Below are 239,233 nucleotides of genomic sequence, written 5' to 3' on the forward strand. Positions count from 1 at the left end.
TCACGCTGAGGCAAAGCAGAAAAAAACACACATATGGAGAGAGGCATAAAATTGTGTGATGTCACACACACAAACCTTAGGGCAAGACTAAAACAGGAGCAATGACAGAATCCGCATTCCAGAGAATGGAGGCATGATGCAAATAAAATACAAAGAAAAATCTTATAAAGGTACTAAAAGGGCCCTTGGAAAAGGATAACTCCTTTCCATCGTAAGAAAAAAAAACAGAAACAAATTTTAAACTTGTCATTTTAATAAAAAACCAATCTTCTGTATAATCAAATGAATATGAGAACTTATAAGTATCTTCCCCCCTCCAAGTAGTCGGCCCCATTGGCATTTTGCCTTTTACCCTTATTTCCCTACATCCACTTTTTTCCTCAGTTTGCTACAAACGACCAATTGGCACCATCGGCAGGGGAGAAACGTCTCATTTATGCTTCAGAAAAATCAAATCCGGTTAAAATGAAATTCAGTAAACTCTGTGATTCTTTCATCATGGCATTCTCGGACATTGTATTTCCGGCTAGTAGGGTGGACAGAAACGATGGTGTCAAGACCCATCAACGTCAGCCCTCGCTCACCCTCTGTAGGGATTTCATCTGGGGAAGAGGCAGAAAAGTAGGCAGATTCGCAAACGAGTCATTAGAGGCAACCAAAAAAGGGACTTAATTGGGTGCCTATGCCAACAGAAGACAGCCCAATAAGAACGAGTGCTTCTGCAGTTTAAAACCGGGGAAGGGCGAGAGCGTTCCAGCAACCCGGAGTCGGTATGAAGCCCAGCTAGGTTAAGGGAGGTGTGGCCAGGTAAAAGCAAAACCACAGTTTTAAAAACCTGCGGTAGGTGAGAGCTCTGTAGATTCAAGGCAGGTTAAGAAAAAAATAAATAAATATGCTCCCCTAAGACTTTCTTGCCACTAATGCTCTAATAAAGGCAGATAACTGAACCATGAGAGCCTATTTAAAGCACTCGTTTGTGAACTGCTGGCCTAGATGAACAGTTTACCATCCACCTGCTCAACAAGAGACACAATTTTTCAACAATAAATTCGATTTTATGTATTTGGCCAGTTATCTTCAGGAGATTTTCACCATTTGCAAAGGAACACACTAATTTATGGATTCTAAATGAGACAGAGTCAATAAGCTGGCACCTGAATTCGATTCCTAATTCTACCACAGGCTTTCTAAAGGATGTCCTTGTGTGAGCCACTTCAAACCATGACTCAGTTTCCTGATCTGCAAAACATGGATAACAAGAGCTCTGAAATACGGTAATGCTCTATCTCCATGAAAACTCAAATAAATTGACGAGCATCAGTACAGTCCCGAGAGCACCCTAAAGCCGACTCATAAATTCCAGGTAGCGTATTTACAACCTGACTACAAGCAATGCTGACCAGCATTTAAATACTTGAGGACAGCGGCTGCTCTTCTTTTAATCCCAGAAAATGGAAAGAATTGGTTAGGAAAGAGACAGAAAAGCGAGTGAACACTTTTATACTTCCCATAAGTTTTCAAAAACTTGATTAAGTTTGCTTATTAAAATGTAGCTGAGCTGATCGATACTTCTGAGTGTTTACGGTGTGTACAGCACTGAAGTAAGCACTTGGGAGAGTACGAGATGTGATCGCTGCCCTCAAAGCGTTTACAATAAAGTGGGGAAGGCTGACACCAAGATAAATTAAAGACAGGAGGGAGTACACAAAATGCTTGTAGCTAAGTGCTAAGATGGACTTGGGAGATTAGAAATCAATTGGAGAAGGCCTCCTGGAGATGGGATTTTAGAACAGCTTTGAAGATGGAGTTCTGGTCTGTCAGATATGTAGGGAGAGGGAGTTTGGGGGGTGGGCAATCAATCAATCGTATTTATTGAGCACTTACTGTGTGCAGAGCACTGAGTGTGAGGTCAGCCGGGGGAAGGGTGAGAATGAGGCCCAGTGAAGGGGCTTGAGAGGAACGAAGAGGGCAAGCCAGAGGGAAGTGGGAGAAGAGAGTGGATAAATCAGAGGGAGGGTGTGCCTTAAAGCCAATGACCAGGGGTTTCTGCTTGATGCGGAGAGACTTGGGACAATCACTAGCAGCTTTTGGAAAGAATGCAGAATGACATTTTAGGAGGATAAAAAAATGATCCAGGTAGCAGAGCGAAGTATAGACAGGGAAGGAAATACCCTGGAGATGAGTGTGAGGAGGTTGACTCAGTGACAAGCCGGGATACGACGAGTGCCGGGACCAGCGTGGCAGCCACTCGGATGGGGTGAAGAGGGGTGGATCCGGGATGTGTTTTGAAGGAAAAAAACGACCACAGACTGAATGTCTCATCGGTTCTCCCGGTTTTCCTTCGTAAGTATTTGCTAGGAACCTGGAATCAAAGTCCACTGCCCAATTATTACAATTTGCCTTACCTACTTTCTTTTTCCTCCATAAACCAAGTTACGATGAATGCACTGTTCAGGGAAACTTTAGCCCTCACTCACTAGCATCTTCTTCCCTTCCTCTTCCCCCTTTCACATTTACTGTACATCATATGCTCTGTACACCCTTCTGCCTTAATTCTATGTCTGGACCCAGGGGATCCACTATTCCATACGCTTTCTGAAATAAAGTTTACAAGACCATAAAAAAAGAAGTCTGCTAAAGTTGGCTGGCCTTGTCTCTCCTCATTTAGTCACGGTAAACAGCAGAGCTGGTCAACTTCATCGAAAGGTTAATATTCCTAATGAGTAAGGCACAGGGGCATGTCCTAAAGGAAATGCCCCTAAGAGAAAGGCTAACTTTCCTCGAAGGAAAACCAGAGTACAGGATTACAAAACACATCTAAAGTTACAAATGATTTTGTCTGCTATTTCAATAGTTTAAAGCAGAAGGATGATGCTTAATATACTGCATTTGAGAAAGGACTGCTACATAGCCTGGGAGCCTCGTGTGGGGCAGGGACTGTGTCAGCCCTGATTATCTTCTATCACCCTAGCGCTCAGTACAGTGCTTGAGAGGCACAGCAAGCACAAACACCGCCATTAATATTATTATTATTGTTACCCATAGTGTTTTCAAACAACAGAAGGGCGGGACAACAGCAACCCTCCCACGTGAAAAATCACCCGCTTTAAACCTGTGACATTTCACCACGTACAATAAAAGCTTCCATTCATTCCCTTAGATACTCGGAAAAGTTGGGGCGGCCCAAATACATTCAACTTCTGTAAAATAAAGGTAACTCAAATAGAGCTCTTGTAGATAAATCTACTATCCCCTAGGAGGAAAAAATGGTATTTTCAAGAAGAGAGTGTGGTACTACAACTTAAACCGGCCACTGCCAACTAAAACAACTTTCTCCCATCACTTCATTTGCCAACTGTACAATGTTTTACCTCTTCGCGGTTGAACTTTTAGTCTGCTACTGAATAAACCCGATAAATATTATCTCTGCCCCCGGCAATGAAGAAGAACACTAGAAGAAACACGATTTGGGGCAGGGGGGAAAAAGAAAGTCTTTTGTAATGACCTCACGGCGCTGTCACCCTGAAATTAATTCCCTCTAATCTGGAAAAGTATTCTCACAGTCAGCCTCATTTAGATGGCCTATAATTGACACTTTTGCTCATCTAGATATGGTTTTGCCAACCCGAGCGAGTTTAATACAAATTGCTTTCGCAGCAGTCTCCAAGGGAATGAAGGCCGCTTGGGATGCTTAAAGGACTACCATTTTGGGGGTTTCTTTTTTTTTTTTTTTTTTTTTTTTTTTTAATTTTAAGTTTTCTATAGCCGCTCGTGCCAAGACGCATGGTGTTCTCGGCTTCCCGAGGGCAGTGTGGGTGGCCCAGGACGTGGTTTTGTGCGGTTGGGGGGCTCTCGGCTCGTACTCGGGATCCCGCCACCGCCAAAATAATAATGATAATAATAATAATAACAACATTTGTTAAGTTCTTACTGTGTGCAAAGCACTGTTCTAAGCGCTGGGGGGCTACAAGGTGATCTCTATTTATTTATTTTACTTGTACATATCTATTCTATTTATTTTATTTTGTTAATCTGTTTGGTTTTGTTCTCTGTCTCCCCCTTCTCGACTGTGAGCCCACTGGTGGGTAGGGACCGTCTCTAGATGTTGCCAACTTGTACTTCCCAATTTGTACGGTGCTCTGCACACAGTAAGCGCTCAATAAATACGATTGATTGATTGATTGATAGAAGGGGGAGACAGACAACAAAACAAAGCATATAAACCAAATAAAATAAATAGAATATGTACAAGTAAAATGGAGTAATAAATATGTACAAACATATATACGGGTGCTGTGGGGAGCGGAAGGAGGTATGGTGGGGAGGAGGGGGAGAGGAAGGAGGGGAAGGCCTCATTCATTCAATCGTATTTATTGAGCGCTTACTGTGTGCAGAGCACTGTACTAAGAGCTTGGGAAGTACAAGTTGGCAACATCTAGAGATGGCCCCTACCCAACAGCGGGATCACAGTCTAGAAGGGGGAGACGGACAACATATAAAACAAAACATATAAACCAAATAAACCAAATAGAATACGTACAAGTAAAATAGAGTAATAAATCTGTACAAACACATATACATATATACAGGTGCTGTGGGGAGGGGAAGGAGGTACGGTGGGGGGGATGGGGAGGAGGCTTAGTCTGGAAAGGCCTCCTGGGACCATCTCTATATGCTGCCAACTTGTACTTCCAAAGCACTTAGTACAGTGATGATGATGATGATGGCATTTGTTAAGTGCTTACTATGCGCAAAGCACCATTTTAAGCGTGGGGTGGGGGTACTAGGTGATCAGGTTGTCCCACGTGGGGCTCACAGTCTTCATCCCCATTTTCCAGATGAGGGAACTGAGATCCAGAGAAGTTAAGTGACTTGCCCAAGGTCAGCCAGCAGACACGTGGTGGAGACGGGATTCGAACCCATGACCTCTGACTCCAAAGCCCGGGCTCTTTCCACTGAGCCACGCTGCTTCTCTGCTTTATTCATTCATTCAATCGTATTTACTGAGCGCTTACTGTGTGCAGAGCACTGTACTAAGCGCTTGGGAAGGACAAGTCTGTGAGCCCACTGTTGGGTAGGGGCCGTCTCTATATGCTGCCGACTTGTACTTCCCAAGCGCTTAGTACAGTGCTCTGCATGCAGTAAGCGCTCAATAAATACGATTGATTGATTGACAAGTCGGCAACATCTAGAGCCAGTCCCTACCCAACAGCGGGCTCACAGTCTAGGAGGGGGAGCCAGACTCCGAAACAAAACATATTAACAAAATAAAATAAATGTGTACAAATAAATAGAGCAGTAAATCCGTACAAACATACCTACAGGTGGTGTGGGGAGGGGAAGGAGGTAGGGCGGGGGGGAGAGGAAGGAGGGGGCTCAGTGTGGGAAGTAATTTGCACTTCCCAAGCGCTTAGTACAGTGCTCTGCACATAGTAAGCGCTCAATAAATACGATTGATGAAGGCCTCCTGGAGGAGGTGAGCTCTCAATCGGCTCTGCTTCAGTGCTCAGTAAGTGCTCAATAAATACGATTGAAGGTAGGTATATATGTTTGTACATATTTATTACTCTATTATTTTACTTGCACATATCTATCCTATTTATTTGATTTTGTTAGTATGTTTGGTTTTGTTGTCTGTCTCCCCCTTTTAGACTGTGAGCCCACTGTTGGGTGGGGACTGTCTCCATAGGTTGCCAACTTGTCCTTCCCAAGCGCTTAGCACAGTGCTCTGCACACAGTAAGCGCTCAATAAATACGATTGAAAGTATGCATATGTTTGTACACATTTATTACTCTATTATTTTACTTGCACATATCTATCCTATTTATTTGATTTTATTAGTATGTTTGGTTTTGTTCTCTGTCTCCCCCTTTTAGACTGTGAGCCCCCTGTTGGGTGGGGACTGTCTCTAGAGGTTGCCAACTTGTCCTTCCCAAGCGCTTAGCACAGTGCTCTGCACACAGTAAGCGCTCAATAAATACGATTGAAAGTATGTATATGTTTGTACATATTTATTACTCCATTATTTTACTTGCACATATCTATTCTATTTATTTTATTTTGTTAGTATGTTTGGGTTTGTTCTCTGTCACCCCCTTTTAGACTGTGAGCCCACTGTTGGGTCGGGACTGTCTCCATAGCTTGCCAACTTGTCCTTCCCAAGCGCTTAGCGCAGTGCTCTGCACACAGTAAGCTCTCAATAAATACGATTGAAAGTATGTATATGTTTGTACATATTTATTACTCTATTATTTTACTTGCACATATCTATTCTATTTATTTTATTTTGTTAGTATGTTTGGGTTTGTTCTCTGTCACACCCTTTTAGACTGTGAGCCCCCTGTTGGGTAGGGACTGTCTCTAGAGGTTGCCAACTTGTCCTTCCCAAGCGCTTAGCACAGCGCTCTGCACACAGTAAGTGCTCAATAAATACGATTGAAAGTATGTATATGTTTGTACATATTTATTACTCTATTATTTTACTTGCACATTATTCTATTTATTTTGTTAGTATGTTTGGGTTTGTTGTCTGTCACCCCCTTTTAGACTGTGAGCCCCCTGTTGGGTAGGGACTGTCTCTAGAGGTTGCCAACTTGTCCTTCCCAAGCGCTTAGCACAGTGCTCTGCACACAGTAAGCGCTCAATAAATACGATTGAAAGCATGTATATGTTTGTACATATTTATTACTCTATTATTTTACTTGCACATATCTATTCTATTTATTTTATTTTGTTAGTATGTTTGGGTTTGTTCTCTGTCACACCCTTTTAGACTGTGAGCCCCCTGTTGGGTAGGGACTGTCTCTAGAGGTTGCCAACTTGTCCTTCCCAAGCGCTTAGCACAGTGCTCTGCACACAGTAAGTGCTCAATAAATACGATTGAAAGTATGTATATGTTTGTACATATTTATTACTCTATTATTTTACTTGCACATATCTATTCTATTTATTTTGTTAGTATGCTTGGTTTTGTTCTCTGTCTCCCCCTTTTACACTGTGAGCCCCCTGTTGGGTAGGGACCGTCTCTATAGGTTGCCAACTTGTCCTTCCCAAGCGCTTAGCCCAGTGCTCTGCACACAGTAAGTGCTCAATAAATACGATTGAAAGTATGTATATGCTTGTACATATTTATTACTCTATTATTTTACTTGCACATATCTATTCTATTTATTTTGTTAGTATGCTTGGTTTTGTTCTCTGTCTCCCCCTTTTAGACTGTGAGCCCACTGTTGGGTGGGGACTGTCTCCATAGGTTGCCAACTTGTCCTTCCCAAGCGCTTAGCACAGTGCTCTGCACACAGTAAGCGCTCAATAAATACGATTGAAAGTATGTATATGTTTGTACATATTTATTACTCTATTCTATTTATTTTATTTTGTTAGTATGTTTGGGTTTGTTGTCTGTCTCCCCCTTTTAGACTGTGAGCCCCCCGTTGGGTGGGGACCGTCTCTATAGGTTGCCAACTTGTCCTTCCCAAGCGCTTAGCACAGTGCTCTGCACACAGTAAGCGCTCAATAAATACGATTGAAAGTATGTATATGTTTGTACATATTTATTACTCTATTCTATTTATTTTGTTAGTATGTTTGGGTTTGTTGTCTGTCACCCCCTTTTAGACTGTGAGCCCCCTGTTGGGTAGGGACTGTCTCCATAGCTTGCCAACTTGTCCTTCCCAAGCGCTTAGCACAGTGCTCTGCACACAGTAAGCGCTCAACAAATACGATTGAAAGTATGTATATGTTTGTACATATTTATTACTCTATTCTATTTATTTTGTTAGTATGTTTGGGTTTGTTGTCTGTCACCCCCTTTTAGACTGTGAGCCCCCTGTTGGGTAGGGACTGTCTCCATAGCTTGCCAACTTGTCCTTCCCAAGCACTTAGCACAGTGCTCTGCACACAGTAAGCGCTCAATAAATACGATTGAAAGTATGTATATGTTTGTACATATTTATTACTCTATTCTATTTCTTTTATTTTGTTAGTATGTTTGGGTTTGTTGTCCGTCTCCCCCTTTTAGACTGTGAGCCCCCTGTTGGGTGGGGACTGTCTCTAGAGGTTGCCAACTTGTCCTTCCCAAGAGCTTAGCACAGTGCTCTGCACAGTCAGCGCTCAATAAATACGACTGATTGATTGATTGATTGATTCGCAGTTCGTCCGTGCCTCGATGGCGGGGGCCCGGACGGAGGGAGGGAGGGAAGGAGGGAGGGAAGGAGCGGGCCCGGGCCCGGAGAACCGCCTCCGGCGGGAAGATGGCGGCTCCGGTGACAGGAACCACGGGCGGCGGCGGCGGGGGAGCCGCCTCCTTCCCCTCCCCACAGCACCTGGACATATAGATTTCTACAAATTTCTACAGATTTATTACTCTATTTTACTTATACATAGTTATTCTATTGATTTGATTTGGTTTATAGGATTTATCGTCCGCCCCCCCCCCCCCCCAACTTCTAGGCCGTGAGCCCGCCTTTGGGGGGAGGGCCCGTCTCTAGATGCGGCCGCCTCGGACTTCCCAAGCGCTTAGTACAGTGCTCAGCACGCAGGAATCAATCAATCAATCAATCGCGTTTATTGAGCGCCTACTGTGTGCAGAGCACTGGACTAGGCGCTTGAGAAGTCCAAGTTGGCACCATAGAGAGACGGTCCCGACCCAACAGTGGGCTCACAGTCTAGAAGGGGGAGACGGACAACAAAACCGAACACACTAACAAAATAAAATAAATAGAATAGATATGGACAAGTAAAATAGAGTAATAAATATGTACAGACATATATACATATCAACAGGTGCTGGGGGGAAGGGGAGGAGGTAAGATGGGGGGGATGGAGAGGGGGACGAGGGGGAGAGTTGTAGTGGCAACATTGTATATGTTGCCAATTTGTCCTTCCCAAGCGCTGAGTCCAGTGCTCTGCACACAGTAAGCGCTCAATAAATACGATTGATGATGATGATGAGAGGAAGGAAGGGGCTCAGTCTGAGAAGGCCTCGTAGGCGCTCAATAAATATGAATGAATGAATGAATGAGTCCCCGCCCCGGGCTCGGGGCCGCTCCCCCCCTCCCCCAGGGAGCACAGGGACGAGGGGACAAGCGCTTAACACAGTGCTCTGCACACTGCAGGCGCTCAATAAAGACGACTGAATGAATGAATGAGTCCCCGCGCCGGGCTCGGGGCCGCCTCCCTCCCCGGCGGGCACCGGCACGAGGGAACAAGCGCTTAATACAGAGCCCTGCACGCAGTAGGCGCTCCATAATAATAATGATGGCATTTGTTAAGCGCTTACTATGTGCAAAGCACTGTTCTAAGCGCTGGGGGGGGGATACAAGGTGATCAGGTTGCCCCGCGTGGGGCTCACACTCATCATCCCCGTTTTCCAGATGAGGGAACTGAGGATCCGATAAGTTTAAGTGGCTTGCCCAAGGTCACCCGGCAGACACGCGTGGCGGAGGCGGGATTCGAACCCATGACCTCTGACTCCCAAGCCCGGGCTCTTTCCACTGAGCCACGCTGCTCCTCTAAACACGGACCAGCAAATAAACACGAATGAATGGATGAATGAATGAATGAATGAATGGAGTGAATGAGCTTCTCCCCGGGCTGGGGGCGGGCACCGGGACGAGGGGAGAAGCGTTTAATCAATCAATCAATCAATCACTGTACTAAGCGCTTGGGAAGTACAAGTTGGCAACATAGGGAGACAGTCCCTACCCAACAGTGGGCTCCCCGTCTAATACAGAGCTCTGCACCCAGCAGGCGCTCAATAAACACGGCTGAAGAATGAATGAATGAAGAATGAATGAATGAGGCTCGGGGCCGCCCCACCCCCACCCCGGGGACACCGGGACGAGGGGACAAGCGCTTAATACAGAGCTCAGCACCCAGTAGGCGCTCAACAAGCACGACTGAATAAATGAATATATGTTACATTGTATATTACCTGTATATATGTTTGTACATATTTATTACTCTATTTATTTTACTTGTACCTATCTATTCTATTTATTTTGTTAGTATGTTTGTTCTCTGTCTCCCCCTTTTAGACTGTGAGCCCACTGTTGGGTAGGGACTGTGTCTATGTGTTGCCAACTTGGACTTCCCAAGCGCTTAGTACAGTGCTCTGCGCATAGTAAGCGCTCAATAAATACGATTGATTGGCTGAGTGAATGAATGAGCCCCCGCCTCGGGCTCGGGGCCGCCACTCCCCCCCCCCCAACCGGGACGAGGGAACAAGCGCTTAATACAGAGCTCAGCACCCAGTAGGCGCTCAATAAACACGACTGAATGAATGAATGAATGAATGAATGAGTCCCCGCCTCGGGCACGGGGCCGCCCACGGCCACCGGAACGAGGGGACAGGCGCTTAATACAGAGCTCAGCACCCAGTAGGCGCTCAATAAACACGACTGAATGAATGAATGAGTCCCCGCCCCCCTCCAGCCTGGACGAGGGGACAAACGCTTAATACAGAGCTCAGCACCCAGTAGGTGCTCAATAAACACGACTGAATGAATGAATGAGTCCCCGCCTCGGGCTCGGGGCCGCCCCCCCCCCCCACACACACACACCGGGACGAGGGGACAGGCGCTTAATACAGAGCTCAGCACCCAGCAGGCGCTCAATAAACACGACCGAATGAATGAATGAATGAATGAATGAGTCCCCGCCTCGGGCTCGGGGCCGCCCCCCCCCGACCGGGACGAGGGAACAGGCGCTTAATACAGAGCTCAGCACCCAGTAGGCGCCCAATAAACACGACTGAAAGAATGAATGAATGAATGAATGAATGAATGAGTGAGTGAGTGAGTGAGTCCCCGCCTCGGGCACGGGGCCGCCCCCCCACCCCCACCGGGACGAGGGAACAGGCGCTTAATACAGAGCTCAGCACCCAGCAGGCGCTCAATAAACACGACCGAATGAATGAATGAATGAGTCCCCGCCTCAGGCTGGGGGCCGGCCCCCCCCCCACACACACCGGGACGCGGGAACAGGCGCTTAATACAGAGCTCAGCACCCAGTAGGCGCTCAATAAACACGACTGAATAAATGAATGAGTCCCCGCCTCGGGCTCGGGGCCGCCCCCCCCCCACCGGGACGAGGGGACAGGCGCTTAATACGGAGCTCAGCACCCAGTAGGTGCTCAATAAACACGACTGAATGAATGTCCCCGCCTCAGGCTCGAGGCCGCCCCCCCCCCCCACACACACACCCCCCCCCCACCGGGACGAGGAAACAGGCGCTTAATACGGAGCTCAGCACCCAGCAGGCGCTCAATAAACACGACTGAATGAATGAACGAATGAGTCCCCGCCTCAGGCTGGGGGCCGCCCCCCCCCCCCCCACACCCCCACCGGGACGAGGGAACAGGCGCTTAATACGGAGCTCAGCACCCAGCAGGCACTCAATAAACACGACTGAATGAATGAATAAATGAGTCCCCACCCCCCTCCAACCGGGACGAGGGGACAAACGCTTAATACAGAGCTCGGCACCCAGTAGGCGCTCAATAAACACGACTGAATAAATGAATGAGTCCCCGCCTCGGGCACGGGGCCGCCCACCCCCACCGGGACGAGGGAACAGGCGCTTAATACGGAGCTCAGCACCCAGTAGGTGCTCAATAAACACGAATGAATGAATGAATGAGTCCCCGCCTCAGGCTCGGGCCCCCCCCCCCCACGCACACACACACACACACACCGGGACGAGGGAACAGGCGCCTAATACAGAGCTCAGCACCCAGCAGGCGCCCAACAAGCACGACTGAATGAATGAGTCGCCGCCTCAAGCTCGGGCCCACCCCCCCCCCCCCCCCACCGGGGAGAAGGGACAGGCGCTTAATACAGAGCTCAGCACCCAGTAGGCGCTCAATAAACAAGACCGAATGAACGAACGAGCCCCCGCCTCGAACTGGGGGCCGCTCCCTCCCACCGGGACGAGGGGACAAGCGCCTAATACGGAGCTCGGCACCCAGCAGCCGCTCAACAAACACGACTGAATGAATGAATGAATGAATGAATGAATGAGTGTGCAGAGCTCGGCACCCAGCAGGCGCTCAACAAACACGACTGAATGAATGAATGAATGAAGGAGCGCCCGGCTCGGGCTGGGGGCCGCCCCCCCCGCCCCCACCGGGACGAGGGGACGAGCGGTTAATCCGGAGGTCTTCCCCTCGGCAGGCGCGCAATAAACACGATTGAGTGAATGAATAAGAAGGCAGCCGGGGGGGACGGGCACCGTGTGTGTGTGTGTGTGTGTGTGTGTGTGTGTGTGTGTGTGTGAGGGTCCGGGCCTCGGCACTCACCTGTCACGGCCGCCGCTGGGGCCTCCTCCTCCTCCTCCGGCCACACGCACGGACGGACGGACACACACACGCGCACACACACGGGCGGGCGGGCCGGGGGTGGGGGGGGGGAAGGAGGGGGGTCCGGCGCGGGCCCGAGACGACGGCGACGTGGGATGGCTGCCCCTTCCAGGCCCCGGCGGTCTCAGCCCCGACACTCCGCCTCCCCAACGCTCCTTCCCGTTCGCATGAGACCCCCGCGGCCCCCCGCTTCCGCTCCCCGCCGGAAGTCCCGCCCCGGACGGGCCCGCCCATTGGCGGGGCCCGGGGCCCGTCGCCCCGCGCCCCGCCCCCCTCCCCCGGCTGCGCGCGCACCCACCGGCCGGCCCAGGACATCGGAGGGGGTCGGCGCCCCGCCGCCGGACCTGTTGACGTCGTGGGCCCGGCTGCTGCCCCGCCCTCCCCGGCCTGACTGGACTGGGAGCGCGCATGCGCGCGTCTCGGGGGGGGGCGCCTCCCACTCCCCGGCTTGACTAAAGCGGGAGCGCGCATGCGCGCGTCTCCAGGGGTCGCCCTCCCACTGCCCGGCTTGACTAAAGTGGGAGCGCGCATGCGCGCATCTCCAGGGGTCGCCCTCCCGCGGCCCGGCTTGACTAAAGTGTGAGCGCGCATGCGCGTGTCTCGAGGGGGCGCCCCCCCCCCCCGGCTTGACTAAAGCGGGAACGCATGCGCGCGTCTAGAGGGGGCACCCCCCACCCCCACTCCCCGGCTTGACCAAAGTGGGAGCGCGCATGTGCGTGTCTCGAGGGGACGCCTCCCAACTCCCCGGCTTGACGAAAGTGGGGGCGCCCCGCCTCCCACTCCGCGGCTTGACTGAAGTGGGAGCGCGCATGCGCGCGTCTCGAGGGGGCGCCCCCCTCCCCGGCTTGACTATAGTGCGATCGCGCATGCGCGTGTCTCGAGGGGGCGCCCCCTCACTCCCCGGCTTGACTGAAGTGGGAGCGCGACCCCCACTCCCCGGCTTGACTGAAGTGGGAGCGCGCATGCGCGCGTCTCGGGGGGGGCGCCCCCACTCGCCGGCTTGACCAAAGTGGGAGCGCGCATGCGTGCGTTTCGAGGGGGCACCCCCACCACTCCCCGGCTTGACTGAAGTGGAGCGCGCATGCGCGCATCTCGAGGGGGCACCCCACCACTCTCCGGCTTGACTGAAGTGGAGCGCGCATGCGCGCATCTCGAGGCAGCGCCCCCTCCCACTCCCCGGCTTTACTGAAGTAGGAGCGTGCATGCGCGCGTCTCGAGGGGGTGCCCTCACTCGCCGGCTTGACCAAAGTGGGAGCGCGCATGCGTGCGTTTCGAGGGGGCACCCCCACCACTCCCCGGCTTGACTCAAGTGGAGCGCGCATGCGCGCATCTCGAGGGGGCACCCCCACCACTCCCCGGCTTGACTCAAGTGGAGAGCGCATGCGCGCATCTCGAGGGAGCGCCGCCCCCCTCCCCGGCTTGACTATAGGGCGATCGCGCATGCGCGTGTCTCGAGGGGGCGCCCCCTCACTCCCCGGCTTGACTGAAGTGGGAGCGCGACCCCCACTCCCCGGCTTGACTGAAGTGGGAGCGCGCATGCGCGCGTCTCGGGGGGGGGCGCCCCCACTCGCCGGCTTGACCAAAGTGGGAGCGCGCATGCGTGCGTTTCGAGGGGGCACCCCCACCACTCCCCGGCTTGACTGAAGTGGAGCGCGCATGCGCGCATCTCGAGGGGGCACCCCACCACTCTCCGGCTTGACTGAAGTGGAGCGCGCATGCGCGCATCTCGAGGCAGCGCCCCCTCCCACTCCCCGGCTTTACTGAAGTAGGAGCGTGCATGCGCGCGTCTCGAGGGGGTGCCCTCACTCGCCGGCTTGACCAAAGTGGGAGCGCGCATGCGTGCGTTTCGAGGGGGCACCCCCACCACTCCCCGGCTTGACTCAAGTGGAGCGCGCATGCGCGCATCTCGAGGGGGCACCCCCACCACTCCCCGGCTTGACTCAAGTGGAGAGCGCATGCGCGCATCTCGAGGGAGCGCCCCCCCACTCCCCGGCTTGACTGAAGTAGGAGCGCGCATGCGCGCGTCGCGGTGGGGGTGCCCTCACTCGCCGGCTTGACTAAAGTGGAAGCGCGCAGGCGTGCGTTTCGAGGGGGCACCCCCACCACTCCCCGGCTTGACTGAAGTGGAGCGCGCATGCGCGCATCTCGAGGGAGCGCCCCCACCACTCCCCGGCTTGACTGAAGTGGAGAGCGCATGCGCGCATCTCGAGGGAGCGCCCCCCCCCCCTCCCCGGCTTGACTGAAGTAGGAGCGCGCATGCGCGCGTCGCGGTGGGGGTGCCCTCACTCGCCGGCTTGACTAAAGTGGAAGCGCGCAGGCGCGCGTTTCGAGGGGGCACCCCCTCACTCCCCGGCTTGACTGAAGTGGGAGCGCGCATGCGCACGTCTCGAGGGGGCGCGCCCCCCTCCTCGGTTTGACTGACGTGAGAGCGCGCATGCGCGCGGCCTTGGGCCGCCCTCCTCGAAGCCGCCGTCGAGGCGCCTCTGGTCGTCTCACCCTGGGGTTTCTCCATCCCCCAGTTAGTTTATCGATCAACCAACCAATCAATCGCTATTGATTGAACGACTTGGAAGAGCCCAGTGTTGTCCTCAGGGTTGGGCGGTGGTGTTCCCCCGGGGGGACGAGCCGGCCGGGGGCCACCCGGCTCCTCAGGGCCTCGCTCCTCGTCAGGGATGAGCCCTCCCTCATCCGTGGGGGCATTTTTTATAATAACAATAATAATAACATTTGTTAATAATAATAATAATGATGGCATTTGTTAATGATGGCATTTTTAGACTGTGAGCCCACTGTTGGGTAGGGACTGCCTCTATGTGTTGCCAATTTGTACTTCCCAAGCGCTTAGTACAGTGCTCTGCACATAGTAAGCGCTCAATAAATACGATTGATGATGATTTGTTCAGCGCTACTATGTGCACTTAATTTATTTTACTTGTACATATCTATTCTATTTATTTTACTTGTACATATCTATTCTATTTATTTTATTTTGTTAGCATATTTGGTTTTGTTCTCTGTCTCCCCCTTTTAGACTGTGAGCCCACTGTTGGGTAGGGACCGTCTCTACATGTTGCCAATTTGTACTTCCCAAGCGCTTAGGACAGTGCTCTGCACATAGTAAGCGCTCAATAAATACGATTGATGATGAATAAGTGCTCAATAAGTGCGATTGATTGATTTTGTTAATATGTTTGGTTTTGTTCTCTGTCTCCCCCTTCTAGACTGTGAGCCCACTGTTGGGTAGGGACCGTCTCTATATGTTGCCAACTTGTACGTCCCAAGCGCTTAGTACAGTGCCCTGCACACAGTAAGCGCTCAATAAATGTGATTGATTGCACAGCACTGTTATAAGCGCTGGGGGGATACAAGGTGATCAAGTTGTCCCACGTGGGGCTCACAGTCTTAATCCCCATTTTACAGATGAGGGAACTGAGGCTCAGAGAAGTGAAGTGACTTGCCCAAGGTCACACAGCAGACATGTGGCCGAGCCGGGACTCGAACCCATGACCTATTTATTTATTTTACTTGTACATATCTATTCTATTTTATTTTGTTAGTATATTTGGTTTTGTTCTCTGTCTCCCCCTTCTAGACTGTGATCCCACTGTTTGGTAGGGACTGTCTCTATACGTTGCCAACTTGTACTTCCCAAGCGCTTAATACAGTGCTCTGCACACAGTAAGCGCTCAATAAATACGATTGATGATGATGATGATGATGACCTCTGACTTCAAAGCCCGTGCTCTTTCCACTGAGCCACGCTGCTTCTCGGCCACGTGCCACGGATTGGGGTAGATGAGGAATAATCAAATTGTGAGCCCGCTGTTGGGTAGGGACTGTCTCTATATGTTGCCAACTTGTACTTCCCAAGCACTTAGTGCAGTGCTCTGCCCACAATAAGCGCTCAATAAATACGACTGATTGATTTCCAAGCGCTTAGTACAGTGCTCAGCACACAGTAAGCACTCAATAAATACGACTGAATGAATGAATGAGCACAGTAAGCACTCCTCAATAAATATGATTATATGAAGTAAATTGGAAACAGTCCCTGTCGTATATGGAACTCACGGTCTCAGCAGGAAGAATAAAAATAACCCCCATTCTGCAGATGTGGAAACTGAGGCGCGGGGAAGTGAATGGCTTTATCAAAGTCACACAGCAGGCCTGTGGAGAAACCAGGATTAGAACTCAAGTCTGATTTCCGTGCTCTTTGCACCAGGCTAAGCCGCTTCCCTCGACTTTGCCCTCCAATCAATCAATCAATCAATCAATTGTATTTATTGAGCGCTTACTGTGTGCAGAGCACTGTACTAAGTGCTTGGGAAGTAGTGAAGTGGCAGAACAATCAATCAATCAATCGTATTTATTGAGCGCTTACTGTGTGCAGGGCACTGTACTAAGCGCTTGGGAAGTAGAAGTTGGCAACATATAGAGACAGTCCCTACCCAACAGTGGGCTCACAGTCTAGAAGGGGGAGACAGAGAACAAAACAAAACGTATTAACAAAATAAAATAAATAGAATAGATATGTACAAGTAAAATAAATAAATAAATAGAGTAATAAATACGTACAAACATATATACATATATACAGGTGCTGTGGGGAAGGGAAGGAGGTAAGGCGAGGGGGAGGAGGGGGAGATCCTTACAATCAATCAATCATATTTATTGAGCGCTTACTATGTGCAGAGCAAGGGGCGGCCAAGCAAGGTCTCTCCGATATATTTTCAGTTGTGGCAAGATTCCCAGGATCAGGTTTTCGGAGGTGCGCTCCGGTGGGGGTGCAGGGGGGGAAGCCATTTACGGATGAAGTTTTTCATTTTTCATTCACGACCTAAGCCATCGCCGGTTTTGTTGGTTCTACAAATGGTCTGGCTTAATGCCAGGGCCAAGTGGTTCCTTTGTAGCAGACCAATAAGGTGTCTGCCAGACAGTCCTCAAAGTGAGACTACAATCAGTGGTGTTTATCGAACACTATGAGCAGAGCACTGTACCAAGCCCTTGGGAGAGTACGATAAAACAGAATTAGCAGCCGTGTTCCCTATCCGTAATAAAGCTTAACTACGCTGGTCAAAATCCTGTCATCAGCCAATGCTGACCTTCGTTCCATTCAATCAATCAATCAATCGTATTTATTGAGCGCTTACTGTGTGCAGAGCACTGTACTAAGCGCTTGGGAAGTACAAGTTGGCAACATATAGAGACGGTCCCTACCCAACAGTGGGCCCACAGTCTAAAAGAGAGAAGCAGCGTGGCTCAGTGGAAAGAGCCCGGGCTTCGGAGTCAGAGGTCAGGGGTTCGAATCCCGGCTCCGCCACTTGTCCGCTGTGTGACTTTGGGCAAGTCACTTCACTTCTCTGGGCCTCAGTTCCCTCATCTGTAAAATGGGGATGAAGATTGTGAGCCCACGTGGGACAACCTGATCATCTTGTATTCCCCCCAGCGCTTAGAACAGTGCTGTGCACATAGTAAGCGCTTGATAAATGACATTATTATTAAAAGGGAGAGACAGAGAACAAAACATATTAACAAAATAAAATGAATAGATATGTACAAGTAAAATAAATAAATAAATAGAGTAATAAATATGTACGAACATATACACATATAAACAGGTACATTCATTCATCCTTTGCTCCTTTGCTAGCAGACATTGCCCCGTATTAAAAATTCTTCTCAAAAACTTACTCTAAAATGGTACCGGCCCCACCCACATTTGGCAAAATGGCTCCTTCACTACTGGCCTTACCAGCTTCCTCATCCCTAAATGATAAAAATTCAGACATTTGGCTTTAGCAAATATATAGAAATGTCTGCCATAGAGATTTCAATCACCATGACACCAAAGGAAATACGAGACAGAATGTGTTTGATTTTATTTACACCTGTTCCCACCCCAGTTTCTTTGAGGCATGTTTACTTTCATAACTGGTCCCAGTTTTACCGTTTTGGAGAGACTAAAATCCAATAAAATCCAAAACAATGTTAGTGTTCCCTTTCCAAAAAAAATCCCTGTTTTTACCTCTATTTTTAAACATAAGTATCCTGATTTACAGTTTTCAAACACTGGCAGGAGAGAAGGCCACATTCTTTGATCTGTCATTTATGGATCCAGCATTCTTCCATCTGTCATTTATGGATCCAGCATTCTTCCAAGTTTTGTGTGCCAGTTGCAGGTCCACAGTCTCCTAGCAAAAAACATCTGTATTTTAGTAAAATATATCGTCAGAGATATTCATTCATTCCTTCAATCGTATTTACTGAGCGCTTACTGTGTGCAGAGATATCGAAGGTGCTAATACTGCTAGGTAGCAGCAGTAGAGGCTTGACATTTTTTCCAAAACTGAATTGCGTATTTCTAGAGTTAAATAAAAGCTTTAAGCTCTTACTCATCGAGCCATTCCAGCAATTCTTAAATTCTTTAGTGTTAAGGGCATGGCTCCTATTTGGGCTCTGGCCTTTCCCTAGCTCTCCAAATCCTTGTGTTTGATGGTTGTGCTGCCTGTAAGAGGGAGAGGAGGTGAAAATTATAGGGACACTAATCGCCCCTTTGATTCCTAAGGAAAGATAGGGGAACCTATTAGCCGCTCTTTGATTCTTAGAGAACGACAGTTAGTGTTCTGGAGGCTAGGGATAACATCTCCATCCTCCGGCAAGCAATCAATCAAGGGTATTTGTTGAGCACTTCCTCTGTAGAATACTGTACTATCAATCAATCAATCAATCAATTGTATTTATTGAGCGCTTACTATGTGCAGAGCACTGTACTAAGCGCTTGGGAAGTACAAATTGGCATCACATAGAGACAGTCCCTACCCAACAGTGGGCTCACAGTCTAAAAGGGGGAGACAGAGAACAGAACCAAACATACCAACAAAATAAAATAAAATAAAATAAAATAAAATAAAATAAAATAAAATAAAATAAGCACTTGGGAGAGGTCACTGCCCCAAAGCCGGCAGGCCGTGCTCCCTTCCCAGCAATAATTTAGGTTATTTCTTGTTGCTACTCAATCAACTTCTTGAAGAGGCTTCGGTTGGGAGCGGCCTGCGATCAATTCTTACACAGACACCCACTTGAGTTGGGGGATGACGGTAGAACCTTCATTATAAAAGTGAAGCCATTAACTTCGATACCTCATCTTTTGGGCCAGAGTCGGTAGCTGAGACCAATCAGCTCCACCTCTTTTTTTTTTTTAATGCCATTTATTAAGCGCTTACTATGTGCAAAGCACTGTACTAAGCACTGGGGAGATTACAAGGAGATCAGGTTGTCCCACGGGGGGCTCACAGTCTTAATCCCCATTTTACAGAAGAGGGAACTGAGGCCCAGAGAAGTGAAGTGACTTGCCCAAAGTCACACAGCTGACAATTGGCAGAGGCGGGATTCAAACCCATGACCCCTGACTCCAAAGCCTGGGCTCTTTCCACTGAGCCACGCTGCTTCTCTTTGACGATGATGATGATAAAAGTGTGTGTTAAGTTCTTACTATGTACAAAGCACTGTACTAAGCAATGGGATAGCAACAATCTGAGCAGATTGGACAAAACCCCTGCCCCCTTAAAGTCTAAGAGGGAGGGAGAACGGGTATCTTATCCCCATTTTACAGATGAGGTAACTGAGGCACAGAGAAGTTAAATCATCATCATCATCATCAATCGTATTTATTGAGCGCTTACTGTGTGCAGAGCACTGTGCTAAGCGCTTGGGAAGTACAAGTTGGCAACATATAGAGACGGTCCCTACCCAACAGTGGGCTCACAGTCTAAAAATGGTTGCCCAAAGTCACACAGGAGCAATCAGTCAATCAATCAATCGTATTTATTGAGCACTTACTATGTGCAGAGCACTGTACTAAGCGCTTGGGAAGTACAAATTGGCAAGTGATGGGACCAGGATTAAAATCCAGGGCCTCTAACCCCCAGGCCCACCCTCTCCCCCGTAGGCCGGGGGCTGGCAGGAAATAGAACTGCCAAGATGTCAGCTCCACTGCCTGTTTGGTTCCCCACTTACCTACAATAATTATCATTTGACCCCATTTGGCAGGCCACAGGCAAGGACTTCGGTGGCAACCTGGATCTGAGCAGCGTGGCTCAGTGGAAAGAGCCCGGGCTTCGGAGCCAGAGGTCATGGGTTCGAATGCCGGCTCCGCCACATGTCTGCTGTGTGACCTTGGGCAAGTCACTTCACTTCTCTGAGCCTCAGTTCCCTCATCTGTAAAAAGGGGATTAAGACTGTGAGCCCCATGTGGGACACCCTGATCACCTTGTATCCCCCCCAGCGCTTAGAACGGTGCTTTGCACATAGTAAGCCCCATGTGGGACACCCTGATCACCTTGTATCCCCCCCAGCGCTTAGAACGGTGCTTTGCACATAGTAAGCGCTTAACAAATGCCATTGTTTTATTATTATTATTATTATTATTATTATTATTATTATTATTATTATTATTATTATTATTATTATCCCGCCGGGCTCCGGGGTCAAAGGCTGGACGAACCCCTCTCAGAGTCAGTGAGGATCCTGGGCACAAATGGGTGGGGGAGCTTGCCTTAGCCCCTCAGGGGCTTTTGCTGGCCAGGGGATTTTTGGGCCTCCACCTCCAGTGCGGGCCAGATGCTTCCCTCGCATGATTTAGCGCTGAAGCCCAAATTGGGATTTCTGTGAGTACTGCTCAGTTCTGGGGGTGATCTGTTCCCCCGTTGGAAGCCAGGGTAGGATGAGGGGGATTCTGTCCCCTGGAAGCCACAAGCTCTCAAAGCCCCACCCCAGATTTTGCCCCCATATTCAACATGAAAATTCATCATCCTCATCATCAATCGTATTTATTGAGCGCTTACTGTGCGCAGAGCACTGTACTAAGCGCTTGGGAAGCACAAGTTGGCAACATATAGAGACAGTCCCTACCCAACAGTGGGCTCACAGTCTAAAAGATTGGGCACTAAAAATTGGGCACCTACAAATTCTTGCTATTACAATATAATAACGATGGCATTTGTTAAGCGCTTACTATGTGCAAAGCACCGTTCTAAGCGCTGGGGGGATGCAAGGTAATAATAATAATGGCATTTATTAAGCGCTTACTATGTGCAAAGCACTGTTCTAAGCGCTGGGGAGGCTACAAGATTATCAGGTTGTCCCTCATGGGGCTCACAGTCTCAATCCCCATTTTACAGATGAGGTAACTGAGGCACAGAGAAGTGAAGTGACTTGCCCCAAGTCACACAGCTGACAAGTGGCGGAGCCGGGATTTGAACCCATGACCTCTGACTCCAAAGCCCGGGCTCTTTCCTACTGAGCCACGCTGCTTCTCTAAGGTGATCAGGTGCAAGGTGCAAGGTGATCAGGTTGTCCCACGTGGGGCTCACAGTCTTAATCCCCGTTTTACAGATGAGGGAACTGAGGCTCAGAGAAGTTGTGACTTGCCCAAGGTCACACAGCAGACATGTGGCGGAGCCGGGATTCGAACCCATGACCTCTGGCTCCAAAGCCCGGGCTCTTTCCACTGAGCCACGCTGCTTCTCTAATATACTTACGTAAATTGAGATCGCCTCTGCTGAAGCTCATCTGTATCAAAGCAATGATGGACCTGGCGGTAGGAGAAAGAACAGTTTGTACTTTGAGTTATATTTTCAAATTTTACTGCACTTCTGACTTTCCCCAAAGCTAAATTCTTCTAGGTTCGTTCCCTGCTGAGCATGCAGCCTGATGTTCATGGCATAAATTTATAAGTGCCCTAATCAGAGGCCCTGGACAGGAAGCTATCAGCTGTTATTGTGTTCATTTCTTAGAAGGGAGATTTAAAAAAAAACAAAACCAAGGAACTATGCAAAGTGCTTCTAATTCTCAACAGTTTCTGAAAGACTCATCCATTTTGAATTTTTATCCTTGCCCCAGTTCATCTAGGGCCCTGGCTCAAATTTCAAACACTGCTATGGTCATTCCTGCTTTTCTATTAATGACGGATTGAAAATGTTAATCAAGCCAAATAAACTGAGGCAGAAGATGTATGTCTAGTTACAGTATTATGACAAGGAGTTTCACAACACTGGTTTAAGTTCCCACTTCACTCACTGGCAGATTCGCAATGGGGTTTCCAGAGACTGAGGAAAAATAACGTCATCCTTCCCACGTGCGCATGACTTAGTAATTCACCTATCTATTATTATGATCATCATTATGGTATTATTTGTTAAACATTTACTATGTTTCCAGAACTGGTCTAAGCTCTGGGGTTGATAGAAGTTGATCAGGTGGCCACAATCCCATCCCACAAGGGGCTCACGGTCCAAGTAGGAGAGGGAATAAGTATGGGATCCCCATTTTACAGATGAGGAAATAGAAAATTGAAGAAAAGATAAACACAAGGAGAGAGGGATGGCTTAATGCGCTTCTTGCCTTCCAGCTGTCTTGACCCTGAATCCATCAATCAATCAATCAGTGGTATTTATTGAGCATTTACTATGTACACAACACTGTACCAAGCACTTGGGAGAGTACAATCTCAAACTACGTGAAGCTTAAATAAAGACAAATACATGTTTGAAAACTTGAACCATGTCAAACTTCAGAGTTTAGGTTCAAGTTCAACAGGTGTTAATAACATTATTTGCCACTTAGTGTGACAATACTTAACTAATAGTGGGTACTTTTTTTTACAGGGAAAAACAAAAAGGTGTAGGGAAAGTAGGGCTTAAACTTGAACCATGTCAAACTTCAGAGTTTAGGTTCAAGTTCAACAGGAAATCCATTTGTGTTAATAAAATTATTTGCCACTTAGTGTGACAATACTTAACCAATAGTGGGTACTTTTATTTATGGGGAAAAACAAAAAGGTGTAGGGAAAGTAGGGCTTAAACTTGAACCATGTCAAACTTCAGAGTTTAGGTTCAAGTTCAACAGGAAATCCATTTGTGTTAATAAAATTATTTGCCACTTAGTGTGACAATACTTAACCAATAGTGGGTACTTTTTTTTACAGGGAAAAACAAAAAGGTGTAGGGAAAGTAGGGCTTAAACTTGAACCGTGTCAAACTTCAGAGTTTAGGTTCAACAGGAAATCCATTTGTGTTAATAAAATTATTTGCCACTTAGTGTGACAATACTTAACCAATAGTGGGTACTTTTTTTTACAGGGAAAAACAAAAAGGTGTAGGGAAAGTAGGGCTTATTCGTTTAAGTCCATACAGTTGAAATGATTTTTTAACGGTTTCAGGGGAAATACAGAAAAGATTAGTCACTTGGATACATTGTTTTTTTCACTCAGTGTCAAGAATTTAGACACTTTTAGACTGTGAGCCCACTGTTGGGTAGGGACTGTCTCTATATGTTGCCAATTTGTACTTCCCAAGCACTTAGTACAGTGCTCTGCACATAGTAAGTGCTCAATAAATACGATTGATGATGATGATGAAGAATTTGAATTATTGGAAGGAGCAAATACGACCTGACTAATAACCCTGGCAATGCCATGAGAAATTAATTAATTCTGTAGAATACTTTTGACTTCATTTAAAAATAATAATTTCACTCAATCACAATCCCTATATAGCATCCTTTGGCCTTCAGATTTTCTTGTTGCTTACAAAGACCACTTTATTAGTATATCCTTAGAGATCCTGGGTTTTTGGCTTTATTTAATTTCATTTTTTTTTTCCTGAGAATTTACTGGGGCTTATTCTACACCAAAAATGGATGAAAATCGGTGGGGAAAAAATGTGACTGCTTGGGATAAATATCCAAATTTGAAAAGTCAGTCTGGGACGGCAAAAAAATGCCCAAACCTTTGCTCACTCTGAAGCTACTGACGGGACAGAAGACTTTAAAGTCTCTTTTCTGACCAACGGGTAGAAGAGGTCAGGGATGGAGGCTGGGATTGATTTGGGCAAATCGTTTAACCTCTCGATGCCTCAGTGTCGTCATCTGTAAAATAGGGACAGGATACATGCTTTTCCTCTTAGTGTATATATGTATACATGTTTGTACATATTTATTTTACTTGTACATATCTATTCTATTTATTTTATTTTGTTAGTATGTTTGGTTTTGTTCTCTGTCTCCCCCTTTTAGACTGTGAGCCCACTGTTGGGTAGGGACTGTCTCTATATGTTGCCAATTTGTACTTCCCAAGCACTTAGTACAGTGCTCTGCACATAGTAAGTGCTCAATAAATACGATTGATGATGATGATGATGTACATATTTATTACTCTATTTATTTATTTTACTTGTACATATCTATTCTATTTTATTTTAATATGTTTGGTTTTGTTCTCTGTCTCCCCCTTCTAGACTGTGAGCCCACTGTTGTGTAGGGACTGTCTCTATATATTGCCAACTTGTACTTCCCAAGCGCTTAGTACAGTGCTCTGCACACAGTAAGCGCTCAATAAATACGATTGATTGATTGATTGATTGACTACAAGTCAGAGGACCTCTTATAAACCTCATCCTATGGCAGTCACTGCACCCGAGTAACTCTGCTTCACCTCTTAGTTACTTCAAAATGCATTTATCGGAAACGGATCTTGTCCTGAACATTTCTTAAATCAGAATTTTTTGCTGAATTAACTTGACCACCTACTACCTTCAGTTCATAACGCTTTTTGTAATGCCTGTGAGTTTACCAATCATTATTGGCACCACTTATAAAAAGTGAAATGCTAAATTATTCATACAAATACCTTGCACATTTTGTGGCTGTGCATTTTAAAATCAAGTATTTCTCTTAGTTACTCAATTCCGAGTACAAAATGGCAGTAACTAAAGAGACTGTATTTCCCGGGGCTTAAAGTAGGGTGTGCATAGGAGAAGCATCGCGGCCTAGTGGAAATAGCAGGGGCCTGACAGAAGACCTGGGTTCTAATCCTGCCTTCCACATACTACTACTGATAATAACAGTGGATTTTGTTAAGGGCTTGCTGTGTGTCAAGCACTGGGGTAGTTACAAGATTACCAGGTCCAATACGGGGCTCGCAAGTCCAAGTAGGAGGGAGAACAGGCATTGAATTCCCATTTTGCAGATGAGGGAACTGAGGCACAGAGAAGGTAAGTGACTTGTCCAAGGTCACAGAGCAGGCAAGTATCAGACCCTGGATTAGAACCCAGGTCCTCTGATTCCCAGGCCCACGCTCTTTCCACTAGATCACACTTTTTCTCTTGCCTGCTGTGTGACCTTGGACAAGTCCCTTACCTTCACTTCCCTTCTTTGTGCCTCAGTTTCCTCATATATATTCCCCCCATCCCCCCCGCCTTACCTCCTTCCCCTCCCCACAGCACCTGTATATATGTATATGTTTGTACGTATTTATTACTCTATTTTATTTGTACATATTTATCCTATTTATTTTATATTGTTAATATGTTTTGTTTGGTTGTCTGTCTCCCCATTCTAGACTGTGAGCCCACTGTTGGGTAGGGACCGTCTCTATATTTGCCGACTTGTACTTCCCAAGCACTTAGTACAGTGCTCTGCACACAGTAAGCGCTCAATAAATACGACTGAATACATATATTTAATATTCCATTAATCTTATGCCTAATCACATTTGGGTAAATACTGTGACCACAAAAAGTGACTTGTTGCTTGAATTGAAGAACAGGATAGTTAGGAAATGGATAGCTGGTCAACTGATAAAGCAGGGAAACTTTATTTCCCAGTACATAAAATTAGATTAACCTCCCCAGAGTACTTTACAACTTGAGCTTTAATAACTGGTGTCTTCCAAATCCAAATTGCATGAATCTGCTTAGTGGAAGTATCGCATTGCATCCAGTTGTCATCCGATATCATACAGTGATAACACCCAACCCCACCCTCAATTATTTTAGCTGAGGACTTACTCGGATTTCTTTTTCAATAACTATAATTCCTAATTTTGTCTTAAATATCTCAGAGTGGTGTGAAGTATTGTTTGCCAAATAGACTATTCTAGAGTCTTCTCATTTTATGTAATGCTAATAATAATAATAATGGCATTTGTTAAGCGCTTACTATGTGCTGTTCTAAGCGCTGGGGGTTACAAGGTGATCAAGTTGTCCCACGTGGGGCTCACAGTCTTAATCCCCATTTTACAGATGAGGAAGCTGAGGCTCAGAGAAGTTAAGTGACTCGCCCAACGTCACACAGCAGACATGTGGCGGAGCCGGGATTCGAACCCATGACCTCTGACTCCAAAGCCAGGGCTCTTTCCACTGAGCCACGCTGCTTCTCTAAATATGTATACTTAGATAAATATCAATATTCCTCACCTTTAAGAAATTATATTGGAATTGATTAGCAAGGAGGAGTTCCTTGGATAGGCTGGGGGAATCCTGAAAAGACTCCAGAGCCCAACAGAAGCCTTGGGGGCATCCCAAGCTTTGCCCAAGGTCACCGAAGCAGGAGCCCTCCTCAGTCAATCGGAGAAGCAGCATGGCCTAGTCAGAAGGACCTGGGTTCTAATCCCGACTCCACCACTTGTCTGCTGTGTGACCTCAGGCAAGTCACTCCACTTCTCTGGGCCTTAGTTACCTCATCTGTAAAATGGGGATTAAGACTATGAGCCTCCTGTGGGACATGATCTTGTATCTACCCCATGGCTTAAAACAGTGTTTGACACATAGTAAGCGCCTAACAAATACCATTATTACAATTTACTTGTACATATTTACTATTCTATTCATTTTATTTTGTTAATGTGTTTTGTTTTGTTGTCCGTCTCCCCCTTCTAGACTGTGAGCCCGCTGTTGGGTCGGGACCGTCTCTAGATGTTGCCAACTTGTACTTCCCAAGCGCTTAGTACAGTGCTCTGCACACAGGAAGCGCTCAATAAATACGATTGATTGATTGATTATAATAATGGTAATTATTATTATTTACTGAACATTTACTATGTGCAAAGCACTGTACTAAGGGGGCTTGGGAGACTGTAAGCTCTTTGTGGGCGGGGAGCGCATCTACTCTCCCGAGCACTTAGTACGGTGCTTTGTACACAGTAAGCGCTCAATAAATGCGGTTGGTTGATTGAGAGAACGACACAACGGAGCTGGTGGACCTGTTCCCTGTCCACAAGGAGGTTATAGTTTAAAAAAGGAGTTTACAAGTCTAGAGGAGGAGCTTGCAGTCTAGAGGAGATTGAGCCCTTCATCATCATCATCATCAATCGTATTTATTGAGCGCTTACTGTGTGCAGAGCACTGTACCAAGTGCTTGGGAAGTACAAATTGGCAACATATAGAGACAGTCCCTACCCAACAGTGGGCTCACAGTCTAAAAGGGGGAGACAGAGAACAAAACCAAACATACTAACAAAATAAAATAAATAGAATAGATATGGACAAGTAAAATAAATAGAGTAATAAATATGTACAAACATATATACATATATACAGGTGCTGTGGGGAAGGGAAGGAGGTAAGATGGGGGGGATGGAGAGGGGGACGAGGGGGAGAGGAAGGAAGGGGCTCAGTCTGGGAAGGCCTCCTGGAGGAGGTGAGCTCTCAGCAGGGCCTTGAAGGGAGGAAGAGAGCTAGCTTGGTGGATGGGCAGTGGGAGGGCATTCCAGGCCCGGGGAATGACGTGGGCCGGGGGTCGATGGCGGGATGGGCGAGAACGAGGCCTAACGGTGAGGAGATTAGCGGCGGAGGAGCGGAGCGTGCGGGCTGGGCTGGAGAAGGAGAGAAGGGAGGTGAGGTAGGAGGGGGCGAGGGGATGGGCAGCCTGGAAGCCCAGGGTGAGGAGTTTCTGCTTGAATCAAGCCCAGGACTCTTGTTGTTACCCCAGGGCTCCTACCCCTTCTGGTGTGGTCCTGACTTTCCTAAAAACTTTCCCGGAGTTCACGGGGTGGATCCTTCCGAGACAGAAGTTTGAAACTTTAACATAATTTGATTTTGGTAGACATTTGAAGTTGGATGGGATTTCCTTAGATCAACGCATCCAAGCTTGGCACTAGGGGATTGAGAATGCATAAGCAATTCAACACAGATGGTTGTCTAGCCTACTTTAAAAATACCCTTCAACCTCTCTTGCTAAGTTGTTCTAGTCTAAATCACTTTGACAATCAAGAAATTCTTCCATCGGTCTAATGAATTTCTTTCGCTCTATTTTCAGCCTGTTTTTCCCCCAGTTTGGTCCTCTGTATTGATAAAGAACAGCTGTTCCATATCCTCCTTTAAATACACCTTCGTTTATCTGGAGCAATTAAATCTTCCCTTAACTTTCTTCTTCAAGCTAAAAAAACCCCACTTTCTTTAACCTTTCCTTAAGACCAGTAATGCAACTTTTTAATTAGATCTGTTTGTTTGTTCTCTGGACTCTAGGATTAGTTTAAGCAGATATTCCTTGCTGACCTCTCTAGGTGTAGGCTTTAGATTGAAACCAACAATCTTAACTAATTTATTTTTTTAAACCCTTAATTACTTTAGTATTGTGGAATATTAAACCAGGAATAAGATTCCGTACAGAACTGCTTTTATAAGCTGAGCTTCTGAAGAAGTCTAACTTGTGTGGGTGTCCCCTTTCCTGTATATATGTATATATGTTTGTACATATTTATTACTCTATTTATTTATTTTGCTTGTACATATCTATTCTATTTATTTTATTTTGTTAGTATGTTTGGTTTTGTTCTCTGTCTCCCCCTTTTAGACTGTGAGCCCACTGTTGGATAGGGACTGTCTCTATATGTTGCCAACTTGTACTTCCCAAGCGCTTAGTCCAGTGCTCTGCACACAGTAAGCGCTCAATAAATACGATTGATTGATTGATTGATTGATTGATTGATTACAGCTTACAGCTATCCAGATTCACAGTGGACAGGAAGTAAGTACCCACATTTTCTTGACTTAAGCTCAGTACCAATGTCTTTCCAACTCATGTAAATAAAGAAAGAGAATGTTTTGTTCGGCTTCAATCAAGCACAGAGAAAAATACAATGCACTTCCATTCACCAACACAAATAGCAAATGTCCTATGACTTGTCTGTTTAACGGGTAACCAACAAGAGAGCCACATAATTATAATTGCAGGGTATCAGAACACTGCTGAAACTGCAGTGCTGTTACACAGTATAAACAATAGACCCTTAGAACAAAAGGGTCTCCAACCTGTTGGAAATGATGCTTCGAAGTTCCGTTTCCTTTTACAAAAGGCCGACGTTATTCTGCAGAACCCTTCTCCCGCTCCTATTTGCACACCGTGTTTTTCGTTGTTTTGATAATTGAATTGTTGTGCCCTTGCATTTATACTTTTCATGGCAGCAGTAGAGAGATCCTTGGGAACAAAAGCAAAGCAAGACTTCCAGATAAGCCTGGTGAAATATTACTCTGCTGGAGTTCCATTACCACCAAAGTATCTCCAAGGCCCCAGAACCCGAGACCCAACCTCCTAGCTGTGAGAGGCAGGTCAACGTGTGGACAACCTGACCTAGTGAGTCCAGCCCTCACCCTCTTCGATTCCCCAAAAAAGTCTCTCCCCAAAGCTAAGGGTGATCGGCAGAGGCGGATCTTCTCTTCCTTTTTAAACGTTGAGGAAAAGTGTAAGGACTGTCATCCTTGAACTCTCAAAACGTCGACGAGGTCACGTCTCCAAGAGGCCTTCCCCAATTATGCCCTTTTTTTCCCCCAGCTCCCTCCCCATTTATTTTACTTGTACATATCTATTCTATTTATTTTATTTTGTTAGTATGTTTGGTTTTGTTCTCTGTCTCCCCCTTTTAGACTGTGAGCCCAATGTTGGGTAGGGGCTGTCTCTATATGTTGCCAATTTGTACTTCCCAAGCGCTTAGTACAGTGCTCTGCACATAGTAAGCACTCAATAAATACGATTGATGATGATGATGATGATCTCAGTGAACGTAGCTGCCGACGCCGTTGTATTCTGCACATGGTAGCGCTCCATAAATACCACCGATGACGATAGAGAAGGTCCTGTTCGGCATTGAGTTCCCTTGACTATTTAATCTGCTCAGTCTGGCTTGGTTTGAATGTACTTACTGTGGTTTTCTCATTTGTTTTTTGGAATATAATTTTTCTTTGTGTATACTGGCTGCCTCACTGTAGACTGCATGCTCCTTGTGGTCTTTTAGTCCTTTTAGACTGTGAGCCCACTCTTTTAGACTGTGAGCCCACTGTTGGGTAGGGACTGTCTCTATATGTTGCCAACTTGTACTTCCCAAGCGCTTAGTACAGTGCTCTGCACAAAGTAAGCGCTCAATAAATACGATTGATTGATTGATTGTGGTCAGAGACTATGTCTTTTATTTATAACTTCAATTAAATTCCCTTTGCCTAAGACAGTACGATGCACAAAGCAGTTCACTTAAGGAATAATAATTATGGTATTTGTTAAGCGCTTACTATGTGCTGAGCACTACTGCAGAGAAGGTGGAAGGGAGAATTGGGTCAATAGGGATGATTAAGTATCAGATACTCCCAGAATTGTGCTAATGAAGGCCCAGAAAGCAGGTGAACATGGAAAAGCATAGTTGCAACTTTGTTTTAAACCACAGCACCGCTGCCTGATGCCCGAAGAGTCAGAATCTGGTTTTCTCTCGTCATACCAGGGTGGAGAGTGAGGAATTTGCAGGCCTCAGGACCCCTTTTCCTGGGGGTCCTCAGCATTCATCAATTTTTTTGGTTGCTTTTGGTGGAAACAGCCTGGCGTAGTGGATAGAGCATGGGCTGGAGAGTCAGAAAGACCTGGATTTAAATCCTGGCTCCACCACTTGTTTGCAGGGTGGCCTCGGGCAAGTCATTTAGGGGTTGTCTCTCTTTATTGCTGAATTGTACTTTCCAATAATAATAATAATAATGGCATTTATTAAGCGCTTACTAAGTGCAAAGCACTGTTCTAAGCGCTGGGAGATACAAGGTAATCAGGTTGTCCCATGGGGGGCTCACAGGCTTCATCTCCATTTTACAGATGAGGGAACTGAGGCCCGGAGAAGTGAAGTGACTTGCCCAAAGTCACACAGCTGACAAGTAGCGGAGCCGGGTTTTGAACCCATGACCTCTGACTCCAAAGCCCAGGCTCTTTCCACTGAGCCGCGCTGCTTCCAAGCGCTTGGTACGGTGCTCTGCACACAATAAGAGCTCAATAAATAGGATTGAACGAATGAATGAATTTAACTTTTCTCTGTCTCGGTTATCTAAAAATGGGGATTAAGACTGTGAGCCCCTTGTGGGACATGGACTGCGTCCAACCTGATTAGTTTGTATCTACCCCAGAGTTTAGTACAGGGCTTGACACATAATAAGCACTTAACAAACACCATTAAAAAAAACAAAAACAAAAAGATGCAGACGGGAAGGAACTCAGAAGGATTATTCTTTTTTTTTTTTTAAGCCACAGGCTACGGGCCAGAGTGAAAAAGAGGAAGCGCAGGCTAAATCTGGTGCTGAGCAGTCACCAATACCTGGATCAGCCTTTCTCCCTCACCATAATTTTATTCAAGCTGAATTTTGTTTGCCAATGGCTATCTGAAGTTGGGTTCCTGGCTCACCCACCCAACAGCTCTTTCCCTTTAGGCACAAATACCCTCATTATTATATTATCAGCTCTTTTGAGGGAATGGTATTTGTTAAATGCTTGCTGTTTCCAGGCACCGTACTAAGCGCGTGGCACATGGTCAGCACTTAACAAATACCATCATCGTCATTTACATGCACTGTTTATCCCTTCAATCTTTGCCTGTACTGCCTTCACCCTCAGTGAATTTTCACTCTTTAAACTTTTAAAAAGTGGCTAAAATTATTGCCTTGGTGCTGTTCTGAGACCGTACTACGCACATGGCACATGGTCAGCACTTAACAAATACCATCATCATCATTTACATGCAGTGTTTATCCCTTCAATCTTTGCCTGTACTGCCTTCACCCTCAGTGAATTTTCACTCTTTAAACTTTTAAAAAGTGGCTAAAATTATCGCCTTGGTGCTGTTCTGAGACCGTACTATGCGCATGGCACGTGGTCAGCACTTAACAAATACCGTCATCATCATTTACATGCACTGTCTTCCTCCCAGTTTATCCCTTCAAGCTTTGCCTGTACTGCCTTCACCCTCAGTGAATTTTCACTCTTTAAACTTTTAAAAAGTGGCTAAAATTATCGCCTTGGTGCTGTTCTGAGACCGTACTACGCGCATGGCACGTGGTCAGCACTTAACAAATACCGTCATCATCATTTACATGCACTGTCTTCCTCCCAGTTTATCCCTTCAAGCTTTGCCTGTACTGCCTTCACCCTCAGTGAATTTTCACTCTTTAAACTTTTAAAAAGTGGCTAAAATTATTGCCTTGGTGCCGTTCTGAGACCGTACTACGCGCATGGCACATGGTCAGCACTTAACAAATACCATCATCATCATTTACATGCACTGTCTTCCTCCCAGTTTATCCCTTCAATCTTTGCCTGTACCGCCTTCACCCTCAGTGAATTTTCACTCTTTAAACTTTTAAAAAGTGGCTAAAATTATCGCCTTGGTGCCGTTCTGAGACCGTACTACACGCATGGCACATGGTCAGCACTTAGCAAATACCATCATCATAATTTCCATGCACTGTCTTCCTACCAGTTTATCCCTTCAGTCTTTGCCTGTACTGCCTTCACCCTCAGTGAATTTTCACTCTTTAAACTTTTAAAAAGTGGCTAAAATTATTGCCTTGGTGCTGTTCTGAGGAAAGATTTTGGATAAAGGTAAAAATAAATACGGTGACTGAAATACATTTGGATCGCTCTAAAAAATAAGGAAATGAAAAAATGTTTAACATTCAACTTTAAGAGCCAACTTCCTAAAAACAGGAGGGTTGCTATGTACTGATTGCTTTTGCAGGCATTTCTCTAGACAGGCAACTGGCTGAGCAGTGGAGAAAGGAAAACGAAAATTAAATTTGGAATTGTGGAGAGGATTCTTGCCTGTCACCAAACCTCTTTCTGGACCTGAGGTCGAATTTAAGGATGGAGATATATTAGCTAGGTGGTTCTGCTACTCTTTCCAGATTTGGGAAATTTCAAGAATGTTTTCCTGAGGAACGTTTCTCTGAAACTGGGCACTGGGACCAAAACAATTCCCTGTTTGATGAGCCTGCCAGAGGCTTCCCCCCTGCAGCACCTAAACCCATCTGGTCTCCAGCCGGGCTTTATCTACTCATCATCATCATCATCAACTGTATTTATTGAGCGCTTACTATGTGCAGAGCACTGTCCTAATCGCTTGGGAAGTACAAGTTGGCAACATATAGAGACAGTCCCTACCCAACAGTGGGCTCACAGTCTAAAAGGGGGAGACAGAGAACAAAACCAAACATACTAACAAAATAAAATAAATAGAATAGATATGTACAAGTAAAATAAATAAATAAATAGAGTAATAAATATGTACAAACACATATACATATATACAGGTGCTGTGGGGAAGGGAAGGAGGTAAGAAGGGGGGATGGAGAGGGGGACGAGGGGGAGAGGAAGGAAGGGGCTCAGTCTGGGAAGGCCTCCTGGAGGAGGTGAGCTCCCTTTTCTCCCCACCACCCAACTATCAAAGAGTGCTTCTGCTGGCAGCCTCAGCTCTCTTCCCTTTCCACTCTGCCGCTCCCACTGTTTCCACTCAAGCAGCCAGTAAGAGAAGGGAAAACACAGAGCGGGGAGCCTTCCCTTCTTCTGGAAGGGTAAGCTTTCCAGCCAACGTCCCGTTTCCGCCGCTCTGGGCCCCGGTTTCCCAAGGCAATTTCAGAGGCTTGGGAGCGATGCACTTTCAAGCCAAAGCATTTCTAAAATTCCAACCTCAGCCTCGCCTCCGCACGCTGAAGTCATTGGATTAATGTAAACACTCCAAGGTGGTTGATTTTTGCTAACAAGGGGCACTGAGGGGAGTGCCCCGCTGTGCCTGCCTTTAGACTTGGTTGAAATCAGCTAGCCGTCATTGGGGAATCCAATGCCACGCTGTCGCTGACTTATTCAAGGCCTGTTTGATTATGTCCCGGGGTTTAACTGTCACCCGGCATTGATACTAATCGAAAAGAGTAACAGTGGACCGGCAGGTGGAGAGGAGAAAGAGGAGGAGGAGGTGGAGGAAAAGGAGACAATGGGAAAAATGGTTATGGATAGGGGCAGCGTGGCTCAGTGGAAAGAGCCCGGGCTTTGGAGTCAGAGGTCATGGGTTCAAATCCCGCCTCCGCCAATTGTCAGCTGTGTGACGGCGCACGTCACTTAACTTCTCTGAGCCTCAGTTACCTCATCTGTAAAACGGGGATTAAGACTGTGAGGCCCCGCGAGGGACAACCTGATCATCTTGTAACCTCCCCAGCGCTTAGAACGGTGCTTTGCACATAGTAAGTGCTTAATAAATGCCATTATTATAGGGGGAAGCGGGACCCTCTCGCCTCTACCACCCCAGCACAGTCCAATATTTCCCCCTTTTTCTTTCTCTTCCTTTTCTCATCTCTTCCCTTTCCTGCCTCCCATTTCCCCTCTCCTGTGCCCTTTCCCCTTTTCCTCTTTCCCACCCTCCCTTCTCCCTTTTCCATTTTTCCTCTCTCTTCTCTCCTTATCTCTTCATTGGCCTTTTTAAACCTCCACGCCTATCTTGTTTGAACACTTAAAATCTTCTCACTTTAGGGAGAGGAGAATGGGTAATCCTCGCAACCCAAATTTTGCTCACCTAAGAACTAGATGAGGACCAAATTCCTCTTATCGATGGCTTATCGATCAGTATGCTTCAAGCTTCCTATGAAGAGATTTCATTTGTCAACACTTCTCAGTTGCTTATTTTGGGTTTCCATTCATTCAAATGAGGTGAAAAATGAAAATCTCTTATTGCACTATTAGCAAACTTCCAAATTTTAGAAGAATAAAATAATTTGGAACATACACAGTGCTGTTGGTGATCCATCACCCTGCAGTAGCCTTTTCACTAGTCTGAAAAGGAAACCCAACTCATTTTCACTCTCAGTTTATGCAATAGTGACCGTTTCTTTTACTTTCTCAGTGAAATTTTCTAGTTTGGTTTTTCTATGAGAGTTTAAGTGAAATAGAAATCGTCACTGAATAAACAAAGATCAAATTCATAAAAAGTTAATTTTGAAACTAAAATCATCATTTTATTTAGTATTAGTAGTACTGAGCGGTGTGGTCTAATGGAAAGAGCCAGGAGGTCAGAAGAACTGGGTTCTAATCCCGGCTCTGCCATGTATGTGACCTTGGGCAACTCACTTCATTTCTCTGTGCCTCAGTTACCTCATCTGTAAAATGGGGATTAAATCTACTCCTTCCTATTTAGATGGTAAATTTCACGCAGGACAGGGACTGTGTCTAGCCTGATTAACTTGTATCTACCCCAGTGCTTAGTACAGTTCTTGGCACATAGTAAGCTCTTAAGTACCATAATTGTTATTATTATTATTATTATTAATAGTAGTAGTTGTAATAGCAGTGGTATTTATTGAATGTGCACCTGATGCAGTAGTCTTAACATAAGAGGTTCTTGGGAAGTAATAAATCAATCAGTTGTATTTTTTGAGTGCTTACTATGCGCAGAGCACCAAACTAAGTGCTTGGGAGAGTACAATATAACAGAGTAGGTAGACACATTCCCTGCCCACAGTGAGCTTACAGTCTAGAGAGAGATATAGATATGAATATAAATAAATAAATTATGGATATGTACTTCAGTGTTGTGGGACTGAGGGAGGGGTGAATCAAGGAAGCAGATCCAAGTGCAAGGCCGATTCAGAAGGGAGTGGGAAAAGAGGAAATGAGGGCTTAGTCAGGGAAGGCCTCTTAGAGGGGATGGGCCTTTAATAAGATTTTGAAGGTGGGGAGAGTGATTGTCTGTTGGATAAGAAAAGGGGAGCGTGTTCCAGGCCAGAGGCAGGATGTGGGTGAGAGGTAGGTGGCAAGATTGGTGAGACTGAGGTACATTGAGTAGGATGGCATTATAGGAGTGAAGTGTGCCGGCTGAGTTGTAGTAGGAGAGCAGCGAGGTGAGGTAGGAGGGGGCAAGGTGATTGAGGGCTTTAAAGCCGATAGTAAGGAGTTTCTGTTTGATGCAGAGGTAGGTGGACAACGACTGGAGGTTCTTGAGGACTGGGGAAACACAGAGTGAACATTTTTATAGGAAAATGATCCGAGCAGCAGAGTGAGGTATGGACTAGAGTGGGGAGAGACTGGAGGCAAGGACCGTCAGCAAGGAGGCTGACACAGTAATCAAGATGTGCTATGATAAGTGCTCATTGGGGGGGGGGGGGGGTTAGAGGGTTTTTTTTGGTTACAACCTTTTCCTTGATGGTGGCCGACTGTGCTTAGGATGCAAGGCAGCAGGTCCACGGAGGGGGCCTCCTTAGGCTTGTGGCCTGGTCGGCCCAAGAACCCTCATGAGCCTGACAGCTGACGCTCAGGATCTTGGCAGTTCTGGCCCGGCATCTCACTGCAGGCCTGCTTAGCTTGGAAGAAACGACCTGGGGATTCCGAGGGCGGCAGCGGCAACGTGGGAGATTCCAGACTGGAAGTGGAAGAACACCACTTCCCGGGAGTGAGGCCTTCCCAGACTGAGCACCCTCCTTCCTCTCCCCCTCCTCCCCCTCCCCACCCCCTCCGCCTTACCTCCTTCCCCTCCCCACAGCACCTGTATATATGTGTATATCAATCAATCAATCAATCAATCGTATTTATTGAGTGCTTACCGTGTGCAGAGCACTGTACTAAGCGCTTGGGAAGTACAAGTTGGTAACATATAGAGACAGTCCCTACCCAACAGTGGGCTCACAGTCTAGAAGGGGGAGACAGAGAACAAAACCAAACATATTAACAAAATGAAATAAATAGAATAGATATGTACAAGTAAAATAAATAAATAAATAAATAGAGTAATAAATATGTACAAACATATATACAGGTGCTGTGGGGAAGGGAAGGTTTGTGCGTATTTATTACTCTATTTATTTTATTTGTACATATTCTATTTATTTTATTTTTTGTTTTGTTCTCTGTCTCCCCCTTCTAGACTGTGAGCCCACTGTTGGGTAGGGACCGTCTCTATATGTTCAACTTGTACTTCCCAAGCGCTTAGTCCAGTGCTCTGCACACAGTAAGCGCTCAATAAACACGATTGAATGAATGAATGAATGAACACCAGGAGTACTCTGATACTGACCCGAGTGCCACAGCACTCACGCACATATCCTTTTACTCACCCATTTCCCCTACCTCGAATTTTTTTTTTAATGTCCGTCTCCCCCTGTATAGTGTAAGCTCCTTGTGGGCAGAGATCATCCACAAACCATACAAACTGTATTATATGGAACTCTACCAAGCGCTAAATTCAGTGGTTTGCACACAGTAAGAGTACAGCGCGCTGCACGTCTTAAGCGCTCAATAAATACGACTGACTGAATAGGAGCTCAATAAATATCATTGATTGACTGATTGATTGAATTCTGGCCTCCGCGTCTCAGGGCTACAGTCTGCTTCAGAAATCAGTGGCCCCCGGGAAGTGCTGGAGGTGTTTCAGGCTAAATCAGGAGAGAATCAGTAGCCCTCTTACCTATTCCTCTCCACTATCGAAATTCAAGAAGAAACCCAACACGGAATCTCCAGCCCTGAGCCATTTTCATTCCCACCCCTGAAGCCGTTACCATTATTTCAGGCTTTCTGTGACAGGTACTGAAGGCTTCCTTTCCTATTCTTTTAATAAAATTGCAGCCCAGACAGTAAACGGGAGGATCTTCACCCAGTCCCCTCGTGCAGGTGCTTTTATACTCCATCATCATCAATCGTATTTATTGAGTGCTTACTGTGTGCAGAGCACTGTACTAAGCACTTGGGAAGTACAAGTTGGCAACATATACAGTCCCTACCCAATAGTGGGCTCACAGTCTAAAAGGGGGAGACAGAGAACAAAACCAAACATACTAACAAAACAAAATAAATAGAATAGATATGTACAAGTAAAATAAATAAATAAATAAATAAATAAATAGAGTAATAAATATGTATAAACATATATACATATATACAGGTGCTGTGGGGAAGGGAAGGAGGTAAGATGGTGTGGCCTGAAGCAGGGTTACTTAGCATATTTTATTTTATTTTATTTTGTTAGTATGTTTGGTTCTTTTTCTCTGTCTCCCCCTTTTAGACTGTGAGCCCAATGTTGGGTAGGGACTGTCTCTATATGTTGCCAATTTGTACTTCCCAAGTGCTTAGTACAGTGCTCTGCACATAGTAAGCGCTCAATAAATATGATTGATTGATTGATTGATTGATAGAGCCAGGGCCTGGGTTCTAATTCTGCCTCCATCACTTGTCTGCTGGGTGACCTTAGGCAAGTCGCTTCACTTCTCTGGGCCTCAGTTAAGCAGACTGAGAGCCCTCTGTGGGCAGGGATTGTCTCTCTTTATTGCTGTTTTGTACTTTCCAAGCACTTAGTACAGTGCTCGGCATACAGTAAGCGTTCAAGCAGAAGCAGCGTGGCTCAGTGGAAAGAGCCCGGGCTTTGGAGTCAGAGGTCATGGGTTCAAATCCCGGCTCCTCCAATTGTCAGCTGTGTGACCTTAGGCAAGTCACTTAACTTCTCTGGGCCTCGGTTACCTCAACTGTAAAATGGGGATTAATGCTGTGAGCCCCTGTGGGACAACCTGATCACCGTGTAACCTCCCCAGCACTTAGAACAGTGCTTTGAACATAGTAAGCGCTTAAAAATGCCATCATTAATAAATACGATTGAATGAATGAATCGATGTAAAATGGGGATTAAGAGCATGAGCCCCATGTGGGACGGGGACCGTGTCTAACCCAATTAAAGTGTTTCTACCCCAGTGCTTAGAACAGTGCTTGGCACATAGTAAGCGCTTAGCAAGTACCATGATTACTATTATTAAAAAAACCTGCATAGGCAGCAGGCCTACCTTGTTCTTGGCCACAACAAGGCCATCAGCACTGAAATCCAAAAACCCCAGGCAGTCAGTCGCATTTATTGAGTGCTTACTGTGCTCAGAGCACTGTACTATAAGTTTATATACAATAAACAATATAACAGATATAGTCCCTGCCCGCAGTGAGCTACTGTAGATGATTCTTTCAAACCCCAGTTCCGGTCACCACCAACGAACGATTCCAAAGGATTTTTCAAACTCAATATATACATAAATGCTACAGGACACTAACCAAGAGCATCTCCTTTAGTTTTTTAGACTGTGAGCCCACTGTTGGGTAGGGACTGTCTCTAGATGTTGCCAACTTGTACTTCCCAAGCGCTTAGTCCAGTGCTCTGCACACAGTAAGCGCTCAATAAATACGATTGATGATGATCTCCTGCTCTCATACCATAGAACCTATCACTGTGCCTTTCAAGTCCACTTGCAACGATTCATTTCACATGGAAATAAACTCATTAATTCGGGAGGTGGGCACATTCTAATCCACGTGAAAAATAACACACGCCATACCAAGAGCTTATAAAATCTCATCGCAATCACTCTCAGAATTAATTCTTATGTACTGAGTACTTAAGTGAATGTCATTTTTAAAAATAAAATAAATGAATAAATAAAATATTTTATTTTATTCATATATTTTGTTTTGTTGTCTGTCTCCCCCTTCTAGACTGTGAGCCCGTTGTTGGGTAGGGACCGTCTCTATGTGTTGCCAACTTGAGCCCCCCGGTAGGGCAACCTATTTATTTATTTATTTTACTTATTTATTTATTTTACTTATTTATTTATTCATTTTACTTGTACATATCTATTCTATTTATTTTATTTTGTTAGTATGTTTGGTTCTGTTCTCTGTCTCCCCCTTTTAGACTGTGAGCCCACTGTTGGGTAGGGACTGTCTCTATATGTTGCCAATTTGTACTTCCCAAGCGATTAGTACAGTGCTCTGCACACAGTAAGTGCTCAATAAATGCAATTGATTGATTGATTGTACTTCCCAAGCGCTTAGTACAGTGCTCTGCACCCAGTAAGTGCTCAATAAATACGATTGAATGAATGAATGAATTCTACTAGATGATCTCTCAGAGCTAGTCTCCCGCTCTAGACTGCAAGCTCGTTACGGTCAGGGAACATGTCTGCTAGTTCTGTTGTATTGTATTCTCCCAAGCGTTTAGTACAGTGCTCTGCACATAGTAAGCGCTCAGTAAATACGATTTATTAATTAAGCGCTGAATAAATACGGTTTTTAAAAAACCAAAAGTTTGGGGGGACAGGCTCAGCACCTGCTCCCCACAGACGTGGGAGGGGGACTTCCGAGTGCAGGGACTAGTTCTGAGAGATCATCTAGTGGAAAGACATTCACTTAGTTCATTCAATCGTATTTATTGAGCGCTTACTGTGTGCAGAGCACTGTACTAAGCGCTAGTGTGCTCTGTATACAGTAAGCGCTCAATAAATACGATTGAATGAATGAGCCAAGAGCTCAAACCTCTTGTCCAAGGTCGTGCAGCAAGTTAGTCTAGAAATCGCCCATGGACAGGTTTTTTGGTTTCTCTAGTCTTGTTTGGACTACCTGTATATATGTTTGTACATATTTATTACTCTATTTATTTATTTTACTCGTACATATCTATTCTATTTATTTTATTTTGTTAGTATGTTTGGTTTTGTTCTCTGCCTCCCCCTTTTAGACTTTGAGCCCACTGTTGGGTAGGGACCGTCTCTATATGTTGCCAGCTTGTACTTCCCAAGTGCTTAGTACAGTGCTCTGCACACAGTAAGCGCTCAATAAATACGATTGATTGATTGACTCATGAGGTAAAATGCCTGTTCCCAATTTTATCTCTTTTGGAGAGCAAAGAACTTAGTGGCCGGTGCCGGAATCTGGGCTTATGGCTGGAGAGAGTGAACATTCCCAGCTTGATATTGGACACGGGGCCATTCCGTCCACAGTTTACGGTGCTTGGAAATCTTTTTGGCTCTACTGGCTTAGTCCAGCCACCGAACCCAAAATTGCAAGTCATTATTCCCTCACCAAACCTCAGTTTATCTGACCTGCCACACTATCACATAGCTGCAGGTTGAAAATGGCAGGGTAGACTCTTTAGAGTGGCACGCTATTATTGAACATAGAACCTCCTAAATGTGTAAGGTCCCGGAGGAAAGTCAAACTGTGCCAAGTAAATGACAGGTTTCTGCTTCAAAGAGCTTCCCGGCTGATGGAACAAGTCAGGTACAAAATCAAATAATACAGACCCAGGTCGGGTGTCATTTTGATTGAAAAACAGTTAAGCCTTTCGCAGACACGAGCTTATTAGTCCCCACGGCACCATTTTTTTTTTTTGGCAATTGTTAAGCGCTTACTATGTGCAAAGCACTGTTCTAAGCGCTGAGCACTGTTCTAAGCACCATTCTTGTGAGAGGTATTATTCCCCCTTTCACCAACTCTAAATGACTTCCCAAGGGACCAAGGGGAGAATTCGACAGCGCTTCCCCTAGATTTATCTGGAAGGCATCCGGGAAAAGGGCGTCTCTCAAAGCGGCAGGCAGTGGGTGGGATGATTGGCTCCTAGGATCTAAGAAAAAGCACGGTTTCGGTGAGGCTAAAGAAAAGTAGTAGATTTTTACCCTGCCGCTTTCCAACCACACACAGAAGTCAGTTGAAGAAACAGTTCCCAGCCCCTTTCCCCCTGAATATGCCACAAAGAGAAAGGAAAACGGGGCTGGAAACAATGAGATGCCATCTGTACATATTTATTACTCTATTTATTTATTTTACTTGTACATATCTATTCTATTTATTTTATTTTGTTAGCATGTTTGGTTTTGTTCTCTGTCTCCCCCTTTTAGACTGTGAGCTCACTTTTGGGTAGGGACTGTCTCTATATGTTGCCAACTTGTACTTCCCAAGCGCTTAGTACAGTGCTCTGCACACAGTAAGCGCTCAATAAATACGATTGATTGATTGAAACAGTTCCCAACCCCTTTCCCCCTGAATATGCCACAAAGAGAAAGGAAAACAGGGCTGGAAACAATGAGATGCCATCTGTACTCAGTACTGTGGGGAACGACCAAGGAAGGAAAATACATGATCCTTGCTCTCAAGGAGCTGACAATCTGACGGAGGAGTAAGGATAAACACAATTAACACAGATGGAAAGATTCATGGTCATTATCCTACATAATAAGAGCCTTTAGAGATTGTCCTCAAACGCTCGGGGTGCGCGGGGGCGGGTGCTAAATATAGGGGGAAGATACAGCAAGGTAGCCAAAATGGAGAGAGAACAAAACTTTGGATATCTTAGGGTGATGAGCAGAAAGAGATGAGTGCAAGTGGGAAAAAGAAGTCTTTTAAGCGCTTAGTACAGTGCTCTGCACACAGTAAGCGCTCAATAAATACGATTGACGAAGTCAAGGAAGAGGGATGTTGATAGTCACTTGATATTCACCCCCCAGCACTTGTGCACATGTTCCTAATTTATTTTAACGGTGCCTCCCCCTTTAGACTCTAAGCTACTGGTGAGCGGGAACGTGTCTACCGACTCTATTGTATTGGACTCTACCAAGTGCTTAGTACAGTGCTCTGCGTACAGTAAACGCTCAATAAACACCATCGATTGATTGACGAGAGATGGAACTGGAAACATGAGAGCAGAAGACATATAAGATTTAGAAAAGAGGATGAGCAAGAAGAGCGGGGATGGGAGAGAGAAAAGAGAAAGGGGAATGAAAAAAATGAAAAGCAGAGAAGGACACAGGGAAGGAAGGAAGGAATGAAGGAAGCAAGGAAGGGAGTAAGGAAGGATACAAGCTAAGAAAGAGGCAAGAATGGATGAATGGACAGTGGAAGGTGAATTGGTTAGAAAATGAAGCAGAGAGGAGTTTGCATGGCCATATTGGGAGCAGAAGAGATAATAAAGCATGAGGGTTGAGGATAATAATAATAATAATGGCATTTATTAAGCGCTTACTATGTGCAAAGCACTGTTCTAAGCGCTGGTGAGGTTTCAAGGTGATCAGGTTGTCCCGCGCGGGGCTTATAGCCTTAATCCCCATTTTACAGATGAGGGAACTGAGGCACAGAGAAGTTAAGTGACTTGCCCAAAGCCACACAGCTGACAAATGGCAGAGCCGGGATTTGAACCCGGGAGAGGATGAGAATTTCAGTGTGTGATACAAAGAACAGGAGAGAGAGCATGAGAGGGGGAGATCCAAAAGCAGGAAAGACAGGATGAGAGGGAGAACAGGAGAGGAGAAAATAGGAGGGAAATTTGTGTGCCCTAAAGGAAAGACCACAGAACTTGAAATAGGGAGATCTGGCTTTTAACCCCTGCTCCACCACTTGCTAGCTGTATGGCCTTGTACAAGTCACTTGACTTCTCCGTACCTCAGATTCCTCATCTGTAAAATGGGGATTGAGTACCCATTATCCCTCTCCTTACGGACAGGGACTGTGTCTAATCTGGTTGTATTGACACATAGTAAGCCTTTAACAAATACCACAAATATTATTATTGTTATTATCATTGTAAAGGAGGACATGAAGAGGGAGAAGAGGGGAGCTAAAGCTGTAGAGGAGCATAAAAGTGGGAAAAAAGACAAGTGGCTTGGTAGAGGAAGTGTGAAGACACACAAACTTTGAAAAGCAGGAGGTAGAGGAAGAGAGAGAAAAAGACAGGGAAAAGCCTAGTAAAACAACACCCTATGTAAACATTGAAAAAGCAGGGATATCCCAAAGGGCAGAGGATTCAAAATGGAAAGAAAAACCCCTCTGTAGAGGAAGAGAGAGAAAAAGACAGGGAAAAGCCTAGTAAAACAACACCCTAATTAAACACTGAAAAAGCAGGGACACCCCAAAGGGCAGAGGATTCAAAATGGAAAGAAAAACCCCTCTGTAGTCTGACAGTGGGGTAGGAAGTGAGAGGCTAAAAGGGTAGTGGAAAAGAAAAGTCTGGGGGAAAATGGAGCACGTCTACAACGGTTAAAACCCTTAATTTCTCAAAATTCAGTTTCAGGGAGGAACACTTTGGAGAAAAGAAAAGACAAAACAAACAAAACCAGGGGGCTGCTAAATGGATGGTAAAACACATACAGCCCAAACTAGATGAAAAATGCCCCTTGGATCGATAGCATGACTGGCTCAAGTTGTAATCTCTTGGTTTAAACCTGGGGACGAGTTCACTTGAATTTCCCCCATGACTTTCTCCCCATTGGGAGTTGCTGCAGGAAACAAACCACTAAAAAAGACCTACTCCGCTCACTGGAACAATAGGGAGGAGAAGAAACGAAGGGGACACATAGAGCCCTAAAGGCAATGAGATTCAAGGAGGCAGAGGAGAACACATAGTGCTTTAATCGAAGGGGAGAGACAGACCCTCCCCACCATTAGCAGGAGGCAAGCATAGAAGAAGATGGGAAAATAACCAACTGTCACCATCCGCAAATTATCTGTGGGACTCAGTCAGTGAAACACAGAGGACAGAAAAGTAATCGTAATTGTGGTATTTGTAAGCATTTACTCTATGCCAAGAGGAAGCAGCGTGGCTTTGTGGAAAGAGCACAGGCTTGGGAGTCAGAGGCCACGGGTTCTAATCCTGGTTCTGCCATTTATCAGCTGTGTGCTTTTGGGCAAGTCACTTAACGTCCCTATGCCTCAATTACCTCATCTGGAAAATGGGGATTAAGACTGTGAGCCCCACGTGGGACAACTTGATGAAAAATACTCTTTTTATTTATTTATTTTACTTGTCCATATCTATTCTATTTATTTTATTTTGGTAGTATGTTTGGTTTTGTTCTCTGTCTCCCCCTTTTAGACTGTGAGCCCACTGCTGGGTAGGGACTGTCTCTATATGTTGCCAACTTGGACTTCCCAAGCGCTTAGTACAGTGCTCTGCACACAGTAAGCGCTCAATAAATACGATTGATGATGATGATGATCTTGGATCTACTCCAGCGCTTGGAACAGTGCTTGGCACATAGTAAGCACCTAACAAATACCATTATTGTGATTATTATTATGTAATACAATTAGATCAGACACAGTCCCTGTCCCACTTGGGGCTACAGTCTAGGGGGGAGGGAGAACAAGTATTTAATCCCCATTTAACAGAGGAGGAAAGTGAGGCACAGAGAAGCTAGATCAATCAATCAAATTTATTGAGCGCTTACTGTGTGCAGAGCACTGTACTAAGCGCTTGGGAAGTACAAGTTGGCTTGGGAAGTACAGGATGACTTCCCCAAGGTCACAGGCAGCTGGCAGAGCCGGGTTTAGAGCCAAAGTCCCCTGACTTTCAGTCCTGTGTGCTTTCCACTAGGCCATGCTTCTTCTTGGTATTAAAGTGGAACTCCGTGAACTTTGGTAAAACAGCAGGCCCTAACGTGAAGTCCTCCGCCTTGATTAGAGCAGCTCTTGCCGTTGGCTGTCGGTACGAGTCTCTGCTTAACTGTGCATTAGATATATCCAAAACCCTGTCCCACACAGCGATCAGCCGGTGCGAAGGCCATTTTGTAGTGATAAGCATTAGGAGATACGGTTCCCCTGGGCCTGAATCTTGCCGGTGAAGGTGAAAGTCTCTAAGATTAGTGTTTTAGACCACACTTGAGCCAATTTTCAAGAGCGTAAGCTTTATGCTTCCAGCGTTGTCTGCACTGGTAGATTATTCTTCCACTGTCTATGTTCTCCTGCTGGATTACAAAATGCACCACCTAACCAACAGCATTTTGACTGAAGGGTGTTAGCCAAAGTGAATTGGATAAGCTATGAGAAAACCAAATGAGACTATAATCAAGCCCTCCAGGCAAGCCCCAGCACAAAAGTCTAAAATGCCGAGGGAAATGTTTACTCAGCTCCATGATTTTCTGCCCCTTGAAGTCAACTTGAAGTGGAGCAACCAGTCCTCTGTTAGTTTCATTTGCTCTCTCTTTCTCTCTCTCCTCCTCTTCCCCTCCTTTTCCTTCTTCCTCAACCTTTTTCAGTCCGAACCTCCCCGGATGTTTTGTTTTTTAATGGTATTTGTTAAGTGCTACTGCATGCCAAGCACCTAAGTGTAGGGACAAGCTGATCAGGTTGGACCCAATCCATGGGGCTCACAGTCTTAATCCCCATTTTACAGACGAGGTAACTGAGGCATAGAGAAGTGAAGTGACTTGCTCAAGATCATTCAGCAGGCAAGTGGTGGAGCTGGGATTAGAACCAGGTCCTCTAACCCCCAGGCCCCTGTTCTTTTCGCAAGGCCAGCTGCTTCTCACCATCTTTGTTTGGAATTAGCTCGGAAGCTCTCATTGCTCTCCATCAGGTCTCCTGCCTCTTGAAATTGTGTCCCGGAGTATTCCACGGCTAGGCTGCAATGCTTTTTACTCAGGGAAAATATCAAATGAGGAAGAAATACAGGAAAGAGAGGGGGGAAGGCAGTTCTACATGAAGAAAAGAAGGGCCATTCCATGGATATTGGCTGATGAAGAATTAGGAATGTCTTTCTAATAATAGAAACAACAGGTGGATAATGTTTCATGGACAAATACATGGCGCAAAGCTAGAAACAGAGGTGGTGGAAAGTTGGGGCTCTGATGATGAAGAAGAAAGTAAAGTGACAGAGCATAGTTTGTGTGTGAATAAAAATATTCAAGATGAATCTGATATTTCATCATCATCAATGGTATTTATTGAGCGCTTATTGTGTACAGAGTGCTGTACTAAGCACTTGGGAGAGTTTGATACAACAGAGTTGATAGATTCATTCAGTCAGTCATATTTATTGAGCTCTTACTGTATGCAGAGCACTGCACTAAGCACTTGGAAAGTACAATTCAGCAACAAAGAGAGACGATCCCTGTCAACAATGGGCACATGTTCCCTGCCCATAGTGAGCTTGTAATCTAGAGGGGGAGACAGACATTAATACAAATAAATCATTTACAAAATAGAATTTATAGATATGTGCATAAGTGCCGTAGGGCAGAGAATGGGGTGAAAATCAACGCCCAGAGGACCAGAGAAACATTGTGTATTCACAGAGCACTGAAGCAAAATTTAATCCAGCAGTCAGTGCCTGTGGAAGGAGGCAACAAATTACAGAAGTGGAATCAGGAAGTAACAAGGGCTGATGCCTCACTGAAACTTCACGCGATAGGAGATGTCTAGTTTGGGGGCTGGGTAGTTTGAACTTCAAATGTATCTAATATAAACAAAAGATAAAAGTATCAGAAGAAAAAGTTTCCTTTCAGAGGGAACAAAGCTGAATCTATCCCATTGTTTAGTACTGTGCTTGGCACATAGTAAGTGCTTACCAAGTATAATGATGGTGATGATTAATAATAATAATAATACTTGTTAAGTGCCTACTATGTGCCAAGTACTGTTCTAAGTGCTGGGGTAGATACAAGCTAATCATGTTTGACATAGTCCCTGTTCCACATGGGGCTCGTAGTCTTAATTCCCATTTTACAGATGAGGTAATTGAGGCACAGAGAAATTATGTGATTTCCCCAAGGTCACACAGCAGACAAGTGGAGGAGACAGGATTAGAACCCAGTTCCTTTTGATTCCCAGGCCTGTGGTCTATCCACCGGGCCATGCTGCTTCCTCTTATTATATTAGAGGTGTGGAAGGGAAAAACGTTAGGGAAAACATCTGAGCATAAGGACTAGAAAACTGTGGAATACTGAATCAAAGGAAGGTTTGGGTAGGATACCCTTGCTGCAGATATTTAAGAGTAAGATAAATTGTGGTTTTGGAAGTATTAGGGGCAGTTCTTCCTGTTTTGTTCTCCGCCTCCCCCTTCTAGACTGTGAGCCCACTGTTGGGTAGGGACTGTCTCTATATGTTGCCAGCTTGTACTTCCCAAGCGCTTAGTACAGTGCTCTGCACACAGTAAGCGCTCAATAAATACGATTGATTGATTGATTGATTGATTGATTGATTGGAGGCTTGGGAATTGGCTAAATGCCCCTCTAGCCTGGGGAAAAGGTTCAGAAACAGCTCCTTTCCTATTTCACTTTAGATCTTCACCCCCATTTGGCTATCGGAAACACTGCCCTGTAAAGCAACAAAAATCACCAGAGAACTGCCAAATGCATGTTTGTGTCCCATGTTCCGGGTGTTACCATGAAAGATCTTTCAAAGAAAGGATCCATACACAAAGAGGAATGATTCCAGGTGGCTTAAGCTTAAAAATGTTCCTTTCCTCTTAGAGCCATGCAGCACGTCAGCTTTGAGTAGGGAATTGGAAAGAGAAGCAAGGACAGCCCCCAAATCAATCAATCGATCAGTTGATCGATTTGTTTTACAGTTGGCTAGAGAGTCATTAGTTGGTTGGGGGCACCTTCTTCCATCTGGAAAAATCGGATGCTTCTGTTTGTGTGCCATCGGCTCTGAAGTAAAGGTCCTACACGGAGGAAAATCCTTCCTAGAAGCAGCGGAACAGGTGCGGGTTGAAGGTTTCATTTACTTGGAAAAGGGGGAGAAAAAGTAGGGAGTCCGTGTCTATAGGGAAAGTTGAAAGAGGAAGATAAATAGAATGTGAGAAGAGGGAGGGAAGGTGGTGGAAAAGGTCTGATTACATGCTGAGGAAGCATAAAGGGATCAAAGGATAAAAAAACTCAATAAGAAGATCAAGGTATAAGCAGCCAAGTATTTAAATAAGAGGGGTGTCACAGGGGCCATCCAAGAGGATTAGTTAGACACTTCCTCCTCTTCCTCTTCCTCCTTCTCTTCTTTCTCCTCCTCCTCTTCCACCATGGATTAATTAATTTATTTCTGGTGCACTAATAACCCACTGACTGAATAGAGTCTTTCAAAATAGAGTTCTCTGCTCTCTCTTAATCTTTTTGGATATAGGCTGCCACAATAGCAATTCGACTTGCTTCCAGATACTATATAATTTGTTGATTTTTATCGGTGATTTTGTACATACTGCAGGAATTGGGAATGCTGTATCCTTTCTCCAGCTGGAAGTGTAACCTTCTCTAAAATTGTTCTTGGGATCCAACCTGTGCCCTGCCCGATTAGCTTGTATCTACCCCGGTGCTCAGTTACAGTGCCTGACACAAAATAAGCACTTAACAAATGCCATTTAAAACAAATTAAAGAAAAAAATCCTGCAATCAGCCCCAAGTGGTTAATTTCCAAGGAGGCTACCAGGAGGGAGGTCTGGATGAAGGCTGAAGAGCGAGACACTGCCAAAAATATTGTTCATCCCCTTTCCCTTTACAACCCAATTAAGCTCACTTTCACTCTTATGCCCAATACATGGTCTATCTGTCTTATCAATTATTTTCTTGGTCAGTTACTTGAGATCATAATCTAGTGGTAATGGAAGAATCGAAAGGATTCAGATAGAGCAATGCTACCACTAACTAGGTATTTCCATCATGCTTTGGTTTTAAAAGCACTTTAATAATACTAACCAATGTCACTTCCAGTAATGGGGGAAGGACAGCTTGCAACCTGATAAGCATTAATTGCCTCTGTCCATTCGAGAGAGAGATCATTCTATTCCAATGTGCTTATTCCATTTCCAATATCGAGTGCCATCATTTTTTCCTTTTCAGTCAATCAAGCAATGCTATTTATTGAGCGCTTACTAGATGCAGAGCACTGGACTAAGCACTTGAGAGAGTACAACAGAATTAGAAGACACATTTCCTGCTTAGAATATCCATTCATTCAATCGTATTTATTGAGCGCTTACTGTGTGCAGAGCACTGTACTAAGCGCTTGGAAAGTGCAAGTCGGCAACATATAGAGACGGTCCCTACCCAACAATGGGCTCACAGTCTAGAAGGGGGAGACAGACAACAAAACATGTAGACAGGTGTCAAAACTGTCAGAATAAATAGAATTACTGCTATATGCACATCATTAACAAAATAGAGTAGTAAATATGTACAAGTAAAATAAATAGAGTAATAAATCTGTAAAAATATGTACAAGTGCTGTGGGGAGGGGAAGGGGGTAGGGCAGAGGGAGGGGGATAGGGAGAAGGAGAGGAAAAAGGGGGCTCAGTCTGGGAAGGCTTCCTGGAGAAGGTGAGCTCTCAGTAGGGCTTTGAAGGGAGGAAGAGAGCTAGCTTGGCGGATAATAATAATAATAATAATGGTATTTATTAAGCGCTTACCATGTGCAAAGCACTGTTCTAAGCGCTGGGGAGGTTACAAGGTGATCAGGTTGTTCCACGGGGGGCTCACAGTCCTAATCCCCATTTTACAGCTGAAGTAACTGAGGCACATAGAAGCGAAGTGATTTGCCCAAAGCCACACAGCTGACAATTGGCGGAGCGGGGATTTGAACTCATTACCTCTGACTCCAAAGTCCGTGCCCTTTTCCACTGAGCCATTGTGTGACTTTGGGGTGTGTGGAGGGAGGGCATTCCAGGCCAGGGGAAGGACGTGGGCCGGGGGTCGACGGTGGAACAGGCAAGAATGAGGCACGGTGAGGAAGTTAGTGGCAGAGGAGCGGAAGGGCTGTAGAGGGAGAGAAGGAATACTAAAAGAGGGTTTGGGATTGTGAAAAGAGAAGTAGATATCTCTGTTACAAGTCAATCGATCAGTTGATCAAGCAATTATATTTATTGAGTACTTACTCCGTTCTTGGGGGAGTACAATAGAGCTAGTCGATATAATCCCGACCCTCAAGGAGTTTCCAATCTAGCCATATGCATTCACAGAAGACCCGGTATATACCTCAGGTGGCAGTGGGGTAGGACTGTTAAAATAATTGCTACTTCAGCGCGTCATTTTCTCTGAAGCTAAAATGCAATCATATCTGCCTTTTATAATGTTGGAGACTATTTCTAGTGCAAATCCCAATAGCACTGTCAGTTATGACAGCCTCCTTTGACTAATGCCCAGTGAAACTCAGCTTTTAAGTTCCCCTCAGATCTACAAGGCTACTCGGTTCACTGCTGTGTTGGCTTCAGTGTTTAGCCAAGGCGCTGAAAATAAGTGCCAGGGAGAACTGAATCACCTCACCTGTTCCGGGTGGCTATATCAGCACTTAGAACAGTGCTCAGTGCTTAGAACAGTGCTTTGCACATAGTAAGCGCTTAACAAATACCATCATTATTATTATTATTGACTAGCCTTCAGATGGGACCAGTTTTCAGTCACTATTTCTGGCGAGGAATCTGAGCCAAACAAATACCATCATCATCATCATTATTATTATTATTATTATTGACTAGCCATCATCATCATCATCATCATCAATCATATTTATTGAGCGCTTACTATTTGCAGAGCACTGTACTAAGCTCTTGGGAAGTACAAATTGGCAACATATAGAGACAGTCCCTACCCAACAGTGGGCTCACAGTCTAAAAGGGGGAGACAGAGAACAAAACCAAACATACTAACAAAATAAAATAAATAGAATAGATATGGACAAGTAAAATAAATAAATAAATAAATAGAGTAATAAATATGTACAAACATATATACATCAGATGGGACCAGTTTTCAGTCACTATTCTCTGGTGAGGAATCTGAGCCAAATACCATCATCATCATCATTTTTATTATTATTATTATTATTATTATTATTATTATTGACTAACCATCATCATCATCATCATCAATCGTATTTATTGAGCGCTTACTATGTGCAGAGCACTGTACTAAGCGCTTGGGAAGTCCAAATTGGCAACATATAGAGACAGTCCCTACCCAACAGTGGGCTCACAGTCTAAAAGGGGGAGACAGAGAACAAAACCAAACAAACAAAATAAAATAAATAGAATAGATATGGACAAGTAAAATAAATAAATAAATAAATAGAGTAATAAATATGTACAAACATATATACATCAGATGGGACCAGTTTTCCGTCACTATTCTCTGGTGAGGAATCTGAGCCAAATACCATCATCATCATCATTATTATTATTATTATTATTATTATTATTATTATTGACTAACCATCATCATCATCATCATCAATCGTATTTATTGAGCGCTTACTATGTGCAGAGCACTGTACTAAGCGCTTGGGAAGTACAAATTGGCAACATATAGAGACAGTCCCTACCCAACAGTGGGCTCACAGTCTAAAAGGGGGAGACAGAGAACAAAACCAAACAAACAAAATAAAATAAATAGAATAGATATGGACAAGTAAAATAAATAAATAAATAAATAGAGTAATAAATATGTACAAACATATATACATCAGATGGGACCAGTTTTCCGTCACTATTCTCTGGTGAGGAATCTGAGCCAAACAAATACCATCATTCTTCTTCTTCTTCTTCTTCTTCTTCTTCTTATTATTATTATTATTATGGACTAGCCATCAGATGGGACCAGTTTTCAGTCACTATTCTCTGGTGAGGAATCTGAGCCAGTGCCTAGAGGGTTTCTGATTTCCGGATTCTGCTCCTACTCAGGAAAGGCTTTGGATCCTGGCCCGAGCCTAAGACACCAGATTCTTGGTGTCGTGTTCTTCGTTTTCAAGAAAGAAAGAAACACGTCAAGTCTGTAAGGCTTGCTTTCTTCGTATTTTATGTTGAGAGGGACTAAAGCTTCAGTGAATGGCAACTTTACGGTCACTTAACTCATCCTGTCAATCCATGGTATTAGAGAGCTTATGAGGCACTTTTCTAAGTACTTGGGAAAGTACAATATAATGTGAATCATCATCATCATCAATCGTATTTATTGAGCGCTTACTGTGTGCAGAGCACTGTACTAAGCGCTTGGGAAGTACAAGTTGGCAACCTATAGAGACAGTCCCTACCCAATAGTGGGCTCACAGTCTAAAAGGGGGAGACAGAGAACAAAACCAAACATACTAACAAAATAAAATAAATAGAATAGATATGTACAAGTAAAATAAACAGAGTAATAAATATGTACAAACATATGCAGTTCTACATCCCCGAAGTCGAAGGGGTCGAACAGGTTGTGGATGATGACAATGAAGAAAAAGAAATACAATCTCCTTGAACGCTCTGGATTTCCCCGATTTTTGGCTCTCTTGCACGAGGCTTTTCCGTATGGATTCAGATAGAATGGGCCATTTTCTTCAGGGAACAATACTGAAATTAAATCTCACCCCAAACAGGAGAGAAAATGCCTCAATTATTAAAAAAAACCTCCGGAAGCTCTGCTGTAAACTGTTCTTTTATTTTCTGTAATATGTTGGTGTTCAGAAATTTCCCAGAACAGCGTTATCCGTATTTTTACCGGGTAAGAGGTGAAATAATTTTGAGTTTCATTTCGTTATCTTACCATCTTACCTCCTTCCCTTCCCCACAGCACCTGTATATATGAGTATGTTTGGTTTTCTTCTCTGTCTCCCCCTTTTAGACTGTGAGCCCACTGTTGGGTAGGGACTGTCTCCATATGTTGCCAATTTGTACTTCCCAAGCGCTTAGTACAGTGCTCTGCACATAGTAAGCGCTCAATAAATACGATTGATGATGATGATTTATACATATGAATCCCTGCCCACTCGGAGCTTATAATCTACAGTAATTGTCCCCTAATCAGCCCCTAATGATTCAGCAACTAGCATTTGGAAATTCTAAGGTCAACTGAAAGAACAATTCACTTTTCTACTAGAAGATGGGAAGACTGATGATTGATGACTACTGATGAAAATGACAGTGCCCAGACCTTTAGTAGACCAGTTGCTGTTTAATAATATTAACTATGTTATTTGTTAAGCACTTACTATGTGCCAAGCACCGTACTAAGCGCTGGGGTGGATACAAGCAAATTGGGTTGGACACAGTCCCTGTCCCACGTGGGGCTCACAGTCTCAATCCTCATTTTACAAATGAGGTAACTGAGGCCCAGAGAAGTGAAGTGACTTGCCCAAGGTCACACAGCAGAGACGTGGTGGAGCCGGGATTAGAACCCATGACCTTCCGACTCCCAAGCCCGTGCTTTAAACACTACGTCACGCTGCTTCTCATTTAGAGAGACAGTGCGGCCTTGTGGAAAGACCATGGGATTAGGAGTCAGGAGATTGCGGTTTTAGCTCCAGTCCATCTACTGCTTGCTGTGTGACCTTGGGCAAGTCACCTAATCTCTCTAGTTTTCCATTTCCTTATCTAGAAAATAGAGATAAAATGCCTGCTCTCCTTCTCTCTTAGACTGTGGGGCAGGGACTGTGTTTGATCTGATTATCTTGTATTTATCCCAGCTTTTTGTACAGAACATAGCCTACACTAAGCACTTAATAAACACTGTCATTATTTAGTACTTAATGGAAATCTGAACTTGTGGATCTTTTTTTCTCACCTTGGCCGCTGTCACTTTTGCTTAGCCTCTGGCCACACCGGCACACAAATTTCAGTGCTTTATTTTCCCAACCATAAAATCAACATTATTGTTGGCTAGTTGCCAGGCACCTTACTGGGATTGAATGAGAAAATGCTTAAGGTGCAGGTGCACACTTCGAGCCAGCAAACCGGGCCTGCGTCTTTGCGTATTAGAAGGGCCCGAAGTGGTAAATAGGCCAAGCGAAGAGCAAATACCTCTTTAAAAGGTATGAGAGCAGAGGGTGGAGTGGAGTCACTCACCGATCCGAGAATTCAGGGGATTTTTTAATCAGTTAATGAACGATATTAGAGACAATCTGAAAAAGAAATGCTATCCTCTCTGGGATCATTCAGTGCTCAGGTGCCAAAACCCTTCTATTTTCTTGGTTCCTTGAAGTTGATCTGTGCATTACCCTATACCTAAGAAATCTAGAAATACAATTAGATTCTGCGGATTTTAAAATCTAGACGGGGCATCGGAATTTGGCATGTGGCTTTTTTTTTAAGTAAATGAAAAGTAAAATTGGAAGCCTGTGGCTCAGTGACCTTCGACCGGCTCTGTCGAGAGACTCAGAAAACGTTCATTTTCTGGCATGTCTCTGACTCCTTATTCAAAGGAGGTGGCACGGTTAGTGGTATTTACGCGGAAGTCTTCTATACTGTGAGCCCATTGTTGGGTAGGGATTGTCTCTGTCTATTCCTTGAAGTTGTTCTGTGCATTACCCTATACCTAAGAAATCTAGAAATACAATTAGATTCTGCGGATTTTCAAATCTAGACGGGGCATCGGAATTTGGCATGTGGCTTTTTTTTTAAGTAAATGAAAAGTAAAATTGGAAGCCTGTGGCTCAGTGACCTTTCACCGGCTCTGTCGAGAGATTCAGAAAACATTCATTTTCTGGCATGTCTCTGACTCCTTATTCAAAGGAGGTGGCACGGTTAGTGGCATTTACGCGGAAGTCTTCTATACTGTGAGCCCGTTGTTGGGTAGGGATTGTCTCTGTCTATTCCTTCAAGTTGTTCTGTGCATTACCCTATACCTAAGAAATCTAGAAATACAATTAGATTCTGCGGATTTTCAAATCTAGACGGGGCATCGGAATTTGGCATGTGGCTTTTTTTTTAAGTAAATGAAAAGTAAAATTGGAAGCCTGTGGCTCAGTGACCTTCGACCGGCTCTGTCGAGAGACTCAGAAAACATTCATTTTCTGGCATGTCTCTGACTCCTTACTCAAAGGAAGTGGCACGGTTGGTGGTATTTACGCGGAAGTCTTCTATACTGTGAGCCCATTGTTGGGTAGGGGTTGTCTCTGTCTATTGCCGAATTGTACTCTCCAAGTGCTTAGTACAGTGCTCTGCTCACAGTAAGCACTGTAAAATAAATAAATAAATAAATAGATAGATAGATAAATAGATAAATAAATAAATATGACTGAGTGAATGAAAGTGCTTTTGGGTAGTGATGAGAGGAGCTTGCTTTTTTTCCCCCCTTGAAATGGGGGAAATACAATCAACTCATCAATGGAATTTATTGAATGCTTACTGTGTGCAGAGCACTGTACTAAGTGCTTGGGAGAGTACAATATAACAGAGTTGGTAGACATGTTCCCTGAACACAATGTGCTTACACTGTAGAAGGGAGATAAATATCCCCCTTTTAGACTGTGAGCCCACTGTTGGGCAGGGACTGTCTCTATATGTTGCCAATTTGTACTTCCCAAGCGCTTAGTACAGTGCTCTGCACACAGTAAGTGCTCAATAAATATGATGATGATGATGATGATTAACTTATACATGAACTAAAGAGAAACTACACAGTAACATCTTCCCTAAACAACATCCGTACAACGTTCCCTAGAGTTTCCCAAGCCTAGAGGTTCCCACTAAGTCACAGAGTGCACAAGCAAGCAGCATGGCCTAGTGGAAAGAGAGGGAGTCAGAGGACCTGGGTTCTAATCCCCCCCACTTGCCGGCTTTGTGACCTTGGGCAAGTCACCTAACTTCCTTGGGCCTCAGTTGCCTCATCTGTAAAGTGAGGATTAAGACTGCGTGCCCCATGTGGTAGAGGGTTGGCGTTCAAACTAATAACATTGTATCTTCCCCCGTTCTTATAACAGGGCTTGATACATAGTAAGCACTTAAATACCATTGTTACTATTATTAGGCAGGCAGGGATGTAGTAATAAATAATAATAATAATGGCATTTGTTAAGCGCTTACTATGTGCAAAGCACTGTTCTAAGCGCTGGGGGGATACTAGGTGATCAGGTTGTCCCACAGTCTTCATCCCCATTTTACAGATGAGGTAACAGGCTCAGAGAAGAAGTGACTTGCCCAAGGTCACAAAGCAGACATGTGGCGGAGTCGGGATTAGAACCCATGACCTCTGACTCACAAGCCCGGGCTCTTTCCACTGAGCCACGCTGATGGCAAAGGACATGTGCAGTCCTTCTAAAGTTGCATAAATTCAGAGAAAACGAATGCCCTAAACTTATTGAGTCATTAAAAAATCAACTAACACACATCATCTCATGACATATTCATTTAAAGGAGGCTTTCCTGCAGGAGTGGGGAAAGGGAACTTGCTAGTGGATAAGTCAGTTTTATGGTATTTGTTAAAGCACCTACTACGCGCCAGGCACTGTACTAAATGCTGGGGTAGATACAAACTATTCAGACTGGGTACAGTCCATGTCCTACATGGGGCTCACAGTCTTAATCCCCATTTTACAGACGAGGAACTACTGGACAGATGGAAGTGAGTCCTGAAAAGGCTAAAAGTGGAGATTTATTCTTACCACCAAAACAAAGCTACTGGAATCATTTTCTCTCCAATATCGAGGAATTCAAAGTGGGGAAATAATAATAATAATGATGGCATTTGTTAAGCGCTTACTATGTGCAAAGCACTGTTCTAAGCGCTGGGGGGGGATACAATGTGATCAAGTTGTCCCACATGGGGGCTCACAGTCTTAATCCCCATTTTTGCAGATGAGGGAACTGAGGCTCAGAGAAGTTAAGTGACTTGCCCAAGGTCACACGGCAGACTTGTGGTGGAGCTGGGATTCGAACCCACGACCTCTGACTCCAAAGCCCGGGCTCTTTCCACTGAGCCATGCTGCTTCTCTATGGGGTTAAAATATTTTCAGTAGATTGGTGAAAAAATGTGTCTTCTCACCTTTTAGTAGAAGAGATCAAATTTAAACTTTTGATCTTTATCTGATGGTATTTTTTCAGTTTTAATGCATTTGTCCTCTTGCAGTTTTAAGAACTATAGCATGGACTTTTAAAAGTATAAAAGTTGGCAGGACATTGAACGTTTAAGACACCTAAGAAATCAGAGTCTTCATTCATTCATTCAATCATCATCATCAATCGTATTTATTGAGCACTTACTGCATGCAGAGCACTGTACTAAGCGCTTGGGAAGTACAAGTTGGCAACATATAGAGACAGTCCCTACCCAACAGTGGGGTCACAATCATATTTATTGAGCACTTACTGTGTGCAGAGCACTGTACTAAGCGCTTGGGAAGTCCAAGTTGGCAATATATAGAGACGGTCCCTACCCAACAGCGGGCTCACAGTCTAGAAGGGGGAGACAGAGAACAAAACAAAACATATTAACAGAATAAAATAAATAGAATAAATATGTACAAATAAAATAGACTCCCACATCTCTGCCAGTATACCCCATTTCATTACCAGTGTTTCAAAAGTTTGTGAACTAGAAAATTACATGAAGAAAAGATATAGAGATATGTTCATGCATCTGTAAAGATTAACCCCCCCATAAAGAAATTCAAGAAAGAATGACTATTATAAATAAACGAAGTAGCTCTTTCTCAGCAGTAGTTTTGTTGCAATAGATCATATTTTTACAGAGTACAAAATTAGAAAATGCCAGACATTTCCTTTTAGACGTTTCCCTTTGATTTGTAATTGGTGAATTTGACGACTGCTTCATGAGGCTGGTATAAGCCATTAAAACCACTGGAAACTGGAGGTCTTGTTAAAGTGTTCATTGGACTCTGGTTCAATTATATACAGACAAAGGACAACAAAAAAAGAAAATATCCTGTCAATATCTCTTTGTGACCGAAATGACCTTTGGTAGCAGCTACATTCCTCGTTCGCTTGGAAAAACTGCACAATCCCTTTCAATGCCACTTGCATTTTTTTTCTGACTGAAAATAGCTAAGGAGGGAAAAACTAAATGAATAAAGGAGCTTTCTGAAAACGTATAAGACCGTTTTCACAAAGACTGTGTTGGGAGGTCAGACCTATACAGACTAGCAATGAGCGAATTTCAACTTTTATTAAAAGTTGTAATTCTGAAACCTAACTCTGAGGACTGCTTTACTTTCCCTTCGACGAACGCGTATTTTGCTGAGCAAGGCGCAGTAATAGCTTTTTCACTTGCTGTTTGTAATGTCATCAGGCCCTTGATAACATCTGGGCAAAGGACACTGTCAACAATATGTGGACACTACAGAAAGGTAAAGGAGAGTTCTGCTCTCCTTTGGTTGCTTCATCCTATTGAAACAATCCCCCCCGACCCACCCACAAAACTAGCAATTATTTCAAATTTTTTTTGTAACTAAAACTAAGAGTAATCCACAGTTACCAACCCTTCTTAAACCTCTGTTTTCTGAAGTGGTTGAATTTCTAAGAAAGATCAAGTTAGCAGGATAAATGCGTGCTGGCTAAATAATAACTGAGGAGTAGCCACTAAGAAGAATAGGGAAAAGGAGAACTATTTAGGCAGTAGGTGATAATAATTGGGGTGTTTGTCATGCACTTAGTATGTGCCAAGCACTGTACTAAGCACAGGGGCAGATACAAGATAATCAGGTAGGACAGTCCCTGGACTCATGGCTGCACAGTCTTCGTAGGAAGGTGAACAGGTATTTAACCCCCATTTTACAGATGAGGAAAGTGAGGCAGAGAGAAGGTAAGTGACTGGAACAAGGTCACACAGCGGACAAGTGGAGGAGTCTAAATTAGAAACCAGATCCCCTGACTTCTAGGCCTGTGCTCTTTCCAGTAGAATCCTTGACAATTCATCGCCTCAGCTCAGTTTACTTTTAACATGCTCTTCTGGGTGTTGAGGGCAGCTTTGGAGTTTATTTTTGACAAAAGAGAGATTCATTCATTCAATCGTATTTATTGAGCGCTTACTGTGTGCAGAGCACTGGACTAAGCGCTTGGGAAGTACAAGTCGGCAATCAATCAATCAATCAATCGTATTTATTGAGCGCTTACTATGTGCAGAGCACTGTACTAAGCGCTTGGGAAGTACAAATTGGCAACACATAGAGACAGTCCCTACCCAACAGTGGGCTCACAGTCTAAAAGGGGGAGACAGAGAACAGAACCAAACATACCAACAAAATAAAATAAATGGGATAGAAATGTACAAGTAAAATAAATAAATAAATAAATAAATAAATAGAGTAATAAATATGTACAACCATATATACATATCTACAGGTGCTGTGGATATACAGGTGCTGTATAGAGCAACATATAGAGACGGGCCCTACCCAACAACGAGCTCACAGTCTAGAAGGGGGAGACGGACAACAAAACAAAACATGTAGCCAGGTGTCAAAATCTTCAGAACAAATCGAATTAAAGCTATAAGCACATCATTAACAAAATAAATAGTAAATTTGTACAATGCCAGGAAGTTTTCCTAGGCTGGGAAGTAACTGACAAACAAAATGGAAGAAGCTTCATTGCTTGAAATAGCTGAGACTAGATGGGGTAGGAGATCAAAGTCAAAATTAAATCTCAAGCTAGATTTATTGAGGTCAGAGAACATGGCTTCCAATTCTACTGTACTCTCCCAAATCATCATCATCATCATCAATCGTATTTATTGAGCGCTTACTGTGTGCAGAGCACTGTACTAAGCGCTTGGGAAGTACAAGTTGGCAACATATAGAGACAGTCCCTACCCAACAGTGGGTTCACAGTCTAAAAGATTAGCGCTGTGCTCTGCACACAGTAGGTGTTCCATAAATACTGCGGATTAGTTGGCAAAGTCCTCAGTTGTCCCTGAAGAAAAGTCAAAATCCAATGGATTTTTTTTTTAAATCAGAGTGTGTCTTAGGCATCAGGGAGAATTTGACTCAGTTTATCTTTTGCTTCTTAGTGGTCTTTGGCTAATTAACTTTGCCTACTGTTGGAGCTTAATAATAATAGCAATAATAGTTATTATTATTATTCTGGTATTTGTTAAGCATTTATTATGTGCCAAGCACTGTTCTAAGTGCTGGGGCAGATACAAGGTAATCAGGTTGGACACGGTCCCGTGAGGCTCACGCTCTTAATCCCCATTTTACAGACGAGGTAACAGAAGCACAGAGAAGTGAAGTGACTTGCTAAAGATCACACAACAGACAAAGTGGAGGAGGTTTGGACGAAACTACACATGTATTTGAACACCTTTTTTCCCGCAGAAATGTCTCCTCTTCTCAAACTATCAATCATCAATTTATTGAGCATCTACTTTGTGCAGAGCACTTGGGAAAATACAACTGAGTAAAAAAAACACAGACTCTGCCCCAAAGGAGCTTTCGGACTAACAGGGTGGGAGGGGTGAAAGAAGCTAGTCACCAATTCTACGGCTTCTCATAGCAAGTCTAGAAAGGTAAATAAATGTATACTGTGATGGCTGGTAGCGAAAGTATAAAAGGATAAATAAATGTAAATGAATTTAAGTCTAGAACATGAGTCAGTACAAAGGAGGAATAATCCTCTACCTTCTGAATATCCATTGTACTCTCCCTGGAATATTGGGCTCGGGTACTTCCCGGACAAGTCAGCGCTTAATCCAACCAGCAACGGTATCCAAGGAACTGTTAATGTAGCCAAGGACAGGAATAAGAGAGCAGTGGGGACAACCTTGGAGTGGACTCAGTAAGGCAATTTTATTTTGTTAGTACGTTTGGTTTTGTCTCTGTCTCCCCCTTTTAGACTGTGAGCCCACTGTTGGGTAGGGACCGTCTCTATATGTTGCCAACTTATACTTTCCAAGCGCTTAGTCCAGTGCTCTGCACACAGTAAGCGCTCAACAAATACGATTGATGATGAAAAGAAGACGGGAGGCTCTCAGCTTCTCTCCCCCCATACTCATATTAAGTATCGTCCTCAAGCAATTTTCTAAAAAAAAATGATAAGATAAGCAGAGGCCTCAAGAACGTAATAGCTAATATCCTATCCCTGGAGTATAGATTTTTTAAGTTTATTATTTGGGAGGGATTTGGGGGTTTTAGTTATCCTTAAAGTTTGGGCAAAAAGTTTTATTATTTCTAACATTTCAGATTTGATTTTTATTTATTTTTATAAGACACTCATCAACATCTTCATAAACAGTGACCTTTAGGGGAAGATTAGCCCGTACTGGACAGGGATTGTGTCCAACCTGGTTATTTTATATCTATCCCAGGGCTTAGTACAGTGTCAGGCACTTAGTATGTGCTTAACAAATACCACTTATAAAAACATTGTCCATTATTCGAGACCTATCGCAGTTACCAGTTGACCTACGTAGCAACGTTAAGGCAACTTTGCCTAATTTAGGCTGACAGACTTCAGGGTCAATCCAAACAACGACTGCGTTTTCTTTAATTAAAGAAATGTAATTAAAGATGCAATATGGCCTAGCAGAAAGAGCACGGGCCTTGGAGTCAGGGGACTTGGGTTCTAATTGTGGCTCTGCCATGTGTCTGCCATGTGACCTTGGACAAGTCACTTAACTTCTCCGTGCCTCGGTTCCCTCAATGGTAAAATGGGGATTAAGCCTGGAGGCTCCATGTCGGATATGGCCTGGGTCCAAACTGATTTTCTTGAATCTACCTCAGTGCTTAGTACAGTGCCTGGCGATCAATTAATCGATCAATTGTATTTATTGAGTGTTTACCGTATGCAGAGCACTCTACTTGGAAAGAGCCCGGGCTTTGGAGTAGGTGGTCATGGGTTCAAATCCTGCTCCGCCAATTGTCAGCTGTGTGACTTCGGGCAAGCTACTTAACTTCTCTGGGCCTCAGTTACCTCATCTGTAAAATGGGGATTGACTGTGAGGCCCCCGTGGGGCAACCTTGTACTTCCCAAGTGCTTAGTACAGTGCCCTGCACACAGTAAGCGCTCAATAAATACGATTGAATGAATGAATGAACCTGATCACCTTGTAACCTCCCCAGCGCTTAGAACAGTGCTTTGCACATAGTAAGCACTTAATAAATGCCATTATTATTATTATTATCATTATTATTATTATTATTATTATACTAAACACTTGGGAGAGTACATTATCAACAGAGTTGGTAGATATGTTCCCCGCCAACAGTGAGCTTATACTCTAGAGGGGGAGACAGACATAAATATAAATAAATTACAGACTTATACATGAGTGTTGTGGGGCTGAGGAAGGAGTGAATAAAGGATACAAATCCAAGTGCAAGGGCGATCCAGAGGGGAGTGCGAGACGAGGAAATGAGGGCTTAGTTGGGGACAGCCTCTTGGAGGAGATGTGCTTTTCATAAGGTTTTGATGGTGGGAAGAGTGTCTGTCGGATATGGCGCATAGTAAGTGCTTAACAAATACCATAAAAAAAATTATATCCCTAGAACCTAGGATTATGTTGGTGCTTAGTGGGTGCTTAGTAAGTACTTCTTGAAAATGAGCATTTTCCATAGTCTAAAAGCAGCTTGTTTTAAGCCTTATCACTGCAAATCCAGTGGTCTGTCTAATGACATTTAAACCCTAACTGGGTAGTGAAGGTATGACCTAGTCGATCAGAGTCTGTTCCCCAGCAGACCAGGATTTTAAAGCAGAAGAAGAGAGATTGGTGCTGTAGGCTTTCCCACGTCAGGCCGGGTGCCTCTTTTGCCCCTGTGGGGATTCAGTAGCCCATACTGCACGGGCCTAGGAGTCAGAAGGTCATGGGTTCAAATCCCAGCTCCGCCACTTGTCTGCTGTGTGACCTTGAGCAAGTCACTTCACTTCTCTGGGCCTCAGTTACCTCACCGGGAAAATGGGAATCTAGACTGTGAGCCCCAGGCGGGACAGGGACTGTGTGTCCAACTTAGTTGTTTGAATCCACCCCAGCACTTAGTACAGTGCCTGGCACATAGGAAGCATATTATTATTATTATCATTATTATTATTATTATTATTATTATTATCATCATCATCATCATCATCATCATCAATCGTATTTATTGAGCGCTTACTATGTGCAGAGCACTGTACTAAGCGCTTGGGAAGTACAAATTGGCAACATATAGAGACAGTCCCTACCCAACAGTGGGCTCACAGTCTAAAAAATTATTATATATAATAATTATTATATCCAAACAGATCTGGGACCCAAGATCCCCCTTTCTCAACAGCAGGCACTATAGACATAAACCAGCTTCACAGGGACAGAATTCATTAGCTTTGAAGTCAGAGGTCATCAGTTCAAATCCCGGCTCTGCGACTTGTCAGCTGTGTGACTTTGGGCAAGTCACTTCCCTTCTCTGGGCCTCAGTTCCCTCCTCTGTAAAATGGGGATTAAGACTGTAAGCCCCACGTGGGACAACCTGATCACCTTGTAAATTCCCCAGCGCTTAGAACAGTGTAAGCACATAGTAAGCGCTTAATAAATGCCATCACTATTATTAGCTCCAGAGCATCACAACTTCAGGAGGCCTTCCCAGACTGAGCCCCTTCCTTCCTCTTCCCCTCCTCTCCCTCTCCATCCCCCCCACCTTACCTCCTTCCCTTCCTCACATCACCTGTATATATGTATATATGTTTGTACACATTTATTACTCTATTTATTTTACTTGTACATATTCTATTTATTTTATTTTGTTAGTATGTTTGGTTTTGTTCTCTGTCTCCCCCTCCTAGACTGTGAGCCCACTGTTGGGTAGGGACCGTCTCTATATGTTGCCAACTTGTACTTCCCAAGTGCTTAGTACAGTGCTCTGCACACAGTAAGCACTCAATAACATAGTAAGCGCTTAATAAATGCCATTCTAAAATAAATAAATAAATAAATAAATAAATAAATAAATAAATAAATACGATTGAATGAATGAATGAGTGAAAGATGGACTTCCTTCCCTTCCTCGTTCCATCCTCCTCTACCCATCTTCTTTTTCTGAAGATTGCCTCGTAGTCGCTGCTGACAAATTAGCTGAAATGTTTTGCAACGGCCCAGGTGACTAAAAGAGCTGAACTTCATTCTGGTGTGATATCTGCACGAATAATACGCTTCTCATTTAACGGCTTCTGCACCGAAACTCCCCCTTCTGAGAAGGGGAATTTATGGACAAATTGATCCTAAGAATCCCTCAGAAAAAAATGAACTCCACAAGGGCTTTCCATCGCTTTACTTTTGTTTTAGAAAATAGGAGAAGCGGCGTGGCCTTGTGGAAAGAGTATGGGCCTGAGAGCCATCATCATCATCATCATCAATCGTATTTATTGAGCGCTTACTATGTGCAGAGCACTGTACTAAGCGCTTGGGAAGTACAAATTGGCAACATATAGAGACAGTCCCTACCCAACAGTGGGCTCACAGTCTAAAAGGGGGAGACAGAGAACAAAACCAAACATACTAACAAAATAAAATAAATACAATAGATATGGACAAATAAAATAAATAAATAAATAAATAGAGTAATAAGTATGTACAAACATATATACATATATACAGGTGCTGTGGGGAAGGGAAGGAGGTAAGATGGGGGGGATAGAGAGAGAGTCAGAGGACCTGGGTTCGAATCCCTGCTCTGCCAATTGTCAGCTGTGTGACTTTGGGCAAGTCACTTCATTTCTCTGTGCCTCAGTTCCCTCATCTGTAAAATGGGGATTAAGACTGGGAGCCTCCCGTGGGACAACCCGATCTCCTTGTAACCTCCCCAGAGCTTAGAACAGTGCTTTGCACATAGTAAGTGCTTAATAAATGCCATTATTATTATTATTATTATTAATCTTAGCTCTGCCACTTGCCTGCTGTGTGACCTTGGGCAACTCATTTCTCCGTGCCTCAGTTTCCCTAATTGTAAAATGAGGATGAAATACCCATTTTCCCTCCAATTTAGACTGTGATCCCTGTGTGGGACAGGAACTATGCCTGACCTGATTAGCTTTTTTTCGACCTCAGCGGTTAGAACCGTGCTTGACACATAGTAAATACTTAACAGATACAGTTAAAAAGAGAAGAGAGTATTGGTAAAAGCTTTGGGAGTCAGCTCCGGCTACTGAGCAGGAGCATAGCTTAGTGGAAAGAGCCCGGGTTTGGGTGTCAGAGGTCGTGAGTTCTAATCCTGCCTCCGCCACTTGTCAGCTGTGTGACTTGGGGCAAGCCACTTAACTTCTGTGTGCCTCATTTACCTCATCTGGGGATTAAGACTGTCAGCCCCACGTGGGACAACCTGATTATCCCATATCTACCCCAGCACTTAGAACAGTGCTTGGCACATAGTAAACACTTAACAAATGCCGTTATTATTATTAATAATGTTTTAATGGGTAATATGACCTACTCATGCTGAACAATTGACAACCAGTTGTCACTCAGTTAACGACATTTATTGATTGCTTACTCTATGCAGAGCACTGTACTAAGAGCTAGGGAGAGTACAAAAGAGTAAGTAGACACAATCCCTCCTTTCAAAAATCTTTTATCTAGCTGTCCTTTGGAGGATCTATTTAATTTTATTTTGTTCAGTGACTGTGTGCACTGATCCTGAGGTTAGATGTGATCATATAACCAACCCCTCTCCTCTTCCCCATACCCCCCAAAATAAAAAATATGTCCTGGGTTCATTTTAGACTTTGCATTTTTGAAAATTATATGAAACTTGCCTTTTCTGGGGATTTGAGCTGAGCAGTGAAATTATTTTCTTAACTTTATTGTGCTAATGACTATAGGATTGTGCCTGCTAAAGCTAGTGTATTCTCCCAAGCAATTTAGTGCCGTTGCCAACTTGTACTTCCCAAGCGCTTAGTACAGTGCTCTGCACACAGTAAGCGCTCAATAAATACGATTGATGATGATTCTCTGCATTGTACCAGTGATTGATTATCTGGGAGAAAAACACACTGAACTCCTGTTGCCCAAAAGATGCAGACTGGCAAAAACATTTAAGTCGCCAATCAAGAATATTCATTGAGCACCTATCGGGAGCAGAGCACCGTACTAAGCATTTGGGAGCATATTCCAGAGGTAGGAGACAAGATCCCTACCTGCAAGGAGTTTACAATCAAGTGAGGGAGATGAACAGTGAAATAATTTACGGTGTGTAAGTAGATAAAGTGTCAATTAGAGTTGTGAATCCACAGGGCACAGTAGGTGTGGAAGTACTGAGTGGTAACTGGCCACTGAACGAGACTCAGCGGGTGGAGAAATTCAGCAACACTTGGAAATTCAAAGTGGCACGTCAGCCCCACCAAGATTGTTTTTAATAATTACAATTCAGGTTAGAGTGAGGGCCACGATTAAGGGCGGGATGCGGATGAAGAATAGCGTTAGGATTTCTGTTCTAGAAAATGGCATTATAGTCTTTGCATTTGAAGTTAGACTGCTAATGCCTGAAGAAGGTGATGCTTGAGTGTTCAGCTTTATGATGTGATGTAAGATTGTGCTCTATCAAAGGTAATAATGATAATAACTGTGGCATTTTCAAGTGCTTACTATATGCCAAGTGCTGTGCTAAAAGCTGGGATAGATACATGGCAATCAGATCAGACCCAATCCCTGGGATCAAGTCTAAAGGAGGAGGGAGAACCAGTATTTAACTTTACAGATGAGGAAATGGAGCACAGAGAAGTTAAGTCAGTTGCTCCAAGTCAAACCAAAGGCAAATGGAGGAGCCAGGAGTATAACTCACATAATGATAATAATGATGGTATTTGTTAAGTGTTTAATATTGGCAAAGCACTGTTCTAAGCGCTGGGGGAGGATACAAGGTGATCAGGTTGTCCCACGTGGGGCTCACACTCTTAATGCCCATTTTACAGATGAGGGAACTGGCACAGAGAAGTTAAGTGACTTGCCCAAAGTCACACACCTGACTCCTGGCTCCCATTCCTGAGCTTCTTCCACTTGGCAACACTCCTTCTCGGATAGATGCATATATAAACGCTTATAAAAAAAAAAGCAGGGGGTTAGAAATAAATTCCAATAAAACCAAGGGCAGGGTCTGCAGAAGAAAATCAGATTAAGTTTTAAAGTTATGATCACTTTGAATCATAAGGGGTGGCTGGGGGGGTGGGGGGGAATCTTCTCCACCCTGCTTCAAAATATCGATGCTTGAATCCAAACATTTTATTGTTTGGTGTGAGGAACCTCTTTTCTAAGTTTCAGGGTTTGTGTTTTGGGTTGTGGTTAGGTAAAGGCATTCTGGCGAAAGCATGCCACATCACTGATCCTTGCTTTCCATTAAAGTAGAATTCTCACGAACCCCTGGAGATCTGTGGTTTATTAATGAATGTTGTGACTAAACAGAAACCTCAGGAAACTTCACCGACGGTGCACTGAGCCAACCAAAACCCGCTGCTTTCCTTTTCAGTTTTGACTTTGGCACTCAGATGCTAAAGCTCGACACTCCAAGGAGATACAACCGTGTTGTCTGTGCTTGCTGAAGCATTCACAGAAACCTGTTCAGACAGAAACCACCAGGTTTTACACCATCCTAGAATTATAACAATAAATTGAGTGGTGCCTTTTTACCATTCCCAAACCGCCCTTACTCATTATCCAACGCTTCTTTTCTCACTACCTTTTCATTTTACGATGAAGGTTCGGAAATGGCTGCTACAGCAAGAGCTATCCATAACTTTGGAGACGCCTTTTTGCCGTAGAAAATTCCATTTTAAGCCAAACTTGAACTGGGGAGATGAAGTGCCAACCCGACGTTCATGGGGCTGGATCTAATAATAAATGTTGGTATTTCTTAAGTGCTTACTATGTGCCAAGCACCGTTCTAAGCGCTTGGGTAGATACAAGGTAATCGGATAAGAAGCAGCATGTCTTAGTGGATAGAAGTTAAAAGAACCTAACTTACTTACCTAAGAACCTAAGAACCTAACCTAACTAACCAAGCCACAGAGAAGCAGCGTGGCTCAGTGGAAAGAGGCCAGATTTTGGAGTCAGAGGTCATGGGTTCAAATCCCGGCTCTGCCAAGTGTCAGCTGTGTGACTTTGGGCAAGTCACTTAACTTCTCTGTGCCTCAGTTACCTCATCTGTAAAATGGGGATGAAGACTGTGAGCCCCCCCGGGACAACCTGATCACCTTGTAACCTCCCCGGCGCTTAGAACAGTGCTTTGCACATAGTAATCGCTAAGTAAATTGCCATTTAAAAAAAAAAAAAGAACCTGGCTCTAATCCCAGCTCCACCACATGTCTGCTGTGTGACCTTGGGCAAGTGACTTTACTACTTTGAGCCCCAGTTACCTCATCTGTAAAATGGGGATTAAGACTGTGAGCCCTATCTGGGACAGGGGCTGTGTGTCCAATCTGATTAACTTGTATCTACCCCAGAACTTAGAACACTGTTTGTCAAACAGTAAATTCTTAACCAGCACCCTAATTATTATTTATTAAATTGGACACAGTCCCGGTCCCACATGGGGCTCACAGTCTTAATCCCCACTTTTCAGGTGAGGTAACTGAAGCACAGAGAAGTTAAGTGACTTGCCCAAGACCACACAGCAGACGAGTGGTAGAGCCGGGATTAGAACTCACATCCTCTGATTCCCAAGCCCGTGTTCCGTGTTCCAGATCTGGGAAGACAAGACCATTATTTTGGGAACAATTTAGCACTCATCCCAACTCAAGCCTTGCCTGAGAACCTTGAGATCGGCCCTTTTGCCCAGCTGGTGGGCAACTAGTGAATGCCTCTAATCTCCAGTTTGTCGTCCCTAGTTTGCCGCTGTTCTGGGAGCCACCAGATTTTGGCTTGGCCAGTGTCATTAAGTGGGGTGCACGGCAGAGCTGCCATCATTACTGGAAAGCCGTGGCTCAGTGGAAAGAGCCCGGGCTTTGGAATCAGAGGTCACGGGTTCAAATCCTGGCTCCGCTCCAGTGGCTACCAATCAATCTGCGCATCAGGCAGAAACTCCTCACACTCGGCTTCAAGGCTGTCCATCACCTCGCCCCCTCCTACCTCACCTCCCTTCTGTCCTTCTCCAGCCCAGCCCGCACCCTCCGCTCCTCCGCCGCTAATCTCCTCACCGTTAGGCCTCGTTCTCGCCTGTCCCGCCATCGACCCCCGGCCCACGTCATCCCCCGGGCCTGGAATGCCCTCCCTCTGCCCATCCGCCAAGCTAGCTCTCTTCCTCCCTTCAAGGCCCTGCTGAGAGCTCACCTCCTCCAGGAGGCCTTCCCAGACTGAGCCCCTTCCTTCCTCTCCCCCTCGTCCTCCTCTCCATCCCCCCCATCTTACCTCCTTCCCTCCCCCACAGCACCTGTATATATGTATATATGGTTGTACATATTTATTACTCTATTTATTTATTTTACTCATACATATCTATCCTATTTATTTTATTTTGTTAGTATGTTTGGTTTTGTTCTCTGTCTCCCCCTTTTAGACTGTGAGCCCACTGTTGGGTAGGGATGTCTCTATATGTTGCCAATTTGTACTTCCCAAGCGCTTAGTACAGTGCTCTGCACATAGTAAGCGCTCAATAAATATGATTGATGATGATGATGACTTTGGGCAAGTCACTTAATTTCTCTGAGCCTCAGTTCCCTCATCTGGAAAATGGGGATGAAGACTGTGACCCCCCCGTGGGACAACCTCATCACCTTGTAACTTCCCCAGCGCTTAGAACGGTGCTTTGCACATAGTAAGCGCTTAATAAATGCTATCGTTATTAAGTCAGCCAAGCAGTGGCAGCTGGCCAGTCAGCTCCTACGAAAAGAGACCCTGTCTGGTGGACCTAACATTTTTGGCCTTCCACTCAAAGAGTAATAAAAACTACTCGGGCGGTATCAGTCTCCCAAACAATATCTGGCTAATGACTCAGGGATCATTGCTATGGTGAAGAGCCATGCCGCTTCTGTGGAATCTTTCCAATCTTGCCATTAGGACTGCCTCGAACAGACACCAGCTTCCGTACGGTACCAAGAGGATTTTGGGTGAAGTAGGCGGAGAGGAGGTACAAGAGAGGTGAGGTTTCTTACCTTTTTTCCTCAGGTCCGTGATGCGGGGTGCTTTAAGGCCGCAGTCACGGGTCATCATCATCATCATCAATCGTATTTATTGAGTGCTTACTATGTGCAGAGCACTGGGTCATGTGTCGGCATAGCTCGTGAGGTCTCAGAAAGGCCTCGGGGTAAAAGTGGGATTCTTCCTTGAGATCTGGGGAACTCATGATCATCAATCGTATTTATTGAGCGCTTACTGTGTGCAGAGCACTGTACTAAGCGCTTGGGAAGTACAAGTTGGCAACATAGAGAGACAGTCCCTACCCAACAGTGGGCTCACAGTCTAAAAGGGGGAGACAGAGAACAAAACCAAACATACTAACAAAATAGAATAAATAGAATAGATATGTACAAGTAAAATAAATAAATAGAGAAATAAATATGTACAAACATATATACAACTCAGCACCTTCCCCAACCTTGCTCGTTGTCTGCTCCAGAGCAGACTGACGGCAGTCTGCCTCTCTAGCCTCTAGTGATCTGGGAGAAATGAACGAGGCACGGCTAGCCATGTCCAGGACTGTGTTAAGGCCCTGATAGCCGATGCTATTTATTCCACCGGGCCGCAGGCCGGAGAGGGAGGTGAATGGTGTCTTGTGCTCTTGGCTCGCAGGTGGGCTACCACCACGTACCATGCCTGCCTCCCCTTTTTCTAGTCCTCCCCCCGGCCCCCCAAACAACAGAGCGGTAGGCGGGACAGCCGCTCCCGCCACCCCTGCAATGCCCCCTCTCTCTCCCCGCTTAGAAGCAGCAGCGGGAGAGGAGCGTCAATCTTTTATGCTCTGGACCTCTGCCACATTTGCCAGCCTGTAGAACAGGCAACAAACCACCTGGTAAGCACTGAGGATTAAGCGAGAGAAGTGAACACAGGGTAAAAGAGTCATTTAATGTTTAAAGAAAATACCGGTTGCGTAATTTGCTGGTGGATGAAAGGTCATAGTCAATCTGTGGTAGGGATGATTGCTTAAGATCATTATCTTGCAGCTTTCAAGAGGGTTCATCTGCTCAAGATGCAAATTTTCAATTGTCGGATTTTAACCATTGGATCATTTTTGTTCCATTTTTAAAATGCGTGCTTTTGAGAAAACACAAAGTAATTATTAAGGTAGGAGGCTGACACTGACAGTTGGGAAGCCAGAGGTAGGTCTTTCCTGCTTGCCTTGGCTGATCTCCTGGACTCCAGTCTTTTCCCTCTCTCTCCTCTTGCTGCTTTCTAGTCCATACTTTACTCTGCTGCCTATATATATACATGTACATATATACATACATGTGCATATACATACATATATATATATGTGTATGTATATATATATATATATATATATATATATACATACATATATATATATAGGAGTCAGAGGTCATGGGTTCAAATCCCAGCTCTGCTGTGTGACTTTGGGCAAGTCACTGGGCCTCAGTTCCCTCATCTGTAAAATGGGGATTAAGACTGTGAGCCCCCCGTGGGACAACCTCATCACCTTGTAACCTCTCCAGCGCTTAGAACAGTGCCTTGCACGTAGTAAATGCTTAATAAATGCTATCATTATTATTATTATATATATTGCACTCTCACCACTTACAGCTATTATTTTCCTTTTGCTCATCATCCACCTGGCCATCAGTGAAGACGCCAATCATTTGGACTGTGAATATGTCTCACATGGACCATAAACTCACTGTGGGCAGGGAATGTGTCTGTTGATTATTTATTTTGTACTCTCCCAAGCTCTTAGTACAGTGCTTGGCACACAGTAAGAGCTCAATAAATGTGACTGACTGAATGAATGAAGTGCACAGATAAAGCAGATTCATTCATTCATTCAATCGTATTTATTGAGCGCTTACTGTGTGCAGAGCACTGTACTAAGCGCTTGGGAAGTCCAAGTTGGCAACATATAGAGACGGTCCCTACCCAACAGCGGGCTCACAGTCTAGAAGAGCACAGCATGGTCTACTGCTAAGGGGCTTAATGAGGGGGTGGTCGCAGAAAGCACCCACAGACACTCTGTTCCGTATTCACAGACTGTACCCTTACCGCAAGCTACTCATAATAATGACAATAATAATAATAATAATAATAATGGTCTTGGTTAAGCGTTTACTATGTGTTAAACACTAAGTGCTGGGGTAAATACATGCTAATCAGGTCGGATACAATCCCTGTCCCACATGGGTCTCACAGTCTTAATCCCCATTTTCAGGTCGGATACAATCCCTGTCCTACATGGGTCTCACAGCCTTAATCCCCATTTTGCAGATGAGGTCACTGAGGGCCAGAGAAGTGAAGTGCCTTGCCCAAGGTCACACAGCAGACGATCGGAGGAGCCGGGATTAGAACCCAGGGCCTTCTGATTCCCAGGCCCGTGCTCTATCCACTAGACCGTGCTGCGTGTGCTCTGTTGTTCAGAGAGGGACCCGGAGTGAAAGTGTGGATGACTCAGTGTCACCCCTCAGCAGTCCTACAGATCAGTCACTCAATCAATCCAATGGTATTTATTGAGGGTTTACTGGGCTTGAGACAGTACAAGACATGGCTCAGTGGAAACAGCCCGGGCTTTGGAGTCAGAGGTCATGGGTTCAAATCCCGCCTCCGCCAATTGTCACCTGTGTGACTTTGGGCAAGTCACTTCACTTCTCTGGGCCTCAGTTACCTCATCTGTCAAATGGGGATTCCAACGGTGAGCCCCCCGTGGGACAAACTGATCACCTTGTAACCTCCCCAGGGCTTAGAACAGAGCTTTGCGCATAGTAAGCGCTTAACAAATACCGTTATTATTATTATTATTATTGTAATGCTCATTGTAGGTAGGGTATCTCTCTGTGTTGTACTCTCCCAAGTGGTTAGTACAGTTCTCTGCACTTAGTAAGTGCTCAGTAATTCCAGTTCATCCCCCTTCTAGACTGTGAGCCCACTTTTGGGTAGGGACTGTCTCTATATGTTGCCAGCTTATACTTCCCAAGCGTTTAGTACAGTGCTCTGCACACAGTAAGCGCTCAATAAATACGATTGATTGATTGAAGAGAGTGAGAAGGCATGATCCTTGCCCTCATGAAGCTTACGACATTCATGGCGGGGTAGCCTCTACCCTATCCTGAACAAAAGTTCTCTACAAGAAGACAGCCCAGGCCACCGGTGAGTGGACGGCAGCATCATTTATTCAGTGGCACTCTCAGCCATTTTAGGAAGCACTTAATAAATCCAGTTGACTGATTGTACAGACTGGGAAGGGACGATCCCTGCCCTCATGAAGCTTACAATAGTGGGATATCCTCTACCTTTTCCTGAACAAAAGTTCTCCATAAGAAGGCAGCCCAGGCTACCGGTGAGTGGACGGCAGCATCATTTATTCAGTGGCACTCTCAGCCATTTTAGGAAGCACTTAATAAATCCAGCTGACTGACTGTAGAGACTGGGAAGAGACGATCCCTGCCCTCATGAAGCTTACAATAGTGGGATATCCTCTACCTTTTCCTGAACAAAAGTTCTCCACAAGAAGGCAGCCCAGGCTACCAGTGAGTGGACGGCAGCATCATTTATTCAGTGGCACTCTCAGCCATTTTAGGAAGCACTTAATAAATCCAGTTGACTGATTGTAGAGACTGGGAAGGGACGATCCCTGCCCTCATGAAGCTTACAAAAGTGGGATATCCTCTACCTTTTCCTGAACAAAAGTTCTCCATAAGAAGGCGGCCTAGGCCACTGGTGACTGGACAGCAGCACCATTCGTTCAGTGGCACTGAGCAGATATTTTCTCACCCCGGATTGAGAAAAGGACAACAAATCGCCTTGCCTCGTCTTAACCGAACTGAACTCACCAGTTGGTCGTGACTGGCGAGCTCAGTGCTTACTGTGCAAGCACTTGGAGAAGTTATAACTCTAATGAGAATAACAATTACATCATGGAGCATGAGGATGCTGTGTGACAATGAGGGCAGCTATTGCCCGGAAAGAAGAGCAGTGTCCGTCTCCCGTAAATTGGCCAGATATCGAATCAATATTGCGATACTGAGGAAGCTGGGTTATTTGAGGAGGCTTATCTCCTCGAGATAGGTGCTGCAAACATCTTCTGGGGTGCTCTCCCTTCTAAGGGAGTGAGTGGTGACTGTCAGAAAGTTGAATTCACCATCACTCGATTACAAGTCTTGGCGCTTCCAAATTGGCCCTAAGGCCTAAGTGGGCCAGTTCTTTCCAGGCCGAAAGCCTTGACACTAGAGAAGCAGCACGGCTTAGCGGATAGACCACAAGCCTGGGAGTCAGAAGGACCTGGGTTCTAATCCTCACTCCGCCACATGTCTGCTGTGTGACCGTGGGCAAGTCACCACACTTCTCTGGGCCTCAGTTCCGTCATCTGGAAAATGGGGATAAGAGTGTGAGCCCCACAGGGACCGTGTCCACTCCAGCGCTTAGAACCGTGCTTGGCATATGGTATTCATTCATTCATTCATTCATTCAATCGTATTTATTGAGCGCTGACGGTGTGCAAAGCACTGTACTAGGCGCTTGGGAAGTACAGGTTGGCAACATATAGTACAAGTTGGCAACAGTAGAGAAGCAGCGTGGCTCAGCGGAAAGAGCCTGGGCTTTGGAGTCAGAGGTCATGGGTTCAAATCCCGGCTCCGCCAACTGTCAGCTGTGTGACTTTGGGCAAGTCGCTTCACTTCTCTGGGCCTCAGTTACCTCATCTGTAAAATGGGGATTAAGACTGTGAGCCCCCCGTGGGACACCCTGATCACCTTGTAACCTTCCCAGCGCATAGAACAGTGCTTTGCACATAGTAAGCACTTAATAAATGCCATCATTATTATTATTATTATATGGAGACGGTCCCTACCCAACAGTGGGCTCACAGTCTAGAAGGGGGAGACAGAGAACAAAACCAAACATATTAACAAAATAAAATAAGTAGAATAAATATGTACAGATAAAATAAATGAATGAATAGAGGAATAAATACGTACAAACATATATAAATATATACAGGTGCTGTGGGGAGGGGGAGGAGGGGGCTCAGTCTGGGAAGGCCTCCTGGAGGAGGTAAGCACTTTAACAAGTACCATAGTTATTATTAATTATTAGAACAGTGCTTGGCACATTGTAAGTGCTTAACAAGTACCATAATTATTACTATTATTAGAATCCACCCCAGCGCTTAGAACAGTGCTTGGCGCGTTGTAAGCGCTTAACAAGTACCATAATCGTTATCAATTATTAGTATCCGCTGTCTGAAACATAAACAGCCAGTGGACTTTTTCTCCCTGCTCCGTTTTACCTAATCGCTGTCAAGGCACTGTGCAAAGGGCTAGTCGGAGTCCTCAAGGCTGGTTCAGAGGAGATGACTCAGAGATTAAAGGACTATTCAGAGCCAAAAAAGGAAGAAGGCACCCTACAAGTCTATACGTAGCAGGAAGATCAAGTCAAGGGACCTGCCTGAAAAAGTGGGGGTTTGCCAAGGCGCCGCGGACCGCACCCAGACCAAACCAAAGACTTCTAGGGCTCACCAAAGAAGCTACGTGGCCCTGAACGTCCCATCTCGGGCCACAGTAATAACGATGGTCTCTGGTCAGTGTTCACTACGTGCTAAGCACTAGGCAAATCACAAGCTCATCGGATTAGACACAGTCCCCGTCGCTCACGGAGAATCCTAGGAGGGAGGGGGAACAGGCATCTTATCTCCTTTTTACAGATGAGGAAATTGAGGCCCGGAGAATTTACGTGACTTACCCAAGGTCACAGAGCGGACAAGTAGCGGAGCCTGGACAGACTAGAAATTGGGTCTCTTGACTCCCAGCCCTGTGCTCTTTCCATTCTCTGTGGGCAGAGAAGGTGTCTGTTTATTGTTGTATTATACTCCCCCAAGCATTTAGTACAGTGCTCTGCACACAGTAAGCACTCAGTAAATACGATTGGATGAATGAATGAATGCTTGACACACAACGCTTAATGCCACAGAGCAATTAATCGGACTTAAATTCTCTTAAGAGTTTCCTGATTCAAAAATAGCTTGAGACAATATATGTGACAAATTAAATGTTTAAACCCTACAAGGACTTCAGAATAGTGCACTGCAATTATAAAATTTCTTAAATTTAATTTTCTGACATACTACTTTGGATCACTCTTGGAAGGATCCTCAAGTACAGAGAAGCAGCGTGGCTCAGTGGAAAGAGCCCGGGCTTTGGAGTCAGAGGTCGTGGGTTCAAATCCCGGCTCTGCCACTTGTCAGCTGTGTGACTTTGGGCAAGTCACTTCACTTCTCTGGGCCTCAGTTCCCTCTTCTGTAAAATGGGGATGAAGACTGTGAGCCCCACATGGGACAACCTGATTACCTTGTATCTACCCCAGCGCTTAGAACAGTGCTTTGCACATAGTAAGCGCTTAACAAATACCAACATTATTATTATTATTAAGTACAGATCTGAAGCTATGGATAATCAATCAAACATATTTATTTAGCACTTATTGTATGCAGAACACTGTACTAAGCCCTTGGGAGAGTACAACGTAGCAGACTAGGTAGACAGGTTCCCTACCCACAACAAACTTACAGTCTAGAGGAGGAAACAGATATAAATATTAATAGACTTCTAGACTGTGAGCCCACTGTTGGGTAGGGACCGTCTCTATATGTTGCCAACTTGTACTTCCCAAGCGCTTAGTACAGTGCTCTGCACACAGTAAGCACTCAATAAATACGATTGATTGATTGATTGATTAATAAATAAATTAAGGATCTATAGGTAAGTGCTGTAGCATAGTGCTGTTTCCTCAGTGGAAAATACTCATTCATTCATTCAATCGTATTTATTGAGCGCTTACTGTGTGCAGAGCACTGTACTAATCAATCTAATATGATTGATTGATTGATTGATTGATTGATAAATAAATTAAGGATCTATAGGTAAGTGCTGTAGCATAGTGCTGTTTCCTCAGTGGAAGATACTCATTCATTCATTCAATCGTATTTATTGAGCGCTTACTGTGTGCAGAGCACTGTACTAAGTGCTTGGAAAGTACAATTCGGCAACAAATAGGGACAATCTCTACCGAACAACAGGCTCCCAGTCTAGAAGATATTTTGTTGTTTATTTTCCTACCATTCACTGTTCACCGTCACAGACAAATATCGACAGATAGTGATAGTGTTCAGTTTATTTCTTGGTAGTACTGGCTGGGTTCCCAGAATATGCCTTAGTTTATCATCTCTGATACCTGTATATATGTATATATGTTTGTACATATTTATTACTCTATTTATTTTACTTGTACAAATCTATTCTATTTATTTTATTTTGTTAGTATGTTTGGTTTTGTTCTCTGTCTCCCCCTTTTAGACTGTGAGCCCACTGTTGGGTAGGGACCGTCTCTATATGTTGCCAACTTGTACTTCCCAAGCGCTTAGCACAGTGCTCTGCACACAGTAAGCGCTCAATAAATACGATTGATTGATAAATAAATTAAGGATCTATAGGTAAGTGCTGTAGCACAGTGCTGTTTCCTCAGTGGAAGATACTCATTCATTCATTCAATCGTATTTATTGAGCGCTTACTGTGTGCAGAGCACTGTACTAATCAATCTAATATGATTGATTGATTGATTGATAAATAAATTAAGGATCTATAGGTAAGCGCTGTAGCATAGTGCTGTTTCCTCAGTGGAAGATACTCAATCATTCATTCAATTGTATTTATTGAGCACTTACTGTGTGCAGAGCACTGTACTAATCAATCTAATATGATTGATTGATTGATTGAGTGAGTGATAAATAAATTAAGGATCTATAGGTAAGTGCTGTAGCATAGTGCTGTTTCCTCAGTGGAAGATACTCAATCATTCATTCAATCGTATTTATTGAGCGCTTACTGTGTGCAGAGCACTGTACTAAGTGCTTGGAAAGTACAATTCGGCAACAAATAGGGACAATCCCTACCGAACAACAGGCTCACAGTCTAGAAGATATTTTGTTGTTTATTTTCCTACCATTCACTGTTCACCGTCACAGACAAATATCGACTGATAGTGACAGTGTCCAGTTTATTTCTTGGTAGTACTGGCTAGGTTCCCAGAATATGCCTTAGTTTATCATCAAACTGAGTGAGAAGGGATGAGACATTAATCTAAAATTCTTTAAGGTGTGCTAAATCTTTCACTACACTTGCCTAGCACGATGGTAACTAGGCCGGGATGACGGGAAAGAGTAGTACCAAGGAGGTGCGATGTCAGCCGTCTTCAGCCTTGTGGAGACGTGCTTTGGGGAACAACCTCGGATTATGGATTACCAGGTCCCAGAGGCCAGTTGGGTAGCTGTGGTGATGCCTGAGGAATACATGAGGCGGTAGTAGCCACCACAGCACTGAATAAGACCATTATGTGCATTTCTTCTTGGTAGAAAGACAATCGGAGAAGCAGTGTTGTGTCTATCCACTAAGGTGGATAGAGCACGCGCTTGGGAGTCAGAAGGACTTGAGTTCTAATCGCGACTTCTCCACCTGTCTGCTGTGTGACCCGGGGCAAGTCACGTCACTTCTCTGCGCCTCAGTTCCCTCATCTGTAAAATGGGGATGAAGACGGTGCGCCCCATGTGGAACATGGACCGTGTCCAACCTGATTAGCTTGCATCTGCCCCAGCGCCTAGTACAGTCCCTGGCACATAGTCAGCACTTGACAAATACCATAAGAAAAAAAAATCCACTCTAGAGCAATGAGGAGAAAGATGGAAAGGTAACTGTCTTCAGTAGGTAGAACCAGTCAGTGCCCCAGTGAGAATTGATGAGTATAAGAGAGGGCAAGTAACACTGAGCAAATCACTAGCAGTAAAATCACGGCTTCTCGGTACTAAAGTGTCAGGACTGAGGTTCTTCCATCATTCCCAATGGGAGACTCATACATCGTAATCATTATCTGAATCTAGTATATCATGCATTATGGTTACGGATGGTTATGGAAATTTATATAGATAGATAGATAGATAGATGGATATCTATACATCTATCTATCTAGATAGATAGATAGATAGATAGATATAGATAGATAGATAGATGATAGATAGATAGATGGATGGATGGATGGATAGATGGATAGATAGATAGATAGATAGATAGATAGATAGATAGATAGATAGATAGATAGATAGATAGATAGATAGATAGATATGATAGATGGATGGATGGATGGATGGATAGATAGATAGATAGATAGATAGATAGATAGATAGATAGATAGATAGATAGATAGATAGATAGATAGATAGATAGATATGATAGATGGATGGATGGATGGATAGATAGATAGATAGATAGATAGATAGATAGATAGATAGATAGATAGATAGATAGATAGATATGATAGATGGATGGATAGATTGATAGATAGATAGATAGATAGATAGATAGATAGATAGATAGATAGATAGATAGATAGATAGATAATCTCAAATTAGTGAAATCCAGTACCTGAGGAAAGTGGTAATCAAATCTGTTAGTCATCCAACAATAAGCCTTTGACAAAATCAATCATTGACACCTACCACTAGCCATTTCCATAAGTCCCAATAACTATAACCTCAGCCCTAAGCGTTGCTCCGACCCTGACCCCGATGAGGTATTCCAGTGACGGAGGTTGCTGATGGGAAGGATGATATTTGATGTTGATCCGACCGGTGTTTGGTTTTAGGCAATTTCTCCCTCCCTCCCGCTGTGTTAATTTTAATTTCTGGCTGCCGCCAGATTGGGACATTTCCCTCTGGAATTACCCCTTCCCTGAAAGCCATAAGAATAATGAGTGTCTGGAAAGTTGGGGGAATGAGCAATGGATAGTCCCAGCTTTCCGATGGAATAAGGCTGCTGTTCCCTTGGCACATGTCTGGTTGACTGTTACCAGGTATTTAATCTGGGAGTTTTGGGTGTCAGGGCTCTTAGTTGGCAATACTGAGAATGAAGCAATTAGTTTAGGCTTTTCATTTAGCCGGGGCTGACGTCCAGGACTCCTGAAAGAGGCTGATGATGCAAGATGGCGAGAGAATGTTACGGAACACCAGATCTGGACCGAGGAAGGCGTTTTTCCAGCTCAGCAGGAAAAGATTTGCAGCAACTTTGGCCAGGAGAGCGATCGTTTCCTATCTGCATGGGCATGTCACGCACACTTTCCTAACCTCGGAAGAATTCTAAGGATCAGCATGCCAAGGTGAGGAAGGGAACAGATTGCAGGTTTGGCAATTACGACTTACACCCTCATAGGAGCCTAAATTCCCCTATTTCACTACCCGTAAATAAATCTCTTAAAATTACTATTATTTTATTGCTACAAGTACCGGGAAGCTTTTACCTTGGAGAGGAAGAAAAAGAGATCGGGCAAGATCATAAATAAATAAGCCAGCAATTTTAGAAGCATTGACCCGTCTTCCCTCTGTATCACTTCCCACTGAGTTTTTTAAATGAGTTCACGTCAGCAACATTCCAGATCTCTTGCATACTGTGTCTTTAATAGGGGTTACTCTGAGGCTTTTTAGGTTAATGGCTGGTTGAAGTTTCCATGAGAAGCCACCATCCAATTGGAGTACTTTTTTCTACAAATATATGCATTCCTAGAAAACTTGGAGTGGGCCAGGATGATGTTTCATACTTCTTACTGTAGTCCTCTGCCTGGCACGTACACTCATCTAAACTGATGTTCAGCTTGAGCAGAAAATATAATGGCCATTTTGTGATCTTGATGTATCTCCAGTTTATCTTAATTTGGGACTAGATTCTGTAAGTGAACCTCAAGCTCCAGCAGTGAAAATGACTGTAGAGCAAAATCACTTCAGGACCAACATACCATGTTAAGCTTCTCATCCTAATTAAATCGGCCTTACCTAAATTCTTGCTCCTGATGGCTGAAACTTCTCTTTCCACCAAAATGTGCTCTTTGTGGCTGTGATGCATGTCAAGTTTATATTTCTGTTTTTATGAAACCAGGAAGAAAAGTATTTTTTCTCTGTGGCATTTAAGTGCTTACTATGTCGCCAGGCACTGTACTAACGCTGGGGTAGATAAAAGCTAGTCAGGTTGGGCACAGTCCCTGTCTCAAGTGGCGCTCACAGTCTCGATCCCCACTTTACAGCTGAGATAACGGAGGCACAGAGAAGGGAAGTGACTTGCCCAAGATCACACAGCAGACGTGTGGTGGAGCCGGGATTGGGACCCGTGACTTTCTCACTCCCAGGCCTGTGGTCTATCCACTATCATCATCATCATCATCGTATTTATTGAGCGCTTACTGTGTGCAGAGCACCGTACTAAGCGCTTGGGAAGTACAAATTGGCAACATATAGGGACAGCCCCTGCCCAACAGTGGGCTCACAGTCTAAAAGGGGGAGACAGAGAACAAAACCAAACATGCTAACAAAATAAAATAAACAGAATAGATATGTACAAGTAAAATAAATAAATAAATGGAGTAATAAATATGTACAAACATATATACAGGTGCTGTGGGGAAGGGAAGGAGGTAAGATGGGGGGGATGGAGAGGGGGACGAAGGGGAGAGGAGGGAAGGGGCTCAGTCTGGGAAGGCCTCCTGGAGGAGGTGAGCTCTCAGTAGGGCCTTGAAGAAAAAATATGGAACGCTTCACGAATTTGCTGCTTCTCTACACGACACCACGCTGCTTCCCTCATTTTACAGGTGAGGCAACTGAGGCCCAGAGAAGTTAAGTGACTCTCCCAAGTTCCCCGAGCAGACAAGTGATGGAGCTGAGACTAGAACCCCGGTCCTCTGATTCCAAGGCCTGGGCTCTTTCCACCAGGCAAAACTGTTTCTATTGTAAGAGATCCTTTTTCTAAAAAATTGTAAGTAAATACCTGGGAAGATCTTATTTTTACATGTAAAAGTGTATTTACATCATGTCCTAACACCGACTTTTTAAAAAAATGCCTGAATAATAAATGGGTGTTTGACAGCTCAAAATGCATCTTCGGTCCCAGGAAATCCTGTCCTAGGAAGTACAGAGGTAATCTGCTGTGAAATCTTCCATTTCATCAAGTAAACAATAGCTGTTGCTTCTGAAGTGCCAGTTAAACCAGTTGTCCGGAATTTCACACCAACGTGGACTATTTCAATATATCATTTTCACGTGTTTCTAAGCAGACTGTCTTTGGTTTTTGGAGTCGCTTTCAGCCTAGATCTCCCAAAGGATTCCCTCATTCATTGCCAGCCTTCCTGACGCTCTTGCCCTACACGCTTTTGACTTGCATTGCTAAAAACAACTAACGTATTGCAGAAGGCCCAGGGATATTTATAGTAGCTTATCTCATTCTTGCTGCAACTCCAGATCAAACGTTTAACCAAAGATACTGCAACAGCCTACCTGTGTCTAAATGCCCCCACAGGGGGAGAGGGCAGGAGGAATTGAACCCACTCCCGTCCCCCCTCCCCAACTCCCCACCCCGACTCTGGTCCGCACATTTGTTGGCTGTGGGAGAGGTGGAAAGGTGGAAAGTAAGGAATAAAGAAGAGACGTAAAAATTTTCGGACTGGGGGGAATCGCATTATCGTTTAAATGAGTACACCAGACTTGTAAATCTTTTCTTCATATACATTTATAGCCCTCCCACCCGATTGTTCAATACGGGTGGATAATAATTGTGGTATTTGTTAAGCGTTTACTATGTGCCAGGCACCGTACTGAGCGCTGGGGTGGACACACGTAAATCAGGGTGGACGCAGTCCCTGTCCCAAATGGACTCAATCCCCATTTTACAGATGAGGTAACCGAGGCCCAGAGAAGTGAGTTGCCCAAGGTCACACAGCAGACAAGTGGCAGAGCTGTGATTAGAACCCATCTACTAGACTGCGAGCCCGTTGTTGGGTAGTGATTGTCTCTATCTGCTGCCGAGTTGTACTTTCCAAGCTCTTAGTACAGTGCTCCGCACACAGTAAGTGCTCAGTAAATACAACTGAATGAATGAACCCATGACCTTCCGACTCCAAGGCCCGTGCTCTATTCACTAGGCCATGCTACTCATGGGGAAATCCAAGGGCAGGGCAACAATTTAAACTGGCAGGTTAGATTTGGGGCAAAAAAACCCCGCCTCTCCAAAAAGCAATCCTCCAAATCTTGGAGCGAAAGACTGGGATTTTGTAGATGCTCAACAGAGGCCAAACAGGTTTCTAGCTCCACCATAGTGAGAAAATAACTCCGATAAGCTGAATGTCTTTTCGGCCCATTGGAGTGAGCAACTCACTCTGGGCCAAATCTCCTTCCCTAAGCCGGCGAAGAGGAAATGACCTGCTATATTCTTTGGCGGAGGGAGAGTTTCCTACTTCAACTCCAAGCTGCTGCTCACCTCTCCAGGGCAGGGGCACACCTCTTCCAGGCATGTTCCACCTCATACAGGGAGGAGCTCAGCTTACTGACTGGCCTCGTTTCTTCCTTCTTCTCAATCATCAGGCTTTTCATTATCACAGTGAGAGGAGTGTCCCTCTTTCAAGTTGCACCTGTTGGCATTACAGGGCAAAGAAGATGTTGAGGGGACAGCACACGGCAACACCGTGCTTGTTATTTGTCAAGTCCTAAAATGATCAAGATTCTGGAATGGCTGACCTTGGGCCCCGGAGACATCATGGGGATGGGGGGTTGGGGGGGAACGACTACCGAACTCCATGACTGGCCATTTCTCCAGTTTCATAACCGGACATTTGAGACATCCAATCCATAGGGGTCACCTAGCAACTGAAAGAAAAGAAAAAAGTGAACTTGTTCTGCTGAAAGAATAAAAAAAACCTCATTGATAATCTTCTTGGTCGGCCACATTTTCAGAAACCCCAGGGGACTTCCCTAATTTTTCTAGAAATACAGTTTCTAAGGCTTGTCACTTTAAAACCTGCCCCAATTCCTTCAGAAAATAACGCCACTGCTGCAACGGGACAGACTCAATCAATCAATCAATCGATCATTGGTATCATCATCATCATCATCATCAATCGTATTTATTGAGCGCTTACTGTGTGCAGAGCACTGTACTAAGCGCTTGGGAAGTACAAATTGGCAACATATAGAGACAGTCCCTACCCAACAGTGGGCTCACAGTCTAAAAGGGGGAGGCAGAGAACAAAACCAAGCATACTAACAAAATAAAATAAATAGAATACATATGTACAAGTAAAATAAATAAATAAATAAATAGAGTAATAAATATGTACAAACATATATACATATATACAGATGCAGTGGGGAAGGGAAGGAGGTAAGATGGGGGGATGGAGAGGGGGACGAGGGGGAGAGGAAGGAAGGGGCATCGTGGTATGTATTGAGAACTTACTATGTTGCCAACTTGTACTTCCCAAGCGCTTAGTACAGTGCTCTGCACACAGTAAGTGCTCAATAAATACGATTGATGATGCAGAGCACTTTACTAAGTGCTTGGGAGAGTACAATACAAGAGAATTAGCAGACAAGTCCCCTGCCCATAATAAGCTTACATTCTAGAGGAAGCATAGTAAATCCCTGCTCAGGGATTGTCTCTATTGCTCTAATGTACTTTCCAAGTGCTTAGTACAGTGCTCTGCACACAGTAAGCGCTCAATAAATAGGATTGAAAGAATGAATGAATAGTAAATGGCCACCCAGACTTGGTTGGCAGGGAGAAAGCAAACACACTAATACCAGGAAGAGGAAATACCCAGCTGACTGCCCCATCACACCACAAAAGCCATGGACTTCGAAAGTCTGGGCTGTCTAGAAGTCACTTAGCTTCTCTGAGCCTCCGCTTCCTCACCTGTAAAATGGGGATTTCGTATCTGATCTCCCACCTCCTTAGACCGTGAGTCCCGCGTGGGGCAGTGCCATTGTCCGAACTGGTAGGTTTGCATCTACCCCAAAGCTTAGAACGGTGCTTGGCACAGAGTAAGCACTTAACAAATACCACAAATCAAAATCATTATTATCGTCTCCCCCTTCTAGACTGTGAGCCCACTGTTGGGTAGGGACTGTCTCTATATGTTGCCAACTTGTACTTCCCAAGCGCTTAGTACAGTGCTCTGCACATAGTAAGTAGAAGATATTTTGTTGTTTATTTTCCTACCATTCACTGTTCACCGTCACAGACAAATATCGACAGATAGTGACAGTGTTCAATTTATTTCTTGGTAGTACTGGCTAGGTCCCCAGAATATGCCTTAGTTTATCATCTCTGATACCTGTATATATGTATATATGTTTGTACATATTTATTACTCTATTTATTTATTTTACTTCTACATATCTATTCTATTTATTTTATTTGGTAGTATGTTTGGTTTTGTTCTCTGTCTCTCCCTTTTAGACTGTGAACCCACTGTTGGGTAGGGACTGTCTCTATATGTTGCCAACTTGTACTTCCCAAGCGCTTAGTACAGTGCTCTGCACACAGTAAGCGGTCAATAAACACGATTGATTGATTGATTATCCTCATCATCCCCATTATCATTAGTATTATTAGTCTGTGTAGGAGGAACCAAGACTTACTAGATGACAGAGGAGTCAAATCCCAGCTTCTTGCTTCCTAAGAAATTGATGTGATTCATTTTGTGGTCACGTCATGCTACAGTGTGAACAGCATCAAAAAGTCCAGAACTGGAGTGTCCGGTCCAAAATGTATTTCCTGAGCACCCATCAAGGGCAGAACGCTGAACTAGGTGCTTTGTGGGGCTATAGAGGGGAAAGAAAGCCTGGTCTCTGGCCTCAAGGAGTTTACCATTTGACAAGGATGGGGTTCTAATGGCGTATCCCATCGAGGATGACAGAAGACTCGGTTCAGAGATTCCCTGACCACCCTAGGGAATTGATTCTAGGGATAGTGGCTTGTGTGGTCACTCGCCTTCTCTGGCCCTGCCAACCATGTTCCTGCCGGGTCACGGGTTACAATCGATGGTGGGCAGGAGGACTGCACTGTGACGTGCATTTCCTGCCCATTTACTGCTCTTCAGATTGCGGTATAGTACTGAGCGCTACCATCACACCATAATCCAGCAAGCAGTTGCCTTGGTAGCCATCACAATCTTCCCTACCCACACTGGGACAATTACATATACATCTGAGCTAGCTCTCGTCCTCCCTTCAAAGCCCTACTGAGAGCTCACCTCCTCCAGGAGGCCTTCCCAGACTGAGCCCCCTTTTTCCTCTCCTCCTCCCCATCAATCAATCAATCGTATTTATTGAGCGCTTACTGTGTGCAGAGCCCTGTACTAAGCGCTTGGGAAGTGCAAGTTGGCAACATCTAGAGACAGTCCCTACCCAACAGTGGGCTCACAGTCTAGAAGGAACTAATGTGCCTTTATCATTCATTCAATCATTCATTCAATCATATTCATTGAGCGCTTGCTGTGTGCAGAGCACTGCACTAAGCACTTGGGAAGTACAAGTCAGCAACATATAGAGCCGGTCCCTACCCAACAGCGGGCTCACAGTCTAGAACATCACTAACAAAATAAGTAGAATAGTAAATATGTACAAGTAAAATTCCCCCCCACCCCACCTCCTTCCCCTCCCCACAGCACCTGTATATATGTTTGTCCAGATTTATTACTCTATTTATTTTACTTGCACATATTTACTATCATATTTATTTTGTTAATGATGTGCATCTAGCTTTATTTCTATTTATTCTGATGACTTGACACCTGTCCACATGTTTTGTTTTGTTGTCTGTCTCCCCCTTCTAGACTGTGAGCCCATTGTTGGGTAGGGACCATCTCTATATGTTGCCAACTTGTACTTCCCAAGCGCTTAGTACAGTGCTCTGCACACAGTAAATACTCAATAAATATGATTGAATGAATGAATGAATCTGAGGAAGTGCCGTAGAGAGCACTTAGTACAGTGCTCTACCCACAGTAAGCGCTCATAATAAATACTATTGATTGATTCAAGTAATGACAACACTCTTAATAATACACTGTTGCTTACTGGAAAGAACACAGGTCTGGGAATGAGAGGACCTGGGTTCTAATCCTGCCTCTGCCTTTCACCTGCTGTGTAACCTTGGGAAGTTCACTTAACTTCTCTGTGCTTCAGTTTCCTCATCTGCATTTGGATTTGCTCCCTTTTTTCACTCTACCCACGGCCCCACTGCAGTTCACGTACACATCCGTAATTTGTTTACTTATATGAATGTCTGCCTCCCCCTCTAGTAAGCGCACTGTGGGCAGGGAATGTATCTACCAACTCTGTACTCTCCCAAGTGCTTAGAACAGTGCTCTGCACACAACAAGCGCTTACTAAATGTAACCAATTGATTGATTAAAATAATAATGAAGGTATTTGTTAAGTGCTTCCTATGTGCCAAGCACTGTTCTAAGTGCTGGGGTAGATACAAGGTTATCAGGTTGTCCCCTGTGGGGCTCACAGTGTTAATCCCCATTTTACAGATGAAGAAACTGAGGCACAGAGAAGTTAAGTGACTTGCCCAAACTCACACATCTGACAAGTGGCGGAGCTGGCATTGAAACGCATGACTTCTGATTCCCAAGCCCGTGCTCTTTCCACCAAGCCACGCTGCTTCTTAAAATGGGAATTCAATACCTGCTTTCCTACTTAGAACTTTGTACATAGACTCAGGAGTGGCGATGATGTTCGGGGTTCACTGGGGATGTTGCCAATTTGTACTTCCCAGGCGCTTAGTACAGTGCTCTGCACATAGCAAGCGCTCAATAAATACGATTGATGAGGAGGAGGAGGAGGAGCTTCTCTGGGCTGTTATCCAGGAGGGTTCCTGGGCGGGTGGGGTAGAGAGATGTACATTTTGAACGACTATTTAGTCTCATTCCAGCTGCATCCAAGCTGCTAAAAGCAGGGGCAGACAGCAGCATGGAAGGTGGTGAGGAAGAGTTGAAACAATCCTGTTTTCCCATCGGTCCCAGTAACATCAGGGGAAGAGGGAGAGCACATCTTTCCAGTGAGCTGAGCCCCTTCCTGTGTAGAACAAGAGATCAGTCCCTTCTCTTCCAGGCATAACGCTTGGGACCCCTCCCTGGGAGTCAGTGGGTCTATGTTTTAATACTGACTCTGACACTTACCTGCTGCTGTGTGATTCTGGGAAAGTCACCTATCTTGGTTACCTCATCTGTAAAATGGGGGAAAATACCTGTTCTCCCTCTGCCTTAGACAGTGATCCCCATGTGGGACAGAGACTGTGTATTAGCAGCACGTAATAAGTACTTAACAAATACTATCGTTATTATTAACAATAATAATAATTCCAGGCTAGGGGAAATGATTTCCTTAAGACTGTGTATTAGTACGATGCTCAGCATGTAATAAGTACTTAATAAATACTCTCGTTATTATTAACAATAATAATAATTCCAGGCTAGGGGAAATGATTTCCTTAGCAAGTAGGAACTGTGGCACAATGCAAGTGCTTGGCACATAGTAAGCACTTAAATACCATAATTCTCAAGCCCCATCCCAAGACAACTCAGTTTGCATTCCCTAAATTCTGGCCACGAACTTGCGGTTAATACACCCGGATCTTTGCACCTCGGGTAGAAGCTACTTAGCACTTCAGCTATCTGTACAGTTTCTGCAATCGAACCGAGGCACTGTGGAGATAAAAACTTAATCTGCTAGGATTTATGTCCTTGGACCTAGAACGGGGCATGTAACCAGAGAATGGTGTCAAAACACTGCTCTGTTCCACGCAGCCATGCCAACATCCACTCCAGGAAGGTGGGCACTGACCACTAATTTTCAAAAACGTGTTTTGTTCTGAGAAGCCAATTGTTCTTTGAATGTATTCCTCTGTTGCTATGGGCCAAGGCGTCACCTGATTTGATGCTACCATTTCCAGTTTCCCCAGGTGCCTTTAAAAAAAAATAGATCAACACAACCATTTTCCCTAGGAGTCCAAATAAAAGTGAGTAGGAAGTGAAATATGAGAACAATAACAAACAGCTTTCATAAAAGCCTCTTAGCATGTATTTTTTTTAAACTTTGCACAAGCACGTAACTATGGGCAGGGAACATGTGTACCAACGCTATCGTACTCTCCCAACCCCCTAACATGGTGCTCTGAGCGTAATAAGACTCAATAAATACCATTGATGATGATGAGGTAAGCTCTCCAAGAAAGTGTTATTCGATCGTTCATTCATTCGATCGTATTTATTGAGTGCTTACTGTGTGCAGAGCACTGTACTAAGTGCTTGGGAAGTACAAGTCGGCAACATAAAGAGATGGTCCCTACACAACAACGGGCTCTAGAAGGGGGAGACATTAGCGGCATCGTGCAAGGAGATCAAATTATGTGTTTGTTGACTTGAGAAAACACATTTCCCACCCAGTTAACAGCCTCCGTGACTCCAGGAACATAAATCCCTGACTGGTACAGGTGCATAAATCTTTCTTATTGGGAAGATCCTGGCACTCTCTATGCTTTCCACCTAATAAGGAGCAGCATGGTTGCTCAATCCCTGACCTTGTGCTGCGTCTCTGCTGACGGGAAAGAAACCCCCCCAGGCTTGGAAGCTGCTGGCATTTTGATAATGACTAAATGACAACATCCTCCATTCCTAGAATCCTCTTCGCTCCAAGAAGTGTACGTGTTCTGCTTCACAGGGAAGTCCGGTCCTTAAAGGCGGGAGGGTGGACCCGGGAGAGCCAAACGTGTTGCAAAACCTATGGGCATCTTAAGTTTGGGCCAAGAAGATTGAGGAAGTCTTGACTGCCGTAAGACAACAAGCTGCCTGCCTGTGGGATTTCATCTGATTAAGATGCTCTTCATGTACTTTACACCTTCGGAAGAATGATAGGCTCATTTCCCAGTTGAAGGAATTGGAGTTGAGAAAGGATAGCAATGTTCTTTATTACATAGCCTTAGCCTACACTTCTTATGTCACATCTCTAGCCTGTGAACAATAGCGTCACTCCTCTCAAAAAATACCAGTGTCGGGAATCGAACGAATGCTTTTTCTTTTATCCCCCAGTGGTATTTGTTAAGCAGTTACTATGCGCCAGGAACTGTGCTAATCACCGGGGTATGTCCAGGTTGATCAGGTTGGATACAGTCCATGTCCCACATGGGACTCACTGGCTTAATTCTGATTTTACAGATGAGGGAACAGAGGCACAGAGAAGTAAGAGATCTGTCCCAGGGTCCCCAGCAGACAAGTGGTGGAGTCAGGATTAGAACGTGGGCCCTTCTGATGCCCAGGCCCGGGTTCCAGTTTCCCCAGGTGCCTTTAAAAAAAAATAGATCAACACAACCATTTTCCCTAGGGGTCCAAATAAAAGTGAGTAGGAAGTGAAATATGAGAACAATAACAAACAGCTTTCATAAAAGCCTCTTAGCATGTATTTTTTTTAAACTTTGCACAAGCACGTAACTATGGGCAAGGAACACGTGTACCAACGCTATCGTACTCTCCCAACCACCTAACACGGTGCTGCTTCTCACTTCTAATGGGAATTTACCTTATGGAGCCCTCCTAAGGGTAGGGCTAGGGATCATTAATCCCTAGAAAGAATTTGGGATTAATATTCCACCTACTTTTGTTACATGTCTTGAAAGCCAAATGGTTGAGCTTATTTTTCATTTTCTACAAGTAGCTCAAAAGTACTTTAATATTTAATAACAAGTCCTGATGTACAAGGAAGTAGTGGGGAGAGAGAAGTCTGAGATTCCTGAACATGGTTGAGTTTTTCAAAACTCTTCTCATTATAACAATAATGATAATAAGCTCTTAAAAGGGGTGTTTGGCGGGAGAACCCTTTTGACTCTGCCCTTCCCCTGCATGAAGGAGGAGTAACTTGGACAGGGATTTTGGAACCTGAAACTTGCCTGGGTGACCAAATCCTCCACCAAGTCGTGGGTGACCAAATCCTCCACAAAAGGGGCCCGTCAGATTTCCCGCAAGCTGGAATAGACACAGGGGAAAGCCCAACGGGTGGCAGTTATAGATGGAAATTGCTTCAAAAGGAAATAAAAAATCAAAACGGGCTCTGTCTGTTAGCCAGCGTTGGAATAGGGGGTGACACATCCTGTTTGAAAGCTCCTCACTTGGACAAAGTGTGCAACGTTCGGTGTTGGTTTAGACTTTACCTACAATCTTCCCTAAATATGCTTCGACCAAGTGAAGCTTGGCTGAAAAAGCAGTAGAAATCTCAGTGAGGTATATGTTTTCCTCACAGGGCTTGATCACCGCAATTATTGTCCGCTTAGAAATAACATTCACACTGAATGCTTGGATGAATGTTTGAGTTTCCAGAAGTAAATCCCTAACGACTTGTGACTCTCTCAAGTGCTGAGAAGTGTGTTCTGCACAGTTTGTGCTCAATAAATCCTATTGATTTTGACCAATTCTTTGAAACTCAGATCTCTGGCCGCCAGAGAAAGGAGCTCCTGGCCTGGTGGGGGGTTTATTTGACAGAAGTGCATGCAGGAACTAATTTATTTCAAAAAAATACCCTACCGTCTATGTCTAGCAAAAGACTTGCAGGCATTTCAGTGCAAATAGAATGCGATTTATTGCTTTTTATAGATATGTACTGTCTTAAGACAGTCTCAGAAAATCTCTAAAACCGGCAAAATCCTAAACCTGGGAATCAAAGTCCATCATGAAAACTGTAGCCTCTAAAAACACAGGATTATAATTCCTATTGGAAGATTGTGCTACTGACAGTGATGTGTTCGTGTGTGTGCGTCCAATACACAGTCAGTGAGCCAAAGTCAATTATTTTCTGCAGCACCTGACTCTCAACCAGCCAATGAATTGATGGTATTTATTGAGCGCTTATTGTGTGCAGACCACTGCTTGAGAGAGTACAATGGAATCGATAGACATGTTTGCTGCCCACAAGGAACTTACAGCCTAGAAGGGGAGACAGACATTAAATTATGGATATGTGTGTAAGTGCTGTGGGGCTGAGGGTGAGGTGTTTATCAAGTGCCCGTAGGAGACAGAGCCAACTGTATAGGCAACATAGAAGGGAGAGGGAGTGGGTGAAATGAGGACTTGTCAGGGAGGGCTTCTGGAGGAGATGTGATTTTAATTAGGTTTTGAAGGTGGGGGAGTGGTGATTATTTATTTAATGGCATTTCAATCAATCAATCAATCAATCAATCAATCGTATTTATTGAGCGCATACTATGTGCAGAGCACTGTACTAAGCGCTTGGGAAGTACAAATTGGCAACACATAGAGACAGTCCCTACCCAACAGTGGGCTCACAGTCTAAAAGGGGGAGACAGAGAACAGAACCAAACATACCAACAAAATAAAATAAATAGGATAGAAATGTACAAGTAAAATAAATAAATAGAGTAATAAATATGTACTATTTATGTAATATTTGTAATATTAATAATTTAATGTTTGTTAAGCATTGTAATATGTAATATGTAATATTACATATTATGTATTATGTATATATACATATATACATATGTATATTTGTATGTAATATTTGTTAATGTATTTGTATGTATGTATTTTATGTATGTATAATATTTATATATAAATTATAATTTATAATAATTATGTATGTATAATATTTGTATGTAATATTTGTTAAGCGCTTACTATGTCTCAAACACTGTTCTAAACCCTGGGGTAGATACAAGCGAATTAGGTTGGACGTAGTCCATGTCCCAGAAGGGACTCACAGTCTTTATCCCCACTTTACAGATGAAGGAACTGAGGCCCAGAGAAGTGAAGAGACTTGCCCAAGGTCACACAGCAGATGAGTGGTAGAGCTAGGACTTGAACTCAGGTCCTTCATTCATTCAATCATATTTATTGAGCGCTTAGAACAGTGCTCTGCACATAGTAAGCGCTTAACAAATGCCATTATTATTATTATTATTATTATTGTGTGCAGAGCACTGTACTAAGTGCTTGGGAAGTACAAGTTGGCAACATAGAGAGACGGTCCCTACCCAAACAGGGGGCTCACAGTCTAGAAGGGGGAGACAGACAACAAAACAAAACATATTAACAAAATAAAATAAATAGAATAACTATGTACAACCCAGGCCCGAGCTCAAAGCTACTAGTTCACCCCGTGATCTGTTGTATATGATGGAAAACTATGAAATGCTTCATGAATTTGCACGTCAAATCTCTCCTTTTGTTACTGTTTCTTCCTTCTGGATCTGCCTGCAGATTCGCTCTGACTACACTGGAGACATTTGTGAAAATGAGTCCTGAATATCCAGAATAAGATGGATTCAGAGGGAGAAGCAGTGTGGTTTAGTGGAAAGAGCAGGGGCTTGGGAGTCAGAGGTGGTGGGTTCTAATCCCGGCTCCACCACTTATCAGCTGTGTGACTTTCGGCAAGTCAGTTAACTTCTCTGTGCCTCAGTTACCTCATCTGTAAAATGGGGATTAAGACTGTGAGCCCCATGTGGGACAACCTCATTACCTTCTGACTACCTCAGCGCTTAGAACAGTGCTTGGTACATAGCGCTTAACAAATACCATTATTATTATTATTATTATTATTATTATTCAGAGTCTTGCTGCCTCTCCCCATAGCTGATTTCTCCAACTGCACCACTCACTTAGACTCAGTTTTCCAGACCAAACAGCAAGAGGTGGAAAGAGATGAAGAAACCAATGATAGGAGAGGATTTCTCTGTTGTAACAGTGGTTAAGTTTTCGCAGTTAGATCATTGTCTTCTAAATTAGGACACCTCAACATGTGTTACACTAATTGCCTCTAGTTTGATCTTAAATGGTTTTCACAGTTTGCACCCCGAGTGTAATTGATCATTCTTTTTCGACACTGCAAACTTCTCAGTAGGGATCTAGACTATAAACATATCAATCCTCTCCATTATTTCAAAGTAAAGCTTAGTTCCGTACCTTGTTCCATCAGCCTCCAATTGGCGGCAGTTGCAGGATCCTTGCAATTCATACGGCTCTGATTCTAAAATAAAATTAAAACATAGGCATTCCTCCCTCTTGCACTTCTCCACACGTCAAGGTATCTTTCCTTTTTTGCGTCTCCTTAATAATAAAAAACTCTTTCGTTCCGTTTGTCCTGCATATCTGCGGTACCCTCTTTGGTCTTTTGGAAAATATTCTGATGAATCCTCACTGTAATTAAAAGACACATAATCTGGTGGTAACAGACACCCATATCAGCCTGTCTAAAAAGCTAAGATATAGTTGGTTGATCACATCCTGGAGGACAAAGAAATCAACCAAACAGGACGGGGAGATGAGAAAAGAGAAATGATTTCTTTTCATTCTTCATCACCCATGGATTTAGAGGTTCGGCCAAGGCGTACCTCAAAGGACGGCATTCTAGGCTCACAGAAAATGCACCGGACTCAAACTAGCAAACATGGGGTCTTATCCCATCTCCACCACTTTCCTTCCTGCTCAAGGCCACTCTCACCACCCCCTAGTCTCGCCACCTGAAAACCACTGTAATAATTAAACAGAAAAGCAGTGTGGCTCAGTGGAAAGAGCCCGGCCTTGGGAGTCAGAGGTCATGGGTTCTAATCCCTGCTCCACCACTTACCAGCTGTGTGACTTTGGGCAAGTCCCTTAACTTCTCTGTGCCTCGTTACCTCATCTGTAAAATGGGGATTAAGACTGTGAGCCCCACGTGGGACAACCTCATTATCTTGTATCTACCCCAGCGCTTAGCACAGTGCTTGGCACATAGTAAGCACTTAACGAATATGATGATGATGATTAGTATTATTTATAAATCTGGCATGCATCAGTGAACATTTATTAAGGCCGTATCACTTTTCTGAATATTGTGAACATGCATATAATAAGATACTTGAAGAAAGTTGTTTACTGCAGAAGAAACGTGCAGTAGGGACTTTTCTTTAATGGTATTTGTTAAGTGCTTACTATGTCTCAAATATCGTTCTAAGCACTGGGGTAGATATAAGATAATTAGGTTGAACACAGCCCCTTTCCCCCATAAGGCTCACAGCTTAAGTAGAAGGGAGAACAGGGATTTAATCCCCGTTTTACAGATGAAGAAACTGAGGCACAGAGAAGTTAAGTGTCTTGCCCCATGTCACACAGCAGGCCGGGATTAGAACCCAGGTCTTCTGACTCCCAAGCCTGGACTCTTTCCACTTGGCCATACTGCTTCTCGAGGACTTTGGGCTCCTAGAATTATTATAGATGTTTTGGAAATGAAAAAAAGAAATAATGCAATGGTAGATAGCAAGAGATCCTCTGGAATCAGCTTAGGAGCCTTGGGGGGCTAGTAAGCCACGTACTTACTCAGCATGGGCTTCAGAGTCAGAAGATGTGGGTTCTAATTCTGGCTCTTCCACTTGTCGGCTGTGTGACCTTGGGCAAGTCACTGAACTTCTCTGTGTCTCATGTTGGTCATCTGTAAAATGGGGATTAAGATTGTGAGCCCCATGTGAGACAACCTGATTACCTTGTATCCATCCCAGCGCTTAAAACAGTACTTGGCACATTCATTCAATCGTATTTATTGAGCGCTTACTGTGTGCAGAACACTGTACTAAGCGCTTGGGAAGTACAAGTTGGCAACATATAGAGACGGTCCCTACCCAACAGCGGGTTCACAGTCTAGAAGCTAGTAAGCGCGCAATAAATACGATTGAATGAATGAATGAATGCTTAACAAATACCATTATTATTACTATCGTTATTATTATTATTATACTTGAGCTGAGGACGACGACAACTCTTGGACTAGTCAAAGAGCATGAGGAAGAAGGAAAAACGAGGAGAGATGAGAGTTTAATCGGGAAAGGCTTCTGCGTTCAAAGATTCAGGGAACACAGGGTAAAGTTACGCCTCATAGCCAGGCCTTACCTGTGCCTGTCCCCAAAGAGCCTTTTCCCCAGGAATCCTGCTTTTATAGGAGGATAGCTAGTTGTGGGCAGGGAGTGTGTCTGTTTATTGTTATATTATAGTCTCCCAATTGCTTAGTACAGTGCTTTGCACACAGTAAGCGCTCAATACATACCATTGAATGAATGAGTGATAGACTTGGGAGGCCTAGCTGCAATAATGAACCCCAGGTGCTTGCTCACCCCGCTGCAATCAATCAATCAATGAAGCAATCGTATTTATTGAGTGCTTACTGTGTGCAGAGCACTGTACTAAGCACTTGGGAAGTACAAGTTGGCAACATATAGAGATGGTCCCTACACAACAGTGGCCTCACAGTCTAGACCCACCAGCAGATTCAGGGCCCGCACAGGATGGGGCTCAAATCATACTCCATTTTTAGCAGCTTCATTTGGAACGGGTCAGGGAGTTTACTTTGAGGGTTATTAAAGCACCTTGGTGTCAATAGCTTGTGTGGAAAAAATGATGACTTCTCTTCCAAGGTGGTGATAGAAAAGTGCCCGGAGATGTTATCATCATCATCATCATCATCAATCGCATTTATTGAGCGCTTACTGTGTGCAGAGCACTGTACTAAGCGCTTGGGAAGTACAAATTGGCAACATATAGAGACAGTCCCTACCCAACAGTGGGCTCACAGTCTCAAAGGGGGAGACAGACAACAAAACCAAGCATACTAACAAAATAAAATAAATAGAATAGATATGTACAAGGAAAATAAATAAATAAATAAATAGAGTAATAAATATGTACAAACATATATACATATATATAGGTGCTGTGGGGAAGGGAAGGAGGTAAGATGGGGGGGATGGAGTCTATGTTATGTTATACAGTCCTCTGGAGGAAAGAGGTTTTTTTGGATTTGATTCCCACAATGTGCTTTCATGTTCTAAAAGGTCACCAGGTTTATTATATTTATAATATCCGAAAGCTCAAAAGAAATCAAATGTCATATATGTATATATGTTTGTACATATTTATTACTCTATTTTACTTGTACATATTTACTATTCTATTTGTTTTATTTTGTTAATATGTTTTGTTTTGTTGTCTGTCTCCCCACTTCTAGACTGTGAGCCCGCTGTTGGGTCGGGACCGTCTCTATATGTTGCCAACTTGTACTTCCCAAGTGCTTAGTACAGTGCTCTGCACACAGTAAGCGCTCAATAAATACGATTGAATGAATGAATGAATGAATGAGACAGAGAACAAAACCAAACATATTAACAAAATAAACTAAAATAAATAGAATAGATATGTACAAGTAAAATAAATAAATAAATAGCTGCAGGAATGACAAAGGCATGAACAGATCCGGGTAGCAATATCAATCAGTCGACCAATCATATCTATTGAGCGCTTACTGTATGCAGAGGATTCATTCATTTGGATCATATTAATTGAGTGCTTATTGTCCGCAGAGCACTGAACTAAGTGCTTGGGAGAGTACAATACAACGATAGACAGTCACATCCCCTGCCCACAACGAGCTCACAGTCTAGGCGGGGGGAGACAGACACCGATACAAATAAATAAAATTACAGATTTATACCTAAGTGGTGAGGGGCTGGGAGGGAGAAGAACCAAGGGAGCAAGTCAGGGTGAAGCAGAAGGGAGTGGGGGATGAGAAAAAATGGGGCTTAGTCTGGGAAGGCCTCTTGGAGGAGATGTGCCTTTCAATAAGTCTTTGAAGGGTCGGGGGGAGAGTAGATTGTCTTTCGGATTTGAGGAGGGAGGGTGTTCCAGGCCCGAGGCAGGATGTGGGCTAGGGGTCGGTGGTGAAATCGAGTCACAGTGAGAATGTCAGCACTAGAGGAGCAAAGTGTACTAAGCCCTTGGGAGAGTACAATACAACAAGAGTTGGAAGGCTCGTTCCCTATCCACGACAAGCTCACAGTCTAGAGGGGAAGGCAGACATTAATATAAATAAATAAATTACAGATATGTACGTAAGTGCTGTGGGGCTGAGGGAGGGGTGAATAAAGGGAGAAACCAGGGCGACGCAGAAGGGAGTGGGAAAAGAGGAAATGAGGGCTTAGTCAGGGAAGGCCTCCCGGAGGAGATGGGCCTTCAGTAAGGCTTTGAATGTGGGGAGAGGAATTGTCTGTCGGATACGAAGAGGGAGGATGTTCCAGGAAAGAGGCAGTACAAAGCAGCGTGGCTCAGTGGAAAGAGCGCGGGCTTTGGAGTCAGACGTCATGGGTTCAAATCCCAGCCCCGCCAACTGTCAGCTGTGTGACTTTGGGCAAGTCGTTTCACTTCTCTGGGCCTCAGTTCCCTCATCTGTAAAATGGGGATTAAAGCTGTGAGCCCCCCGGGGGACAACCTGATCACCTTGTAACCTCCCCAGCGCTTAGAACAGTGCTTTGCACATAGTGAGCGCTGAATAAATGCTATCATTATTATTATTATTGCGTGGGCGAGAGGTCGGCGGAGAAGGTGATGTGAATGATTCCCTGCCTGTCCACATGAATCTTTTTCTAGCTAAACACCTAAGGGCAAGGCATGAGTCAGGCGCTGTGGGGTAGTCTGTCCAGCTGCACGGATTAAAAGCATCCTTGTTTTGAATCAGTGCAGCTAGAGATGCCGCACTGCAGCAGCTGGATTAGGTGAAAGCCAGTGTGCTCTCGCATCTTCATCTCTCACGTGGGAATGGGGATGCCGCCAACACAGGCTGTTTTCGATAGCTCTGCCCGCTGCAGTGTTGTTCGGTGACTCAGCTCCCACATCACCAAGCTCTTGAAGAAATACATTTTCATGTCAAAAACTTTCATGGTCGAATTTGGCAATGGAGGGAATTGCCGGTATTAATACGATGGCATCCCTTAGTACACCTTCCTGCAAAATCTGAATCTGCCTCCGGGTGCCAATTTGTACTTCCCAAGTGCTTAGTACAGTGCTCTGCACATAGTAAGCGCTCAATAAATACGATTGATGATGATGATGATGATGATAACATCTCTGGGCACTTTTCTGGGGGTTGAAACTAGTCAGATGGGTCATCGTGGTCTTGCCTCCTTGCACCCATTTCCTGGATTGAGGAGGAAATACACTGCCATTAAAACAAGATTAAACTCTCCCGTTTAAACACAAACCTCCGCTCAACTCCTCTTATTTTTGATCAATCATTTCAATCAACCAATCAATGATATTTATTGAGCGCTTGCTCTGCACTTTGGGACTAGTCTGTTGGTAGACTCTGTTGTGTATATATCTGTAATTCTATTTATCTATTTTGATGGTATTGATGCCTGTCTACTTGTTTCGTTTTGTTGTCTGTCTCCCCGCTTGTAGACTGTGAGCCCAACAATGGGGTGGGGATTGTCTCTCTCTGTTGCTGAATTGTACATTCCAAGCGTTTAGTACAGTGCTCTGCACACAGTGAGCGCTCAATAAATGCGATTGAATGAATGAATGAATAAATAAATGTATATATGTATATGTATGTATATATGCATATATGTTTGTACATATTTATTACTCTATTCATTTGTTTATTTATTTATTTTACTTGTACGTGTCTATTCTATTTATTTTATTTATTTATTTATTTTGCTTGTGCGTATCTATTCTATTTATTTTATTTATTTATTTATTTTACTTGTACATCTCTATTCTATTTATTTTATTTATTTATTTATTTATTTATTTATTTTACTTGTACATGTCTATTCTATTTATTTTATTTTGTTAGTATGCTTGGTTTTGTTCTCTGTCTCCCCCTTCTAGACTGTGAGCCCACTGTTGGGTAGGGACCGTCTCTATATGTTGCCAACTTGTACTTCCCAAGCGCTTAGTACAGTGCTCTGCACACAGTAAGCGCTCAATAAATACGATTGATTGATTGATTGAATAAATACGATTGAATGAACAAATAGACTTGTTCCTTGCCCACAAGGAATTTACAGTCCGGAAGAGAAGACAGGCATTCAAATAAATCAAGGGTAGTAATAATAATGATGGTATTTGTGAAGCGCTTACTATGTGTCAAGCACTGTTCTAAGCGCTGGGGGGGATACAAGGTAATGAGGTTGTCCCACATGGGGCTCACAGTCTTAATCCCCATTTTACAGATGAGGGAACTGAGGCCAAGAGAAGTGAAGTGACTTGTCCAAAGTCACACAGCTGACAAGTATGAGTATGTAAGGAAGTGCTGAGGGGCTGAGAAATGGGTGAATATCAAGTGCTTAAAACATCCAGATCCAAGTCCTTAGGTGACAGAAGGAAGAGGGAGTAGGGGAAATTAGGGCGTAGTCAGGGAAGGCCTCTTGGAGGAGATGTGATTTCAATAAGGCTATGAAGGCGGGAGAGTGATATATGAAGAGGGAGGGAGTTATTTCATTCATTCATTTATTCATTCAGTCGTATTTATTGAGCGCTTACTGTGTGCAGAGCACTGTACTAAGCACTTGGGAAGTACAAGTCGGCAACATATAGAGACGGTTCCTACCCAACAATGGGTTCACAGCCTAGAAGGGGGAGACAGACAACAAAACAAAACACGTAGACTGGTGTCGAAATCGTCAGAACAAATAGAATTAAAGCTCTATGCACATCATTGACAAAATAAATAGAACAGTAAATATGTACAAGTAAAATAGAGTAATAAATCTGTACAAATATATACAGGTGCTGTGGGGAGGGGAAGGAGGTAGGGAGGAGAGGAAAAAGGGGGCTCAGTCTGGGAAGGCCTCCTGGAGGAGGTGAGCCCTCCCTGTTTCTGCATCTTCCTTTCACATCCTCCCTCCTCAACTTCCTTTTTTTTTAATATGTCAGGCTCTGGGGTAGAGGCAAGCTAATCAGGTTGGACACAATGTCCCCTCAGAGTCTAAGAGGCAGGGGGTAGGATTTAAACCCCATTATACAGATGAGAAAACTGAGGTGCAGAGAAGTGATTTGCCCCAGCTCACACAGCAGGCAAACGGCAGAGTGAGGCTTCGAACCCAGATCCTCCGACTCTCAGGCCCAAGCTCCTTCCACGAGGCCACGCCGCTTCTCTCTGTTGGGTAGGGTAGGGACTGTCTCTAGATGTTGCCAACTTGTACTTCCCAAGCGCTTAGTACAGTGCTCTGCACACAGTAAGCGCTCAATAAATACGATTGATTGATTGATTGATCTTCTGCCCTCGCCTTTTTCCTCATCTTTATCTTCTTTCCCTCTCTTCCACCTCACCTGTCTGCTCTGTGACCTAATCCCGGCTCCGCCATTTATCAGCTCTGTGACTCTGGACAAGTCACTTGACTTCTCTCTGCCTCAGTTCCCTCATCTGTAAAATGGGGATTATGTCTGGGAGCCTTACGTGTGACAACCTGATGACCTTGTATCTACCCCAGTGCTTAGAACAGTGCTTGGCACAGAGTAAGCACTTAACTAAATACTATCATCATTATTATTTCCTCATCAGTAAAATGGGGATTAAGAATGTGAGCCTCATGTGGGATACAGACTGTGTCCAACCTGATTACCTTGTATCTACCCCAGCGCTTAGAAAGTTGCTGGGCACATAGTAAACCCTTAACAAATACTATTATTATTATTATTATTAATATTATTACCTCATCAGTACAATGGGGATTGAGTGTGAGCTCCTCATGTGGGACAGGAACCTGATTACCTTATAATAATAATATTTACCCCAGCACTTAGGTGCTTGGAAAATGGTAAGCGCTTAACAAATACCATTATTATTATTGTTGTTATTATTACTATGATTACCTCATCAGTTCAATGGGGATTGAGTAAAATGGGGATTAAGTGCTTAGTACAGTGCTAAGTGCTTAGCACAGTAAGCACTCAATAAATACGATTGAATGAGTATGAGCCTCATGCGGGACAGGAACTATGTCCAACCTGATTACCTTATAATAATAATATTTACCCCGGCACTTAGAAAGGTTTTTGGAATATAGTAACCGCTTAACAAATACCATTACTATTATTATTCTTATTACCTTATTAAAATGGGGATGGAATGTGAACCTCATGTGGGACAGGAACCGTGTCCAACCTGATTACCTTATAATAATAACATCTACCCCAGCACTTAGAAAGGTACTTGGAACATAGTAACCACTTAACAAATACCATTATTATTATTATTCTTACCTCATCCATAAAATGGGGATTGAGTGTGAAGCTCATGTGGGAGAGGAACCGTGTCCAACCTGATCACCTTATAATAACAATATGTGCCCCAGCACTTAGAAAGGTGCTTGGAACATAGTAAGGGCTTAACAAACACCATTATTATTATTAGTAGTAGTATTATCATTATTATTATTATTATTATTACCTCATCATTAAAATGGGGATTGAGTGTGAACCTCATGTGCGACAGGAACCGTGTCCAACCTGATTACCTTATAATAATATCTACCCCAGCACTTAGAAAGGTGCTTGGAACATAGTAACCGCTTAACAAATACCATTATTATTATTATTATTATTATTATTATTATTATTATTATTACCTTATCATTCAAATGGGGATTGAGTGTGAACCTCATATGGGACAGGAACCGTGTCCAACCTGATTACCTTATGATAACAATATGTGCCCCAGCACTTAGAAAGGTGCTTGGAACATACTAAGGGCTTAATAAATACCATTATTATTATTATTATTATTATCATCACCATCATTGTTATTATTATTATTACCTCATCATTAAAATGGGGATTGAGTGTGAACCTCATGTGGGACAGGAACTGGGTCCAACCTGATCACCTTATCATAACAACATGTGCCCCAGCACTTAGAAAGGTGCTTGGAACATAGTCAGGGCTTAACAAATACCATTATTATCATTATTATTTTTACCTCATCATTAAAATGGGGATTGAGTGTGAACCTCATGTGGGACAGGAACCGTGTCCAACCTGATTACCTTATGATAACAATATGTGCCCCAGCACTTAGAAAGGTGCTTGGAACATAGTAACCGCTTAACAAATACTATTATTATTATTATTATTATTATTGCTATTATTATTATTACCTCAGCATTAAAATGGGGATTGAGTGTGAACCTCATGTGGGACAGAAACCGTGTCCAACCTGATCACCTTATGATAACAATACGTGCCCCAGCACTTAGAAAGGCGCTTGGAACATAGTACGGGCTTAACAAATACTATTATTATTATCATTATTATTATTATTATTATTACCTCATCATTAAAATGGGGATTGAGTGTGAACCTCATGTGGGACAGGAACTGTGTCCAACCTGATTACCTTATAATAATAATATCTACCCCAGCACTTAGAAAGGTGCTTGGAACATAGTAACCGCTTAACAAATACCATTATTATTATTATTATTATTATTATTATTATTATTATTACCTTATCATTCAAATGGGGATTGAGTGTGAACCTCATGTGGGACAGGAACCGTGTCCAACCTGATTACCTTATGATAACAATATGTGCCCCAGCACTTAGAAAGGTGCTTGGAACATACTAAGGGCTTAACAAATACCATTATTATTATTATGATTATTATTATCATCACCATCATTGTTATTATTATTATTACCTCATCATTAAAATGGGGATTGAGTGTGAACCTCATGTGGGACAGGAACTGGGTCCAACCTGATCACCTTATCATAACAACATGTGCCCCAGCACTTAGAAAGGTGCTTGGAACATAGTCAGGGCTTAACAAATACCATTATTATCATTATTATTTTTACCTCATCATTAAAATGGGGATTGAGTGTGAACCTCATGTGGGACAGGAACCGTGTCCAACCTGATTACCTTATGATAACAATATGTGCCCCAGCACTTAGAAAGGTGCTTGGAACATAGTAACCGCTTAACAAATACTATTATTATTATTATTATTATTATTATTGCTATTATTATTATTACCTCATCATTAAAATGGGGATTGAGTGTGAACCTCATGTGGGACAGGAACCGTGTCCAACCTGATCACCTTATGATAACAATACGTGCCCCAGCACTTAGAAAGGTGCTTGGAACATAGTACGGGCTTAACAAATACTATTATTATTATCATTATTATTATTATTATTATTACCTCATCATTAAAATGGGGATTGAGTGTGAACCTCATGTGGGACAGGAACTGTGTCCAACCTGATTACCTTATAATAATAATATCTACCCCAGCACTTAGAAAGGTGCTTGGAACATAGTAACCGCTTAACAAATACTATTATTATTATTATTATTATTATTGCTATTATTATTATTATTACCTCAGCATTAAAATGGGGATTGAGTGTGAACCTCATGTGGGACAGGAACCGTGTCCAACCTGATTACCTTATGATAATTATATGTGCCCCAGCACTTAGAAAGGTGCTTGGAACATAGTAAGGGCTTAACAAATACCATTATTATTATTATTATTATTATTATTATTATTATTATTACCTCATCATTAAAATGGGGATTGAGTGTGAACCTCATGTGGGACAGGAACTGTGTCCAACCTGATCACCTTATCATAACAACATGTGCCCCAGCACTTAGAAAGGTGCTTGGAACATAGTAACCGCTTAACAAATACCATTATTATTATTATTATTATTATTGCTATTATTATTATTATTACCTCAGCATTAAAATGGGGATTGAGTGTGAACCTCGTGTGGGACAGGAACCGTGTCCAACCTGATCACCTTATGATAACAATACGTGCCCCAGCACTTAGAAAGGTGCTTGGAACATAGTAAGGGCTTAACAAATACCATTATTATTATTATTATTATTATTAATAGTAATAATAATTATTATTATTCCCTCCTCCCCGGCTCCGTCCTTCAGAGCCAAGTCAGCGCCGAGGCGGCAGGGAGGGGGCTGCAGTGCGGGCGCTCGGCCGCCAGAGGCCGCTGTAGACGCGGCGGGGGAGAAGGGCGGGGCAGGAGGGCTGCTGGCACCGGAAGCGGGAAGTGCCCGCGGCTCCTCTCCGCCGGAAGTCCCGCCCCCCTCCGCCCGTCGCGGCGTCCGGAGCGGCTGCGCCGGCGGCGGAGGAGCCGTAGTCATGGCGCTGTACAACTTCAAGAAGATTATGGTGGTGCCCACCGCCAAGGTAAGGGGCGGACGCCGCCTTCCTCCCCGGGCCGGGCGCCGGACGCGGGGCCGGGCAGGGCGGGGAAGGGGCAGCCGGCCGCGCGGGCCTCCACGCGCCGGCTCCCAATCCCCGTTCTGCGCATGCGCGGAGGCGCGCGCGCCAGCGACTTCCGGTCGGGGCCACGTGCGCGGCGGTTGGGCCTGCCGCCTCCCCCGACCGGTCCGAACCGGATCGGACCGGCCTGGTCCGGCCCTGAGGGGCCCGCGCGCCTTCCCTCAATTCAGCCCCAACTTCCATTTTATTCTGTTTATTTTATTCTGTTAATATGTTTTGTTGTCTGTCTCCCCCTTCTGTATATATGTTTGTGCAGATTTATCGCTCTATTTATTTTACTTGTGCATATCTATTTTATTCTGTTAATATGTTTTTTGTTGTCTGTCTCTTCCTTCATATATGTATATGTGTTTGTACATATTTATTACTCTATTTATTTTACTTGTGCATATCTATTTTATTCTGTTAATATGTTTTTTGTTGTCTGTCTCTTCCTTCTTTATATATGTATATGTGTTTGTACATATTTATTACTCTATTTTACTTGTGCGTATCTATTCTATTTATCTTATTCTGTTAATATGTTTTGTTGTCTGTCTCCCCCTTCTGTATATATGTTTGTGCAGATTTATCGCTCTATTTATTTTACTTGTGCATATCTATTTTATTCTGTTAATATGTTTTTTGTTGTCTGTCTCTTCCTTCATATATGTATATGTGTTTGTACATATTTATTACTCTATTTATTTTACTTGTGCATATCTATTCTATTTATCTTAGTCTGTTAATATGTTTTGTTGTCTGTCTCCCCCTTCTGTATATATGTTTGTGCAGATTTATCGCTCTATTTATTTTACTTGTGCATATCTATTTTATTCTGTTAATATGTTTTTTGTTGTCTGTCTCTTCCTTCATATATGTATATGTGTTTGTACATATTTATTACTCTATTTATTTTACTTGTGCATATCTATTCTATTTATCTTAGTCTGTTAATATGTTTTGTTGTCTGTCTCCCCCTTCTGTATATATGTTTGTACAGATTTATCGCTCTATTTATTTTACTTGTGCATATCCATTTATTTTATTCTGTTAATATGTTTTTTGTTGTCTGTCTCTTCCTTCTTTATATATGTATATGTGTTTGTACATATTTATTACTCTATTTTACTTGTGCATATCTATTCTATTTATCTTAGTCTGTTAATATGTTTTGTTGTCTGTCTCCCCCTTCTGTATATATGTTTGTACAGATTTATCGCTGTATTTATTTTACTTGTGCATATCTATTTTATTCTGTTAATATGTTTTTTGTTGTCTCTCTTCCTTCTTCATATATGTATATGGTTTGTACATATTTATTACTCTATTTTACTTGTGCATATCTATTCTATTTATCTTAGTCTGTTAGTATGTTTTGTTGTCTGTCTCCCCCTTCTGTATATATGTTTGTACAGATTTATCGCTCTATTTATTTTACTGGTGCATATCTATTTATTTTATTCTGTTAATATGTTTTTTGGTGTCTGTCTCTTCCTTCTTTATATATGTATATGTGTTTGTACATATTTATTACTCTATTTTACTTGTGCATATCTATTCTATTTATCTTAGTCTGTTAATATGTTTTGTTGTCTGTCTCCCCCTTCTGTATATATGTTTGTACAGATTTATTGCTCTATTTATCTTACTTGTGCATATCTATTCTATTTATTTTATTCTGATTAAGACTGATTAAGACTGGGGGATTAAGACTGTGAGCCCCCCGTGGCACAACCTGATCACCTAGAGAATTAGCGTGGCTCAGTGGAAAGAGCCCGGGCTTTGGAATCAGAGGTCATGGGTTCGAATCCCGGCTCCACCACAAGTGTGACCTTGGGCAAGCCACTTAACTCCTCTGAGCCTCAGTTACCTCATCTGTAAAAATGGGGATTGACTGTGAGCCCCACGTGGGACAACTTGATCACATTGTATCCCCCCCAGCGCTTAGAACAGTGCTTTGCACATAGTAAGCGCTTAACAAATGCCGTTTTTATCATTATTATTATTATTATTATTATATGTTTGTACAGATTTATTACTCCATTTATTTTACTTGTGCATATCTATTCTATTTATCTTATTCTGTTAATATGTTTTGTTGTCTGTCTCCCCATTCTGTATATATGTATATATGTTCGTACATATTTATTGTTCTATTTATTTATTTTACTTGTGCATATCTATTCTATTTATTTTATTCTTTTAATGTTTTGTTTTGTTGTCTGTCTCCTCCTCCTTTATATATGTATATGTGTTTGTACATATTTATTACTCTATTTTACTTGTGCATATCTATTCTATTTATTTTATTCTGTTAGTATGTTTTGTTTTGTTGTCTGTCTCCACCTTCTGTACATATGTATATATGTTTGTACATATTTATTACTCTATTTATTTTACTTGTGCATATCTATTCTATTTATCTTATTCTGTTAATATGTTTTGTTGTCTGTCTCCCCATTCTGTATATATGTATATATGTTCGTACATATTTATTGTTCTATTTATTTATTTTACTTGTGCATATCTATTCTATTTATTTTATTCTGTTAATATGTTTTTTGTTGTCTGTCTCCTTTATATATGTATATATGTTTGTACATATTTATTACTCTACTTATTTATTTGTTTTACCTGTGCATATCTATTCTACTTATTTTATTCTGTTAATATGTTTTGTTGTCTGTCTCCACCTTCTGTATATATGTATATATGTTTGTACATATTTATTACTCTATTTATTTTACTTGTGCATATCTATTCTATTTATCTTATTCTGTTAATATGTTTTGTTGTCTGTCTCCCCATTCTGTATATATGTATATATGTTTGTACATATTTATTGCTCCATTTATTTATTTATTTTACTTGTGCATATCTATTCTATTTATTTTATTCTGTTAATATGTTTTGTTTTGTTGTCTGTCTCCTTTATATATGTATATATGTTTGTACATATTTATTACTCTATTTATTCTACTTGTGCATAGCTATTCTATTTATTTTATTCTGTTAGTACATTTTGTTTTGTTGTCTGTCTCCCCCTTCTGTATATATGTTTGTACATAATTTATTGACAAAATAAACTTATTTATTTATTTAATTGTTTATTGAATTTATTTCTCTGTCTCCCCCTTTTAGACTGTGAGCCCACTGTTGGGTCGGGACCGTCTCTATATGTTGCCAATTTGTACTTCCCAAGCGCCTACTACAGTGCTCTGCACACAGTAGGCGCTCAATAAATACGATTGATGATGATGATGATGATAGAGAAGCAGCGTGGCTCAGTGGAAAGAGCCCGGGCTTGGAGGTCGTGGGGTTCTAATCCCGGCTCTGCCACTTGTCTGCTGTGTGACCTTGGGCAAGCCACTTCCCTTCTCTGTGCCTCAGTTTCCTCATAAATGCGGTGGAAATACTGTTTGAGTACTAAGTACTCAAAAAAGTACAGTGCAGTTGGCAGACATTATCCCTGTCCCTCGTGGACCTTAAAATCCAGTACATAAAAAAAAATCTGGCACGACATTTGATATTCTGTCATTAGGTATGTCCACAGTAAAACATTTGTATATGTCATTGTTTACCCGTTACTGGGTGTATTATTTCTTTCCAGATCTTTCCACGATGCACGCTCTGTTAATCCCAGGGGAACAGACTGTTTTTAAAAACAGTAAGAAAAAGATAAAGGCAATTTTTGTTTCTACCGTCTGCCAGATGACATTTAGTGTAATAATAACAAAGAGCATGGTGGTATGAAGGATTTACCGTGTGCCAAGCCTGGTGATGAACCCTGGGGTCGTTACAGGATAATAATAATGCTGGCATTTAATAAGCGCTTACTATGTACAAAGCACTGTTCTAAGCGCTGATCAAATTGGACACAGCACCTGCCTCAGCTCCCATTTTGCTGATGAGGAAATTGAGGCAGAGAAGTAAAATGACTCATCCAAGCAAGTGTCTGAACAAGTTGTAACCTTTGATAGAAAATGAGTATGTTTCAAGAATCTAATACTATAACATTGTCCTCCTCAGTGACTGCTGTGGACAGAGCACTGTACTAAATGCTTGGGAGAGTCCAAAACAACAGAGTTGGTAGACATGTTCCCCGCCCAAAATGAGCTTACCAGGGGTAGAGTCAGTTTTAAGAATATTTTTTGGAAGTACAGAACGAAAGAGAGTTGTGAGGGAGCCGATTTCATTTTGGGATCTCTGGGGTACTCCAATAGTCACCAGAGAAGAAATCAATCAATCAATCGTATTTATTGAGCGCTTACTGTGTGCAGAGCACTGTACTAAGTGCTTGGGAAGGACAAATTGGCAACACATAGAGACAGTCCCTACCCAACAGTGGGCTCACAGTCTAAAAGACAATAATAATAATAATGGCAGTTGTTAAGCGCTTACTATGTGCAAAGCACTGTTCTAAGCTGCTGAGAGGGCTACAAGGTGATCAGGTTGTCCCACGTGGGGCTTACAGTCATCATCCCCATTCTGTAGATGAGGTAACCGAGGCTACGAGAAGTTAAGTGACTTGCCCAAGGTCACACAGCAGACATAGGGCGGAGCCGGGACTCGAACCCATGACCTCTGCCTCCAAAGCCCGGGCTCTTTCCACTGAGCCACGCTGCCTGGGAGTTTGCAGTTTTCATCTCTAGAGGACGGTTCCCTCTACTTAATCTAGAGTGGCGAATTGTGTTTTCAGTATTTGGGCACTGAGTGGTGTTAAGTGACTGACGGCTCTGTTTAAAAACTTTCTTTGATTGCAGGACTTTATAGACCTGACCCTGTCAAAGACCCAACGGAAGACCCCCACGGTTATCCACAAACATTACCAAATCCACCGCATCCGACAGTTTTATATGCGAAAGGTCAAATTTACTCAGCAGAACTACCATGACAGACTCACCCAAATCTTAACGGATTTCCCCAAACTTGATGTAAGTGACCCTGGAGATGTTATGCTGTTATTTATGTTGCTGTACATTGTAATGACCGCCTCTACTTCGGAGTGTGTTCAATAAAGTCTAACGGAAAAAATAGACTTAGAGCTGTAAGGAATAAGAAGCCATTGAGGAAAGGTGTACTTAAAGGACACTCCTTTTGGATAGTTGAAGATCCTTACTCTCAAAAACTCAAGTCCAACTGCCTTCTAGGGGGTGTGGGGAGAGTTTACTGGGAGCCACTCCATCATCATCAACATCATCAATCGTATTTATTGAGCGCTTACTGTGTGCAGAGCACTGTACTAAGCGCTTGGGAAGTACAAATTGGCAACATATAGAGGCAGTCCCTACCCAACAGTGGGCTCACAGTCTAAAAGCCACAGTCCACTAGCCATAGTCCACTAGTCCACTAGCCATAGACTAGTCCACTAGTCATAGCTCGGCTGCTACGCCTTGTTTTTTTTTTTTTAGATGCCTCAGAAATGGGTACGCTGTTCGGATTTAGAAAAAAAAGGTTGTGACTCTACTTGCGTCGTCAGTGTCGTAGGAGCTGAGACAGTCCTGTCCACCCTCTGTGGCCTTCCTAACCTTTGGTCCCAAGTTGGCTGATGGCCTTAACTATATAACTCTCTCTCTCTCTCTCTCTCTCTCTCTCTCTCTCTCTCTCTCTCTCTCTCTCTCTCTCTCTCTCTCTCTCTCTCTCTCTCTCTCTCTCTCTCTCTCTCTCTCTCTCTCTCTCTCTCTCTCTCTCTCTCTCTCTCTCTCTCTCTCTCTCTCTCTCTCTCTCTCTCTCTCTCTCTCTCTCTCTCTCTCTCTCTCTCTCTCTCTCTCTCTCTCTCTCTCTCTCTCTCTCTCTCTCTCTCTCTCTCCCCCCCCCCCCCCCTCTCCCTCTCTCTCTCTCCCCCTCTCTCTCTCTCTCTCTAACTCTCTCTCTCTCTCTATATATATATATAGAGAGAGAGAGTTATATATAGTTATATAGTTCTATATATATAGAACTATATAACTATATATAACTATATACATATACATATATATAGTTATATATAGAGAGAGTTATATATAGTTATATATAGTTCTATAGTTCTATATATAGTTCTATGTATATAGAACTATATAGCTATATATAACAATATACATATACATATATATATGTATATAGTTATATATAGTTATATAGTTCTATATATATAGTTCTATATAAATATCACCCTCCCACCCCGGTGCCAATTCTCACCTGGAGTGCAGGAATGGAAGTGGAGCAAGATTTTATGGGGAGTGGAAACTGAGACGTGATGGGTTTCAAGGAACTAACAAGGCCCAGTAACCACTAGTTAGGGTTTTGTCCACCCAGATTGGAAACTTTCAGGTCTTTTCAGTGGCCTGGAATGAGCGGAGCCGGGAGTCCAGCTCTGAAAACTGGGGGGCCATTTGCCCTACAGAACTGGCTTCTCCCCCCGACCCTGCCGCTTTTGTTTTAAGTAGCCCAGAAGTAGGATGAGCGTCCAGGAATAGAAGGAAAGTGGGGTGGGGTTTGAAAAGGGAAGAAACAATAGGAGGGATCGTGGTTGTCTCACTTCTTGGATTGTTTTTTGGGATTCCAACTACAGAGAATCAGTTTGGCTCTATTTTAAGGTGCGGGGACTTGGAAAATGCATATTGGGAGTGGATTATGTGCCTGGAAAGAGTGAGGAGGGAAAGACTAAGGGGAAATTAGCTCTCAGCAAATGGAATAAATTTAATATGGGAGCACTGTTCTTTAGTTTATTTGTCACTGAAGGAGACCACCACCTCCATTTGACACATTTTTGGGCCACTGATTTGAGAAATGTCAGTTTCTTCATCCATAGGGTGAAAGCAGGTAATATCACTCAATAGTTATTAATAGAAATGGGGAGTGGAATTTGTCAAAAATATACTTTTTAAATATTTTCCTACGCTAGCGGAGTTTCACTGGAAAAGCCTAGGTATTGCCAGTCTATTCTATTGGCTACTGAACGTGTTAATCTGTCGGTGAATCATTTTGCAGCAGTTGAAATTCCATTTTTGTATCTTGCAGGATATCCACCCGTTTTATGCTGACCTGATGAATGTCCTTTATGACAAAGATCACTATAAATTGGCATTAGGTCAAATTAATATTGCCAAGAATCTAGTGGACAAGTAAGACATTTTCTGCTCCTTCTCCTGTGTTTGTCAACCAAGTTGCTTTCGGGATAAAGGTGTTCACATTTAATTTTTTTGTTTTCAAGTGTTGCCAAGGATTACGTGCGGCTAATGAAATATGGTGATTCTCTGTATCGCTGCAAGCAACTTAAACGTGCAGCCCTGGGACGTATGTGTACAATTGTCAAAAGGCAGAAGCAGAGTTTGGAGTATCTGGAACAAGGTATGGTGGGATTTGAGTACTGGAGGTTTCAGATGCCTTGATTAATCAGTTATTTTTTCCATTATGCTCACAACAGCTTTCTAAAGTTTTTTTTTCAGATTGTTGTTATAAAGTGAGAGGTTTTCAGTTGAATGTCTTGATTCAGATTTACAGATTTTAGCTTCTTTTCAGAACATTGCTTCTGTAAGCACCAGGGTGAAAAAATCTACCAGCTCCATTCTTGGTGATTAGTTTTAACTCCATAAACAACTTAATGCCTAGTTTTTCCTCAGTAATAATGTTTTACTCATTACGACAATATTTCATGGTGCAGCTTAAGCTTCATATTTTTTCTAGTCAATTTTATTTGCACAATGTATAGCCTGTTTGGATTCTCCATAACTTTCTGCCAGTTTTCTCTGTAACTTGGGGAATAGAAATAATCAATCAATTGTATTTATTGAGTGCTTACCATGTGCAGAGTTGGTAGACACGTTCCTCGCCCTCAGAGAGTTCACAGTCTACAGAAATTGTGAAACTATTGTCCTTAATTTTACCTATTATTTTGTGGGCCATCGTTACAGAAAAAAAAATCTCGACTAGACTCGGATCTGCTCTTTTACTTGAAATTTAGCACATTCAATTTTAACTGTTCACAGTGCGTCAGCATCTATCCCGCTTGCCAACTATTGACCCCAATACACGGACCCTTCTCCTGTGTGGTTACCCAAATGTTGGGAAATCCAGCTTCATCAATAAGGTTGGTTTGTGCTTCACGGTTAAAGAAAAAAAAATGAACCAGATGAGTGCAAGTGAAAAGGCTAAGGGACGAAATCTTCTCCTATTAGGCTAAAAGAATTAGTGTTTTCCGAATCAAATTGGTTTATACCTACCTGGACTCTTTACTAATAGTTTTTTGGGGGAGTTTTTTGAGCCTGAGCCCTAATCTTTTGCAGTGCACATTTTATAGATAAAGCTTTCCAGTTGGTGTGCTATTGCATGCTGTGGGAAGCTCCCGGGCCTGCCCTGGAATTGCATTTGTTTCCATAATGGGTGCACTTGCAAGCTTGAGACAGTACCGTCCCATCCAGTATAAAATTCAAGGTCGTGGCACCCTCAAGTGCCATATTGCCTAATCAGAAAGGATTGGGGGACTTTGTAGAAGAATATTCGCTTTCAAAACTAATTGGCCCTATAGAAAGCCAGTACCTTGGAAATCTGGGAAATCTTTGCTGTTCTTTTAAGCAGTAAGCTAAAATGAGATCACTGAGATTCCTTACAACTTCAGGATACCATCCTTGTTATCCTCACTTGAAGGAAAACTTGAATTCGAATACCTGCGCCTTGACCAACACTACCTGTGTGTGCACAGCCATTTCTTCTGACCCCATTGTGGTTTATTCAGACAGGTGCATTATTAGAAGAGGGTTTCCCAACTCCCTAACAGCATCTGTTCAGCCTTTCATAAGGCAGAACTGAGTGTCCTGCCTTTTCTCAGAATTTATCTCCAGGGTAAAGTGAGCGGTGCTTGTATGGTGCTTTGTAAAGATGGTCCTTCAGAGGGAGAAAGGAAGGTGATTAAAGCATGTGATGGGAATAAATACTCAGTTCTGGGCTGAAACCCAATTAATGAACACACTCACTTTACATTCCTCTGTCTTAAACTGTACCTCCATTGTACATAGGGGAAATAGCATGGCATAGTGGATAGAGCCCGGGCCTAGGATTCAGAAGGTCATGAATTCTCGTCCCGGGTCTGCCCCTTGTCTGCTGTGTGGCCTTGGGCAAGTCACTTCACTTCTCTGGGCCTCAGTTACCTCTTTGGGAAAATGGGGATTAAGACTGTGAGCCTCACTTGGGACAACCTGACCACCTTTTCAGACTAGTCCAGTGCTTAGAACAGTGCTTGGCACATAGTAAGCGCTTAACAAATACCGTAATTATTATTACAGTGTAAATCAAATGTTGCTGGTAATTGGCTCACCTGACACACTCTAGTTTAAACAGTAATAGTGAGGTTTTTGAAATATGGTCATGTTTCATCAATAGTATTTATTGAGCGCTTACTGTGTGCAGAGCACTGTACTAAGCGCTTGGGAAGTACAAATTGGCAACATATAGAGACAGTCCCTACCCAACAGTGGGCTCACAGTCATGTTTCCCGTGAATCTCTAATTTAATGAGCTTATTTTCCCAAGAATGCATATATTTTTGGTATACTAACATGGAATTTTGGAGAGCTGACATTATGTAGATGCTTGTGTTTACCGCTAGAAAATAATGCATTTCCCTCCTTTTGAAGTTGGATTTGGGTTTTGATCTTGTGATTTTGTTTCTTCAGGTGACAAGAGCAGATGTGGATGTGCAGCCTTATGCCTTTACCACCAAATCTTTGTTTGTCGGGCATATGGATTATAAATATCTGCGTTGGCAGGTGAGAAGCATTGTTAATCGGAAATGAATTTCATTTTAATGACCTCCAAAGTACTGTGCCCACTGAGCATCTAGCCATTTCTTTTAGGTTGTGCAGGGTAGAGTTGGTTGGGGGAAGAATTTCAAAGGAAAGGAAATGGAGAAAACAGATTCCTGAGTCATAATGAACTGGAATTCTTCCTAAAGGTGGACAGAGAAACACACCTTTGCTTCTAGAATTGCCACGGGGTGGGTCAACTTCCTTATTCCGAGAAATCGGGCAGCTAACTATGGGGTTCCTGCTTTGTCTTCCTTCATACCTTTTTAGCTGAAGACTTTTCTCGCTCTGATATTAAATAGCATTTAATCCTCAATTCACCCTCAATCCATCAAGGCAGCCTAAAGACACTAACAAAATACCTGTCAGATAAAGAACTAACACCACCCAGCCCCGTGTGTTAAGGTAAAGGCCAGAATGAGAGTTGTTTAAAATTCCACCTGCTCTGTCTGGTTTTTCGAGGAAGCGCAATAAACATGAGCTGCCAGGCCCACCAGGTCCCCCGATGTAAATGACAAAAGTTAGAAGTTTCGGAATAAATCTCCTCCGCAGTAACCCCATGTGTGGCGTCTGACTTTTCAGGTGGTTGATACCCCCGGGATTCTGGATCACCCTCTGGAAGACAGGAACACCATTGAGATGCAGGCCATCACTGCGCTGGCCCATCTCCGTGCCGCCGTTCTCTTCGTAATGGATGTGTCCGAACAGTGTGGTCATAATTTGGAAGACCAGCTCGAACTCTTCCAGAATATCAAGCCACTCTTTGCAAATAAGGTAGGTCCGGTGAGCAAAATGAACCTAATTTTGTGTCGCTCCAAGAGGCAAGGTGACAACTTATTTTTTTTTCTTCCTAGCCTCTTATAATTGTGGCAAACAAATGCGATGTGAAGAGAATCTCTGAACTCTCAGAAGACGATCAGGTAAGAAAATTTCGCCACACTTTTTCTTTAGGCATGTTTCCGACCAATTTCATGGTGAAGAAATGGCAGGTGGATTTCAGAATCCTCTTTCTAACTTGACGATATGGTTTCCAATAAAATGATGAAAGGATGTGTCTGTCCAGACGCGGGATGTGAAAGAACACACCGGTAATGTGGGTCTGCTGTTAAATTTTGCTGAATTTGTGGTTCAGTAGGTAAAGTGGGCAGTATAGCTTTAACTAGTCTACTACCAGATTTGAGACTCTTCTGGGGGGTGTAGTGAAACATCTTTGATCTTTTTACACAATCCCCATAAACCTGCTAAACCGTCCAGGGTCTTCCACTGAGTGGCATTTGCAGTGACGCACCTGAAAGTTGAGCAGCTACAGCGATGTGTTTGTCCATCCCTCGGTTGTTGCCAACTTGTACTTCCCAAGTGCTTAGTACAGTGCTGTGCACACAGTAAGCACTCAGTAAATACGATTGATTGATTGATTGTTGGCAAAAAAAGGAACAGAAGGCCACTCCATGGAAAGTTTGTGTTGCCAAGGTCTGTTGGAGTTGGGAGGTTTTTTCGTCTGGATCACTGTTTCTTGTCTATCCGCACCTAAGTGTCAGATCGAAAAAGTTTCATGGAATTTTCCCCTGAATACGTATTCTGTTAGCTAATGAGGGGGATGTACTACAAGAACTCTTTGTCGTGGGTTTGTGTGGACTAAGGACTGAATGTTCTAGTGCTGGGAAAGTCCCTGGGTTTCATAGATGGTTCATTTAACACGGTAGTAAATGATGTAGTTGATGGTGAGATAGTGAAGTATTAGTTTGGAAGATGGTAAGAAATTCATGTTTTTTTTGGCAAAGACTTGGAAGCTAATAATCTACTTTGTCTCTGGTTTCCAGAAAATATTTGCAAATTTGGAGGCAGAGGGACTTTCTGTAATAGAGACCAGCACCTTGACTGAGGAAGGTGTGATTAAGGTTAAAACAGAGGTAAGAGTCTCCTGCCGTTATTGATTTTCATTTTTCACTTTGGGGAATTGATATCAAGAGTCGTCTGAGCCTGTTTTAAAATCCTGAGCTTTCATGGAGCCCCTCTTAGAATGCCTTGCTATCCTAGTTGATATTGCGAAAGTTTGGGGGTGAGATTTTAGTTTCTTGGTGGGCCTTTGGGAAAAGATTGAGGCGCTAAAGAAGGAGGTGGTGCTTGGGTTCTGTGTCGTCTCAACCCTTGACGCATCCCTTGGATTTTGTTTCTTAATACTGTGTGGCTAGGCTTGTGACAGGCTTTTGGCTCATCGTGTTGAGACCAAAATGAAAGGAAACAAGGTGAATGAAGTCCTGAACCGACTGCATTTAGCTGTGCCCAGCAAAAGAGATAATAAGGTGAGCTCATCTCTTCCGTCCAGAGTCTTTGAAGTGGGGAATAACATTTTTGCTCTTCTCTGCTTATGCTGTCAGGAGATGACGGTTGCTATATTGTTTGCTATGTGAACTTTGCCATCAGTGACTCGGATAAAGAATTTCATTTTGGGGTGGTTAAGACTGCATGCATAGAGAAAGTTTGCATATCATTTAAAAAAAAAAACCCTCAAGTGATCCCTTTCCTACTTTCTCAGGAGCGGCCGCCATTCATTCCAGATGGAGTAGTAGCACGTAAGAAAAGAATGGACGTTGATATGCCTAAAAGGAAAAGGGTAAGGTGGTAGTAAAACAATAGCCCTGCTTTCCTCGGTCCTGGGTCTCGGTGTTGAATGGGGCGATTAGTGGGTTATAAATTTGACTGAGGAAAGGAGAGGTAGGGGGTAGCCCAGAATAACTCAACTAAGAGTACCTTACTAGGCTCTAGAGGAGTTTAGGGGGAATTTTATATTTCATTCATTCATTCGATCGTATTTATTGAGCGCTTACTGTGTGCAGAGCACTGTACTAAGCGCTTGGGAAGTACAAGTAGGCAACGTATAGAAACGGTCCCTACCCAACAATGGGCTCACAGTCTAGATGGGGGAGACAGAGAACAAAACAAAACACGTGGACAGGTGTCAAGTCAATTTGATTTTATCATTTGTAAAAAACGAACTACTCTGCTTGGTTGTTATAGGAGCGAGATCTTGAGCTGGAATTGGGAGATGACTACATTTTGGATCTTCAGAGTAAGTGCTAAAATAATAATGATGATGGCATTTGTTAAGCGCTTACTATGTGCAAAGCACTTTTCTAAGCGCTGGGGGGATACAGGTAATCAGGTTGTCCCACGTGGGTCCCACAGTCTTCATCCGCGTTTTACAGATGAGGTAACTGAGGCCCAGAGAAGTGAAGTGACTTGCCCAAAGTCACCCAGCTGACAAGTGGCGGAGCTGGGATTAGAACCCAGGACCTCTGACTCCCAAGCCCGAGCTCCTTCCACTGAGCCACGCTGCTTCTCTAAAACATGCCATTTAATAGATATTTTTAAGAAACCCTCCAGGTGAACCTAAACAAAGACTTGGTATCTCAAAAAATGAGAGGCCCTTAATGTAACATTGGTAGTGTTCTTCTAATAAACTGCATCTTTTGTTCTTGAAAAACCCCATGTTAAAGAAAACTGGCATCATGTTACCTACTGTACCATAGCAGACTGGATCCAGGTGTATTTCCTTAATTACTGAACATCCTATTCCTATCATCAATAGTATTGAGCCCTACTAGGAGTGATGTAGTGGGGAGCAAATACCACCTCATAGAAAGCTAAATGTGACTTTTTTGGTATTTAAGTGTTTACTGTACTGAGCACTGAGTTGGTCCAAGCTAATTAGATTGGATACAGTTCATCTCCCACATGAGGCTCACAGTATTAAGCCTTAAGACATGCTTTTGCGTTAAAATTAATGCTTTTTTTTAAGAATACTGGGATATAATGAACTCATCTGAAAAATACGACAAGATACCAGAGATCTGGGAAGGCCACAACATAGCTGATTATATCGACCCAGACATCATGAAGGTGAGTGTTTCATTCTTTGCTTTTGTCAGGTTTTACCTTCAATAGTCTATGTTGCATTTGAAGTTAGGGGCAGTCTTAACCCATTTTTAAAGTCATCTCATTTTCATTGTGCTTTTCCTTTTGGGGAGGTAGATTAAAAATCAGTAGCCATGTAGTTCTCTCTTCTGTAGCATCCTTTTCATTTTTTCTAATGGTATTTAAGTGTTTATTATGTGATAGGAACTCTGCTAAGCACTGCGGTAGGTGCAGATTGAGGTAACTGAGGCACAGAGAAGCGAGGCAGTTGCCCAAGGTCACACAGCAGACAAGTGGCTAAACTAGAATTAGAACCCAGGTCCCTTTGGCTCGCAGGCCCTTCTCTTTCCACTGGGCCATGCTGCATCTCTTGTTACAGCTTGTGTAAGGGTTGAACAGATATTAAGTGTGCTTCACAGGGCTTTTATTTTCTTCCTTTAGAACTGGGTCGGATAGGAAGGCGATTCCCAGGCAAAGCTGGCTACCCAAGGAGTGTCCTTCGGTTTTTTAGTCCCCTTAATTGAATGTGCAATTGTGTTGGCTTTTCGTTTCAAAGAAATTGGAAGACTTGGAGAAAGAAGAAGAGCTGAGAAAGGCTGCTGGCGAATACGACAGTGAATCAGAAAGCGAAGATGAGGAAATGATGGAAATACGACAGCTAGCGCAACAGATTAGAGAGAAAAAGAAACTAAAAATTCTACAGTCCAAAGAAAAGGATACGCAAGGCCCCAGAATGCCTCGGACGGCTAAAAAGGTAAAGATTCACCACGAGCAGCTCTTCCCGGAGGGGCATGACCTCTCTGTTTAGCATTTTTGACAACGTGCTGCTAAACTAAGAAATCACATTTGCTATAACTCCCGGAGACTTGGCAGTTTTATTTATCACGCTGTATTTGTCTTTTGGGTCATTGACTGACTTCATCCTTTGCACTTCTGTTCTGATTCCCCCTGAGGCTTTTGGATTTTGGCTGGGATCTGAGTTCAGATGTCTTTTTTTGTCTTTATAATCAATCAGTGGTTTTTAGTGAATGCTTACTGACTGCAGAGCACTGTACTAAGCGCTTGGGAGATTGGTAGACATGTTCCCTGCCCACAATAAGCTTGCAGTTAAGGGATTTTATTTTAGGGATTTAGGGATTTTCTTTTTCATAGCGTGTTTGTACTAACAACTGCTCTTAGGTATGAAAACACAAATGAATCTTGTTTTCTAAACCTAAGGTGAGTAGAAGAAACTTACTGTGAGTCATACCTTTGCTTAGTTCTCATCTCAGGTTTATAAAATTAAGTAGGGGCTTTAGCTGTAGTAATAGAGCCTTTTGGAAATGAAATGTCTTTGCTTTTATTTTCTGTGGAAGTCAACTGATAAAGGAAGGGTCCTGTGTCCAGACTTTTTTTTTATTCCACTTTTTCCCACTGTGAAAAAAACTAGTCCATTGGTTTGGCTATCCCAAAAGAACTGCCATGAGTGATATGATTAGTCTCTTGCTAGACTAGTAAAGCTCCGACATGGATAGTAAAAACCATAGTATTTATAAGATAATGTGACTCAGGCATTGTGTCTCTGAGAAGGGCAAGAAAAGATGCTAGTCTGTGCTTCGAAGTGAAACTGCACATTGTAAATATTCTTGGGTAATTCAATTTTCATTTTCTTCAAAATATGCTCTCTGGATATGGAAGTAGTTACTTTATGATATGGGGCCTCAGACAGTTGGACATCACAAGTGTCCCATGTCACCCTAAAGTAATTTCTGTCAGCTTTGCAGTTACTGAGCAAGATTGAGATGAACCTTTAGGAACTCAGGGTTTGAGTTGAGTTTTCAACCCAGAGATTTACACAAACTGCCCTCTGTTATTCCAATTATTAATCTATGTCTGGAATGCTACCATGGATGGGGGGGCCCCGTGTGGGTGTTAGAATCTGGAGTGCTCTTCCTAGCTTGGTAACGGCCTCCTCCCTCTCTGACCTAAGGGCAAATTCAATTCAACAGTGATTTTTCAAATTCACCTGTAAAATGTCATCGACTAGCCCTTGGAAATCCTTTCCTGCTATAATATTTCTCAGAAGAACCCTCTAAAACCACTTTCCCTTTTCTTAGGAGGTGATACCCAATGTGGAAATTTGGGTGGTTTACAGAAATCCCTTGGTTAGAGAAGATTATCACGCTAAGTTAAGGGAAGCTTTCCAATTAACTCTGCTTCGTTTTGTAGGTTCAGAGGAAGACTTTGGAAAATGAGATGCGCAGTCTTGGTATTGATATGGATGGCAAAGACGATGTAAGTGTTTCTGTTTTAAGATGGTTTCTGGGCCTTGTAGCTTGCTTTTGCATGATGTTTTCTGTGACTATCGGGGAATTACTTTTAGCCGGAGGTTTAAAAGGTGACAAAAAGTGATGCCCACAGCGAGGTCCTTTTATTTTATGAGAAAATGGTAAAAACGGTAGTTACCTCTCGAACTGAGTGCCTTCGTGGGGGGATTTTTGCTTCACAGTAACTCCAATTACACTGTAGACTTTACACATATCTATTGGACTAAATCAATAAATTTGTGGCAGAGTGTTATAAAACGGTATTTTGCAGCTACTCAGTGCCTGCAACATACCCTGGGTTGACCCACCAACTTTTTTTTTTTCTAATGGTATTTGTTAAACACTTTCTGTGTTCAAGCACTGTTCTGAGTGCTGGGGTAGATACAAGTTAATCAGGTTGAACACAGTCCCTGGGTCATGTGGGATTCACAGCCCAAGTGGTGAATCCCCATTTTACAGTTGAGGAAACTGAGGCACAGAGAAGTTAAACGACTTGACCAAAGTCACGCAGCAGGCAAGCCGAAGAGCTGGGATTAGAACCCTGGTCCTCTGACTCTTAAGCCCATCCTCTTTCCACTAGGCCATGCTGCTTCCCTACCTTGCCCTTTAACCATGTATTTTTCTAATTCAGGTCAACTCTGTGGAAGTTTCTCAATACATTAGAGAATGAAACATATTGAGACTGAAAATTAGAAAATTAAACTGAAGCTAGCAGATACACCCATTTTTCACTTTGGTTATTTTGATCATATTCGTGTCCTCTATCTGTTTCAGAAATGTTCCTTAAAATGTCATTCTTGGGTTAGCCTCCCTTGTTTTCCTAAATTTCTCTTCCGATTTCCCACTCTTATCACCGCTTCTGTCATTTCCCCTAAGATTGTCTTACTTAGCTTTCTCACGCACATTACCTTTTGTGTGGAATTGCTTCTCCGAGTCATCCTCTTTACTTCTCTGACTCACCTAGACGTGTTCTTGCGTGTAGAGATGCTCACGTGCCCAATTCCGTGCATCATGATGAATGAAGGAAATTCAGAGGGAAAATCTGCCTACTGAGGGACCAGTGGTGGGCAATCAATCAATTGGTATTTATTGAGCACTTACTACGTGCAGAGCACTGCAGTAAGCGCTTGCGGGGAGCACCGTACAACAAAATTAGCAGGTGCATTCCCTGCCCACAGTGAGCTTACAGTCTAGAGAGCAAGCAAGCTAACGGGCCTGGGGACAAATCTGGTAGCTGGGGGAGAGAGAAGGAGCGTCAGAATCTGGAGTAATGGAGAAGGGAGAAAAGGCAAGGATTGGGGAGCATTGGGATCAGATTTGGAATGACATCTCAGGGCAAAGAATTGGTTACCTTGTGTGAAAACTGGGTGGGGGGAAAAAGAGAGGCACAGTTGAGATGGAGTCAGAGTTTGGAGGGAGCCGGGGAAACTTTCTTTTAGCATTCTCCAACCACGGACCGTTCTCTTGCTTGGGATTTTCTTCACTCGCTTCTCATAATCCCCTCTACCCTTCTCTTTGTCGTGCCTTTCCGTAGCCAAGTGCTTTGTGAAATCAGAGCTGGATCATGGGGCTTCCGGCAGCTCTCCAGTTAGAGGTCCTTACCAAAGTGGGGGAGAAGGCACGCACAGGTTTCTTTACCTTGGTCTTGTGCAGCCAAAGATGCCAGGGCGGTGACTGAGAAAGCGGAAAGACGATTGGAATGGGTTCTGGGAGAACAGATTAGTCATTGGAGAAAAGAGCAGTAAAATAACTAGAAGGCAGGTGGAAGTTTATCGTGATTTAAAAAATAAAAAGTATTGGAGAGAGGCTTTTGTTCAGACAGTCCTGACCTACAAACTAATATAGGAGTCCCAGCTCAATATTTGAAGTTGTGTTGAAATTGAATTTATAAATTAGGGGTACATTTGATGTATGGTTGGGGATTTGTGAATAGTGACTCTGAGCACCCCTCAAAAACATACTCCATCAAGAAATAGAATTTCCCATTGTGACTGTCATTTTATAGTGTCTTCCGAGTATCAAGGGAATGTCTGTTTGTCACTTTGTTCCGTCTTCACCTTCTTCCATTTTTCTTTAAATTTTTCTCTAACTTAGAAGTCTGAGGCAGCAAATTCCTTTCCTTTTTTATTTCAGGCCCATTATGCCAGAAGATCTCGGAGCGTTACTCGGAAACGCAAACGAGAAGAATCTGTTCCTCCCACGTCCGTAGCCCGAAGCCGTAGTTCCTCGCGGCCACCGCGTGATGTTTCTGGTCTTCGGGATGTCACGGTAAGTGCCGGTTATTTCAAAGAAGGTCTCGATGTTTTTCCCCAAATCACTTTGTATGGTACAGGGTCTTCTCCAGAGATGTTGTAGCCATTCAGAAGTGTGGGTTACACAGAAGCCTGCCAGAATCTTCTGAACCTTATTTTGTTTGCTTGTCAGATGGTCAAGAAAGCGAAGACGATAATGAGAAAGGCCCAGAAGAAAATGAATCGTTTGGGCAAGAAAGGAGAAGCAGACAGGCATGTATTTGATTTAAAGCCGAAGCACTTGCTGTCTGGTAAAAGAAAGCAAGGCACTAAGAGCAGAAGATAAAACTTTATCTGAATCAATGTACCTGCTGTTGTCTTTATTTGTGTGGGGTGCGTGTGTGTGTTTTATTCTAAAGCTGAAATGTCAGTTTGATGACCAGAAACATTTAAAACTAGTTGGTTTTCTGGCTGGGCATTTGTGTGGAAGCCTCCTTTTTTTGCCCCAACTCTCCCCGTCTGCTGCGATTTCTTTTATGCCTATTTTCTCATATTGGTGGGCAGACAATCCCATAGTCCCAGAATCAGAGATGGGTAGAGTGGTGACCATCTGGGGAGGGTTTGGGGATAGGATAGTTTGCCAGCTCACTTGGAGATCCTGGGCAAAAGGCCCCTGTTCTGTGGGGCTTGGGACCCTCCTTTCTTCCTCACCCTGCACCTTCAGGGATGGCTACCAGCACTTAGAACGGTGCTTGGCACGTAGGAAGCACTTACTACCATCATCATCGTGATTGCAATCACTAACGGCCTGCCGGAAAAGCAAAAGCGCCCAGTAAATTTCACCGATTATGGCAAGGGAGCCGGATTTGATCATGGTTATGTTTTTAACAGTACAGGATGAAGAAATCTGGTGGGAGGCTTTTACAGGGTAACCCCCTCTTGCCTGTCCTTTCAAAATACTTTGTAACATTTTGTGGGCAGTGTTCCTGAAGTATTCACATTCATTTATTAAAATGTGAGGGTATGATTGAAATCCGCTTTTTCTCACAACTCTGTGGAAAATTGTCTAAAATGGACTTAGTTAACTAGGTTTGCCTTTTATCCACTTACTGTGTGCACAGCACTGTAATTAAGGCACTGGAAAGTACAATTCAGCAACAAAGACAATCCCTGATCTATGAGCTATATATTTATACACACACACACACACACACACACACACACGCATTGCAGATTGAACAAAATAGCCATTTATGGAAGGGATGTAGTATTTTTATTTTTTTTATTCACCATGCAAATCCTGCCGTACTTATGAGTGCATAAAAATGTGAGTTGACAATATTAGGAACTACATATCAGTACATTTTGGGTTAATTGTTTTCAATCAAGAGTCCCATCTTAGTTTTGATGATTGCCTAAGTAGTTTCCCTATCATCTTTTGTTAACCCATCTTAAGTAATTAAGATACTAAGAGGAAAATAGGTTGGATTTTTTTTTTGGCTTCCAATACCATGGTTTACCTGGGTATTTGACAAAAGATTTTTTTTATGGTATTTGTTTAGCATGTTATTGGGTATTCTTGGTACTGATAATTGAGGCTCACAGGAATTTCCTGGGTAATTGGCCTAATAGAGCTAATCTAACATCCCATTCACAGGGTATCAGAAATCTTGTCTGACAAAGTGCAAGAGAAAAAAAAATTCACTATTACACTGAGTGGTATTTATTAACCTTATCAAGCTTTCTTAAATGAGATGACTTTTCTATTTATACTCAATTCTATACATCCCTACTGAAGTCCAACTCCTTGTAGATCTAGTTTTACCAAATTGTACTTAAAGGGGCCACTTATTTTGGAAAACCATGCAGGAGCTATTTTGTAACAGTGTTCACCTGAAGGAAAATACAATTTTCCCAAAAAGAGTACCATGAATTTTTATACCTCAAAAGGGAAAACTACTAATTACATTATAAAAGTTTACAGACTCAAAACCCCAGAAAGATACAGTAAGCCCTGGGGATAGCTAAAGAAACTAAAAGGCTTTTTTTTTAAAAGAAAGAGGATCAACTTAGACACAGCTTGCATAGCTGCGTATTCATACAAATCATCTACAGTTATTTACAGTTGATTAGCAGGGGTCATTTACAAAGAATCCAGTAGTGCAATATTAGCGATGATTCGCCTAAGAAACCGATGACAGAAGATCTTTTTGCACATACAATCACTTCTCCCAGCTTTCTGGTCATGCCCCTATTTTTACATTCTATATATTTTCTCATGTTCAACAAATGAATTCAGATGACTCAAGTTATCCCACCACTTGAAGAGAAAACTCTCAGCGATGATTTTGAACCACGGAGTAATCTTGATTTCACCATCGGCAGATTTTTTCAGGAGTTCTTTTAGTTCGTCCTTTGTCACGTAGCAGTGGGTCTTGATCTCATTGGGGTCTGGATCAACAGTTACGTTCTTCTTCACAAACAGGATGTAATCTATTTCATGTTCTCCCCAAACTCCATCGGATTGAGCCTTGTAGTGGATTCGTGTTAGATAGGAAATTTCTTCTGGAGGAACCTGTGACGCAATTAAGGAAAGAGCTTGCACTTTCTACGTGATAAGATGCACGCGAAGTGAAAGTCTTAGATCCTGACATTTAAAAAATTTCAGAAAATTTATTTTCCTTGAAATGCCCACTCATGTCCCTTAAGAATACTTTAGGTTCTCAAATTTATCCAACTGAATTCCGAGATCCGTACGTTTTCCGTCTGATAGTCACTGAACACAGACCACATCAATCTAAATATCTTGTTTTCATTCACAGTTAGTTTGCTTAGCCCCCGCAATAATTGCTCAAATCATTTCAGTGCATATTAAATTGACCTCCTATACCACGAAGCCGGAATAAATGCATTCGTTTAAACGTTAGCAGAGCCGGACTCGAAGTAAATGTTGAAATCTGGCCACAAACCCTTGTAGTTGGGTGCCTGAAGGGGTCTTACAACTGGTTGTAAGATTGATAAGATTGATCAATACGATTGATTGATTACCTGTTCCATGGGAATTCCTAATTCGGCCTTTAAACGCCTCTGAGCTGCTCGTCTTACACCAATGGCATTATTTTCCTCCAGTTCCAATGGATTGCTCAATGGATGACTGCAACAAGTGTTGGTAAAGCAACCTGTAAAGAATTGATACGGAGTAAGTTTCATCCCAGTAAGACTTAGGAAGGAGTCTCCCCTTGGGAAGGACGAACGAGATTCAGTCCCATGGCGTCAGGGCCGAGGAGGACCCGCACGCAGCCACTCACTTGTCTCTCTTGGACATGGAGTGAGATAAAAGGCGGCGGGCAAGGCTGGAGCACATTTGCCAAGTACTGTACCCTAGCTAGAAACTAAACTAAAGGTGCCTAGATGGTAGGAATGTCAAGGCCAAGGATCCAGTATGGCCCAGTGGATACAGCACAAGCCCGGAAATTGGAAAGAATTGGAAGGAATTGGGTTCTGTTCCTGTCACTTGCCTGTTGTGTGAACTTGGTCGTGTCACTTTACTTCTCTGTGCCCCAGACACATCTATAAATTGGGGATTAAGACTGGGCACCCCAGGCGGGACAGGGACTGTGTCCAAACTGATTAGCTTATATCTATTCCAGCGTTTAATGCAGTGCCTGGCAATAGTGAGTGCGTAATAAAACCACCCCCGACCCCAAAACCCACCCAAAAAACACTGCCACTTAATCCTGAACATAATAATAATAATAATGATGGCATTTGTTAAGTGCTTACTATGTGCCAAGCACTGTTCTAAGCACTAGGGGGGTACAAGGTAATGAGGTTGTCCCACATGAGGCTCACACTTTTACACGAGGTAACCGAGGCCCAGAGAAATTAAGTGACTTGCCCAAAGTCACACAGCTGACAAGTGGCGGAGCCGGAATTAGAACCCATGACCTCTGACTCCCAAGCCCAGGCTCTTCTCACTGAGCCAAGCTGCTTCTAACATGAGCTTTTCCTATGTAATATAACTATATTGCTGTGAGGAAATGAGGGGCTTCTGTCGAACAATGTTGGGCTGGAGGGGGCCGCCGGTTTTTCTGAAACCATAGGCTTGTGCGTATGCCACGCGACGTCACTCCTCGTGAGCACACCAGCTTCGGTTTCCCTTAAAACGAATTCGGTGAGGTGTTCTCTCACTGGGTGCTCTACTAGACCCAAACCACGACATCTGTTTTGGACAACTTTCACTTAAGTCTATTAAATTAGTGCACTTACCTGGGAAAGTGATTTTAGCATCTGATCGCTGTTGAAGGAGTAATTTGTTTTCTGTGTTGAACAAGAAGACGCTGAATGCTCGGTGCAACAGTCCTGACAACAAAGATGTAAGCGTTTATTTTTAGAACGGCATTTCTAAATTCTACTTACTCCTTTCCCCCTTCACACCCAGAAGACCACGCTGCTCACCCCATCTTCAAAACACTTCTGAAATCATCTTCTCCAGGAGACCTTCCCTGTTACCTCTTGATAGTAAGCTCTTTGTTGGCAGGGAACATGTCTTCCCACTCAGTTGTACTGTATTCTTCCAAGCGGGTAGTACAGCGCATCGGCACATAGAAAGCGCTCAATAAACACTGATTGACTGATTAATCCACTCCATTTCCCCTCTATCGCCACTGCAGCACTTCTGCATCCCACCCAAGCAATTGGGTGCTCACATCCTTTATATACAGATTCCTCGCATACAGATCTTTCTCACTTACTGCCTCTGTAATTTATTTTAGTGTCTAAAACAGACTCCTTACAGTCTAGGGAGAGTGAGGTCAGAAATCATGACTATTAACTCCACTGTTGTACCCCACGTGCACGTTGTAAGCACTTAATAGATACTGTTTATTGCCTGACAAAACAAAATTTAAATGAGTGGATAACTAAAGATCACTCAACTTTAGACTGTTCCCAACATCAGCTGTGAAATAAAGATTAAGTGAAGCATATGTATATAGTTTTCTTAGCCGATTTAAAATATATGAACATTTTTTTTCAAATGGTCCCCAAACTGTACCTTTATCAATATTTTCATTCAGATGGCAGTTCTTCTTTGTTTCAGAACCAATCCTGTTATCATTTTCATCTATAAGAATGCACATCTCGGCCAAAAGTTGCACTTGCTGCTCATCGAGGTTATCCGTGTTTATTTCCGGCATCGTTGCAGTATGTCTGATCTGACCTAAAATACTGATTTTTTTTTTTTTTTAAAAAAAGCGTTACTCATATTGCTGCAAATATAACTAGGGAGAGGTGCCAATTGAGTTTAGCTACTGAAATTTATAGAAATGCCGTGACGCAAATGTCCAGCTGATTGGAGTGCGGAGTGGGAATTCTTAGATTTCACAAGTAAACCACCCATGGTTCTCAAGCTATATCTGATTCTTCTTGATACCAGATGTGGCCTGGGAGAAAAATTGTCCATTAAGTGGGGGCTTGGCGGGTGGGGGGGTGGCTGGGTGTCTCCTTTCCTTGGAGACAGTTACTGGACTGTAAAAATAGTAAAATCTACCACTGTGAATGAGGCTTCTGGCAACTTTATACCTGGGGACCCCATCATTCTCTGGGCAAATCATTAACTTCGCTATGCCTTAGTTACCTCATCTGTAAAATGGGGACTAAGACTGTGAGCCCTATGTGATACAGGGGTAGCGTCTAACCCGATCAGTTTGCATCTACTCCAGCGCTTACTACAGTGCCTGGCACAATGCACGTGCTTAATACCATATTTTTTTTTTTAATGTGGGTTTCAGTGGCCACAACTACCTAGTTTCGCACAACTACCTAGTTACTTGTGAAATCTAAGTTTCGCAGGCCAAACTGTAAGCTACTCGGGGAAGGAACGTGTCTACCAAATCTGTTAGAGAAGCAGCGTGGCTCAGTGGAAAAGAGTCAGAGGTCATGGGTTCAAACCCCGGCTCCGCCAATTGTCAGCTGTGTGACTCTGGGCAAGTCACTTCTCTGTGCCTCAGATACCTCATCTGTAAAATGGGGACTAAGACTGTGAGCCCCAAGTGGGACAACCTGATCACCTTGTAACCTCCCCAGCGCTTAGAACAGTGCTTTGCACATAGTAAGCGCTTACTAAATGCCATTATTATTATTTATTATTATTATTATCTGCTACACTATACTCTTTCAAACCCTTAGTACAGCGAGCTCAATAAATACCACTGATGGATTGATTAAAATAGGGCATCTTGAGACTCTGATAAAAGCCTTGTGATCCCTTACCAACTACTCTATAAAATGGAAATTTGGGTCATTCAAGGGAGTTTAACAATGTTTCCATTGGAGTATGCAGCATCCCTTCTCTTGGGGTTTGCATAAGGCCTCTGTCAATCAGAGCTGACTAAACAAGCAGCTTCTGTCTATCACTGAGCTTCCTCTCCCACCCATTTAGCTCCTCAGAAGTACAATGCAGGAATTTCCCCTGGAGATCGGCCGTTTGGGGACTGTGAGAAGTTTGCAGTTCTGCTAAAGTGATCTTCCCTAACGAAAGAATAGTCCTTTGAATGCTGTAGACAGCCACAGCTCAAAGCTACATGGGCTGCCGAGCAGATTTTCTTCACCTTCTGTAGGATTTTGCGGAAGTCTCCTGCTGGACGGAAGTCTCCTGCTGGACGGCTGATTTGGCTAGCTTGAACTCTTGATTAACCCCTCCCGGCATGCTGAATGTCAAAGCTTTTACTGTCCCATTATTTTAGAGCTCTCAAGGGCTTGAGTCTGAAGGGAAAAATAAAGGATAATTTTTGAGGGTCGTGACCTCAAATCACTGAACTGCGCACGATCAAAAATGCTGGAGTGGAGGCTGAGGGCTCTGAGCACCGAGCCCCGGCAACGCGATAATCTGCCGGGACAAAGAAGGGAAAACATTCCTGCTCACTCACCGTTAAGTGCGAAGTGCTACCGACATTACAGGTCGTTCTTTAAAAGCTGAGGAGCAAATATGCTCTAAAAAATATGGCATCATCAACCGTATTTATTGAGCGCTTACTGTGTGCACAGCACCGTACTAAGCGCTTGGGAAGTACAAATTGGCAACATATAGAGACAGTCCCTACCCAACAGTGGGCTCACAGTCTAAAAGGGGGAGACAGAGAACAAAACCAAACATACTAACAAAATAAAATAAATAGGATAGATATGTACAAGTAAAATAAATAGAGTAATAAATATGTCAGATCAGCAACAGGAAGGATGGGGGAGGGCATGTGTGGGGGTTACCACCTTACCTCCTTCCCCTCCCCACAGCACTTGTATATGTACGTATTTATTACTCTATTTTATTTGTACATATTTATTCTAATTATTTTATTTCGTTAATATGTTTTGTTTTGTTCTCTGTTTCCCCCTTCTAGACTGTGAGCCCGCTGTAGGGACCGTCTCTATATGATGCCAACTTGGACTTCCCATACATATATGCATATATACCTGTATATATGTATATATGTTTGTACATACTTATTACTCTATTTATTTATTTATTTTACTTGTACATATCTATTCTATTTATTTTATTTTGTTAGTACGTTTGGTTTTGTTCTCTGTCTCCCCCTTTTAGACTGTGAGCCCACTGTTGGGTAGGGACTGTCTCTATATGTTGCCAACTTGGGCTTCCCAAGCGCTTAGTACAGTGCTCTGCACACAGTAAGCGCTCAATAAATACGATTGATTGATTCTAATCCCGGCTCCACCCTGCTCTTCCCAGCCATCTCGACTACATTTCTCAACAGCCAGAGGTTGGAAGAAATGCTGGTTGACCTGGATTTGTGGCTCCCGCCTCCATCCCTACCTAACCGCTACAAGTTGCACTCAAGATCAGCAACAGGAAGGATGGTGGAGGGCATGTGTGGGGGTTACCACCTTACCTCCTTCCTCTCCTCACAGCACCTGTATATGTATGTATGAATTTATTACTCTATTTTATTTGTACATATCTATTCTATTTATTTTATTTTGTTACTATGTTTGGTTTTGTTCTCTGTCTCCCCCTTCTAGACTGTGAGCCCGCTGTTGGGTAGGGACTGTCTCTATATGTTGCCAACTTGTACTTCCCATACATATATACATATATACCTGGATATATGTATATATGTTTGTGCATATTTATTACTCTATTTATTTATCTTACTTGTACATATCTATTCTATTTATTTTATTTTGTTACTATGTTTGGTTTTGTTCTGTCTCCCCCTTCTAGACTGTGAGCCCGCTGTTGGGTAGGGACCGTCTCTATGTTGCCAACTTGTACTTCCCATACATATATACCTCTATATATGTATATATGTTTGTACATATTTATTACTCTATTTATTTATTTATCTTGTACATATCTATTCTATTTATTTTATTTTGTTACTATGTTTGGTTTTGTTCTCTGTCTCCCCCTTCTAGACTGTGAGCCCGCTGTTGGGTAGGGACCGTCTCTATATGTTGCCAACTTGTACTTCCCATACATATATACCTCTATATATGTATATATGTTTGTACATATTTATTACTCTATTTATTTATCTTACATGTACATATCTATTCTATTTATTTTATTTTGTTACTATGTTTGGTTTTGTTCTCTGTCTCCCCCTTCTAGACTGTGAGCCCGCTGTTGGGTAGGGACCATCTCTATATGTTGCCAACTTGTACTTCCCATACATATATAGTTATATACCTCTATATATGTATATATGTTTGTACATATTTATTACTCTATTTATTTATTTATCTTACTTGTACATATCTATTCTATTTATTTTATTTTGTTAGTATGTTTGGTTTTGTTCTCTGTCTCCCCCTTCTAGACTGTGGACTGTGAGCCCGCTGTTGGGTAGGGACCGTCTCTATGTTGCCAACTTGTACTTCCCATACATATATACCTGGATATATGTATATATGTTTGTACATATTTATTACTCTATTTATTTATTTATCTTACTTGTACATATCTATCCTATTTATTTTATTTTGTTACTATGTTTGGTTTTGTTCTCTGTCTCCCCCTTCTAGACTGTGAGCCCACTGTTGGGTAGGGACCATCTCCATATGTTGCCAACTTGTACTTCCCATACATATACACATATACACCTGTATATATGTATATATGTTTGTACATATTTATTACTCTATTTATTTACTTATTTATCTTACCTGTACACATCTATTCTATTTATTTTATTTTGTTAATATGTTTGGTTTTGTTCTGTCTCCCCCTTCTAGACTGTGAGCCCGCTGTTGGGTAGGGACCGTCTCTATATGTTGCCAACTTGTACTTCCCATATATATATACACCTGTATATATGTTTGTACATATTACTCTACTTATTTATCTTACTTGTACATATCTATTCTATTTTATTTTGTTAGTATGTTTGGTTTTGTTGTCTGTCTCCCCCTTCTAGACTGTGAGCCCGCTGTTGGGTAGGGACTGTCTCTATGTGTTGCCGACTTGTACTTCCCAAGCGCTTAGTCCAGTGCTCTGCACCCAGTAAGCGCTCAATAAATACGATTGATTCCCAAGTGCTCTGCACACAGTAAGCGCTCAATAAATACGATTGAATGAATGAATGAATGGGGTGTTAAAATAGTGCTAAAGAGCAGCCATCTAGAGCAATTGGATCCCAGATGTCCCTTTGTATACTTTTTACCCATCACAAAATGTAATGCAATGGCACCATAAGGAACCTTTTGAGAAAGCCCAGAGATGTTAGTGCATTTCTCCAGGGGGAACCAGGGGATTCTTCCCCCCAGGACCCCTCAAACCATGAACTTTTAAAAGGTTCACGGGAGGGGAAGCTTTTACCCTCTTCTCCCTCCACTGAGCCTCAGGGCTTGGAAACAGCCTCCGTGTTCACAGGTCGAGGGCATAAAACAAAAAACATTGGAGAAAATGGCATCCAGTAGGGAAATGGCCAAAAAGCAGCAAGCAAACATTCATTCAATCGTATTTATTGAGCGCTTACTGTGTGCAGAGCACTGGACTAAGCGCTTGGGAAGTACAAGTTGGCAACATAACCAACAGACAGCACCAACTAATTTAAAAAAAAATAAAGAAACCTTAAGCAGCATGGCTGAGTGGAAAGAACACAGGCCTGGGAGACTTGGGTTTTAACATTCCACAGTTTGGTCGTCTTGTACATGTTTACTATTCTATTTATTTTATTTTGTTAATATGTTTTGTTGTCTGTCTCCTTCTAGCTATTTTACTTGTACATATTTACTATTTTATTTATTTTATTTTGTTAATGTGTTTTGTTTTGTTGTCTGTCTCCCCCTTCTAGCCTGTGAGCCCGCTGTTGGGTAGGGACCATCTCTATATATTGCCAACTTGTACTTCCCAAGCGCTTAGTACAGTGCTCTGCACACAGTAAGCGCTCAGTAAATACGACTGAATGAATGAATGAATATCGTACCTGCCAACTTGCCTTCTGGGTGACCTTGGGCAAGTCACTTATCTCCCCCTCTTAGACCGTGAGCCCACTGTTGGGTAGGGACTGTCTCTATATGTTGCCAACTTGTACTTCCCAAGCGCTTAGTACAGTACTCAGCACAAAGTAAGCGCTCAATAAATACGATTGATTGATTAACACCTCTGTGCCTCGGTTTCCTCATTTGTAAAACAGGGATTCAAGACCAGTGCTCTTTCCGTCTAAGAATGTAAGCCCCAAATGTGGCACAGGTGTCGGACTGATTAACTTGGATCTAGCCCAACACTTGACATATAATAAGTATTTAGGAGATAGCACACTTTTATTATTATTATTATTATTATTATTACTATTATTATTATTACTGACTAAAAATAACTTCTGGAGCCATCAAAAAGCCAGATTTATACCTCGGACTCGTGTAGGACATTTTGGAAGGTGAAGTTCAGCTCTCTGCACCCATTAAGCGCTCCTTAGGGACCAACTTTTAGACGGTGAGCCCACTGTTGGGTAGGGACTGCCTCTATATGTTGCCAACTTGTACTTCCCACGCGCTTAGTACAGTGCTCTGCACACAGTAAGCGCTCAATAAATACGATTGATGATGATGATCGACTGAGGAGGAGTTGGGAGAGATTGCAAATCGCATGAGTCAAGCCACCTCCGACCTAGTGGCTACAGCCTGGGAGTCAGAAGGACCTGGGTTCTAATCCCGTTTCCTCCGCTTTGCTGTGTGACCTCGGGCAAGTCACTTAACCTCTCTGTGCCTCAGTTACCTCGTCTGTAAAATGGGGATGACGGCTGTGAGTCCCACCTGATTACCTTGTAAGCTCTTAAAACAGTGCTTGGCACATAGTAAACGCTTAATACCATTCATTCATTCATTCAATTGTACTTATTGAGCGCTTACGGTGTGCAGAGCACTGTACTAAGCGCTTGGGAAGTACAAGTTGGCAACATATAGAGACGGTCCCTACCCAACAGCGGGCGCATCATCATCTGAAAAATGGGGATTAGGACCCTGAGCCCCATGTGGCTCATGGATCGATTATGTTGTATCTATCCCAGCGCTTAGTACAGTCCCTGGCACGTAATAAGCGCTCCACAAACATCATAAAATAGGGAACCTGCAGCCCCAAGGTGGTGGTGGAGACCCCGGCGGGAATGGCATGCTCAACCCAGCGTGGCTCAGTGGAAAGAGCCCGGGCTTTGGAGTCAGAGGTCAAGGGTTCAAATCCCGGCTCCGCCACTTGTCAGCTGTGTGACTTTGGGCAAGTCACTTCACTTCTCTGGGCCTCAGTTCCCTCATCTGTAAAATGAGGATTAAGACTGTGAGCCTCCCGTGGGACAACCTGATCACCTTGTAACCTCCCCAGTGCTTAGAACAGTGCTTTGCACATAGTAAGCGCTTAATAAATGCCATTATGCATTCATTCATTCATTCAAGGAGGGAGGGGGCGGAGGGGATGGGGAGGAGGAGAGGAAAAAGGGGGCTCAGAGTGGGAAGGCCTCCTGGAGGAGGTGAGCTCTCAGTAGGGCTTTGAAGGGAGGAAGAGAGCTAGCTTACCGGATAATAACAATAATAATGGCATTTGTTAAGCGCTTACTATGTGCCAAGCACTGTTCTAAGCGCTGGGGGGATACAAGGTGATCAGGTTGTCCCACGTGGGGCTCACAGCCTTAATCCCCATTTTACAGATGAGGGAACTGAGGCTCAGAGAAGTTAAGTGACTTGCCCAAGGTCACACAACAGACATGTGGCGGAGTCGGGATTCGAACCCGTGACCTCTGACTCCAAAGCCCGGGCTCTTTCCACTGAGCCACGCTGCTTCTGATCAGGGTGTCCCCCGGGGGGCTCACAGTCTTAATCCCCATTTTCCAGTTGAGGGAACTGAGGCTCAGAGAAGTTAAGTGACTTGCCCAAGGTCACCCAGCAGACATGTGGCGGAGCTGGGATTCGAACCCATGACCTCTGACTCCAACGCCCGGGCTCTTTCCACTGAACCACGCTGCTTCTGATCAGGGTGTCCCACGGGGGGCTCACAGTCTTAATCCCCATTTTCCAGAGGAGGTAACTGAGGCATAAAGAAGTGAAATGACTAGCCCAAAGTCACACAGCTGACAATTGGCGGGGCCGGGATTTGAACCCATGACCTCTGACTCCAAAGCCCGGGCTCTTTCCACTGAGCCACGCTGCTTCTCTCCCAAGCGCTTAGTACAGTGTTCTGCACACAGTGAGCGCTCGATACGATTGAAAGAATGAACGAAAGTACTCTCCCAAGCGCCTAGTACAGTGCTCTACAGTCAGCGCTCAGTAAATACGACTGACTGAATGAATGAAAGTACTCTCCCAAGCGCTTAGTATAGTGTTCTGCACACAGTCAGCGCTCAGTAAGTACGATTGAATGAATGAAAGTAGTCTCCCAAGCGCTTAGTACAGTGCTCTGCGCAGTCAGCGCTCAATACGATTGAATGAAAGTGCTCTCCCAGGCGCTTAGTCCAGTGCTCTGCGCGCAGTCAGCGCTCAATAAACGCGAATGAATGAATGGATGAAAGTAGTCTCCCAAGCGCTTAGTATAGTGCTCTGCACACAGTCCGCGCTCAATACGACAAGGACTGACTGAATGAAAGTAGTCTCCCAAGCGCTTAGTATAGTGTTCTGCAGTCAGCGCTCAATAAATACGATTGAATGAATGACTGAATGAAAGTAGTCTCCCAAGCGCTTAGTACAGTGCTCTGCACACAGTCAGCGCTCAATACGATTGAATGAAAGTAGTCTCTCAAGTGCCTAGTACAGTGCTCTGCAGTCAGTGCTCAATACGACTGAATGAATGAAAGTACTCGCCCAAGCGCTTAGTACAGTGCTCTGCACAGTCAGCGCTCAATACGATTGAATGAATGAATGAATGAAAGTCCTCTCCCAAGCGCCTAGTACAGTGCTCTGCACAGTCAGCGCTCAATACGATTGAATGAATGAATGAAAGTCCTCTCCCAAGCGCCTAGTACAGTGCTCTGCACAGTCAGCGCTCAATAAATATGCTCGAATGAATGAAAGTACTCGCCCAAGCGCTTAGTACAGTGCTCTGCAGTCAGCGCTCAATACGACTGAATGAATGAATGAATGAAAGTAGTCTCCCAAGCGCTTAGTACAGTGCTCTGCGCAGTCAGCGCTCAATACGATTGAATGAAAGTGCTCTCCCAAGCGCTTAGTCCAGCGCTCTGCGCACAGTCGGCGCTCAATAAATGCGACTGAATGAATGGATGAAAGTAGTCTCCCAAGCGCTTAGTACAGTGCTCTGCACCCAGTCAGCGCTCAATACGACTGAATGACTGAAAGTGCTCTCCCAAGCGCTTAGTGCAGTGCTCTGCGCAGTCAGCGCTCAATACGATTGAATGAAAGTGCTCTCCCAAGCGCTTAGTCCAGTGCTCTGCGCACAGTCGGCGCTCAATAAATGCGATTGAATGAATGGATGGATGAAAGTCGTCTCCCAAGCGCTTAGTACAGTGCTCTGCACACAGTCAGCGCTCAATACGATTGAATGAAAGTGCTCTCCCAAGCGCTTAGTGCAGTGCTCTGCGCACAGTCGGCGCTCAATAAATGCGATTGAATGAATGAATGGATGGATGAAAGTAGTCTCCCAAGCGCTTAGTACAGTTCTCTGCACACAGTCAGCGCTCAATACGATTGAATGAAAGTGCTCTCCCAAGCGCTTAGTGCAGTGCTCTGCGCACAGTCGGCGCTCAATAAATGCGATTGAATGAATGAATGGATGGATGGAAGTAGTCTCCCAAGCGCTTAGTACAGTTCACCCCAAGCGCTTAGTACAGTTCTCTGCACACAGTCAGCGCTCAATACAATGAATGACTGAAAGTACTCTCCCAAGCGCTTAGTATAGTGTTCTGCAGTCAGCGCTCAATAAATACGATTGAATGAATGACTGAATGAAAGTACTCTCCCAAGCGCTCAGTACAGTGCTCTGCACAGTCAGCGCTCAATACGACTAAACGAATGAAAGTGCTCTCCCAAGCGCTTAGTGCAGTGCTCTGCGCACAGTCTGCGCTCAATAAATGCGATTGAATGAATGAATGGATGAAAGTGCTCTCCCAAGCGCTTAGTCCAGTGCTCTGCGCACAGTCGGCGCTCAATAAATGCGGTTGAATGAATGGATGGATGAAAGTAGTCTTCCAAGCGCTTAGTCCAGTGCTCTGCGCACAGTCAGCGCTCAATACGACTGAATGAATGAAAGTGCTCTCCCAAGCGCTTAGTATAGTGTTCTGCGCAGTCAGCGCTCAATAAATACGATTGAATGACTGAGTGAGAGTAGTCTCCCAAGCGCTTAGTATAGTGTTCTGCAGTCAGCGCTCAATACGATTGAATGACTGACTGAAAGTACTCAGCCAAGCGCTTAGTACAGTGCTCTGCAGTCAGCGCTCAATAAATACAATGAATGACTGAATGAAAGTAGTCTCCCAGGCGCTTAGTGCAGTGCTCTGCGCAGTCAGCGCTCAATACGATTGAATGAAAATGCTCTCCCAAGCGCTTAGTGCAGTGCTCTGCGCACAGTCGGCGCTCAATAAATGCGATTGAATGAAGGGATGAGAGTAGTCTCCCAAGCGCTTAGTACAGTGCTCTGCACAGTCAGCGCTCAATACGACTGAATGAATGAAAGTGCTCTCCCAAGCGCTTAGTGCAGTGCTCTGCGCGCAGTCGGCGCTCAATAAATGCGATTGAATGAATGAATGAATGGATGAAAGCAGTCTCTCAAGCGCTCAGTAGAGCGCTCTGCACACAGTCAGCGCTCAGTAAATACGATTGAATGAATGACTGAATGAAAGTACACTCCCAAGCGCTTAGTCCAGTGCTCTGCACACAGTCAGCGCTCAATAAATACGATTGAATGACTGAATGAAAGTAGTCTCCCAAGTGCTTACTACAGTGCTCTGCACACTCACCGCTCAATAAATACGATTGAATGACTGACTGAAAGTCCTCTCCCAAGCGCTTAGTACAGTGCTCTGCAGTCAGCGCTCAATAAATACGATTGAATGAATGAATGAAAGTAATCTCCCAAACGCTTAGTACAGTGCTCTGCACACAGTCAGCGCTCAGTAAATACGACTGAATGAATGAAAGTAGTCTCCCAAGCGCTTAGTATAGTGCTCTGCACACAGTCAGCGCTCAATACGATTGAATGAATGAATGAAAGTAGTCTCGAAAGCGCTTAGTACAGTGCTCTGCACCCAGTCAGCGCTCAATACGACTGAATGAATGCAAGTAGTCTCCCAAGCGCTTAGTGCAGTGCTCTGCGCCGTCAGCGCTCAATACGATTGAATGAATGAATGAAAGTGCTCTCCCAAGCGCCCAGTACAGTGCTCTGCACACAGTCAGCGCTCAATACGACTGAATGAATGAAAGTCCTCTCCCAAGCGCTTAGTACAGTGCTCTGCGCAGTCAGCGCTCAGTAAATACGACTGAATGAATGAATGAAAGTAGTCTCCCAAGCGCTTAGTACAGTGCTCTGCACACAGTCAGCGCTCAATAAATACGATTGAATGAATGAATGCAAGTACTCTCCCAAGCGCTTAGTACAGTGCTCTGCACACAGTCAGCGCTCAATACGATTGACTGAATGAATGAAAGTAGTCTCCCAAGCGCTTAGTACAGTGCTCTGCACCCAGTCAGCGCTCAATAAATACGACTGAATGAACGAATGAAAGTAGTCTCCCAAGCGCCTAGTACAGTGTTCTGCACACAGTCAGCGCTCAGTAAGTACGATTGAATGAATGAATGAAAGCAGTCTCCCAAGCGCCTAGTACAGTGCTCTGCACAGTCAGCGCTCAGTAAATACGATCGAATGAATGAATGAAAGTAGTCTCCCAAGCGCTTAGTATAGTGCTCTGCACAGTCAGCGCTCAGTAAATACGACTGAATGAATGAATGAAAGTAGTCTCCCAAGCGCTTAGTACAGTGCTCTGCACAGTCAGCGCTCAGTAAATACGACTGAATGAATGAATGAAAGTAGTCTCCCAAGCGCTTAGTCCAGTGCTCTGCACCCAGTCAGCGCTCAGTAAATACGACTGAATGAATGAAAATGCTCTCCCAAGCGCTTAGTGCAGTGCTCTGCGCACAGTCAGCGCTCAATAAATGCGATTGAATGAATGGATGGATGAAAGTGGTCTCCCAAGCGCTTAGTATAGTGCTCTGCACACAGTCAGCGCTCAGTAAATACGATTGAATGAATGAATGAATGAAAGTACTCTCCCAAGCGCTTAGTATAGTGCTCTGCAGTCAGCGCTCAATAAATACGATTGAATGAATGACTGAGTGAAAGTACTCTCCCAAGCGCTTAGTATAGTGTTCTGCAGTCAGCGCTCAATAAATACGATTGAATGAATGACTGAATGAAAGTCCTCTCCCAAGCGCTTAGTAGTGCTCTGCACAGTCAGCGCTCAATAAATACGATTGAATGAATGAATGAAAGTACTCTCCCAAGCGCCTAGTACAGTGCTCTGCAGTCAGCGCTCAATACGATTGAATGAATGAATGAAAGTAGTCTCCCAAGCGCCTAGTACAGTGCTCTGCACAGTCAGCGCTCAGTACATACGACTGAATGAATGAAAGTACTCTCCCAAGCGCTTACTATAGTGTTCTGCACACAGTCAGCGCTCAGTAAATACGATTGAATGAATGGATGGATGAAAGTAGTCTCCCAAGCGCTTAGTACAGTGCTGTGCACACAGTCAGCGCTCAATACGACTGAATGAATGCAAGTGCTCTCCCAAGCGCTTAGTGCAGTGCTCTGCGCGCAGTCAGCGCTCAATAAATGCGATTGAATGAATGAATGAATGGATGAAAGCAGTCTCTCAAGCGCTCAGTATAGCGCTCTGCACACAGTCAGCGCTCAATAAATACGATTGAATGAATGACTGAATGAAACTACACTCCCAAACGCTTAGTCCAGTGCTCTGCACACAGTCAGCGCTCAATAAATACGATTGAATGACTGAATGAAAGTACTCTCCCAAGTGCTTACTACAGTGCTCTGCACACTCACCGCTCAATAAATACGATTGAATGAATGAATGAAAGTACTCTCCCAAGCGCTTAGTACAGTGCTCTGCACAGTCAGCGCTCAATAAATACGATTTAATGAATGAAAGTAGTCTCCCAAACGCTTAGTACAGTGCTCTGCACACAGTCAGCGCTCAATACGACTGAACGAATGAAAGTCCTCTCCCAAGCGCTTAGTATAGTGCTCTGCACACAGTCAGCGCTCAATACGATTGAATGAATGAATGAAAGTAGTCTCGAAAGCGCTTAGTACAGTGCTCTGCACCCAGTCAGCGCTCAATACGACTGAATGAATGCAAGTAGCCTCCCAAGCGCTTAGTGCAGTGCTCTGCGCAGTCAGCGCTCAATACGATTGAATGAATGAATGAAAGTAGTCTCCCAAGCGCCCAGTACAGTGCTCTGCACACAGTCAGCGCTCAATACGACTGAATGAATGAAAGTACTCTCCCAAGCGCTTAGTACAGTGCTCTGCGCAGTCAGCGCTCAGTAAATACGACTGAATGAATGAAAGTCGTCTCCCAAGCGCTTAGTACAGTGCTCTGCACACAGTCAGCGCTCAATAAATACGATTGAATGAATGAATGAATGCAAGTACTCTCCCAGGCTCTTAGTACAGTGCTCTGCACAGTCAGCGCTCAATACGATTGAATGAATGAATGAAAGTACTCTCCCAAGCGCTTAGTACAGTGCTCTGCACCCAGTCAGCGCTCAATAAATACGACTGAATGAACGAATGAAAGTAGTCTCCCAAGCGCCTAGTACAGTGTTCTGCACACAGTCAGCGCTCAGTAAGTACGATTGAATGAATGAATGAAAGTAGTCTCCCAAGCGCTTAGTATAGTGCTCTGCACAGTCAGCGCTCAGTAAGTACGGTTGAATGAACGAATGAAAGTACTCTCCCAAGCGCTTACTACAGTGCTCTGCACAGTCAGGCCCAATACGACTGAATGAATGAAAATGCTCTCCCAAGCGCTTAGTCCAGTGCTCTGCGCACAGTCAGCGCTCAATAACTGCGACTGAATGAATGGATGGATGAAAGTGGTCTCCCAAGCGCTTAGTATAGTGCTCTGCACACAGTCAGCGCTCAGTAAATACGATTGATTGAATGAATGACTGAAAGTACTCTCCCAAGCGCTTAGTACAGTGCTCTGCAGTCAGCGTTCAATAAATACGATTGAATGAATGACTGAATGAAAGTGCTCTCCCAAGCGCTTAGTCCAGTGCTCTGCGCACAGTCGGCGCTCAATAAACGCGATTGAATGAATGGATGGATGGATGAAAGTGGTCTCCCAAGCGCTTAGTACAGTGCTCTGCACCCAGTCAGCGCTCAATACGACTGAATGAATGCAAGTGCTCTCCCAAGCGCTTAGTGCAGTGCTCTGCGCGCAGTCGGCGCTCAATAAATGCGATTGAATGAATGAACGGATGAAAGTAATCTCCCAAGCGCTCAGTATAGCGCTCTGCACACAGTCAGCGCTCAATACAATGAATGACTGAAAGTCCTCTCCCAAGCGCTTAGTATAGTGTTCTGCACAGTCAGCGCTCAATAAATACGATTGAATGAATGACTGAATGAAAGTACTCTCCCAAGCGCTCAGGACAGTGCTCTGCAGTCAGCGCTCAATAAATACGATTGAATGAATGAATGAAAGTACTCTCCCAAGCGCCTAGTACAGTGCTCTGCAGTCAGCGCTCAATACGATTGAATGAATGCATGAAAGTACTCTCCCAAGCGCCTAGTACAGTGCTCTGCACCCAGTCAGCGCTCAATAAATACGACTGAATGAACGAATGAAAGTAGTCTCCCAAGCGCCTAGTACAGTGTTCTGCACACAGTCAGCGCTCAGTAAGTACGATTGAATGAATGAATGAAAGTAGTCTCCCAAGCGCTTAGTATAGTGCTCTGCACAGTCAGCGCTCAGTAAGTACGGTTGAATGAATGAATGAAAGTAGTCTCCCAAGCGCTTAGTACAGTGCTCTGCACAGTCAGCGCTCAGTAAATACGACTGAATGAACGAATGAAAGTAGTCTCCCAAGCGCTTAGTACAGTGCTCTGCACAGTCAGCGCTCAGTAAATACGACTGAATGAATGAAAATGCTCTCCCAAGCGCTTAGTCCAGTGCTCTGCGCACAGTCAGCGCTCAATAAATGCGATTGAATGAATGGATGGATGAAAGTGGTCTCCCAAGCGCTTAGTATAGTGCTCTGCACACAGTCAGCGCTCAGTAAATACGATTGAATGAATGAATGAATGAAAGTACCCTCCCAAGCGCTTAGTATAGTGCTCTGCAGTCAGCGCTCAATAAATACGATTGAATGAATGACTGAGTGAAAGTACTCTCCCAAGCGCTTAGTATAGTGTTCTGCAGTCAGCGCTCAATAAATACGATTGAATGAATGACTGAATGAAACTACTCTCCCAAGCGCTTAGTATAGTGCTCTGCACACAGTCAGCGCTCAATAAATACGATTGAATGAATGAATGAATGAATGCAAGTACTCTCCCAGGCTCTTAGTACAGTGGTCTGCACAGTCAGCGCTCAATACGATTGAATGAATGACTGAAAGTACTCTCCCAAGCGCTTAGTACAGTGCTCTGCAGTCAGCGCTCAATAAATACAATGAATGACTGACTGAAAGTGCTCTCCCAAGCGCTTAGTGCAGTGCTCTGCGCAGTCCGCGCTCAACACGATTGAATGGAAGTGCTCTCCCAAGCGCTTAGTCCAGTGCTCTGCGCACAGTCGGCGCTCAATAAATGCGACTGAATGAATGGATGGATGGATGAAAGTCGTCTTCCAAGCGCTTAGTATAGTGCTCTGCACACAGTCGGCGCTCAGTAAATACGATTGAATGAATGAATGAAACTACTCTCCCAAGCGCCTAGTACAGTGCTCTGCAGTCAGCGCTCAATACGACTGAATGAATGAAAGTGCTCTCCCAAGCGCTTAGTGCAGTGCTCTGCGCGTAGTCGGCGCTCAATACGATTGAATGAATGAATGAATGAATGAAAGTACTCTCCCAAGCGCCTAGTAAAGTGCTCTGCAGTCAGCGTTCAATAAATACGATTGAATGAATGAATGAAAGTACTCTCCCAAGCGCTTAGTACAGTGCTCTGCACACAGTCAGCGCTCAATACGATTGAATGAAAGTGCTCTCCCAAGCGCTTAGTCCAGTGCTCTGCGCACAGTCGGCGCTCAATAAATGCGATTGAATGGATGGATGAAAGTCTCCCAAGCGCTTAGTACAGTGCTGTGCACACAGTCAGCGCTCAATACGACTGAATGAATGCAAGTGCTCTCCCAAGCGCTTAGTGCAGTGCTCTGCGCGCAGTCGGCGCTCAATAAATGCGATTGAATGAATGAACGGATGAAAGTAATCTCCCAAGCGCTCAGTATAGCGCTCTGCACACAGTCAGCGCTCAATACAATGAATGACTGAAACCACTCTCCCAAGCGCTTAGTACAGTGCTCTGCACACAGTCAGCGCTCAATAAATACGATTGAATGAATGACTGAATGAAAGTACTCTCCCAAGCGCTCAGTACAGTGCTCTGCAGTCACTGCTCAATAAATACGATTGAATGAATGAATGAAAGTACTCTCCCAAGCGCCTAGTACAGTGCTCTGCAGTCAGCGCTCAATAAATACGATTGAATGAATGAATGAAAGTACTCTCCCAAGCGCCTAGTACAGTGCTCTGCAGTCAGCGCTCAATACGATTGAATGAATGAATGAAAGTACTCTCCCAAGCGCCTAGTACAGTGCTCTGCAGTCAGCGCTCAATACGATTGAATGAATGCATGAAAGTAGTCTCCCAAGCGCCAAGTACAGTGCTCTGCACCGTCAGCGCTCAATAAATACGACTGAATGAACGAATGAAAGTAGTCTCCCAAGCGCCTAGTACAGTGTTCTGCACACAGTCAGCGCTCAGTAAGTACGATTGAATGAATGAATGAAAGTAGTCTCCCAAGCGCTTAGTATAGTGCTCTGCACAGTCAGCGCTCAGTAAGTACGGTTGAATGAATGAATGAAAGTAGTCTCCCAAGCGCTTAGTACAGTGCTCTGCACAGTCAGCGCTCAGTAAATACGACTGAATGAATGAAAATGCTCTCCCAAGCGCTTAGTCCAGTGCTCTGCGCACAGTCGGCGCTCAATAAATGCGATTGAATGAATGGATGGATGGATGAAAGTGGTCTCCCAAGCGCTTAGTATAGCGCTCTGCACACAGTCAGCGCTCAGTAAATACGATTGATTGAATGAATGAATGAAAGTAGTCTCTCAAGCACTTAGTATAGTGTTCTGCAGTCAGCGCTCAATAAATACGATTGAATGAATGACTGAATGAAAGTACTCTTCCAAGCGCTTAGTACAGTGCTCTGCGCAGTCAGCGCTCAATACGATTGAATGCAAGTGCTCTCCCAAGCGCTTAGTGCAGTGCTCTGCGCGCAGTCGGCGCTCAATAAATGCGATTGAATGAATGAAAGGATGAAAGTCGTCTCTCAAGCGCTTAGTACAGTGCTGTGCACCCAGTTAGCGCTCAATACGTAGGACGAGGGGTCAAGTCCTCCTTACCCCAGCGAGGGGCGGCCGATGCCGCTGCTGCTGCTGCTGCCCCACCAGCTCCCGTTGCCAAGGCAACTGCTGCAGCTCCTCCTGCAACTGCTCCTGCAACCGCTGCAGCTGCAGCGACTGCAAGGGGGGCGTGGCCGCCGGAGGGCCCCGCCCCACGACGTCACCCGTGACGTCAGCCGCCACATCGCCCCGCGCACCAATCACGGCCCGCCCCGGCCTCACGCGCCCCGATCGCCCGATGGCCCCACGGCGGGGGCCGAGGCGCGCGCCCCCCCTCCCCCCCCCCCACTCGCCCCCCCGAACCGCTCGCCGCCGCCGCCAGCCAATGGCGTTCGCCGGCCCGGATGGGGACTGGCCAATCCGAGGCCGGAGCCTAAGAGAAGCCCATTAAAAAGAAAATGAACGAAAAGGCGCGTGCGCCGACGCGCGTGCCTCCTCCCGAGCCTGCGAGAAAAACATTAAAAAAAAAAAAGAGGCGCGTGCGCAGACCCTCGGTACTCGTGCGCAGACGCGCGTGCCTCCGCCGGAGCCTGCGAGAAAAACATTAAAAAAAAAAGAGGCGCGTGCGCAGACCCTCGAGGCCCGTGCGCGTGCGCGGACCTTCGAGGCTCGTGCGCGTGCGCGGACCATCGAGGCTCGTGCGCACACCCTCATGGCTCGCGCATGCGCGGACCCTCGGTGCTCGTGCTCGTGCGCGACCCTCGAGGCTCGCGCGTGCGCAGACCCTGGATGCTCGTGCGCATGCGCGTCCCCGCCTTTTTTCCTTCTAGGGTGAAAGCGGCCTCGTTTTCGGGCTCGCAGTTGGTGTCGTTAAGGCGGAAAACGTGTGGTAATAATAGTAATAATAATAATAATAATAATAATAATATTTGTTAAGCGCCTACTATGTGCAAAGCATTCATTCAGTCGTATTTATTGAGCGCTTACTGACTCACACTCAGCACTTGTCTGCTGTGTGACTTTGGGCAAGTCACTTAACTTCTCTGTGCCTGTTACCGAATAATAATAATAATAATAGTAATGGCATTTATTAACCAATTACTATGTGCAAAGCATTCATTCATTCAGTCGTATTTATTGAGCACCTACTGACACACGCAGCACTTGTCTGCTGTGTGACTTTGGGCAAGTCACTTAAATTCTCTGTGCCTGTTACCTCATAATAATAATAATAATAATAATAGCATTTATTAAGCGCTTACTATGTGCAAAGCATTCATTCATTCCGTCGTATTTATTGAGCACTTACTCATCACTTGTCTGCTGTGTGACTTTGGGCAAGTCACTTAACTTCTTTGTGCCTGTTACCTCATAATAATAATAATAATAATAATGGCATTTATCAGGCACTTACTATGTGCAAAGCATTCATTCAGTCAGTCATATTTATTGAGCGCTTACACTCAGCACTTGTCTGCTGTGTGACTTTGGGCAAGTCACTTAACTTCTCTGTGCCTGTTACCTAATAATAATAATAATGACATTTATTAACCAATTACTATGTGCAAAGCATTCATTCATTCAGTCGTATTTATTGAGCGCCTACTGACTCACACACAGCACTTGCCTGCTGTGTGACTTTGGGCAAGTCACTTAACTTCTCTGTGCCTGTTACCTCATAATAATAATAATGGCATTTATTAGGCGCTTACTATGTGCAAAGCATTCATTCATTCAGTCGTATTTATTGAGCGCCTACTGACTCACTCAGCACTTGTCTGCTGTGTGACTTTGGCAAGTCACTTAAATTCTCTGTGCCTGTTACCTCATAATAATAATAATAATAGCATTTATTAAGCGCTTACTATGTGCAAAGCATTCATTCATTCAGTCGTATTTATTGAGCACTTACTGACTCACTCAGCACTTGTCTGCTGTGTGACTTTGGGCAAGTCACTTAACTTCTCTGTGCGTGTTACCGCATAATAATAATAATAATAATAATAATGGCATTTATTAGGCACTTACTATGTGCAAAGCATTCATTCATTCAGTCGTATTTATTGAGCACTTACTGATTCACACTCAGCACTTGTCTGCTGTGTGACTTTGGGCAAGTTACTTAACTTCTCTGTGCCTGTTACCTCATAACAATAATAATAATGACATTTATTAAGCACTTACTATGTGCAAAGCATTCATTCATTCAGTCAGTCATTTACTGAGTGTTTACTGACTCACACTCAGCACTTGTCTGCTGTGTGACTTTGGGCAAGTCACTTAACTTCTCTGCCTGTTACCTCATAATAATAATAATAATGATAATAATGGCATTTATGAAGCACTATGTGCAAAGCACTGTTCTAAGCGCTGGGGAGGTTACAAGGTGATCAGGTTGTCCCACAGGGGGCTCACAATCAATCCCCATTTTACAGATGAGGGGACTGAGGCACAGAGAAGTGAAGTGGCTTGCCCAAAGTCACACAGCTGACAGTTGGCAGAGCTGGGATTCGAACCCATGACCTCTGGCTCCAATCTTTCCACTGAGCCACGCTGCTTACCTCATCTGTAAAATGGACATTAATAATAATGATGATTAAGACTGTGAGCCCTGTTCGGGACAGGGACTGGATCCAAACTGATTAACTTGTACCAACCCCAGCACTTAGTTCAGTGCCTGGCACGTAGCACATAACGAATACCATAAAAAAAAAAAAACAAATAATAATTACACAGCAGGGCCTCAGACTGTCTGATCTGATTATCTTGTATCTGTTCCAGTGCTTGACCCAGAGTAAGTGCTAAAACAGAAATTAAAGAACAAGAAGTGGGGCTCGGCAGCCAGAAGCTGGATGTTTAAAAATAAAAATGCTAGTCATAAAGGTATCGGGTGCTGTATCCATATGTCAAGGGGCAGGCCAACTGAAAACTGGGCAATCTGGTATCAAATCAGATGAATGGCCACCCTAAAAAGGGCAGCATTCTGGCCACGACGGCAAATCCACCTCGGTCCAGGTCTCTGAAATGATAATAATATTTGTTAACCACTTACTATGTCTCGGGCACTGTTCTAAGTGCTGGGGTAGATAGGGATTTGGATAGAGTCCCTGTCCCACGTGGGGCTCACAGTGTAAATTTCAGGGGGGGGGATTTAATCCCCACTTTACAGATGAGGTAACTGAGGCACAGAGAAGTTAAGTGACTTGCCCAAGGTCACACAGCAGACAAGTGTCTAAACCAGATTAGAATTGACATCCTCTGATTCCAGGCCCATGTGCTTTCCAGTAGGTCAAGTTACATCCCTGAAGTGCCTCAGAATAGGGCTGAAAAACCACCACATCACGTCTTTTTCACCCTTTGACTCAATTTCGTTCAAACGTATTTATTGAGCACTTACTGTGTGCAGAGCACTGTACTAAGCGCTTGGGAAGTACAAGTTGGCAACATATAGAGACGGTCCCTATTTAGCCCACCTGCCACTCTTAAGGTCTCTCCCTAAAAGTCTCAATTCTTTTTTGCCACAGCATGTCATATGCCCAACCAATAATGATATTTAAAAGTCTTTTTTTCCCTTTTTGAACCTAAGTAGCATCCTCTCCTTGACATATAAGGAATGCCAATTAAGGCAAGAAGCCTCCAAAGCAAAATTGAAGTCTGCCAAGGCTGGAAGAGACGAGAGTATCACTTCGCTCTTTAAGCCTCAAATAAGGCTATCGCCAGTAGCAGGAGCTAATATAGCTGGAGAAAGAAAGTGAGAGGTGAGGTCTTTCAAAATCCACCGAACGAATGAAGGAACACGTGAAGGAAAATAACCAGTCCGATGTCTGCTGCGGGCATTACAGTTGCCCTTCAGTTGGAAAAAGATGCTGCCAATGGTGAGACAGTCTCCATGAGTGTGAGTGCTTTTGAGAAATAATATCTGGCACAGTTTGTGTAGGGAAAAATAAATATTGAAGCAATTGGGGTGGCAATTTTGGGGTGCAGAAAAATCACCACAGGAACAGGGGAGAATAAGGAGAGGGTGGAGGTAAAGGAAGAGGGAACTGATTAACCTGAAGTGACTGGACATAGCCCGTAGTACAGGGTATATCTCCCAGTTTGGACATATCGTGCGTGGTTAAAATTCATGATACGGCAGCTGTCGGATATACACCATCTTTAGTCGGGGCGGGTCCAGGGAAATGTCTGTCAATGTGGGACCAGAGTGAAACTGGGATAGGTTGTGTGGTTTTTAGACTGTGAGCCCACTGTTGGGTAGGGACTGTCTCTACATGTTGCCAACTTGTACTTCCCAAGCGCTTAGTACAGTGTTCTGCACACAGTAAGTGCTCAATAAATACGATTGATTGATTGACTGAATGTGAGGGCAGGGTCAAGAGAGGAGGAAGAGACTGAGTTACCATTTGGCTTTCAGCTCTGTCATCATCATCATCATCATCAATCGTATTTATTGAGCGCTTACTGTGTGCAGAGCACTGTACTAAGCGCTTGGGAAGTACAAGTTGGCAACATATAGAGACAGTCCCTACCCAACAGTGGGCTCACAGTCTAAAAGCATGGCACCACCCCTGCTGTTCTTGGCCCAGTTTTGGCTTAACCCTTTCTCTCATCATAGGAGACAGAAAACCTGCTCATTTGTAAATAGGAGGATGGTACGGGCACTGCTTTTCATCTGCTTTAGTACTCACTTCCCCTTTGGTCTCTCTTCCTGACTCTTTTTACTTCCTTCCACCCCTAATATACAAATACAGAGTGCCCCACTCCTCCCTCCAGGACCAATGGACTGAAAAATCTCCAACTAGGGACTCCTGACTAGAGCTTGTAGTCAGTTGCATGTGGAGACAGCCTATGTATTCTTCTCTATCTGACACCTGTCCACATGTTTTGTTTTGTTGTCTGTCTCCCCCTTCGAGACTGTGAGCCCGCTGTGGGGTAGGGACCGTCTCTATATGTTGCCAACTTGTACTTCCCAAGCGCCTAGTACAGTGCTCTGCACACAGTAAGCGCTCAATAAATACGATTGAATGAATGAATGAATGTTCCTAGCTAACAGTTCATAAGTGTAATAATGCATAATCGTGGCATTTGTTAAGCGCTTATTGTGTACCAAGTGCTGTACGCAAATGCTCTACCAAGGCAGGTCAGATACAATCTCTGGTCATTTGGGGCTCATAGTCTAAGTAGGAGAGAGACTAGTTAGATAATCCTCATTTTACAGATGAGGAAATTGAGGCATAGAACAACTAAGTTGGGTGACTCTCCCGAGGTCACACTGTAGGCAATCAACCCATCAATCACTTATTGAGCATTAATAAACAAATAAATAAACAAACCATTTATTACGTTGGGCAGAGCACCGTACTAAGTGCTTGGAAGAGTACAACAGAACAATAAACAGACACAATCCCTGTCCACAACGAGCTTACAGTCAAGAGGGAGCTTACATCATGGTACTTATTGAGTGCTTTCTACTTTTAGAATGTCCCGTTGCCATAGCAATAGGAATAAAACAAGTGCACATTTATATCTCTTTGCCAGTAATAATAAAGTTTACTTTCCTAAACCGGGGCAATGTTATCTTACCCTCGTCTTTTTTTTTTCTCAACTAAGAGACCAAGAGTCTTAATCACTTGGACTTATTTGCCCCGTTTGCCCCGTCCTGTTCAGCACCGCGAAGAGCAGACGAAAGAAGCCAACCAGCAAATATTTATCGCACGGCCCTTCGGTGCAGAGAGCTGCACTCGGCACCATTCTTCGAGAAAGTAATCTAAAATCCCACCTTTTGACGTTTTACAGTCCAACTTTAGAAACTGGAAAAACAGGTACGCTTAAATAGAAGTCAAAACCACAAAATGTGAGAAGCAGCGTGGCTCAGTGGAAAAGAGCCCGGGCTTTGGAGGCAGAGGTCATGGGTTCAAATCCCGGCTCCACCAACTGTCAGCTGTGTGACTTTGGGCGAGTCACTTCACTTCTCTGTGCCTCAGTTCCCTCATCTGTAAAATGGGGATGAAGACTGTGAGCCCCACGTGGGACAACCTCATCACCTTGTAAGCTCCCCAGAGCTTAGAACAGGGCTTTGCATATAGTAAGTGCTTAATAAATGCCATTATTATTATTATTAAAATGTGAGTGCAGAAACATGAAAAACATAAAACAACTACAGCTACACAGACATACCTCAAAGTGGTAAAGAATCAGGAATATTGGAAAACAAAGAATAAGAAAATTAGAATGGTTGAGATGGGAAGTTTGAAGAGAGACTACTCTGGAAAAGATTCATTCATTCATTCAATCGTATTTATTGAGCGCTTACTGTGTGCAGAGCACTGTACTAAGCGCTTGGGAAGTACAAGTTGGCAACATATAGAGACGGTTCCTACCCAATAGTGGGCTCAGTGTTGATAGGCAATGCATACGGTAGAGAAATAGGAGGGAGCAATAAGTGAGGGGAATGGCACATATGATGGCTTGAAAATAAAAAAGCGAGGCACGAATAGGGAAAGGCAAGTAGGTTAGCTTGAGAGAATCTAAACTGGGTATGTGTGGGGGGTGGCGGGGGTAGCTGGAATGAATGCTATTATGTAAGTAAATGGGAAGAACAATTACTTTAAGCTCCAAAACCTTTGATCGGCAGTTTTAATTTGGTGGAAGAGATGATCAGGTGCTCTTGGAGGATCCCGAGGACTGTCAGAAAGTAGTCACCTCGAGTAGTGCCGCATCTGATGGAGGCGATTCTCGGTGCTGGCTGCAGGATGGTTCGAAGAGTCTGGAGGATGGCAGGCCGCGTAAACCCTGGATTTGGCAGTCTGAATGCATTTATGTGAGTTTTAAAGACCCGGTTAGAGATATAGTGACGTCTAAACATGCGTTCTAATGTTTTTATAACTAAATTAGAGCAGCAGCGTGGCTCAGTGGAAAGAGCCCGGGCTTGGGAGTCAGAGGTCATGGGTTCTAATCCCAGCTCCGCCACATATCTGCTATGTGACCTTGGGCTAACCACCTGACTTCTCCGTGCCTCATTTCCCTCATCTGTAAAATGGGGATTAAGACTGTGAGTCCCACGTGGGACAACCCGATTGCCTTGTATCATCATCGTCATCAATCGTATTTATTGAGCGCTTACTATGTGCAGAGCACTGTACTAAGTGCTTGGGAAGTACAAATTGGCAACATATAGAGACAGTCCCTACCCAACAGTGGGCTCACAGTCTAAAAGGGGGAGACAGAGACCAAACATACTAACAAAATAAAATAAATAGAATAGATATGTACAAATAAATTAAATAAATAAATAGAGTAAAAAAATATGTACAAACATATATACATATATACAGGTGCTGTGGGGAAGGGAGGGAGGTAAGATGGGGGGATTGAGAGGCACGGAATCCCCTCCAGTGCTTAGAACAGTGCTTTGCGTATAGTAAGCGCTTAACAAATGGTATCATTATAAAGACTCCTTATAGTAGCATTCTCTGACGATATGGATCAAGGAAAAAAAACAACAATCGGAAGCCAGACTTTGGAGGAAACAGCTGATTTTGCTTTTCCTTTTCAGCCAATAGTGAGTGAATCGTTCAGAAAGGAAACCGGATGAGTCATCTGCTGCAGATAGGCTGAAATATTAATAGGTCTATCTCCATAAGGCCTCCATTTAAGGCTAAATAACAGTCCTGCTACCGATCTCTGTCATTGGCGCCGTCAGTGGGAAATAAGCCTCCTCGAAGAGGCTTAAATCCTAAAATTTAAGAAACCGATTAAACGGCTGCGAGGGAGACAGTTGAATAAGGGGGCATTTTTATTCCAAATTGTTTCTTATTCCATACAGGTGGATTTGAAACCCGCTGGATTTTAAAGCTCACCAGATGAGACAGCAGCAGCAGCAGCAGTGAGTATCCATCTCCTCGTTAGTCCTTTCTTGAAGGTTTACGAGACGAGGAAAGAGCTAGAACTGCGGGACTTATTGGCCGTGATCCATTTGCGATTAAAAAATGAGAAGGGGAACCAGTCTGTCGCTTTTTCGGTAGCGGTGCGTCGAACCTTTCGGACTAGGGTTTTATCAGCGCTCTGCACCCAGTAAGCGCTCAATAAATACAATTGAATTGAGTCTTTTAGACTGTGAGCCCACTGTTGGGTAGGGACTGTCTCTATATGTTGCCAATTTGTACTTCCCAAGCGCTTAGTACAGTGCTCTGCACAGAGTAAGCGCTCAATAAATACGATTGATGATGATGATGATGAGGTTGGAGGGCTTCGGGTTTCGGTCCCGGGCCCGGCCTTTCTGTGCTTGAGTTTCCCCCCTGCTGTAAAACGGCGAAGCAGCGTGGCTCAGTGGAAAGAGCCCGGGCTTTGGAGTCAGAGGTCATGGGTTCAAATCCCGGCTCCGCCAACTGTCAGCTGTGTGATTTAGGACAAGTCAGTTCACTTCTCTGTGCCTCAGTTACCTCATCTGTAAAATGGGGATGAAGACTGTGAGCCCCCCGAGGGACAACCTGATCACCTTGTATCCTCCCCAGTGCTTAGAACAGTGCTTGGCACATAGTAAGTGCTTAATAAATGCCATTATTATTATTATTATTGTTATTATCTGTCTATTTGTGAGCCCCCTGTGGGACAATCTGATCACCTTGTGTCCTCCTCAGTGCTTAGAACAGTGCTTGGTACATTGTAAGCGCTTAATAAATGCCATTATTATTATTATTATTATTATTATTATTATTATTATTATTATTATTATTATTATTATCCGTCTATTTGTGAGCCCCACGTGGGACAACCTGATCACCTTGTATCCTCCCCAGCGCTTAGAACAGTGCTTGGCACATAGTAAGCACTTAATAAATGCCATCATCATCATCATTATTATTATTATTATCTGTCTATTTCATTGACTCATTCATTCAGTCGTAGTTATTGAGAGTTTCTGTGTGCAGAGCACTGTACTAAGCGCTTGGGAAGTACAAGTTGGCAACATATAGAGATGGTCCCTACCCAACAGTGGGCTCACAGTCTATTTGTGAGCCCCACATGGGACAACCTGATCACCTTGTATCCTCCCCAGCACTTAGTCCTTGGCACATAGTAAGTGCTTAATAAATGCCATTATTATTATTATTATTATCCGTCTATTTTCCGGGGCTGGGTGGGGATTTCAGGTGGCCGCTATTGGGTAGGGACCGTCTCTATATATTGCAACGTGTCCTTCCCAAGCGCTTAGTCCAGTGCTCTGCACACAGTAAGCGCTCAATAAATACGATTGAATGAATGAATGAATAAGTGCCATCATTATTATTATACTTCCCAAGCGCTTAGTCCAGTGCTCTGCACACAGTAAGCGCTCAATAAATATGATTGAATTAATGAATGATAAGTGCCATCATTATTATTATACTTCCCAAGCGCTTAGTCCAGTGCTCTGCACAAAGTAAGCGCTCAATACGATTGAATGAATGAATGAATAAGTGCCATGATCATTATTATACGTCCCAAGCATTTAGTCCAGTGCTCTGCATACAGTAAGCGCTCAATAAATACAATTGAATGAATGAATGAATAAGTGCCATCATTATTATTATACTTCCCAAGCACTTAGTACAGTGCTCTGCACACAGTAAGCGCTCAATAAATACGATTGAATGAATGAATAGGTGCCATCATCATTATACTTCCGAAGTGCTTAGTCCAGTGCCCTGCACTCAGTAAGCGCTCAATAAGTACGATTGAATGAATGAATGATTAAGTGCCATCATTATTATTATCCTTCCCAAGCGCTTAGTCCAGTGCTCTGCACACGGTAAGCGCTCAATAAATACGATTGAATGAATGAATGAATAAGTGCCATCATTATTATACTTCCCAAGCGCTTAGTCCATTGCTGTGCACACAGTAAGCGCTCAATAAATACGATTGAATGAATGAATAGGTGCCATCATCATTATACTTCCGAAGTGCTTAGTCCAGTGCTCTGCACTCAGTAAGCGCTCAATAAGTACGATTGAATGAATGAATGATTAAGTGCCATCATTATTATTATCCTTCCCAAGCGCTTAGTCCAGTGCTCTGCACACGGTAAGCGCTCAATAAATACGATTGAATGAATGAATGAATAAGTGCCATCATTATTATACTTCCCAAGCGCTTAGTCCATTGCTGTGCACACAGTAAGCGCTCAATAAATATGATTGAATGAATGAGTGCCATCATTATTATTATACTTCCCAAGCGCTTAGTCCAGCCCTCTGCACACAGTAAGCACTCAATAAATACAATTGAATGAATGAATGACTAAGTGCCATCATTATTATCCTTCCCAAGCGCTTAGTCCAGTGCTCTGCATACAGTAAGTGCTCAATACGATTGAATGACTAAGTGCCATCATTATTATCCTTCCCAAGCGCTTAGTCCAGTGCTGTGCACACAGTAAGCGCTCAATAAATACGATCGAATGAATGAATGAATGAAAAGTGCCATCATTATTATTATACTTCCCAAGGGCTTAGTCCAGTGCTCTGCACACAGTAAGCACTCAATAAATACGATCGAATGAATGAATGAATGAAAAGTGCCATCATTATCATTATACTTCCCAAGCGCTTAGTCCAGTGCTCTGCACACAGAAAGCGCTCAATAAATACGATTGAATGAATGAATAAGTGCCATCATCATTATTATCCTTCCCAAGCGCTTAGTCCAGTGCTCTGCAAACAGTAAGCGCTCAATAAATACGATTGAATGACTAAGTGCCATCATTATTATTATCCTTCCCAAGCGCTTAGTCCAGTGCTGTGCACACAGTAAGCGCTCAATAAATACGATTGAATGAATGAATGAATGAATGAATGAAAGTAGGGGGGTGGGAGAGACTCCCCCCCTCTGGTAGCCACTGGCGATTTCGGGGGGGGGGGGGGGGGGGGAACTGAATGAATGACTGAATGAACGAATGAATGGTAGCCACTGGCACACAGTAAGTGCTCAATAAATACGATTGAATGATTGAATGAATGTGCCATCATCATCATCCTTCCCAAGCGCTTAGTCCAGTGCTCTGCACACAGTAAGCGCTCAATAAATACGATCGAATGAATGAATGACTAAGTGCCATCATTATTATTATACTTCCCAAGCGCTTAGTCCAGTGCTCTGCACACAGTAAGCGCTCAATACATACGATTGAATGAATAAGTGCCATCATTATTATTATGCTTCCCAAGTGCTTAGTCCAGTGCTCAGCACACAGTAAGCGCTCAGTAAGTACGATTGAATGAATGAATGAATGAATGAATGAATGAAAGGAGGGGGGCGGGAGAGACTCCCCCCCTCTGGTAGCCACTGGCGATTTCGAGGGGGTGGGGGGGGAACTGAATGAATGACTGAATGAACGAATGAATGGTAGCCACTGGCACACAGTAAGTGCTCAATAAATACGATTGAATGATTGAATGAATGTGCCATCATCATCATCCTTCCCAAGCGCTTAGTCCAGTGCTCTGCACACAGTAAGCGCTCAATAAATGCGATTGAATGACTGTGCCATCATTATTATCCTTCCCAAGCGCTTAGTCCAGTGCTCAGCACACAGTAAGCGCTCAATAAGTACGATCGAATGAGTGAATGAATAAGTGCCATCATCATCATTATCCTTCCCAAGCGCTTAGTCCAGTGCTCTGCACACAGTAAGCGCTCAATAAATACGATTGAATGAATGAATGAATGTGCCATCATTATTATCCAAGCGCTTAGTCCAGTGCTGTGCACACAGTAATGGCTCAATAAATACGATTGGATGAATGAGTGAATGAATGAATGAATGAGTGAATGAATGAATGAATGAATGAATTAATGAATGAAAGGAGGGGGGCGGGAGAGACTCCCCCCCTCTGGTAGCCACTGGCGATTTCTGAGGAGGGGGGGAACTGAATGAATGATGAATGAATGATGAATGAATGGTAGCCACTGGCACACAGTAAGCGCTCAATAAATACGATTGATTGATTGATTGATGGATTGATGGATTGATGGACTGAGAGGTGGCGGGCCTGGCAGCGCCCGTCACGTGACCCGCCTCCTCCCCCCCGCGCGCGCGCGCGCGCCCGCCCCCACTTCCGGTCGCGCGGCCGCAGCCCCGCCTTCTCCATGGCGACGGGCCGGGCGCGCGCGCGCGAGCGTGTATGTGCGTGCGTGCGTCGTGCGTGCGTGCGCGCCCGCGCGCGGGGCGGGAGGGGGCGGGACTTCCGGCGGGCCCGGAGATGGGGGCCCGCGGCGGCTGAGGGAGGGGGCGGCCGAGGAGGCTCCGGAGGGCCGCCAGCGGGGCTCGGACCGGACCGGACCGGACCGGACCGGACCGGACCGGAGAGGGGAGGAGAAGGGAGCCCCGGCGCACGAGCCAGGTGACTGACTGAGCGAGTGAGTGAGTGACCGACCGTCTTTGGCCTGAAACGCTCTGGGCAGCGCACACCCCCCACACCCCTCCTCAGAAATCGCTGGTGCCTACCGTTCATTCCTTCCTACCTTCATTCATTCGTTCAGTTCCCCTTCTCCTCCTCAGAAATCGCCAGTGGCTACCATTCATTCGTTCACTCATTCATTCATTCATTCCCCACCCTCAGAAATCGCCAGTGGCTACCATTCATTCGTTCATTCACTCATTCATTCCTCCCTCAGAAATCGCCAGTGGTTACCATTCATTCGTTCATTCATTCAGCCCCCCCCCCCCCCCCATCAGAAATCGCCAGTGGCTACCATTCATTCGTTCATTCATTCATTCAGTCCCCCCCCTCAGAAATCGCCAGTGGCTACCATTCATTCGTTCATTCATTCAGTTCCCCCCCCCCCCCCCCAGAAATCGCCAGTGGCTACCATTCATTCATTCATTCATTCAGTCCCCCCTCCTCAGAAATCGCCAGTGGCTACCATTCATTCGTTCATTCATTCATTCAGTCCCCCCCCGAAATCGCCAGTGGCTGCCATTCATTCGTTCATTCATTCAGTTCCCCCCACCCCCCTGAAATCGCCAGTGGCTACCATTCATTCATTCAGTCCCCCCACCCTCAGAAATCGCCAGTGGCTACCATTCATTCGTTCATTCATTCAGTCCCCCCCACCCCCCCAGAAATCGCCAGTGGCTACCATTCATTCATTCATTCAGTTCCCCCACCCTCAGAAATCGCCAGTGGCTACCATTCATTCATTCATTTCCCCCCTCCTCAGAAATCGCCAGTGGCTACCATTCATTCGTTCATTGTCCCCCCCCCTCCTCAGAAATCGCCAGTGGCTACCATTCATTCGTTCATTCATTCATTCAGTCCCCCCCATTTTCAGAAATCGCCAGTGGCTACCATTCATTCGTTCATTCATTCATTCAGGCCCCCCCCCTCCAGAAATCGCCAGTGGCTACCATTCATTCGTTCCGTCATTCATTCAGTCCTGTTTATTGAGCGCTTACTGTTTGCAGAGCACTTTACTAAGCGCTTGGGAAGTATAATAATAATAATAATGATGGCACATATTCATTCATTCAATCGTATTTATTCAGCGCTTATTGTGTGCAGAGCATTGGACTAAGTGCTTGGGAAGTATAATAATGATGATGGCACTTATTCATTCATTCATTCAACAGTTTTTATTGAGCACTTACTGTGTGCAGAGCACTGGAATAAGCGCTTGGGAAGTACAATAATAATAATAATGATGGCACTTATTCATTCATTCAATCGTTTTTTTTTTGAGCGCTTACTCTGTGCAGACCACTGTACAAAGCGCTTGGGAAGTAAAATCGTAATAATAATGCTGACACCATTCATTCATTCAATCGTATTTATTGAGCGCTTACTCTGTGCAGAGCACTGTATTAAGAGCTTGGGAAGTATAATAATAATGATGGCACGTATTCATTCATTCATTCAACCGTATTTATTCAGCACTTACTGTGTGCAGAACATTGTACTATGAGTTTGGGAAGTAAAATAATAATAATAATGATAGCACTTATTCAATCGTATTTATTGAGCGCTTACTGTGTGCAGAGCACTGGACTAAGCGCTTGGGAAGTACAATAATAGTAATACTGATGGCGCTTATTCATTTGTTCATTCAATTGTATTTATTGAGTGCTTACTATGTGCAGAACACTGTAGTAAGCGTTTGGGAAGTACAGTAATAATAATGATGGCACTTATTCATTCATTCAATCGTTTTTATTGAGCGCTTACTGTGTGCAGAGCACTGTACTAAGCACTTGGGAAGTACAATCATAATAATAATGATGATGGCACATTCATTCATTCATTCGTATTTATTCAGCGCTTACTGTGTGCAGAGCACTGGACTAAGCACTAGAGAAGTACAAGTCGGCAACATATAGAGATGGTTCCTACCCAACAATGGGCTCACCATCTAGAAGGGGGAGACAGAGAACAAAACAAAGCATGTAGACAGGTGTCAAAATCGTCAGAACAAATAGAATTAAAGCTATATGTACATCATTAATAAAATAAAAAGAACAGTAAATATGTACTGAACGTTTTCCAGTGGCTGTTAACACTGTCCAAATATTTCCTAACATAGTGTTGTGATGACCCAGCCAAGAGGAAAAAGTCTCAATTGTATTTTCAACACAGTCTTATAGATGTCTCTTAAATATCTGAAGTAGAAAGAAATATTTGATACCACCAGCATCTGAATCTCCCTTGTCCTATAGCAGGGCATTGGAGAATTTCATTGTTTGGAGAAAGTCTTGTAGACAGATAACCTAAGCGCTTATTATTTGCAAAGCACTGTGCTAAGCGCTGGCGAGGTTACAAGGCGATCAGGTTGTCCCATGGGGGGGCTCACAGTCTTCATCCCTATTTTACAGATGTGGTAACTGAGGCCCAGAGAAGTGAAGTGACTTGCCCAAAGTCACACAGTTGACAGTTGGCGGAGCCGGGATTTGAAAGTTGACACCATCTAGAGACGGTCCCTACCCAACAGTGGGCTCACAGTCTAGAAGGGGGAGACATTCATTCATTCATTCAGTCGTATTTATTGAGCGCTTACTGTGTGCAGAGCACTGTACTAAGCGCTTGGGAAGTACAAGTCAGCAGCATCTCGAGACGGTCCCTACCCAATAGCGGGCTCACAGTCTAGAAGGGGAGACATTCATTCATTCATTCAGTCATATTTATTGAGCGCTTGCTTACTGTGTGCAGAGAGAGCACTGTACTAAGTGCTTGGGAAGTACAAGTTGGCAACATCTAGAGACGCTCCCTATCCAGTAGCAGGCTCACAGTCTAGAAGGGGGAGACAGACAACTAAACATAACATAATAACAAAATAAAATAAATAGAATAAATATGTACAAGTAAAATAGAGTAATAAATATGTACAAACATATATATACAGGTGCTGTGGGGAGGGGAAGGAGTTAAGGCGGGTGGGATGGGAAGGGAGAGGAGGGGAAGAGGAAGGAGGGGGCTCAGTCTGGGAAGGCCTCCAGTCAACCTACGCATCAGGCAAAAACTCCTCACTCTCGGCTTCAAGTCTGTCCATCCCCTCGCCCCCTCCTACCTCACCTCCCTTCTGTCCTTCTCCAGCCCAGCCCGCACCCTCCACTCCTCTGCCGCTCACCTCCTCACAGTGCCTCGTTCTCGCCTGTCCCGCCATCGACCCCCGGCCCGCGTCCTCCCCCGGGCCTGGAATGCCCTCCCTCCGCACATCCGCCAAGCTAGCTCTCTTCCTCCCTTCAAAGCCCTACTGAGAACTCACCTCCTCCAGGAGGCCTTCCCACACTGAGCCCCCTCCTTCCTCTCCCCCCCCCACCCAACCTCCTTCCCCTCCCCACATCACCTGTATATATGTTTGTACAGATTTATTACTCTATTTTACTTGTACATATTTACGATTTTATTTTATTTTGTTTGTATGTTTTGTTTTGTTGTCTGTCTCCCCCTTCTAGACTGTGAGCCCGCTGTTGGGTAGGGACCGTCTCTATATGTTGCCAACTTGTAATAATAATAATAATAATGATGGTGGCATTTGTTAAGTGCTTACTACGTGCATAGCACTGTTCTAAGCGCTGGGGGAGCTATAAGGTGATCAGGTTGTCCCACGTGGGGCTCACAGTCTTAATCCCCATTTTACAGATGAGGTAACTGAGGCTCCGAGAAGTTAAGTGACTTGCCCCAGGTCACACAGGAGACATGTGGCAGAGCCGGAATTCAAACCCATGACCTCTGACTCCAAAGCCCATGCTCTTTCCACTGAGGCACGCTGCTTCCTTGTACTTCCCAAGCGCTTAGTACAGTGCTGTGCACACAGTAAGCACTCAATAAATATGATTGAATGAATGAATGAGTGCGAAGGGGCACGGAGCGGCCAGGGGCTGCGGGCCCTGGCTCGCTCCTCCTCGTCCTCGTCCCCCCTCTGCCCGCCCCACACTCGCTCCCCCGCCGGAGGGTCCCAGGGGAGCTGAGCTGCCCCACCGTCTTCCATTAATAATAATTATAGCATTTGTTAAGTGCTTACTATGTGCGAAGCCCTGTTCTAAGCGCTGGGGGGGATACAAGGTGATCAGATTGTCCCACGTGGGGCTCACAGTCTTAAGACGCAGGTTCCCCGACTCCCATTCATTTACTCAGTCGTACTTATTGAGCGCTTACTGTGTGCAGAGCACCGGACTAAATGTTTGGAAAATACAGTCCTGGGCTGTGCCCCTAGCTCTGGCTGCTCCATTTTTTTCATTTAAGTGGCGTTTAAGTGCTTACTATGTGCGAAGCACTGTTCTAACTGCTGTGTGGGGGGGGGATACACGGTGATCAGGGTGTCCCACGGGGGGCTCACAGACTTCATCCCCATTTTACAGATGAGGGAACTGAGGCCCAGAGAAGTCAAGTGACTTGCCCAAAGTCACACAGCTGACAAGTGGCAGAGCTGGGATTAGAACCCATGGCCTTTGGCTCCCAAGCTCGGGTTCTTTCCACTGAGCCACGCTGTTTCTCTAAATCCTTCTAAAGGATGCAGGTGAGCCTCTGCCTCCTCCTCCTCCTGAGTTCTTGGGGGACCGGTGGGCTCTCCACCATCCAGGCCCCCTCGAAGCGATTCAGCCTACGGGTATTTATTGCACACTTTTTGGTTGTGGTATTAAGGATTTACCATGTTCCAGGCATTTTACTGAGCGCTGGGGTAGATACACAGTAATCAGGTTGGACCCAGCTCATGCGTGTCCCACACAGGGCCCCGGCTTATTCCCCATTTTTCAGATGAGGTAACTGAGGTACCGAGAAGAGAAGTGATTTGCCCAGGGTCACACAGTGGCGGAGCTGGGATTAGAACCCAGGTTCAGTGCAGAGCACTGTACTAAGCGCTTGGGGGAGTCGACTGTGAACTCGTTGTGGGCAGGGATTGTCTCTATTGCTGTATTGTACTTTTCCAAGCAGTGAGTACAGTGCTCTGCACACAGTAAGCGCTCAATAAATACGATTGAACGAGTACATCAAATTTGGCAGGGATTCAGACTGGTGGGAGAGGCGTGAGGGTGTCTCTTCTCACCCATTCCCCTGCCATCCCCCTACCCAGAAGCAGCATGGCTCAGTGGAAAGAGCCTGGGCTTTGGAGTCAGAGGTCATGGGTTCAAATGCCGGCTCTGCCAATTGCCAGCTGTGTGACTTTGGGCAAGTCACTTAACTTCTCTGGGCCTCAGTTACCTCACCTGTAAAATGGGGATTAAGATTGTGAGCCCCCCATGGGACAACCTGATCACCTTGTAACCTCCCCAGCACTTAGAACAGTGCTTTGCACATAGTATGCGCTTAATAAATGCTATCATTATTATTAATACCCGGGGTCTGGCTACCACCCTGTGCTGCCACCCCCCACCGTGAGAGCTGGAGAGACTAAGACCCAGACTGAGCCCCCCTTTTCCTCTGCTCCCCCTCCCTTTGCTCTATCCCCCCCCCCACAGCACTTGTGTGTATATGTCCCTAGATATAATTCTGTTTATATTAATGATGTGCATATATCTTTAATTTTATTTATATCGGTGCCTGTTTACTTTTTTTGATGCCCGTCTCCCCGCTTCTAGACTGTGAGCCCATTGTGGGCAGGGATCGTCTCTGTTGCCGAACCGAGCGTTGCAAGCGCTTACGCTCTGCACACAGTAAGAGCTCAATAAATATGATTGAGTGAATGAATCGAATAAATGAGAGAGGGATGCCCTGCTGCCAAGCTTTGCCCCCTGGCCTCAGTTGGCAGCTGCCAAGCACGGGGGCCCTTGGGGAGAAGTTGGAGATGAGCCGGCTGCACCAGTGGGCAAGGGCAGGTCAGGCTTCTGGAACCCTTCCCAGGGCAAACAATTCCCAACAGCTCAGTTTTCCTTTCAAGGCATTCCCTATTTTACTGTCACCAACTCTAATGGCTTTCCTTACTTAGGCTGTGTCTTGGTGAGGGGTGGGAGTACACATGTGGTGCTGATAAAATCAGAGCCACGTGCAAATTGCACCCTTTTCTCCTGCACAGGATTTTTCTATCAGTAGTTTAATTTGGAATTGACTTCTAAGAAAGTGGTCAGTAGAAGCGAACGGTTTTTCCTGCCCATTGGTATCAAAGTTGGACTATATAAACCGTATATTGGTTTATACAAACTATATTTGGTTGTCCCTTGTCGTTAGTGATATATTATCAATGCAATTTATCCAAAGTTCAGATTGGAGAATAAGCCCTCTGACGTCAGGGAGAGGACTACGGTTTTATGCACTTATTAAAAGTGATAGGTAACGAAAGCAAGGTTAAGGTGAAAAATTTAGACATCTTATGGGAAGGCAAAACTTAGGGTTTCGTTACAAGATGTTTTTGCTTGTTTTTATAGTTTTGCAGTCAGCTTTTCAGTTTCTCCACCTGCATTTCCCATAGCTCAGTTGTGAGGACCAGTGAGAACCTTCATAAATAATTTTGAGATGACTACACGGTCGTTTGAATGTGGTCCTTTGATCATTCAAATACGCTGATTATAATTTAAAATGAGCTGCTGTTTAAATGTTTGCTTACACCCTATTAGGAGACTATATTCTGAGGCACACAGCCCAAACAAAAAGCAATGCCATGCTTGCATTTTTCCTCCTTCCAAAATTAGGTGACTAAATAGCACAATTTATTTTTCAAAAAAACCCCACTTGTTTAAATATAGCTAATTGAAAATGGGGATTTTTTTTCTGAAAGTCATGAATGAGTGTGGAGTGTTACTGGTGGAAGTGCCGTTTAAGCGTTAACTTTACTGTAGTGTTCCCTGCTCCAAACACTACAATGAATCCCTTACTGTACCATTCCACTGAGCTTTTTTTCCGTAGAGTACTTGAGTTAAATAATTTTGTGATTCTCCATATTTTGCATTGGGCCTAAGCATCACCTTTTATTTACCACTCCATCATCCTCACAGTACTTACGTACATATCCATAATATACTTTATATAAATGTCTATCAACTCTAGACTGTAAGCTCAATGTGGGCAGGGAACATGCCTACCAACTGTGTTATACTTGCATTTAGTACAGTGCTTTGCACACCGTAAGTGCTCAAATGAATAATTGATTCAGGATTTATTTATTATTTATTTATTTATTTATTTTATTTTGTTAGTATGTTTGGTTTTGTTCTCTGTCTCCCCCTTTTAGACTGTGAGCCCACTGTTGGGTAGGGACTGTCTCTATATGTTGCCAATTTGTACTTCCCGAGTGCTTAGTACAGTGCTCTGCACATAGTAAGCGCTCAATAAATACGATTGATGATGATGATGATGATCTGTACTGAAGAGGACAAAAGATAGTTGAAAGACATTCAAATCACCCTTAAATCCTACTTAAGAACTTATCTGCCACAATGTCTTTGTACCTCAACTCACCTGCTCTACACAGATGGGAGAACTAAGCTTCGTAACTATTACTACAGTTTTGAGAAGTGAAGAGTACTTTATTTTTCTCTCTCCCTTCTCTCTGTGTTTCTGTTTTTTTCTCTCTCTCGCCACTCCAGTCATAGGTGATCCATGAAACATCACTATTATTACTAACACTTACCAAGCTTTTATAATGCACTAAGCGTTGAGCAACTGCAAGGAAATGAATACAGTCACTCACCGAAAGAGAAGTTGGGGCAGAGATTTTATGAGTGTATTCAGGTAGCTTTTCTTGCTGCCTCTGGTCTTTTTTCCTTTTGGCCCCTTCCCTGATCTGAACAAACCTCAGAAAACTAAAATCCCCTCAGTAACTTCTTGAACTAATCCCAAATAGGAAGGAGTTTGTCACCCTGTTACTTTGGATGTAGGGAAACCGCATCCATTTATTGATTGTTTCTTTTTCTTTGCATTCTATGCACAAAGTGTGTCATAGGAACTAGATCGGCTTTGTGAGATAAGCAATGGAAACCTAATTAGTTGCCTTTACTTGCTCTTATTTAGAGGCACAATCTTGTCTCAATCAATTGTAATGAGCGCTTACTGTGTGCAGAACACTGTACTAAGCACTTGGGAGGGTACACATTCCCTGCCCACATTGAGTTACCACTGAAAGCTGTGATTGAAAGCCAGAATTCCAATTTATATAAAAGTCTGTAGATATATGAGAAGCTGATGACGGTTTGGTATTTTCTAAGCAGAGTGGTCTTTTTTTTTTTTAAAAGATGTATTGGAAATTGCTTGGGTCTTTTGTTTTGACCTCACATTATTTTGTTCTTTTGTACTTAACATGGAATGGGGATGATATTGATCTCCAAAAGATATCTAGAAATAGCAAGTAAAAATAATTTAAACCTCTTGCATGACTGTAAATGGTGTAGAAGCTGAAAGATTTGAAATAAAATCATCTAATAAATGAAAGATTACATTCTATATGGTAGAAATTTAACTGTGTATATTAATTTGTAACTTCACATGAATATTTTCCTTGTACACAAGTATAGGGCTGCAGGATTTAGTATAGAATTCTGCGTCCGGTAGGCACTGAGTAAATATGACTCTTAAGATTGCAGAATTCTCAAGACAGCATTAGTCAAGAATGACTTTACCGTATGACTGTTACAGTGTTGAATTTCAGTTTGCCAACTACATAGGACGGAGCTAGTTGAGATAATTGACTGTTTGGGTTTGGCTGCCTGTCAAGCACATGCCCAAATTAGCTTGACACTTTTTGGTTCTTGTTTCAGATAATTAGTTTGTGTAACTAATATTCAGATGGTTTGTTTTCCACCATCATGTAAAGATTCCCAAAGCCCCTTTCAGACTTGGCATTATTAGACCTGATGAATACTCCCTACTCCCCCAAATATTGATTAAGCAACCTTTCAAGAAGCTAGTTTAACAGTACCGAAGCACTAATTTTCTAAATTCACAAATCATTTAGGAAATACATATGATTGATGGCCAAGTTCTATGTACGGATAAATGTGAAGAAGGCCATATACAATTACACCACCACTTACATTTTATTTAGGTGTATATCTCCCGTGCTAGATGGCAAGTTCCTGGGGAGTAGGGATCATGTACCCTTGTACAGTTACTCTTGTACTTTTTCAGATGTACTGTTCTTCACATAGGTCTTCAAAAACACTTTTGAATGGATATCCTACAGTGAGTGAACCAAAAACCTTTATTGGCAGGATGGAACTAAGTCGTATCAAGAATTGTTACCTAGATCACAGTCTGATGCAGTGCTAGACAAGGAAGTAGAAACTGTATTTCAGGAGGCCAGCATATCCTTTGTCAAACTGTCAGTGTTGGAGGCAAAGTTGCATTCATCCCTGGAGCAAAACGAAGATCTACAGAGCTGTAGTGTGGTGTGGCTTGAGCCCCAGACCCACCATGCAGGTCATGTCTGAGTAGTGTCACCATTTCCACTTTTGGACTTGAGATCAGGTGGCAAGAGATAATCACAAGCAACAAAGGTGTGGGATGGCCGTTATACAAGTGTTTAAGCTGCGATCACACCAACTCAGCTGTGCTGGATGGGACACGGGAGGAGAGTGGATGGTAGGATACCCAAATATCTGTGGTATGGGACAATTGAAAGCATGGGAGACAATGTTCTTTAAAGATGCAGTAAGGCCTAGTCTCATCCGATGCAACATCAGAGCAGGAAGCTGAGAAATCACCAAGGCAAGCAGCAGACCAGCATGTTGTGATCTTAATGGGGCAACGAAAGGCAAGGGGAATAGAGGAAACATTGTAAGTATGCAGTCAAATGCAGTCCCGATACTGTGGGCATCCCAGCTAAAAGCTGGGAGACAGCTGTGGCAGTGACCAGCATGGCATACTCCTATAAGAAAGCAGCGTTCCTTTAAGCATAAGTTTTGTGAAGCTCAAGAGACAAACATGAAAACAGTGCCAAGCACTGCAGACAAGCAAGTCTTTGTACCTGTGTGTTGTGGACAGGACCGTCAGTCCCATATTGATTGCTGTGGTCACACAAATACTTTTATGTAAACTTGACTATCAACAGTGTCATCTTTAAGGTAGAAGGAACACTCTGTTCAAAATCTCAGAACAGTTGAGATGCTGTTTGGGGGGGTGGGGTGGAACCTCTTAACCAATCTACCCTCTTGCACCCTCAACTGATGGGTGACTCACCAAAGTGGTGGTAGGGGAATTCTACTGATAGCTTCCGGCTTTGCCCTGGCAAAAAGAGTGTCGGACCAGCAACCGATGAGAGCTGGCCTGGAGAAGCATGGAGGTGATATCAGTCAGTCATCACACTTGTCAGAATTGTCCAGTTGTGACTTAGTAAATCAGTAGTATTTGTTGAGCACCTGCTGTAGGTACAGCGCTGTATTAAGTGCTTGGAAAGGACTATAGCGTAGTTGTGATGCTTACTCTGAGGAGTTTAGAAGCTAGAGGCACCAAAATAAACTACCATAGAAACAGTAGAGGATAAAGATATGCTTTGAAACACATGGGGAGTGGGGGGGGGGGGGGGCGGTGACCACCCAAGATAGGGAAATAGAGTGGGAGGATGAGAGACTAGTGAGGGAAGGCTTCCTGGAAGAAATGTAATTTCTGAAGGGGCTTGAAGGGGAGAGCAGTGGTCTATCAGATCTCCAGATGGGGGGAGGGGGATGCAGGGGGAAGAGGGGGCAGTTCTCTGCATCAAGCAGAAAATTTCTGCCCATTGGTTTCAAGGTAATCCAATTTTCTCCCCCTTAATCAGTGGCATTTATTAGGCACTTATTGAATGCAGAGCACTGTACTAAGCACTTGGGAGAATACAGTAGAGTTGGTTGACATGTTCCCCTTCCACAAAGCGCTTACAGTCCAGAATATCTGTTCTATTCCCCCTCTATGTATTGGATCACACTCTTTGTCCCTGTCAAGTTAACCTATTCACAGCACCTTACCCTTGTCTCTCCCACCTCGGACCCCTTGTTCATGTCCTTGCCGACTTGTACTTCCCAAGCGCTTAGTACAATGCTCTGCACACAGTAAGTGCTCAGTAAATACTGTTGAATGAATGCCCTACCTCCTACTTGGATTTCCCCTTCAAATCCACCAGCTTTCCCATTATTGAAAGCCCTTTTGAAATCACACTGCTTCCAGGTGGCCTTCCTTGATTACTTTTCCTTCTCCCTAGATCATATCTCCCCCTCCTGCCCCACAGCCTAATAAACTACCTCAGTATTTCCGTGCCAACTTTACATTTGTGCTCTGCACACAGTAAGTGCTCAATAAATACTATTGAATGAATGAATGAATGAATTTAGTATCCACCTACCTGGGTCACTCCACAGATTTGGCTTACATGTCCTACCGCTACATATTTATTTTTCTTTTCTATCTAAATAATTTTATCTGTTCCCCCTACTAGACTGTAAACTTCCTGAGGGCAGGGATTGGGCTTTCTAACTCTGCTCTACTACCCCACATGCTGAGTACTGTGCACTGCCCCACAGTAGACCCATAATAATAATAATGGTATTTGTTAAGTGTTTACTCTATTAAGCCCTGGGTGGATGCAAGCAAATTGGGTGGACAGAGTCCCCATCCCACATGGGAATCATGACCTTGATCCCTATTTTACAGATGAGGTGACTGAGGCCCAAAGAAGTTAAGTGACTTGCCCAAGGTGACACAGCAGACAAGTGAGCCTGTTGTTGGGTAGGGATTGTCTCTGTTGCCGAATTGTACTTTCCAAGTGCTTAGTACGGTGCTCTGCACGCAATAAGCGCTCAATAAATACGATTGAATGAAAGTGGCAGAGCTGGGATTAGAACCCATGACCTTTTGATTCCCAGGCCTGGCTCTTTCCACTAGGCCACGCTGCTTCAATAGCACAATAAATGCTATTGATGGATGCACCGGCCCTCCTGCCCCTCCTCCCTCATTCCCCTGGGCCACCTCTCCGACACATTATCCAAACTATGGTTCCCTCCTTTCTTTCTCCCAGTATCTCACTTAGCTTTGAATGTGGGTTGTGGAGAGATCAGTAATACCACAGGCCCTGAAGGAGAAGAATGATGAGTTGGACCAAAACCGAATTTAGCCCTCCCCTACCTCCCCATAAGGGACCCTTCAACCATGACAATCTCAAAACTGCTTACCCAGAAACTTAAAAAAGGGGTAAGAATCCGGACTTAACAGCCCGTTTGACTTGGAAGATTTTTCATTTTCATATTGCCTTTGGATGTTGCTCGAGGAATCTAAAACTGATGGAATAGAATTATACAGTTTCTAAAGTGGTTCATAGAAGTACTGTGGAATCCTTAAGTCGGGCAAAATGTTATTGTCAGAACTATAGAGTCAGGGCATTTTTGTTTTTCCCCGTGGTCTCATGATAATAGCCAATTAATATAAGATGCTACAATTTTGAGAGTACTTGCATCCAGAGAACTCTTAAAATCATCTGTAACTATCATCTATACAACAGAAACTGAAAAACAGAAGCAGAATTAATTACGACACATTAGTGGAGGAACTTAACTTCCTGTGGCCCTTCCAAAACCCATTACCAATTTCTGCTACTCTTTCGGATGAGTTCATGACAAAATAATCTCTCTCTTTGGGAAAAAAATGCCCGTATGAGTTTAAACTACTCTGGGAAAGTGGAGGATATATGATGTTTGCTCATAGGTACAATTTTAGACTTCCTGTGATTGTGCAGTTAATTTTAAAATAAAAGATTATTGTAGCATGGAGACAGTGACCGGCTTGAAAGGGTCAGATTGTCAAGCTTTTAACATTTCACAAGTTCAAGTGTAGTCTTTTTTGATAAATGGCCTGTCTGTAGTTTGTGGGCTCTGTGTTCCTTTTCTCCCTCCCTACCCCCAAATGTTGACTCTCCCATCTCTTTGTCTTTTATTTAAATCCTATTTTAATAGTTCAGGAGTTTAGTCTTGCCTGATTTTTCTCTAACAATTAACTACTATATTTTTAAGTCCATTAAGGGTTTTATTCAGTTAAATAGGATTATGTCACTGGTACATTAATGTTGGTGATAATTCCATGTAAAGGAGAGGTCATGTTATTCATGCTGTGTCCAATGTTGCATGTATGGGTGCAGTCATATCACATCATGTTGATATCATATCACCATATCATGTTGTACCTGGATGCACACAGGTCGGAGGAACACCCCCGAACCTGCTATTGCATCCTAATTACAACACATGGTGAAAACACTCATTGTAGGAGGACTTATTATTTCTTACTAGGTGTTATTCTAATTGTTTGTTCCTGAATATGAGAAACCAAGTGAAGTCCAATAATGCTGGCAGGGTGCATGTTTTAAAACTAATGTGTACATTTGTTTTTGGAGCATGACTCTCAGTTGTATCCTTGTTTTGTCATGATTTTTACTACGATAATAGCCGAGATTTTTTTAAAAGGGCATAAATTGTGTGAATGCTGTGGAGTTCAGATTCTTTTAGAAATTCGTGAAGTTGAGATTAAGGTAAATCAGGTAAAAGCCTAGAAAGGAAAATCAATCAGTAGAACAACAGGTGGTTCGCTAGTTAATTTGTAGTTTTGATTTTTAAAATTTGGTATTGCATACCATTTACTTTTATTGTTCCATGTGTGTTTCCTCCCCCACTGACAGGGCCCCTGTGAAACGGGGGCTGTATTAATAATTACCGTGGATTTTCCCACTGCTTATTAGAGCGTTTGGCCCAATTGTGAAATAAATACGATAAATAATAGCCAAGAGTTTAATGGAGGGCTCCTCTTTGATCCAGTTGTTTTTCTGCTCTTCAGACTAGAAATATACTGTTAATTCATAGCTGGGTGGAGTGATCTCTTCCTCTATCATTTTCAAATTGACGACATATTACAGTTGAATTTCAGGAACTGAGATAGGCTAGGGTCAAGGTAGCCAAGTTTAAAGGAAAGAAGGTGCCTTTAGCCTTTGAGAATTGTTTTGTTCTACAAATTATAGTAATTGCACCATAAAAGGCTGAATACTCTCAAATCTTTCCAGGACTTTTAGAGAAAGGTGTTTTGGGCCCCGTATTTGAGTGCTTATTTCACTACTTCTAGACTTCTAGTTTATTTCACAGTCTTCTAGACTGTGAGCCCACTGTTGGGTAGGGACCGTCTCTATATGTTGCCAACTTGTACTTCCCAAGCGCTTAGTACAGTGCTCTGCACACAGTAAGCGCTCAATAAATACGATTGATTGAATGAATGAATACTTCCTCACACAGCTGTTGGTCCCGTGGAACGAGGACCGTTTTGGGAATCAGGAGTCCTGGGTTCTAGTTCTTATTAGAGTTCAGGTTCCAGGAGCTGGGACTAGGCCATCAGTGGTGATGGACTCCGAATGAAGGGTCACCTGGGGCATTCCATGTGGAGGGCAGGGCTTGAAGGAAACCTGAAAAATTGTCGACCGAGGTTGGGGGCAAACACAGCAGCCCCCAAGGTAACTGCCTGTCAGGCTCCGGCATTTTACCGTGGTTACTTTGGCTGTGAATGGGCCCTGAATGTACCCTTGGCTTGCCCTTCACAACATGCCCGCATCCCTGGGCACTTACCTCTCTGTGGGCCTCCGGGCCCTACTGGGGAACACGGCTGGCAAAGAAGAGAGTGTGAGGTATTGTGTAAACCACTAGCACTGTAATCAGTTTCTCCGTGCAGGTCCAGAACTCTCGGGGACCAGACTTGAGAGCCTTCCTCATCATTTATGTGTATTTCGTGTCACAGGGATTTGAATTTTAGCAAGCTAGGAAGACTTCAAAGTAGAAAATGTTGATATGGCTAAGGGCAGGTAGAAGAGTTTCTACTGAACAACTTTAAACCTTCTTCCAGTTTTACCAGTTAAATGCCGAGCCGGTCTTCTGAGCTGTCAAAATGAGCGGTTCTAGGCTTGAATAAAAAAATGAAGACATAGAGTGTTAGTAGCAATTGGTTAGGATCGATTACATTTTTAACGCAGTTCAATTGGAGAAATTAAAACAGAGTAGGGGGAGCCATCTGTGCTCTGATTCACTGAACACCCATTCCCTGAAGTGCGTGCGATATTTAGAATGATCCAGTCATAAAAGTGGTGTGGAGGGAGTGGCAATGAACTGGCACGATTCCCACCCCCACCAGGTGAAAGTCTTTGGGCTGTGAAAATCGCCTGTTATGGCTCAGATCAGCCGGATTAAATACCAGGCTTGGTGAGCCAGATTGGCCTTTCGCCCAGTTAACTTGAGGATGGGCTCAGGCAGCACTTTTCCACTCTTCCTTCACCCCTCAATTTAAACATTAGTGTTAAAGTTGTATTTATAGGTCCTAGAAGTGGTACCTCTCCAATGCCCATGGGGATTGTGCCAGCTTGGGGAGGCTTTTATAGTCTTTTCAGGGAAGGGCAATGCATCCTGGAGCCTGTCACTTGAGGGCTCTTGTTTATGGTCGCAGTCAGGCTGAGCAAAGGAGAGATCCGTGAAAGCTTCACCTAGACCTTCTTGCTTCTTAGAGCCCGTACATAAGAACTGCCAACCTGGGGTCAGACCAGTGTACCATCCTGCCCAGGATTCTGGCTCTGACAGTAGAACCAAAGGCTGCCGGGAAGAATGGTGTTAATGGTTGTCCTTTTAAAATCTTTTCTCATATTTTGGGATGTTACTTTTAACATCCCTGAGGTTTGCCTCTTTCAGCTCATTCTGGATCATGAATCTTAAAGCATTTTTGAGCCTTCTCACTTTTCCCACTTAAATCTCCTAGCTGATCCTAATCAACAGTTTAGTCAACTGGAAGAAGTCCGTTGTTTGAGTTCTGAATTGAAGGAAGTTGAGCAGCGATGCAGATACAACTTTAAAAATACAGGAAAATACGTCCCCACTCCCAAACGGTGCCAAGTCAATCGTATTTGCATTAATCCTTATTCATTCATTCATTCAGTTGTATTTATTGAGTGCTTACTGTGTGCAGAGCACTGTACTAAGCGCTTGGGAAGTACAAGTTGGCAACATACAGAGACGGTCCCTACCCAACAGTGGGCTCACAGTCTAGAATCGTTAGCTATCAGTAGTTTTCCTGGGAATAGATCTTCAGGTAGTCATGTCTTAGACCCGGATTTTTGTTACCCAGTTGTGCATATAGGTCACCTCCTAAAAGGCATTATAATTTTGATCATTAGTAGTATTGTTTAAAGTGAGGCTGCCTCAATAGGTGTGAGTGTCTTTGAAAGAGAAAGTCTTGCACACTTTGTCCCTGCAAAGTATGGTAGTGCTCCTTTTCTGGGTCCTCATTCAGATACTAGTGGTAAAGAGGGAAGATGTATGTTCTTCTGCCAACTCCAGTTTTGGCAGTAATAATAATAACAATTATGGTATTTGTTAAGTGCTTACTGCGTGCCAAGCACTGGGGTGGATTCAAGATAATCAGGTTGTCCCACGTGGGGCTCACAGTCTTAATCCCCATCTTACAGATGAGGTAACTGAGGCACAGAGAAGTTAGGTGGCTAGCCCGAGGTCACACAACAGACAAGTGCCGGAGCCGGGATTGGAACCCACGTTCCTCTGACTCCCAAGCGCATGGTCTTTTCACTGAGCCACGCTGCCTCTCCAGTAGTAGTGGTGGTTTGGGCTAAATCAGCCACACTTCCTCATCGGGTCCTCCTGTTCATAAATTCCAAGATGGGTGGTAGGGTAATGGGTCTGGCCAGTGGTCACAAGAACAAATTATCTCTGAGACTTCAGCACTAAGCATCACTGAACTCTCACCCATTTAGTAATTCTCATCAGTGACTTTTCACTTTCCGGAGAAAACCAGGGGAAAAGCCCAAAAAGAACAGAAAACAAAACAAAAAATAACATAGCAACAGGAAAAAACCCAAAAACCCTGCACTTGTGCTCCTTACAACTAGAGAGAGTGGAAAATTTATCTGTCAATTTTTTGTAGTATCATTTGTTACGTGCTTATAATGTGTCAAACGCTGTTCCAAGCACAGTGTATATATAAGGTAATCAGGGTGGACACAGTCCCTGTCCCACATGGAGCTCACAATCTAAATAGGCGGGGGAACAGATATTGAATTCCCATTTTACAGTTGAAAAAACTGAGGCACAAAGAATTTAAGTGACTGAAGTCACACCACAGGTCGCTGGCGGAACTTGGATTAGGACCCAGGTCCTTTGGTTCCCAGGCCTGTGCTTTTTCCGCTAGGCTACCCTGATTAGTTTTTAAATAGCAGATCATTTTTTGACCATTACTGAAAGGCATAGCAGCAAAGATGAAGTGTAGTATCATTTTATTTTTTATTTTATTAAAATAAAATTATTTTTCCAGTGTGTTGTATTTTTTTTCTCACTCAGCCTTGCAAAGGGTGGGATTTACCAGTCTGATCTAACTGACCCAGTTTTGGGTATGAATTGAGTTTGTGGACTTTTTGACTTGGCTGCATTTTTGGTTGTGCACTGCCATGCAATCCGTGCAAGAGTGTGTTTTATAATAATAACAGTAATAATAATAATATTGAGTACCTTCTGTGTGCCAAACAATGAGCTAAGCACAAATATTTAATCTAAATAAGCTGTATAAAGATTTTAGGTCAACCTAAATTTATAGCAAGTTACTCAGTCCATTGAAAGTATTCACACCCTTTTCTTGCATTCTTGTATACCAACTCTTTTGTATTGTACTCTCCCAAGTGCTTAGTACAGTGCTCTGCACAGTGTAAGCACTCAATAAAAACCACTGATTGATTGACTGATTTGGTTATCTGGTAGAAATGCGGATTATAAAGAAAGTGGCAAACCATTTGGAAATGTATTATAATTAATGAATTTATTTAGCTAAGTGAAAGCTTATCTTTCAGAATAACTTTTTTGAGTCACATAGATAACATTTTTAATGAAAACCTTTTTAACAATTAAGTTTGGAAGAGACAGTTTCTCAGGTATTGGGGGGAAAATATTTTAAGAAAATACTTTCTTAAACCCTAAATAATTTCCAATTGTAAGACACTTCCAGTGATTAATTTCAAACTGGATGGCTTAATGAGACTGCCATTTTTCAAATTATGGAATTTACTTAAATCCCGAGTTCTATGGACCAGAAATTCCCCAAAATACTAGAGGACAGTGACATCACCAAATACTGTTGGTGTTTTAAAATAAAGCCGGAGGACCAGATTAGATTCTCAAGAAACTGGGCTCTGGTTGACTATTTGAGCTGGGATCATGTGAATTATTTGAAAGAAATAAGCTTCTTGGATACATTTATGTTAGTAAGTTGTCATAGAAACTCGGCATCGTTAAAGAAAAACAAACTCTTAGGGAAGATAAGTTTTGGCTTCTAAAATCAGAATTTGACAGGCAGTAAACTCTCTGGAGAAAGTGTTCGATGTGTACTTTGAAGTTTCACTGTCCAATTAAGGCAGTTACTTCAGGTTATGTTGCTCACTAGAGTAACTTAACTACATTATTTTGCTTGCTAAGGCTGTTGCCCCAGTAATTGACCATTATCTTGAATTTCAATTCTTGATTTACTTCTCAGGAACTTTAATCCATGGGCAGTTCTTAAGGTAGAATGTGAATTGAGGAAATGTTTCTTCTGTACGATAAAAGGGCGCATCATGACAAAACCTTACTGTAGAAACATTTACATTATGTACTGCTGATAGTTCTTACTGTTGCCCTTATTTTTATGATAGAAGTCGGGAGGACATTTTTGTAGAGGACATTTTGTAGGGGACATTTTGAGCCCCTTCCTTCCTCTCCCCCTCGTTCCCCTCTCCATCCCCCCCCCATCTTACCTCCTTCCATTCCCCACAGCACCTGTATATATGTATATATGTTTGTACATATTTATTACTCTATTTATTTATTTATTTATTTTATTTGTACATATCTATTCTATTTATTTTATTTTGTTAGTATGTTTGGTTTTGTTCTCTGTCTCCCCCTTTTAGACTGTGAGCCCACTGTTGGGTAGGGACTGTCTCTATATGTTGCCAATTTGTACTTCCCAAGCGCTTAGTACAGTGCTCTGCACATGGTAAGCGCTCAATAAATACGATTGATGATGATGATGATGTAGACTAGAGGAATTCTCCCCCCCCCCCAACCACTGTGAGCTCATGGACAGGGACTGGCTCTCTCTATTGCTGTATTGTACTTTCCCAAGCGCTTAGTACAGTGCTCTGCACACAGTAAGTGCTCAATAAATACGATTGAATGAATAAATAGCTTCACCCAGTTGAAGACAACAAGGGATGGGGCAGTTTGGAACTGGAAAGAATGGAAACGCCATCCCCCGACTCCACTGCCACGACCATAATGATTTTTGAAGCCGGGACTTGTTTTCCACACTCTGTCAATCCTGCCACATGCCCTCATTGGGCAGGGTAGATCCAGGGGTCACACCCTGTTCTTATATATTAAAGACACAAGTATGCAGAAGTTTCTGTAGTCTTGTTATTTTTCTAGGATATTTAAACTCCAAAGATTAGACTTTCTGGTGCTTAAGGCTGTAGTTGTCCCCTGAATTTTAATGACTGTGATTTAAAAATAAGCAGAGAGATTTGCCTTTTCTAGATCTGTTTGAGCTAGAAATCTTCCTATTTTATGGAAGTCTGAAAACAAGAATTTTCACTGCTTAAGATTTTGATGAAACCATACTATTTAAGGGTGAGATTTGTCATCTGTTTATTTTCAGTGTAAGATCATTCCTTACTGGGTATTTTTGAACATTTTGCCTTGTCTATTTTAAAGTGGAACCATTTTTTAGAACTTCATCTACAAGACCATAGTAGAATATATGCCATTAGATATATAATTTGAAATTATGAATTGGAAATATATGATTTCAGAATAATTCAATTAAATATCGATTCACAATCTTTGGATAATGTGTGGTTTAATTCCTGGATGAGATGATGAAAAATAATTTCAGTCAGTATAGGGGAGAAAAAAATGAGCAGTGAAGTAGTTGGCAAGAATCAAGTATGCATTGATGGCACTTTAACTTTCCTACTGATTTCTCATCATCAATTGTATTTATTGAGCGCTTACTGTGTGCAGAGCACTGTACTAAGCACTTGCACAGTAATCTGGAGCAACACTTGAGTTATTGCTGCAGTGAGTTTTATCAACAGAGGCCCAGTTTACTAGACAAATTCAAGCATCTATTTTTAGTAGCTAAAAAAAACTACATAAGTTTCATTTTTAGGGACTTTAAAATTAAGTAACTGTTGTTTCATTCTTAACATAAATTTAACCATCATTGTTGCCTACGATATGCAGAGCACTGTCCTAAATGTCTGGGAGAGTGTAATATAACAGAATTAGAGGATATGTTCCCTGCCCATAGCTGGCTTACATTTTTCTAAGTGGAGTGTGTGATGAATGGTTCTTTAGTTGCTGAAATCATTTAAGACTTCAGAGCAGGGATAGAAATTTAGTAGTATAAAGTTGTTTAATCTGTAGCTTTCCTTAACTCTAATAGATCTGTATGGTTAGACAGAGTTACATAGTAACTTACTACTCAGTTGATTCTTTGCTATGCGGAATAATCCATTGTTCGTCCAAAAGGAAATTACCTCATTTATCAAGAGTGCCACAATGATTCTGTTATGTTGATACAGTTAGGCAAAGGTCATAAGTTGTGTAAAAGGAGATAGAAGGACTTGAATGGCTCTGCAAAGGTGTGCATAAAATTACATTTCATTAATGCATCTTTTTCAGGAAGCTTATCTTTTTTCAATAAACCATCATGTATGTAGTTTCAAAAAAGACACACCTGATCTAAGGTTCAGTTTTAAAATTTTTAACGATAGACCTTTCTCCCACAAAAAACTTTGTAGCCAATCTTCCCAGGAAAAAATCATGAAATATTTAATTGAAACAATGAGTAAAATACTTACGGTATTTGTTAATCCACTGATGGTATTTATTGAGCGTTAATGTATGCAGAGCACTGCATTAAGTGCTTGGGAGAGTACAGTACAACAGAGTTGGTAGACACATTCCCTGTCCACAAGGAGTGTACAGTCTAAAGGGGGAAACAGACATTAAATAAATTATGGTTATGTACATAAGTGCCATGGGGCTGAGGGTGGGGTGACTATCAAGCACTTAAAGTGTATAGATCCAAATGCGAGGGTGATTGCAGAAGGGGAGATGTGATTTTAATAAGGCTTGGAAGGTGGGGAGAGTCATGGGCTGTCAGATATGAAGAGGGAGGGAGCTCCAGACAGAGGGAGGACACGGGTGAGGGGTTGGAGGCAAGATAGATGAGTCTGTGGTTCAGTAAGTAGGTTGGTGTTAGAGGAGAATAGTGTGTGTTGGCTGGGTTTTCTTAGGAAATCAGTGAGGCAAGATAGGAGGGGAAGAGCTGATCGAGTGCTTTAAAGCTGATGGTAAGGAGTTTCTGTTTGATGCGGAGGTGGAAGGGCAACCACTGGAGGTTCCTAAGGAGTGGGGAGATATGGACTGAGGGTTCTGTAGAAAATGATCCATGCAGCCGATTGAAGTCGGGACTGGAGTGGAACGGCAGGGAGATCAGCGAGGAGGCTGATGCAGTAATCAAAGCAGGGTAGGATAAGTGCTTGGATCCATGTAGTAGCAGTTTGGTTGGAGAGGAAAAGATGGATTTTAGCGAAGTTAAACTGATAGGATGTGGTGATAGATTGAATACGTGGGTTGAATGAAAGAGATGAGTCGAGGATAAATCCAAGGTTACAGGCTTGTGCAACAGGGAGGATAGTGGTGTTTGTATACAGTGATGGGAGAGACAGGGCAGGGACAGGGTTTGGGTTAAATGCTTTTTCTGTGCCAAGCATTACGTCAAGTACTGGGATAGATACAAGATAATTAGGTTGGACACAATCCCTGCCTCAAGTGGGGTTCACAGTCTGAATACAAGAATCAAGATTTACCTGTCATAAAAGCAGTCCAAAAATACAGTCTGCCAAATTACTTTGCTTTCTTCGTAGAGCTCCCGAATGCAAATAAGAAAATAGTTCAGTGCTCTGCACACAGTACGTGCTCAATACATACGATTGATTGATTGGTTTATTGATGATTTTCGATTTCTTTAGCTCATTGCAGGAGGCACCCGGACGTTACTTTCTGGAAGTAATGCCCACAGAAAGCGGAAGCTGTGCAACTGCTCGCCAAGCCAAGCAGAAACGCAAGTCGCATAGCCTCTCTATACGGAGAACCAACAGCTCGGAACAGGAAAGGACGGGCTTGCCAAGAGAAATGTTGGAAGGACAGGTGAGAAACGTCAATCAGCGTTCCTCCATTGCAGCTCAGAAGGTGATTTGTGGTGGAGTAGAAAGAAAGCCAGGCCTGGGACGTGTTGGGGTAAACACTAGTGTTTCCACAACACAGGCCCCAGGCCACTAGGAGCTACAGTAAAATATAGACATAGCCTGCCTTTATGATGCCTGTAGAGCCTTAAGTCAGTTAGTGGTGTTTATTGAGCGCTCCAGTCAATCAGTCATATTTATTGAGCGCTTACTGTGTACAGTACAAATATAACAGACACAGTCCCTGCCCACAGCGAGCTGTGCAGAGCACTGTACTAAACGCTTGGGAGAGTACAGCACAACAGAGTTGGGGGATGCAAATGTTTCTGCCTGCAACTAGCTCAGTCGGTCAGATTTATTGAGCATTTACTGTTTGCAGATCGCTGTACTCAGCTCTCGGGAGAGCACAGTATACCAATATAACAGACACATTCCCCATCCACAACAAGCTTCAGAAGATGTAGACTCTATGAATGGATTTGCTGAGAGTCAGCGATTCAGCTCCTCTGTGTCTCTTGCTACCAAGGTGGGAAGAAAATGCCCATGTGCTGGATAGTAATTACATCTTCCAGTCCTCAAAAAGGTTGTCCTCTGTGCTAACTAGTGGGCAAAGACCAAGCCCACCCAGTCTTTTCTCCACCTGTGTAGACTTTCTATTTCTCAGTGGTGGAGAAGCGTTTCTATTTCTGAACCTCTTCCTGGCCTGTTCAGAGCTAGCTTATTATTAACAGTTTGATGCTCCCCTTGGTTAACTGAACCAATACCCCATTCATCCAGTTGAGTTTTGATCTTTTTCTTTTAAAATAAAGAGGAAGGTCTTTTGTGGAGGTGCATTTAACCGTGGTGAGTTTAAAAAAAAAAATTTAACCAAAAAAGGCAAGCAAACCATCCCCCTCCTCTGAATTCTAAGGCTAATTAGATAGGCAGTGTAGCTCAGTACATAAAAGCATGAGCTCTGGTTGACTTTCACCGCTTTGTGACCTTTGAAACTCTGTAAATTTCTGTGTCATTGTATTTCTCAGTGTTCCATCTGAAAATGGGGTTTTGTTTGCCATCTGTGTTCCTCAGATTGAAAGCCCGCAAAGTACCTCTCAGTTTGCATAATAAGCTTCAGGTTCTCTGTGTGGACGTGGGTAAATGCTGAAGCACAGGAAGGAAATGAGAGCAGCCTGAGAAGAAGAGAATCCTAGAGCAGAGCAAGAGGCCTAGGGAGAGAAAGGAGCAAAACAACATCGGAGGGAGAGGTTAATCAGAAAGAGAAAGCCCAGAAGGAGGGAAGACAGATAATGAGAGGGAGAGAAGCTGGCGAAGAAAACCAGAAGAGGATGAAGGTAGGAGGGAAGGAAGCTAAACGGGCACCAAACTGAGAGATTGCAGAGTGGGTACAGCAAGGGAGAGAAGCCGACTAACAAATCGAGAAGACAGGGCAGAGAGTTGATTGAACAGAGAAGGGCAGGTACAGGATCTGAAGGGCAGAAGCCCAAGAAGGCTGGTTATTGAGTAGAGACAGTACAGAGGATGGTTTTGGGTAGATTTGCTACCTGGTTAGTACATTTTCCAAAAATTCTGGGATGTAAAAATCAGACCTCCCAATTACTGAAGGTAGTGCTGGGAAGACTAAAATAATGCCAACTCGAGAGAGACCAGTGTCTGTTACCTCATCTGTAAAACGGGGAATGACTGTGAGCCCAGTGTGGGACATGGACTGTTTCCCACCTGGCTAGCTTGTATCTACCTCAGCGCTTAGCACAGTGCCTGGAACATAGTAAGTCTGTCCCAAATACCGTCAAAAATGCTGTCCTAAATTTCATAATTAATGTGATCATCAAGAATATATGTCTTTATAAGTACAAAGAATTCATATATCAGGGTTGAAGCATGTCACAGGTGAGGGTTGTGAGGAAGGAATTCCATCTTAAAATGAGAACATGCTGTTTGTATTTCAAATACTTTGGTTTTGTTATTGGGCAGTGTCTTTGTTAGGGAACTATTTAAATCTCATTATTTTCAAATGAGTCATTTTCCGGATCCTCTTGTTTTTTGATCCCGCAGCTGGAAAAATGAGTCATGGCCAGAACTGTTACCTACAGTCTATTTTAACTAATATTCCAGATAGCTACATTGAAGGATAATAAACCTAACATTAATAGGTAATATTCAGTTTAGGTTTGAAGAATTCCTGAACTGAAACTGTCCAAAGCTAGATATACTCAACTTCTTTTACTTTAAAAGAACAGAATTTGAATCTTGACTATTTCTAATCCTGTTGTTTCCATTTTAGTCAGTAAAATGGAAGAAATGATATGAAAGGTAACCCCCCAGTGAAGGGTATTTATATTCCTCCCTTGACCTCATCATCTTCTCTTTGTACTGTTACCTTGTATTCTTTCAGTCCTTTCATTAGGGTGCAGCTTTCCTCACGGAGCTTCTTCTTATTGGAGGAAGGATGTTGTGGAACTTGGATCCACTTTCCCAGGCTCAGCTGATGTTCTTTCAGCTGGCCTCTGCTAAGAGGAATTGGGCTATTAGACATTGACTCCTTTCTCAGTACCCAGTTAAGAAGTCCTTACTCTCAGGTTAGGAAAATGGAAAAGGAACTATATTTGCTTGAAGCGATCATCTGAAAGGGAAGGGTTGAACCCAAATGGATTTTTTTTGAGAGCCATTAGCCACAGCATCTAGCTCCCCTTCTGCCTCTTCCCCCCTTGTCTAATCATCAGCAGGCAGGAAATCAGCAAAATGAAGGTTCCGCGTCTCTTAGGGAAAATAACTTATTCAGGTAGCCACAGCCACCAGCACCCTCAACCCCTGAAGTCCCTGTTGAAAAGCCAGCAGAACCTTTCCGCTTTTCTGGATACTTGATTGTCTCCAGAGAACTTAAGTGTCTTGCCCACGTTCACACAGCGGGCAAGTGGCAGAGCCGGGATTATAACGTAGGTCTTTGGACTCCCGGGCTCGTGCTGTTTCAACTGGTCTATGTGGCTGCTTTCTCATAGACTTAAATGTAATTTGTTAGGTTCCAATAGCAGAACTAGCCTCAAACACGGTGGACACAGTATTGGGCAGAGCTTACAGATTCTGGGCTGTGTCAGCACTGAGTGCATAACGTATCCCCAGATTTTATGTATTGTGGTTGTTCCGAACTGGAACTACCTCCCTCCTCATATCTAACAGACAATCAATCTCCCCACCTTCAAAACCTTCTTAAAATCACATCTCCTCCAAGAGGCCTTCCCTGACTAAACCCTCATTTCCTCTTCTCCCACTTCCTTGTGCATCATCCTTGCTCTTGGATTTGCACCCTGTATTCACCCCTCCCCCAGCCCTAAAACACTCGTGTACGTACCTTTGATTTATTTATTTATAGTAATGCCTGTCTTCCCTTCTAGACTGTAAACTTGCTGTGGGAAGGAGCTGTGTCTACCAATTTTGGTATAGAGAACTCTTCCAAGCGCTTAGAACAGTGCTCTGCACACAGTAAGCACTCAGTAAATATGATTGCTTGAACTAGGGATATAATAATTATGACATTTATTCAACACTTTCTGGGTGTCAAGCAATGTTCTAAATGCTGGGTTAGATACAACAGAATCAGTTTGTCCCAAACGGGGCACACAATCTAGGTATGCCTCTGTTGCTTTTCTCTGGAACCAGATTTTCCATGCACTGAGTTTTGGGGCTCAGAAAATTCATTTCCAGGTCAAAGTGCATCAGCATCGTGGCAGCTAAGTATGATACCTAGGTCTGAGTGGGTCAGAGACCATGGAACAGGAGGAAAAAGACTCATCTCTGCGTTGTGGCTTCCCAGATGGTAAAGGAAGAATCAGATCTGTTATCGGCTGTGGCATCTTGCTTGTCAATCCTCGTACACCATTTATCTTTTATTTTTTTGGAGTTGTTATTTTGTAAAATATATATGAAAATATATATATATATATATACACACACACACACGAGAGAGAGAGAGAGAGTGGGAAAGAGGGGTTATGGAGTCTTGGTAATTAATTAAAAGCATGATTGAATGTTGGCAATTGGGCAACATATTGGTCCTCGGCAACAGTTTTCACATATTCTTTTTCTTCTCCTTGTAGGATTCTAAACTTCCTTCCTCAGTTCGGAATACACTTCTGGAACTATTTGGGCAAATAGAAAGAGAGTTTGAAAATCTTTATATTGAAAACTTAGAATGTGAGTATGATCCGGGCAGCAGAGTGAAGTATGGACTGGAAGTGTGGGGAGAGACAGGAGGCTGGGAGGTCAGCAAGGAGGCTGATGCAATAATCCAAGCGGGACAGGATGGAGGAGTGATTGTATTAAAGTGGTAGCAGTTTGGATGGAGAGGAAAGCGTGGGTTTTAGAGATACTGTGAAGGTGGGACTGACAGGATTTAGTGATGGATTAGATATGTGGGTTGAATACAAGAGAGGAGTCAAGGATTAAACTGGAGGCTTTAAGGGATTATGAGATAGGAAGGATGGTGGTGCCGTCTACAGTGTTGGGAAAGTGAGGGGGAGGATGGGGTTTGATGGGCGCTTCAACATGGTTTTAGATGACTGTTAATATGAATCTCAAGATTATTTTTTGCCTATATCGTGACTCTTCCTTGTGAAAGGCAGTGGAATCGTAGAAGGGTTCTGACATTGATCTGTGGAATGTCTACCAAGTTTACTGATTGTGAGGACACCGTGCATCTTTTTATTTTCTTGTCAGAACTTGCGGAACTAGCCTTGTTGATTTTAGTTGAATAGCTTAACCCACATTTCTTAGCAATAAGAGCATGTCTTATGTTTTATGAGATAGAGCAGCTGTAAAATTGAATTAAAAATCTAATGGAATGTCTCCTTATAGTTACTCTGTTTTTTTCATTTTATTAGTGCGAAGAGAAATTGAAACACTCAATGAGCGTTTAACGGCTGAAGGACAAACAATTGATGGGGCTGAATTAACTAAGGGGCAACTGAAAACAAAAGGTGAGATTAACTTTCTAGCATAACTTGTTTAGAATCAAGATTGATTTTTCCCTTCTAACATTGTTTATGGGATAGAATTTGGGTTGAATGAGAATAACTGATTCAGTTTTACTTCTGCAGTCTTCAAAACGTGAAGTACCTATTTCAATGTCAATTCTTTGTCTCAACAGCCAGTCATAGTACCAGTCAGCTTTCTCAGAAATTAAAGACCACTTACAAAGCTTCTACTAGCAAGGTACGAAAGTCATCCTCGGTTCCACATCAATGTAGCATTTAAGATGTGCCAGCTATTTTTCAAATGAAAATGCAAAACAGAAAAACAGCATCTCATTTCCTAGCGATGCCTTTCAAAATTGTGATCAATACAAATTATAATATGTGTTTAAAATGTGAACAGTGTGTAGAATACCTGCAAAAGGTAACTCATACTGCATGGGAGAGATGATACTTGAAAAATGAAGGTACTGAAAGAAACCAGAAAATATTACTTTTTGGGTTAAATGGTTTGATTTGAAAGTATCTAATATATAGAGCAGCTTAGCTTCTTTCAGTTATGTAAACTTCTCTTTGAAAAACAGCCTGGTTTAAAATTTCTATCCGAGAAGTCAAACTGAAAGTTTTGAGTGCAACAGGTGAACTATGAGGCCAGGGATTTATTTATTTTTAATTCTTAATCAGTAATAATAAGTGTGATATTTATTAAGCACTTACTCTGCCAAGCACCGTACTAAGTCCTGGAATAGATACAAGTTAATCAGGTTCAATACAGCTCCCAAACAAGGCTCACAGTCCAAGTCGAAGCGAGACTAAGTGTTTAAATCTTCATTTTACATATGGGGAAACTGCAGTCCAGAGAAGTTAAGTGACTTAAAGACTAAGGCCGGACTTACAAAGCCCTTGGCATTTGTGATGTGATGGGAAGTCAGCTTGGGTAGTAGAATGTAAGAGGTGTACTGGTTCATACACTAAGAAGAAAAGCTGGGGTTTTCTTTGTGTGCTCAAAGATCTAATAATTACTTTTTAAGTTCATACAGATCTGTGGGGAAAAATGAATTGAAAAGTCTAAGAAAGTACTGCACCTCTGAATGCCACCTGGCACCCCATCGATACTCAAATGAAAACCAATCAGTTTTAAAATATTTAAGAAATTAGTTGGAGAGAAGGAACTGACTCATAAAATCAGGAGTCCTAGTTTGTGCCCAGATCTGATTTTTAATAAAAAAGCCCCTTTCTCCTCCCCAAATACACCACGAGCACTGACAAAACAAGCTACAGATTATCAAACTCCTTCTGACTCAGATCCTTGAAAAGCTTGCATCATGTGCAGTTACATAGTGGGCAAAGGAAAATCAATCTTCCTTGGCCACAGTTGGCAACTCATAGTGGTGTTTTACTAGGAGAAAGATGAGAAAATGAACTTAGAGAAATGGAATTTTGGAAATTAGTGACCCAAGTATATTTTTAACTATTTTGAAAACTATGGGATGAAAATGCGTATATACAAAATACTTCCATTTATTTTCATAGTCTGTTCTGTTATTAAGATGTTTTTCCACATTACGCAATTTCTGTTTTCATTATTCTGTTCCAGTGGAAACCATTATGCGACTAACTCAACAATTGCAGGATAAAGTTGTAGAGCTGATAAACAGGAAGAGTGTAAAGGGCATTTGGATCTATAAAGTAACATAGTAATCTGCTTATTTTGCTTCATATTGTAGGGTTGGAAGGATTTGACATAGTAAATTGGCAAACCTTCTGGGCTGCAGAATTGGACTTTAAACCATTCAGTTTTGTTCTTTGAATCTAAACTCTTTCTGAATCTAAATTAGTTCAGTCATAGGAGCTTGAAATTATTCTAGGAGATGAAATTCACCTTTAAGAGAAGAACCATTGGTGGAGGCTTAAGAAAAAGGATTTGATATATGCATTTTGCCCTTTTTCTGAAAGCTCAGCAACTTCTTGACTGTTAGCATTTTTACGCTAACAGTATGCTAATTTTTACCATTAGCTCGTGCAAATTTTAAATGATCTAAAATGATACGATGTTTTGGAAATATTTTTAACTGTAAATTGAATAGCTTTTCTTTGCTTATAAAAGAGAAACCACCTAAGCTCCAGGAAACCCTAAGAAAATCCGGGAATTAAATGCACATGGATTCAAGCATGGTCTCAAAGTGCTAAAATCTTAAGCAAGGAAGGTCATCATCATCATCATCAATCGTACTGAGCGCTTACTGTGTGCAGAGCACTGTACTAAGCGCTTGGGAAGTACAAGTTGGCAACATATAAAGACAGTCCCTACCCAACAGTGGGCTCACAGTCTAAAAGGTCAGATATATGGGGGAAGAATATCAGCTAAATTGAATGAATTTAAATCTACAACAGTCTGCAGATCTTCTCTGTTACTAAATTATCCAAAATTCTTAATTTGAATTTGGTGCAAAATTCAATTTGATTAATGCTTTATAAAATGTCAGCTTTTTTTTTAAGTAACCATTTTTAGTTCTTTTTTGCATGCACTAACTGGAAGAGAGAAACATTGGTATCTGGTTAAAGTTCAGAAACTGATGGAAAAATTAATTCTCTTTGTTGTTTTAGATCGTTTCCAGCTTCAAAACAACAACGTCGAGGGCTATATGCCAGCTAGTGAAAGAGTATGTTGGCCACAGGGATGGAATCTGGGATGTCAGCGTCACCAAGACCCAACCAGTGGTGTTGGGAACTGCATCTGCTGGTAAACTTGAAAAACGTGCATCTCTTTTTTTAAAAAAAAAAACTTCCCATAAATCCCACCCCTGGAAGATGAACAGCGGTCATTGGTATGGAATTGTTGACATCCTCTTGTTCAGGATGGAGTGACTGAAAAAAAGATAAGGTTTTGTTGCCCAGATGGGAAACCTAAAAGTCTTGATGCCTGTTGAAACCTTGAGCAGGACGGCCAAGAGAAACCTGAAGCACTGTTGCCCTGTTGTCCAAGTTGCCTTTTTGCTCCATTTGCTTTTGAAACTTGTTATTGCTCTTCGTTGCAAAGCACTGTGGCCTGGGAGAAAGAGCACAGCCCTAGGAGTCCGAAAGACTTGGGTTCTAATTCCGGCTCTGCCACTTCCCTGCAGTGTGACTCTGGGCAAGTCTCTTAACTTCCTTGTGCCTCAGTTTCCTCACCTGTAAAATGGAAATTCTTCAATTCCTGTTCTCCCTCCTACTTAGATTGTGAACCCCATCTGGAACAGGGTCTGTGCCCCTTCTGGTTATCTTGATCTGTCTCAGCCTTAATACAATGTTTGGCACATTGTTAGCACTTGTACCGCAACTACTATTGTGTATTATTTTGTCCTTAAATGTTGAGATGATTTAAGAAATGGTGTCATTCCATTTAAGGGAAAAGCATTTTCCGTAGAATATCTATCTGTTAAGCAGTCAGCAGCTGCACAGTAAAGTGTAGTGGATGGGATAAAAAAGAAAGCATTTGGAGCACTTAATTTCGCACTTATTTACTTCTTTTGCTGAATTTAGAGAGCAATGTCTTGCCTGTCTTGCCCCTGTTTTTCACAATGAAAGAAATGGATGTGCAAACATACTTTCTTGAATTTTTGAAATTCCTGTAGGGACAAATTGCAGTGATTAGTGGTAATAAAAATGGATAATCAGTTGTAATCATTGATAGCAGGGAACGTCCATCTTCCCCCTTACATCTATAGCTGTTCATAATCAGAACTGTTTTTGATTGTTCTCCTTGGCCAGTATAAAGTCAGGATCTTATCTTTCGTATTTCGACTACTTACTCTTGGAATTAGATATAGTGATTGGAACTTCTTTCATTTGTTTTGACATTACATGAGAGAGGCTTCTGTTTTAGTAAAGTCAGTCTCCCACTAGTTAAATGCAGATGCAGTATAACCAGCTGTTATACTTTATATTGGACCATTCATATTCTTTTTCAAAATCACCAGTAGTTCTTTTGAAGCAAGGTAATGTCCTGAAACTCAAATGTGGGAATAATATTCCTCATTAATGTTAGCCCAAAGACCAAAGTTCAGGTGCTTTGAAGAAAGAGTATGTGGGGACTCTTTAAAAAATGTCTTTTCTGCCTCCCCCCACCTCACTCACTTTTCTCTTCCTTATCTAAGTGTTTACTTTCCCGTACCCAATTTGTTGACTGTCCACCTTCCCTCTCCACTATCAGAGGTGCAGTCTTCTAGGAAAAAAAACCCTGATAACTACTATGAGATTACAAATGCTACTTTGCTTATTTTCCAGATCATACGGCTCTTTTATGGAGCATAGAAACAGGAAAGTGCCTTGTGAAGTACACTGGTCATGTTGGATCGGGTAAGTGGATACCACTTTTATCCACTTGGGTGGATAAAAACTTACTTGTCCCAAATAACGTTTGGTTTACCATTTTGCTGATTACTAATTTTAAATATTAGCACTTTGGCTGCAACTTTTGTTGACCTAGTCTCTAATTTTTCTCTTTGATAGACTTTAATTTCTGGTATTTTTGATTTATATGAGGCAAAGTGAAAAGGAATACTGTGATACTGATTCTAGAAATAAGCACTGCAGAACTCCTACGTGAATATTTGAACTTTTTTCCCAGTATTTTTAAGCTCTGGATTTTATCATTGCTATCATGACGTCTTTGAAACTTTTGTTGACTTTTATTAGTGTTTTTACTATTTGTATATGCTGTACTTATCACTCAAGTAAAATGATCTTTTAACCTTTTGTCTTAATGCAGTAAATTCCATAAAGTTTCATCCCGCAGAGCAGTTGGCTCTAACAGGTATGTAGGGTTTATTCTTTAAAAATTCATGTAGAATTAGTTTTGTGTAATTCTGCTAATGAGCATTACCTGAATATTTGCAATACTTTACCATTTTTTGCAGGTTAGATATGGTTCTGCCTTGTGGGCTTAATGTGAATTAACAAAGTTCAAGAGGCTAGGAATGCACTCAGGTTCTGGTGTTTTTGTTACATTTTACGAAAATCAGTGAATTATTTGTGTAGCTTCCATCATCAATAACACAGGCCATCCAGATTATAGTATAAGTGACTAAAGATACTTTGGATATAAGCTGATTATGGAATCTCTTGTCAGGAAGGACGAATGAGCCTTGGATCTGGCAGACAACCTGCAGAGAGGACTTGATTCTAGTGCTAGTGGCTTGCCCAGCGCCATATATATTCTGTCATCGCTGCCAGTCATATTCCCCTTGGGGCCCAGAGCGTAGGGAGTGAATAGGTGGTCCGGGGTGCACTGCATTGCAAAGCAGAGACCCCCATTTGCCAGTTACAGTAAGTACCGTGGCTATAATCCAGGCTTTCTTTTAGAAATAATGCCATTTTAAATAATGGTTCATGTTCCCAGCAGCTCTGCGAAGCCCCACAGCACTTATGTTAATGTAGGCTGTCGAACCAAAGTGGCCCTTAACCGTTTCTGTTAGAAAATGAGTTGCTTTAGCAGGTTAGCCAAAACACATGAGAACAAGACATTTTCTGTGTAGTGTAGGTTTTGGGAGATATATGTTTATTCAATTTGTCTTTTACAGCATCTGGAGACCAGACGGCTCACATCTGGAGATACATGGTACAGCTCCCCATGCCTCAGCCAACGGCAGACACAAGCGTAAGCAAAAAATGTGCTCACATTATAAATTGACCATGGGCACCGTAGTCAGGTGTTTCATTTAGATCTCTGTGTAATGTAGCTTCTCCCTAATGTCTGGAGTGCCTAGGGTCTGTAGAAGAGGTGATGACACTAAAGGAAGTGCAGCCTAAATGCCTTCAGGCCAAAGGTTTTTCCCCTCCCCCTCCAAACCCCATTGTGGACCTAGATATGGAGGCATGGCAGAAGTAGAACCACGGTGAAGAGGGAAATGTTCTTCCTGTGCTTCAGCTGCCTTCAAGACTGTGGACCACCCCCTTCTCCTGGAAGCTTTATCCAACCTTGGCTTCTCTGGCACTGTCTTGCCCTGATTCTCCTCCTATCTCTCTGACCATTCCTTTTCGATCTCTTTAGCAAGCTCCTCTTCTGCCCTCCACCCTCTAACAGTGAGGCTCCTTCAGGACTCAGTTCTGGGCATTATTATTATTATTATTATTTCTATGTACTATGTTTTAAGCACTGTTCTAAGTGCCTGAGAAATTACAGGTTAATCACAATCCCTGTCCCACGTAGTACTCACAGTCTATTCTCCATTTACACCCACTCCCTTGGATCACTCATTTGTTGCTCCCATGACTTGAACTACCATGTCTATTGACTACCTTCCTAGCCCTGGACCTCTCTCCTCTGTGATCTTGCAGGACGTCACTACCTAGATGTCCTGCTGACACCTAAAATTTCACAAGTCCAAAATAGAACTCCTCATCTTCCAATCCAACCCTTCCCTCATTCTGTCTTTCCCATTACTCTAGACAATACCACCATTCCCCTGTCTTCCTCAAGCCAACCGTGGCATTATCTTTGACTTATCTTTCTCATTCTAGACTGTGAGCCTGTTGTTGGGTAGGGACCGCCTCTGTAGGTTGCCAACTTGTACTTCCCAAGTGCTTAGTACAGTGCTCTGCACACAGTAAGCGTTCAGTAAATACGATTGAATGAATTCAACCCATATATTCAGTCTAACACCAAATCCTGATGGTTCTACTTTCACAACACAGTGCCTGGCATGTAGTAAGCGCTTAACAGATATCATTATTATTATTATTGTTATTAATAAAATCTGCCCTTTTCCATCCAAACTGCTACTATGCTGAGCCGAGCCCTAATATCCTACCTTTGACTACTCCATCAGCCTCCTCACTGACCTCCCTGCCTCCTGTCTCCCCCGACCCCAGTCGATACTTCACTTTGCTGACCGGATCGTTCTTCTACCAAACCTTTCAGTCCATGTTTCCCCATGCATCAAGAACGTCCAGTGGTGGCCTATCCACCTCTGCATCATCATCATCAATCGTATTTGTTGAGCACTTACTGTGTGCAGAGCACTGTACTAAGCGCTTGGGAAGTACAGATTGGCAACATATAGAGACAGTCCCTACCCAACAGTGGGCTAACAGTCTAAAAGGGGGAGACAGAGAACAAAACCAAACATACTAAGAAAATAAAATAAATAGAATAGATATGTACAAGTAAAATAAATCAATAGAGTAATAAATATGTACAAACATATATACAACAGAAACTCCTTACCTTTGGCTTTAAAGCACTCAGTCAGCTTTCCCCTTCATACCTTACCTCGTTGATCTCCTACTGTGACCCATTTTGCACAGTATGCTCATCTAATGCCAACGTACTCACCGTACCACCATCTTATCTATCTTGCCTCCAACCCCTTGCCGATATCTTCCTTCTGGCCTGGAGCTCCCGCCCCCTTTATATACTACAGTCCTCCACTCTCCCCACCTTCAAAGCCTTATTAAAATCACATCTCCGAGAGGCTTTTCCTGATTAAGTCCTATTTTCCCCTACTCCCTTTCCCTTCTGTGTCGCTTATGCACTTGATATTCCCTCCACCCTCAGCCCCACAGTACTTTTGTACATATCTGTAATTTATTTATCTTAATGTCTGTTTCCCTGTGTAGACTGCGAGCCTCTAGTGGGCAGGGAGCCTGTCTGCCAACTGTGTGGTATTGCATTCTCCCAAGCACTTAGTACAGTGTTCTGCCCCCACTATATGCTCAATAAATACCATTGAGTCATTGATTGATCTGTATTTAATTCCTTTCCTCTTCTCTCTTGCTAGGTGACTCAGGCAGGCCAGCCTGTCGGAGCAGTTGGGTTGAGCAACCATGAAATATCTAAAACCTGTACTAACTTTAAGCATTCACATACACATATATTGCTGAAATGTCTTGGTTGCCGGAGCCCCTCATTAACTCAAATACCAAATAAAATTATCTTGAAATATTAGGAGACAGGGGAGGTTGTACCAGTTGGCTCAGTTGAAAGTATGTTAGTCTATTTTTTTCTACAGTGGGAAATTTCGATGTGAAGTATCATTTCTGACATGAGAATAAGAAACTAAACAAAACATAATTTGACCCATGAAATTGAAGTAGTATGATTTTTTTTCTAGAGCTTTGCTGCTCAGCTACTATTGGTAGATATGGAGTTATTCCTCAAGTCCAAGTTGTAGCCACGTAAATTAGCATAGATTCCCAAGATCTGAAATAAACTAAGATACTCTTGAAAGCAATGGTACGGTAGACAAAAATAATTTTAATAATCTAAGTAGAGCCATTTGCCTTGGTCCTGTATTTCAAGTTACCAGATATTTAGAGGCCCGGGGAGTTCCTGTGGCTAGTTTTTAAGGGGCTCACAAGGTAAATGAGGTGGAATTATAAATAATAATAATAATGATAATAAATAATATGAATATTCGCTGATTTTTATAGAAAGAGCAATAACACAGAAGAAAGGCTTATGAAGTGTAGCTGGAAATTTATGAACGTGCGAGAACTTCTTTTTATTCTTCTTGTTTTTAGCAGCAAATGTCTGGAGAAGATGAAGTAGAGTTTTCAGATAAAGATGAGCCTGATGGCGATGGGGAAGGGTCCAGTGATTGTCCGACCATCAGAGTTCCGCTAACGTCTCTCAAAAGCCATCAGGGAGTGGTCATAGCAGCTGACTGGTTGGTTGGAGGGAAGCAGACAGTAACAGCTTCATGGGATAGAACGGCAAACCTCTATGATGTTGAAACGTCAGAACTCGTTCATTCTCTTACAGGTAGTTCATAAAGGACTTCTATTTTATTGTTTCGCGGTAAAAAGATAGATGGCTTTCGCAAATCAGCATTTCTCACAACTCAGCACTATATTCCTTGCATGTAAATACAATTCTTTAAACCAAAGCACTTTTCACAGCCGTTGATTCTTAGATGAGTATCGTAGGAAGCGGTTAGCTCTAGGAATCCCAGATTTTCTTAAACTAGATGATATCCTGAGTAGGCAGTCAGTATTTCAGTGTCGTGCTTAATCGGAGAAGAGATAATTTTGGGGAAAATGCTTTCTGATAGTCTCATAGCATGACATACTGGGCCACTCAGGTACATAGACTTAAGGAAATTGGTACTTTATTTGGTAAAATTAAATAGTTTTGGTAGGAAAAAAGATGTGGCTTCCTTGGTGTAATTTTTTAGTAATTTATTTTCTTTCCTGAGGATTGCACTAAGTCTCCATGATTGTTTTAAGATAAGCATTCATTAAATGGGAATATTTATCTTCTGTTCCCAGTTCTGTCCACTGAGCTGAGTCCATGTTAGTTATGTCCTCTGGATGGTTTTCTGATTCATTCCAAATGTTTACATGCAGTTGAACAGTCTTGCCTTTTTGTTATTCTAAATGTTCTCATCTGTGGTTGTAGGGCATGACCAAGAGTTAACACATTGTTGTACACATCCCACCCAGCGTCTTGTGGTGACATCATCCCGTGATACAACCTTCCGTCTGTGGGATTTCAGAGATCCTTCTATCCATTCTGTGAATGTCTTTCAGGGCCACACAGAGTAAGTTAACAGCTGTTTCAAAGGTTCTTTAAACATTGCAGAGTGGGGGTGTTTGCGTGGGCGGTGTTGCCTCCTATTTTATTTTTGACAATTTTGGAAGATTAATGTCCTAAATGCAGATACCACCTGAAGAAAATGTCTAGAAAAAGTTTTGTTCTTCGGCTTTCTTCTATGAGAAATGGGACAAAGCCTCAAAGTTTTGCAGAAAGGTTATGTTCTTATACACATCATCTGGACCTCTGTTTTCCTCTGTGTAGAAAGAAGGTTTTCACAGGCATCAATCCGGCCAAGCTTTTTGTCTTTATCAAATTCTGAACTTCCTGTTTGTCATTTTACATAAAATACTCACAGTAAAGAATATGTGAAGATTAATGAGATGATGCCAGTCAAAGGGTTATTTTTACAGCTACTGAGCCGGCTGAGGTGTTTATTTGTTGTTTCACTAGAGTTTCAACCCTCTTGCCCTTTGTGGCCTTTTGGTAAGATTTTTATTTCATAGATTAGGAACAGAGGCCAAATGGGTTGTTTGCTCTTCTAAGGGGTCTTCTTTTACATATCGTGGGCAGAAAGGAGAGAGAAATTTAAGCCTTTAAATGGAAAACCTCAAAACATCCACAGCTGTAATTTGTATTTGGCAAAAAGACTACAAAATTACAAAACAGGGATTTTGAAACCCCTTGCAAAAATATTTTTATGGATTGGTTGAAAGTTTTTGGCTCAGCTATCTACATACCACCAAAAAATAAGTGAAGGAAAAACTCCGGTGTTTGTTATCTAATTTGTAAGAGTTAAAAAAAAGTACAGTGGCTAGTTTTCTTTCTCTTACTTTTGGAAGTCTGAAGGCCAGGTTTTAAATGAAAACTGTAGGTCGATCTTAATGTCAGGTTTGAGACTCTGATAATATGGTCAGAGGGTCTAGAAAAGGCATATGGTGCCCAAAGATCTGTCTCTCGTCTTAAACCACTTAAAAAAATGTTTTTTTAATAAGCTGGGAGGAAGGGTGGGAGAAAAGAGAGCAAGGAAAGGAAAAAGAAGAGAATAGAGTTGTATGAGCAAATAGAATAGCTGTTATCAGTGGATATTTTTCCTTAGATGAATAAAATTTGAAATGCTTCCTCTCTTCATGAATCCTTCCCTTCCCCCCCCCCCTCACAGATCCTGATCTCTAATTTTTAAGTTGTTTGAGGTATTTGGGGGGATTTTTCTTCTTGCTCTCATGTGGTGATGATGAATGGATATATAGACAAAATACAACTAATATAATTGTAATAATACAATAAATACAATTAATTGTATTATGTGTTCATAGCCTAGCTTAAAATGAAAAGATATGATAGCCTCTAACCAAGGCTGAAACTATTTATTTCTAAGGGCCTCTTGTCTCTTTGTTGGGAATGAGTCTTGAATTAGCCCTTTAAACTGCTCTTTAGCATCTTCTCTGATGAGACACTGTATCTTTCTAGGACACTCTTGCCCAGATCCTGCCTGATCTTATGCCTTTCTCGTATTTGGGATGTACACGCTTGGAGTTTGGGTAGTGATTATGGAATGATTTACAGGGGTCCATATAAATAAGTGTAAATAAAGAAAAGGTTCATTTTTAATATACTCTGAATTCCTTTGCTGAGCGTCTACTTCTGATAACTCGTTATGAGCAGGGAACGTGTCTTCTAATTTTGTTATGTTGTACTCTCCCAGTGCCAGGTACAGTGCTCTGCACATATTAAGCCCTCCACAGTTGCAGTTGATAGATTGGTGTAGGTTTAATTAAGCCATGCAAATTAATTTGAACCCATTAGTTGAAGAACTGAAAAACATTATTACATGATCCTTAAAGGAAACTGACTGTTGGTTAAAAAAAAAAAAAAGAATGTTATTAAAAGTTGAGTATGCCCAACAGCTTCTGTTGCTTATTTTCCTGAACTTATCACCATTCTTTGCTGTGCTTAGTCCATACAGTGAGGGCAAGACTCCCCTTCAGCTCTTTTCTGAACCTAGATGAATTTTTCTCCTGCCCCACATTAGCTCATAGCTTCCCGTCTGCCCAAGATAACGTTACTGTCCAGCAGACCTTAGAGCCCACGTCTTCTTTCTTGCAGTGAAAATGTACTTTTTTGGTACTCAACCACATCACTCTCCTCTTTCAAAGCCCTGGTAAAAATTCACCTCTCAAATTATGCCTTTTCTGACTCTTCTCCGCTCTTGCCATCCATTATGGCCTCCTAAAAACCTAGAATGTATAGAAATATGTAGACATATTTCAGATTGCATGTTGCTGACTCATTCTCGTTAGATTCTAGCCTTCTAAAGGCCCAGAGCTTCGTTTTGTTCTTTTCTATTGCAGCTTTCTCAGTCCTTTGTCTTCCAGTGTTTTTGATTTTGATTTTTTCAGCAGATGGCACCATAACCATCTTACTGCTGACAATGTTTCTTGATAACACTTTATGAGTGAACAGTTGTAAGCCTCCAGAAACACCTCAAATTTAGAAAATCAGGAAAGGAGACATTTCACAGGGTTCCAACTGGGGAGGCTTCATGACAAACAGCTATTTCCTTTGGCTTCTTGAGCTGATTTCACAGCCTGTAGGCCTGTATTAGAACTACTGAAGTAAGTAAAGGTTACCTACCGACTCTTCCTTGGGGGTATTTTTATGTATGTGCCCCTTTACTAAATCCAAACCACAGCTGTAAAGGGTCGCATGGCCAAATAAGAGGAAAAAAGGGATGACCAGTGTCATAAGCTTATTTAAAAATTAGTCATTTATGAGATGTTTTCTTTTCAAATGGGGCTCCAAAATGGGTGCCTTAACCAAAAAATGGGTTTTCCTACAGATTCTTTTGTTGTTTCAGTGAACTTTAAGTGTTTGAGGTTGCCTCTCTGCTCAGCTGCCTGGAGGTCAATAGCTCAATAGATTATTCAGAGCAGGAGTAGGCAGAGCAGACAAACTGGGGATGATAACATTTCAGACTACCGGCAACCAGGCAGGTATAGTGACATCAAGCTTCGCCGGGCAGGTGTGGGAGTGGCATTCGTTATGTGCTTTGGAGTCAGATTGGCACCTGTGGTGGGGCTTGCCTTGTGCAGATACAGGTTACGGGCATATTTTGTTTTTTCTGAGAATAATCTTCTTGTAAAACACCTTTTGTTCCATGCAGACCCAGCCACCTTCACGTAGACATTTAGATTTTTTCTTTCTTTCTTTTGAGCAAGTAATCATTAACCTTCAAGTTGAGTTAGTTACAAATTGTTGCTTTCTATCTAGGCCTATGGAGATTTTAGAAAGAGGGTAAGGGAGAATTTAGTAATGAAGGATTTATTTAGGTACCAAATAAATACCCCCTTTCCTCAGGTATTCTTCAGGAAAACTGAGGGGGGGAGTATTTGGGTAAGAATGAGAGCCCTGCTGGAACAACCTTTCAGAATATCAGTTCCAGTACATAGTTTTAAAAAGTTTTAAAAAGAACCGGAAAAAAGTTATTCCATTGGCGCTAATGGGCCAGCTCAAGCTAGTCGGTAGTTTCACAAGGCCATAAACAGTGTTGTATTGGGTCAGACGGTTAGCCCACTTGGCCCAGTATTGAGTGGCACAAAGGATATTTGGAGGGGCAATGTGGGTGATGGTTGACCTGTGGAACATCTGTCCTCGTGGTAAGCATTGTAGTATGTAGAATCCTGTAACAAGCGGTTATGGACCCATCATTAGTTATGATAAATTCATAGGCCCTAGTAATTGTTTTCCACAGACATAATCTCTGTGAGAACAATTCATATGCTTACCACCCCATTGTGTGGAAAAGTATTTCCTTTTTTAACTTAGAATTTATCTCCTTCAAGCTGGAATACCCCTGCCGGTGGTGTGGGATTTGGTGTTCAGCAGTGTTCACTCTGTCCCCTCAACTATTTTGTAAACTTGAATCATGGTCCCTCACAGACCTCAATTTTTAAGCCTGCCTTCATACACAAGCTCGGCTAACAACGAGCAATATGCTATCAGTTATTTAGCTGAAAGTGATGAGAAATGGTATTTAAATGTCAAAGTTTTTGAGTATTTGCACATACCCATAAAAATGAGATAAGACCTTTTTCTACCAAGTCTAAATATTTCACTACTTCTGGTAATTTAATCACTGCATTCTGCATGTGCAACATTTTTGTTCTCCTTGCTTTTCCCCGGGCGCCTTTAAAAGTTGGACTAAATCTTTCGAGCCTCTAGGGTATCATTTGGCTTGTAACTACTTCAGGGTATTAAATAGCATCCTCGCCTCCCAAAAGATCCAGTGCCACTTTCAAAGATGCATAAATTACAGTCAGGTTGTAGTTTAGTCACCGGGAGTTCTCTAGCTTATTGTGTATTTGATAACTTGGAATTGCTAAAATAAGCAAGACCATCACATTTATTGAGTGATTGTTGTGGTACTGCTAATAAATAATTTTGGTATTTGTTAAGCGCTTCCTATGTGCCAAGCACTGTTCTAAGCACCAGGGGGGATACAAGGTAATCAGGTTGTCCCACATGGGGATCACAGTCTTAATCCCCATTTTCCAGATGAGGTAACTGAGGCACAGAGAAGTTAAGTGACTTGCCCAAAGCCACGGAGCTGGGATTAGAACCCATGACTTCTGACGCAGTGTGGCTCAGTGGAAAGAGCACGGGCTTTGGAGTCAAGAGGTCGTGGGTTCAAATCCCAGCTCCGCCACTTGTCAGCTGGGTGACTTTGGGCAAGTCACTTAACTTCTCTGGGCCTCAGTTCCCTCATCTGTAAAATGGGGATGAAGACTGTGAGCCCCACATCGGACAACCTGATTACCTCGTATCTACCGCAGCGCTTAGAACAGTGCTTTGCACATAGTAAGCGCTTAACAAATACCAACATTATTATTATTATTGTTCTGACTCCCAAGCCCGGGCTCTTTCCACTGAGCCACGCTACTTCTCTAATCAGTCAGTCAATCAATCAGTGGTATTTATCATCATCATCATCATCAATCGTATTTATTGAACGCTTACTGTGTGCAGAGCACTGTACTAAGCGCTTGGGAAGTACAAGTTGGCAGCATATTACTGAGTGCTCTGTGTGCAGAGCACTGTACTAGACACCTGGGAAAGTTCAGTACCATAGAGTTGGTAGATGCAATCCCTCCCAACAAGGAGTTTACAGTCTACAGGACTGTAGTGGTAATTTAATCAGTGCATTCTGCGTGTGGAACATTTTTATTCTCCTTGCTTTTCCCGGGGCGCCTTTAAAAGTTGAACTAAATCTTTCTAGCCTCTAGGGTATCATTTGGTTTGTATCTACTTCAGGGTATTAAATAGCAGAGCATAATAGCAGAAGAGCCCTGTCCTGGAGGCATGAAGGTGTGATGTGACCCTCCCCAGTGTGTTAAGGAATTCCTACAGGAATTGCTTTCAGCTACCATCAGTAATACTTCGCTGGTTGCCAGTAACTAATAGTAACGAACTGTTGCTATTAGTAGGAAGTGAGAAGTAATCACTTCTTAGTTAATCCGCCTAGTTTTTACTTTACTAAGGAAGAAGAGGAGAAGGTCATAATCTGTTCGTTGGGTCTTTCCAATATGAAGCTGTAGCTTACTGCACAAGTGTGCCTATTCCCTGTAAGTGTTTTTGGGTTTTTTTTTCATTCTCTACTTCAGTTCTTTCTACTGTTGTCCCCGCCCGCTGGATGGCCAGCATCATCCCACGTCATCCCCCGGGCCTGAAATGCCCTCCCTCTGCCCATCCGCCAGGCTAGCTCTCTTCCTCCCTTCCAGGCCCTGCTGAGAGCTCACCTCCTCCAGGAGGCCTTCCCAGACTGAGCCCCTTCCTTCCTCTCCCCCTCGTCCCCCTCTCCATACCCCCCGTCTTACCTCCTTCCCTTCCCCACAGCACCTGTATATATGTATACATGTTTGTACCTATTTATTACTCTATTTATTTATTTATTTATTTTACTTGTACATATCTATTCTATTTATTTTATTTTGTTAGTATATTTGGTTTTGTTCTGTCTCCCCCTTTTAGACTGTGAGCCCACTGTTGGGTAGGGACTGTCTCTATATGTTGCCAACTTGTACTTCCCAAGCGCTTAGTACAGTGCTCTGCACACAGTAAGCGCTCAATAAATACGATTGATTGATTGATTCAGATGAAGTACCACCTGAGTCATGCGCTCCAAAAAGAGATTTAAAAGTGTTGCTTTTCACGTCTCTTTAGGATAGATCTCTGTTCTGGGAAGAGTTTAAAACAATCCCAAGATAAAATTCTCTGATAATTTTACTATAAAATGTGCTCCAGCCTAAGTTTATAAAATTCAGAAGGCCTTGGGCCAGTGCTGCAGTTCTAAACGTGATTCTCAGGTTTTCCTTAATATTGGAGCAAAGGCTTTTTGCTCTTTTAGTCTGTGAATGTACAACTATCACATGGCCTTTCAGTGTATGATTTGAAGACCAGGATTAAGAGTCTCTATATAGTAAGGCTTAGGAGCCGTCAAGAGTAACCAGGTAAAGAGTCATTGCCTGTATCTTTTCTCTGGCACCTGGAGAAACCATCAAGAAATCGGCTATATAAGCGAAATATTGATTTGAAATATGTATATCTAATTCATATGCATTACCTCATGTTATAAGGAAAGATGACGGTTTTAAGGTAGCAAAATGATAGAAAACCAAGAAATATTGTAGTTTGTCCAGAGTGTGATAGAACTGATAAATTCAGAAAATGTAAAAGGAAAAACTGGGAGAAAATGGTACTGTAAAATTGATTTTTTAGGGGGCACTTCCTTTTGAACCTGCTGTTTCTTCCAGTTTTTCCACAACAAAAAGCAATTGCTAAGAGCTCTAAATGATGCTGGTTAGATCTCTTCTGATCCAGGGAGTCACTTACTGAAAATCCAAGTATCTTGGTGAGTCCCAGATGTGAAATACGTGCCCTTTGTTGCATAGGGACCTTCTCTATATGTTGACGATTTGTGCATCCCAAGCGCTTAGTTCAGTGCTCTGCACACAGTAAGCGCTCAGTAAATACGATTGAATGAATGAAATACACATGCTTGGCTTGCAGGAAGGTGCTTTGGTCCTGTGCCTTGCCTTTTTATATGTCAGGATGCAATTAATCATGGGCGAGGCAGATGTTTTACTTGTTTAGTTGAGAAGCAGCATGGCATAGGGGATAGAGCATGGACCTGAGGGTCAGAAGATCATGGGTTCTAATCCCAGCTCCGCTACTTGTCTACTGTGTGACCTTGGGCAAGTCACTTCACTTCTCTGTGCCTCAGTGACCTCATCTGGAAAATGGGGATTGAGATTGTGAGCCCCATGTGGGACAGGGATTGTGTCCAACCCGATTTCTTCTATCCACCCCAGCGCTTAATATAGTACCTGGCACATAGTAAACACTTAACAAATACCATTGTTATTATTATTATAGTTTTATATTCACGAATAGTATGCTTGAGAATTTACTTGTTCCACATAGTAGTTAAATGACAATTGCAATCAAATGACAATAATACATTTTTCACAGGCTTTGTTTAAAGGTCAGTTTCCTACTAGAGATCAGTTTCCCGGAGAACCTGGAAATCAATCAATCAATCAATCGTATTTATTGAGCGCTTACTGTGTGCAGAGCACTGTACTAAGTGCTTGGGAAGTACAAGCTGGCAACATATAGAGACAGTCCCTACCCAACATCATCATCATCATCATCAGTCGTATTTATTGAGCGCTTACTATGTGCAGAGCACTGTACTAAGCGCTTGGGAAGTACAAATTGGCAACATATAGAGACAGTCCCTACCCAACAGTGGGCTCACAGTCTAGAAGGGGGAGACAGAGAACAAAACCAAACATACTAACAAAATAAAATAAATAGAATAGATAGGTACAAGTAAAATAAATAAATAAATAAATAGAGTAATAAATATGTACAAACATATATACATATATGGAAAGAGAAACACAAGGCCAAAGAAAATGGATAAAGACTCCACATGACAGCACTATGATGACACTTAGATAAGTGGACAGTAGCCCTTCTAAGAGCAGTAGGCCTCTTCATATAAAAATACACCGTGGAAGCGTGAGAGTTGGCAATAATGAGAGTTGGCAACTACAGTGTTAATGCTTTTGATTTGGTGCCATAAAAGCAGACTGCATCAGCATTTCATGGTCCAGCATTTTCCACATGAAATTTTTTTTTCCCAGTGTGTGAAATTTCAGCAGATTGTTATGCAAAACAGTTTTGTGGCTCCGTGTGACTGGGAAGACAGCTGTTGGTCCTAATGAGGAGTGCTAGCATTACAGTATTCCCGTTGATTGAGACCCACGGAGGGAGCAGAATGTTCCAGATCAGGCAGCGGTGTGTGGTGAGAAAGTGCCACGCTGTCAGCTGGAGGTCCATGCTCGGCTGCTCGCTACGACAAGATAAATGAGTTTTACTTGGGTTTGGCAGAGTCTGAAGCTTTTCCAGAGAATAGTGGTAGCGCACCAAACTCCCTGTGGGATCCATGGTATAAAGAGTCTTAAGATTACTGCTTCTTTGCCAGTTATTTTTTGTAAGGGGGCAGGGGCTGGCTTTTCAGATCCTATAATACCTGTCAAGCTTCTGAGTTATTAAAAACCTAATGCCTTTTAGCATTCAATTAACACAGACTTAGATGATCCTTTGTTGACACTTCCTTTTATTAATTTACCGGGTGTTCACTGAAGGTTGACATGCTACGGCCACCTGAAGACCAGTGTCCGTAGAGAAATCAACTCTTCCTTCTTTAGGGTAGCAGCTCAGCACTTCATGTTGTCGAAATGTGATCGTGACATTTCCTTTCAAATCTCTGGAAGTGAAAAATCTCAGTCCGTCAGGGATCGTGAGCCCGGTTGGCCTTGAAGAGCGTTTTAAAAGAAGGCCAGGCTCAGGGTTAAGTTAAAGGGGTGGAAAAGACAACCTTGATCCTAGATCTACTTTAGCAAGGCCAGATTTTTCTCCAAAGTTCAGAAAGAGTTATGGATATAGGGGCAGGGATGGGCATTGTATTCTGAAACCATTCTTTTGCAACCCAAGGAGAGCCACAGCTAGCACTTTTCCCCCCTGGCACAAAGACTCTGCCTGTCGTTCGGTGTTTTGGATAAGAGGTCCGGGCCAGCGTATCCTTTGGGATGCCATTGCTGTGGAAGCTTTGGGGTGGTTTCTCAATTCTCTGCAAAACTGGTTAATTTTGGGACAGTGCTGTTCTTGCATTCAGGTAGATTTCCTGGTGGTCAGGAAGAGCCAACACAATCATTGTACTTCGATTGAACTGAAAGTCAGCTTCATAATCCGGGAGCCTCTGACTTGGTTTAAGTACATCAATGAGACTGTTGAACTCGTCTGTTATCGAGGACAGAATTATGGACAACATTAGTAAAAAGAGATATCCAACCGGTTCAGGAACCAACTTTCCACTTAAACCGCTGTTCCTTTAGGAAAATAGATTCCAGTTCACACGGTTTTGACTTCAGACGTAGTTTTCAGGAACCAGTTGTGCCCTAAATCCAAAGACAGCCTGTTTAGCTTAAAATCTATTTGATTCCGTCATTCCTGAATACGTCTTGACCTGTAGAACACAGTTGATTTGCTCGAACGAGATGGCATGATACTGAAGAGAGAAATATGATTCCGAAGAGGGCAGTTGCCGGGTGCCTTTTGGCCTTGCAGGGGAGAAGTCCAGGGAAGATATAGAATTTAAAATGGAATGTAAGTCATGTCTTCATAGGAATAAGCCCAGCTGAAAGTATTAACAACATTCTTCACCAGCCAAGTCATGCCTCTGTGAAGTCATTTGGTTTCTATTTTGTCTGTCCATTAATGAGCTAAAGATTAATTGGTTTCTCTGCAGCTCTTTGTTATTAAGTTCATAAGGTACTTGATTAATTTAAAGTCCTGAGTGTTGTGTGATATTAAGAAGGGCTTCCCATGCTGGCATTCCAGCTCTGTGATCTCATCCTTCTTGTGTGAAAGTTCATTTTCCTTATAACACATACATAGAAGAATGGTTTTAGCAACCGATCCAGCTCTCATTATGTTTCACATGAGTAAGGTGGAGTTCTCCCGATGTCTCCAAATATATTGTTATTTCATAAGGTAGTGAGGACTATTATTGCAACCTTGTTAGTTCTCCCCAATCACCCACTCTCCTGGTTTGTTCATATTTTAGAAGAATGTTACCTGATTATCGAGTTGTATTTACAACATTTCATACTTGGAAAATTAGTCCCACATTAGACGTTACTACCAAAAAAGTAATCTTGCCTTGGAAAATAAATTTTTTTCTCCCACGTCTGTCAGAGTACTCTTGTGATGGGTGCAGTAAGGACCGTGCTCAGATGGGTTTGGTGAAATGAGTAAATTCTAGAATCATGTCACTTTTTAATACGTTTGCCACCCCTGATGTGATATTAAGAAACTTTGCGTCATTAATCCAGTGAAGTTTAGTCCTAATTAGAACTTAATTTGATGTCAATTTAAATTAAGAGGGCTTGCATAAACTAGGCCACTGTGACACGAGTAGTGCTAATCTCAATCAGGAGTCTGAGTAGAACATGAAATCAAATTCTCACAGTACAGCAGAAGTGACAGGAACAACTGACATTTTCAATTAGAATTATTAAATTCCAAGGAATTGATGTGCATGAACCCAGCTAGAGTATGTCAGGAAATCAAATTCCAAGAAATGAAACTAAGAAGCATCCTTACATGAATGATTTGAGGGTGGGGAAGATGGTGGAACAGGGAAGAAATATACCTGGTTAGCATGTTGTACAAGTGGAAACAGGTCAAATTATAGAACTGTGCATCTGTGCAGGAAACATTGGAAAATGGTCTGGGCGTTAACTTCAAATTCGTAACACGTTCATGGAGACAGTAATCTTAGTAGAAGCTATTCTTGCCACTTTTCCCTCCAAAAAATTATTGTTTATATTATTGTGGAATAATACACTCATTTTTGCTATTACATTCCTTTTTACTATGCAGTTTTGAATAGTGGCAGAATTAGGGAACGTTCTTCCAATAACGTGTCTGGCTACAGGGTAGGTTAATCAGTCATATTTACTGAGTGCTTACTGTGTGCAGAGCACTGTACTAAGCGCTTGGGAGAGTACAGTATAACAGTGTAACAGACACGTTCCCTGCCCACAATGGGTATAGTGGCCCTCCAAGAATGCATTCTGTGTATATTTCCTTATTTAGTACATAATTCGCTTTTGATGTGTAATTTGATGAGCCTCTGCCAAAATTCAGTTATTCAGAAAAGTATTGGACATAGAACAAGAAGAGATTTAATGAATGGCTTTGAAAAAAGATAGTTTTATATGAGGTTGCATTTCCCCCCTACTTTCCAAATATGTATTCAAATTTAAAAGATGACTTAATATTTGAAAATCACACTTAACATCCAACTCTTGAATCCACTGTGCCCTTCTCTTGGGACTGTGTAGTTGTCGAATATCCTAAAACACTGCCAGGGAGGGTTTAGCTCAGAGCTTAGTTGGGATTGTGTAGAGCCTTGAGGATTTTCCAGTCAATCCATCAATAGTATTTGCCGAGCACTTATGCTGTGCAGAGCATTGTACTAAGTGCTACGAGGAGCAGAGTTGAATTAGTAGAGACGATCCTTGCCGTAAAAGGAGGGGGGTGAAGAAGGGGGGGAGAGGAAGAGAGAGAGAGAAGGGAAGAAAGAAAAAAAGAAAAAGAAATATGTATTACGAGTAGGAGATACCAACAGTCAGGAGCTCCCGCTTGATGCGGAAAGGAATGAAGTACCCTTGGACGATCGTTGAGTCGGGGGAGGCATGCACAGGATGATGTTTTGGAAAAGTGATCCCGGCAGTAGAGTGCAGTATGGACTGGAGAGTGAAGAGGCTAGGGGTCAAGAGTGATCAAATTGGGATATGACAAGTGCTTCAACCATCTCTGTGGTGGTTTGGAGAGGAATGGGTGGATGTTGCACAGCAAGAACCTACAGAATTTAAAGGATTGTTCTGCAGGGAAAGAGCTTTTCCATGAACTGATTTATAGAGAGCAGGAATGGCTTCATCAGGTGCGCTTGCCCTTAGAAATTCCTCAAAGTAACACTGATGTGTTCAGAATGTGTCAGTATTTTTATGGTGGTCTTGGGTATGAAGATCACAATAAAAAAAAAAAAAACCACAACAAAAAACAACCAAACTACTTCGTTTTGAATTTTTGAAGTTTCTGAATGCTGTTTGCTTTGTTTTTAGCACCGTTACCTCTGCTGTGTTTACTGTGGGAGATAATGTTGTTTCTGGCAGTGATGACCGCACTGTAAAAGTCTGGGATTTGAAAAATATGAGATCTCCTATAGCAACTATCCGTACAGATTCCGCCATAAACAGGTAAAAATATTTTTTTATCTTGGAGACAAAAGAGTAGGCAGCATGCTGTGTCTTACAGTCAAAAAAGGTTTAAGTTAAAATACTTTAATCTAGAGTTGTCATCTTACTCTTATACCTTAAAGCAGAAGTTAAATGAATATGAAGCGTGGTGGGCTGGAAGAGTTAGTGCAACTGCCAGAGGTTTGTAATATACAATTAGAAGAATAGTTGACATCTTGTGAAAATCCAAGTCCATTGGCTCTGAAATAGAAATTCAGTGGCACACGGCCTTTTCCACAAATTGTTACTACTAATTTTGGGGTGCATATCTGAGTTTCCAAACATATCCAGTAATTGAAGGCTAATAATTTTGTTCCTGTATTTAAGTGTTTCAGACAGTCTCATGGGAAGTACATTTTTCAGTGAAATATGAATAATATAGAATGTGCATAATTAAATTATAGGAAATATTTCATTTCCAGTGATTCAAATGTGCAGTTTGTCAAATGCTACTTGTCAGGTTCGCGACTCTGAACGTAACCCACTTTTGTCTCATCTGTGCAGGATCAACGTATGTGTTGGCCAAAGAATCATTGCTCTTCCACATGATAACCGTCAGGTCAGGTTGTTTGACATGTCAGGAGTGCGATTAGCCCGGCTGCCTCGCAGTAACCGACAGGTAACTGAATTATTCTAGCCATAAGTGTGAGGAGCGGCACTTATGCCCTGGGGAAGGGATAGAGATGAATTTGGGATTTTATGGAGCAGAGGTGGAACACACGACTTTGGGTACTCTGTATCAACCTACTGTTCTTAGAATTCATTAGTTAGTAAGCTGTCCAGTTCCGTTTTGAAAACAGGAAGCTTTGGTATTTGCAAATCGAATTTCCGTTTTCTGGTAGTTTCCCTTTCTAATGTTGAGTTCTTTTTAAAAATATTGCCAGTATACTGTGGATGTTTTCGAATCATGAAACTGTCTGGTGATTTCATTTGTGAATTTAATGAATTGTTTGTCTCTCATTCAGCTCATTAGTGAAAGAATGAAATTAGGCTGGACAGAAAAATGTCACTTGCCGCATCCCAGTCATCTCTCTTTCTCCAAATTTGTGCTGCTAACCTCATCCTCTGCGGTTCTTTCAGCTATATGCCTAGCCACGTAACAGTATCCTATTTGAATAAGTGCTTTATACTACCACATTTCCTTCACCTCCCAAAGTTGTAATTTTATCCAAAAAACCCCCCAAAACAAAAGCAATCCAATTTGTGAAGAACTATCCAGATACATTCTGCTTCAGTTTACTGTATCCCTGCCTGTGCTTCTGCTTTGCCCTAGGTATTCATGAATTTTCCTTATGATATCCTGACATTAAAACGAGTAGACATCTGAGAGGTGGTAAATTTGAAAATTTACATTATTAAACTATATGACTTTACTCTTAATTATAGCTTGAAAATTATAATTTTAATTTATAAAATTCATGTATAACCTTCCTGATTCCCCACCGTTACTTTTTTAAAGAAAAAAGTGTCGTTTATTGATTGTTTAGTAGCCATTTCTGCTCAAACATGTGTTCCCATTATTCCAAATGGAAGGATAGGAGAATCTAGTTACTGTAAGGGGGCTGTGACCTGGGTGTGAATTAATTATAATTGCATGGGGCTCTGCATGGGGCTCTCCCCCTTTTAGACTGTGAGCCCATTGTTGGGTAGGGACTGCCTCTATATGTTGCCAATTTGTACTTCCCAAGCGCTTAGTACAGTGCTCTGCACATAGTAAGCGCTCAATAAATACGATTGATGATGATGATGATGATGCCATGCAGCAGGACTAGATCCTTTGGAAAACCTGTTGTCAGGCCTTCATTAATCTTGCACAGGCTAGTCCAAGTATTTAAAATGGCAAATATTTTGAAATTGTTTGTAGACACTGGTTTGGAGCAGTGTAGATTGGTTCACGAAGGCTTATTAATGACCACTAACAAGTGTCAGAGAAATATAATAGTTCAAATTCAATAATCAGTCTTTAAATTCACCTATGAGAAAAGTCATGTACTCTTTCAACTGTTTAGAAACCCCCTTCCCCCCTAAACCCTTATTTCCCATTGAAACGATTTTTGAGCGAATATGATTTTTGGATCACATGAGGTTTTGCAGTTAGGCGCCTATTATGTTGTTGGGTAAATTCCTGTTTATTCTTTTCCTACTCAACAGTAGGTGTCATCCAGGATCTCTGATACTGTTCATCACTCCTTTCTGCCTCTTGTGTTATTTCTTCCTCACTTTTTCACAATAGGAGAACATTATTCTTATCTTGGCCATTTTATATTTGTTGTGGGTTTTTATCTTCCCTTCACCTCTTCCCCATACTCAACTTCCCAGATGCTCTTTTTTTCCCCCCTCATTATATAGTCATCTATTATAATTATGTCAGTATCACAAAGCTGGAAAAAGTCATAGTACAATTACCCAGTCCAGGCTATTTATATTGTCAAAAGGCTTCTGAATGTCTTTAACCTTCTGTGTTAGTTTTGATTCATCACACGAGATTGTAAACTCACGGAGGGCAAGGATTGGGACTATTTACTCTGTTGTTGGGTAGGGACTGTCTCTATATGCTGCCAACTTGTACTTCCCAAGCGCTTAGTACAGTGCTCTGCACACAGTAAGCGCTCAATAAATACAATTGATGATGATGACGATGATGATGATGTTGTTCTCTTCCAAGTGCTTAGTACAGTGCCCTGCACACAGTAAGTGCCCCATAAATACCACTGATTTATTGATCCCATTATTCATTTGTTTGGCTGTTAACAGGGCCATAGAAGAATGGTGTGCTGCTCAGCTTGGAGTGAAGACCATCCTATATGCAATCTATTTACTTGCGGGTTTGATCGTCAAGCCATTGGTTGGAACATCAACATCCCAGCGTTGTTACAAGAAAAATAAGATGGTTGAGGGTTTTTTTTTTTCCCCATTCATTTTGCCATGGACTTTAAACTTGGGCAGAATTTTCTGCATACTGATCTGCCATTATAGTGAGAGTCTGATCCTCAAAAGAGTGTAAATGTTGTTGTTTTCACGTTGTACACAGTTTGCATGAATTGTACAGAAAATGTGTGACCATTTTTCCCTTTTATTTCTGTCTTGTGAATGGCCTTTTATAATCTTAAATGTCCACTGGTCAGGAAAAATGAAGGTCACTTTCCCCAGAGCATGTAAAATGCTCACCATAAGTTATTCAGCATTTGCCACATGAACAGGAGGGCATTACATTTTTGTGATTTAAATGTGAAATCCATGTACTTGTTGTGAAAAAATATAGTAGTCTGTTGCATTTTCCAGAATCATTATACAAATCTACCTTGTATTAAAAAGATTGCAGGGCTGACCTCGAGTTGGAGCGTGACTTTCACTAGTAGTAGGACAGTAAGTAAACATTTTGTTTGCTTCTCTGAGTTTTGCCTAGACAGTGCTGCAGTGTAAATGCCACTTCAACTCGAATTTTAGTTCTAGTTCTGCATAACTATCATGGATCTGAGATAAGCAACTTGTAGTGTGTATTTAATATTACACCATCCAGAAGGTTTCTGTACATTTCCTCTTGGGAAGAACAAGAAAATGTTTTCTGCCCTTTTTTCGTGTAAAATGCATTTCAATCTCCTAAGGTCTCACCCTGGCAAATTCCAAAATACGATTTCTAGTCACTGCAAATTTAAAGCACTTTAGTTTATAGCTGTGGTTATAAACAGCTCATGAAAGTAGACTTTTCCAGTGAATGTGACTTGATCTTTATAAAGAGGACTTGTTACTTTTTTGGTGATCAACTTGAAGATGAAACTCTGTTTCATTTTCTACACCTCTCATTTGCATCTTTCTAAATGAGTTCATTTCCCGGATGGTATTGGAGAGCCAGCAATGCGTGTAAATGAGTACTACCTCAAAAATGACCGCCAGTCAGAAAATTTGGGGGCCTCATTGTAGCCTAGTTAAAGCACTTTGGGTCTGTCACTGCAGTACTGCATTGAAATCAGAAGTCGAGAAGACAGTCAAGGCAAATATATCTCCCGTGTTAGGTAGTTAACAGCTGGTCCATCTATGGCAGTTCCACAGTGAATGGTCTACTCCTGTGGGAGAGACGGGCATTTTTCTTGGCCCGGGTTGCTGAGGCCTGGTCTGTTTCAGAACCTCGCCCGCCGCTGCATCGGTGATTCTGGTGAATCGGTGACCCGGGGCTTGTTGGTGATCAGATTGTCATGCTGATGTCCGGGCCTCTTAACTTTTCAACCTCTTACAAGTTGTGCTATGTTCCCACTCCCATTTTTGCGTCTTCATTTTTCTCTTATTCATGATATCCCCTCAGTCGTAGGGGACGTCGGAAGTGTGGTGGTGGCCGGCACTAATTGAGATGAAGGATCAAAGCACTCAAAAATACCTGGCTCTCCTGAAATAAGGCTAATTACGGAGGGTAATGAGGGATTCCAAAGTATTGATCTCTTGAGGCCCGCTCTGGATGTGTAAACCCTACTCTGGTTGTATGAAACAATAGCTCAGTCTGTGGGGGTTTTATGAGCATTTAGAAGTGATTTTGAGAGACCGACCGACCGTCTTAATATACTGAAGCACCGAAGGTGAGACGAGGCCCAAGATTAAATGTGTTCAAATGTAAATTGCAAAAGAATATTTTTGTTTATGCAGAGCCGAAGTTCTTGACGGGCGAGGCAGTGATCTGTGAATGAATTGCAGACGGTTGTGGTTTTGGAGCCAAGAGGTTTGGTGCATTTTAAAATTTGATCACTTTAAATTAATTGAAATACACTGTCTCTGTAGAGCCAGCATCTCACAGTAGCCACCACAGAAGATAATTAAGGATTCCAAGTGCCAGCTGCTGATGTCTCTTCTGCGTAGAAAGGAATCAGTGTGGCCAATTTTTACTCTTTTATTTCAACCCCGTGGAAGATTGGCATTAAAATGTTTCATCAAAGTTTCCCCCTCTCATCCTCTCCCCTTCCCATTCCTTGGAAGCCCAAGCGTATGATCATAAAATTTCTCTTGAAGACGAGGCTACGGCAATAAATATTTTCAGTTTTTTTTTTAAATTTAATTCTGAAACCCAGGTATTTTGAAATCTGTCATGACTTGAGTGGTTTTGAAAATTCCTCGAACAACAGAGTTAGTTGGTCTTATGAAACCACTTTTTAGCCTGGAAAAAGAAGCTTGCTGAGAATTTTTTTGGATATGTGTGCCCTGGAGATTGTTGAGATCTGCACAAACTCGTTCCCACCACTGCCAATGGTTGCCTACCTTTCTATCTTGTACTAGAGGGACCAACTCTGACACCAAAAATGAGTCTCTCCGCTCATTTTCCTTGGGATGGAAAACACCCCATGGTGCTAGAGCAAAGTTCTCAGGAGCTGGCTAATACTCAGTTAACTACTGTATCATCATTGAACTTGATTTTTATGCATCAGCCATTTGTGGCCCTAAGTGTATTGATGGCAAGTCATACAGGGATTGGATAATAATGAATTTATTATGGCTGAAGGAAGAGTCCTGTTTCTGGCCACTTGGGGATATAATTAGAAGGAGTGTTTGAAGAAGGAATGGTTTTGTAGTGACTGCAAACACGTCCAAGCATTTCATTAAATAATGGAGGAGAAAGTTGCTGTTACTGAAAATATATATTGTAGAACTTCACAAAAGGTGCATTGTTGGGCAAAGCAGTGGGGTTTTTTCTAAACCAGTGCACATCAGTTTTCACAGATTCAAAATCTGTACATAATTTCTGAAGAATCTGGTGTAGAACATTTGTTGCCTAAATCTGTGAAAACACATTTCTTTTGCAAAGAAATATGCATTTGTAAGTGTTATGTGGAACCACTTGTTTTTATTTACTTATACTGTGCTGTTATTTTTAGATGTTCAGTGTTTTCATTGCAATAAGAAAGTGCATTAAAGCATCCATGTTCCATAAGCGCTTCTTTGGAAATCGTATGTTCTTTGAAGATCTCTTATGTGATTGCCGGTATATTTGTTTACAACGTCGCTGCTTTGGGGAGGCATTCAGATAGATAAGAAGAAGTCTTGGAAAGACCATAAGGTCAAATTTGCTGCTGAAATGTGGACACTCTGAATGAAAATCATCACTTGCAATTTAAAACTTTTAATTGAGGAGTAAAACATCAATTTCAAATCTTTCCCATTCAGCTGGGAGATTGCTCAAAGCAGTGACTAATGTGCAGCTACCTTGGTTTGATCTCAAAAATTCCACCTCAGGAAATTAGACTTACATGCATTTGTTTGTATAGAGGTTCTTGGAGAGTCGCAAAAAATTATAGAAAGTGTTTTATTTTCAAATGGCCCTGCCTGAAATCAAAGTTTTCAAAATGGAAAAGAAAAGCAGGCCACCGTTTACTAAGCAAGAATGTAAATCAAGATGGGTGAGTCGCTGAGGTTATATTTTTCCTTCTTGTATCTTTTAGGACGCATTTCTGTTATTAGAGAAACTTCTGGAAGTAGTGATTCTCTCGACACATGTCGCTTTCTTTTAGAAACAGTATGTATAATGTTAAGTCTTGAAGCCCTTAGAAGTGAGCACCCTGAGAGTTTACCTTTGAGAAGATGATACGGCACCCACCTGCTCTGTAGATAGTTTGACTATTAATTATTAAATTCCCATTTTTACATACCTTACGTAACTACAATATGATAGCATGAAGAGTCAGTAAAGCAAGGATGCCATGCTATACAGTTTAAATTTTCATGTAAACTCCAAGCAGTTAGTACAGTGCTCTGCACACAGAAAGCTCTCAATAAATATGATTGATTAATTGATTGATTTAATGGAATTGAGAAATGTGCTTTCATTTGTCCTTACTATAAACGTCCTACAAACAATTTCTTCTCCAAGTTAATTATTTTCTGATGATTTTTAAAGTGTTTAAAAGTTGCTTGTGTAGCATCTTCATTTTCTTCGCATGCTTAAAAAGGTTAAATTCAGTCCTGTACCCTGTGTGGAACTAGAGTTGTATGTTTGGCTTTCCTCGCCATGAGGAGTTGTATGTCTTACTGGAGATAACTTTAGTTGCTTTGACTTTCAGTATTAGTTCAGTAGCTAATAAATTCTCGTGGGAGAGATTTGATGGTCCAATAGAACTTTTCACCTCTACAGTGGGGCCAAGTAGTAGATTCGTGTTGTTTCTGGAGCCTGCCAGAATTTACAAATACTATTTTACAGACATTGTCATTTACTTGTTTTATAAAATTCATTTTCACTGGTTCCAGGAAATTTGTCATATAAAAATGCTACTTTTCATCATGCAGTTATTGAACAGATATGATTGTAATGAACTCAAAATGGGATAAAGTAAAATTGGAAGTAAATCAGCAAAAGCAGCAGAGTTCCTGAAGGTCCAGGAAGTCACTTGCACGTTTGCAGCAGAGGTATTGTATTCTTGTATCAGCTTTTGGAACTTATCCAAAGAAAGTAAGTGGAGCATTCAAAACAGTAGCGAAATCACAATGTTACTAATTTTTTTTCCTTTTTGGGGTGACGCTAACTTGCCTATTCTCAGTGGTTGTTGCAAAAACAGAATAAATTGACCTCCTCCTCTTCACAGGATAGTTAAAGGAAAAGAAATGCCGAGTTTGTTACTAAATGTTTTCTAGAAGTTTTTAGACATTTTACATATCTGATGGAAAGAAAAGTAGAGTCTAGTGGATGACAGCAAAATCTGTTAACTGAAAAAGAAGTTTCATTGATCTGTTTGAGTTTGCAATTTCATAATTTTTCATCCATCTGCTTTTTTCTTCGTCATTGGTATCCAAATGTTTTTTTTCCTATTTTCAGATGTTTTAAACACACCCCTTGTGTGTAGGAGGAAATAGGAAAGAAAAACACCATCCAGGGGGAGTTGTTTACTTGATGGGATATGCTGTATTTTGGATGCTCCCTGTGGGTGCAGGAGGTCGGCCTGGGAAAACTGGGGCCAGTGACGTAGGAGGATTTCTGGAACCCTCAAGGCCCCACTCCTTTAGTATAGGGTGACTGCAGTGGTGCAGTTGGGGTGCAGCTGGAGAACCAGCTCTGGTGCATGGTGGACCCCAATTGTTCTTTACCTTGATTTGAGATAGCGAATTTGATCCCTATGCAGCAAAGGTGGTACCTACTTTTATTTTTTTGGTGGGGGTAGAGGCGGGCAAAGTTTTTAGCCGGGAAATATCAGTCAGCCCTCCACCAAGCTTCTTTTTGTTCTTGCTCAATTAAAGAGGATCGTGGTTTGGTCTTAGCTGACATTGAACAAGTGATTCACCGCCTGCTCTTTATCTCCATACAATCAGTTCCCTCCTTGAAACACTAATGACCTAACCCAGCTGGCACCTTTGCTGCAGTGCTCAGACAGGATGGGCTGGAGAAACCGTGGGCCGCACCTGACCCCACAGAGTCTTCAAAGCTTAAAAATTGGCCCAGACTTTGGAAATGGTCCCTAGATGGTGACAGAAAGGCGGTATTACCAGCGTGACCCTGGTTGGCTCTAGATTTGGAACGGACAAATTGTGGATCAGATTTGGCCAGCCAGTGTCTTCATGGTACCAGATGTGTTTGCTCAGGCTGAACCCACTGTGAATGCATTCATTATCCCCATGTCGAGGAGTAGAAAGCCGTGGCTGCTAACCGCTGGTTCGGAGCCAGGACCTGTCTTGGATAGACAAGCAACTGCCAACACCTTTCGAGCCCTGTTTCTCTCCCTGACCTTTCCTGTGTTTGGCCTTCCACTCGCTTCAGTATCATCTGAGTGGCCCCCTGGCCTAGATAGTTGCCCTCCCCGGTTGTAAGCGGAGCTCAAAGACAAGCTACAGGACAAAACTGTATTTGGTCCTCTAATGATAATAATAATAATAATAATAATGATGGCATTTATTAAGCGCTTACTATGTGCAAAGCACTGTTCTAAGCGCTGCAGGTAACGCCTTCCTTCACCATGGGAAAAAACACTACCGAGGTAGCGTGCCTTATTTCCGGTCGTGTTGATGTGGGATCTCTATCTAAAGAGTTTTCCTTTTCCCAAGCAACATGTGATATTCGGGGTACAGCCGAAACATTTGGAGTTGCCTGAAAAGGCTGCTCCTGCGTTTACCTTTGAGTACAACTCCCCAAGCAACGCGGGTAGTCCCCCAGAGGCAAGACAGTCTGTTTAGATGGATGGAACACTGGATTTTAGGAATCAGGAAATTGATTTGGACAAACTTCAAAACTTAAGGGAAGGTGGTGATGTTGTGGACTTCATAATGGTTATATTGCCTCCTATATCTTAATTTCAGAAATGCAGTATATAGGACTCTTCCTTTTGCTGTAGTTTACACAAACTAGATGGCACTTGGGAGTCATTGCGTACCTTTGATTAAAACTACCATAATTACAGGCTTTGGTTTTTAGAGCTAGGACTAGGGGATGAAGAAGGAGGTTCCCAGTTCATACTTTATAATTTATGCATTAATTCTAGTAATTGTATATTTTCCCTTGTAGGTTTGCCTTTGTGGGTTGTGTTGCGGGCGAAAAGAAGGTGCCTGGAAATTCAGGTAAATGTACCTGTAGCTTCAGGTACCCTCTCAGCTCAGGCTGTGATGCATAAAGAATTGACCTTGCGTGGTTTCGGGTAGAAAGCAAACCCTTTTTGGAGTCTTTATTGTGTGCATAGGTGCTGAGGGACCTGCCTCTTTATTTTTTTTTGGCCCATTCTTCCTGTCAGGTAAGCTTCAGGTAACTGGGTCAGCACACTTTCCCAACCGTGTTGGGAAAGAGGCAGAACTATAATTTTTTTTTTTGAGTGTCAAAATGGTCAGATTCTGTCTGCTTTCTTGGAATTCTGCTGATGTTAGGTGGGCTGCTAAATAGGTTCAGGTCAGACTTTCACCTCTTTCTCCTACAGTCATTTGAAATATTCTGGAAGGGACTGGGTTTTGTCCAATAGGGCCAAAAGCCCTACCTCCCATCATGAGGGGGGGAGTTGAGCTCTGGGGCAGAGGTTGAAGGGTGGGAAGAGCTGACTGTGGAGCAGCAGGCCTGATTCTTGTACCGAGGGGTATAGCCAGAACAATAATAATAATAATGATGGCATTTATTAAGCTGTTACTATGTGCAAAGCACTGTTCTAAGCACTGGACCATTGCATGTGTCTCTCCACAATACAGATGAGATGGAAAGGAAGGTTAGGGTGGGTTAATCTGATTGTGGGCATAGGTTGTGGGTAATTTTAGCCTAAACTTGGTGTCTGTAGTTCCCCTAAGTAGCATGACTTTTTGATTAGGCTGACAGTAATAATGATGACATTTGTTCATTCATTCATTCAATCGTATTTATTAAGCGCTTACTTTGTGCAGAGCACTGTGCTAAGCGCTTGGGAAGTACAAGTTGGCAACATATAGAGACGGTCCCTACCCAACAACGGGCTCACAGTCTAGAAGGGGGAGAGTTAAGCGCTTACTATGTGCCAAGCACTGTTCCAAGCGCTGCGGTAGATACAAGGTAATCAGGTTGTCCCACGTGGGGCTCACAGTCTTAATCCCCATTTTCCAGATGAGGTAATTGAGGCACAGAAGAGTTGTGACTTGCCCAAAGTCACACAGCTGACAAGTGGCAGAGCCGGGATTAGAACCCACAACCTCTGACTCCCAAGCCTGTGCTCTTTCCACCAATCCGTGCTGCTTCTTGAGGGTGATCTGTTAAATCTTCAGGAGCTGTAAATAGTTACCATGGAAATCTCTCCTTCAGTATTCTGTGCTGAAATTTCTCTGTTTGTGTTAATTAAATCGTGATTGTACTACACCCATAAATTTAGCAAGGCCAACCATCAGGGTACAGGGACCCATAAAACCTTATCCAAGGTGGTGGTGAGAGTCCTTAGTACTCTTGGAAGTGCTTAATACAGTGCTTTGCACACAGTAAGTGCTCAGTAAATCCAATTGAGTGAGTGAGAGTAGATAGGTGACCCCCAAATTGGCTAAATTGCTCCGGGATTGGCTTCATTTGAGTTTGAATTTCTGGCACACTGTAAATTCCTTATAAGTCAAGATTGTGTCTACCAACTATATTATATTGTACTTTCTCAAACCCCAAGTACAGTGCTCTGCACATGGTAATTGCTGAATAAATACCATTGATTGATTGATTTGTATTTTGCATAGCCAAGAAGGAAGTGTAGAGTATGAAGGAAATCTGTCAGGAGGCATGTGAGAAATCAGAAAAGTGACTTGAACTGGACAGACTCCTACCACACTCCGTTTGTTTGGTTAGCTGGCCATTTAGTTTTGCAAAGTAGCCTCAGCTTCAGTTATTCAGTTTGTTTTGAAACTCGGCTGGCCATTGCATTAATAATCAATCTTGTACTCCATGACGTTTCTAATATAGGGCAGGACAGAACGCAGATGTGGAAAGGCATCTACATGTGAGACTGTGAACTTGCAAATGAGTGCTGTCCTTGGCGATTGAAAAACATGCAAATGATGGTAAAATTTTCCCTGGGGGTGAGAGTGTGCTGAGACTACACTGCAAGGCTTGTGACCTCAATCTCTTCCCCCTTGTGTATCTGTAAAGATCGTCCCTTACTGCACTGATACATTAATTGCCCACAGTGCCTGGCATCTTTTTCATTTCTCCCTCTTGGTATAGTAACAGTAAGAAGATGAAGAATTATGGTATTTGTTAAGTGCTTTCTGTATGTCAAGCACTGTTCTAAGTGGTGGGGCAGAGACAGCTTAGGTTAGGTGCAGTCCCTGTACCTCTTGGAGCTCATATTCTAAGTAAGAGGGAGTTGGATTTAATCCCCATTTTACAGATGAGAAAACAGGCAGAGAGAAGTTGCCCAAGGTCACACAGCAGACAAGTGGCAGCGCTGAGATTAGAACCCAGGTCCTCTGACTCTTCAGTCCCATGGTTTTTTCTTTCTAGTAGTCCACGCTGCAATTCAAGACCATACAACAGTTTTGTTATGGTTTCTGTTCTAAGAATGCCACTTCATTTCTAATTGCTGCACACCAGACTGTTTTGTCCTCTGCTGCTGCCTCCCAACTCTCTGGGGTTACATTGTCTCCTTGAAGTTTTGCTTTATTTGCTTTACTATTCACTCCGCTTATAATTTTCCCATTTCAGTTCACCACATGGCAGCTATTAATGTGTCATATCACTCATTTTCAGATCCTTCCCTGTGAGAATATATGAGGCTCAGAGCTGAGATGCTGTTGGACTGACCACATTCCAGAACCTGACGGTTTTTAATCCCGCCTTTGTTCAATCTGTGGTATTTATTGAGCCTTTACTGTATGCAAGGCACTGTACTAAGCACTTTGATGTTAACTTGAAGTATTGCACATAAATGATGCTCTAGTGCTCAGTACAGTGCTCTGCACACAGTAAGCGCTCAGTAAATGATTGAATGAATGAAGGTACTTTTCTACAAGTCCAGTGTGGTGTCGGTGGTAAATCCACAGCTCACGAGTCTATAGAAGATCAGACAGTAAATTCACTCCCTAGACCTAAAAAGGTAGAGTACCTGCAACCGATAAATAATATATGTCTCATGAAGTACTTTGGGGGAGTACTTTCCAGGGGGTCAGTATATAAGTTAGAGGATGAGTCCTGGAAGTTTCCTTTTAAACACTTTATGTTGGGGAAATATTCAGGTAGTGAAGAAAAGGTTATGTGTGTGTGTTTTTTTACAGTGGTATTTGTAAAGTGCTTACTTCGTTTCAAACACTGTTCAAAGGAGAAATAGGATTTGGGGATTTAAGTGAAAGAAGGGCAAAGAAAGGGAATTGGGTGAGGGGGTGATGGGAGACCTCAAGAATTTGAGGGGCTGGGGATGAAAACCCCAGTTAGCTTTAGAAAACCATTTCTATCGGTAGATTGTAAAGCACAATATATATAAAAATTTGGAGAATATGGCTCTTTCCCTCAAACTATACTTTTTTGCCATGGCCTAGAAATAGAGAAGAGTTACAATGTGATATCTTGACTGGGGTCAGCCACAAAATAAATCCTTTTGGTGATGTATATTTTGCATCATCACAAATCCCGGGCCAGCTTCTCAACCTCACAAAGCGATGAGACCAAATCCATTTCCGCAAATCAATAAAACCCACCAAACCGGAAACACCAGATGGTATCTCTCTAAGTGAGCATCTGCAGTGCTTGGGTTCTATTCCTGCTCTTTCCTTCCCATGCATTATTCATTCTCAGCGCACCCAACATGAAAAATAGCTTGGGAAAAGCCAAAGTTTTAAGGGAGCTATAAAGTTGGTGGGCCGAGGGGCAGGACGGGATCTGGTTTGGTGTGGCGTATTCTCTCGCTGCTGCCATTTACTTTCAGTGAGGTCCTTGAGGGATGAATTCAGGACTCATTTCCTCCATTTGTGCAATTAGAAATCACAGTACTTGCCAGCTGCAACTCCAGCTTTAGCGTGGGGGTACATCTTGCTCGTCTTCCTCCACTCCGAAAGTTCCTTGGAATAATGATTATGATATTTATAAAACACTTTTGTACCGAACGCTGCGCTAAGCGTCACGGGGCGTGGGGGAGGCACAGTAATGAGATTGGACATAGTCACTGTCCCGTATGGGGCTTGCAGCCTGCGAGGTGTTTTATCCCTACTTTATCGATGAGGAAACTGAGACCCAAAGAGTTTGAGTGAGTTTCCCAGCGGGGATTAGAACTCGGATCTCTTGACTGGCAGACCCATGACCTTTCTCCTAGGCCAAATTAGGTCTCCCGGAGCTTTCTTGGAAGAGTGAATTGGCGTGGCAGAGGTTTGGCCTATCACTGACGGCATCTGGGTATCTGTCCCACTTTTCCAGGGAAGAGGAACAGGATGCCAGGGTGTTTCACCACCAAGCTTTGCCCACCTGCTAGTGACATCATGAGGCACATCACTGATCCCTGCCCAGGCGTCATGGGAGTTACCTATCGGTAAGGCCACTGGGATTTTTGGGCTTCTCTTTGTCTCCACTTCTGATCATTCATTCAGCCGTATTTGTTGAGCAGAGCACTGTGCTAAGCACTGTGTGCAGAGCACTGTACTAAGTGCTTGGAAAGTACAATTCAGCTGTATCTGAGGCTGCAGGGGTAGGGTGGATTTTGCAATGCTTTGCACACAGTATGCAGTCAGTATAAATAGTAATGAATGAATGATGATGTTGATGACGGTATTTGTTATGCGCTCACTAGGTGCCAAGCAGAATGGTATTTATTTTGCTGGCAAAGACGTTTTGTCTGTTTTGGTATTTCTAAGCCGTAAATTCTCGAAGAGTTGGGATTGTATCTCATGTTGTGTGGAAGGGGTAGCACATTGTGGTCACCTGGCATATGTGTCGTACCGTCAGGAACGGTATCTCCCATACTCTGAAGTTCTTTGGGTGAATTTAGAGTACTGTAGAATTTCTAGTGCGCTCTTTTGAAGCATCGTAGAGAGTACAAGGATAAAGCCGGCAGGCGTCTGCTTGGAGAGGAAAATGTTACTTCCTGCTCCGCTCCATTGTGGCTCATTAAAATGCACGGAGGAGAGGCCTTCCAGGAGCGCAGTCGTGGAGACCACCCCGACGACAGGCTGGCTGGCAGCATGTGCCCACCGCCCAGGGCCATGCACCTGCTCATTCCTTGCAGGGGCACCTCCTCCTGCCCCGCACGGGTCATGGAAATGGGCTTTTCCTCCTCTCCCGTTTTCCCTCCTCCCACCCCTTTTAATCCCACAGAAGAAGGTGGATTCGAGGCAGTCTACTCTCACCCTATGTGGGACCGACTCAGACTTGACGGAGTTGAATGGTAAATAATAGTAATTATGATAGTTGTTAAGCGCTTACTAGTTGCCAAGCACCGTTCTAGGCGCTGCGGTAGATACAGGGTAATCAGGTTGGACACAGTCCCTATCCCTCATGGGGCTCATAGTCTTAATCCCCATTTTACAGATGAGGGAACTGAGGCACAGAGAAGTGACGTGACTTTCCCAAGGTCACACAGCAGACAGATGGCGGAACCCGGGATTGGAAGGGAAAATAAGGGTGTTCCAAGTTGCGTTTATTGCATTTGAGATGTTAGCGTTCGTTGTGCCAATTAGAAACGTACCTCCAGCTTTGCATTGAGAGCCAACTGTCTGCAAGTCATCACCCCCTCTACCCAGAACTCATAACCTATTTCAGTGACTTTCTCGTATTCTTCTATCTGGTCCCCCACCGCTCCCAACTCCTCAAATAATCAATCAATCATATTTATTGAGCACTTACTATGTGTAGAGCACTGTACTAAGTGCTTGGGAGAGTACAGTACAACAGAATTAGAAGGCATTTTCCCTGCCCATAATGAACTTACAGTCTAGAGGGGGAGACAGACATTAATGTGAATAAATACTACCTTGAAGTGTTCATGTGTACATAGGGAGAACAGCATGAGGAAGACTTAACAGGTTTTGAGAGTCCTTTGAACAGTGTTATTTACTGAGTGCTTGCTGTGGGCAGAGCACGGTGCTAAGCATTTGGAAAGTGCAGTAGAATTGGTAGACCATCATTCCTTACTTTCGAATAATTTACAATTTGGTCTGGAGTCTGAACGATGTGGTATGTTAGGAATAATGAATACACTTAAAAAAGATCTTTCAGATGAACATAGGGTTCCTACAGGCTATCAGATATTGAGGCAGTCTGCCCCATAAATATGACAGGATGTGTGAGAGGAGTTCTGTCATTATTGTTTATTTCAGATTTTACCTAGATTTGCCCACAGTACATAGTCAATCTAGGATGCTAAAATATCCGAGTAATTGGCCATTTCTTTCTCCGCTGACACATAGTAAGTGCTTAACGTACCACTGAAAAACAAAAATGGTTGTTCAACATTTTATAATTTTCCGGCTGGGCGTGAATGGGGAAAATGCCACTCTTTTCCCTCTCAAAATCACGGCTCCAGAAGCTTCGTGAGCCGGTTCGCCTTTTCCTTAAACCAAAAGGGGATTGAGAAATAGTAAAATTTGTCCCAGAGTTTCAGGGTTGTCTCAGGATCAGCTCTGAGCTGGAAACTTTTCGGAGGTGGAGTTTTGGCCTCGTTGGTGCCCCCGAATGTGCCTCTCATCTGGCTCAGTGTCAGCCTGACTGTCAGCTGCCTCTCGGGTCTGGGGTTGCTCCTCCCGCACGCGTCCGGCTGGGTGACCCTCTGGGGCCTTCCAGGAGGTCTCCCGGGCCGGCGGGGCGGGAGCCCCGCTGCACTGGTCCGGGGGGAAGGGACCGGCCACAGCTGTGGCCCCGAGGGATGAATTGGGCAGGGGGGCCGCGGCGGAAACAGCGGCTGGAGAAAGTGCCGTGGCTACGTCGTCCCTTCTGCGTTCCCTTTCATTAAAAATGAATCCCAGATGTCAAAGCCTCCAGGATCCTTAGCAACCTCTCCTGGTCCCAACAGCAGCGATTTCATCTTCTGAGTAATAGGTTCCTCCGGCCCCGAACTGCATCAGTGTCAGTTTTCCCCGAGCCTGCTCTTTAACCTCCTTTGTGTTTCTTGAAAACATCCTGAATGCCCGTCACTTTGAGCTCAGCCCATCTCCTCTTTAATGCTGATGAAAACCGACGAGCTGTTGATCCCATTTGTTTTGGACTTCGTTCAGTCGGAGGGTTGAGCTGAGCTGTGCTTGGGCCCCAGCTCTTCCTTCCTGCCGACTGATCCGGAGCGGAGCGAGAATTTCCTCCCGAACAGCGACGAGCCGTTTGCTGGGAATATCAGCAGAGGGCAGGGCAAGCCGTAGCTACAGAGCACCATTTTTCTGAAAACTGCCTACGTTGAGCTGACTTGAGAAATAGGCTAAAATGGGTTGGTGTATAATTTATGTGCCTGTAAGGCATCGTGAGGTAATATAATTGGTCTGTCAGGGCAGCGATGCTGTTTGCTTTGAAATATGTCTATCAACAAACTACCCTACAACCGCTGTGGATGTGCCGTAACTTTTGATGCACTGATTTAAGAAAACCCCTCAGGCTTACTTGGGCCTCATTCGTTAACCTTTCCACACAGTATTTAGGAAAGCAAAACACAGATGATCAAGGCAGCGGTTTCCTTTTTGATTTCAAGTGGCGAGGACTAGTGGGAAGAGAGCGGGCTTGGAAGGCAGAGGACTCGGGTTCTAATGCCAGCTGTGCCACCTACCTGCCAGGTGACCTTGGGAAAATCACTTAACTTCTTTGTGCCTCAGTTTCTTCCTCTGCAAAAATGGGGATTCAATACCTGTTTTCCCTTTTACTTCAACTGCAAGCCTTGTGTGGGCAAGAGATCGTGTCTGACCCTCATTATCTTGTATCGACCCCATCGCTTAGTGCAAAGTGCCAGACACCTAGTAAGCACTGACGTACCACAGTTTTTAAGTCCTGGTAGTAATAATAATAATAATAATGATGGTATTTGTTAAGCGCTTACTATGTGCAAAGCACTGTTCTAAGCGCTGGGGAGCTTACAAGGTGATCAGGTTGTCCCATGGGGGGCTCACAGTTTTAATCCTTATTTTACAGATGAGGTAACTGAGGCACAGAGAAGTTAAGTGACTTGCCCAAAGCCACACAGCTGACAGTTGGCGGAGCTGGGATTTGAACCCATGTCCTCTGACTCCAAAGCCCGGGCTCTTTCCACTGAGCCACGACGTTAAGAATATTTGCTTGAGCTCACGATGGTTCTCCAAACAGTTTACTCCCTTATATAATCAGGGAGTTGAGAGTTTTTGTTCAGGGCTGAGTTTCAAAATTTTCCAGATTTGGTTTGTAATGTTAGGTGTGTTCTTTTGATGTTGCAGTGCTTAGTGGAGGGCAGAAGACATTCTGGGGGTTCAGAGTGGACGCCCATATGTGAAGCCTTCTGGATATAAAAATCCCTTCTGTTCATCTGACAGTTAAGTAAACAGCCGCAGTAAACTGAAGCATGGTGGACATGGGGTAATATATCCATTAACAGTTGTGTACTGTTTCCTTTTCCATCTTCCCATGTCCATAAATTTTTTTTTTTCCTTTGTCCCACAGGGAGGTTTGGGAGCAGAAGCTTCCAGGAAATGGATTGAAATTCAGGATCAGTGAGCTGGGATTTTCCATTTCTTTCTACCGCCTGGGGGACCATCTGGATGGAAAGCTGGAGACATTTGGTATATCCTCGTCGATTTTAAGAAAAGCAAGTATTGATTCCAAGGTGTCTTGATTCTAGCAGGTCACGGGGTTCCTGAGATACCCAAAGTGGCTTTTCTTGTTCCTAGCCTTGGAATTTAAGTCCTAGTCCTGTTTGAGTGATGGAAAAGGGGCAGGCTTGGTGAGTGAGAAACTGAAGAGAGAGTGTGGAGAGACAGAGCAGGGGAGAAGACAGAGAGAAAATTCATTTATATTGCCCAGAAAATGGATCTAAAGAAGCCTTATGCTGATGGAGAGAAATAGTTTTGTTATACTGAAAAATCATTCATTTTAAACTATGATACGCTTATGTACACTGGCAACTGGGCGAGTCAGAAATTTATTCTGTTTGGTCCAAATGTACCAACATTTAACTTTTGGGAAGTTGGTGCAATAATTGGGCACAGTTGGCTAACGCAAGATAGTTATGTCCTCAGACGACTTTGAGTTCACTAAACTTCACCCTGAAATTTATGAACTTGGTTTCTCAGTTGTCTGGTAAGAGCTGCAGAAGTTAAGTTACTAAATATTTACCTGCCAGCAGCATTGGCAGTTGAACATAACCACTGGAGTTCCCTCTTTTTAGCCTACTGCCCTGCTCACATGCCTACCAATACATTAAAAAAAAAAATCAGACTTATTATAATCCATGATCAGTTTAGCAAGTTCTTGAAGTAAAATGTCAAGGAAAAAAAACAATGCCAGTCGACCCTTTTCAATTGAACTCTTCAAAAGATTGAAGCGAACGTGTTGACAAAAGCATCATTAAAAAAATCTAGTTCAACTGAGCACTGGCTGAGACCTGGCCGTGGGTACAGCCTTCTCTGCTTGAGTGAGAAGAGCATTCAGGCTCCTCTGCTCATATGAGTTTTGTCTCAAACGAAGTCTCTTGTCAGCATTTTTCTCCACAGTTTGTGAGGGCAGATAGATTTTGAATGATGGAAGTGGCTCCTATTTCAACCAATCCGTCAATCACATTTTTTGAGGACTTAACTGTGTGCAGGGTTATGTACTAAGCACTTGGGTGAGTACAGTTCAACAGAATTGGTAGACACGATCCCAACCGATGGATAGAATTCCTATCTGGTTCGGAACTTCCTTTGAATTATGGGAGGTTTGTATCCATCGGAGAGGGGCCTGAATGTTTCAGGATCATCTTCAAAATTCCTTAGCGTCGGTCGACTTGGACCAGTTGGAAACTGTTCCTATCTTTGTCCATCTGCCCCTGATATCGCTTGTCCACAAATGGGCCCCGATTGGGCAGAGCCTTCCTCCCGAGGCTCTGAGGGTTTCCTAGCTCCTTTATCTGCCTCGTCCCAATCCTCTGATGGTTGCTGGACTTAGGTCTAATCCGAGACCACTTTTATGGTTGATTAACCTGACTGCCTATTGAATTTCAGTTACTTGAGAACAGTCCAGCTGATGTGCTGATGTTTGACCGTTTCGCATTTGAGTTTTGCTGATTGGCTATAGGGTCTATTTGACGGAGTGGTAGTGGGCTGAACACATGCCCAACGCTTCACAGAAGATGTTTTTCTTGGAGATTCCCAGTGTGGGAGGCCCATTTGCTTTGATTTCAATCCTTTCCACAATCTTTATGTTTTCCTCTGCCTTCTGTTGGTCTTTTCCCTCTGTTGTCATCACTGGGATGCAAATGCCAATGTACAGGCATCTGTGAGCAAGCTTCATATTTCAGGGGTATTCATTCAATCATATTTATTGAGCGCTTACTGTGTGCAGAGCACTGTACTAAGCGCTTGGGAAGTACAAGTTGGCAGCATATAGAGACAGTCCCTACCCAGCAGCGGGCTCACAGTCTAGAAGGGGGAGACAGACAACAAAACATATTAACAAAATAAAATAAATAGAATAAATATGTACAAGTAAAATAAATAGAGTAATAAATATATTTCTGTGCTTCCAGAAGGTGAAAATCCTATTTACGTCTCCGTCCTGTGAGAGAAAAGTTGTGTGGACTAATGAGATAGTGTCTGCAAAGTGCTTTCACAGTACCGGATCAGTGCTTAGCACAGACTTGAATGTACTTCAGATTCCTGCACTTATTACACCAAAAGTAGTGATATCTTAGTTGGACAGGTTATTAGTAACCATAAATTGTCCTGAAATAGTGGAAAGGGGTGTAGCAAGTCGATGGCCATACACAGTTCAGCACATAAATCTTTCTGGAGAATTTCCCCATTTGTTTCTGTTGGGAGCCGCAACTCGGTTTCTTTAGGGAAACTCTTATAACTCAGTACCCCTAATGGACTGTGATTCAGATTTACTTCTGGGCCAAAAACAAATGAGCTATTGAGAGGAAAGAGGGGTGAGGGCTGCTCTGCCTTCTTAGTCAAAGTAGTAATTATGGAACGCTCACTGGAAGCAATGTGCTTGGGAAGTACAAGGCAAGAAGTAATGCTTCCGCTGCCCTCAGAGAGCTTGCACTCTAATAGGGGTAACCTACATGAAAATATTTACAAATAGAGTAATCAAAAATAAGCCATTGGATGAACAGTTGAGTAGCATATATTCAAAAATGCTGAGGATGGATATAAATGAGTACGTAAGGACTAGAGAGTAACAAAGAGCTACCCGGAATTAATCAGGAAAGGCCTTTCTTTTTAAACGGTATCTGTTAAGCACTTACTAAGTGCCAGGCACTGAACTAAGAGCTGGGAAGGTGGGATTTTTAAGATGTCCTTTCTCATTGGGTGCGTACTTCAGCCTCTTCATCGTCACTCCTGCCTGCTTTAGCGTGGTCACACTTGAGAGTAAGTGCATAAAGGGAAATAAAGACGCAGTCATTGATTTAATATACGTAAGGGCAGATAAAATAGTCGCACTGCATAAAAGTAAGATAGGAAAGAAGGAAGGAGTCATAGAATGACATGTTCAGACAAGGTGAGGTCGGAGGTGAGAATTCACCTCAGTTCCAGCCAGGGGAGCAAGGTTCCTAGAGGCTGTGGGATTTTGGAGGTGGCTTGTTGGGAGAGCAGCACCCTGGAATAATGATAATAATAATAATAATAGCATTTATTAAGCGCTTACTATGTGCAAAGCACTGTTGTAAGCACTGGGGAGGTTGCAAGGTGATTAGATTGTCCCATGGGGGGCTCACAGTTTTAATCCCCATTTTACCGATGAGGTAACTGAGGCCCAGAGAAGTTTAGTGACTTGCCCAAAGTCACACAGCTGACAATTGGCGGAGCCGGGATTTGAACCCGTGACCTCTGACTCCCAAGCCTGTTCCCTTTCCACTGAGCCACGCTGCTTCTCTCAGCCACACTGCTTCTCTCAAGATACCCCAACTCCCCTGGAATACCCGGGTTGTGTGATGGGTGAACCTTCGTCAAACATATAACCTGGCAGGCCCTGCTCGCTTCTACAGCAATTCCATCCAGTCAGACCTTTGAAGAATGAGAGGACCTTTCAAATCAAATCCCCATCTTTAAAGATGAAGTGACTCCAGTGTTCCAAAAAGTGGGAAACGATGTGAGTTCAGCAAGCGTACTCTTGTAGCTGCCTGAATGAAAATCAATTTGTTACCGGTAGATGGTTGGATTGGCACCAAAAAGAAAATAAAAGGAAAGAGAAAAGTGTAGCACTTGGGAGGGAGATCATTCAGTGGGCATCTTTGCACTTGTGACTGGGAAAACCATGTCAGGGTTTCTAAATATCTGTAACAGTGTTGCTTCAGGTTTATGAGATCCCTGGTTCTCTTTCCTGCCCTATTTTGCAAGCCTGGAGGATTCTTCTAAGTTTCTGCAAGTGTGTTGCTGACGATGGTACAGGATACAGCGAAAGGGCCTTTTGTGGGGCTTCCTGTTGGAATTAAGTCTTGAGGAGGGATTTACCCGTAGGCTTTGCTTTGTTTTGCTCTCACGGGGTTTTGTTCGTGTGGGCAAGGACGTCTGCTTTGGGACACGGGTGAATCACCCAGCAGAGAGTGGAAGCAGGTAAAGGAAGTGCTGGGCATATTTGGTAGTCAGAGACTGACGTTTTCAAGAGCAGTGGGACCAGAGGTGGAACACAGCGCTTGATGAGCAGTGATGGATAATCCAGCTCTAGAATGTCTTGAGAGAAAACTAATCTCCTATTATTAAGGCACCTGGCATTTTAATACACCTTGATTATTTCCCAAACATTTTTTTCCAGGAATGAATGTGACGAAACACAATTGGCAGGGAATCGGGGAACTCCAAATCTGCCCTGAAGCTTCTTTTCTGAGTCGTAAACCTGCTTTCCCAGGCTCCCGTGTGCCTTTGGTTATACTTTTGATTGGTGCTATTTGGTTCCTTCTCTTTCCCAAACGAAAGAACACCAATATTTTGCATGTAGGTGCTGCAAGTCAGTCACATATTTATATGATAGATAGCTGTTCTCTCTCCCCCTTAGGTTGGGAGCTGCATGTGGGACGGGCTGTGTCCAGTCTGATTATCCTGTAACTCCCCCAGTGCTTGGCACTGTCACGTAGTATAGTAGTAATAATAATAATAATAACAACAATGGCAACAATCAATCGTATTTATTGAGCGCTTACTGTGTGCAGAGCACTGTAGTAAGCACTTGGGAAGTACAAGTTGGGAACATATAGATAGTCCCTACCCAACAGTGGGCTCACAGTCTAAAAGGGGGAGAGAGAGAACAAAACCAAACATACTAACAAAATAAAATAAATAGATATGTACAAGTAAAATAAATAAATGGAGTAATAAATATGTACAAACATATATGAGCGTTTGCTACGTGCCAGGCTGGAGTGGTTACAAGCAGATTGGGTTGGACACAGTTCCTGTCCTGCATGAGGCTCACAATTTCAATCCCCATTTACAGGTGAGGAAAGTGAGACTCAGAGAAGTTAAGTGACTGTGACAAGGTCACAGAGCAGACAAGTGATGGAGCTGGGATTAGAACCCACGTCCTTTTGATTGCCAGGCCTGCTTTCTCCCCACTAGTCCACACTGCTTGGCACGTAGCAAGTTCTTAGCAAAGTCTTCATTATTATCGTTGTCATTATATTAACACTACCGTTCAGTTCTTTTTTCACCTCAGTTTTTAGTTAGACTAGCTATTGTGGACCATGGAAAAATGAATGTAAATCTGGTTCCGTTAAGAGATAGGTAGGTTTTGTTACTTAGAGACTGCAGATTAAATCAGAGGAATGAATCATTAAGCTTGTGTCTGGGTGTTTCCGTTAACCAATTCCGCAAATGCCTTCTGGGAAGGGGCCACAGTCACTCGTACAGTGTGGGGTAAAATGAGGGAAAAGTGCATTCAGTACCTTAGAGGATGTAGCTTGAGAACTGTTTTATAAATACCACCTGAGAACTTTGTATCCCTGCCGCAGCTTCCTTTTTTTCTAGAGAGTATGTAGGCCACTTGTGAGAGAATACATTTACAGTTCTAACTTTTAGTTCCTAGTGACTTTTCTGTTATTAAGAGCTCTCGAAAGAATAGTCAGGCCCAGCTGTCGAGATGAGTTCAGAGGAGGGCATGCTTCTCTCTCCTCCTTCCAGGGGAATGATGCTCTCTTCCCCTTACCTAGTCTTAACACAGATATGGCTTTCCACTCAAAAACTCTTGCTTTGGAGATTGCAGATACAGCCCTGTCTTGTAGGCTCTGGTCGCCCATGTCGGATTTGAATCATGTCAGGGCCCTGCGGTAGCTAGTGTGTACATGTCTGTATTGCAGGGAGAGCCCAGAACTCAGTAGGCTCAATCTGGAGTAGATTTTATAATTCACTCTTGGTAAAAGGTTTTTAGTAAAAGGTTTTTTCTGTCACCTCTCAAAACCCTCATCTCTTACCTTGCAGAAGTCCAGCAATTGTTTTAGCTTGCCCATCTTTTCCCCGTAATAACAGATGGACTTACTGTCCGTGAATGTAATTAAATATGCATTGAGTTTAGCAATATTTTTTTTCCAGTAAACTTTCTGCAGCAACAAATTTCACTTGCTGGCTCACCTCCGAGTCAATGAGTACATTCCTCTGTTCATCTTGAAGCTACTCCTTTATGCACCTCTGAGTATTCCAGTTTGTTGGATTTAATGATTGGTCATTTTGCAGTGTCCTGTGCAATAATAATAATAGTGATAATTTGTTAAGCCCTTATTGTGTGCCAAGTATTGTAGTAAACACTGGAGTAGTTACAAGGTAATCAGGTATGCTTCCTTCATTATTTTAGAGGTTTCAGTCACATCCCCTCTCAATTTGGAAGTCCCTAATCTTTTCAGTCTTTCCTCCTATGGAGCGTGCTCCATCCCTTTGATCATTTTAGCTGCCCTTCCCTGAACTGTTATTAACTTTGAAATGTCATTCCTAAGATTTAGAGACCGGAATAGCACCCAGTATTCCAGGGGTAGAATATACTATCCCAGGATTCCAGGTGGAATATGGGTACTGCCATCTCAGGAGAACTCAGTGGTTGTTATTTGAAAAAGTTTTCAGGGTGGAATCTTGTCGCAGTAACAAGCTTCTCTCTGGTCCGATGTTGCTATTAACTCTTCCTAGTTTTATGGCACCTTAGAGTTATGCCTTGGCATTTAGATCACGAAAAGGCACACCCTGCTACTTGTCGGTCCGTCCCCCCGCCCAGCCCCAGAATTATTTCTCGAATAGTAGCACCTCTTTTTTAGCAAATTTGTAAATGACCAAGCCCTTCTGTTACGAAGTTTCCAGTTGGTCCCAGTGTTCAACTTCCACGGGACAATACTCAGAAATCTAGGAGTCAGCAGTCACTATTTATATCACTTTTAATGGCTAATAGGGAATACGATGCAACAGTGACCAAAATAAGAAGAATATCACAGATGTTATAGTGTCCTGACAAAAAAGTCAAAACACTGTAGGCGGCAAGGTGACGAATCCTCTCTTGGATTTGAAACTGTCTTTGGCAGTTTGCGTAGAATAACTCCCTTCTCCTGTATTTGCCCTTCCTCCCCCCCAGCCTCTGACTGAAGTTCTTATATAATTTTTAATGGCTAATAGGGAATATGATGCAACAGTGACCAAAATAAGAAGAATATCACAGATGTTATAGTGCCCTGACAAAAAAGTCAAAACACTGTGGGTGTCAAGGTGGCGAATCCTCTCTTGGATTTGAAACTGTTTTTGGCAGGCTGCGTAGAATAACTCCCTTCTCCTGGATTTGCCCTTCCTCCCCCCAGCCTCTGACTGAAGTTCTTATATCATTTTTAATGGCTAATCGGGAATATGATGCAACAGTGACCAAAATAAGAAGAATATCACAGATGTTATAGTGCCCTGAGAAAAAAGTCAAAACACTGTAGGCGGCAAGGTGGCGAATCCTCTCTTGGATTCGAAACTGTTTTTGGCAGGCTGCGTAGAATAACTCCCTTCTCCTGTATTTGCCCTTCCTCCCCCCCAGCCTCTGACTGAAGTTCTTATATCATTTTTAATGGCTAATAGGGAATATGATGCAACAGTGACCAAAATAAGAAGAATATCACAGATGTTATAGTGCCCTGACAAAAAAGTCAAAACACTGTAGGCGGCAAGGTGGCGAATCCTCTCTTGGATTCAAAACTGTTTTTGGCAGTTTGTGTAGAATAACTCCCTTCTCCTGGATTTGCCCTTCCTCCCCCCCAGCCTCTGACTGAAGTTCTTATATCATTTTTAATGGCTAATCGGGAATATGATGCAACAGTGACCAAAATAAGAAGAATATCACAGATGTTATAGTGCCCTGACAAAAAAGTCAAAACACTGTAGGCGGCAAGGTGGCGAATCCTCTCTTGGATTCGAAACTTTTTTTGGCAGGCTGCGTAGAATAACTCCCTTCTCCTGGATTTGCCCTTCCTCCCCCCCAGCCTCTGACTGAAGTTCTTATATAATTTTTAATGGCTAATAGGGAATATGATGCAACAGTGACCAAAATAAGAAGAATATCACAGATGTTATAGTTCCCTGAGAAAAAAGTCAAAACACTGTAGGCGGCAAGGTGGCGAATCCTCTCTTGGATTCAAAACTGTCTTTGGCAGGCTGCATAGAATAACTCCCTTCTCTTGGATTTGCCCTTTCTCCCCCCAGCCTCTGACTGAAGTTCTTATATAATTTTTAATGGCTAATCGGGAATATGATGCAACAGTGACCAAAATAAGAAGAATATCACAGATGTTATAGTGCCCTGAGAAAAAAGTCAAAACACCGTAGGCGGCAAGGTGGCGAATCCTCTCTTGGATTCGAAACTTTTTTTGGCAGGCTGCGTAGAATAACTCCCTTCTCCTGGATTTGGCCTTCCTCCCCCCCAGCCTCTGACTGAAGTTCTTATATCATTTTTAATGGCTAATAGGGAATATGATGCAACAGTGACCAAAATAAGAAGAATATCACAGATGTTATAGTGCCCTGACAAAAAAGTCAAAACACTGTAGGCGGCAAGGTGGCGAATCCTCTCTTGGATTCGAAACTGTTTTTGGCAGGCTGCGTAGAATAACTCCCTTCTCCTGGATTTGCCCTTCCTCCCCCCAGCCTCTGACTGAAGTTCACTCACTTCCACTTCCTAGAATTTGGATGCGACTTGAAGCAGTCATGCCATGACCTGATCATCATAGGTCGTCTCTTCCCCAGAAGATCAGAAGTCAGCAGTGTGTGTGCGTACGCGCCCTGGGCAACAACGCTGAGTCCAATTCCCTTTGGAAAACTGTGAAGCGCTTTTATTTTGAGCCTTAACCACATGTAGTAATAGTGTTGGTGTTTTAAATTGGGCAAATGAAATCTTGACAACCGTTCAGATAAACACAACATGAGCACATAACAGCTTAAGTAGTAAAGGAAATGGCACCAAGGGGAAACTGACTTCCTGGGAAATAGTTGGTATTTTTTTCTGTTTGAATTTTCCTTTGAAATAATCACCAGACTTTAAAGACTGTCCTGGCAAAAGAAAAACAATAGATGCTTTTGCGAGATTCCAGAAATAACACTCTTCTCAAAGAAACCAAAGTCTTTATATTATATTGGATTTTATTAGAACAGTGCCACACATTGGTTTAGATCAATCAGAAATAGGGATTGCATCTTGGAGAAAAATCTGTTTAAGATTTGCTTCCTAAATGAGGTCACTTTTTATACTTTACGAACTCACATTTTATCTAAGTTTCCATTTGTATTAGCCTGAAATAAGCCTAGTACCAAATAATCAAAGCAATACCTCACAAATGAAACAATCCCCACCCAAATTACACGCCTTTCAAGTCTTGTTCTTCAACTACCCAACTCTTGCCAGGGGAATGGGAAACATTGGAGATTTGGGTAGTGTAGCACTGACCACTGGTCACTAGGATGGGGCAGTCCATCTTATTGTGATCTGTCCTGAGTCTAGCTTCCTAATAAAAAGCTATTAATAATAAATCAATGATAGTCCTCTGGCAGCCTGCATGGTAATGTTGGCTAGAATTCCATGTGTATGAACATGGTCATTGTTGATACTCTGTGTGTTAATGTGAATAGTAACTCCCTTTATTGTGGGTATGCAGTTTCTCTCTAATTTCACTGTAGGTAATAACTCTAGATTCACAACTGGTCAATCTCGAATCACAGGTCATAATTCTTTTCACGTGCTGTAACTCAAGACAATTCTTCAGCGGCATTCAAGGTCTTACCATTACTGCATCCTACTGGATCCTTTAATTAACCTCCCTTTCCTCTCAAAGCATGTTGGCAGAAAACCTGTAGGTGAAACCCATTCGATTTGAAGTTCCTTGATGACGAGGACTAAATGTCTTGCTCCTGGTGCAGTCCCAAAAGAGGTTAGTACAGTGCTTCCCGTTCAGCGGGTGCTCAATACCTACCATAAATTGATTGAATCGGATAGTTGGTCTCTTTAGGAGAACCAGTGGTATCTTTCTTTCCCTTGTTTCCTGATTCCTTTGAGATGCGCCTGTTAAGGTTTAGCATCTCTGGCCAATATCTCCATTGGAACCACGTTCCTTCTCCTTGCTTCCATCAGAGAAAGAGTAGTAAGGGTCAGCAGGGTTTGGGGTGAGTGCTGGGGTGGCTTCTTGAAAATGGTCAGGCTCGTACACTAGTGGAGGGAGGAGACGAGGCTGCTGGCTATATGATGATGGTGATGATAATGGCATTTATTAAGCGCTTACTATGTGCAGAGCACTGTTCTAAGCTCTGGGGAATTTACAAGGTGATCAGGTTGTCCCACGTGGGGCTCACAGTCTTCATCCCCATTTTACAGATGAGGGAACTGAGGCCCAGAGAAGTTAAGTGACTTGCCCAGAGTCACACAGTTGACAAGTGGTGGAGCCGGGATTTGAACCCATGACCTCTGACTCCAAAGCCCGGGCTTTTTCCACTGAGCCACGCTGCCTGGGCCCTTCTAGCCCTGCCCTTTTAATTCCCCATTCACTGAAATGGAGCCTACGCTCTATTAACCATTTGTATTTACTGAGCACTTACCAGAGAAGCAGCGTGGCTCAGTGGAAAGAGCATGGGCTTTGGAGTCAGAGGTCATGGGTTCAAATCCCAGCTCCGCCACTTAGCTGTGTGACTTTGGGCAAGTCACTTCACTTCTCTGGGCCTCAGTTCCCTCATCTGTAAAATGGGGATTAAGACTGTGAGCCCCCCGTGGGACAACCTGATCACCTTGTAACCTCCCCAGTGCTTAGGACAGTGCTTTGCACATAGTAAGCACTTGATAAATGCCATCATTATTGTTATTATTCGTATGTGCACAGCTCTGTATTAAGCTCTTGGGAAAGCACAATACAGCCATGAGGGTAAAACACAATGTGCCCCTCCCAGTCTTGCGTATTTGATGGGGATAAAAGCACTTCCTTAGTTCAGAATTTATGCTTTTTCATTTGAGCTGTTTCCTTTGAGACCTCTCCGAAGCCCCGGTGGAACGCAGGAACGAGCCAGATACTTTTCTGCCTGGAATCTTCCATCAGTCTGATTAGTTTTGATATCATCTGCCCCTGGGCCCCTAATTTAGACACTTGGTTTCTGTTCCCTTGCAGATATGGGATAACAAAAGCTGGATCCACTTGACCCTGTGTCGCCACAGTGAGAAAGCGGCTTGATAAAATCATTGGATAACCAAGCAGCATCATGCCACAGTCATGGAGTTGAATTGCATTTGGTCCGGGACACCTGTTCGAAGAGGTAGATGCTAAATTCAGTTGAATTAATTGAACCATCATTGAACTACCACAGCAAGCGTGAGCCTATGCCAGGCTTTATGGGCGGGAGGTATAGAACAGTAAGACCTGCGGTTCCCGTCCTCAGGGAGCTTAACATCTAATTGGACAAGTGGACAAACTTAGACAAGTGCGGGACATTAAAATCTCTAAATATTAGTCATTTAATTAGTGGTTTTGAGTGCTTACTGGGAGCAGAGCACTGTACTAAGTGCTCGGGAGAGTAAAGTATAACAGAGTTGGTTGACCCATTCCTTGTCCACAACGAACTTCCAGTCTAGAGGGACAAAGAGGTATTGAAATTGTAAGCAAGGGACAACAGTAGACTTGTGGAATGAGTTGGTTGAATTGGGCCTCTCTGTGTGTTTGGCATGATACTTACAAGACTTAGAATGTCTTTGTATTCTCTGTGAGAAATAGCATGGCTAAGTAGAAAGAGCACGTGCTTGGGAGTCAGAGGTCATGAGTTCTAATTCCGGCTCTGCCGCTTGTCAGCTGTGTGACTGGGCAAGTCACTAAACTTCTCTGTACCCCAGTTACCTGATCTGTAAAACGGGGATTAAGACTGTGAGCCCCACGTGGGTCAACCTGATCATCTTGTATCCACCCCAGTGCTTAGAACAGTGCTTTGCACATAGTAAGCACTTAACAAATACCATCATTATTATTATTATTATTATGGAACTCTTCAAATTCCCACAAGGAGGTCCTGTTGTCAGCCCATCTCCCTCACTGAACGTTTTCCAGCCTCATCCCTGTCCTTCAATTCCTTGATGGCTTCCCAGAGGCAGGACAGCCGATGCTGTTCCCAGCTGCAAGTCAATCAATCAATCAATCGTATTTATTGAGCGCTTACTATGTGCAGAGCACTGTACTAAGCGCTTGGGAAGTACAAATTGGCATCACATAGAGACAGTCCCTACCCAACAGTGGGCTCACAGTCTGTAGGGTCCTGGGCCAGTCAGGAGGCCTACATTGTGACAAACCGCCGACCTGTCGTCTCTCCACTGAGGCTCAAGCCAGAGACAGACAACTGGGTTGAATTGTTTCAGAAATACTAGTTACCAATTCCCCTTGTGCTGGATTGAAAATGAGCCTGGAAATGAATGTGTTTGATGTTAGATTGTACTCTCTCAAGCTCTTAGTACGGTGCTTTGCACACAGTAAGTGCTCAATAAATGTGATAATACTAACAATAATAGTAAGCAGTTGGCAGTATTCATTTCCTCTTTGGCACTACGTTTCTCCTGATGTAAGCAGGACCCAAAGAAAGAGTACTAAATAGTGGCTTCGTGGCCTGAAAGAGTATATTGTCATAGACAAATCTTACTCGGTAAACTAGCCACAAGAGTGGGGTACTGTAAATAAATAATAATAAATATAATGATGGCATTTATTAAGCGCTTACTATGTGCAAAGCACTGTTCTAACTGCTGGGGAGGTTACAGGGTGATCAGGTTGTCCCACGGAGGGCTCACAGTCTTAATCCCCATTTTACAGATGGGGGAACTGAAGCACAGAGAAGTGAAGTGACTTCCCCAAAGTCACACAGCCGACAATTGGCGGAGCTGGGATTTGAACCCATGAACTCTGACTCCAAAGCCCGGGCTCTTTCCACTGAGCCATGCTGCTTCTCCATACTCCATACTGTAGAAATAGTCTCTAGGTAGGCAAGTTTTGTCTCCTTTCTACCGAGAGGCAGGGGTAGTTCGGGGCTTGTCAAGATTGTACAGCCAGGAGTGGATGAGCCTGAATTGGGATTTGGCCCTCTGACTTGCCATCCAGGGGACTTTATCGGAGAGCAGGGAGTGAGGGGAATTTTGTTTAGGTAGCTGGTTTCTGCCAGGGTTATCCATTTCCGAGGATTTGTTCAGGCTATGGGGAATCTTAGAGGTTGCTGTTGAGCTGTTACGCGATCTTTGTTGCGTGTCCTTCAGATGCCCACCTGTCCTGCTGTGCAAATGGGCACCTCTGTTTTCCAACCCGGGGTTTGAAGGGAGGGAGAGCTGCTGATCCAGTCCGCTTACCCAAAGAAGTAGGGAAGGAAAGGTTTCATGGACCTGTTCTGCTACTCAGGCTTGAAGGATATCCCAGTTAATGAGGAAAGAAGGGTTTTGTCTCTGTGTGCATTGAATCAGATTGCTAGCAGAGGCCGCTAATTGCACCTAATCGCCCAAATGCTGGGTGATATGGAGATAGGAACCTAATTAACTTCATCAAATTGATTTCACTGTGGTCTCCTTCCAGCTATTCCAGTGGCACGTTCTGATCTCTCTGCTTGGGCCGGGAGTTGAACCTGCATTTTTCAAGACCCTTGTTTTGGAGAGCGCTCCCCAAGGTCAGCTCTCTGATTGCGATGTAAATGGGGTGAGGCTGTGGA

The 239,233-nt window shown here is 43.2% G+C and overlaps 3 protein-coding genes across 5 annotated transcripts; 2 read left to right on the forward strand and 1 right to left on the reverse strand.

The window, feature by feature from the left end:
• The first annotated feature begins 105,535 nt into the window (after positions 1–105,535).
• On the forward strand, positions 105,536–124,312 carry GTPBP4 (GTP binding protein 4). The gene is made up of 17 exons (XM_038755900.1): positions 105,536–105,637; positions 110,479–110,649; positions 112,715–112,818; positions 112,908–113,044; positions 113,683–113,783; positions 115,365–115,457; positions 116,076–116,267; positions 116,348–116,413; positions 117,314–117,403; positions 117,686–117,796; positions 118,030–118,107; positions 118,512–118,563; positions 119,293–119,393; positions 119,965–120,162; positions 121,617–121,682; positions 123,848–123,982; positions 124,139–124,312. Exons 1-17 carry the CDS (start codon positions 105,590–105,592, stop codon positions 124,289–124,291), a joined length of 1,896 nt encoding a protein of 631 aa, XP_038611828.1. The 5' UTR covers positions 105,536–105,589; the 3' UTR covers positions 124,292–124,312.
• Positions 124,313–125,202: 890 nt separating this feature from the next.
• Positions 125,203–146,202, reverse strand: IDI1 (isopentenyl-diphosphate delta isomerase 1). 2 transcript variants are annotated; one of them, XM_038755949.1, is made up of 5 exons: positions 146,052–146,202; positions 129,002–129,174; positions 128,215–128,307; positions 126,994–127,124; positions 125,203–126,520 (listed from the first exon to the last, which is right to left on the reverse strand). In XM_038755949.1, the coding sequence occupies exons 2-5, from the start codon at positions 129,141–129,143 to the stop codon at positions 126,203–126,205; spliced, it is 684 nt and encodes a 227-aa protein (XP_038611877.1). In that variant the 5' UTR covers positions 129,144–129,174; positions 146,052–146,202; the 3' UTR covers positions 125,203–126,202. The 2 variants fall into 2 exon arrangements, with proteins under 2 accessions (XP_038611877.1, XP_038611876.1); XM_038755948.1 differs by lacking the exon at positions 146,052–146,202 and adding an exon at positions 130,557–130,575.
• Positions 146,203–153,685: 7,483 nt separating this feature from the next.
• Positions 153,686–214,350, forward strand: WDR37 (WD repeat domain 37). 2 transcript variants are annotated; one of them, XM_038755664.1, is made up of 14 exons: positions 153,686–153,876; positions 180,456–180,633; positions 184,760–184,856; positions 185,543–185,638; positions 185,809–185,873; positions 188,240–188,375; positions 189,899–189,970; positions 190,383–190,427; positions 191,194–191,270; positions 194,135–194,375; positions 195,012–195,153; positions 207,404–207,538; positions 208,082–208,196; positions 210,332–214,350. In XM_038755664.1, the coding sequence occupies exons 1-14, from the start codon at positions 153,854–153,856 to the stop codon at positions 210,461–210,463; spliced, it is 1,554 nt and encodes a 517-aa protein (XP_038611592.1). In that variant the 5' UTR covers positions 153,686–153,853; the 3' UTR covers positions 210,464–214,350. The 2 variants fall into 2 exon arrangements, with proteins under 2 accessions (XP_038611592.1, XP_038611593.1); XM_038755665.1 differs by having other exon boundaries at positions 194,138–194,375.
• Positions 214,351–239,233: the final 24,883 nt, after the last annotated feature.

This window comes from Tachyglossus aculeatus, chromosome 13 (genome assembly GCF_015852505.1).
Source record: "Tachyglossus aculeatus isolate mTacAcu1 chromosome 13, mTacAcu1.pri, whole genome shotgun sequence".
NCBI classification, from domain to species: Eukaryota; Metazoa; Chordata; class Mammalia; order Monotremata; family Tachyglossidae; genus Tachyglossus; species Tachyglossus aculeatus.

What these genes read in the sequence shown, in the direction of transcription:
- GTPBP4 (XM_038755900.1), top strand. Translation starts at nt 105,590, where the DNA reads ATGGCGCTGTACAACTTCAAGAAGATTATGGTGGTGCCCACCGCCAAG. An exon ending in TGGTGGTGCCCACCGCCAAG is followed by an intron (nt 105,638 to 110,478) that starts GTAAGGGGCGGA and finishes CTTTGATTGCAG; the next exon opens with GACTTTATAGACCTGACCCT. An exon ending in TTTGGAGTATCTGGAACAAG is followed by an intron (nt 113,045 to 113,682) that starts GTATGGTGGGAT and finishes AACTGTTCACAG; the next exon opens with TGCGTCAGCATCTATCCCGC.
- IDI1 (XM_038755949.1), bottom strand. Translation starts at nt 129,143, where the DNA reads ATGCCGGAAATAAACACGGATAACCTCGATGAGCAGCAAGTGCAACTT. An exon ending in GAATGAAAATATTGATAAAG is followed by an intron (nt 128,308 to 129,001) that starts GTACAGTTTGGG and finishes CTTTGTTGTCAG; the next exon opens with GACTGTTGCACCGAGCATTC. An exon ending in TAGGAATTCCCATGGAACAG is followed by an intron (nt 126,521 to 126,993) that starts GTAATCAATCAA and finishes ATTGCGTCACAG; the next exon opens with GTTCCTCCAGAAGAAATTTC.
- WDR37 (XM_038755664.1), top strand. Translation starts at nt 153,854, where the DNA reads ATGAGACAGCAGCAGCAGCAGCA. An exon ending in ACTCGTTCATTCTCTTACAG is followed by an intron (nt 194,376 to 195,011) that starts GTAGTTCATAAA and finishes CTGTGGTTGTAG; the next exon opens with GGCATGACCAAGAGTTAACA. An exon ending in TGCCTCGCAGTAACCGACAG is followed by an intron (nt 208,197 to 210,331) that starts GTAACTGAATTA and finishes GGCTGTTAACAG; the next exon opens with GGCCATAGAAGAATGGTGTG.